A 288,358-nucleotide genomic window follows, 5' to 3' on the forward strand; every position below is an offset into this window, starting at 1 on the left:
TATATGTATACGCAGAGCATTCTGCAATAGTGTTGTGACAGTCACTACAATTTTCTTAAGAATTATCATTTTCATTATAGTTTTCTCTGAACCTTAACTTTGTGCCAGTAGGTTTTCATTTACTGTTCTTTCCCAGGACAGCCATCGTCCTCAGACACAGAACAGGTTCAGGTTGCTGGATAAGTGGGTGATGGGATCACTAATTATCAGGCTTCATATCATATCAGCGACTGTGAAACTGCTTTTGATACCCGACACCAGTGATAACTGCCATAGCCACTCTATAGCACACATAAAGCAGGCATGGAAACCATATGACATGGCTTTACTTAAAAATAAAATGAACTGAGGAAGTGGAGCTCATGCAATGGTTATTAAAAATAGCAGGGGATGGACTGTGGCATACATGGCAACTGTCAAAAGAGGGTAGGTGGTCCTTTTTCAAGCCTTAATCCTAGGCCTGACCTGTCAGAAACTGTAGCTGGGTTCAATAACAAGAGACCCAGACAATGGAAGGCTTGTAAACACCTGCTGAGTTGAGCTGCTAAACCCTCCTGGAACAGAGCATGCTGGAGGAGTCTCAGGAGTACCATTTACTCAAAGAAATAGCTAAGTGCTTGGCCCTTTATCGAGGCATATTGGCTGTACAGTAGTAATACAGAAGAGTTAAACCTCACCCTTGCCCTGATCAGCATTATATGTCACCTTTTCTTATCAAACACTCCAAGGTCACGAGAAGCAGTTAAGTCTGTGCTTGTCTATCAGATCTGTGGGCTTGGCAGCTCTTTTATAATGTCCCTGGGTTATTGTGTGTCCTCTCTGGTGTGCATATTTTAAACAAATGAAAAGGCACTTACACTGAAAGTGTAAACTCCAGGGCCACTAGTATAATCAAATTATTGCAGTTATTCTGTACCTTTATGTTTGGTAGGTTGTCAATAGAAGTCCACTCATGCAGAATCACAATATGTTCCATGTACAGTATATACATTTAAATTCATACGCATATTGTATGCCTCATTTGCGAAAGTATATATATATATATATATATATATATATATATATATATATATATATTATATATATTATATATATATTATACATTGTGTATGTGTCATATATATATTATATAGTATATATATAGATTATAATATATTAATATATATATATATCATACATATGTAGTCTGTGTAACATTATAATAACATACCCAGTATAGTATACATATATATATATATATATATATATATATATATATATATATATATATATATATATATATATATATATATGGTAACTTCCATTATCCATTATCCAAAATCCATAGGTTTGGTAGGTTGTCAATAGAAGTCCACTCATGCAGAATCACAATATGTTCCATGTACAGTATATACATTTAAATTCATATGGCATATTGTGTAACCTCATTTGCGTAAACGCTTTCATATATATATTATATATATATATATATATATATATTATATATATATATATATATATATATGGAAATGAAACAAACAAAATCCATTAAGCCAGAGCAGAAAATTAAACTGAACATTTTAAGATTTTGCATGCCATATGTTGGAAGCTAAATGCTGGAAACTATGCTTGAGGGAATTATTATAGTAGATTGAATAGCTGGATGTCAAAAATCAATTGTCCAGAGCCCTGGTAGGGGTAACCCTGTTTGTACCATGTTAACATACCCAGGACAAGAAGGGAATTTGCAGTTCAATATTGACTGCTCCCCAAAATGTATGCCCAAAATAGCTGTTAGCAAACTTTGTGTAAAAAAGTAGATCAACTTTGAGCATGATGGTAAAAAGAAATTTGGTATGGATATCAAATTCAGTATTATCTAATAACTAATGTATTTGTTTGTTTGTTTAGATTCAGTATGTCTCACTTTATGTGTTACTGTCATAACATTATGGTGACTTTTTAAAACAGAGAAGTTCAATCCCTAAGAATAATATCTAAACTTAAAGTACTTTAAGAAAATGATGTAATCATTACCACTTGCAACTTTCTGCCCCTAGTCAATGTAAGAAACTATTACCAGAATATTACAGAACAACATTTTTCTGGATACAAGCTATCTCCACGACACACACTCCAACCTCACCCAACACCCAGTAAGACTCTGACAGAGAGGACCATGTCCTCATGTGGGAAGTCTTGATTAGCTGCACGCTTAGCCCTCTACACTGGTCAAAAAATAAATAAAAAAAATAAATAAAAAGAGAAGCACGGCATTGTAGTGATGGTACTATTTTACCACACAATTATTAATTAGGTGGTCTTGGGATTCATAAACTGGCAATCGTGCATCTAACAAGAAAACTGCTGTTTGATGCACAGAGTGTCTGCCATATGCTTGTCATAAGAGGTAAAATACAAGGATTTTTACAGTATCTCTGTTCTTCCATTCTGTTTATCCCAATTTCATTTCTTGTGCCCCAGTAGATAGGAAAATAACCAAAAACTGCAGTGGTCAGGAAACTTTCACTCTGTCTCCATTCTAATTTCAGTCTATCAGCTAAGTATGAACTACTGACCTTATAACAGATGGGGTATGGGTAGAAGAAATACACAAGTGTATTGGGCCGTACAGTATATAAAACACAGCTTCGGCCAAATGTTTTGCATCACCTAGAATTTTAAGATTGAAACAGTTTTTAAAAAAGCTACATTAACATAATTAAGATTTTCTATTTTACATCATGTAATCAAAGAAACAAAAACAAAATAATATTGCAGACGTCTACCGGCAGCTAGAATAGTAGTACAATATTTCATGTAAGATTGTGTCACATTTTTCATTTTTTGTCAGTTCTTCATTAAGTATATGGAAAACTACAAAGCGGTGTGTAGTTCAATATGTTGACATAACATTATTCAACAGGTTTCATTCAGCTTTATGAAGCTAAATTAATTCTTTCTATAGGGTGATGCAAAACTTTTGGCCGAAGACTGTATATTGATCAAAAAACTCATTGTGCTAGTGAAATTGAAGAATAAGCAATTACATATAGATTATTTTTGTGCCATATTAAAATGAATAATAATAATAATAATAATAATAATATAATAATAATAATAATAATAATAATAATAATAATAAAGACAAATTATATTGTAATTCACAGGAACATTAAAAGTTTCTCTGCATATTGTAAAACTGTCTACTTTCTATTCATTTCTTTGGTTTTACCATTTCAAAAGCAAGTTGTTTTGCCACTGAGCACCAAACTGTGGTCTTGACTGGTTCAGTGTACCATTTGAGTTTTAAGGCACTAGAGTATTGTAATTCATAACAGTGATCCTGACCTTTAGACTTCAAACTGTGTGAACAAACCTGCAACAGCTGTTTTAATCTGCAGACATAAGCTTTTTTTTTTTTTGTTTGTTTTATTTCCATTGGAAAAAAAAAACATCCTGCCATTTCCCTTATGTGGAAAATCAGAAGGCTTATCTTTCCCTGCAATGACAAGCTGTTTGGATTATTGCTGGAACACATGCAACAACAAAACCCTGATTGGTAAAAGTTTGTGGAATTTCAGCCGAGGCACATGGGGGTCTGTGACAGACAGAGAATGAATTCTAGTCAACAATCTCCCTCCCGAACTGTGAGAGTGCTGTGTAACAGGAACAGTGTGCCTCTGACTGGATGGTTTGGTAGTTCATTCCAGGGTCAGTCGGAAGCTGGCCATCCAAGAAGAGGGTGGAGTCACAATACCAGAAGTCATCACCTTAATGTGGTAAGCGATGTGTCAATCATGGATTGGATGATACATGATTGCACTCACTATGAAGGGGGCGGGACTAAAGGTATATCTGGGGATGTGGCCAAGCAATCTGTTCTAGAGGACTTCACGGGTCCAATTAATCAACCCAACCTGACCACGAACCGACAATTATTTACCCGACCCGACCCAATGTAAAATTATTTTTATTAGACCCGGATCTGACCTGGCCCGAACAAACAGTGGAACGCTTTTCCTTTCCCCAGCTTAGTATATGCACTGACTAGAAACAATATTAAAGCAGTGTTTTTTTCCAGTCCATCTGGAAATCTGTTTATTCCATCATGAACCTACATAGAGGACTGTAAATGTAAATATATAATATGTTTGCGGAAAAGATAAATACATTATCTGAAAATCAAAAGAACTGAAGTATGATCTTGTAAATGTGCGATTTTTTTTTTACAAACTAAGAGCAAATGGAATTGAGATGTAAAATTTGTGTTTTGCAAAACTTGTTTTCCTTCTTTGTCCACAATAACAACAAATGATTCCCACACTGCAGACATCTGTGAGCTTTTGTTCATGGAATTCATTTTTCTTAAGTTTGTCCATTACTCCGATATGGGTCATGTGTCTGCTACTGCACTCTGCCAGCCATGTCTTGAGCTACTGGGGAAGCCAATCCACACAACAGGAATTATAAACAATGATTTATAGTACCAAAGAGAGCCTCTTTAATAGTAATCGACAGTTTGCGTATTACTGAGTAAACAAAATCAGATCCGACCCGACCCGACCCGACACGACCCGGGTGTTGCGTGACAATTTTGCACCAGAAAACCTGTTTGGTACAGATTGGGTCTCAGGTCTGGGTAGACCCGTGAAGACCTTTAATCTGTTCTTTGTGTTATGGTTAAATAAAGACCCACAAGGAAAAACCTCGTGTACTAACCGTGAGCGTTTTGTTTGTTTTGTCCTGTCCAGTAATTGTTGTATTTGTCATTGTAGATGGCTAAACTATCCAGGAGCTGTTGCTTAGGGGCCAGTTTCCAATTCCGGACTTCACACTGTGGACTTGTGACCGTGTTATGTTTGTGAATGTGATTTATATCGTGTTGTATTATTTCGGGACTGAACCCATTGTTTTGCACGGAGTGATACACATTGTTGTGAAGAGCCCGTGCTTATTATTTAAGTGTTGTAGGCACGCAACCCAGCCAAATAAAGAGCTATTTTAGTACCACATCACCACTACAGACTTGCCAACTCTCACAAATCTATCGTGAGAGATGCGATTTCTAAATAAAATTAACCTTCACTTGCAATCTCATGAGCGTACTCTCAGATCTTGTGATTTTTCTCTTTTCTGACATGATGCTGCTAAACTTCACACTACAGGGCAGTCATGTTTGATAAGGAAAACCCAAAGAAGGGACACCATTATAGATGCAAATACAATGCAGACTGGAGCAGTAAAAAAAAGTAGGCTTTCAAGTGAACATGCTTTCTGTCTGCTTTGTTTTGAATTCTGGAGTAAATGACCTCAAAAAGCACCTGAAAACTTCCAAGCATGTAAGTTGGGCCGCAGCCTCTACAACGCAGCACTCTATAACAGGTTTTCTTAATCCAGCTAAGCAAACTTTGGGCCAGAAGGTTATACATGCTGAAGTACTTTTTTGCCAAGCAATTTCAGAACATGGATTGCCAATTGCTTTTGCAAATCATTTCACAAAACTCGTAATATTGATGTATCCAGATTCAAGCATTGTAAAGGAATGTTCCCGTGGCCGAACCAAAGCTACTGCAGTATTAAAAGCTCTTGCCAATCACCATTAGGACTCAGTTTTAATACATGCCAAAACGGGCTCGGTAATTTTAATGTTGGACAAGAGTAACGATGTTTGCAACGACAAGGAGGTTTGCATTATGGTTAAATACTTTCATTAGACTCTTAAAGTTGTGAAAACAGACATCTTGACAATGGAAATTTGCAATATACAAATGCAGAAAATGTCATAAATTCTGTTTTTGTGAACCATCACATTCCATGGGAAAATGTAATCGGCTTCTCTTATGACTCTGGTAGGGAAAAATAACTCTGTTTTAAGTTGGATAAAACAGCAGTCAAATTCTGGGTAAAGACTGTCTTGTGTTTCACACATTGCGCATCTTGCAGCAAAGGATGCTGTTAAAAGGACCTCAAAACCAGTAGAGGATCTGCTAGTGGACATTTTTTATTGTTTTAATGGTAGCGCAAAATGAAAAGAGTACCAGCAATACCACCACTGGTGTGATGCAGACTTGTTTCAACTAATAAAACACAGAGGCACGAGGTGGCTCAGTCTCCGCCAAGCAGTAGCAAGGTGCAATGACCAGTGGGAGCCCTTTAAAACGTATTTTAGAACCAATACTGAAACAGAACATCCTGGCCGAGTTCAGCAGATTAACACCTACACACATGATGAGGAAATGCAACTTTACTTTCTGTTTTTGGAACAGGGGCTGGATGATTTATTAGCCTACAATATGTTTTTTTTTCAAGCTGAGGATTCGAGAGCTGTCTACCTCTGGGGAAAAAAGTGTGAAACTATTCAAAACATTGTTTAATCAATTTGTAAAGTCAGATGTGATAAGCAGTGGCAGTGATGTAACCATGGTGCAGTTCCAAGAGTTGGTTAATCAGAAAGAAAATAAGAAGTTATCAGTGGGTGTTAAAGCTCAAGTTTTTATTGCCACTAATACAGATTTAAACAATGTTACTCTTGACAGGCTCTATGCTGGAGTTTTACTCTGCAGCAGTCCAGAAACTGCTAAAAATAATTACCAGACAAAACTCTTCAAGTGTAAGGATTGCTACGTCCACCTAATAAACTGGATTATGATGAACATACCATTCCTAATCTACTGACACATATGTGACGAAGTCTTAGAATGAAAAACAAACAATCCTGAATGAGTGGAACCAGTACCAAGTGGACTCTGAACTGCCCGATTTCCAGCCAGGAGTAACCAAACTGGATGAGTGGTGGGGGCAGGTCCTGGATCTTAACAAAATGGGGACACAGAAAAGTGGTAACCAGCTCTTTCGAAACTGATTGCTACACTTGTGATCCTCCCTTACGATCAAGCTAGTGTGGAGCGTGTTTTCTCTCTAATGCAGAAAAATAAAACTTCTTTCCGTTCCAGAATGTGCAGCAAAGTTTTAACTGCTCTACTCATAACGAGAACACACAAACTAAAACCTTCCAAACAACTACTTGAAATGGCTAAGTGTGCAACACTCCAGCAGCTGTCAAAGCAACGTTTACCAAGAAGCTGAGTAGGGTGGTGATAACACAGGTAGGACAATTCCAGTTAGTTATTTGGATTGTAGATTCTTGTAAAGCATTTTGAGATGCAGTAATACCGTTTTGTAAATAGCTTTGAGCTGTTAGTTAAACAATATAAACTGCCGGTAATGAGGTTTTGAAGCCAGCGGTCAATATAAGCTGCATCTTAGCATTGAAATATTGGTTTAATGTTTGGAAAAATAGCACCTCTCGGTTTGTATGCCAAACCTCATGATTTCTGTTATGGTGGAGTTGGTAATACTGCCACTACACCAGTGCACTGCAAAACACTTTGCCACAGGGTGTTATTATAAAATGAGTCAACTGGGGTCTTATTATAAAAATAAGACATTTCTTTCTTTTTAGATACATTATTAGTGTCTAAAAAGCTGAACTATGCAACTGTGCAAGGCAAAGACATGTTAGATGTTAGTTTGCTGTAATATAGGTAAGCAAATGTTCATTCCTATGAGACTGGTGACAGGGGAAGACACCAGCTACAGAGGAAGGTGACACTGAACAGCAATAGCAGAGAAGAGTGGGCAGGGATTAAAGACTGAGAACTGGTTTTATTGTGAATTATTACAAATGGAAAACTATTAAAGAAAGTTGGCTTCATAGGGTTAAAAGAAAAGTAATGTTTTATTAATGTGTTGTTAAAAAATAAAACTGCAAAATAAGAGATATCCTACTGTGACAAGCAAAGCATGGGTTTGGCACATCAATGTCAAACTCTCGCAGTTAATTTGGGGAACTCCTCAGTCTTCTCCTTACCCACAATCATTTGCTGTGAGGGTATTATTTTCCAAAGAAATCATAGCTTTGTTATAGCTGTGGTGAACTCATTTGATCATTTTGTATCAATTATAACAAATGTGGTTAAAATAATAATAAAAAATGTAATGGACAGGTCATGCTATAGGACAACGGTGGCTATATGGTGTGTGAATTGCACATAATAGGCTACTAAGACTTTAGCACTCTGACCACAGCATATCATTACATACAGTAGCGCAGTGTGGATGGGCTGCACTAAAGGCTATTTGGAGGCCCATTCATTTCCCTACCGGTCTCTCCTTACTTTAGGTTAGGAACTGGAAAGCAATTTACACATTTCTAGTGGACACATGTAAACAGTACATTTCCTTCAGTATTAAATCCACAGGGCTAGTGATGGAAAGCCAACATATACTCAGACACGAGATTTGCCAGGCCACCGTATACTCCTTGGGTTAAATCCAAAACCTTTTCTTGATCGAAAGAAACAATATTACTTAGTCAGGTAAATGCAAAAAGTTGTATCTTCCATTGCAGGTTTTAAGACCACCTAAATAAAAAGCAAAGTAGAATGTTTAGATACATGTAAATAACTGTAGGCTATACAGGATAAGAATATTTTTTTCTGCAGGGATTCAATGTCATGATTTCCAGGAAAATGATGAAAAAAAAAAAACCTCAGGTAAATATAAAATAAAGATCAGTAAATAAAACTGGGGCTCTTTTTCTGTTAGGCACTTGTGCAAGGTCCACAAACTCCCATCTTGGCTTTGGGTAAACACAGCACACCCAGGTCACTGAAGCCAGCCCTATTCTAACACAACCACTCTGGGTCTTCCACATCGATGATTCTCGGATGGGTTCATGTTCACTGCTCACTTTCCAGGCCAGTGTCTCGACAAGTTGCCAGCAATTTTTTTTAAACCTTTTGCTTGGTTAATTTTGCCATCAACTTATTTTCGCTCCAAGTTAATCTTTCTTACTCTGCTGGGGCCCAGAAACATTGCATGCTGAGTTTCTATGGGCTTACTCAGCTGTCTGTTTCCTCCCCAGCAGGAGTTCTAGGTTTCCATGGTCACGTTCTTTCTCACCACAAGATTTATTGCAGTCTAGAGGTATTCAGATAATTGGCATGAAAATGTATTTAAGTTAATACATTGTCTGTGCATGGTGTCTTTTAATCTTATAGGAGAAGTCATCTCCTGCAGTTTGGGTAAGAAGAAACTGTACAAAATGATTTATTTTATCATAAGGTGTTATAATAAGAGACAACTTATACTCAACATAATAACTTATAATATATCACAAAAACAAAGATTTATCTAAAAAAATTCCTATTAAATAGAACTATGCAGTATGTTTTATGTAAGGGATGACATATTTATAGTATGGTGTGACAGGCTGGCAAGTGGATAGAGGCACAGAGACAGACTGCAGTTCAAAAAAAAAATAACACTTATTATAAATAAACACAAAAATAAAAGGGCACAAGGGCCAAAACAAAGGGATTTAAACACAAAAAGAGGCAAAAAGCAAAACTTACAAAATTAAGGTTTTTCAGGCTGGGCAATGCCTTCACTGGATTCAAAAATCACAAACAAAAAACGCACCAACCTGCTTCCTCAGCTCCCTCCTCCTAATGGGAAGCAGAGGCCTCCTTTTATGTCAGGTGGTTGGGCGCTGATTGATCATTAATTAAGCTAATCAACTAATCAACCCCAGCCACCTGAACAAAATAAACCCAGGCAGGTAGGGGAATTTAACCCCATCCCTGCCAATTTCTAAAGGGCAGAGCTGTGCTCTGCCACATATGGTTATTAGTTGATTTTTCATATGTGATTTATAATTAAACATATGAATCATCTACAACTGATGAACAATAAAGGGATGGAATAACCACCTAATAATTACCATTGATTTATAATTTAATGTTGCTAGTGTATCAACCTGCATTAGGAGTTAGAAAATAAGAGCCTAGCGATATTGACAAGTTGTGTAAAATAAGGATTTTACTGAAATTCAGTGCTACTAAAAAGAAAGCTTTGTGGAATAAACAAGTAGCAGGTGAACTGTGACAGCAGATGTTGCAACTCCTGTGACTGCCCTGCAATCAATGCAGTTGTATTGACCACGTTCTTGAACTCCTGTACTTGTGAAGTTAAGCATAAGTGATGCTCATTCAAGTTTGACTTGCCCGCCTCTGTGCTGCCGGCTTGCTGCTCTGCCTCTTCAGCCAAGTGTATCGGAAGCAGCAGAGCGAACAAAGGCCCAACACACCAAACAATTCTGAAAGTCCATAGCGGTTTAGTTTTTTTAAATGTTGTAGAGCATAATTAGGAATAAACAATCACACATTAATCAAAGCGATATATACTGAATGCCAATTATAAATTAGTTAGAAATAAGTATTAACGGTAGTATGTCAAACAGGTCAACATTTCGTATTTGACTTGTTCATAAAAATAAAAAAAAAGCTTAGAATAAAAATGACAAATATATACGACTTCAGTTAAAAATGAATAAAATATGTTGTTATGTCTAATCTTATTACGTAAATCTAGGAGGAAAAAAGGTAACACTTGTGCAACTGTGTCTTTGTAACCTCCAAATAAATATTAATAAAAAATAATATAGCATTTATAGTGTCGCACTTATTAAGAGACAAACACATTTACTTTGACATAAGCATTTATTGATCATATTTTGATATGTTGTAAGCAAAACTTTACCCTTTTAAAATGACTCCTACACATTTTACTGCAATATGGACTTGGTTTACAGTGAGAGGTGGTGTTTTTAGAGACACGTATTGTACAACCAAGTCAGCGATTTATTATTTTAACAAAACAATGCAACACACATTCAAATTTGTATTTTAATATAATGAATATAATCATTTCATATAACAACTGGGGGGGGGGGGGGGGGGGGGGGGGGGGGGGGGGGGGGGGGGGGGGGTGGGGGGGGGGGTGATGGACCTCCAGCCAACATGATGTACTGGGGCCCTAAATTCCTGTCGACAGGCCTGAGAATAGGCAGTAGGCCTTCATAACAGTTCAGAACAAGAGGTAGTTACAGGGAAGATGATAGGCATACATACACAAGTTACTTGCTTATTTATATTTTTCAGATTAATTAGACTTAAGGGTGCAGTCCAAACTCACTTGTCACAAATTTCATTTTTGGGTTTTGTATTTTACATCAAACAAAAATTGAATACTCCTTAATATAACTTCAAGAAGTTAACACACTGAAAAGGTCACAGAAAGTTCAGAAATGTCTGTCATTTACACTGAGAAGAGGCAGTCTGGTGAGTCCTGCATCAGGGCTAAAGGAAAAAAGCCAGAAGGAATCAGATCAGCGTTGAAGACCTGTAAAGTGACAAGGCATGATTTAAAGCTGTCTCTGCTGAGAATGGCCTGCAGACCTGATCTGAAGATGCCCACAGAGACTCACGTTATCCAGAAACACAAGGTACATGTTTTCAGTCCAGGTCTCTGTCAGTCAGAGAACCTGTCCCTCCTGGTTTCCAAACAATTGTAGGTTAAGCGATCCAGCTGACATTTGTGCCCAACCATTGAAATAAAATCCCTCTGTTGAGGTGATTTGCAAAGATCCTGAAAGTAAAACAGAAGCCACAGGACACAAACTTTTTAATGAATATGCTTTACAAACAATTCTTTACAATCCACATCGAAAAACCAACTTGAATGCAGATAATGTACTAGGAAGCGTTTAAATTAGAAATATGCTGAGATATACTTAAAAAACTAGCATATACCGAATTGAAGTTGATCCAACAGACATTATATGTAATACTTAATATTGTTTAATTATTATGTGCAACTCTTACAGCAATATATGACCAATGAAGATTTCCTCATGGTGGTAGAAAGCTTTGGTCTCTGCTCACCTTTTTGTCAAAAGGACTGATCAAAGCAGCCCTCCTGTTCTTTGTACAGTATGTTGGATTATTAGGTAAATGCAAGTATATATTCTACAAATAACTTGGGATGATTCCTATATGGTATGGTATTCTGTATGTCGCCCATTATTTCAATGACTTTTCTATCCAGTCTATATTTGAGAGAAATGATACAGACATAATGATAAGTGCACCCTGGGCAAAGATTAGCTTGAGTGCTGAAATTACACATCATATAAAGCTGCCTTTTCTGTTCATTTGTTAACAGCAGTGGTGCTCTGGCTTACTGTAATATTAGATTTATCTTCATTGCACTACACAAATCTTCTGTGACCTATAATATTAAAAATGACATTATATTGATTATTTTTCATCTCCAAATCATATACTGCTATTCTAAATACATTTATATTTAGGGTTTTAAACAGTCACATACATTAAAAGACAACATTTCAGCAATCTCTATTGGATATTAGATGCTGCTAGTTGCCAATCAGAACAGCAGCTCAGGCTCCTGGGATGGATGTCAACACTAATGAAAGAGCCAATCTATCATTCCAGTGATGAAAAGATACTTCTATTTCAACCACATTGTGTCCTAATGTAGTTAACTAAAGATCAAAGTACTCATTGTGCACTGATTAAATAACATCAGGTAAATTCAAATTAAACATGGTTTCTAACAGTTTCATAAATCATAAAGCATCACATAGAGTCCAGAATACATATTCACTTGTATTGTTTCACTTGGAGTTTCTTTTGAAATAACTTCAAAATGAAAACACTTACAATGAAGAGACACCAGCCCCCTTTGATCTCATTTATAATGAATAAAGCTATGTTGTATTACATTTAAAAATATTGGGCTCCTTCAACAATCTATGCTATGAAAGTCAATTGTTTCACGGATGGGTAGTCTGTGCTCTGTGCATACTGTTTTTTTTTCTGAGCTGTATTTATTGATCCATAGTATTGATCAACTGAATGATTTAAACATTGCATACAAATTGGTATTTTTGTACAAACACACACAATCCTCACTCACCAGGGTCCCTTTTGTTATGGTCATTGATTTATACAGACCTAGTTTACAGTATATAACAACTTCCATGAATGTTTCTAATAAACTGGAACCCATACTATATATTGTTCCTAAATTTGATCCAGACCACCCCTTTTTTGTGAGCATCGCTGTGCAATGAAAAATGTTCTCTGTAAAAGTGTATGTAAAAAAACCTAGGATATTCAGAATTATTTCAAACCCTTTTCAATGCTACTACATGATGTACAGTACTGTTTCTACAATAACCTTGAATCCAGATCCTTCTGATTTACAGTACCTATAGAAAGTCTACACCACTTTCAAAATGTTCACCTTTTGTTGCCTTAGAGCCTGGAATTAAAATGCATTCAAATAGTTTTTTTTTCATTTGTCTACACATCCTACCCCACAACTTCAAAGTAAAAAAACAATATTCTAGAAATTTGTAGAAAATTTATTAAAAATAAAAACTGAACGAGCTTGGTTGGATAAGTGTCCACCCCCTGTCCCTTGTAATAACAATCTTAAATTAGTTCAGGTGTAACCAATCACCTTCAAAATCACACACCCAGTTAAGTGGCCTCCACCTGTGTTAAATTGTAGTGATTCACATGATTTCAGGATAAATTCAGCAGTTACTATAGGTTCCCTCTGCTGGGTAGTGCATTTCAAAGCAAAGACTCAACCATGAGCATCAAGGCGATTATTACGAAGTGGAAGGTGTATGGCACCACCAAGACCCTGACTAGATCAGGCTGTCCCTCCAAGCTGGGTGACCGAGCAAGAAGGAGACTGATCAGAGAGGCTATCCAGAGGCCAATGGCAACTTTACAAGTGCTACAGGCTTTTATGGCCAAGACTGGTCAAAGTGTGCATGTGACAATAATATCCCAAGCACTCCACAAATCTGGCCTATATGGTAGGGTGGCAAGAAGGAAGCCATTACTCAAGAAAGCCCACCTTGAATCCCATTTGAAGTATGCAAAGAAACACTGTCCATCAATACTCCCCAAGGAACTTGACAGAGCTTGAACAGTTTTGTAAAGAAGAATGGTCAAATATTGCCAAATCTAGGTGTGCAAAGTTGGTAGAGACCTATCCCAACAGATTCACAGCTGTAATTGCTGCCAAAGGTGCTTCCACCAAATATTAACTCAGGGGCATGGAGACTTATCCAATTATGATCTTTCAGTTTGTATTTTTAATATATAATTTTTTTCCTTAACAGTGTGGAGTATGGTGTGTAGATAAGCGGAAAAAAATCCTCATTTAAATACGTGAAACTCTGAGGCACTGAAACAACAAAATGTGAAAAAGTTCAAGGGGGTGTAGACTTTCTATAGGCACTGTATATGTTTCATTACTGAGGAGATTGCAATGGTGTCAGTTGGTAGTGCATCTAAACACCCCCTTTAGTTTAAAAAATTCAAACAGACATCTTAAAATGCAATTAAGATTTAGTGAGTGTTTTGGCATCAGTAAACTATATTTTTATCAGTAAATGTTTATCAACAACTAAACTCCAGTAAAATCAAAAGCTTTTTTTGCATTAAAAATGATTAGGACTCAGTAAGGAAGCACTGCAATAAGAGTACATTGATACATGTATGTGAAGGTACCTACAATCAGCAGCCAGGGGAATACTTCTTGTGAGGACTGACTGTTCCCACAGTAAACTAAAAGAGGATAGGCAGATACCAGCTTGAGAGGAAATCAGCCTGTTTGCTCAGGGAAGTAGTCTATATACTTTAATGGCTCCAAGTCTAATCTTAGGAACAATTATATAGGTGCTATGTGGGAAATCATAAACAGGATGAAGGAAAGCTAAAGGATGCTGCCGAAAGAAGTTGTCGGAACCCAATTTAGTTTCTTTTCAAGACTGAACAGTTTATTGATAAGACTTCCGTCAATTCAAAAGCAACAAAACTGTTCAGTGGGAATGGGGAAGATGTGTTTGGCACACACTGAAGTAGCCGTGGCCTCCTAAATATGTGTCATTTCCTATGTCATTGTAAGAGCGGGTGTTTTACGCGTTGAAAAAAATATAAATTATGCATGATATTTAATGCCTAAAGGTGCAGATAGAAATTCTGATGCACATCTTCAGTTTGCATGTTATCAAGCTTCTTGTACTTCGCTGGGTCTCATTTTTTAATTGTGAATATACTGAATGCTGTAGCTAGAGAATGAATCATGGACATGCCAGGACAGCCACAGGTGATTGTAGTCTGCATGGGAATTGGTAGAAATGGGGAGTGGGGGTGCTTTATATTGCTATAGCAAGGTGATCGGTATGGAATACAGAACGATCGTTTCTTTATAAATATATACTATGTGCAGATCTTCGGTTAAATATATTCCATCTGCAGTACATTCTATATTGTTTTTTTTTGTTGTAAGACCAAGTTTTTGTAGAGGTAAAATGTAAAGCTGTTGTTAATGCATATCCCATAAGTTAGCATTAAAATGTGTAGTATAATAATCAATTTGAAAACTTCTACTCTAAGCTGTGTACATCTGAATCACCCACGGACTCCTCCTTAGTGGATGCTTTCTTCTAATGACTCTTTCTACTATTTGACCCCAATCTGAGACCTGCTTAGAAAAGCTCCTAGAACTGGATGAGGTAGCTGATGTGGTTAGCCATGCGGAGTGGTAAGACACCTGGTCCAGATGGATTCCCAATAGAAATATATGCCCCAGCTGACATACAATACAATACAATACAAAAAATACATGCCCCAGCTGTCTTGTTCTGAGATTCATACTCCCTGAGTCCTTTACAGCCTCAACTTTACCCCCATCTCTCTCTCAAGCATCAATTTCTCTGCTATTAAAGAAAAACAAAGACCCCCTGAATTGTGACTCGTACTGCCCTCTCTGGTCAATACAGACATCAAGATACTTGCTAATGTCCTAGACCGGCAGCTAGTTAATGTTATTTTTAACACTGCGACACCACTTTGTCCAAAGATTCTGGTTTCACTCGACGAAAAAGCCTTCAACTGGGTTGAAGGCTTTTCTGGCTGTCCAGAAATTTGATCTGGACCTAAATTCATTGCCTGGATTACATTGTTGTATATGACTGCCTTAGTGGTATACAACTATGTGATGAGTCAAAGGGGTTTCGGTCTGCAATTCAGCCTCCCAACAGTAGAAGGCATCAAACCAACTCGGGACTTCCCTTACCAAGGTCTTGTGACCATGACAAAAGTCATCTTTTTGAGGGGCGGCACCTTGGTGAGGGGCGGAAGTACGAGTATGTAAATTCCAGCCACTGGAGTCAAGTGAAATTAAGGATACCTGTCAGTTTGGGATTGGTGATCCACTGACTACCGGGGCGGGGTTTGCATACTAAAGTGAACATGCTACTGTGTTCGGGGTTGGTCCTAAGGAATAGAGGCGGGGGAAAAAAGGCTGGAGGGAAGTACGTGGGAGTTTGGACTGTGTCACGAACGGAGGCCTTACTAACTTGGCTCTTTTCTGTTTTTATTCCTTTTTGTTTTATTTTTGGATTTAAGCAGAGCGCGAAGAGGACTAAGAGGCTTCCGTTCCTTTATTTTTGATTACTCCAGCACTCCCTCCCTCACATCCTTCTTTATTATTTTTCTTTTTTTTTCCGTGTAATATTAAATAAAATTTTAATTTTTACACGTAAATCACTGTCTGGAAAATCCATTTTTACTCACATGCCTCACAAACAATAAAAAAAAAATGTTGTCTCCCACCACCTCAGTTCGCACTAATAACACACATTCCAAATATTTCATTGAGCCCCTTGCTATGGCATTACAGAGTTGCCAGGATGTTTGTTGTGTAATTCTGGTGGACAGGAGGTCTCCCTATTCGCAGATGATCTACTAATCTAGCACTCTGATCTGGCCACCTCACCTCCATGTCGTGTCTATCTTAGATCAGTTTGGTAAATGTTCTGGGTACAAGCTTAATTTGGATAAAAGTGTACTATTTGCTATTAATAAATGTGCTTCACACCATCTACCCCCCTCCTTACTTTTTAAGATAGTTAATAATAATCACCTACATCGGAGTCTCAGTAGCCAGGTCATTTACCGATCTCTTTAAATGCACCTTTGCTCCATTATTGGAGTGTATCAAGCGATTGACATTGATTGACTCCATCCTTGAACTCAACCCAAGCCGTAGGAGGTTGCTATTTGAAATCTATTCCATAATATTGTCACCTTGTAAAATATTTGGACTAAACTTCAATTCCTCCCCTCTGCCCGCATTCTTTGGAATTACATAAAAGGATATTAACTTGTGAAAATTACAGTTGGATAGTTTGGCTTTTACAATCTTACTGCCCAATTCTGCTGAACTGGAAGCAATATTCTGCAATCACTTAAACTGGAAAAAATCTAATTCACCCTTTGTGGTTCTACAGAAAGGTTCCATGGCAACCCTTTCTCACCTACTTCGAGCTGAGACTCCGTACCTCACCTGAGCCCAATACCTAAAAGTCTCTTCTCTCTCTCTTCTAAAAGTAGTCTCCTCTGTTCTATACTTTATCCTTCACTATTCCCCCCCTTTTCCATTTTAAAGTGTTTTTTCTTCTCCTCCTGTAGTACATACTTTTTGAAGGGGTGGGAGGTTGGGGGATGGGTGGTTGGGAGGTTTGCAGGATGGGGGCTGGTTGGCCAAGAAAGTGAAAGTGGGAAGTTGGATGAGTGGAATGTATTAGGGAAGGCAGACATGTTCACATCATTTGTAATTGTAATTGTTCTTAAATAATGGATGTTATGTCTCCTGTGTTTGAAAAATCAATAAACAGAATTGAGGAAAAAAAAAATATGTACAGTATTTATTGAAAGTACTCATGACTTCAAGGTAATTTTGCACTTGACTCACCCAAAATACATTTTACTCAGATATTTTCTAAATTGGAGAGTGTATTACTCAATAACCATAATTCAGATTCTGCCCTAGCCGTTTATTCGCCATGATTAATCTCTTCAGCAATGTTATTATTTATTATTGAACAGAGAATATTAGTTCAGATATTGTAGAGCCTACCAAGTTTTCATACACTGTGTTGTATGTGCTTCGTGCGCAACCATTGCTGGTAGTGTCACACGAGCGTTGATATGTAAATAAATTATGTTTGCCTGCAGGCGTATCAACTTCAAACTCTGTCTCAATCTCCTCCCTGTCACTCAGCAGAGAATGCACACACTCACACGGCAGACGGTTACACTGTCACAAGCATTAATACCCTGTATCTTTCTAAACAAGGGATTTTGGGGAGCTCCTAACAAAAGCTGAATCTCAAAGCAATAATTGTGTGAATATAGTAATTGTTACAGCTGTTTATAATGGTATATAAAACAGGATTCATTTACCCACATTTTTACATATCCACCTTTACTCTGGTTGGATATGCGACGGATTACTGTATTTTTATTTAGAGTGCTTAGTTTATAATGTGTGGCTACTGGTCCCTGGAGTACAGCAGTCAGCCCTGGTTAGGTCTGCTTGAGCTCACAGGGCATCTGACCAGTAGCTGTAGCATGGTAGGATGATGCAGTGAGTGCCTGCTGAGTTGGCCTCCATAACCCACAACATGCCAGTGTGAAACTGCCTGTGCAATCCCAATGTACTTTCTAAAATGAGATAGCCATTGGGGTGAAGAAGATGTTTCTATCAATGTGCAGAGTTCAAGGATATTGAGGGGGGGAAAGTATGCAACATTAAGCAATTCAACTTAGCAGGTATAAAAGCAAAATAAGGGAAGATGAAGATATTGTTGGAAAATTGCATCTTTGTGTTGAAATATATGGGACCCTTTGTATATGAGTGCAAATTTAAGCTCTGAGCAAGCAGAGAATGAGAGAGTGCTTCTTCTATGTGGAAATACTGTCAGGGATGATCTTTGAAAGTGGGAGGGAGTCAGCAACTGATACAGTCTAATGCAACATGCAAACTGAAAACTGTGTCCAGCACATTGGGTTACAGAAGGAAAGTTGTTGCAGTTGTGTCTGCAGGTGATTTTATTTTTAAACTTACCATATATGAACTGTATATTCCTATCTGACCTGCTGTCCTCCCAGACCCTGATTTCCAGTGGGAGATTCATTACAAGTGCAAATGTTTAGCTGTCAAGGAAATTCATGGTTAAATTCATTTTAATATAAACACTTCGCAGATATTTAATTCAGACTGTTCTCTGTGTCATGCTGTGACTGTGTTGTTAACACCAATTCCAGAACATTCTTAACCAGATCTACTTCAAAGCTTGTTAATTAAACCAAAGGCACAAGCCACAAACTGTTAACTCTTTGAAGCTCGCCTTCCAAAATGCTATCTGATTGTCTGGCCTCCTAAGGTGCCATAAAACTTACCAAGGGAAGCTATAGTGACTATGCAGTTGTATCATTATTGTGTTCAAAGTTAGTTAAAATGCTTTAAGAATCATTTTTAATTACATAACTTGTAGACACAAGTTTAATAGTTATTTTATGCATGTTTCCCAATAAACCTGAAGGGATTATTGTGTTTTATGTGAATATTATAAACTAATAACTATTTTTTAAATATTGTATTATTGATTGTATTATGATGTGTTTGATATTCTTGTAATTGTAATTTTGTATACAGAAAGAAACTGAAATGTATATGCTTCTTTAATGAATGTAGATAAAGTTATATTGAATAGGAGGTTTAAATGATAAATGTAAAATCCTTTGATAACGAAATAGGTGAATACATTCCATTTCTAACACACCCTTTTTGTGTGACACGCAACGGTCTATCAAATACTGTGAACCAATGGAAGGATTGACAAAGACGTGTACAGTAGAAGGGAATTTCTATACATTGTGTTATTTAAACTCAAAACAAGGATTTTCTTTCTCTCTGAATTCGTGCTCTCTGGATTCGCTCGTTGATTTCTCTCTGTTCTCAAAACATCTAATCGTTCTCAACTCATCAAACTTCGAAGTTCTTCAATGAAGACACAATGATGTAGTCTTCAAAGCTGTCCCAGGAAAGATGGGCTTCCTCCTGAACGATGAAAGCTTTTGCTTATAGCCTTCAAGGAGATACTGCACTGCGCTGCTGCACAATTAACTTCTGGATGACCATGTTAAGAAGACTTTGTTTTAAACATTGCACCAACAGAATAAGTATTAAACTTATATTGTGCATTTACAGATAACTGAACTAAAGCCATGCTTTTGATATTGTCACAATATGTAATGTGCGTCTATTCAACTAGATGCTGAACATGTGTACTTAGCCACATGGAAGCTGGCGCATGTATATGTAATGCGTGACTCAACCAAACAATGCATGATGAACTATTAAGACTGCTTCACTAATGCAGAACTCTATGACCAGAGAGCACATCAAGGATTTAACAATGCATTACATTTAACAATGCATTACTTTTCCTTGAATGTTTTATTGATTTGAAATACTTAAACATACATAATATTAATTGTTAATCTCTTTTCATCATGAATCTAGGGATAATTATGCCAGAATAGTTAATTCTTATTGAGGTATTGTGTTTATTATGGGTAATAATTATGGGCTGTAATGGCTATTTTCTTTAATGGTAATTGGCGAGGACACAGTGGTAACAATAATCCTAGATAAACAATGTAAATATGCACGACAATCCATATCTTTACATCTGGAGAGTATGCCTTACAGCACAATGCAAAGCCAGTTTTAACACCAGCCTAAACTAGTACCTCCCAATCAGTTTGCAATTAATTTTCTGCCTGGTTTAATCTGCTTTAGTATTGTGGTGAAGTCCAGACAGAAATCAATGTATTTATAGATATGCCATAAAACATTTTGATGCTTTAGGTCACAGGTGCTTTAGGTCTACTGATACTAATTCAGGGTATTCCTAATACAGTATATTCTTCAATTTGTGAACTATATTGTATAGTTAGACTAGGGATTGTTTTCAATTTGTATGCTAACAACTTGCCAAATTAGCCTGTATAAATAATCAAGATGCCAGAGCAGTAAAGAGAAGGCAGCTGTGCACAGCTGGGCTAAAAACCTCCTCTGAGGCACAGTAATCTAAATACATATCTTCGTTCAGCAGACTGGTAAAGGGTTTTTGGGACCCTGTGTTTCAACAATCCATTCTTCTATTTTAATTCAAATCTAGTGAAGACAACATGTTTAGAACAAAGTAATTACTCTGTCCTCCCTGACTGTTCCAATACTCGTCTGTAGTCACCTGACACTCTTTCTTCATGATACCTTTACGCCCCCCCCTTTTTTTTGCATGCAAATTAGGTTTTACTAAACAACAGTGGTTTCATACTGGCTAGCCAGCGACTCATTTGACATTTCCTCATTAGTGGTGTAGTAAAAAACAGAGGTGCTATTTAAATAGAAGCAATAGGAGTATCTATGTTAAAATAGCCTTAGTTAAGAATATTAAAATTGAAATAACACTGAAGAAGGCATTACCATGTTTTGTATTAGAAGAAATGTGAGCATGCATGTTTAAAAATGTATGTAGGAGTTACAATTTTGTGGGTATATTCTGATAGAAAAAGACAGTGTTCTTCTTTAGCCATTATTGTTGATAAATAGTAGTTTTGTGTTGTAAGAGAAACATAACATTTTAACCTAGAAAACATTATGTTTATTCACAACTGTCAAAATATCTATGATAGAGTGAAGTTTACTTGAGTAAACTACTCCATTTCTAGATGGTATGTATGTATTATGTTGAAAATTGGATTCATATGAATTTGAAAGATTTATGACTAGCATTCCATGCTGAGTAGGGCATGTGACACAGAAAAAGTGGAATTATTTAAGGGATAGGAGGCGTTGATTCAAGCTCTACTGTGTGGTAGATGACCCCGTCTGGAGTTATGCGACCCAAGCCATAGGCTTGGGACGCGTAATCATTATTTCAGTAATGTTTTCCTTGCAATGCACAATCAAAATGTTTCTGGAAGGACTAATGCAACATCTTTTAAAGGGAACTGGTATGAACCATTCCAATACATTTCATTTCAGCCATCCTCAATGTCGCTAATTATGATAACGCTAATAACAATATTATTTTTGTAATCCCGATTATTATTTTTTTTTTTTTACAAATCTATAGATATTTCTTAGTACGGTAGACAAACACATTTAAACAGAGAAAGTGAAAAGAACAAGCTTGTTGAAACATGTCTACAGAAATGTGAAGTGTAGGGGAGTTGTTGGCAGTGCTGCTTTACCATCTGTCAACTCAATATTCTGGCTTTACTTCAGTGAAAGTAATTTCTGTATGCCACAAAATAAAAAAAAAAATTAAAAAAATGCAGCGAGTGGGAGTAATGCTATGCTTGTTTTTGTGAAAGGATTATAGTTATTAGTGAGGCGGGCAAATGGCATGCCTTCAATCAGTTAACAGTGGAGATTTGCACATCGGTAGCTCACAGACACTGGATCTATTCCATTAATCTAATCAGGTACAGACCTATATGACACTATCATTTTTTTTGTTTACAAACATAACTTAAGAGATGCAGAAAGCAACCTGACAATTGCTTTTCAAACTTTTTTTTTAATCCAAGAAACTGACACTGAATATGGTACAGCAAAAAAACAAAAAAAAATACAAATACAAATAACCCCTAAAACAAACAGACCGGCAAGCAGCAGTTTATCTGCAGTATGACCAGAAGTGAGCACTGAACCCTCAAGAGTGTACTCCAATGCTCCAGTACTGATTGAAAATGATGCAAGTCTTTATAGCAGACAGACAATCTGTAACCAGCACTTGGGTTTATTTACTGAAAAGTGATTAACAATTCATAGCAGAGAAGGGGGAGACTTGGCTCCCATGAATAAAATGCAGATTATTCAGGAAAAGCATTCTTTCAGTTTTCTCCTTGAAGTGGAAGATACGCTGGTGAAAGTCATCTCAGTTCAGACAGTTAAATAATAATTTGAATCCATTGTGTGTCTGGGTGACTTTTAATAGCACTTTCCACCTTTGAAATGTCCTCTTACTTGCCAGCTTTCTTCCTGCATGTGTATTCCAGTCCATGACATTGTTCTCAGTCTTGGGTGCAGAATGAAAGGTAGCGTAGCAATGAACACCCTGCCTTGCAAGCCATTATTAAGAGATTTTATTGATCTGATAAAAATGCTTAAAAATAATAACTCAAAGTGGTAAAAAAAAAAAATGTATGGTAGTATTTTCATCTTGTTTTCATTTATTAAAAAAAAAAAGTATGATAAAAGATCCTGCCAGTTAAAACAATGGGAAGGTCTTTTCCCTTTGTGAAAGGATAAACAGGACTGAAAGCATTACAACAGTTATCAACATGAATGCACTTTTGACTAAGTCATCCATATATACTGTTATAAGTAATTGTTGGTTAGACTACACTCCTCAAGGCTTATTATATCGGCATGCTGGTTACAAAGGCAGAACAGAAACACCTAAAATTATAGCCAACACTTCAGTTCTGTTCATCCATGTTTGAAGACCCAAATAAAAGCACCCCCTGGATTGAAAAAAAAAAGTTGTTTAAAAGGACTTTGTTATTTTAGTCCCTCTTTAAAATCTCCCAAAATAAACCAACTAAGCATAAATATAATAGTAAACAATAATGTGCAAAGCAAAATCAATTCTACTTTTTTTAGTCAAATTATTATTTTTTTCATAAATAATGTATCATTTGTTTTCACTGTTAGAGAATAAGTACAAAGTACAGGACAACTTAAAGCCATGGCTTATACATTTATACAGTGAAGTGCAGGGAACGTCCGCACTTACAGTTCTGACTGGACTGTTCAGGGATACACTGAGAGTCCTTGCTGCCATGACGATCACGGCTGCAGCTCAGTGCAATCCAAATGGTCCGGTATGGGAAGCCCTGTTAAAACTGTTAAACACTTGTTCCACACATTAAATACAGGGCACACGGGCTGTGCAAATGAAATGTCAAACGTGTAAAGGTGTTGAGAGCTCACGGCATCGTAGAAGGCCAGAAAGCCATTGTCGTAGTCTAGCAAAACTCCAACACGCCGCAGGTGAGGGGAGGGCTCGATGGGTAACTCCTTGCTGTTGTGTCTCACCACCCAGGAGTTGTTACAGCGACACAAGACCCACGAAGCTGAATTTTTACCAATCCACTCATGCTTGGGAGCTGACTTGTAGGAGATTCCAACTGCATACCTGAGAAAAACAAGAATACAGAATTAATTTACATCTTTTCATTATACCATCATACATGCATACATACAGTACCCTGTGCTATATGTCAAGTGATGAGAGATCACTGCTGCATACTTTTTTTTACTGCTTTGTATTCATTCAAATCCAATGACAGGATGATCGATGGGATAGCACTGTTTCAAATTTGACTGTATTCTCAGAATTCAGATGTTAAATCTAGGTAGAAACATATTTCCTTTTCCAAACACTGTACTTGTTATGTAAACAGTTTCCTGGGGATAGGCATAAACAATCCATTGTTCATCCCTCCTCAGTACTGCGGTATTCATGAACGTTCAAGGTGTCTCCTCTAACATCACTTGTTCTAATAAAGTATTGACTTTAATGAAACCTTGGAACCTGGGATTCAGTTCAGATTAGAGTATTTTGAGTAGTATGTTTTATTTATTTGTGTATTGGTATTGTTGAATACTGTAGCTCCCAGACAGTGTGTGCCTGCAGCCAGTCTCAGCATGCTAAGCAAAATGGGGTAGCAAGAACCAAACCACCTTCTTTGTATGTAAAAAAAATAAAATCTAATTGCTGTTAGTTGTTTGATTAGTCTGGCTTGTAACTATTCTGTTAAATGTAATTCAGTTCAATTATCTGCAATCAAAGCAATCCCAGACTGAAGTAAACAGACTGAGCTGAAAGCTTAAAGGCATTCATATTTACTCTCTTAAAACAGAATTTTAAATTCCCAGTTTACTGAAACAGTTAATTGTTTCTAATCCATTGCTGGATGGTAAATCTGTTTCTGGTTCGGGGATTCCATCTATGCTAACATGCTTTTAGTATTAGTGCCAACAAGACTTTCTTTTTAACCTCTCCCTATTCAAATGTGCCCTGTGTATCCCAGAGTAGTATTAGCACTCCTAGACAACGAGCGACTTCTGTTTACATAGGGACTGAATTGTGAATCCTGCTTTGGACAAATAATTTAGAAACAATATGTAACTGTAATTGGGTACATACCAAGGGTTACTACCCTTGCATGGTCATTTCTGATGGAATAAAGCTTTGTGTCTATGCCTGCCCGGTAATATAAAATGCTACCAGACTTTGTTGCAGATTTCCGGTAGAATCATGGGTGAATGGCCACCTGTCCCTCCAGAATAGTTTTAACACCTTGCAGACTCATTCAGTGCTGCCCTCACTGTGCTCAGTACCTAAACCCTTTTTACAGTACTATGATGCGTGTTTCTCATTTGTTCTCAAAGTATTATGTTTTCACTTTGCAATGCATCTATACACCAATGTATTTTTTTTCAAAGTTTTCTGTAACATTATTGCTTTTTTGTATCATGAACACAGATTTCAACTAAAAAAAAATAATAAAAAAAATGTATAGCTAGGTAGGTCAGGGCTACAAATAAAAAGTGTATCTCACATACCATGTGCTTCCTCCAATAAGGGACTCCCAATAGTGGCGCCCGCTGTCAATGTACACATTGCCTGTCACGCCATAGCTCCCCTGACTGGTGAAACGCTCTTGCGTGTGACTCTTCTTTGAAGAAGTCTCGTCACGTTCAACAGTTAGATTGTCATGGGACACCTTTAACTTGCGATGGGCAGATTTCGGGTCCAACTTGAAAGGCTGACCTAAAACAAAAAGTAACAGTAAAATGCTTTATTTTCAACCTTCACACAGGTTAGTTGTTGCTAAAAGTTGATCTATAGGTTAGAAATCAGAAGATTCTTATGTTCAGCCAACTTTGACAGGAAACATTTGCAAAGCCCTCGCATTTCTTTTTACGAAAAAAAGAAAAAGCACATTCCAAATTCATAAGCACACTGTTAAAATATTGGCCTTAAGCAGGCATTCTGACAAGAAGGCAGAATATACAGTACAACTGAGAAGCTGAAAACTATTTTGGCAAAAAAAATAAAAAATCATCTTCTTTTTCTGTGTCCCTAGAACTAATCTAAGTGTGTGGGAATTAAATTATTTAGTGCTAGAGTTGTTAGTTATAGACTTAGCATTTCAAGGTTTAAATATTTAATGATATTTTTATATTTTTGTGTTTTGCTTGCCTGCCCATAGAGTACTTTTTCAGGTTTGTGGATTTAGATTATGAAATTTTAAAGTGGAGTGATCTCCTTGTTTAAAGTACCAGTAAGACATCATAGATTTTAACCACTTACCCTTTTTTTCCCCCTCACGTTTATATACCATTTAAAACATGGAACTGCATATTCAACACCTCTTGAACACATAATTTATTAATACCTTCTGCAGTGGACGTCGACTGTTATATCAGGGTTGGTTAACTCTGGCCTGGGGTTGCTGGATAACAGACCTTGTCTTTTTGTCCCCATGCTTAAACCAGCAGGTAATGTCTTTGAACATTAAATCTGTTTAAGAGTTATTGCAAACTGTTGAGTGTGTTTGCAAAAATAATATCTGATACCTGGCAGTATTTAAATTTCCCAAATGAACAGATAGTTTTACTAAAAACTAATGTGGATAACATGTTGTAAACAGTTTGAGCATGCTAAATTGTGCACGCAGACCTCAAAGACATTATATTTCGATTATTTGTTCTTTGTTTTATAGATAACTTCCTTGTAAACAAAAAACAACATAAACCATCAATTCCAATGAGACCCCAATTAAAGTAAAAAGTATATACCGGTAGTCCAAAACTTGAAGTGTGACTAATAAATGTATGGCAACTGGAAACGTAGTGTAGGATAACGATCTGGACTGCAGTCAACTGCTGTGACCTAGCACCTCAGACCACTGTTCAAGTGCCTCTTCAAAAACACTTCAAAGGTCCTGCTGGGATTCTCCCCTTAAGCAGTGACACTTACTGTTTGTCTTGAGCTTGCCAGGCTCACTGCTCCGGCTGCCAGCCTGATTTATCGCCTTGACGATGAAGATGTACTTGGTGCCGCTCTGCAGTCCGTGCACAGTGTAGTGGTTCTGTTTAATATTGGGAACAATCATCCAGCTGTCAGCGGAGTTACATAAACCTGTGCAAAAAAACAAATGCCATCGGTTATGCCAGCCAGAGAGACATGGCTCAGCTTAACAGGGTTCAGCATCGTCAATAATAAATCAGCATGATTTATTTAAATATTGCACACCTCGTGCTAATCCTGTACATATAGAAAATCAGACACAGTCATTTAGACGCCTCACGGTCAAACACTTTGGGCCAGATTCTCAGTTTTTTACTGTGTTATTAGCACTTTTTTTTTTTTTTTTGGTCTTACAAGACTCCTGATTAAACATCTCAGTTATTTATGTCTAGACAGGTAAATGTATAGTTTGTGTATTTTCCTGTCTAAAAATACTGTGTTAATGTGGATTTTGGAATGCAGAGCCAAACGATTACAGTCAACACAGCACACCACAATAGAATTTATTGCAGTCCCTTATTTATGCACCCAGGTGCAATGTATATATGGCAATATCTGTCACTGGGTTCCCTTTCTTTTTGTCTGTTTGTTCCATATTTATAGTATATTCCCAATATTCATGATTTGAAGTATTTAATGAATGTGTAAAAATGATCTATCAATGCTTCAGCGCCATATGGCCTACGAGTTGACTAATGAGTTAATGTATACCCTACAAACAAACTGAAAACAATTATGATGCTATTATTGTTAATACTATGCTTTAATATTTAACAAAGACATGTGGATCTCTTTTCCTGGTTTAAGAAAATCTTAGCCTTATTTTGGTTAGAGAGGTGGAAATGGAAGCTGTGTAATTAACTGAAATGACAGAGGGAGAAGAGGCACCATCTCTGTTATTACATCGCACATTCCTTCTGCAGATCAGAGAGCAGTTGTTTGACCCATAAGACATGTTACAAACATACAGACTGGATTTATCAGATTAGACACCTCAGGGAAAGTAATGGAAACACAATGAGTATGGTGGCACTTGTCAATTTAAGGTATTATCCATCCTTGTTTTGTTAAGGATAATGTGTGTAAATTGGAGAGGGCAGTTTCTACAATGGTAGGAAAGGTATAGTCATGATCACTGACGCTTTGTAAGTAGAGTTGTCACATAATATGCTAGAGCTGCGACCAATGAAAGGGGGTGTGTAATTTAGAATGATGGACAGTCACCCATAGTGAAAGAATTATCTTATTTACATTTAACCAAATGCATAAGAAAATATTAAATGCATGAATATAGCAAATGCTTTCCTTCAGAAGGTGCCTTGGACTAAGCCAAAAATATTAACTCAATTTGCATAAATTGCAGAGTTGGGAATTTTAGGTAATTTTAGGTCAAACCTGGTGTCTCTTTTTTGGGACAATCATTGAATAAAATAAATAAATATATACAAAAAAATAACGCCCCTAAACCTATTATATATGGTGGATTAACTTATGCTAATTATTCAATTTTTGTCAAATTTTCAGAAGCAGGAATTCAATATCTTTGTAATTTTCCCCTCTCAAGAATTCATATGCAGCTAAAACCTGATGCTATTTCCACTGTAAATAATGTTCGCATTACCTAATTCTGCAGGGAAAACCATTTTGTCTAGCACTGCACGGATAATATAAACTGCAGTGATAATTTCTTGGAATGAGATTCATATGTGCACCATGTAAAGTAATTAGGATTTTCAAGCAAAAATGTTCAGGTGTAATTATAGTTGGATCCATTCTATAAAAAATGTTGCATGTACATAATGTGTAGCCAAAGAAATAAACAACTGTCTGCTTCAATTTTAAGAGTCTGTTTCAGAGCTTTATATCCAGTTGATGAACATGCTGAAAACTGTATACAGTTTTGCAGACCTCACAGTATTACTTCCCAGGTTTAACATAGCTGCAACCAGTAAATCACTTACTTACTCTGCAGTCTGATACATTTCATGGGTTTCTTATTTCAGAAGGAAATGGGCTTAAACGATATGGAGTAAAATGCTTGGAGAATAGTACCAATGTACAGGTGTTTATATAAAGTTAATGTGCTAAATATAATGCAATAATGGCTTGCACGCGTTGGCAAATATACTGCATTCTATTGTCTGTAGACCATAAACCTGCCTGTTTGTGTACCATCAATGGGCTCTGCGCAATGTACTAATACAGAGATAGGTGGGTGTGCTGTCAAAAAGTTACTTGGTAATCTGTGGTGTATAACTAAGTAGTGCATACAGATGATGAGACTTGGCTGTTAGAGAAGTATGCAAATGGTTCACCAGAATGGTACCATTCAGATACAGATAAACCTACTGACCTCATGCGCTAATCTAAGATGCCGTGGGACTATTCAACGTTCAGGGACCAACTTGCTTCCATACTACCTGCTTTATGTTTTCCATAAAACAGAGAATGTTCATTACAGTGTAGTTCCTTCATAATACTTGAAGAGCTGCTTCTCATTCTGAAGAAACGGTACATTATGAGCATGCACTGTATATATCACGACTCAACAGACCAAACTGGGGTTGAAAAACAACCATCTTGTGCAAACCACCATCTTGTATAAGGATAATGATACTGTCTCAGTCAAAGAGACAAGATGCTCTCTAGCTGTTTTTATGGCTATCCATTAAGAGATATTGTTTATAGATATATTTGATTCATTTATCTCTGAAATCAATTTTTATCATCTCAAATTGATTTTCTGATATATCAAAATGAAATAGAAAAAAATATTGGTTTATTTTCCTGCCAGTTTAAATGTAATCTTCCTCTGATACAGGCTATAGTCAAGTCAAACTTTGCTAGACAGTTGCAACAGAGATCAGAGTAAACCATTCAGATCCACTGCATTTAACTGTGAAGCTGCAAATCAATCTAAAGTTAACACCACAGCAAAATGAAAAACAAACCCTGCTATTTTGCGATGGATTGCAAAATACATTTTTTTATTGTTTAATATGTATGTCTTGTGGATTTGTGACTACACTTTTACAAACAATTATAAAAATAATATAATATACTTATTATTTTTTATATTTTTTTTTTTTGTTATTATTATTTTTTTTTTAAATATTTTTAATATTAATAACATAACTAATATATAATATGTAATAAAAATAAAAATTAAAATAAATGAAATATAATAATCATTTCAATATATTTAAAAAAATATATTATATCAAATCTAATATATAATAATTTTAAAGTATTTATAACCATATAATATAATATTCCAAATAAATTGAATATAATTATAACTTAAACAAATAAAATGGTAAATAAATTATGATAATATATAAATAATTAAATAAATAAAAATATATTTACCATTTTTATGTTGTTCTCAGCTACTTTGAAATGTGCTAATGGTCCTGTACTTTACTGTAATATAGTAATAATCACAGTAAATTAAATGAACATATTTTCTCAGATTACACATTTTTGAATATTTGTTTAAATATTGAGAGAATATTCAAACAAGAAAAAACACATTTGTCCCAGCACTGACATGTCTGAACGTGTATTGTAACTCTCCTTTTAGTGATCACGTTGAAATGTTGAACTGTTGTATTTGAGCTATAAAAATGTCTGTATTTTTAATCTTTCCATGTCCTGTAATCCACTTTAATCCAGTATGTGTATCTGCTTCATTTCACTTAGCTGAATATTTGGTAGTATTTATTATTTTCCCCATTATTGGAAGGTGAAACTTTGATGCTATTCACTTTTTATTGAAATTCAAAATCCTGTTATCCTGCAATACAATTATAGTGTATAGTTTGGATGACTGAAAGATTTTTTTTTTTTTTTTTTATTATTTTTTTTAAAACTAAGACCTTACAACAAGAAAAAACCAAAAGCACTTGTAATGCTGGACCAGTTGACTGTTGTAATTAAGCATGTTTGAAGATTCTAATTATAAACGACACATTTTAACATTGAGCTACAAAGGATTACTTACTGTAAGGTAGTTCAACTTGTAAGAAGCACACACAGCCAGTCCAAAATATAATCTGATCAACTTTACAGAATAAAAATGTATATACTTACTAACTACATTGGCCTGTCCTGTGAAGATAGCATACTGAAGTTCATAGGAGACAATGCTGAATTCATCATCCGATGTCCAGTGGACAGTGATAGTATCATGCGACGCTGTACACAGCTCTTCACGAATTCCGGGGGGATTTGGAGCTAAAACACCAAGAGATAATCATTTAGCAATTTTAAATAACAACACATCAGATTCTTTTCAGTGGTATATCAGCATGGCAAATGTCACTTGAGAGAGAATAGTGCTGACATGCAGTGGACTAACCATTAAGATGTTTTCAGTTGTAGAAAATGGTAGGATTGGCATACACTGCAGGCTTTTTGAGATGGCATTTCCTTTGTTATTGCCCATCTGACAGTAATTTTATAATTTTATTTTATTCTGTCTTATGGTCATTTTAAGTGAATTTATTGCCTACATTGACATTATAGTTGATAAGTGAAAGGGATATATAATAATATAACACAAGTTATGTATTAAGTACAAGTGTTATAGAACATCCCGGCAAGCATTGCCTTACAACAAAAGTATGTTGATATTGTATTTACACATCATAAATCAAAGTCATAAATCAACTTGTACTCAGAAGCATTGGCCAGAAGCAAATTCATTTGTGTTATAAATATTATAGTGCATCTATATCATGCTCCCTCCTGCAACAATGCTGGTGTTATGATAGAAAGGAGTGCTGTGTTGTGAGAACAGAAAACAAGCATTGCTGTGGGAGGGAAAAGGATCTGGATCTAATGCAATGTTTAGAAGAGACATGATCTTTCTCCTGGAGAACACTCCAGAGTAAAAGTTGAGAAATGCATTTCCCAAGTGATTTATAACCCATGATGTGTGAATAGAAAATATCAAAACAATGGGGATTGTGTACAAATACATGCTGCTGCCATTGATCATTGATGACACATGATACAGCAAAGATAACGCAATGTCATTGGAAACACTGCAGATGTTCTGTAAATCTTTAATATGTTAACTCAACGCTTGCTGTTTGTCTCTAATCACGTACTTAAGCATGAACCGAGGTAGGCAGCGAGGGCATATGAAAATATAAAAAAATAAAGAAAAGCTAGATAGGTAATTACACTGTAATAACCAATTGTTCCTGCTTTTACATGATAACTACATAGAAATTACATGCAGATGACTTTTGTATGATAAAAGGCTTATTACCTGATGTAATTACATAGTAACAATATGGTACAGGCCTTTTATATATTATACATACATTCCACCAGCAGTTACCATGTAAAAGTATTAACTATTGGTATGTCCATTAATATAATAAGCTACCAAATTAGCATATTTAAGTACAACTGAAGACTGGTACTGTATCTCTTAATTAGAGTATGTGCTAAAAGCCATGAATTCAACACCTTGCACAACTGATTCAGGGTTAAATTATTTGGAGGTGATAGTACATGTTCTGGGTTCAAAATGAATATTTGAAAAAATATATTAAAACGGAAGGATTTCACCAAAATCATATGAACCGAAAATGCCAATGTAGATTATTAATAAGTAACCTTTAAAATTATATTGCAAGCTTACATAACCACATCCAACCAATATTGGATCTTGCTCATATGCCAAAGCTAAGACCCTTAATTCCAACCTGCCTGAGCAACCCTCAGAGGTAACATTGCTGAAGCTTACCGGTGAGATAGTCAAGGCTTTCTAGCATTTTCTTTTCCCTAGAAAAGTCTAATGCAAATGTGTCGAACGTGTCATTTAAGCTGATTTGTGGTATCAGGACCTGGGAAGATGCTGTCGCCATGGAAACTCTGCAAAATAATCAATTCAAATGTTTTAAAAATTGATTATTTGTATCGCAATCAATTATGCTTTCAATTCATACAATACAAAACAGGCATAACTGGAAACCAAAAAATAAATAATTCTCTTAATGGTTGGAAAGCTGCCGGTCAAAATTTTACTTCAAATCAGATTTAGCTAACATATTTTTTTTCTTATTTGATGTTACGGAATTGTACACATTGATCTTCTGTGCAACACTGTCAGAACTACTAAGCATGCCATTTGGGACAGCCATTCTTGGAATAGACATCTGCCATTACCTCTGTTATTAATATTATTTAATTGTTTTAAATGTAATTTCCAAAATTGTATATAAGGGGGACTGAGCATGTGATTCACAGACTGCAATTTGCACTAATCTTGGACTATCCAATGTTACTTCAGGTAAGGTAGCCTGAGATTAGTGCTAGTCAAAATCTGTGAAACCAGCTGTATGAGTGTTTTTTATACTAGTTTTATAAAACTGCTTGTTGGCCTTTGCATTTTTATGAGCACACAAAACATTCACAAATGTGACTATCAAAGATATTTATTCCAAAGCGTCATTAGCACAGTTGTTTTCTGAAAAGAAGAAAAACACCAATTAGTACACTTTCAAGTTATATATATATATTATATATATAGACATATATATATATATATATATATATATATATATATATATATATATATATATATATTTTTTTTTAAATAGTATTTACAACCCCTTCAAATAAATGTCTGAGTTGTTTATTTCTGGCCTGGTATCAAACATGTGTTTTTTCTTCATCTCAATTCGATTAGTGGTTATCTTGTTTACTATAAACTGTGAAACATATTTACATTGGGAGAGATAATGAAGAAGTACAAACAGGTTATAAATTACACAACTGACTATTGTCGTGTTTTTGTTTTTTAGTTGTGTATGTTTTGACCATTTTGTTGGACAAATGCTTTTTATGATGACTAATTTGAAAACAAAACAAATTGGGGTATATATAATAATAATAATAATAATAATAATAATAATAATAATAATAATAATAATAATAACAGGTTTAATTGCACTATAATAATTCTTTGGTGTTTGCTGGCTTTACCTTTCAGTGATATTTTTAGCTGTCTGCAGGAACCGAGCATGATCATTTTCCTTGAGTGTTTGTTCAGCCTGGGTGATGAGGGACGAGGATTTATCAATGCATTGCTTGCAGTTACCAATCTGCTGGGCCAGTTTACGCAATCTCACCACCTTTAAAAATAAATAAATAAAAAAATAAAAAAGGGTTTGACAGCTGTTTTAACAGACTAGAATTCAATCAGCACCTATCTGATCGACAAAAATCAATACACATGGGGGACACAAGTATGTGTCAACGCCAAGGAGCCTGTATCGATTCCAGAATCCTGACATTCACAAAATTGAAATATTGCATGGTACAGCAGAACATATCTCTACTGAGTGACACATCTGTTTAATGATTACACATCTTCAAACAAAAGTAGCATTGATTTTCTACTGTGCCAAAGCTGATTAAAATTTGCAAAATTAAGAAAAATTCAAAATTGCTCTTCCCTTGGAAACCCTTGACTTCATACATGTATTAAAATATATATATATATATATATATATATATATATATAAATATATATAAATCTGATATTATTATTTTTCTATATATTATCTAAAAAAAGATTAAGTCCAAAAAATATATTTGATCCAGAAGGTCTTCACCTTTCCGGCACTTCCGTGAATTTATAATATGTCATGTATAAAGGTTTCCAAACATCCGTGTCAGGCACAGTCTTGCAGATGGTAATTGTGCACAGATTCCATTTATTAGGTAAATCTAAAGCGCCCGGTGTAATGGGTTTGCCACATTACCCAACAGGTCATTACGGGTAGACCTCTGTGTGTAGAATTGCGGATATATATATTATATATCATATACTATATATATATATATATATATATATATATATATATATATATATAGTCTGCAAGAGTGGGGGCGGAAGATGACTCAACGTTGGATAACACGGTTAACGTCTTAGGAACGGAAACGGATATGAGAATGGAAAGTAGTTCACAATAGACTAGTTCAAGGTCTGCAGTTAGCAAAAACATGGAACTCCAGGTTTGTGTCTGCGGCTGCGGTCAGGGGTTTGAAGATTCATCAAGGGAGAATAAAATGCTTGAGGGAGAAGGGACTTTACAAGAGCTACAGGCTTTTATGGCCACTACTGGTCAAAATGTGCCTGTGACAACAATATCTCAAGCACTCCACAAATCTGGCCTGTATGGTAAGGTGGAAGAAGGAAGCCATTACTAAAGAAAGCCCACCTTGAATCCTGATTGATATATGCAAAAAAACAAACAAACAGGAGATTCTGTAGCCATGTGGCAAAAAGTTTTGTGGTCTGACGAAACTAAAATTGAACTTTTTGGCCTAAATGCAAAGCGTTATGTTTGGCGCAAACCCAACACAGTGCATCACCCAAAGAACACTACTACTGTGAAGCATGGTGGTGGCAGCATCATGTTATGGAGATATTTCTCATCGGCAGGGACCTTTGGCAGTCTGTATCACATTTATATAGAAGGTTGTCCAAACCGTTGTTTTTTTGGAGCAGTGTTAGAAATGACAAATTCGCTGAGGCTCAAAGGGCGATGCAATCATCGTATCATTTGAAACTACACTTAAAAAACAAACAAAAAAATATTTTTACAAGGACCACTGCCAAGGCTTTGCAAAAGGTAAATGTTGTTGTACAGTCAAGAATATTATTATAGGGGCTGATGCTTAATGCAACATTATTTAGTTACTCTCAGCAAGTCGCTTTATGTGCCTTTGTGCTTCTCTTAGCTCTGAAATGTCATTCACACTGTTAATTTGCAGGCCGAAGTTAAATTCCCTGAAAACTAAAGCAGCTACTTTATTAGATGAAGCAAGCACCGTCATGTCACAGTTGTTGTTTCAGATGTGACAGGGCAGCTTCCTTTAATAATATAAAATAGTAATTTACATTGTACTGACCCAACAAGCTTGCTCTGTATGTCAGCTCTATTCCTGCAGGTGGAACCAGCAATGCACATCCTCCTCTTCTTTCTAACAGTATCACTTAGTTCAAACATGAGACAAGGAAGGGAGTCTCATCTGTGGAAAACCTCAAGGGGAACACAGAGTCTCAGGTAGGCGTGTGAGATCAGGAAACAGCACTGAGATCGGCCTCTGACTGACAAGATAATTGGCATCTCATGCCAAAGATAACTCTCTGATCCACTCCACTACCTCCCAACACAAAAGAAAACAAGCAGCATAATTCAGTCACTGATGGGACTGCAGCTACGCCAGTGAGAACACGTCTGATTTGTAAAGAATTTTATTGCACTGAGCCACCTCTTAATTCCTCTTGATCATGAGTAACCTGCAGGCTGTCAGGGTGTATAATTGAATCACATCTGCAGTAAATGAACTGATCTTAGGAGACAAGGAAAGGGCTATTTGTTTGGTTGACTGACAGGAAGAATACAGTGCAGTGAAGTATGAATTTGTTCCTTTTTTATGATCTCCTTGCTATACATTGTGCATATGTGTTATGTTGTATTTATCGTTTAGATGCATTTAGCTAATTTAAAAGTTCTGTACACCAAAATGCAATTTCTTTGTGAATTGCAAATCAAACTTTTAATTTTACAAAATTCTACCATTAGAGATTTAAAAAAAAAAAAAAAAAACTACACTAAACTAAAACTAACTAAACTGGAATTAAAACACAATATAAAACAAATGAATAGAAGTTACTATATTGAAGTAAATGATTGGCTCTTTTATTTGCTAAAATTGCTTTTCATGTGTCATACTGTATGAATATATCTACAATACTGCCTGCTTTAATTACATATGCAGTCTGTGTAATTATGTAACCACACACGCAATTGCAGTGTAATTACAGTGTAATGTAGTGTACACATAATGTGCTGAATTTATTTTAAGATTACTAAATTAGGTATTAAACCAAGCAGAATAACTATATTGTCCACTTACTGCTCGATCTACTTCTATGCAGTAAAAATTGGTGATATCTCCTTGGAGTTAATGCTTTGTCTTCGCACAGACACTTTTACACACTGCTTACTCACTATTCCAAAGAGTTGTCTATCATCACTTTACACTGTATCTGGCTATTGTGTGTGCACAAAACATACCGAGACAGGAGAGCAGTCACAGGCCATTCAAGTTACTTTGGGGTCTACAGTAAAGCTTTTTGTTTATTATACAGGTAACACACATCTCAGACTACTTACACAAGTAAAAAGCTATTTAGCGCCATTTGATTGTGGTTTCCAACATGTCAATCTGAAACAACAGGCATTCACATCATATTGTTGCAGTCCATGATTGCCTTTCGTTCTTGAAAACCATTGCAGCGTTATAATACCAGGTGAGTGTGAAAAATAATTGCCTGACGGTTTTGTTGTGATCATGTTTAAAACAATGTGAAAATGTTATTAATGATTCTAAAGTAAAAGTGCTGCTATTTTGAATGGATTGTCTGCTTTGTTTCAAATCTTATTTTATTCTTCATGGTAGGTGATCTATTACTTTTTTGCTGGATTAATCTGTCACCATTGAATAGGTTATATTTTATGTATCAGAGAATTACACAGGTTGCTAGTCACAATCAGACTTGTAGTCTTTATTATTATCCGTATTACAGGTGGATTTTCTCACTTGTGGTATAATTCTAATATACTGTACAATTAATGTATTCTTAAACAGGCAAACTGACAATATTTAAGCCTCAAATGTCATTAGATACACAGATTTACATTGTTACATGGTAAGAAAAATAAATGGTGAAAGACATTTCTATACAATGTAATGATGTGTATTCATGTTGGGTTCCAACACTAAGCTTTAGAAAGAGACATTGTGCTGTCACGGATAGACCAGAAAGAGAACTGACACAGACAGGCAGGACTACGAGGTATAAATGTGCTGCTGGCACCGTTTATTAATAAGTAAAAATATTTTAACAAAACAAAACACTTTCCAAAACAAAAAGGCATGATGGCCAAAACAAACAAACACTACAGCAAACAAACATGAACAAACAAGTATCGTGCTGGTCCAAATCCAGCACGAGTAGCAATTGTTATGTTTTTAGTTTCTGTTTCGCTCACGTCTCTCCCGTTCTCTACTCTGAACACACTCTCCCCCAGTGCAGCCAAAGCTGCTGGTTTTTATATTGCGACAGAGGGATTAACTGGCTGTTAATTACCTAGTTTATCCCTCTGTCACATTTGGCACAGGGTTTCACATCTGCATGGTCAACAGCCAGTTTGTCAATAAGCACATGCTGTTGCCACACATTCTCACTATTTTATCTAGATTAGGCATTATGACCCCACCCAGGCTGTAAACAACAACAAAACATTGTGTTTCCAATTTTTCCTAGATTACAGTGTGCCAATCATTTCAGGTAAGTAAAAACTTGGAGATACCAGACTTATCGTTTGTTTTAGTCATGCATTTTAGAATATGAAATACTTTTCTATTCTAAAATACAAGAAAACACTTCTGTTTAACCTTATAGCAAATTCCTAGCTAGCACCTTTCTTCTTCCTGGCTTGTACTATTGTGTGACATGCTCTGATACTGGGACTTTTTTTTTGGGCATAATTTTAGGCAGTCCTTATCACAGCAGTGTCAAAGACTGCTGTGTGTCTGTTTCACAACTACAGTCCCCATATTGCCTTGAAGCTCCTGTGCACAATACCGATTCAGTACAAAAATACATTTTGGAAAATGTTACAATGGATTTGTTTTGTTTTATTCCACATTATTTCCCTTACCATGCAACAGCAATTTAAATGTCATGTACTCATGACAGGTATTGTAGCACAGTATATGGACTGTGGGATTCTGGGGTATTTTGGAAGAACATCATGCAGCAACCACCTATATTTGCATGTAGGTTGTCACTTCTGTGTGTCTGACCACCCTGATTTGTTGTTTCTTTTAAATCATTTATTTTAAGAGGGGCAGAGAACAGCAGCTTTATAAAGCTTAAAGTTCGAAGCTCTTGTTAAAGGTTTTTTTGGAACCAAGCACACATACAAGATCTAGCTGGGCAACCTACACTGTTAAAAGGAAGGAAACCAAGCTGTTAAAATACAATATATACATATTGGTACATATATCGATGGCAGCACTACTGATACCTACCTGGATACACCAACACCTGATACCTACCTGGATACATCAACACCTGACACCTACCTGGATACACTAACACCCTATACCATGCATAGTTGTCCTTACCTTCCCTTCTTTGATTTTTGTTCCAATAATTTGTCTCCTTTGCTGAATGATGTCAATCAGCTGATCGCATTCTTCAATTAGTTTGGACTCTTGTCTTGATGCATTTACCTGATAATAAAAAGGTAGCTATCAGCAAGGGAACATAACTATACAGATCTCTGGTAAGACAAATGCATGAATGTTACAACAGAGAAAGGAAAAATAACATGGCCCTATTCTGAAGCAAACCCAATCAAGCAGACACAGTTTAGTCCCTTCATCAATGCATTGATTTACACTGTCTATTCCTTAACTGATGAAGAAACCTGTGGAAACACTGAGTCTTACTTTACATTTCTATGATTGGGTGTTTTTGAAGTTATGAATGCATAGTAAGAGCTAGCATGAAACTACTCTTGGCAATACATTGTTTTAGTTGGCTGTGTACTTCAAAATAGGGGCTGTACAGTATATTCATGCCAACTTTAAAAATCAACTGGAAATGCACTTACCAGTTGCCACTTGTATTTTTAGTAACCACAAAGCCACTCAAGTCTAGACATATTTTACAGTTAACAATAACGGCGGCACAGAGGATTTAGCTGATTACTACACTTGTTCAGTGCATGTGTCAAGCATTCTGTTTTGCTGGGTCCAAACAATTAAAAATCATTCAAGTTTGATGATTACACAAGTATTTTCAGGCCACCTTGCCTGTGATTCTTGTTGGCAACGACTAATCATCAAAACAATAATAGAAATCTACATTGGCATTGATACAGCACCAGTAGCAGCCTTGGCTTGAGACAGACCTCACATGATATAAGAATGACAGGCACCATTGACATGGCATCACCACTGAGGAAATCTCCTTGACTAAGATTGGCAGTCTGAGACTGTCTGCTTGTGTTACTACTGTACCATGGTCCCATCTATGAAATGGGATTCTTCATTCAGTGTCTCTTCTTATCCACCAAACTACATTCCATAAATCTTGCTTTCTCTATTAATTTTAACAGCATTGGGCTTTTGTGCTCGTATCATTTAATGCCCAATAAAGTATCAAAATATGACAAGAACAGCTGTGGAAACTTCCCCAAGGCAATGCATTCATTGGTTTGGATTTAGTGAAGACTACTGGGATAATATCATAAATAAACCCATTAAAAATAATTATTGGAGTAATCATATCAAGATGAGGTATGGTGAATACATAAATAGGGTTACAAATTTAAAATAAAAGGTTTCCAAATTACATTTCAATCCTCCAAACGTTCAGCTGAACATCAGGATAAATTCTACGGAATCTCTTCTGGACCCTGTTGTCTTTTGATCTTGGCCTTATTTGACTTCAACAGTAGAGTTTATTGTGACAGTAGTAGAGTGAGATCAGGAACTCGGCTGGCTATCAAACAGACTCAGTCTTACATTCCACTCCAGGAGCCAAAAAAGAGCGAGGACCAGCTCACAAGGGAGGTGAATGTGTTCATTAAGGTCATGCTGGGCCAAAGGAATGGAAGCAAAACAACTAAAGGGGGCAGAAAATTTGGGGGTTAGAAGTGACATTGGCTGGATGTGGTGCAATGGAAGAACAGCAAACACAGGTCGCTCTATCATCATTTTGTTCCCACTATTTAAAGAACTGTACTGTATATCTACAATACAACCTTCAAAATGTCAGTATAAATGATACACTTATGTTCAGGATCTACTGTATGCAAAGGAGAATTTATTGGGGAGCAGGGCAAATATGTCTATAGTCAAAATATGCCTTGTCAGTAATTCTTATTATCAGTAGTCTAAGTCAAATACATACTCAGTTTTTGTTGAAGTTACAGTAACACTGAAATCAAATTTTAATTACAGTACAATGAAAAGTATTATACATTTGAAATTACTGTGCATTTTGTTGAAAAAAACGGTTGTAAGTAAAGTGACCTTTTAAAAGTATATATTGCAATCTTGAAATTTGCATGTTCCAGTCTGACCACAGGCATTTTTAAACCACGAAAGCAAGGCATCCTCAGCAACAGTGTATTGAACTAATTGGAACTTGCATCCACAGTTTTGCTGTTTATAGGTCTGTATTATTGTATCCCGGTTTTTCAGAATGGAGTCCAAGACCCTCTAACCCCAGAGTGGAAGTAATGTTTAATGATGGCTCCGAGATTGCAGCTGCTACCTGGGCCCTGCACTGGGATAGCTCCAGGCAGTACTATTGAAGCATATAATATTAGACAGTATTTTTAGAGGATTATCTTTTGATCATACTGTACTGTAGGATTTTTAAAGCTCCCACTGTGGGGGGACCTCTCAAGATTACAATGCCAATATCTGCACTCAAACACAATATACTGGAGATGGTTGGTAGATGGACTGGTTTTCACTTTCATTTTTCGGAGGAATTCCTTCTACTGTTGATTTGTTCTTACTCTCACTTGGTGCCACACATTCAAAACATCAGTCCTCTGTCCACCACTTCAAGTCACTTAGAGTAATTTTCAATATTCTGAAAACATGAAATGACGTGAATAGATTACATTAACTGAGGAATTGTATTTCACAGTCAGTTGTCAAATACAATTGATGAAGATTACGGATTGTTTTTTTTAGAAAACTACAATGACTATGATGCATTTTAAGTTTTGTATACTGCCAGGGAGGAAGCAGTTCCTTAATCAGAAGTTATTTCTTTCTCCCTGTAGTGTTGAGTTTCCTAGCCAATCATCTTGCAATTTTCCCAGTCAATAACAAAATATTATTGAACCAGTACACATTAGTTGATGACCTATACAACTTGACTAAACCCATTACAGAAATAGCATACTACTGTTGTATCATTAAAACTGAGCACAAGAAAAAAAAAAACTGTATATTATATTAATGATTTTATTTTCTCTAAAACTTCTATGTGAAATTGAATGCCATTGTATTTTCTACCCCTCTGCATAATCAAATTGGGCTTTCCACTCCATTGTAGATCATTTGCCTGAGCCAAGAGTTTAAGAGAAAAAAATAATCCCTTTTGCAAACTTGCATTCAGGAGATGAAATAATGAAGTGTGGAAACAATGGAATCAATCAGAACATTAAATCTTTTTGAACGCTGTCCAGAAAAAGTGAAAAGAGCCTTGAGGGGGATGTAATTTCAATTCAGATCTATTTGAATGGGGACTTTCGCAATATCTCTATACTCTCTGCTTAACTTAATAATAATAATAAAAAAAAAATTAATATTCATGATTTCAACCTTTGCATTTACAAAGAAAGCTTCACAAATCCAGTGTGACTATTTTTGTTGTTTGCATATGTAGGCATCCTCTAATGCTAAGCAGTATTTTTTGTAGAAATAGAATATTTTCACAATACATCTTTAAACATGTATGTTACAAAGGGAGACATACAATGATATGTTTTCATACTATGAGACTTGAACATCCAAGGCTCTATTTTGTAATGTCATTAAACAGGCAGAAAACTAGATTAGAAGTGTGACTGGAATCTAGAATTCATACTCCTTGAAAACTTGAATTCTGAGCAGTTCCCTTTTAAGGGAATACTTTGTTATAACAATCTCTATTTGTGTGCATTTCATTACTGCACATAATGCAAGTACAGTTGGAAATACAGTACCTGCATTATAACAATGCATTTCATTCCTGAATTTATTTAAAATCCTCAAGGGGAAAACCTAATACCATTCAGTTCAAAAGCAACATGTGAAGTCACTTTTCTTCCTTTCTCTCATTAAGAAAGTGTATCAGGAAACAAATTCACTAAACTCTTCCTTTAGGGCCAGGAAGGCAAAATATTATTGTCAGTAATTATTATATCAGATTTCCATTACATGAGAGTAGATGTAAAACTTCATGCTGATTTGAACTTGGCTCTCGCCAAGGTAAGCAGAAACTAAGACTTAGCTTTATATTAAACTAATGTGACCCATCTGCATCTCCATCCATTTGTGTTTTTTTCCAACTAATGATGCAGATATCCTTCTGCCTGATGTTGATGGCTGAAGTGTAATGCTGGCTCCAGGGATCAGCTTATTTTGCCTCCCCTGTGCATCAGCCCACACAACGGCTACGAGGCTGGCTCTGGGGAGCAACCACAGTGCAGTCTCCCAGAATCAGCATGACAACCGTCTGGATTGAGCTAAGTAGGGTACATCTCTGGGGTCTTCAAGTGGGCACCTTCTGTCCTCTGTGTTTTGTCGACTAGCCCACAACACCTCAAGAGGACTTAACAGTTATACTGGCTTCCCAGTATCAACCCCCTCTGTCCCCCATTCAACTCAGCCCAGCTTACTTGCCAGAAATAATTCATGGTCTCCTCCTTCCTGTATGTGTCAGTAACAGCTAATGCTCAGAACAACCACTCAGAAAATACAAGTAGTGGACATATTTAAAACCCTGTTTCTTCTCCATCAAATAATGTAGTAAAGATTGTGTTAAGTTTTACCAACTATACCACACTGGATTTAAACAAAGCTGAAAGCAAGAAACAATCATGTAAAATTTCCAAATACATATTGATGTCCTTATCAAGATAACAGCAGAGGAGCTTCCTTTGCCTGAGATGAGACCTCCGACAGTGGTTAAAGGTCAACCAAGTATAAAGTTAGATCAATCCACCAGAAGGGCTCTGCCAGGAAACGTAGGGGTGGAGAAGGAGAAACAACCACACAGAATTATTGGAAGCTTCCAAATAAATTTCACTATTATTATACAAGCCTCATACTATAGTATAAACATCACTGCATTTCTAACTCCAACTAGGATTGTGCATATCAAGTATAAGCCATTTTGAATAATTCCGAGAGTATATTTGCAGTTTACAGTTATTTTCAAATCACAGCAATTAGGAGCAGACCTGATTTTAAACCATACAGTAAATCCACTTGGGAACAATAAGAAGTCAAGGTCTGTTAACAGAAAGGCACTTACCTCTACATGCTGGCATGTCTGAATGAGTTTACCCATTAGAGTTTCCAGTTCATTGTTCCTCTTGATTAGGTTGCTAAGGTTTGTGTCTAAACCTTGCTGTTGAGGGAAGACAGAAAAAGATTCAGTACATGGCTTCAAGCACGCAAGATTTAAGAGTACAGTGCAGTAGTGGTGAGCTACCTCTTTATTCTCCTCTTCAGTTTGAGATCTGACCATCATTGTTTTCTGTTTAGAAATTAAGGAGATGCTGTGACTGCAATTCCCCAGTCAGATATAATAGAAAAATAAACAGTCCACATGTTATCCACCATCCATAGAAGCATCTATCCCTCCATCAGCTTGTGCAGCTATACATTAGTCACAGTAGCTTTTGTTCTGCCTGCGATTCCACTGAATACTTAAGTCTTGGCTGTTGAGTGAGCATTTTATGGTGTATTTTGATCTAATGGTGATTAGCCTTTAACTTGATGCTTTTTTCAAGAAAATCAGAGAGAGACAGCTTGCAGATGGTGTGTCATGTATTTACTGAATTAATCCTATGGCAAGATAAAAAAGGATATAGTCTATTGCACTGTATGTGCTCTTTTACACACAAACTGTTCCACTGTCCAAGGGTTAATGAGACTGAAACAAAAGCACTGTAGCTTGCCCTTCCCTTTATTTTAAGGAGAAGAATACCTAGTCACTGGCTGGGAGGGGACCTGAATAAAATGCATTTAAAATTGGGCTGATTTGTTCCATTTTGCAGAGTTTCAGAAAACTAGATTACAGAGCAGCCCCTTATAAGACATATAATGGATTGACATGTTGTGACAGAAAGACAGTGATTCTTGGTGGTAAATCTCCCTCCCGACCTGTGAGGGCACTAAGTAACAGGAACAAAGTACTCTGGACTACTTGGCCTGACACTTTGTTCTGAGGGTTAAAAGGAAGTCGATCATGTAGAAAAGGGACAGAGCTTTGGTACACTAAATCATTGACCGGGAAGAGAAATTATGTGGCAGCCTCGGATTGGAGGAGCGGCTACAATTGTTTACCAAGGGGTCATGAGTGACTGTATAACTAGGGGTCGAAGCGATGTTATCTGTTCATTCATTTTGGTTATTAATAAGTGACCCAGAAGGAACTGTGTTTGTGGTGAAAGTAATTGTGAGTGTTTTGTTTTGTACTTTCTATTTGTTACTTGTATCACTAGACAGCAAACATATTCTGGAGCTGTCGCCAGAGGCCAGCACAAACACGGGCCAGCATTTCACTCGTATCACAGTAAACTGTACTTGTACCACAATCACTAATTCACACACTAAAGGGACTTGTGTATGTGTTTTGTGTTTAATGTAGGGATACAATAACAGGACTATTATTTCGGGACCAACCAGGGGATTATAATGTAAGTAATACAAGGCGATGTATTACTTACCAGCATTATTATTTACTGTTTGTTTTGTCGTCAGGCACTGGACATAAAAGAAATAAAAAACCAACCTTTGCACCTGGATTATAATTGTCTATCTGTGCTTTGATCAATTGTCTGTCTGTTCTTTGATCACCTGCACCTGCACGCTATTAACCACTTTGCCATGCATGCTTACATTGACACCCTTTAAAAGATACGTTTATTGTTGTGCTTCTGCACGTACAGAAATGTCATCATTGAGGAAAAGCTTTTTGTAATGTCAAGGGGAATATGGCAATGTTTGGCTTTGAAGTGTCCTCGTTCACTCAGCTGTGAATTGGAGGCTCTCGTGATGTCAATCCAAAATAAACGACATCAGCGCTTAAGAATCTGATCGACATCTAATGTACAATATGTTGGGTATGACTATCAAGGATACGCCAAATAGTAAACGCATAACATATTAAAAACAACAGAACTGCCTTCAGCTAAATCATTTCAATGCTCACTAAAAAAAAAAAACATGTTAAGCAAATCCCTTTATACATCCCCGGCTCTGAAGAGTGTTTAAAGCTTAAGGAAACAAATTAGTCACCCAATTCAAGAAACCAAAGTTTCGTGGTTTGCAACGGATTCCAAATAATTTGCTTTTATTTTGAGGTTATATCTCTTCAGTATTGATAATTCGGTATTTAATGCTAGTTGAACTATTTCACCATTTTCTAAAAAATAAATAAATACAAATTAGGAATTCTTATTCAGTATACTTAATCTGCAGAGTGGTACAAAGTGATAGAATGCAGGTTCTGAAAAACTTTAAGAATGTGTTTTACTGACAGAAAATGTAAACATAACATCATCCATGCTCCAGGCAAATCCTCCCTGTGGAAAACAACTTCAGAGTGTGCTGATGTTTTGAAATATGCCAGATTTGCTTCTCGCCAAACAGTGTTTGTCAAACTGTGTTGATAACATTTCTAGTGATAAAACAAAATTCCTACTCGTAGTTCTCAGCTGTCCAAAATATTTTGACAAACTATTATGTATGGTTGAAATATTTCTGCATGTGAGCACAGGTTGGAATGTTTTACTTGCTTAAATATTTAATAAAATTTCTCAGTTCATAAACATGTTTATAGGTGGAAAAAAAGCATATGCTCTGGAACAATGTTGCACTGTAGTTGTTTTTAATAAAGTAAACCTAGCATCTGTTTAAATAATAACAATGTTTTGTTACATTTTTCATGTATTTTTACCTCAACGAAGCAATTAAGCATAACACAAAGACAAGTTAGATATAGGAAAAAGATACTAGGCTATTTACTATTGTTCCCCATTTTGCAAAGAAATATACACACTGCCATATATAAGTACTGTATATTTTCATCCAGCAATAGTGTTGTTTTTTAAATGGGCTTTCATGACGGCTGACAAAAGAACGTAGAAACACAACAAAGTTGGGACTTTTATAAAAGAGGATTTGAATTGCATTTTATTTGATTCACTGTCTGAAATCTAACTGAATTAAGCTCCATAAAAGGGTAGCTTTCCTATATCAGTAATGTGGTGCATAGTGACAGGTCAGTCCCAAACAACCCCCCCCCCCCCCTCCCCCTCCCCTCCCCTCCCCTCCCCCCCCCCCCTCTCCGTAGACTAAACAGAATAAAAGATGCAAACGGTGTAGGAAGCTGATCAATGTATTGTTATCACACCAGGTGAGAATAAATCAAAATACTGTGCATTATTTTTTAAAGTTGAAGACTCATGGTATAATTTTTTAGTAGGTATTTCAATTTAAATGTGAAAAGTACAATGTTAAAATTAGGTGTTCTCATCTTTCTTAGTCGCGGCTGTTTATCGTTCCTTTCATCTGTTATGTCATCCATGCTCAATTTCATCCTTGTCACTCTGCCACATCCTTTCTCCTTTTCAAGGACTTTAATATGAAATATTGTCCATTCAACATGCATTCGATGAGTATTTTAATTTATATACGATGGAGCCAGCTTGCAGATGGTGTTAAATGTCTTTACTTAATTAATCCTGTACAGAGAGGAGACATGCTTTAATTTAATTTCTTGGCTGCCTTCAGACGCAGGGTTGGTTTGTTCCACTGTATTGTGTTCGAGGAAACTAGATTACAGAGCAGTTCCTTATCAGACATTTATAAAACAGGACCCTCACACTTCAGCTCCGACTATGTCTATTCAACAGCCATTTGAAGTTATATTTTAAAACTGTGTTATGAAGGCCCAAAAATACTACAACAAGTGACTGTTGAAAAAGCAGCACTAGCAATGAAAGGAATTTATATTCCAGTTCAAACTGGACTTGCATTGTGGATGGGCTATTAGGAGTTTTACAGTAGATTATGTTTTTAGGAGAAAGACAAATATTCCTCTTCTTCCCCTTCAGTTCAGAGTTTGTCATGCTAGAATCAACTAAAAGTTTTTTTTTTTTTGTTACACAGTTGAGCTTATAAAAATGTCATGCTGGAGGCTTACAGAAAGCTATGACTCACAGCTGGTGGGGTAGAAAAAGAGCAATATTCTTAAACCCCTGACTCCTATTTCTATCCCATATGAGCGAATCTGTATGTGAAAGCTACCCATGCAATCCTCAGATTACAGGCAACATTTTGGCTACTCCCGCAGAGTAAACATTACTTTCTGCTCCATTGTGTGAGCCTAAACTCTTGATTAAATCTTCAACTGAGAAGCTTATGCAAGGACTGAAAAGTCCTCTTGTTGAATTCATTTTTGCTGGGGGGAGGTAAATTATTATATTTCTTTACTCCATCTTATCTGTAATAATCATGCTTGACACATGTATCCACAATGTTTAGAATTCACATCCTAGCCTTTTATTTAATGTATTATGCCTATATTTAATGTGTTTGCATTGTTTTTTTTAATGTTGTATTTAATGTACTATGCCCTGTATTTAACGTACTATGCACAGTGCTTTGTGATGGTGGTCCACTATGAAAGGCGCTATGTAAAATACATATTGATTGATTGATTGATTGAAATATTACAATCTACTTTTCTAGCAGTGCCTTCAGCTGTATCAAATTAGTATGTTTTACAGACTTTGTTCTCCAGTAAAACCCTGCCCTTGCTTTTCTATTAATTTGGCACAGCTCTCTGTCTATTGTTGTAGGCCTGCCACCTGAAGACTAAAAATACAATTCCAATGGCTAAAACAAAGCAGGTCACACTATGTATCCAGAAAAGAACACTGTATGCACTGACGGCTGTTGTCCGTCCGCACATAAAACACAATCTATTTATATAACAACAACAACAACAACAAAAACAAATGAATACATACATACATAAAATACACCCAAGGGGTGGGCACCCCATCACAGTTACATAAAACAAATTTCAGAAAACTGAAAACATCATTCTTTGAGGTTACAAGCTATGAACTGCTTAGCCTGGCAGACTAACTCTTATGTCACTCGAAGAAGAGCAACGCAATGCACTCTTGACAATAAAAAAAAGCACAAATGATCTTCTGTTAGGAGTAGTCTCATACTGTTCGTATGGCACATGAACTGGGCATGGGATTGCTTGGCCTTGCATTCTATTTACCTAGCATGCCAAAACATCGTCCAAAACAATATTCACACTGCCAAACATTTTACACAGGTAGAAAGGAAATAGCTTCCTTTTGTAACCTTGCTGTAAGGTAAAGTTGTAATATTTTAAGAAATAAAGTGGTCTTTCTGTTAAAGCAATAAAATAAAGGACTGCCCTGCTTGTATTTGCAAGAAAGATAGTACTGGAGAAAGATGATTAGCCTTATCTGACTGCTAAATGACTTCATTTATTCTATAAATTAATTTCGGACTTCGTTTCTTTTTTCACCCTTTCAGACCTAAAACACGCCTGTGGAAATATAAGATACGAGAGGCTTGCAGGGTTTCCAATTTTACTATCATGTCTTCTTTGACAAAATAAATAGAAAATTGTAATTAAATTTGTTAAATGGGTTATCACTGAAACACTGACCTCCAAACCTACTGTTTCAGTTGCAGCCAAGGTCAATCGAAAGATCGAAAGTCCTTTGACACTAATGTTTGCAGATGTTGGATAAAATGAGTTCTGGTGGTCTGGTTGTTCAGGGACACAAAGTTTACATCAGGACCACCCTCCCACTATTGGCATTAGCTGTTCCCTTTAGGCAGTAATCTAAGTGAATCCAACGATTGTATTTTATAGAAACTGAACTATGTTGTCACTCCCTTAGAGAGATCTGCTGTGGATTTTTTTACGCAGAAAAACCCATCCAATTTCAAGTCTAGATCTAAAAAAGTAAGATGAAACACAACTCTTAATTACGATACTGTAGCAGTAGAGTGGTTCAGGTGTGGTCACGCTTAATTTGAAGAGGCCATTTTCTACAGCTAGTGCAGCTATGGCATTAGATAACTGAATGTGCTGCTTCGCCGTCTCTTTGCTGAATGATGTGGGGAGCAGGCAATGAAAACGATATTGAAAGTAGAAGGAAGCTAATCTTAAAACCTGAAGGGATTCACACTGTTTAGGGCCTTTATTGCTACGTAATATATTGCAATCTGTATTTACACTGCCAGTTATTCATATTAGAGGAAATTTCAGAGGGCTATTGTTGTTTTAGAAGGTCAGACAGTATAAATCCAGCAAGTACGTGTAGACATCAGTGCCAAGAATGTCATTATTTTCTTTATTTGACTGACCTGTTGTTTATGGAAAGGATAAATGAAACTGTAATCTTTTCAAATCTGTTTACATTAAAACATGGCTATAGTGCAAACCTGCTTGGTAAAAAGTGGAATGTGAGTTTGCCCGGATTGCAATTCAATGGAAAAAAGAAAATAGAATAACTCAAATCAGCTATATTATACAGCTAAAGTACATTGGGCTGCCACTGAAATAAACAGTAGAAGAATACACCAAAGTTTAAGGATACCAAAATGCACAAAGAAATGCATGATATCCATCTGACTGTGAAGAAAACTGTTCAAGGTGTTATAATACCAGTACAAGCAAACATTTTAAAAATCGCTTACATAAAAAGTAAACAACTTCAGCATGCACCAAGCTTTCTTGTGATTCCAATGAAGTTAAACACATAGTATTCTGGATCCGAGACTGGAATTGATCATATTGATGTTTGAATATTCCTTTTGTTAAGTGTGTAAAAATTATATAAAAATGCAGTTTTATGTTTCCGAACTTAACATTAGTGAACCATAACTTATTATCACCATGGATACCCAACAAGAGGATGGAGCGTTCATAAGATTTTAACATAAGTCATAGCCACAATTTCAGCTGCTCAGACTGCTACAAATACTGTTACTAATGTTGAGATACAACACATTAATTACAGACAGGCAGGCAAAATAAGTTCCACATGTGCAAGACATGTCTTAAATTTAGATCCAAATATAGATTTTTTTTAAAAATTAATTACAGAGTGTGTTGAAGGATGTGGTAGAAATACCTAAACTCATTGGTCTGGTATCTAGCATTTAGTAAGCAAAATAATTATTTTATTTTGGTAAAGCAAATGTATTTATATTTCTTTGGTCTTCTATTTCAAACAGTGGAGGGATACCAACTGAGATGCAAAAGTGATGACACTGAAATTGATTTTTTCTTTCTTTGTTCAGGCAGTTGCAATAAATTCTGATATTATATATAATTCTGTTTTTCACCTGCTGTAATTTAAACATTGTGGTATGGACATCCAATAAGGTAAAAACGCAGTTAGAAGAATACTAATCATTTTAGAATACTGTTCTATCTTTTTAATTTCATCATAGGTTACAGCAATGTCACCGTCTGATTGCCTGATAAATTTAATATTTATTAATTATGCTGTCAATTATTTATGTACCCATAAATGCACAACAGCAACAGCTCGGTTTGCAGTGCATTCAGTTATCAAGACATGTTTTTTCTATTTTCATTTTCAATTCAGATAAAGAATTTCCAAATGAAAACTCAAGCTACCCCCAGTTCCCCAGCCCAGGAAACTGCATTTCCCATTCTGTTATTTTAGTCTTTAATATAGGGATTATTTGTCTATGCTGTAAAAATTAAAACAAAATGAAAATAAAAAATATACTTTGGTTTTACAAAGACCTATGTTATCCAAACAGCACCTGGTAGCCTGTCTTGCAATGTTTTCATCCTTGGTTGTCACACCAACCAGCCTTCTATTTCAGGCAGATGTAGAGCTATGACCAAAAGTTTTGCATCGTCCTATATAATTAACCAATTTTGCTTCATAGAGTCTATTGAAACCTGCTGGATAATGTTACGTTAACATATTTAATTACATACCACTTTGTAGTTTTCCATCTACAGTAGTCTCCACATATAGGAACACCACCTAAGAGAACACTTCGATGCATGTGCGTCATGACAAATAGTACATATGTATTTATTTATTTATTGATTCATATTGTGTCTGGGTAGGCTAACTCTGTTTCAGAAAACACTTCAGCTATAATAAAACTTTGCTTGCTTCCTGAGGGGTGTTCTCGTAGTCGAAGACTACTGTACTGAACTTAAGAATGCATGATTGTTAGACTTTAACTTGCTTCTTTTGCATAATGAAAAAGTGGAAGTGAATCATTCAACCAGAAATAATGGAGTTGTGTTGGATTTTCTTTTGGCTTAAGAAGCCTCAAGTAACCACTTTTTTATCGTCACCATGAAACCAGGCCGTGAAACTCCATCTAATCCCAATCCAATATCAAACTGAGGCAGGTTCCATCTGAAATCCACCACTAGATGCTACACAAAGGTCAAAGATTGCCTGATGTATAATGTTTTTGTAGAATTTCCATTTTATCTACAGTAAAGTAAAATCTAGCATCCTTGGCACTGAAAGCTCATTTGGTAATTTCCTCCATCAGAAAGTGTTTACAGTACAATCCGAACCCAGTTTCTAATGGAATTTGTTGCATTACTTTATTTAGGTGAATATGAGCCTCATGACTTGCAATGAAGAAGTAGACATCGCAGGGGAAGGTAATGGACTCTTGCAAACATTCAGTGACCTTCTGAAGCTTTTGATTATAAACCCCTTCTCCAGCATTCAGGTTGGTGTAAAAATGTGGTTTGGTGTCGGAATGAGGATAATGTAAAAAGTCTTGCTAAGAAACCTTACAGCTGCGGAGGCTTATAAGAGTAACGCTAAGGGAGCTGAGTGGCTTGATTTATGGATTTCAACTGCAGATCTTCATCAGTGCCGCCTACTCCTCCCAAGGCTTGAAAGAATTAAGGAAAGATCCCATCTATATAAGTTGGTTCTTGTTTTGGATCTACTTCAGTCAGTCAACATTGTAAGTAAAGAAAAAAAATAGACAGTCTAACACCCTTAATATGAAAAATACATTTATATGCATGTGGTCTCCAATAAACACATAATTAAATATTTCCAGGTGTCTGACTATCTTTAGACTTATTATTCCAGTGAGGTCCTTTCGAATGTGACATGGTCTTCCTTATCGCATGATGGAGCCCACTGTGTCAACTGGTATGCTGAATGAATGACTGGTTTGTTTAACTTAAAATAGCACTATTCATTGCAAAAACAATGGGCAGTGTTTTTAAATAACTCATTAACTAAGTCTCAGCTATGGTTTCAATATGTCTTTCTAAAAATCAGGCACGTTCCAATTGTAGCAAATGGGAACATTTTTAATGTGAACAGATTAAGTGAAACTTAACATGAGATTTTACACACTCAGTCACATCAAATGTAATGTTGCCCTACCTTACTTTAGCCTTTTCACACATTTTCTGTTGTACTTTTTTTTTTTTTTTTTACAACTTTTGCTCCCATTTTATGCATTCTGGTTGTCAGAATGACAGGAGTGAAACCGGTTGTAGGATCCACTGCCATACCCTGTTAATACTGCTTCACAAAAACTCACAAAAACTCCCTAGGAAGACAAAGTTGCCTGAGGAGAGAAGCCAACTGAACCACCCCAACATCCTTATCATTGGGGGCATACATCACAGACAGGCAGAGGCTTAGTTTAGTATAGCAACAATTAATGGATAATTGATCGCTATGACTTTTGCCTTATGGCCTGTTTGGATTCTGACCCTTCCTATAGCTACGTAGCTTCCCAGTAACACATGCTTTGCTTGGTTTTGCTAGAATAAAACTCTTCATTTTGTTTTTGTTTTGTGGTGAGAAATGGCAGGATCAAATGGAAGAAATTACATATATAATAATATGCACCTGCATTTATTCTGTTGTATTTAAAGGCTTTTGTGAAAAGTCTATGCTTTTTTCTTGCTCTTGCTTTAGACTAATAAAGTGTTCTCAATGGATTGATTATTGTCGATTATTACCTGTCCTTAATTCAAATAGGACATTGATAGCTGATTGAACCTCTAATAATAACATTTGAAAAAATACTAACAAGGTACACACTATTTGTGGGGTGATGTTTTACCAAAATAAACACAAATTAAAGTCACAACTTAAACTGGGAACTTGGAAAGATGTTGGCTAACCGCAGGAGTGTATGCTTCAGCCTCAGTAGTGTGTGAAGTGTGTGCCTCAGCTCATAAATTATTTGCTGCATTGAAATTCTTAACTGGGATAGACTGGTTTCCAGCCCTCAGTGAAAACCAAAATGCCACACCGCCCTCAACATTCTCAAGCATCACTAATTTGACCCTGCCGTTCTCTAAGACATAAACACTGTGATTGTCTTTACTCTTCAAGCCAAGTATCCCTGACCGATATCAAAATAAAAACTAGTTTCTATTCCTGACAAAACAAGCCCTGAATAGGACGAATTAGGTTTGGCTGCCTGCACGAAGTCTGAAATCAGATGGTTAACCGTAAGAATTTCAATGTTAACCGGAGCCAAGGAGTATTGAAGCTGCTTCCAAGTCAAACATGTTAATTGAAAGAAATGAAAATGAAAACAGCCCTATGTATATCAGCCTCAAATATTGCTTAAGGATCAGGCAGTGTAGGTTAGTAATGACACAAAAAACACTCAATTATCGTTTTATCTTTTTCTCAAAATGTTATTGCCCAGCATAACTCCAGATCCAATAATCCCAGCGGTCCTCTTTCCCAAGCCAAAAAAATGTCCCTGCCTGACAATCTCTCCTCCGCATTCCAATCAGATAGGAAGGGTCCTCACTTTTCCTTAGCTCGGATATTTTCATGACCTGTTGGGCGCACTCAGGAAGGAAATATGTCCCTCCAAGAAAAATGCTTGACAGCAGACTTACAGTTTACTCTAAGTGCATCATGGGAACGCTTCATGTATCACATTTAAAATTAAATTATGTGTAGTTTTTTTTTTAAGATAAAAAAAAAGAAATAATAACAATAACAATAAAATCAAAAGTTGAAATAAACAATTCCTTGTGTAAGTGGTTATTTGAAATTCAGTTTCTTTCTAGTTTTGTAACATTAACAGTTTTATCTTTGCAGAAACAAAGCAAACAGGAGAGAAAACAAAAACTTTGTAAATCTGTCTCTGCATCTATTTGTGTTTCAGTCAAATTTGCTATGTAATAATAATGTTGGGTGCCTGTGACAGAGAGCAAATGAATCCTAGCCAACAGTCTCCCTCCTGATCTGTGAGGGCGCTGTCTAACAGGAACAGAGTGCCTCATATTGGTTGGTCTGGCAGTTCATTCCAGGGTCAGTCAGAAGCCAGCCAACTAGGAAGGGGGCGGAGTCACAATGCCCGAAGTCATCGCCCTAAAGTGGTATGTGATGTGTCAGTCATGGATTGGAGGAGAAGTGATTGCACTAGTTATCACAGGGGGGCATGACTAATGGTATAACTGGGAATGTGATGATGTAATCTGTTCCTCTGATGTGGTTATGAGAATGACTGAGAAAGGAAATGGACTGTAAAAAGCATATCGTGATTGTTAAGTGTTTTGTTTGTTTGTGGAAACTAACTGTCTGTGTTTGTCACTGTTAGACAGCTAACACGAACCAGGAGCTGTCGCTAGAGGCCAGCATCAAGCTGCACGACTGTCACTGTAATTACCTTGCACAGCACCTGCACTCAGAGCACTCACTGTCAGGAGAAGTGACCGTGTTTATGTTGTGTGTTCTTAATATTATTATTTTGGGACTAAACCCCATGGTTTATAAGCTGGCAATACACATTGTTGTGTGGCACCAGCCTTATTTATGAACAGGTTGCAAACCAGGAAACAAAGAAATAAACAACTGTTTTGAATCGTGAACTTTGTGTCTGTCGTTGCTAGAGCACCTGTGTGGAGGGTTGAGGGTGGAGTGTGTAGAGTGGAGGGTGCAGAACCCTCATGACTGCGTGCCTAACCAGGGTGAGCTATGGAGTTATTACAGAGTGTACACCGGGATAACTACCTTTAAAACAGGGATTAGTTTAGGGGAATTGTAATCCCACAAAAAGTTTATTTAGCTTATGCAGGTAGAAGTTTCCTGAAGTGGGACCTCCATTTATTGGGCATAGTGCTCTGTCTGAGCTTGGTCACCTTTTATTTTCTAGTGATTTTTGTACAGTGTTTGTTTCACATTTTTGTAATTATGTACACTGTGTCTGTGTATGTTCTTCCGCACTAGGGATACCATTACTGGTATCCTAGTGGCGACCACAAACCTCTGCAACTGCCTGCCACCCATGTGTCTGTAAATAAAACCTGGATGCCTGAGCGGTGTTTCAAATGCAAACCCTCTGTGTCTCTCTAATCTCTCAGCGGATACCCACATAACGTGACAGGACCCACATAGCTTTGTGCTGACAGAGAAACATCATCCCCAGGTTTAACACACAGTCAAAACAACAACTTTCAATTAATAGAGAAATATTCTATAAAGAAATTATCAATTTGGCTTGTTTCCTGTGCAAACTTTGGCCCTGTCCACACTAGATAACCGATCTCGAGAACCGTACTCAAAAACGTTTGAATTGATCCAGCTCAAAGACTCCACACTAAAGTACCGTTTCATGTTTAATGAGGCTTAATGCGTACAAACACAATTAATATAGTCTGGTTACAGTTCCTAGCAGCGCAATGGACTGTGGAACTAAATATGACATTATCCCACCATGCACTGTATTTTATGTTTAAAACCTGGCCAAAATAGAGTCTGTGCCCATGGTAGACATAGCGCTTCTTAACGTGAATTTCTATTCTCTATTAAAAGTTTATTTTGCACTCTTGGTTTGCGGTTATTATAGCTACATATGTGGACAATCACAAAAAAAAACAAAAAAACACTGACTGTGATCAGAGTCCATGTGGTCAAAGAAAAAATTCTTCTTGAAGCTGATTTAACAAAAGATAAGTAGTTTATGTTACAGACACAATTTACCCTAAACACAGGAGAATACAGTATGCTATTGTTTAAAGTTATATGCACAGACCAAATATATATATTCTTTAATTATTATTATTGTTTATCAGCAGGTCAGTCTAACATTGGTTGGCAATATTTTGTTGATAAGGGCTAAAATACCTTATAATTTAAGAATTAAAGGGACACAATATTTGATAAATGTGCAAAAAGCTATTTTGAGCTTTTGATTTACAGTACTTGTCATAAACTAGTAGACAACAGAGATGCATTTACTAAAAGTTGTATCTTAGAGAGAGAGAAGGCCCTTCTAAAAGCAGAAAATGAGCTGGGCATCAATCTGCATAAATAATAGATAAGGCACTGGCCTTTTTTATAGAGAAGGCCACCTCTAGACAATAACATAGAATTGAAAGCAAAGAAAAGCAAGGAAGCTGAAGTCAGCACACCATTGTATGACAATGCAAAACAACAGGCATCTTAAATAAACACAGCACAGTTGTACACTAAGTCGCATATTCCCTGTTTGACAGCCCAGAATGCAAACTCACATGGAGTAACTAAGCACTATTGTACAAAAATAACTATTCTCTAAGTGGAGGTGACTGATGATTGAACCAACATCCTTTTACTCCAGAAGCCAAGGTCGCACTGTTGGTTTCTGGGGTATTCCCCAGGCAAAGCTTGAAGGTTTGTCTTATATAGAGGCTCTTTCACATTATGTTTGCCAGCAATCCACTTTACAATTTCTAAAACACAGTGCTCTATGGGGTTTATGAAAAGTTGACCACTTTAGTTTAGAAGAACTTTAACACATTATTTATTTAATGTGTGTATTTATACGGGGAGAATTCCAAGCAAGCCCGATAACCTATGAACAGTGTTAATTCCTTGTTTCATCCAATCAAACCTACAGACATAGGAGGAAACACGATTGCGTTAGCTGTAGTGCCAACAAATAACATTCTGCACGCGACAAAAAAAAAAAAAAAGTTTGGTTCACAGTTGTCATAGAAGAGCAAAATAACACAGCTGTTTTTTGTTTGTTTAAACAAAAAAGATTGACTCCACCCTAAACCATACTTAAACTGTGAAAAATATCTAAAGGTCCTGGGGTCCCCCAATGCTCTCTGAGTTGGACAGAAAGCCCCTTTGAGTGGAATATTTAACTCCTACCAGGTAGCACACTAGCACATTTTGTTTTAAGGGACCAACATGAAATATTTCAAAGAGAAGAAATTGTATTAGAAATAAAAAAGTAAAAATGCACACTACAAGGAGCTATATTGAAGAAAAAAAAAGGTAAGGGAAACCAATATTATAAGGATCTGCACATTCAACAAATTTAAGAGAACGAGCTTTCAGAGACAATCAGTATTGCTAACCTCTCTAGCTCACTCAATATAGTGCTTTGAATTCCTGGAAAAGTATTCAAACAAATGATAGGCAAGATTGATTTTACATAATCTGTATTTTAAATATTGCAGAGTGCCCTACATCATGGTGTCAGAAAGCTGTCATCATTTTTTTTCTTTTTTAAAGAATATCATTATTAATTATAAACGTACGGTTATTAAGTCATTTCTTAGGTTCTTGTCAAAACTCCAGAAAAAGTCAATAAAGCAGAGCATTCCCTCAGATATACAGAGTTTTGATTTTGCTGACCTTAATTTCTGAAATCCACTTAACGCAGCTGATGGAAAGTATTTCTTCTTTTCCCTTTTTTCATTCTATACAGTATAAGTTAACACTGCCGGTATGTTTTTTTCTTTTTTTTTTAAATCATTCATAATAAAAGAATAATTCCAAGTTTAAGGGTGTTTAAACGATCAATCATTTCTCAGATAATTGACAACTCAGAACCAAGAAACAACAACAAAAAAAAAATATTAGCAATTTGCAGGCCTCTTACGTCTAAAATTGAAAAATATTTAAAGTGTTTTTTATCTTTATCCTTTGTAATGGGAAACTAAATGTACCCCAGTTCTATATATTTTTTATAATAATGTATACCTTGACTTTTTAAAAACTTGGACTGGTTCCAGTTCTTTTGACATAGGGATATTTTAAAAAAATGCCAGTACGTTCTATGCATTTCATAAAAAACAAAAAAAAAACAAACAAAAAAAAAACAAATCAAAACCTTAAGTACATGTGACATTGGATGTAGACTTTTAGTTGTGGCCAGTTTTATGTAACTACATATGTTTATTTAAAAAGAAAAAAGATTTGTCAGTTTGTGTGGTGTTTGACCAGCAGAACAATGCCTTCATTAAATTAATTATAAAAAAAAGCTTTAAAGACAGGCTATCAATGGAGTCATTTGTGCAGAATATTTAAAGTCACTAATGATTCACAGTTTTAATAAATGTGCTGAACTGTAACTGGGCCAGTGCTGACAGACATCAAGAAAATCATGAGGTCACCCTCTGCCTCCAAGACAATAAGTCTAGCACTCCGACGCTGCCCTCCACAGCAGTAGTTGTAGACTGAAAATATTTGTTTTTAATTCAGCTGACATGTTAGTGAAATAATTGACTTTCCAGTCAGATTTCAGCAATGTTTAAACAATATGGCACACATCCTTCTGTTTTTTTTTTTTTTTAAGATATTGTGTAAAGGTGTTAGTTTAGTTAAATTCACAGAAAATTGGTCTTGTAAGCGTCAAAGGGGAAGCACTGTAGCATCACACAGACGTGACCTGGTCATTCTCAAACCAGGCAACCTTTGACTTCCCTAATTTACAACAACAGGTATGCATTGACAGCTGGGCTAACTGAGAGATGGTATCTGCAGAATGTCAGAGTTGGAGTTTGAACCTGTGACCTGCAATGCAGCCCACTTTTCCAAGCACTGTTCTGCTTTCCCCAGACAGTCCATAATAATATGTAAATGCATACAAATATATACAATGTGCTTTTGTGATGGCAAAGACAATTTAACTGTTGCATTAAAAAGAAACACAACAACAATAACTATAACATTTCCAAATATTTGTGCCTAATTTTTTAAGCTTTTATGACCAGGATATTCCATACTAGTTCAGCTCATTATTTCTTTTTATAAAAGGAGAAATTATCTGAACTAGTTGCTCTGGGGCAAAAGTTTAGTAAATGCATCCCATGTAGATTGCTGAATGTAGTTAGATGCCATGATAATGTAATTATCAGTTGTTTCTATTCTCCTAACCTAATATCACATGATGTATTGTAATGCAAAGTCCCTCAGAGAAGAAGTAAGATACAAACTTGTTCTCAGCTGAAGTATTTGGTTTATTTTTGCTTTTAGATGTAGCTCATGCTAGTGAAATATTACAACAATAAACTTGAATAGAGTGATGTTGTGGATGCACTGACCGTACTGCAGTGCTACTCGAGTAAAATGAAGTGATACTGCAAAAGGGAACTCCAACTCCATTATAAGTACTCCATTATAATATGAACCTTAAACATTAGCATACACATTTATTCCTTCTGACAAAAAACAACATACTGGGTCAAAAGCTGTCCTACTGTCACAGTAGAATATTTTTTGTAAGACTCAGCCAGCTCCAGCAGTTGGGGGTTAAACACGACACATGTGTTATTGCGTGCTTGCCACATATTTTCAATATGATTGATTTTGTGGAGTTGAGTGTTTGTAATAAGTTTCACCTGGTCTGAGGCTTCCTGCTCATTCCTCTGACTGAAAAACTTCCCAGGGGGTATCTGTGCGATGTCAGCGTGATTAAATAAAAAAGAGTTCATAGTCCTAGCGTGCATTGTGATATTTTTTTATATTTATATACTCACTGCAGAGTTTGCCTAAAGAAAATATGTAAGAACAATAGTATAAAATAACTTACTGTACATATAGGGCCAATTCACAAAACTTGTAGGGCTTTTATAAGGACTGTTATTTAAAGCCCAATTTTGATGAGTCCAATCATACTTCCTGTTCATTACACTTTTTTCAACAGTTTTAGTCGATTATCACTTTCAAAGCACCATTTAATCTAATAATATTTATATGCATTCTTTAAAACAGTCCTTAACATTTTTGCAAATAGGGCCCATATGCTCTGAGTTCTTTATTTATATATATATTTTTCAGAATAAAATGATGCCTACTTTGCACTAATGCAAAAGCCTGGTAAATCTGGCCTTTACTCTAGTATTCAACTGCAATTATAGGGGCCTCTATACTTATAACAACTTTATATACCAAATAACAAAACAGTCAAATAACAACAACAAAAACAAACAAAAAAAAAACAACCATAAAACAAAATGTAATAGTTTCAAATAAAATAGTTTAAGGAATTAGTATGCCATGTTAGCATTAGAATATAACAGTCATCATAGCTTTGTTATTTGGAATGATTTAAAAGCTGTCAATGTATACCGGTGTCACAACTAAAATGTAGTCCTAGGGTTAAAAATCACAATTGAGGTTACTAATATATATAAACCACAATATGCATGTATTTATTTATCTATTTTAATACATATCATCAAAAAAAGGAAAGATCTTTTCTTAGGACTTGAATAGGAAAATACTATGCCATTGGTACTGTATACAGTACTTTACATAACAAGACAACAAACATTATGCATCATTATTAACACTTCTATCTATCCCTCTGGCTGGATAATATGAGTTAAGAAGCATGTGTTAGATTTTTTTCTATTATTAAAAAAATAAAAAAATACAGGGGTTTGCTAATAAAGTATATATGTACAATCTAAAGAAGTGACACCACTGGCAGATGAGATTTCTCTGACTCTGCATCAAAGTATCTTATATGACAAAAGACAAATTGCTGCTTCGTCACTAAAAGTATATATTTAATAACATAACTTAACACACGTACCACATTGCCTACATGATTTTCTTAACTATTAAACACAAAATAAATAAAATATTTGTATATATTTAGGGCTGATAATTAACACACGTTAATCTCACTCCTGTCTTGTCCCTCTTGGCATACCGTAATTCATTTCCTGCAGCACCATTTCTGTAAGTTTTTGACGGTTCATTGGCTAGAAAGAGCGTTTCTTGTATCTACTGTCAAAGTGAGTTCCAGTATCACAGAAGTGCATCTAGTCTGCTGTACCACCTGCATGCTGCTGAACATGCTTTCACTTCTCAAAATACACTCCAGTAGTTTTTTTGCTAGAGACAACAACACATGAAGCCTGTCAGTTTCGACAGAGTACTCTTAGAAATTCAGGATCCCTACAAATCCATGAATTAAGCTAAGTACGATACTGTAAGTATAGAACTAGTGCTGTTGGACAGATACCTACTTAACACTGAGCTTTGTTTTATTTCAATAACCACATTTATTATTAAACAATATTATTTACAATTATGGAGGATATAACTGTTACTCTGTGAATATTGTGTTTTATTTAGGCAATTTCAAGTTATTAATAAAATACAATTTAAAATTATTATTATTATTATTATTAATAATAATAATAATAATAATAATAATAATAATAATAATAATAATAATAAATAATAATAATAATAATAATAAAACAAATTAAAATGAGATGGCTGCAGTAATTCTATCAATTAAATGTAAACCAAGATTACATTTGTAATCTGAAGATTAATCGCGATTAACAGCCCTAATATATATATGGATGAAATGTACTCATTTTTTTTTTTCTACTTTAAATTTATGTCTCATTGGTCCATGGAAATATCCCTTTGTAATATTCCCCAGAGCACTGTCTGCTGTTCTTATACAACGCCTTGTTATTGCAGAACAGGATGTGGACTTTGGTGGCCATTTTAACCGTTTCATAGCATGGTTCTTACAGTTCTTAAAGCACTGATGGGACTTTAAAGTCCCATTTACAAAAATATATGTAAACATTTTTTTGTCCTGTTCTCATGTATATTCAATAAGCAAGGTCCTTTTTGAATTATACAACTTGATTTCTCATTCTTCAGCTGGATAAGAACCAACCAGATGAGCGTTACACAGTAAATTTACACATGTAAATTTACACAAAACATTTCTTTCTTTCTTTTTTTTTTAATTATGTGCATTACCAGGTTTTCTATATGATGCCCTTTGTGGTGATGCTGCTCACTAAAATACATAGGGGTATTTTATTAACATTTTACTGATAAAGAGCTATTGTCTGTATTCCACAGTCTTTGTCATGAGAAACAAAAGCAAGCTGTACACTGCTCAACCTCAAAGACAAGAGGCATCATTTCCAGCAGAAAAGCTGCAGGACCACCACTGAGCCAAAACAATACAATGTGTGTTGGCAAAACTATACCAAGTGCAGACAGAATTTCTTTGCTATGTTTCAAAACATAGAGAAGGGTGGGTGATGATGTAGTCACCTTTTTTGTCTGTAAGCTGACAGTGAATGATATTGTGCTTAATTAATTATAATAAACAGGGAAAGTGCTAATAATTAGCACTGCTTGAGCTGAAATCTTGAAAAACAATATATTTATTTTATATGCTGCATTACTTCATTTATATCTATCTATCTATCTATCTATCTATCTATCTCTCTATCTATCGGTTGCAATTTGCTGTGTCTTATTTGCTATACAATAATACGTAAATAAAATAAATAATGTGTGTATATTAACAATTACCGTTTTGAAGGCAGATAGCGGTATCAGTATCTACATTTAAATTCCATTCATAATTTTTATATAGCAGCTTAATCGCGATTGTGGGTGTCGCCATCTTTTTGTTGATCAGATCACCAGCTCTGAGAGTCGGTGAGTTGGTTGAGTCAGCGATGAGCCAACGCTGCGCGTCATTAGCTCTCAGCATTGAGTTTAGGAACGCAGCCCATTGCTGCCACAAGTGAACACCATGGCTAATAAAAACCGCTTCAACAAATAGATATTTAATTTGCTTTGTGTTATTGTGCAATGTGTGTGTATATGATAACAGTACAACATGAATGCTTTGTTTTTAATTGTTTTGTGTATTTTTGTTTGTGATGTGTAGTATGAAATAAAACCAACAGTAATGCTAAGTGAATTTGCCTGTGTATATTGCAGCTAAGGCATGCACAGTTAGACTTTAAAAATGGGGAGCCAACTCCAGGACCGCCATATATCTGAACCCACAATATAGTGAGGGGCGATGTGATGAGAGGTGGGTGTATTCTGTTTTGTGTTTTTCAAAAAAGGAGTACAATTTTATTAAAATTGCATATTTTGCTTTCAATTTATGACAAAATGCTGTATGATATAAAAGACACTCTTGCCTAATGAAAAAAGTATTTGGAGCACCATGGCAGACTAGCTAGGGATGAGTTCTCAGATCTAATAAATATTGAAGGTAGACTACTAGTCATTACTTGCCGAGTTTATGTTATTGACCGTAGCTATTGGATATACAGTAGGTATAGAAAACTATTTTGAACTGGGATTTATCTTCAGTGAGATCATAACAAGTTAGCATAAAAAAATAAAATACAAGACAAAACACAGGGTGGTTAAAAAAAAAAAGAAAAAAAAAAAAGAAAAACATTTGTACAAACACTGCAAAATCCTCGACAGGACAAACAAAAAAGATGTATTTTGTAAAATAAAGTGCTCCAAATGAATCATGTTAACCATGTGAGGACACAAGAAAAGTCTTAAAGAGACTCCTTATATAAAAATGTGTTGTGTTTGTGTTGTGTTTGTTTGCACTTAATAATTCCCTGTAGACATGTTTCTGTTTTCACAGGAAAACTAAAATTGGCATACAACTGCTGCTGCTGCTCTGAAGTCCACATTGCTGCAGACACGGAGCTCGTATTTAGTTAACATGAAGATGACTATCACATTTCAATGCATTTCAGTGTGACAATGCAATCTGAGCCTCTAACTACAGTTCATTATTTAGATTCTGCTTTCAAAACATTTTACCCTGTACTGTAAACAACGTATTAAATCTCATTAGATATCCCAGATGTAGCAGCTTTTCATTTCTTACCTTTAGTTTTTCATACCGTTCGCTCAGGGCTGCCACCTGATGATCCCTGTGCCGCCCCACAAGCTTGCACAAAGAACAGATTAACTGTTCGTCCGTCACACAGTACATGTTCACTTTCTCGTCCTCGTGCTCCAAGCACATAAGCCCTCGCAGGTGTGAGTCTGGGATTGGCTCAATGAGGCGGTGGCCCGTGAAGGGCTTCTTGTTGGGGTGGGTGGCTTTCAGGCAGTCCTCACAGTAGGAGACCTCACAGGTGACACAGGTCTTGACAGCGTCCTGTGGTGGGTCTTGGTCGCAGAACTGACACTGCACTTTCTCACTGGATGTGGTCATGGCGTTGCTGTCGAAGGCACGCTCTCGACGGGTCTCGCTTGGGGAGTTGGGCCCGCTCACTGAAGCTTTCTGAAAGCGGTCAATAATGTTCTGCAGGGTGACGTTGCGTTTGAGTCCCTCTAAGCCTCTCTGGTTGAGGGTGATGACATAACGACAAGTAGGGCACTGGAATGCGGTAATAGATTCCACAGGCTCGTTGGATGTGCAGTGGGAGACCAGGATACGATGTGCACAGCTGAAACAGAGGCTGTGAGCGCAAGGCAGCAGCAGTGGATCTTCGAAGAGCTCCAGACAGATAGGGCAGGTCAGCTCCGACTCCAGTGTTTCCATCTTCAGGCGAAACAAAGCGGTGTCGTCAGCGAAATCCAGGGAAGCTGATCAGCTATCTGGAAAGATGACACAAAATTCGATTAGACGAGAAAGATCAAAAGGGGGCAGCTATGGGGGGTTGTCAACTTTCCCAGTGCAGCTTTAGCAAGTGAACTTGTCACATCTCTTATGGTGAGATGGACCTTTGTTATATCAAATTGTAATGGTACAACTCTAATGGTTTGGTGTTTAATTAGTTTGAGGCATAGTAGTGGAAGAGGCAGCTGTGAATTTACATTCTACCGCAAATGGACGGAAAAACATAAAGGAATCCATGACTCTTAATCTGATAGAGGCACAACAGAATATATGATATTTCATTGTTTTACACATTTTTTCTATATTTTTTATTCTGAATTATTATTGCGAGATCTCTTACATTTATTAACTGTGGTTCATGGCTATAATCCTTATTTTTTATGGATCGTAAGTTTTTCTCAGTTTAATTGAGGATTTGAGTCTTTTTTTAGGGTATTACTAGCCATATGAAAAAACTCTTTCACGACTAACCATTTGTGGAACAAATATGTATAATTAAAAGACAATGTCTCATTACGGTGTTAAAAAAAAAAAAGTTAAAAAAATCAGTCAAATGACAAAAATGTCTTAATGAGGAATCTGGTGTCTGTAGTCTCATTTTTCTTTGTTTTTCATAAACTTTGTACACAGTAATACAATTTATTTTATGCAGCGTGACCTCAAACGTTTATGAAGACAAACAAGTGACCTATTTTTAATTACATTCTCGGTGAGGTTCAAAATAAATCAACTATACTGTATTGCATGCTGTGTAAACTCTTTAAGATTAATTTATTTGTATTCCTTTATAAAATGCTTGCTGTCCTGGCAGTTTAAAACAAAAAAAAAAAACGTCCTGCGTGGTTCTCCCTGTCGACTCTTACGTTAAGGAGCTACTTCTGCCTCGGACAGACAAGTCACTGAAGCAGAAGCATGAGCCATGCCTTACACACTGCTGTACCTCTTAAGAGAGCTGTATACAGAGCCTTTGTTACGCATAGCTGCAGAGAGCCCAGCTGTACCCTCGCCACACTGTAAGAGCCTTGTTTAACTGCGTGAACTCTCACCTCTCCTGAAAATGCACATATCGCAGCTCGTTAAGGGTGAAAAAGGCATAAACAAATTAACAAGCATTAGGAGCACGGGGCTCCGTTGATGCCCAAATATCCAGCAATTATTATGTGCCATATGCGTTAGCTACAGTAGCATGACTGGGATTGGTTCTTCCAGTCTTTTCAAAACCGTGGAAGCATTCTGAAGCAGTGAGGTAATAACATAAAACTCAAGAATAGCTGCTACAATTCTTTATTAATATGTCAATATCTTTATAATGCAATAATGCATTTATACAGTATGATAATGTACAATATATTATATATCAGATTGCAGTTGTTTGTCTGAATTATTATTATTATTATTATTATTATTATTATTATTATTATTATTATTATTAATAAACACTATTTAAAATACACCAAGATACATAAATGTCTTCATTAATTTTCTTGATTATTACAAATGTTAAAGTACATTTTAATAATACATACTTTAAATGTAATCCATTATTTTCTTTTGCATTTTATTGATATTTTATAGAAACATCTATCTATTAAAAAAAAAAAAAAAAAAAACGGCATCAAATATTATTTGTGTCCACTAACCAATAATAATATTAATCTAAACACAAATCTTGCAGATTTTTTAATTTAAATTGTTTCCAATGTGGTTGCTTGCACCATATGATAATGCGAAGGGGCAAGTTGCCCTTTTCCAGAGACACTAGCAGCTGAGGATATATATTGGAATGACATGCTGTCACAAAGACGGCTGGAGTGGGTGACGTCAGACCAGAAACAAGAAATAAACAACAAGAGAGGTGGAGTTTGGTGGAGCTGAGCGAATGGTCTCGCTCAGCATTTACTAAATAAACAGAACAGAAAATAAAAAGGTTGTAACAAACAAAAAACACAAGACACGGCACTCGGCGCCAAAACAAAAAGACAAACACGATGAGCAGATATTTAACTACTAGTCTTATTATTATCACAATTATTACCACCGCCTCCTATCCCATTCTCCACTCACTGAACACACAACCCAGAGTGGGTGAAAACATGCAGCTTTTATGCAGCTGTACCGAGACTCTATTAGCAATCAATCATTCAATTGGAGTCGCGGTACAACTGCACGTGAATTAATAAAGTGCAATTCCCTGTGCTCACATATTATTGCATTTTACTTGCACTTGAAATGCTGTGCAATCCTCGTGCCTAAATACAAATATACATTTTAAACACTCGTGTTACACAGACCCATTTATATCCCGTGTACCAGTAACTATACACCAACATTAACACACAGGGGCAGGCACTTTCCCACACATGCTCACTGAGCAAAAAAGAAAATAATATAAATAATAATAAAAAATAAAAAAAAAACAATATACAGAAGTGATATTATCTGCTTGCATTAAACACAGTAGTACAAGCACCAAAGCAAAACAATTATTATGGCAAAATGTTGAAAACATATAAAAAGGGAGAAAAATGGGCTATAAAACTGAACACCACGTATGTGATTTTTATCAATATTCATTTCACAGCCAGTACTGTGGTCACATTTTATTAGTCAAGCTTGAATGTCATCTGTTTAATCTTAGGGAAGTTTGTGTTACATACATTCATGCACATTTTTTGTTTGTTCATAATACTACCCAATACAAACACTGATATTGTTCTTTTCACCGCTCTTTAAATGTTTTAGTTTAACCCTAACGTTTTACCACACAGCCTATTGAAACAAACTCTTCCCCATCAAACAGCAATAACCGAAACAGAAAGGGAATTCTAACCCTATCCCTTTCTCAGATTGTCACTTTTTTTTGTTTAATATTTGACATAATCTGGTCAATTTGTGTGAGGGAGGGGAATTCTTTTAATACCCTCTCTAGAGAAAAAAATCACTTATTTTTATTGACACTGCTTTACACACTGGATTTTGAAAAAGCAATTAGCCTTTATGAAAATAAGTCCATCTTTACAAGCTTTCGAAAGCAATGAATGAAGGTCACCAGGAACATGAAAGGTGACAGGCATGTAAACCGTCATCCACATCCCCGACACTAATGGCAGACAGGTTACATATAGCTCTGTAAATAGCTGGGGGCCCAGGGGTTCACCCCCTCCATTCACTCCACTGTGTAAACTCACAATAAATAAGTATTAACACTTAAGCCATTGAACAACAAAAAAGCTAACAGATAAAATAGTCCAAAGTGAACCCTTACTTTAGTTTATAGGGATATATCTTTTTTTCTTTAATTAACAAAAGCTAAAAAGCTAAATTGACATATGTCATAGATATATTTTTATCCTCCTTATTTTATTATTTGATTAAGTGCTGGAAGACACTGCAGAAACTAAATGATGGTATTTTACAGTAGCACATAGATGCTCTCTCCTACTGAACGACTTCCAGCAAACACTTATCTGACAAACCTGGTTTAGTTCTGGGTCTCTAGTGATGAAATAAAAATTATACTACAATAATTCAATTTGTGTAAAATACATATTCAGCGGGTAAGTGTTAAGATTGTTCTCAAGACAATCAGGTTAAATAACTACCATATGACTAGAATTAAGTTGAATATTATACTACTTTCTTAAGTCTATGGATAAAGCAATTTACCAACAGAGCATGTTCAGTATTCTGTCCAAGAAAAGGATGATCTCTTTCTGTTGCATTCATATCCTATTTTATCCTCTTTTCAGTTTAATAATTTAATAAAAATGCAATTCAACAAATAACTTTGTGAAAGCAACATACAATTGTAGTGTAAATCATCCAACTAAGAAACACAGCACCTTCCCTAGACTCACCACTAAAGGCTGATAAGAGATAAAAGCAATCTACCCCATGACTGAATGCTCTTAATGTAATCTAAGTGAGCAGAGACTCTCATTATTACTTTACAGTACTGACCGATGGATTTCGCCCTGGTTTGCCTCGCTGGGACATTGCTGAAGAAAGATCACCACGACCCACAATAAATAAAAAGCCACTGTCGAGACTGAAAGGCCAGATGGCAGAGTCCTTGAGCCCAGTAATTCTGAAGCTAGGCTGTCATTTCATTTGAGACAGTCTGCTGTGGAGCACAACAGGAAAAACTGCCCTACAATTCCAGGAAAGCCAGCTCCACCTAATTTACCTCCGCCAGAGCTATGAGCAGAAAAGAACTAAACAGACAAATACTAAACTTCCAACGATTGAACAAGCTTTTCCATTGGCCCGAGTGGCAAAGCTTCAGTATCCACTTTCCTGTTCCCATTCAGCTGCAATTGAGTAAAAACAGTAGTGGGGGATCGGTTTCTCTTCAAGCGACCCTCCAACCTGTCCTTGCCGCACAATGCTGTTTTGTAATAAGAACTTTGCTGGGCTCTGTCACTGAGAGAGAGAGAGAAAAAAAAACTAGAGCAAACAGCAGCCTAATTCGTAGTGTAATTAATCCCAAGCAGAATATAGGAGATCTCCACTTCCCAAGCTCCTGAACAAGAGACTGACCTGTAACTGACAGATTATATCACACATTAGTTGTGTGTGTGTGTGTCTGTGTACTGTATACAATATGCAATCTAAACCTCTTTAAATTCCAAAGAAAGCATTTATTGCTTACATTTCACATATCGTTTACTGCAGGAGGGATGTAAACTAGACTGCGACAGCTGGGAATTGCTTTTGCCCTGAGGTGATATTAAAATTCTATAGTGTTTTGTCACATTGTGATGTAAAGACCTGTTACCTGAATCTAAGTGGTACTTAATAAGTCTAAAGACCTAATTCACTTATCCTTTTAGCTGTGACAAAATGAGTTTCTGGAAATTATAACTCCATGCTGCAAACTGAGCACCTGCAGAGCGGCAAATTCAGAATAAACCGGAAATGTGGAACACTAATTATAACACATAAGCAGGTAATGAGTAAAGCAAAAAATAAATAAATAAATAACAGCATTTTCCACATCCTTAGGCTTCTTTAGGTTTTGGTTTTGTCATGTGCTCAAACATTTGAATAACCATATTTGTTTGGACAGTTAATCCATGGAACACACTCTAAAAGGGTAAAGTAAGTGCTGGTTGAATTAGTGGTGACACTTGAATGTATATGATTTAAACAGACCGAGGACAGATGCTTACTGTACAGGAATTCAATGGAAAACATTTGACACGCATAAAAAAAAGGTTTTACATTGACTGTATACAGCATAACAATAAACATACATAAAGTATACTGTATTCCAAGTAATATTCAGTAATTATCATGGGGGCAATCATATTAAAACCAAAGATTATAGTACATCTGATGGTTCCTTTTGTAGCATATATAAATAGCTGTATTTTAAAAAGGGATGTTTATATATATATATATATATATATATATATATATATATATATATATATATATATATATATATATATAAAAACATCCCTTTTTAAATACAGCTATTTAATTTTGCTGACTTATGATTAAAAATTGGAAGAGGAAAGGTGGCAGTCTCAAAGAGAGGTTCAGTTTAGTTGTAAATGAGAAAAGCCAGTCCTTATTGATCTGCTTATTTCAGACCATGCAAATCAATGAGTCATTGAGGTTAGCACAGCCTCCAAAAATCGAATGCTCTAATATAATATTGAACTGTGTGCACTTTTGTTTGAGGGATACATGCCACAAGGGGGAGATAATCAGGTTAGAAGTTGAATCTTTTTTTTTGTTTTGTTTTGTTTACTAGTGAAACATTTGCTTGTGTATATTTTGGCACATGACCTAAAAGATTAAAACAATATATTTTCATCGTTATAGACTGTAGAGACAGTGGTTTAGTTTTAGGCTATAGGATAACATCAATGGAAATCCTATAGGATTCTCTTGAATATCTTATAGGAGTCATTCCCAATTTACTATAGGAAAATAGTACTCCTATAGCCCAAATGAGACAAGAGGGTTAGTAGTCTAATGCATTGTGATTTATAGGGATCACATCAGTAAAAAGCCATGTGTCTAGACTGATGCATATACAGCACGACTCTAGCCCTATCCCAAGTAGCAACCTAACCTTCCACATAATCCACATTGTCCACTGTGCCGATCATGAGCTCAAAAATGTTTTCAGCCACGATCATTAGAAAGTGAAATCAGGACATAGCGACAGGAGGCCCAGGGAAATGCATTCTAATTTGTAGAAAACATATTGTACATATTTACAGCACATTTTTGTAGTGGTTAATTAAGCAGACTCTTTAACTTTTCAGATATTCCCCTCAGGACTATAGCCTCACGTATCTAAGCTGCTACAGCAGGTTTTCATTATCAAGCGATGTTGACTCATCTTCATTTAAAAGGGCAGCTGCTTTCTGCTGTGAAATTGCACTTTCCAAAGTAAAGTTTTGTTCAATGTTCTTGAGGTTCTTAAGGTTTGAATGTCACACATATACAGCACAGTACAGTATAGCGCTACATACTATTTTGAGTAATTTTAAGTAGGAATGTAGCAGTACTACAAATTGATAGACTGAAGGACTGTGATATACACATTGAAAATAAAAAACTGAAACAAGCATTGAAGAACATTGTACCATTTTGTCAGCATGTTTATCATGTTGGCAAGCAGTTGATAATTTGTGAATTTCCTGTTTCATGTTGTTGTGAAAACAATCACATGAAAGCAGGAAATTAATGACTTCTAAGCACTGTGATAGAAACCTAATGATGGACTAAAAGCTTTTTTTCAACACATGATTAATGCTAATCCTAATGGCAAGTGCAATCAAGGTAGATCAAGTAATGATTTCTTAGGCTCCTTGAGGAATCCAACCAAGTGGTACCCCACACCAATACTAATCCTGTGACTCCCTTCTTTCCACGTCAAGCTAGTTACGATCCTATATGCCTCCATTAAATATTAACCAGAAGTCCTACACACTTACTGGTTTTATATACATAAGAACATAAAAGCATAAGAAAGTTTACAAATGAAAGGAGGCCATTTGGCCCATCTTGCTCGTATAATGTGTACCTTTGTCATATAATTTGTATATAAACCCTTTGTTTTGCAGTATATGCTTTAATAAAGGTAATAAAATAATCTTACATTTTCTGAATTTGGGTTTGTAAATTTGTAAAACCAAAGTTTGCTTGTGAATGAAACCTGCTTTCTGGTTAGTGCAAGCTTTAGATCTGCCTCAGGGTTTCAATTAAACAGATGGAGTTTTAATTAACACCTCCAGATTGGGTTCTTATTAAGCACTATAAAAAGTGCTTATGCCTACAAAAGGCCTCAAGGTTTAGAGTTTGAGAGTCAAGCACCCAAATAGATGTGGATTAAAGGTGAGAAAACTACTCAGAATTTCTTTCTTTAAAATTAAACTTCTTGATTACACTTCTAGATGCACCCCAATCCCCTTTTAGCACGAAATTAGACTGGTGAAGGATTATAAAAACCTCTTCTTTTCCCCCCTCGGGACTTGGTCCCCTCTTCAAAGCAATTGACAATATACTCACTGCTAAAAAGTTTTGTATCCTCTTAATCAGTCACAATTTCCAGCACAGGGATTACCTAAGAAATGAAGTGCCATCTGGCCTTGCTCTATGCAGCTCTTGACCAGTGAATCCATATTGAATGTATTCAACTTTTACCTCTCCAAACACTGGCTGGCATTAGATATGGTAGTTCTAATAAATTACATGTCCAGTGCGCTCTCTCTCTCTCTCTCTCTCTCTCTCTCTCTCTCTCTCTCTCTCTCTCTCTCTCTCTCTCTCTCCCTCTCCCTCCCTCCTTCACTCTGACTGTTTTACAACTTTTGAAATGCTCACACACCAGACGCAACACGATTTTTACTGGGGCGACACGACAAATTTGCTGCGAAAATATGGTGCACACCAGAAGCGATCAAAGACACGACATGACAGCTGAAAATCTGCCACATCTTTCAGAAAGTATGATTACTAACAAACAAACGCAATAAAAAATGGCTGATTGAGAAGAGGAAGAGCTCTTATTATTACTGCTGTTATTCCACAGATGTCAAAAGCGTTGGATTTGGGTGCATGGCACCCTAAGAAAAAGATCAGGTATAGGTGAATTCCATAGGTTAGTCCAAGAACTAAAACTAGATGGTTCCAGATTCAGACAGTACTTTCGTATGTCAACAAATCGATTTCAAGACCTGTTGCAGATTGTTAGCACACACTTACACAAGGATAATTGCTTTAACTCTTGTGAAACAGGGCTTGATTTCAAACCACAGGATATGAACCTCAATAAAAGGCACGACAGTTTTTCTCAAAACCTGTCTGAGATTTATTGTTAACGTGATGAATGAATGCGAATTACAATACATCTGACTCTCAAATGATCTGCCACACTAATTGCTAGGACAGTAATAAGCACTGACTTTATATAATATACATTTACTATTACAACCACCGCCAAACATAACTTTTAAATGATGTGCCTAAAAAGTAATTTAACTGCCTCTGCAGAGCAAATCAATTGAACACAACACTGTTAAGCTATGGAAAATAAATAGCTGATTTGATAGGTGCCTAGATCTGACTAAATCATGGATTTTAAGTCAAGCGATATAAATCTAATGAATGGCTTTGTTCTGACAGTGAGCCAGTGCCCTTAGGCATGTCAGAGTGTGTCTGTTTATGCTCTTTGAAGGTGGTTTACAAACATACCCTCCTCATCAATTCTCTTTTGCTTAAAAGCTGATATTAATGCCTCATTTCCCATCTATATTCAAAAACACCCATTAGCTCTCACAGAAAGAAACCTGGTGACCTTTTTTTTTTTCTGGCAGTGGATAATAAGGTTTGGAATGATCAATTATAAACTCCACACTGCTGAAATCATTCCAGTAAACCAATTTTACAGTGTGCATTTCAAAAGAAAAAAAATAACGTTTGAACTGTTGCATTTGAAGAGGAGACAACCATGAAGAATAATAGCGTTGAGCAAAGGCACTGCCAAAAATAGTAGATCAAGAATTAGCAGGATGCAAATAACAAAGCAGCAAACACCTTGTAGCAACATCACAGTAAATGTATTGAAAAGCAAAACAATACAATAATAATATCTTGACAAAAAGTGTTCTTTCTTTTTTACCCCAGCAGTCTTCAAAAAACATTTATTTTTATTTGACAGTTTCACGTGTGACTGCTTCCTATTAAATTAATGCCACAACTTTTTTTTCTAAAACCATCCCTGGATTTTAATCTTTCTAACGGTACAATGTTTTCCAGAGGTGTTGAAGAGGTGGAGTCTGGAATACAAGCACATCTTAAAGAGTAAGCAGCTTTATTATAATTGCCTTTTTAAAAAGTATTTATGGTGTTGTTCTCATAACCATTTCTCTCTAAAACTTTCTTCGAACTTGCAAAAAACAGCACCAGCGGAAGTGTGGCAGTATTTCCACCTTTCATTTATACATCTCACTGTGTTATTACGGTTTATATATGAATCTAATTTTACATGTTATATAAAATCCAGCAGGGATGATTAATTTTTATGAAGCTTGATCTCTCCATTAATACGTGATGAAGTGTGCCTGATAAAAGACACAGTGCCTATGGCCCATTAGCTATAGCAGCCATCAATTAGGAATTGCACCAAATATGCTCTTAACAAATTTCCTCTGAGTTGTGTTTCTTTCATTTATGCACATTAGCCTAAGAACTCCAACACCCCCACAGCCAAAGTAAACATTTGGCCTGGATATACTTTAATAGCTTTTATTTCTCCAGCGATGGAGCTCTTTGCAATGAAACAGCAAGACAGCTCTTAATTGTTGACCATAGTTGTTTCATTTTAATAGCTAACTCTGAAGAAGGGTCTGTGAAATTGCTTTCCCTATGCATGGTTAAAAAGAAGACTCAGGAAACTAGGATTCAGAGCATGCATACAGTTGCAACCAAGTTCTGCTTTATGTAGTAACACTTCTACGTTTACATTATTATTTTTAAATGTGTACAACTCCAGTAAACTAAACTGTATTGTCTCCACATTTTGGGCTAAATTCACAAAGTGACAAAGTAAAAAATTCTAGTCTAAGGTTTTTCTTTGTTCTATTTCTCTAAATTGTTCTCTAAATTGTTCAGGGAATTTGGGGATCTACAGCGTAGTCAGTTCTCTAGACTGGCCATGTTTTTCTAGTGAAACATCAACAATTTGTGCAACCTTGCATACAGAAGTGCCATTAACAAAGTTAGAACCAACTACCACTACACTTGTTCAATCATGTGAGTTAAAAATGATTCAAGGTGCTATTTCAAGATATTTCATGTCTGCTAAACTAGTTAATGGAAATAGGGCAAATTGTGCTTTTGGTTTGAATGCAGTGCATTATATAACTACTGTAGTAATAGCCAGAGAGCACAAGAGAAAACCTTATACTTTAAAATGGAGGGTACATTGCCTAACAGTTGTCTTCACATAACAAATGCAGACAGCACAGCTCTGAAAGTAGCTCTGGCTGGGCACAAACACTGCAAGCAAACACTGCAAAAAACGGCCCACACACTGCAAGCAAGTGTCTTAACCACGATTCAAAAGAGCCATTCCCGTCTGCAGGTGTGGTTAAAGAGCTTTTAACATCATCTCACCAACAAGGGTCAGAAGCTGTAACAAGAGTATCACACAATGTTAAGGCTGCCACACACCAGGTTATTATGGTTATTGACAAAACCAGGTCCGGCACCCGGTTTTTATGGGTCCCTCCAGTGGGCCTCCAGTGAGCCCTCCCCCACCTTCACTCCCAAATCAAAAATATTTTTCAATCAAAAAGGTTTTTATAATCAGTAGTCCCTCGCTAAATGTGTCATGAGTTGTTCGATTAAAAAAAAAAAAAAAAATGTAAAATGTTGTAATAAATACAGTAGTAAAATCAAATGAATACCTGCAGCGCACTTTCATTTTACTTTAGCCGATTGGTAACACAAAATAAACCAAGCTGCTGCATTTTACACATTACTATACAGTGTGAAACAGTGTAATGAAGATGCTAGTCAGGAATGCAGTTTATTACACTCAATTTCTCTGGAACCCACAACCAGGTTGCCACGCTACCTAAATACATTCCTGGAGGACCTGGTCGGAGACAAACTGACATAAAAACAATAAACATTTGCATACATTTATTCAAATGAGGCACTGAAGGTAACCAATAAAAACACAGACAGAAAACAACCAAAAAACGATACAACGCACACAGTCCAGAGGCCAGGCCCTGCATAGATTGCTGCCGCAGCTCGGAGAGTTCTCAGTCAGCGTCTTGCCTGAACGCAGCGTTACAATAGTAAATATTATTTTTTAATTAAAACTAATTGATTTTGGCGCATTTTCTTATTTACTGTAGCCTACTTAGTATACAATTAAAAGAAAACAGAACACACACTTTATAGAAATAAGCTTTTTTATTTTCTTTTGTTGTAGTCTTTTCTTTCATTGTTGACACCCAGATTTTTTTATTTTTTTTTATTTGGATGTTCCAGAGGTTTGGCAGGTTTCATTTTTAATGGTTTCAGATCCTATAATTATAATAGGCGATTAGGCATTATGATAATAATAGACGAGATAATGAGACTTGATCAAACACTTGTCAAAAGAAAGTCTTGATTGTTGAAAAGTAAATGTGCCAATTATTATTACTGGCACATTTGTATATTTTTATGTTGAGATCAGCCAATAACTTTCGGCTTTACAAAGAACTGGGGGGGGGGGGGGGGGGGGGTAGGGAGTGAAAGGAGGCGGGACGGAACAGGACCCAAGCAGGAAAAGACAAAAGATAAAAGGTGAAATCTAAAAAGTTTCACTGCACTGCATGAAGTGAAAACGAACGTTTCTAGCCCTAAAGGCTCCTTTAGTAGGATAGCTGGCACAGAAATAACACATCTACTTATACTTGCAATTTTGTTTCTGTATGTGTGTGGGCCCCCTCTCACGACGGGGCCCCAAACGGTTGCCCGGGTTGACCAGGTGCTGATGCCGGCCCTTTACAAAACTATGATCAAGACTAGTACATATTTGTCAGCATGATTTTTAAATTATGAGTCCCTTCTCTGGTGGTATTTCAACATATATGGCAATAAATTATACATACCAAGCTTATCCATTTCCATCGAAATGGATACCCATGTATTGTCTTTCAAATCTGTATCTTCATATTTGCGATGATCTTTGTCATAAAATTATGGGTATTTTTTTAACGGTTTTATTTTTTCATTCGTCATTCTGGATACTGCTTCACTCTGCTGGAGCACGAGTATTGAAGCTGTTCTCTGATTGGTTAATTCCCTAGTTGTCGCACAACAAAAATCGCAAATCCTATTTATCTCCCGCGTGTCGTGATGCCTGTGGTGGGTAGCAGCCTTTACCCATTACACTAACCTGCAGGTGTGCTCTAACTTCTAGATGTGTGGGTGTGGACAGCAAGCCTGTTCTCCACAGTGGTCCAAAGTATAGTCTTCATAGACATTAAGAGACTTCCTTGTGAAACATCACTAATTTGTATCTAGTACATTGTGACAAAAAACTAACTTTCAGGGTTTACATGTTACAGAACACATGTCAGGGATACACATGTTTCTAATATTTTGCCTGTCTCTAATTGAATATCTGTAATGAAATGTAATACTACAGAACTGACCCATCAAAAGCTTTACTTTATCAGTGCATTAAGAATAAATATAATATAGCAAAAAACCCTGCACAATCTATTATGATTTGTAGCGCATGTGAAACTCAAAGGGTAGACACACAAATATGCATTCATTGCAATTAAGGGATGGGTCCTATCCACTTCTAATCTCTTTAATCTGATAGTAATTTAGACCAGGATGCTGACCTACATTTTCACATGAATACACAGTAAGCCTATGTTTTGTACATATCATAGTCAAATAAATAGTCAAAAATGGAAAACAAACATGCATGCACAGATGTACAATACATTTACAATACTTACGGTCCTGCACTTATTTTCACACTATTATACTCCTCCTACAGTATATCTATCTATCTATCTATCTATCTATCTATCTATCTATCTATATATATATATATATATATATATATATATATATATATATATATATATATATATATATATATATAAAGCATATAATTTATATTATATTTCTACTGTATACTGGTATACAGTTTTATATACAGCCTGTACATACACTGTAAGTTATTGTTTTTAACAATATACCAATGAAGTAAAACATGAATGTTGCTTTAATCTGTATCCAAAGCAAACAATATTTTTGATGTGAAAAGATAATGTCACATAGTTTTCAGGTGAGTGTATCATTTTGTGGAATGTGAATCTTCCAGTCAGGTCAGGTTAGGTGCTTGTGATCTTTTGGGATTTCACACTGTAGGTTTGGTTAAACATGTCTGCTCTGTAAACACTGCCATAGCTGTTTTTTTTTTTTTTAAATACAAATAAAGTATTCATAACTTATGCGTTGGGATAATACGTTGTGTATTCTTTTTTCTTTTTTCCTTACCATGTCATCTTACCATGCAGACAGATAATCTATATGCAGTTTTAAAACTAAACCTTTCATCTACAGTGCCAGTGAGTTACGTGTGCATTCAAACTAATTCCATTTAATATTTCCTGAGGCTGCTTTGGGATGTGTCAGCATATTAAATCAGTACCTTTGTAAGATATAGTTATATCATTAAAATTACAAGCACGTTTTTAGCAGACAGATTTTGTAGCCTAATAATCCTTCTGATACTGCAGGAGTAACTAAATGACTCAGAATGAGCAATAGAGTAGATTTTTAACTACAACCTTGTCTTTTAATATAGCATCTGGATGGACTGCTTTGTTGTCTTTAACAGAAGTGCTTCCAGCAAATAAAAAGAGCTCCTCACGATACGGATGGTTTTTTGTTGAGAAGAGCGAGAACCAACGCGTGAAACTCTGTTCTCACAACACATCAGAATCTGTCTCAGAGCCGAGCAGGGCCAGGGGCGGGGTTAATGAGTTTCTTTATTCAAAATAAACCAATGTTTACCAATTTGCATTACCACAGTACAGGTAATATATTGTAGATATCTTTGTTATAATAGTTAAAATGTTCTAACAATATGTGACAGAGAAGACCCTGTTGCTGGTTCTTACACGGATACATGGAGCTGGGACGCAAACAATTGAGCTGGTAGGCTTGTCCGCAGCTCAAAAAGCATCTGTACCACAGGAGGAGGAAAGCTTCCGCTCTGCAGGATAACGACTACGGAACTCTTCAACTGCAAGACGGTGCCTGTGTAGGCTCTGCCCAGCCAGGACTGTCATAAAGACCTGGAGTCACTGGGAGGCTTCAGGAGCAACAGCAGTAGGTCGGTTTAGGGGATGTTGCTCCCAACCAGTATAGAGAGGGTTTTGTGGTAGGTTCCTGGAACCGGACATCTCTAAAAATGAAGATAGTGCGCAAACGTTGATTTTTGGCTTTGTTTTCTTTTCTTTTCTTTATTAAATCTGACACTAAGATTACCATTGATGGTACCCTAGTAGCAGCACTTGTGTTAATTAAATCTGCGTGCCTGTGCAGCATGCCAACATCCAATTCACTGTGTCTCACTCATTATCAGTGATGACCTACCCATGTAACAAATCCCTCTGTTACATAAAATTTCAGTAAAACTCTAAGGACAAGGTCAGCAAAAATAATGTGTACCAAAGTAAAAAAGCTGGCTAAAATTAAATCTGTGTAAGATGTTTGTGCGTTAAAATCTATACAGGTTATTCTTTCACAGACCCTTTCAAAAACAGTTTCAAGCATGACCTCTACAGGCAGATATTTGTCATGAACCTAAAATACTGGTTCAAGGGACTGCTGCAGAAAAGCAATTACCACTCTACACATGTGGCTTGGATTAAAAAACTCCAATGAAACAATGTACCCCATTCTCTCATAAATATTAGAGCATATTTTTGTCTGGAATAGAATACAAAAACTACAACAGAAACATGTATATATATAAGCCCTGAATGAGAGAAATAGTTTGACTTGAACCATGTCTGGTGTAAAATAAAAGAGCACAAACGTGTCTGTTTTTCCTCACATCTCCCCAATATCAATACACATACCAGAAATAAGACCAACTATCTTAACAAATCATCCTTTGTCCTGAGATCCTCCTTGTTCCCACAAATCTACCGTACAAGTTTCCATAGTGACACCACACATGTCTATTCATCACACAAGTAATCAAAGAAAGATGAAAAAGGGGTGGGTAATGTCAGACTTTCTAATGAGTAATGGACAAATACTAATTAACTGATATACTGACTGTGCACATTTGTTTGTTGCTATTTCACAAAACAGAAAAACAAAGCTTCCCAAAGATAAGGTACTAATACCCCCCACTCTCCTTCTTTTATAAACAACTGAAAATAACACCTCAGGCTGTTTTCTAACTGGGCTTTGGGGTAAGAGAGCTACAAGAGTTAAAAAAAAAAAAGCAAGTAAGCTGTTTGTTGTGATGATTATTACTGACACTGTGGCTGTAGCGGTCCATACTGATTTCTTCAGTGGCAATCGGCTTAAGAGATAAAGCTGGACTAACATGATCACGCTGCAAGGCTAGTGGTGGGTTAGATAAGATTGTAATCTGTTTTTTTTTTTAAAAAAATGATAAAGACAACATGAGTGAACAACTAGAAATAGAGTGTTAATTAAATGCACAAGCAGTATAATAGGGTGTGCATCAACTTTTACAATAAGCATACATCATAAAAGAATTACAACACTAGCTGATTGTACAAGTAAATATGGGTTATGTGCCAATACTGTCTTGCTTCCTCAGTGAATATGTCACTGTAACAAATTACAACAGGTTTTTTTTTTTTTTTTTTTTTTTTTAATACTTCTGGAAAAAAAGTGCTTTATGGAAGAAGTGAAGACAATGGACAACTTCAGTAAGAGCTTTATGTGACTTTCATGCACAACTACTGTATGCTGTGAATGCTGCCTTAAAACACTTGAATGCAGTCTAATTGTCTCAGCACTGTTAAATATTTGTATTTATTAAAAGTTTGTCTCATAAGGTTAGAACACAGTATACAGTAGTTAAGATAAGCCTATTAGTTTGACTAAACAGAGTTAATAACAGCATGCCCATACGTTTCTACACTTGAATCAGGATGGGCAGTATGGTAATCAAACAAAGCACTGAGGCTTAATTTACAAATAAACTATTTAGAGTTCACACTGTAACAGAAAAAAGTCACATTTGTATTCTACATTTCACCAAAGTTAATAAATGAAACAATCATGCTATTTTATCCTTGTAAAGTAATAATACCATAATATTAACTTTACTGCCGGTTAACAATTAATAAAATAATTAATTGAAAGTATTGACAACTTCCTCACCTGCCACATGGTTAAAATTCCATTACCCATAGAGCAGAAAAAAAGTTAGCAAGCTTGACTTGTGGTTATAAATCCATGAACAGCAGTTCACCTTCCAGAAAGAAAGTCAGTTCACTTTGTCTCTCTTATTTGCACATCTCTGACTCTGCACTTCACCACGAAATATCAGGCACCCTAACCTTTCCTCCCTGCCTATTATAAGTCAGCCAAAGGGAGGTAACTGTCCGCCTATCTCTTGTTTCAAATGGAAGCTCAGTGGAGTTGTGATAGACTGAATTAGTGCACAATAGCAGCCTCACCAATCAGACGAAAGGGGGTGGGGGTTAGATTACATTATGGGTTTTCTGTCTAAGGGTTAGGGAAGGTCTTCCTTCGCTCCTGTAGAATCTCTCTCTCTCTCTCTCTCTCTTTCACACACACACACACACACACACACACACACACACACACACACACACACACACCAATTGTGCACAGCACCAACTGTAATTTTCACAAATTCAGAAATAAGTTGACGTGTAGACATATAGTCAAAATTTATGTAATTTTAAATACTCCTTTGCTGCACTCTTTTGCTGCACACATTTCTGTAGCCTTCAGTAGATATTGTCTGATACGCTGGTGTAAAACTGCCATAAAGCATTCTGCTTTTTAAAGTCATTCTTGCCAAAGATAAAAAAAACATTTTTACAGGTTTTTGGCTCCCTGAATTCCCACAGCAGCATTTAAATAAGGAAAGATGATAAACACCTTCATTATTCTAAAATGTATGTCTCCTTATCCTAATAATATGTGTTATCAATTATCTATGTTTAAATGTTGTGTCATAATGTGACAGATTACCACAAAGATACATTTACTTCTTGATTAAGTCATTACCAGTGCTATTTTTTTTAACACAAATGTATTGCTCTCTGCCTGGTCGGGACTCAGTTTTAGATTGTTGCTAGTTCTTTTGATAAAGAACTGTTGCTAGTTTCTTTTGATAAAGCTTAAAAATTAAGCTTTATCAAAAGGTTGCTTTCACATAATTTAAATAAACAAACAACAATTAAACAGACCCCAACAGTTTTTTTTTTTTTTTTTTTTGTGTGTTATTTTTATATCTAGTAAATCTATAATGTGAAGGGCTGGTATGTTTTGTAGAAGCCATCTGGAGTAAACCGTTGGAGAGCTTTGTTTATGTTTTTTTTTTTCATCTTGTTGAACTCACAGTGATATCTTTTAGCATTCATTAAGATCTCTTGGTCATTTCAAGGTTTGTTTTAGAACCCAAACAGGTTATTCTACAGCAAGAATGATTGATTTAGCAAAAAGAAGTTGAGAATAAGTGAATGTATTCTTTTAGATTAAGAATACATTCAACAAGTAAGCTAGTCATACAAGTTAATCTGGATATTTTATGTGATAATAGAATGTTTTATATTTTTTATGTATTATCTTTTTGTGGACCATGCAGTTCAGTTCAATTCATAACCTAATTTTATTATTCATTTTTTTCTGCAAACTCCCACCAATACATTTTTTTTGTACAAAACAGTGGTAATTTGGACTCTTATGAATGTTTCTCATCTCAAAGAAGTATATATAATATATATAATAGTAACAGTGCCCCTACTTCCCAGCTCCTGATACATTCCTACCTGGTCCTTGACCTTTTAAGTGATTTCACATGATGCTAACAGAACTGCAATGACTCATTTGTGTTAGATATATTACTTATATTTACCAGTGCACAAAAAACCCTATGCTGTTTCATACAACATACTCCAATATGTCTTCGACATTTCAACACAGAAAAATTACTTTAAATCTTCTGTTCTCTTAAGGTTTTCACTGCTTGCCCTAATGTTTTGTTAATGTATCCGTAGTTACAGTAATCAGTAGCATATCTGACTGCGGTGGGACCAGAGTAAGGCAGATATATAAAAAGGCAGATGACTGAATCCTGTTTTAGACACCATTATACACAGCTGTAACAATTACTATATTCACACAATTATTGCTTTGAGATTCAGCTTTTATAAGGGAGCTCCTCTAAATCCCTTGTTTAGAAGGATATACAGTATTAATGCTTGTGACAGAGTAGTCGTCTACTGTGTGGATGCTTGCATTCGCTGCTCAGTTACAGGCAGGAGATCGAGATGGAGGTTGAAATTGATATGCCCCGCAGGCAAACAGGATTTATTTACATATACGGCTTGCGTGACACTTCCAGCAATGGCAGCGCACGGAGCACATACAACACAGTGTACGAAAACTTTGGTAGGATCTACAATATCTGAACTAATCTTCTCTGTTCAATAATAAACTAACATTGCTGAAGAGGTTGATCATGGTGGATAAACGGTTAGGGAGGATATGTGATGGGCGGATACGCAACGATTACTGGCTAATGACGACTACGAAATGATACGAAATGTATATATATATATATATATATATATATATATATATATATATATATATTATATATATATATTATATATATATACCTGGGACTATGATTGGCTAAAACCTCATCATAGGAGCAGCAATAGATTTAACTATTGCCCTCACATCTTTACACCACCGGGCAATAGTCTCCGTCTGTCATGTGATTGGTTCACATCACTGTCAGTCCTGCCCCTTTTCAAAAGAACGCCCTCCACATCCTCTCCTAAACAACAAGATAAAATGGTTGAATGAAAAAACTGCTGAATGACGATTCTGTGACTTAACAGAAAATGAATTACAAAACCTACCATAAAAGAAAGAAAAAGTAAACTTGCGGTATGAACTTAAAAAACATTTTCTGTTATTTATTTATGTACTTGTGCTGTATTAGCTACACTTAAACCGAATACTGTAAAGCTATAAAATATCTGACAAATCACACCCTTAAAACCAATTTTGCTCCAGAAATGTTGGTAACCTGTTGCACTGGTAGTAGTATTACTTCATTATATGTACAGCACTAAGACATTCGTGCCAAAAATGTTTACGTTTTTTTTTCATATGTGAAAAACGCATAATAGAAGGCTTGCAAATATTTATGGCTTTACAGTATATAAAGTAATATTTACAGCTCATAGCGGAAAAGGAAATGTCCCACAGGAAGACTATTGTTACCTCCAGGGTGCAATGCCCTCAGCCTATCGGTAACAATAGTCTTCCCTCAGGTCAATAATTTTCAACTATAGCCCTCCTCTCTAGTCCATATTTACTATATATATATATATATATATATATATATATATATATATATATATATATATATTAGGGATAGTAAACTATCGTTTGATAAGAAATTGTTAAAAACTATTTTCTATCGGTTAACCATTTAACCGTAGTTCCACTGTCACACTAAATACCCTTTAAATAAATACACTTTCCACATATATTTAGTATTTGTCACGCATTGACATTTGTTTACCAAACATAAAAAGGCAGCTAAGAGCACACGTCTTTAATTGCATCATGATTGTATCACATTAATGATATGTGTTCCGGTACACCTTTCTAAGTTTCTAAAATCTCCTTCATAGTTAATATCGATCCATTAAAAGGGACACTGGTTTCACATAAAATAAAAATATACGTCACCATCCCTAACTTAGTATAGCAATCAACAATTCATTTTTCAGGATTCTTATGAATTAATGCTATGAATCCATTTTAAAAGCATATTCGTAAAAGACCATTTTTTTCCCGTTATTTGCTTCCCTGGCTCATCAGCACACAGAACAGATTGGACTGCCTGGACTGAGCTGAGTAGGGTACTTATCTGGAGTCTTCAAGTGGGCGCCTTCCGTCCTTGTTGTTTCGTCGACTAGCCCACAACACCTTAAGAGGGATCGAGCATCACCCCCCTCCGTCCCCCACTCAGCTAAGCCCAGCTTACTTACCTCCCTTTACATCAACATTTTTTTGTTTCTACAGTGCTTGAGGTCCCCAAACTAACCCTAACCAAAACCAGAAAGTTTTTCACCAGTGACCACTGAATCCAATGTCTCTATAAAACTGGGTTGTGGAGTGTGCCACAAATCCTTGACAACCCACCACTGGGTAAACCTGGACTCATCCACAGCATCCTCCCATGGCACTGCTAACAATATCAGGTCGAAGGATAGTGGTGGCAATTTCAGGTGAGAAAATAAGCCGTTTTTCAACATCTGCCAGCATTTTCTAGTCTATAGCAGCTTCCAGTTGTCCTAGACAGGTTTTGGTTTTAATACCTATTCTTGGAGGTTGCTCCCCTGGATGGAGGAATATTGTTCTTCGTGTGTCATTGTGGAAGGTGGGGGGGGGGATTCACTGATACGGGAGACAGAAAGGTGTATTTGGAAACACTGCACAGGTGTCCCGTTTTATTTCTTTTCCAGTTAGTTATTTTAGCCCGCAGAGGGCGCTGTTGTCCGTGGCTCGAGTACCGGCAACGGTAAACAAGTCCACGGTCGTACCAATCCAGGTACACAGTCCACTGCAGGTGCACTTGCAGGTGCTCTGTAAATAATAATCATAAAGGACAAAAGGTGAAAGAATAAGGGAAAATAAAACACAGTAATAAAACTACAAAATAAAGATGCTGCACTCGGCAATGTTACCCTGACCATCGTAACCTGCACGGCCCGGGTCTCCGCCCTACGCTCACTCCCTCAGCCTGCTTCCTATACGTGTATGGGGTCTGTCCAAGGTTTCCTGCTAGAAAATTTCTTTTATTTTCTTCTATTTGGTTTATATATTTTTCCGACCGTTCTCTGTCCTGGAGCCGAGCTTCTGCTAGCTTGTGACTTTGTCTTTCAGGGGCAGACCCCAGGGAACCCCAGAGCATAATTTTATCGGTGCAGCAATCCCTCAAAGCCCGCCCTTCAGGCACTCAGAGTGTGAGGGAAAGGCCACACACCCTCTTTGCCACCTCTCCATGTCAATGCCTTGACTGACAGGCGGAATTTACGAGGCTAATGCCCCCTACCTGCAGTATCATGCACGTGCCAGACGGCCAGTAGAGGTCTCCCCTGTTACAGCCATATATTGCTGGCATTGGTGGCAACTTGTCAGTCATGCCTCACTTGTCTTCCAATGCTAAGGCCAAACATTGCAGCACCTGGTCATGCCACCATGTAAACCATCCTTGGTTAAGACCCACCTTATATCCTGTCAAAATGTGTCTTAAGCTGTTTTGTTTTCTACAGATACAATAGTTCTGGTCTAAAAAAAAATTGTTAGTTAATGTTTCTCCTTCATTACAAAAATTGCAAATGTTGATGAAGCAAAGAGAATTTAGAAGATATATTGGTTTAGCGAGCTGCAGAGAAAAAGAAAAAGAGACTGCCTACTGTTCGTTCGACCAAAAAGTGACAAGGTTTAAAGGGGTTTTAGGCAGCTGGTTTGGTTCAACAGTTCAATGTTCATTATGTGATTAAAAAAGGACTTGTGCAGCAACAATCCCAGTCTTTCACTAGTTTTTGAAAATGAGTGTGGTGTTGCTATAACATTTAATTTGTCAATTTTTAAATGTTCATCTCCACTGAACTGAAATAGAAATCTGCACAACCATTTTATTGCCTAGTTTGAGGATTCAAGTTCAGCTATGTGACCTCCTTTCAAGCAAAAATATAATGATGTTACAGTACATTACTGTACTTTCATGTGGATCAGTATGACTCAAGACCACAAGCTATCATGCAAGGCTAGCGGGACACATTAGAAGGGGTTTAAACAGTTCTTAGATGGTCATCTGGCATGAAACAATACTCGCTCTGACAAGTGCTGACTGCCATCTTAATGTTTTATTATTTTTTTTAAAATCTAAACTCAAAGCACTCAGCATTCCTAAAAGACTTCCTCACCCGTAATACTACCGGTTTTGATCCAGACTTTTTGGCGAATGATGGCGAATCAATCCAATTCATCTAATTCTTCAGCCTCAAAGACATCCTTTGAAAATTCCCAGTGCTGTGCTAAAATGTGCAATGACTTAAAAAAAAAAAAAAATTTGATAAGAAAAGAGAAAAAATAACTACTCATCTCAACCACTTCCTTAAATAAGCCGCAAAACTTGTCGTGCTAATGTTTTCTGAAGGGACTTGAGATTAGTGCATAAAAAAGAAAAAGAGACAGACTTGCCTAGCATGGATTTCCCCACTTTTCTTTTACAGATATGCCTTGCTGTAAATCTATGTGAAAGAATTTGAAGTAACATACAGTAGACATGATAATTCAACTACAGTATCAGCAGGAATCTAGCTATATTTAATTTGTTCCAGAATCCTGGTAAGGCCAGTGTTCCAGAACATGATTTGACAATAGAAAAGTGTCTGTTAATATATACGATAAAATGTAGTACATATTATGGTTAGTTTAAAAAAAAAAAAAAAAAAAAAAAAAAAACATCCTAAAAATGCTTATACATGGGATTAAATGCAACGATCATTCTGTCATGCCAGTCATTTAATATAACAACTTAAAATATATCAGGATTTTGGCAAATTGTATGTAGACATCTGGCTAACTTCCTAAAAGTTGTGGCCATTTCTTTATATTTTGCCAATAGAATAGAAACACCATATGAACCATTTCTGGGCGCCTGGCCATTTATTTACAGAAGGGTTCCTAAACCCGAGCCCTGCTGACACTGAAGAATGCATATCTTCAATATACTGAGCGCAGGATATTCTGCAAGTCAGAACATACTGTACTGAAAGAATAATACAAAGGTGGTCAGGATTATTATTCAGCTGTAAGTTTAGTGTAACAAGGCTGATATGCAAAACATATTTCATTATCACCACTCTGTTTAAAATAAGTAAAATCATTCCTTTCACAGGGGATCATGGTGATCAGCACAGACAAAGCATCTAAAAATGTGTTTACAAGTTTACAAGTGCATTTCAGGCACAGTTTATTTTACTTTAGCTGTAGCTATTTCACAGGACTCCAATTAACATCTTCAGAGCCTTGCACTGCATTACTTAAACTACAAATTTAACCAAACAAACATTTTTTGTATATATATATATATATATATATATATGGAAGATACAAAACTATATACTGTACATATATGAAAGCTTTTACAACATACAGGCTGATTGGTGTTTGAAATACATATTTACACACATAGGTGTATATAGTCTACAGTTTTAGTACACATTTAAATCTAACGTACATGGTATGAGTTGTTAAAACGTGTTTTATCCTAGTGTGAAAACGTATTCATTTATTTATTTCACCATTATCTGCAGTAATGCTTGAGTTATGTAATAAAAAATTAAATATATAAAAAATGGTACTATGTTTTATATTATTATAAAATTCAAATGGTTATCCTTGTTTTTAAATATTGTATAGTAGTTTGTTTTATGATTAATGACCTTTAAAGATGTTAAACATATAGTAGTTTCCCAGTACATGTACAGCACTGGTGATTAAAGGCATGTTTATTCATATAGGTCAAACAGTGCTTGGGTGGCCACAGGCCTGACTTCCTACATACATTTTGCCAATCCACCTTAAGTAACCAATTATGTTGGTTGACTGAAGAGCAAACAATGGAGCCACTGAGCTAACACCACCAGTCTCTTAGGCTTTAGCCTAATAAAAGTTTAGCACTGTAACATTTACCATAGTTTACCATTTTTTGTCATGTTTTTTAATATGCTTTAACATACCCCTCTGGGCTTCACAATGCTTGCCATTGCTTTACCATGCTTTCACAGTGCTTTATTATACTATTTAACTGTGCTTTTACGATAGGAAACTTTTCTAAAAGATGAAACCAAATAAATGATTTATTTTTTGTTGATATGGCTGTTAATTCAAGTGGCTGAACTATTCATTTTTTGCAAATTTTATTTATTTATTTACAAGGTAGTCCCAGCATATTTTATGTGTTATTTGAAATAAACAAAACTACTACACAGAAGTAAAATGTATGTTAATGAGTAAGTAGCGGGGTTCCGAAAAAATATAGCGTTATACGTGCCCACGTGTTGCTTCAACTGTTTAAATAATGTACCTGTCATTTTTCTTTTCATTGTTAACATTCTGTTCTGACAACTTTGTACACTTACAGTCTGTTTCAAAGCTCTTTTCAAAATGGCCGCTCTAGTGCACTGGGGTTTGAGATCTGTCCTCTAAAGCACTGCAGGAAGAATGTTTACAAAAAAAAAAAATACTAAAAAAAACGTAGCTTTTTGGTTCTGTACCATATCATGGATCATTATTGTTGTGTTATCTGTTTGACAATTTGGGCAATAATCCTTACACTATCTGTGCACTAGAGTGGCCATTTTGAAATGAGCTTTTAAACTAACTTTAAAGTTAGAAGTGTAAAAAGTTGTCAGGATGTTAACAATGAAAATAAAAATTACAGCTATGTCATTTAAACAGTTGTAGCAACACGTGGGGACATGTAATGCTATATTTTTACTTTTTAACCTAAATGTGATGAAAAAAAAAGAAATATCCAATAACAATAAAATACTATATACAATGGACCTTTTTCACAAGACTGTTTTAAGGATTGTTCTGTTAATGGCTATTTTTTAAAACACTCTTTAAAGAGGGTTTATTCAAATTTTGCAATTAATTATTTAACATTGTGAATGTTTATGAACACAAAAAGGTCTTTAAAACAAAATTCCTTAAGCTTGTTTGTTAACAGGGCCCAGTATTGTATATGACATAATCATTCCAGATTAAAAGGGAAAATGAAATGACCATAGATTGCTTGGCAATGCAATCCATATAATAGCAAAATATATTAAACACTGCACACTAGTGATAGAAATAACCATAAATGAACTAATCAAATGTTAGATTGGGAGGTCTTGGGTCTAATCCATATTGACAAAAGCTGTTCTTAACAAAGCCAGAAGATGCTACCCCATGATACAGTATACTTTATTCCAAATGCTTTTATTAGGTAAGGTCATTCTTAAGTATTTTGGCAACATTGGTAATTCCTGGTTTCAGCATTGTTCTACTGATGAAGTGTCATTCTAATTAGGACTGTCATGACATTGATTGGGGAATTTGATAAGCATTGGAATAGAAGCACATGGACTATCTACCACTGCTAATGGATTTGTGATGAAGTCTCCTTTCTCCAGCTGAAAAGGGCTTGATGCAACTGACAGCTATTTTAAAGCTAATAAAATAACTTAATAAATCTTTTGTCTGGTGCACTACCATTCCCTAGGCAGATATCTATGCTTACTGGCATTTCAAATTAACACACGTTGTCAAGAATGTATTTGAAACCAAAACTTGATTTGTTTTTTCTGCTTATTAACCAAACTGCTAACTAGGACATCATTAGAAGCATGGAAAGTGACTTTACTGTCAGACGGACTATGAGCAGTGTTTAAATCAGGACCAGATAAGAATGACAGATGATGACCTCAGCAGGAACAATTTCCCAAGATGAATCAATTGAGATGTTACGTCTTAAAATCAACACAATGTGTGTTTCTTATGAGCCATACAATATGTAATCAGTTTTATAATAACTTACAATCAGAAATAAAAGCAAGTACTGCTGAAAAAAAACAGCCACTTCCAGTAACTGCACAAGTATTCTGTTTTACAGCATGGATTACTACACAATTGCAATTACAACAGTCAAGAAGAGTCAAAGGGCCTTAATCACATTAAGCAGTTGCAATGTAATCCTGCATAGAAGACAACATGCATGCATTTTCTAAGCGATCAATGCTAAGGGCATGTCATCTCAAGTTAAATTCACTTACTTTAGGGTAGGCATATACAGTAACTAAAGCTTTATGAGGATGAGATGAATCTATGAACTATCATGATTTCAATTATAAATATTTACTATAGAAAATGTGCACAGCAATGTTATAATTACCATACCTTGCCATGTTTTTCCCCATTCTTTACCATAGTTCTTTACCTCCAGGTGTTTGACAAAGTGCACAATGTCTAGGTAAAACTGGTGATTAAAATTACACAACAAAATGCTACTCAGAGTGAGAGCTGTGATAAAATTCAATTCAAGTCATATGTGAACTGAATTTAAAACATTACATTGATGGCAAATTACTTTTTCTAAGATGCAAAAAAATGATGCAAATTACCACTTATGCTTACTTATAAAACCATTTTTAAACTGACAAAAGATGAGTGGCAGCCCCTCAGAAGTGATACATTGCTTGTGATTTTAGATAATTTTCAGAAAGAAACCTAGGTAAGAAATTTCTAGTTTTGCAGCAGTCCCAGGGCTCTGAGCTGTTGTTTAGATTGTCAATCCAAAGAGCTTGCAAAAAAAAAAAATCAGAAAACAGAGCTTAACGAAGTCTTTGTGTCTGTGGCATTTATAAGGTCATATGACTTAATTTGTATGCACATGACTACTGTATTGGCTGGACGATGACTTGCCTTATTTTATTATTTATTGCCTGGTGACCCCCCAAGGTCCTCAGTTTTATCAGAAATGAAAAACATTTAGGCTTTTTTTCTATTGGTTTGTGACTAATTTATGGCATTGGCAAGAAGTCAGGTTCAAAGGCTCCAGCATCAAATATATCACTGTTGGAGCCCCTAGCACGTGAGCAGGTATACCATAGGGAGCAAATTAGCGAAAGAAGAAATTGGTCATAGCTTGCAGTGCAGAACTCTGCCTGCTTGACTTTCTTGACTGAACCAAGAGCTTGCCATTATATTTCAGGCAAAAAAAAAAGCTGTCAGCTCCTTCTCTCCTTTATAGACAGCCCAAGAAGAATGGTCCCATTATCTAAAAATGACTAGCGGTTAATGGACATTTTTATTTGGCTCTTGTTTCATTAGACCCTCAGTAATATTCTCAGGCAATGAATACAACTAAAAAGTTAGCTGGGATTAGGCACCAGTTATAATACGGAAAGATGTACGAATGTGAATCCTTAATGATACTAATTATTATTTGAATAATTCCATCATATTAGAACATAAATTGTATGGATCTTCCATTGTTGTGCATCAATATTATATGTAATGTGTGGCCCATCTTTTGCCAAGGTGGATTTTTGCCAGCTTACTGTATACTACAAAACAAGAGATATCAAAACACTGGAAAATACAAAACAGCACAAAGAAGATATCTACTTCACTTCATTAATCAATGTACAATTCAGTGCCACAAAATGCTAAATATTACAGTACAAGCTATAACAGGCACATTCTTTTTTTACATTTGGATTTGAAAATATTCATCTGAACAGATTTGATTTGTCTTATAAATCACATTTAATTTGATATGTTACAGTTCTTTAATGATACTGTCTCTCTCATTATAAATAATTTAGACAATATTATAACCACAGGAAAAAGCTACTCCAGCGTTTATAATATGTACAATGAACCCATATTCGTTATTATCTAAATGTTATTATCATGTTATTTTAAAAGGTTGTGTTATTTTAAGTAGTCAGCTCTTCAATCCTATTTAGACAATTGCACAGCCATCTGCGGTACAGGACACTTCTGTACATATTCTCATGGGACTTCACTGTTGGTCATGCTGGGAGGGGAGCTAATTAAACCATCAGGCTCACCTATGCTAATCAGGTTTCACCAGACAGTGTTTTCAAATTCTGAACCAGCCATAGCAGCTGAGGTCTCATTAGAGCCCAGCTCTTAACAAGGGCTGATAAAGTTATGTATTTTTTTGTTTCTTGGTATAATAGTAAATATATTATTCCCACTTTGCTCTCTTAAAAACATGATTAATATTTTAGGATAAAATATGAAACAACAATTGAAACAGAACCTCTGCAAAAAAATAAATACATAATGCAATACATGAGTGATCGGCATTGAAGAACGTTACAATGTGAATATCCAATGAATATTTCACAGCAGTAATCCTAATATGGTTGAAGGGCTTGAACAATGAAGACGTGCAATTGAACTTCCCCTTGGAAGCCATTTAATTGCCATCAAAGCACATAAGTGGTTAAAAAAATCAGTGAAGTGTCTTTGACATCTTACCTTGAGCCAGTTCTTGTGGTTCACTGAACAGAGATAATATGACGGACAGTGTCTCTGCTCTTGTTGTATAGGTTCTGTTTTATAATGTAATACATCCAATTGTTACACTTCTGAGTTGTATGGTGTAAACACACAAACCTCACACTGTGTATGGGGAAAAGCTTGGCTTGCTGTCAATGGAAACATATTAAAAAAAAAAAAACAGCAACCAAAGCTACACCTACTGTTATGTGCAGAAATACCGCATAAGTCCTTGGACCATCTGTGGTGCTTTTCCTACGATTTCAGACCAAATACCAAATCATTTATACACACAAAGACAAAGCTTTTACACCATTAACATAACATTATGTTTGAATAGGTTAAAATTTGAAAATCATAACGAAATGGTTACTTCATATTTACAGACAGTAATGAGACAGACACTGTATGGGGAGCTCTGGCTGTAGTGTATCCTCTGAATCATAACACTTTAAAGCTTGAATTTGAACTGGACTATTTAGTGCCAAATTTATTATAGTTAGCCAGACACAATTAAAAGAGTAGACAGATAGTCTAAGCCAGCCTACCAAGAAAAAAGGAACAGAAAATGTAACAAAAGCAAAATTTAAAATAAGGAATGTGATGACATAATTTAGGCATAGTGTTGTTTCTATTGTCTTCTATTCTACTTCAGAGTTGCAACTTGCCTTCAGCCAGAAAGTAAAAGTTCACACACATAGGGAGGGACCTTATAATCTTAACCATTATCTTGACCGACTATAAAACCTTTCTTTATTTCTTTTTTGATGAGAGAATGAACTTCCTCTGGTTCTTGAATGCCAGAACGAAGGTTCTTGCTTTGAAAAGAGGAGGAAGGAATTTGACTGAGTCTGGTTGAAAAGATGTTTTTTCTTCCATCGATTAAGTAGCTGGTGAAATTGGTGTCAGGATGATTCTGGAGTTTTTTGGATAGTACCAGAATGTTTATGGGAGTGGAGACTGAGCATTGAGAGAGTCATTTGCAAGCTAGAGGGCAGATTGTATTGGAATGGTCATCACCGCAAGTATTGCACATATGAATGAATTTACATTGTCAGCTTGAGCACAAACCACTATTAAAATTATTACAGATTTGTCTCACTCCGGAGAATCTAATTGTGCACCCGTATTTATCTTGCATTGAGGATAAATCTGGAGGAGCTGAAGCATGGGTAGGATTATGAAAGGAGGCTCTGTTTCAGTAGTGAGGTATGGAGGTGTCAGGGGCTGATTTGGAGGTTGATGCTATTGCTGGTTTTGGGCAGGAGGATGTTGAATGAGCTGTGGAAGCCCAAACCCCACATTCATTGGCTCTGAGACCGCTGAAAATTCTAGATTAGGATATACAGAACATAGTACGTCTCTGAATATAGAAAAGACAGGGATGAATTCCCCCAATGTTACATTTTTTAGTAATCTGGGGTCTCCAAATTTTAAAGTAACCGATAGATCTTCACAATCCACAACTCTGTGATCCAGAAACTCTGAAGTCGCCATCTATAATGAAACGAGATTGACATCCTTCCCTTCGATTACGTTATGTCTCATTTGTGGAGATATTCATTGACGGCAAGCTGAAGTTGGAGAGGAGGAGCCGTATGCAGATGCAGTAGCAAGGTTGTAGATTGGAGAATCTGATTCAATGATCGAAGTTAGAGCAGAACCGGAAGAAACTGTTGCAGGAATTAATGAGAGAGCTGAACTTTGTTTCTCCTGTTCCATATTAGACACCCTTTTGTCCAAATCTGACAGTTTGGTACTGACTGAAGATAGTGTGTCTGCAAAAGGCGCTATAAATGATTTTATTTCGTTAAATATCAAAGAGTGCTGAAGCTGAATTTCACTGGCTTGTGTGGCTGGCTGCTGGTCAGAAGTGCTGGCTGTGGGGATGACTTGCCCTGAGACAGACTGCCTGATGTCTGTTTGAAGACGCTGAACAGCTGGCTGCTGCTGAGGAGCTTTTTTAGGTGGAAAAACTGGTTCTGCTGAAATGGAACTGCAATAGAGAAGGAAGAGAGATTCTCAATCACTCCCTGCTGGAATAGCATTGCCATTTTTAAGAAGAGTTTTTACTAGTTTATTCATAGTCCAGCCTTTCCAAAACAATCGTTCTGGAGCAGCAGCCTGAGGTCGGAGTCGCTTGGATCTGTGAAGATTAGGACCTTGGGTGGCAGGTAGGATCTAACTGAGATGCCAGAGGGAGAAAAAAGTCAGGGGCTGGAGGGACCCTGGATTGAATCTAGAGGAGAATGATCTGGTATAGACAAGAAATCTGAGAATTATCTGAATCAGAAGACAGATTGATTATAAGTTGATGAGTCTTGAAATCCGCTTAGGTTAACAGCAAAAACGAAATAACACAAGACAGCTAGCTAGGGGTGACTAAAGGTTAAATAAGGTAGATTTAATTGATAAAAGGAGAAGATAGGATACATATACAACTACACGATTGGTTAACATGTCTAGCCTTTGAAATAAAGAGCATTTTTAAGATTTATATGGGAACTGTGATTTGGAACTTTGTTTGAAAAAAAAAGTATACTTCATAATTTCTGGAAGTAATTTAGTCTAATGTAATTTAAATTTGAAGATTAACTAATTTTATTTTTTCATTTGGTCCTCTGTATATCCGGGTATATGTTTCAAACCTGACGCACAATGAAAGGTGCACTTAAAAGTATTTAATGATCTGGAATAAATGACTAAAGCCAGGTGTGAAATATGGGATTCATATTATTTAAGAAAACTGTTTTTTATTATTATTATTATTATTATTATTATTATTATTATTATTATTATTATTATTATTATTATTATTTAAAAACCTTTAATATTTTAGATCAACACTAAAGTTTATGAAGCAGGTAGCAGGTGTGAAGTGGCAAAACATAGTGGAGCTGTTCTAAAAATCAACAATGGTAAACAGTTAACCTTTACTAAATTGTATGCGTAAATGAAATACCAGCTGAGCCAACTAATACACATACTAACTAATGTTTATTAACACTGTTGAATAAACTGTTGCTTTTAGGTAATGAATAGTTTGAGAAGCAGTCTGCGCTGTCATCCAAATTGCTCAAAGCTAACAAGCAAATGAGGCCACACCCCGAAAGTCATGCCGACCACTGGCACTAACACAGACAGTAAAGGAAAGGTTAAAGCATGTCACAAAAATCGCATTACAGGGCAAAGGCAGTTTGCTCCCTTTTGCACTGAATTTGTTGTGTTTTGCCCTAACGTTAAAGGTTTGCCCCATCATTAAAATCAGACCCATTGTCTTTCCAATGAGTGAAGACACACTGGGACAAAACAAAACAAACTCATAAATGAATAAACCCTTCATAATTATTTTCTTTTACTTTTACGTTTTTCAGACTTTGGTTTTAAAATGTATTAACAATACCTACAAGATCATATAAAATGCAGACCAGACTTAATGGATTCTAAATTTGATTCTTTGGTGTATTCCCTTGGTTTCTTGGGACAGTATATTACTTTTACCCATTCAAGAGTAGTCTTTTGTATTCTTAGTGTTACTTTGACTGACCTGTGACTCCACAGGTTTATGGAAACTCCATATAGTTTGTGGGAAATGGTTATGCACCAGGGAGTTTAGAACTAGCAGCTTGAATACAAATGGATTCATTAGAGAAGTCACTTTGTGTGCGAGTGACTGTTGAACGAGCTAGCTGGAGAAGTGGAAGGAGACTTTTATACACATTTTATAAGGGAACCTAACTGTAGATAGGCATTACTTTTAATGAGTAACATAATTGACGGTTGGATGTGCTTGTAATGTGTTATGCAAAAAAATCCCTCAAAAAAACAGGTGCATTCAACCAATAAGCAAACTTCATTAACTTGTATAATTGTATATATATATATTTTTTTTAAGGCACTGCACTATTGTTTTAAGAAAAATAATTGTGTAGATTAATTCTTTTTTAATGTTAATCTTTAGAAATACACAGAGGGAGGGGAGTGGGGGGGCATGGCTATATTTACAGTTCCTTTGCAGCGCTGGAGAAATATTAATTAATAATGAATGGCTCTTTGTCAATCTGAGAAAATAGCTTCCTGAGAAGAAAATAAGAAATAATGGCATCCTAATTACCTAGTTTATGTTCTGGCATCTTTATCACCTAGTAGACTTTAGTAATAATCCGATTCAGTGTGATTCATTTTGAGTCTATCATGGGTTATAATATATTAGATTAATATAACCATGTGTGTGGCTGGGCGAGGAGCCTTATTCAATGAAGAGGATATCAGACACAATTTCCCATAAATATAATAAACAGAAAGCCACTGCATCAGCCAACCCCATTATAAAACTATGCTCCAGTGGTTTCAATTATCCCTGTGCATTTACTATACAAAAATACTAGATATATAATGTATAGATTTCTAAAATGAATCATTGCATGGAAAAAAAGAGAAAATGTACATGTGCCTATGCTAAAATTGTTTCCTTTCTGCATGTAAAAGAGGGACAGATAACTGACAGCACAATAAATGTTGGCTTTCATTTCGTTGTTTGACCAGTTGCACAGCACTAGACAGCTACAGTCTATTATAAACAGCAAATAACACATCTATAAATATGTTATAAGCAATATAAGACAGCCTTTTGCACATTTACAGTCTACGAAAACTTACAATTACTGTATTATATTCCATAAAGCTTTGTACTAGTAATGGTGCAATTAAGAGATATTGTAATACAGTGTAATTAGGACTTGAACTTTTTTCCAAATCTCTACCTCCCTTAAATGTTAATTAATATGAACTTTAGTGAAAGTTCGGGGTGCGTGATCCAGGGCTTCTCTTGTTATTAATTTGACCTGTCTATCATCATTAACTCCCTATTTAAACCCAGTCACAGCTCAATTCTTTCTCTCACATTTTACTTTTTTCCTCCTCCCTCCTCCTCCTCACTTTTCTTCATATACTGCATGCCTCTGTGTCAGTCCCCTCTGGGGGGGATAGTGAGTCTCACTTCCCCGACCTGGAGTTCCAGTAACTCCACAGGTTCTTTGTGTGGTCAGAGGGGACCAGCGACCACATTATTCTTTCACAGCTAATGTGCTATATCTTACCTCAAGAAAAAAGGCTCTGTCTTACTTCCTCCTTTATCCTCCCTGGACATGGCCATACTCTCAGTACTCCTATAACTAACAAATTATTTGTGTTCTTTCAGATTCTCTTTTCTTCCTTATGTCAAGGCTTCGAATGAGCCGCTTCGTCCTCTGAGGGTTGAACTGGGACCCAGTCGCAAAGCCGAGCCTGTAACGACTCTTCGAGAAGTCAGAAGACTCTATGTTTCAGGGGCACGGAGGCCGATAGGGCCAATCTTGACTCCATAGGGAAGGCTCTCTCAGCTGGAGACCGGCTCGCCCTTTTCTCTCTCCCCTGTCCTAGAGGCCGAGCTTCTGATTCAAAATTGCAAAATACACTCCCTTCCTCTCGCAGCCCTGGCTTCTGCCACGTGAAGTAGTTGTTAAGCTGTCTCTGCATCCTAATAAAGAGATAACTGCTAATTAAAGACTGAGTTTAAGATTATCAATGAGGTTTTAAATGATGGCCTTGCTATCAGTGTACACTCCGTTCTGGGTATTTTATGCTGAAAAGAAAATCTTTCAGGACAACTGTGTTAAATGAGTGAAAATAACGAAAGCACAACGATAAACTAAGTGAATGCAAGAGTGAAAAGCAATTAGGTTTAAAGGGACATCATGTGATGAAAAATAAAACCTGAAAAATTCAAGCCCAAAGTATAATACAGAGTTATTCCTCATTAATGAAAAATAAATAAAAAATAACCTTTTGCAAAAGTGTGGTACAAAAAAACATATTTATGGGCTTATAGTATGAGTAGTGTAGGGCACAGACTATATACATCAGCATTTAGAAAAAAAAGTATTTTCAGACAGCAGGAACTTCTATACTGCAGCAGCAAGCTGATTTGCATTTAGCTGATATTTGATGGTGACCTCTACCCACAAAAATGTTTTGATTTACCTGAAGTCAGTTTGATATTGCTGAAGAAACCAGCAGCAATGTATAAGAATGAATGAATATCAAAACGTATGTGCTCATGAAAACAGTCTTAAAATAACTTGAGTTAAAGCTTTTATTAAAGGTTTGATTCAATCAGTATTTTTAAGTGTCTCTATAGCTTTAATCACCAGTGTCCGATACACACTTAAAATAAACTTAATAACCACCTGCCACCTATGAAATTATTAGAGCACAGCAAGGCTATGTTAAAGGTATAGCACACTAAAGGATTGTTTTGTGAACCAAATTAATTTAGATTCAGGCTATTCGGAACCCACTAAATTCTTAGCACTGATTGATATATAATACCTTCAGAGATTAGTTACATTTTTACTACAAGGTAGTTAAACATGCATTAATGTGACGCATTCTAAATAAGTACAGATATCACATGTCCCTCTAAAAACATGACACAGACAAAGCATTACCCAATAAGTCAAGTTTGTGGCTTTTACACAGATAGGGTGAGACAACACTTTCATGCATTGCATATGCCTTAAGATAATGGCATTTTGCCAGGTCATTACTGCATGTAACATTCACAGTAGAACTCTCGAAATTGTATATGTCATTTAAAACAAGGCCACCCTTTGTATAGTATTCTTCATCTAAATCCCACAGTACACCAGCAAAAGGATCAAGACACAAAATATAGTAGGTTTTTCTTGCTTGAATTATAGTATTATACTGCTTGTGTGAATAAAGAATTCAAAACCACTTCTTTCTATGCATGCCTGGGTACTCCATGGTAACTGTAACCTGTAGCGATGTACATCTAAAACATATGTCAGCTAATCTCTGAACTAACTGCAGGTACAGTACCATATGACATATCACCAGGTATGCAGTAAGCTGTCTGCTGAACCAAAACTATCACTGGATGATACACAAAGATGAACTGAGTCTTCAGTAATTGAATTCTACTGTCGGTCAAGATTCTTACTAGAGAACAGTATTTATTTATTTATTTATTTATTTACGATTCTTTTCCAATTTCCATCTGATTTAAAGTCCTCTCCACCTTACTCATTAATGTTTCATTTTAAATTATTAAACATTCAATAGAAGGTACATACATTCTTTAAAATGAGTTCTCATGATGACTGCCATTGAAGACAATGTATCAATAGATTAAATATTAAGCAATCTAGGGTTTAATTATGTGTTCATGTTTTATTAATATAACTGCATTACAATATTAATTTAGTTGGAAATAAAGTGCTTGTCCAAACATATTTATTTATATGATAATGTTACACTTAAATTTTCCATACACAGTTTTTATATGATCAAAGTGGAACAATTAAAACCAATATTGCACACTCATTTTCCAATAAATCTTCAAACTGTATGCAGTTCACCTGGCTTTAACTGTAATCCATAACACAGTTGCATTTAAGGACACCAAGAGGTTTCCATTACTTGCTTAAAAATATATATCATTTTGGCTGATAAAATCACTGCCCATTTTTACTCTTTTGCACAGGTGAAATGATAAAGCAAATCCTATCTCAAACCACTTTAATTAACAATAGCTTTACTGAACAAGAAGATGAATACACTTAATCCATGTGAGAGGTGGAAAAAAGCAGATAATGATCTATCAAAAGCTATACTGCAATAGCATGTATCTACCACAGCTGTAAAAACATATACAAAGCATGATTTTTAGTCAAGCAAATCCTCATCTTATTGCATCTTTAGATTCCGCACTTGCAGCAGTTACCGAGAATAGTCTTCCCACTCATCGATTCCAATGACTGATTGTCCTCATTTGTTGATTTAGTCAACCATTATGTTTGCGTCAGCTGTTATTACATATCTTCAATGAGCTTTGAGCCTCCTATGTTTCCATGTCACGCACGAAAGTGTATGTTAATTCAATGATAATTAACTTCTTTGTAATATCTTTCTCCAAGGCAACTGACTTAAAGAAACAGCTGTAATATAACAACCACAAACATAGACTGTATAATAGCATGCCACACTGTTTTCTACTTACTGTCAGCAAAGAGGAAAGCACTGTACAAAAACAAGCGTCAGAGTTACAGCCCAGTACAGTAAACACACTTTCCTTTTGAGAGACAATGCCTCTGAGCTTGCAACAACAAAACCAGCTGACTTCCCCTCACACAACTAAAACAGTTGGATAATGAAGCTTACATCACCAAGGCACAGCTTACATAAACAGAGCTTACCAGTTTCTCATAGAGAAGGAAAAATGAGCACTACTCTGGATGGGTAGTCAAAAGAAAAGTGCACTGAATAAAAAGAGAGAGAGAGAGCGAGAGAGAGAGAGAGAGAGAGAGAGAGAGAGAGAGAGAGAGAGAGAGAATCCTTCAAGAGCTTGGGTTTTGAGCCTCGTGTTTGGTTGTCTCTGTTCGGCTCCTTTTCTTAAATTCACTTCACACAGACATCCTTCTTAATCCCCCTCACAGGAGAAAGAGCACAGCCCTAATGATTAGAACAGACAGGATTTTCTTGGATTTTATTGTTGCCACTGGACCACTAGTGCATATGAGCCCTTGGAGAGCCTAAGTAAACAACATCCTTCCACCATTCAGGCGGCTGTCAGCAATGTGGACAAATGCTGCTCACTGTTAGCAGGGAGAGACCACACTGATTTCTAATTAAGATAAGAATACAACATACTGAATTAGAATCAAGATTAAAAATGCAACTGCTAGTGAAACTCATGTGTGAGAGCCACAGACACCTTTATTAAATGTGAATGCATGTGCACATTTTGCATCTGCCTATTTATACATTTGCATGTGTAAAGTATGCTGCGTGCGAATTCGGATCTAAATATAAGCTTAAATGCACAATCAGAAAAATCTAAACTTGAAGAAAAAGATATGCTATAATGAGAATTGCAAGTGTATACAATATATAAAAGTCAAAAATTGCTTTTAGTGTTAATTTCTTATCAATGAATACTGATGTAATACTCAAAAAGAATGAATTGCCAACTATATAAAAACAAAATGAAAATCTAATCATGTAAAGTAAACGCAGGCATACAAAGTTATTCCAATACTCAGTTAAAATGCTGCACAGCATCAATTTTAATTTGTTAACATGTTAAAGGAGACTAGGAATGAACATAGGAGCTGAATTTCCCAGATGCATATATTTGCTGCATGTTAAACTTTGCTGTCCCTTTGAATTTCTACAGTTAAGCATCTTAAAATGCATGAACTAAATGTACACAATTTGACAGCATGTACTGAAGTCTATATAAAAGAGTGCGATATCAAATGATAATCCAAGTTTTGGTTCTAAGGCTTACCTTGCGCTGCTGCTGCTGCTGCTGCTGCTGCTGCTACTGTTGCTATGGTTCAATACAACAGCTCCTCGGCTGCGTTTGGCACTTACAACTAGAAAGTACTTTTAATCTATGCAGTGCAAGTCTTCCAGATTTCAAATAAAAGCTTGCTTGTCTCTTGTTTTGGCTCCCTCGTTGATGACTATTCCTGCCATTCCTTTTATATCAGGAGGGGTCTGCAAGGTTTGAAGGGAAACCAATTTGTTTAGAAAAGCTTTCCTACAGAAGGCAATTCAACATGAGACGTGCCACTTCTGTTGCCAGTGACCTGGTCATCAGGAACCTAAAGTGATGACTTCAGTGATGTGGCCCCTATGGACCATCCAGTAAGTGGAGAAATTAGTATCTTTATTCCCTAGACAGGTTTGCTACATAAATAAAATGAAGGCAAAAAAAAACAACAAAAAAAACAACAACAGCTACCTTCATTTATTGCAACATTTGGAATTCAAACAATAATAATCAGTCTTTAATGGAAAAAATTACCCTGACTATATCACTGCCAGCTAGCAACCAATAATGATGAATTTACAACCTTCAGTATGTATGCCACATGATTGCTGTCATTGCTGAGGTGTTGTAAACAGGTGTTATTTTTAATTGGCAGTATCTATTTTTTCTAAAGGAGAAACAATTACATTGCCTTTGCATCTGTGAATTACAACACACTTACTTACCCAGAGATTAGGTTAGGTTGAGATAAGCAAAATGTTTTGTTTCTTTCTTACTCTTTTTTATTCTAAACAGAACAGAATTGCTCCATAAAAAGAGATGGAAGATACACAGAGTAGTACAATTCAATTAGTTCACGGGTACAGCATCTTGACAGTAAATTGTATGGGGCCATAATTTACTGTAATTCCTGCCCTCAGTATTTTTCAGATCGGTAATTAATGAGGGAGCATTGTGCTGTTGTTTACCAGTTTAAATTACAGTAATATTGCGTTAAGCATAACATGGAAATAGCCAAAGGTAATCTTCAGTAAGGCAGCAGTAACTGTTTCCAACCATTATCCAGCACCTTAAAGCACCTCCATGTCAGATCTGACACCACAATACACATGCAGGTACTATCACAGTCCTTCTCTTCCTCCCTCCCTCATGCTCTCACTCACTCATTCACGATTTTCCAGTAACCATACTTCTGGGAATAGTATGAAATCTCCAAAACAGATGAGTACTGGTGCAAATGGTAAAAGAGTTGGATTTTAGCTACTTCCAGTAATTCTCGGATGTAGGGAAAGGATTCCAAATGAACATCACTGTCTGTGATTCAAACCAAAGATTCAAGGTCAAGCCCAATTCAAAGAGTGACTCAAGTTCAAGCCCAATTCAAAGAGTGACTCAAGGTCAAGCCCAATTCAAATAGTGACTCATGCTCAAGCCCAATTCACAGTGTTTGAAGGCTGAGGCTTTTTTCCTTTTTCTTATTCTGTTATTGAAATATGATCTGCGGCACAGCAGTGTTTCCAAGTTGTGGTTGAGAAACTGTCTCCACTTCACCGACATGAAACACAAGCCTGTTAACAATCGCAGCTGACTCTCCAGACTGTTCAAAAGATCTATGTAAACTCTGCTTTACTAATCATAATGAAGTTTTCCTTGCTAAAGTATTATATTAAAATTTCTATATAGTACTATATATATTATATCTATATTTAAATATACATATATATATATATATATATATATATATATATATATATATATATATATATATATATATATATATATATATATATATATATATATTCCTGATCTGCTAAATGTGTATCATTTATGATATTGAACTTAAAATGGTTTACACTATGTTGAGTTATATACTGTTATATGAACTTTGCTCATGTCAGTGGCGCAGTTCAGGCATAAAGGATCCTACTGTATTTTACTTTTTTTTTTTTACCTTTATAGCCCATGTAAAAAAATACCAAGTAAACAATTCTAAAACAGTTTTAAAAGGATTATGGCAAAATATATCACACTGTTGTTAAGTTGATGATAATATAATATGAAGTCTTGTACAGTATAAAGATGAAACATTTTTGTTATAAACAATTGTTACTGTTCTAAATAAGAAAGGAAGCTGTTGTACCTCCATGAAGTCAATGCTGGGTAGATGAATCTCACATAAACTTCAGCTTGGACCTAAACAAACCACAACCATTGAGCATCTCTGATACCACACCCTGGCCACTCCCTTTTGATATCCCTGCTGTATGTTCAGAGTTGCATGAATCACACTGAGGAGCCTTTGGTTCAACTGTATTATTTCATAGCTACTGCTGCTCCCATTACTGTCAAACCCCAATACATCACAAAAACCAGACACACAAACATATAAGCATAGTGAAAGTAAACCTTGGGGATCTGGTGATGGATCACTTAATATAACTGAGTCTTATACACAGCTGGGCACATTTAAAAGGCTTCAATGCACCATTGCCTCCTATTTAAAACCCCATTTATCAGAAATGCTAAAAAAATTAATTAAAAAAAAAAACTACCTGATTTGCTTCTGTGCTAATAAAAGTCTGCTTAAAGTGACAGTCAATTAAAAAAACCAAGAAAAAAAAAACCAAGATGGAAATATGTGCAGGTTTATTAAAATTATACATATATCCTTTTATGTTTTCTTAAATTTACTGGAAGCACTGAGTACAATTTAACAGTAAAGTTGCATTCTGCTGAAAGCATATTATAGCACTTTACAATACAAAATATTCTATAAAAAAAAAAAAAAATCCACATTAGGTTTGATCAATTTCAATATTAGTATTAAATAGCATTAAAAAAAAAAAAAAAAACACCTGCCTCTCTATACCTCACACATTATGTGATAACGATCTTGGATAATTTAAACATCTATTAGGGCAAATGTCTTTTCAAAGCCTATGCATGAAAGCACCAGATTGTTCAGAGACAATCACTGTGGAAGACATAGACTAATTACAAACATAATAGTGTGCCAATGCATAAGAAGAGTCTTAAGGATTTAAAAATAATCACCTATTCCTTAATGTGAAGAAAATATTGATCTTATTGATGCATTATTGGACATGCTAACTAGTTTTCATCTTAAATCTTTGGCCATTCTCTTTTTGATCATAATTGTCTTATATATTATGTACTTAAAAAAGGAAACTTCAGCTCAAACTACAGCTGATCTATACAAGATTTTAATTATTTTTAATAGGAATGTTTACACAGTTAATGCTACTACTACATAAGTACTACTACTAATAATAACAATAACAATTAATATAATTAGTACAAAATGTAAATCAAAACTTCAGGACAGACCAGCTGGAGATGACACAAGCCCAACTCCACTGAAAGGTTCAATGAACAAATAGAAAAAGCAATCAGTCTCATCCTGTGTCACGGTAACATCTTTTCCCTTTGTCAGCAGTAAAACGAAACTGACAATGTTCTAGTGGTAGTATTGATGATGCCCAGAGCTACGTATTGAGAGGCACTTGCTATAATCACCCTGAACAACTTCTGTATATCAAAGAGGAAAACATCTGTGCTTTCAAAAACTGTTGATTTAGTTAGCGTCAGGCTTTTATTTATCCACGTCTAAGGAAATCCACACATTGGTTTTGTATATGATCCCGGCTTCCGTCAGTTCCAAGACCTAATGTATCTACTAATTCACTGGTTTTCTTATTTTATGTGTCTTGGACCTGGCCACTACTGTGTGGAATTATTCTTGACCATCTGTTTGCATCTTCAGTATTCCTGGGCCTGCTCCAGACATGAAAGCAGTGGAAATGAAATTTCAAATCTTATTGATATTACCGGTATATCATCAAACTGCTGATGTGCACTCTGAAATATAAGCCACCTGGGTGCTGTGACAAGAGACAATGTGCCTGCATATTTTTGTGAAATCAGATTTCAAGTGAAGCCACACTATTTGTAAATGTAAATGTAATGTTACCACAGCAATACAGTGATTAGAGAATATTAAGCTGTTAATGTTGGCACAGCTGCATTTTGAATTGTGTTGCCTAATCTTTGTAATTTAGCTGCGTGATTATAAATAAATCAGTCTTAATTCTAGTGCCAAATTAACTAATGTGGTACTATATTAAGTGAGGAAACTATCATGCAACCAATGACTACATTTTGGTTGCACACTTGGCTTTCTATGCCAATAATAATAATAATAATAATAATAATAATAATAATAATAATAATAATAATACAGCAATAGTAATAGTACGGCTCTTAGCAATGCTGCATTTGCAGGATGTCTTCTATGGGTGCATTTAATATTTGGAAACAAAAAGGTCTTATTGTTGAAATTGTTCATGTTTTCGCTCTGGAGTAAATTTAAAATCTGTTTCCAGCATTAGAAATCATAGAAGTTGAAATGAGCAGTACACTACTGTCCCCAAGCACTTTACACTAACCACTGACCAAAAAAAAAAAAAAAAAAAAAAAAAGAAAACAAATGGGTAATGGTCTCAGAGAGCATAATTATACTGCGGTTTACAAGAAGAAGAAGAAGAAGAAGAAGAAGAAGAAGAAGAAAATAAATAGCTGAATTTGGGAACTTAAGCTGTGGTTCTTCACAAGTGCGCTAAACAGAAAGTGTTATTGTATCACAAAAGGTGTGCGCAAACCGGCAGGTATACTGCATTCTATACTTAAAATATTGCAGCTCATATTTCAGGTTTATTATTTAGTATTATTCAGATGTATTATTACCATACTCCATATTAAGTTTAGTGGAAGTACAAGAACTGTTGTCTGAGACCCAGGCACTTAGACGCAACTATAGGTAGTAAGATAAACTGAATAAGATACCTGATTGTACATCTAAAAGTAAACATCCTTTGAACAAAACCATTGCAGCAGGAAAACCACAAAGTATTCAGAACTGTACAATTTACACAGCTACATATTTTTTTTTGTATTGTACATTACCTAATTGTATTTATTTTAAAACTACAGATTGTAGGGCTTTCTGTTATGTTCACTATTGTTGCACTTACATTATATGTCGGTTGGCAAAGAAATAGCCTAGACTTAAACTGGCGACGCCCAGACTATAGGGTGCACCTTGCACTCTGTGCAAGTGCTTTTACTGGCTGTGCCACTCGGGAGCCCTTGATTCGCAATGCTTTAAAACTTATCACCTTCTTTTTACCTTACGCAGCATTCATTCAAAAAACATGTTTTGGATTGTCACAGATTGTAAACAAACCGTATGATCTGTGCTAACGAAATGTATCCCTAAGGAATTGATAAAGACACAGAGGCTGTGCAGTGACCACATAGCCTCACACATTAGATAGACCATAGACTAGTTATCATAAATATCAAATATTAAGTTAAATGTAACTTTTAAATGTGTAGGAAATGTGGTATAAAAAGTTTATGTACTAAATCTTCATTGTGTGCTGTGAATTATCCCACACAACCCCCTCGACATGTCTCTGGAGGGTATTAGCCATCCAGCTCATTCATGGAATAATTTTGGGTAAACAGTGAAGACTCTTATGGTAGAAGCCAGCTGAAATTTAGAATATTTTCAAACACTGTCACTGAAAAAAACAAAACAACAAACCATAAAGGCCGTGTTTTACTCATACCACAACTTCTGACTCCGGTCATGCCTCCCTTGGGCGTTCTGCCACACACAAAATTGATCCCAATAACCCTTTAATAAATAACTGGAAAATTAAAGAGGCAACACAGCTGGAAACTGAACTCTGTTTTAAATTTGCTATCCAGGGTATCCTATAAAGAGAATTTTGAATTTCAAGAAGGTTCATTGCAATCACAACATCTGGGAAAGTCTGCTGCTGGAGCCTGGATTGCTAGTTGCATCTTTTCAAGTGGACTTTCCAAACACTGACTGGCAGCTCCAAGGGGGTGAAGGGGCATGTCAATCACTTTTACTCAAATGCTGTTTCATTCAGTATAATGTGGCTTTGATTTATTTGACCCCATCCCCACCCTTACCCCCTGCCCCCATCCACTTTAAATTAGCTGGAATAATGTGCCTTTACTGCAGGTCAGTCACAAAAAGTGATTCATAATGGAAGTGACCTGGAAAAGATTTCATTGAGAACTAGAACACTTGCATTCATCTTTGCAAGCAGTTCTGTCTGGATGTCAGAAATTAGAACCTGCGATAGTGGCCTGTATGAGCTCTGTTAAAGTAATCAGAGAGATGACATCAGAAATGTAATGTTACAGACAGGAGGAGTAACATGGTTGTCAACAACGTGGTTGTCAATCCCCCCCCCCCCCTTTTTTTTTCTTAACCTTTATTTTATACAAAATAGTACACATTGTAATGTGTCTGCAATCTCATAAAGCCTGTATCTAAATCAAATATTGTAATTTCTTTTTAAAGATCCTGTTCTTTAAAATCTTTCCTTTTTTTCCTTTTTAATAGGATTTGCTTTATATACCATTTTTATTTAGACAGAATATTAGCTCAAAAACACCAACTCTTTCTAACTTTTAGGCTTTGTGACTTGGTCTCTAGTTATAGAATCTTTTATGCTAAACTTAATTAAAACTTGTATTATGACAAAAGCGCAGGTTTAGATCCTTGGAGTTGTCTATGGACCCTGCACTAAAAGGTTCTGTTTCTACAAAACAATATCAAACCACTACAGTTTAAGCAAATATGTGTGTTACTGCACTGTAACCCAATAAAATAAATTAATATGGTCAGTAATACCTCAGAAGCAGAACATTAAATACTATAATTGCTGTATTACAAAGTTACAGGCACATAACATTCCAATATCTTTGGGTTCCTCAAAAAACATTGCTGCAAGCACGGAACCTATGGAGTCAACAGTGGTTAGTTATCCCTTAAGGGGTTAACCATTATAAAAAGTAATCTCGCGCCTGCCATTGCAAGTTAGGGCTATAAACCTATCTGTGAAAGCAGCTCTGTCTTTGTCTGTTACAGATTTGCTGTGATTGCCAGTACTTGACAAGACCTGTTATTATATCTTGTGCAGCTTATAGCCACGTTGAAGAGCAAAATAACCAAGGCAAACCAGTTTGGTGTCATAAAACTGAGGATAGTGTGCATTTTTCAAAATGATATACAGCAGCACCATGAAAAATGAAGTTAAAATAGGTTAAAAGAAGAGGTGTTATTGTATAAAGAAATTATATAGTTTTTTATGATCTACCATTTTTGGGGTTAACTGCACAGCATTCTTTGATTTTCCTTTTCTTTGTGGCAGTGATAACTTCAGCTAATTCATTTCCTTCCATAGATCAAGTGGTTATTCTCGCAGGGTTTCTAGTCATGTCTGCAGGTTCAAATGTTTTAATGCACAAAACAGATATATCTGTTCATTCATTGAAAACAGAATTTTTGAGGCATGTGCTAGGTGGTTTAAAAATAAAATCCAAGCCCTCAAGAGAAATAGTCTTTCCACCCAAATTAATGAAATATAACAATGTTAGAAAATAAAATTGGATTCTAAAATTCTAGAAACTAAAGAAACTAAAAGCAGTGAAAAAGCAGCTTTTTTGTATTATTTTTAGAGTACGAATAGAAATGTATACTGTAATTTTTTTTTTTACGGATACAAAATTATGTTTTGTGTGACTCAGTTATGGTAATCTGTCCAATATGGTTTTAAAAAAAGGAAAGATATCATTCTTCCAGCTTCATTCCTTATTTCATTAAATCACCTCGGAATCTCATATTTCTTACTAGACATGTTCAAATTAAAGGAGATGAAGGTCTGAATTAAAAGCTAAGTGCTATAATTGGAGACAAGGGCAAAAAGGATGCATTTCAGGAATGTCAATGGAACATACATATGATACATATCAGAAACACTGCTGATGGAACTACTTCCATGTCACAAACTTAATAGAGGTTATTCTTCCATTCAAAAGTAAATGACTGCTAACTACACCCGTCATAAATTCTGCTTAAAAATATATCACATTATAATAAATAACGAAATCCTCTCACTGAATCCCTTTCACAAAAAATGGCTTCTTATATTTATCTGTACTAAGTAATTCGACCTAATACTAGAATCTTTACTACAGTTCAAACAGAAGACAGTATGTATTTGAAATAAATAACAAATGACAAAAAGTATATAACACTGTAGTTGGGATCTGATGGGAATTCTGATTGTAGCTTCACTCTTTTTTTATTTCTGCATCATTTCCTTAATATAATTAAACAGCTTTATACTAGCCTCTATTAGTCTTTATGTGAAAAAGTGAAAAACACCAGAGCACCAAAACATGTAAAACACCAGCTAACTACACAGCCACTACTGAAATGTCATTATGCAGAAGCAGAATGAACTGTATAGGCAGTGGTGTACACTTGGATACTGACAGGTGATGTCTTTTGCTTGCTCTCACGACGGTCTTATGGCACGGTACTGGCAGGCTCCATAGCGTCCTACACTGCACTGCAAGCAAATCTCAATACTGACCTGACCATTTTAACGCTGTTCTGGGTCTCTGTTTAACAGACACTGCCATTGTGTCAAATAGTGAAGTAGTTTTGAGCTGTAGGCTAACATCCACTGGGAGCCGATCACACACATTCACAGATATATTATGTGTGATGCTTTTTTAGCTTGTTTTTCTTTTTCTCATATTCCAAGTAACCGTGATGGAAACAGGCAAACACGGTTTAATGTGGGAACAGGTTATGTTCCATTTACATGTAAGATAACTTACTGTGGCACCACTTGAAAAGCAAACCCCATAGACCTCATTACTGGTGAAAAAAATTGTTTTAAACTGAAGCAGTCTGAAAATGAGATGGTGGCTGTCTTATTTACATTATTGTTAAAAAAAAAAGCTTTCTGTTGTCAATTGTGGGCTGCATAAGCCTCAGGGTATCGGTGCTTGTTGAAGTATTTTGTTTCATTGGTAAAAGCATCTTCAAGTTTAAGATGCTGCCAAATGCCAGAAGACAAATAGATTGAGGTCTGTTTTTCCAGCATTGATAAGAACTAAAACATGGATTTTCACAAACAGCAGCAGCGTTACATTTAAATAATGTTAGATTTATATAGCGTCTTGTGTGATCTAACAATTACAAGGTTTTTACATTTTCAGTATGTCATTACAGAAACATATAGCTGTGTATCTTGGACAATGTGTAGATGCTGCTTGGTCTGGTAAGTTGATTTATACCAGACTCACACAAATTATTTTAGAGCTCGATGGCTCATTGAATGAGAGACATGAAACCCTGTAGCTCCACATTGCTTATTGATTTGCAACCCAGGTCAATACTTCATGTCATGGCTGTTGGTGCACTCCTCTTATAAGGGATCCTGTTATAACAGAGTTCCCTTTACAACGTATTGAGGAGGCATGTCCCTGTCAAACAACATGGGTTTTAATGGGGAATTACTCTGGTTAAAACCAACTCATTTATAATGTATATACCTTTTAATGTGTAGTTTTCCTGTTCCACAGGCAGGTCTTTTGTGTTTAATATGTACATAGGGGTGTAACTAGTGATCCCCCTTTATCACACTATAGTCGGGAGCCGTGATAATTAGAAGTCTGTGCTATTAGTGTTGTAGTATAATTGTTACTGTAATGGTGTTATGGGGCATACAGGAGCCAGAGCAATGCTACTTTACAACAGATTCCGTGGTGTAAAGGAGGCACACTAAATCTGCATCGATGAATCAAGTGATAACATAATAGAAATATCATGTATATCTTGATAGAAGATCAGAAGCACAGCATAGCTTGTTGAAGTTTACCAAGTGGATGTTGAATGAAGAATAAGTATTTTGTACTTAATAAAGTTTGTATCAACTGCAAGTCACTTGTAAAAACTATAAGTCAACCTGGATAAGGGAGTCTGACGATAAATAAATAAATTAATTAATAATAATAATAATAATAATAATAATAATAATAATAATAATAATAATAATAATATACAGTACCATTTAATACATACAGTTAGATATTTTGCGCAAACATGGTACATCCTGGACAGTCAATGACAGTCACGGCGGCATTTGTCACGTCAGGCAGGAAGAACAGTTGCTGTTTACTTTTATTCTTATATATTTTTGTTGGCACAAAGCCGTTGTACAACCGTTTAAATGTATAATGTATATAATTTTTATTACATTCAGCAAAAATATCAATTTGTAAAATGGAACTACTTATTACATTGTACGGGCCACAGGGGCATGTTTTGTACAAATAATAAACTCCGGTTCTGTGGCAGTTAAACTTTCTTGTATTGTTTATATTTAAGGTATGTATGTTTGCAGATACATTCAGCATTTCAAATTTTGTTTACTACATACTTTGTTCTGATTTCCGTTGTCCCTTGGAATGCATTATGTAGAGTGCATCTGTATTTGGTAGAAATTAGCTGTAGTGGAGGCAAATGTTTGATTAGCTTACACTTCAACTATGGCAGCCAGATCTCCACAATGTTCAGTAGTTGCTTCCTATACAATAGGTTGACATATACTTGTACACAAAAATTTGACCCTGACCAATTCACCCCTGCGACAATTCATCTCCAAGACAGTTCGTTCCTGAGATTTTGTCCCCACAACATGAGTCCTGATACAAGAATAGAGTTGTTAATGACACCGTTTTTAGAGGTTCACCTGGAGCCAGGATTGTTTATGAATGTAACACCAGCACTTGACAACAGACTGCGAGAGAAACTTTTTAAGTCATGTGTTTTGTTAAAATAGGGGTTTATTGGGGGCTCCTGAGTGGCTTAACCAGTAAAGGCACTCCATGCGGAGTGCATGATGCGCCCTAGAGCTTGGAGGCCACCAGTTTAAATCCAGACTATGTCACTTCTGATCATTGCCGGGAGTTCCCAGCGGGCAGCGCACAACTGGCCAAGCACTGCCCGAGTGGTGAGGGTTTAGGTCAGCTGGCAAATCCTTGGCTCACCACGCATTAGCAACCCATGTGGCTGACCGGATGCCTGCAGTCCTGCCTGTGTGCAACTCAGAACTGCATGGTCCCACCAACACTGTAGTCCTGTAATGGCTTCATGGCGGGCTTGCAGTGTGAAAAAAAGCAGATGGCTGACGGGATAAGTTTCGGAGGATGCGAGTGCGAGTCTCTCCCCAGTGCAGGAGTTGCAGTGGTGAGCTGGGTTGAACAATGGGCATTCCAAATTGGGAGAAAAATCAGAGGGTAAAAAATGTCAGTTTCCAAATTTAAAAATAAAAACATGTTTTTTGGACCCCAATATCCCACCAATATTTTTCTACCATATTTTCTACCAAATCAAAAGTTACATAACTTTGTGAGTGAATGTGCCAGAAGAGATTATGGTCAGTATAAAATGTTCTTGTTTAACTCAAATAATAACAGCCATTTTTGAGGAAGGAGCCAATTTAAAACATCTGCAACCACACAATAGATTGCCAAAAATGCATTTGCTGGTTCATTTTTAATTTTATTAATGTTGGATCAAAACAAGGCGCACCTTGCCTCTCTTTCTGTCAGCTTTGCAAACAATGAACTATATGCAGGTATTTTCTCATGTCTTGAAGTCCATCATTTAGCATTTAGCAGTCTGTCAGTGTGTTAGGATATAGTGCTCAACTTTCATGGACTCTCCATTAACATCCACAATATTAACAAAAGGCTACTGTGTTTCAAAGTCTTTCCCATTATGAGGGATTAGTCCATTGCTAATTTCATGCTTTTAGACAGAGTAAACCCTGAATAACCTGTAATCTTTGCCTGTAAGTCCTTTTTGCATGTAATGTTAATCCAAATAGCCTCAAATAGCCTAATATATATATATATATATATATATATATATATATATATATATATATATATATATATATATATATATATAAAAATTAAAATTTGTGTTTCATGTATTTTCATCTATTCTGTCCAAGTTTGGAAACACTCATTTGAAGTCACTACAATTCAGAAGATAATTGTGAAGTGTATTAATTGAAGACACTGACCGAAGTAAGCTGTGCTGAAGTGCAGAACATTTGGGAATTGTAGTTATGTATTTATTTATTTGAATCCAAAAGTTATATTTAAAAAAAATGCAAAGTTGAATTTACTTTGAGAACAATGTTACACAATAATGATGAATTTATGAATATCAGTAGGTTCTCTATTTAAACAGTGATGGATCTAAACAGCTACGTTAGGTATTTCTATACTATATTAAAGTAGCTTGTGATTTATAGAACTGCTTTTAAACCTTACTACTTACAAACAGTACGACCCTGGTATTAGTACAGCTGTTTTCATGTTTAAAGTAAAGAACTTCTAAAACTTAATAATCTAAAAAGGTGTTTATTGCACACATTCATAAATGTCCAAGAGAAGCAGTCAATGTATGATTTTCTTGTTTTTGGTTGTACCATAGTTTCTTTCCGATTTAGTATTCATTTTATGGATATAAATATAGCAGATTTCCCACAGCTATGCAATAACATGAACTGATGCATTAAGTAGTTACATCCTGCGGATTTGTAAGCTCGTTCCTAGACCTAGAGCATCTGGTAAATAACTAGGTAGCTCTCCCATATGTGTGGTTTGCTATAGCAGTTGATTGGTATAGAAATATATTTTTCCATGTGTTGTTGTAAGGGTAGGGTCCACCTTTATAAGTAGCCTTCCATGAAATGTAAAGTATGCTGATGAAAAAGAAATGAAATTGTGAATGGTAACCTGTCAAATAGGCTATGTAATGTACTATCAGTTTTACTACAATGCTGATGGTAGTTCTATAGTGGATATTCCACTAAGCAGAACCTCCACTTTTGTGGTCCTTCAGGATCCCCTAAGGTAAAGTCTAAAAGGTCAGTGACCATATAATCAGCTTAAACTACTGTAGCAAGTGTCAGAGAAACAGGTCCTCAAACTAAACAACAGGGATGATGAACCCAGCTGACAAACAAAACAAGGTCAGTGGTGCATTTATCTCTGTTGGGCTGTGATTTCTATTTTAAGCTAAATATCCTCCTGACTTTACTCCACCTAATCAATTACTGGAACAAACTGGTTCCCAGCAAAATATATCTAGAACTTTAATATTGTATTTATCCACAGAAAAAAAAATCAGTCTGATTTGGTAAATATTTATCTTCTTGTCTAGCAGAATCTTTCTGAAAAACAAATGATAATCTTTTGGCTTGGACTTTAATCTTGTCACATCAAAGAGATGCAGTAGGGTTGAACCTGCTACGTTTTTCAGATTGGAGACCTCCGAGGAACATGAGGTCCGTCCTGTAGGAAGTGATGTATTGGGGGCTCAATCAACGCTCTAGCAATAGCACTGTCTTAAGGATGGGAAAATAAACTGTTGGTGTCATATTGTGAAGTCACATTATACCACGCCTATTGTAACACAGTTAACAGTTTCAGGATCCATGTCTCCAGAAAACATACAAGTCAGGAACCACTGTAGAGTAGGAAATGTGTTCATCATAAAGGTCATACAATTCTGACCTGGCTTAAAATGTAAAGTTATCAGCATTCCCAACTGTAATGATGATGTATTTCAATGGTACTAGTCTATGGCCAAGGAGTAAGCATTCTTTTGCTTATAAATGAAAATATCACTAGAGCAGTCTAATAGAAATCCCCAAATTCACAGAAAAAAATGATTGGTGCTCTTACTTAGGTATTTAGCCATAATACACTGAACACTGAACTGTGCCACTACTGATTGTTCTTTTAAATTATATGACAAAGAAATAGGGAGCCACTCATTTATCAATCTCCCTGTGGTTATTGCATGTGTTAACTGAGCGTTAAGACAGTAAAATAAGACTGACGTCAATGTGAAAGTGGTACAATCACACAGCACGGTTCACAGCAATCCCCACCCCGATGCTACCCTGAATAGATTACGAGGACTAGGAATTAAAAAGGAGTGGTATTTACAGTAATCAATCATCACTCTATTCGATCTAACCAAGCGTAAAACCAAGAAACTGCTGGAAATGATAATAAGAAGAAAATGATATAAACCACAACCTATGCAAAATGACAAGATAGTAAAATAATAAAGACACACATACTGTATGATCCTAGACATCTAAGCAACTCACATAAACAACAAAAATACACAAGTCAGTAACTTTTAAGGAGATTTTGATCACTGTAGGGCTCAGCCATATTTTAAGACCATCTTAAAATATTATATATATATATATATATATATATATATATATATATATATATATATATACACACACACACACACCAACACATACACATATATATATATATATATATATATATATATATATATATATATATATATATATATATATATATATATATATATCTAACCGTTCCTCCACAAATTTAGGTTTATGCGCACCCTTACACCGACCCCGTAATCAACTGTATTAACTTACTAGTTAAAACGGAGGTCGGGTGTACCGTAATATCCCCTCTTTTGCGGAAACAAACCATTCTCACAAACCTCTCCTCAATCCACGACCTCAACCCTTGAGTATTGCTGGGTGTTGGGTGCTGAGTAATGGGTGTTGAATGTTGGGTGCTGTGTTCTATGTGCTGGGTGTTGAATGTTGGGTGCTGTGTGCTGGGTGCTGTGTGCTGGGTGCTGGGTGCTGGGTGCTGTGTGTTGGGTGTTGAATGTTTGGTGCTGGGTGCTGGGTGCTGTGTGCTAGGTGTTGAATGTTGGGTGCTGTGTTCTATGTGCTGGGTGTTGAATGTTGGGTGCTGTGTGCTGGGTGTTGAATGTTGGGTGCTGGGTGCTTTTGTTTTGGTCTATGAAGGCAAATACCCAGCCAGACATTAGTATTGTTTGGTTGTGTGTGAACCTTTTATTTTGGCCCTTGTGCCAATTGCCTTGTTCCTGTGTTTGTTTTGTTTATTTTGTTAATAAACGTGCACCAGCAGCACTTTTACTGCAGTTTCTAGCCTCTGAGTCTCATTCTTGATGTTATCCTACTACATAATTATTCACTGATTATGGCGGGTATTTGCTGCCATGGGAATAACTTACAGAGTAAACATTTTGTAGAAGTACAAATACAATCTAACTTATCAGACAATCATTTTTCTGTCTGTTAGCAGTTACTTTATAATAAAACTGCATATAATCAATGGCTTTGTGACCTCTCATTTTTGGTTTATAATGTGAGACTGTGGCAAAGTGGCTGTAGTGCGTAGGTGTAGACATGATGCGGTGCACAAGTAATAACAAACAAGTGATTGCAATGTCCAAACAATGATTTATTTGGGAAAGGGTTGTAATCCAGGTCGTTTGTGACCATAAATAGTTCCAAAATAATATAGACAGTATTAAACACACACAAGACACACAAACACACAATCACAAGTCCACAGTTTGTGCTAACATGCAAGTGGTGTAAATACAATTTATCTCTGAACAATGGTGAAGAGTTGTCCAGATTTGTGCTGGCCTTAAGTAACAGCTCCAGATTGTGTTAGCCGTCTACTAAATAACAAACAGGACAATTACTCGACAAAACAAACAAACACTAAACACTCACAGTTATTTTACTTTTGTCCTTCAGCATTTCTCTTAACCATAAATAAAGGAACAGATCACCTAGCCACGTCCCCTATTTGTACCTTCAGTCATGCCCCCTTGTTTAGCGAGTACAACTGTTTCTCCTCCAATCTGTGGTTGCCACATCGCTTTCCCTCTGGAGCGATGACTTAATGTATCGCAACTGTGCCCCCTTTCCAGATGGCCAACTTCCGCCTAACCCTGGGAATAAATTGTCAGGCCACCCAGTTCAGGGCACTCTGTTCCCTTTACACATGTCCTCACAGTTCGGGAGGGAGATTTATCATCAAGAATAATTCTGTCTCTGTCACAGAGACACTGGGTAATATCATTATTCCTGAGCATAAAATCAAAGACAAACATTAGAATATGTTATACACTGTTGCCACATTTGCTATGAAATGGATATTTAAGTCAAAGCTGTGAACTGTTTTCACAACCTGCTAAAATACTGAACATTTATTCTCCTAAGCTATTAATTAAATACTTTAGTGGATTTAAGATTTTCTCACACTACAGGGTGATTTTATTAAGAATATTATTTGTGAAACCATCCTTGAGTTTTTATTTGTTGCATAGCTCGACACAATGGTAAAAATCATTCCTAAAGAAGCTCTTTCAATTGTTCAGTACCGACCTGACATGAAAAATCCTGAATTTTTCGGTTGCAATCTATATCTGTTATTCTGTAAGACTGGATTATCCAAACACCCTCTGGTGTTAGTTAACTTAGATAATAGGAGTTTTACTGAACTCAAACACAAAATACACATACATGCACATTAAAACAAGCCAGCATTATAAATATATAATGAATAAGGAATACAAGATAAATGGTATTTCATTGAATCTGTTGGGAGAACAGACATCATAAGCCATTTTAACTATTTCTGCATTCATTTTTAATGAACTTGTGCACTCCACACAAGTTCTTTTCTAAGCACTAGAATCATGTTTTTATAAAATAGAAAACTACTTTGTTTAAATGTCAGTCCATGGGAGTTTACAGTATGATGTTTTTATCAGTAAACTGTGCTCTAATACAAACAAAAGTTGTATTCAAAATGTTTTAATGTTTTGGTACAATAAATAGTAGATGTGACACTGTTTAAATTAATCAAATAAGCCATTATTTAAGGAAAAATAGTATCAAATACATTTTCTTACTAATTTGTTACACAACAACTGTCATGCTCTGCTTGAGGGATCCAACAGTCAATGAATAACCAACAGCGAAACCATGTCAGAATTGAAGTGATCTGGCAGAGCTGTATGGAAAAATCCCTCATCTTTCATGAGCATTAAACTTTGACATTTTAAGAAAATGAAGTTGGCTGTACAATTTGTTTTGTGAAGCAGGGTGTGGAAACCCCCGGAGTACTTCTCCAAGCTGATCTGCATACATGTGGATGAAGTGAACGAAGTACCGTGGTGAGCGTATACGTATTAGTCCTATACACTGTGTAAAGAGCAGTGTTGTGTGATGTACTGCCGTTACGGATTCTGTCCCCTGTCGGTGAGATGAGATGAGGTTAAAAGCATTAGAACCACAGATGCAGAGGAGTCACCGGTTTGCCCCCTGCAGTCGCCCTGTTACATCTGCTCATAAAGCTTGGCTTTGTATAAATAAAAATTCCTGTTAGCATCTTCAATACAAAGACTAGGTACTTTTGTTTATTTGTTTATTTTTAATAATATATACAGGAGGCAAATCCAAAAACTCTTAATAACATAATGGAGAATCAATAATTAAAACTGCTGTACAAAATAGAGATTCAGCTTGAAATGTATATATATATATATGGTCTGACATGCTACCTGACACCAACATTATGACAATTATTTTATTTAATAAAGTGATTTCTTGTAAGAGGAATACTTCATATCAGCTACATTTTCTTCATGTTTAATTTCTTACCTGTTCAGTTTCCTTATGAGGTTTCTTTATTTGCCATGAGAACCAACTTTAACAAGAAAAATGGCAACTTAAAAGACATGAGGTATGGCAACATATCAATGTTTCATGCTTCACCTACAGTAAGGGCTTCAGTACACAGTGCAACTGTATTAGAAACAGCAGTACTGTACGTAACCATACAGTGCACAAATAAAAAGATGCTAAGAAATTAAATATTAGGAAAAGGTAGATTATATAATACAACACGTTCTCTTAGGCATGATGGCCTGGATTTTCCACTCTTCCTTATTAAGTAGTGTTGGAAATGCCCCTTCATATACATTTAATACTCCAATGTAAGGGAATGGCATTATGGAAATAAATGTTAAAGGGAAAATATGGAATAACTCAACTGACAAAAAGTGGGATTATTGTGCAAATTAAATTAGTCAATGCCTCATTTTAGCACAGTGGAAAAATGGGGTCGATGTTTCCACCGTCACTGTTTTTAAGTTGGTGAGAATCCAATAACAGTAAAGCTATTTCATATAATTTTATTTTTAATTTGGACGTTGATGAAGGAGACGTATCTACACATTCTCTTATTTCCAAATTCTAGCAATGACTATATTTCTTACTTCAAAGCAGTACTTATCTCCAGTACTGAAGGGAATAAATGGCTTGAAGACCTTGCTGACACCAATTGTTGGGGAGAGTGTGTTGTATAAAATCCCACTCAAGTCTTTAAATCCCTAAAGGAATGCACGGTCTGTGCATCGTCCTATATATAAGCAGCCTGTATTTTATTATGAATTGCAAGGGCTAACTCCAAGACTCATGTAATTCATGTATATATATATATATATATATATATATATATATATATATATATATATATATATATATATAACTGGTAACTGGTTTTGGCATAATCCTTCAATAACACTATTTTGTAAGATTCATACGTGTTAAAAAATAAGTGTAAACATTCTTTACTTCCTAACAAAAAGTCAAGTGATCCCATAATATTTAATGTTATTTGGCCTTGATTAAGTGCTCAATTTCAGCAACAATATGAGTTTATCATTTTAAATATAATAAGAGGCAAGTGCCAAAAGTTAGGGATTATATTTATTATGCCTACTCCTATATGAAATTTCTAAATAACCAAACGTGATCGTATTTATTTATTTATTTATTTAAAATCTGGATTAGGTGAGAATAACTTTCTTAATAAGAATGTGCTTCTATTACATGTATGCCATCTCTTTGTCCACAACTCTTTAAAGTATATTATATGCTATTGTCCCACTAGTGTGACCAAAGACTGCCCTTGAGAGACCCTCCTTAGGGGATGAGAGAACATTTCTTTTTGAAACAGGATGGAAAAAGATTTATGATAAGGACTATATTGGGGCTTTATTGAAATTAATTTCCATTGTAACCGAAACTAGATTTGAACCCAGGCTAGAAGCCATAGGCTAGTGTGTTAAACCAAAACTAGTTTCAAAGGTATTCCAGAATGATTTATTTTTTGCACAACCAAGAACACTCTTCATTGTTTTTTTTAGTGATATCTTTGTGAATGCTTTATCAACTCCACTGCAGTGTGTCCTAATACTCTAAAGAGGCTTAGATTCCAGTGCCCTTAAAAATCAAAGCCAATTGCTTTTCGTTTTAGTAAAGCACATCACATGATAACATTGTTTCACTAAAATAAAACAAAATAAATAGATAAATGAGTGTAGAGTAACAAGTTTAGCAAGCGTTCGTCTTAGATGTCTTAGCTTTCTTCAGCAAGGCATTGCTATACCTTAGATCATCAGAAAACAACGCTGTGGACTTTGATCATTATTGGACACATGACTGCCATAATCCTCGGAAGGAGTGGGTTTCTATGCACTAAACAAGCAATTAAAGTCCTCTTTGGACAAGTTACAAATCCACAGGAATGTAACCTCCAAAGAAGATTTACTTTTTATTTGCTGTGATGAGCTGCACATGGGAGGAGACTAAAGAATCTAGATTCTAGGACTGAAACTGCTAGGATTCATTCTTCAGCTGAAGCTGAAATCACTAACAAAATAATCTTCAACACTAAAATCTTGATTTATTCTGCTTATAATTTTCAGGAATATCTCTGAAGCAGGTTTTCAAAGGGAAGTGAAAAAATGTTTTGTGCTTTTTGTGTGACCAAGCAAGTTTTTTTTTTTTTTTAATCTTTGAAAGATTTCATTTTGGGTCAATATTTTTGTGATATTACTGTCACATGCTGGCAGTGCAATAACACACTTGGAGGCATTAGTTGCTGAATACAAAAGGAGCCCCCAGAATTTGCTTAGCACACAGGGATTCCTGGGACATTCCTCCACCAGAATAAAACTGCTAACAGCTCATCGTTGTAAAACAAAAAACAATCCACTTTCACAGGATAGCCACCCCCACTCTGGGTGGCAGACCTATAATTTCACGCTAATGCCTTTTCCAAACTACCAGGTCCCAGCTGAGCCCCCTCCCCCCCTTTCTATTTAGGAAATATCTCACACAGAAATAATAATATAAGTCATGGAAAAGTGCAGGCAATACTAATTTAAACATAGTAAGATAATTCATGAGTTCCTAACTGCCTTTTAACTGAACTTTGTTGTGCTCAGTTTCAGAAACGTCAGTCCTTTGGGCAATAAATATACTTACCCTTTGACCTCTTTTCATTTGTGGAATCAGAAAGCATTACCTGCAAAGCTTTTGATTGTAAAACACTGAGAGCATTTACAATAACCAAAGTTTGCCACTAATGATTGAATTTCCATTGTCTTAAATGGCACACGTCTCCAACTTTCAAATATATTGGTACATAATAAATTATATTTGTGTGTGTATATATATATATAATATAATATATATATATATATATATATATATATATATATATATATATATATATATATATATATATATATATATAATATTGTATGACAAATCTGCTTTGCATTTGTATATTTGTGGGAGTGGCTTACCTCCTGTCGTCTTGGGTACAGAAGGTCATTTTCTAGCACTGTGTTTCTATGCCAACAAGCATACAAATAGCAACTAACCTTTTTGTTAAAGCCTTGTGAATAGAGTCTGCCTTTTTCTTTACTTTTCATATATAATAAATGAAAAACAAAAAACATTGTCCACAATGTGTTGTGTGACTGCCAATCTTTTAAGCCATGAGTCTGGGACTGAACAACTGTGGTGCCACTTTCATTAGGACTTTAATTCAGATTTGGTTAAGAAATGAATCTCAGCATAATAAAGTAGTATAAAGTAGAACAACAATTAAGAGTTTAAACTTGCTCATTATGAGGTCTAGTTGGGATGGGAGTGTTACCAACTTAATTGATATTACACAGTCAATAAAATACTTTAACGGAAAGAAAACATCAATTGATTTACATTCTCTTTATGTCTGGCACTGTAGCAGCTGCTAGCTAGTTAACATTCATGACAATTGGAGGTGATGTCACAATGGCAGCTTTAAAGGGTACATCAGCACTACATGAAAATAAAATAAACTATCACACGACTTTGATATTTAACAACAAAAGCGCACTTGATGTATAATTTACTTTAAGGTGTAAAGTTCCAACATAATAACATTTGCGGTTCCAATTCAGCCTGTACTATAAATCCCCACAATTTATGGCAGTGGAATGGTATGTTTTTCTTTCCATTTGTAGATTTTTGCTTGCCACTGTAACTGTGTCTGTTTGGGTGTTTTTGTTACTTCTGTATACCTCAAGGTGTCTGATAACAAAAACACCCAAACAGACAGTTCTAATGGCAAGCGAAAATCTACAAACGGAAAGAAAAACATAACACTGCCATATTAACAGTTTAAATTCAAATTTTCCTCAGCAACACAGTGTGACTGTACATAGGGAACGTCCAAAATGCCATACAATATTTCAACATCAGATTGTTCAGAATCTTATAGGGAGATACAATTTATGGCCAAATTCAACTTTCCCACTCAACAGTGTGTAGACGATTGTGCAAGTGTTGTGTCAGGAAATGCAAATGAAAACCAAATACAAAGGATGAAAAAATGAATTTTTTTTTTTTTTGGTCGGATCATCCTCAAAGACCTCATTCCAAAAGGAAATACGTTGTTTCTGAATCTCCTCAAGACGTGTGTTTTTTTTGTTTCTTTTTAATGCAACATTAATCATAACAATACATCAAAACACAACATGTGAAGGAAACCTGTACATTGTGAAAGATGTCTACTACACAAAACAAAAGCAAGTACAAGTTCCTTCCTTATGGAAAATTAGACAGACCATGTTTGTCATACAGATTAGTATGTTTCCACATGGAGTTAATATAGCTTATACAACGCTTCCATGGGCATGCGCCAGCACGTTTCGGAGTACATGTGAGGGTACATGCGGAAGTCATGTTTTTTGGCTCATGAAGAGACACTCGAGTACTTTTGGACATTGGCAGTGTGGCATTATGCAGATGTGTGGGCGCATACAGATTATTATACAGTGACCAAATACATTCGGAACAGCAAGGTGGAATAGTTTATGTTTTATTTTGCATGTAGTGCTGATATACTTTAAGTCTTGTATGAATGTTAGAAAGAGAACCAGTAGTGACTTGGGCATGTATGCCAGGATAACCATTGCTGTCTTACTGTCAGATTTATGCCAACAACCAGCACAAGAAGAATTCCAATGTAGGTGCAACATGTGGCCAAATGGAGTGAACCAACACGTTACATGGTCAAGAAGGACTGGCCATCTCCATGCTGACTATAGCAGAGTGTTTCTAAAATGGAATGCCTTATGAAAATAATAGGAAAGCTAAAAATGCATTGCAGGCAAATCAAATTCACCCCAACCTTGTCAAAGTACTACACACAGTGTAAAACAAAGATAAACTAATTCAACATAGATGAAGGCAGAAGCTTTACATCATTTCTTATTGTCTTTCCAAGATTATATAATTCTGTAGGTGAACTATGACTGGAATCCACATCTCTGGGAACAGAATGGGTTGTGAAAGACAGCACTTTGTGAAAGCCTTAAATAGAGTAAAAAAAACTAAATGGAGTTACAGCAGGTGTTTTATACTGTCTCTGAATGATGGTATGAAAAAGCTAAAAGTAAAGACAGCAATCATTACAACAAACTAAAGAGCGTGTAAATGCCACAATGTAAGGATTATTATATGAACCATGTCTATATACAGCCTTCAATTACATGTCCTGTATGATGTACACCTCTTGTACAATATACACTCCTTGCATAATGTGCATTTTCTGTATACTACCCTAGCAAAACATGCTGTATAGAATATAAAATGAAGGGAACAGAGGGAAGATGTGATGCCGTAATCGGTTTCTTTGTTGTGGACTGTGAGATCGTGAGTGAAGTGTTTTTGTTTGTTTTGTAACTGTGTATATTTGTCTTTGCCAGATGACTAATATGAATCCGGGAAGCCATCGATAAGCCTGGACTGCACTGTACCTGTATACAAACGAGCACCATTGTTTAAATCACAGCACCTGCACCTAGAGCACGCACTGCCCAGAGACGTGTCTGTATCTGTGTCTGTGTTTTGTATTATTATTTTGGAATTGCAACCCCTTGGTTTATACGCTGGCAATACCCATATTTGAGTAGAGCCAGCATTTTTATTTCATACGGTCAAGGCGACCATTAAAAAGAAAATAAAAGATCTTGAACTGTGAACTTTGTGTTTGTCGTTGTCTGGAGCACCTGCATTACCTCTACACTAACGCACTGCCACCCACACGTTCACAATGATACAGTTAATAAAAGTTGTAAAAAGTGTATTAACCAAGTGCTGCAAGCACTGAAAAGCCCATCCACACCCAGATACCTATGTTATTACTTTTAAGTTGTTTTTATAACAAATGCACATTGTAACATTTCACTGTTGACATTAAATTAATAGATTATAATGCAGCTTGCCAAAGCTGTGCAAAAAAGGACTTCTGGGATTCAAGATCCCATTAAAGCAATAAAACAAGTCTGCTACACTCTTGTTCATTTAAATCTTTGTTTGCTTTTCTCTGATTATAAAGATCACACTGTGTAATCAATATGCACATTAAAACAAACAAACACAACACAATGATCTCTATATAGGAACATATTTATCATAATAATAAATTCTAAGCCTGTAGGTTTGTATCGTGGGTAAATATGATTCCTATCCATAGATTTACCGGTGATAAAGAATATTTATTTTATTTTTTGTGTATTGTGTTTTAAACTGTGGCTGCTTGAGAATTTTAGTGTGTGTACATGTCCATCCACATGAAACTGAGTGGGAAAATAAATCAGGTTAAATTATAGTCTACACCATATTCAATATTGTTTGGGTTCCAGGATCTTGCACACCATTTGCAGAGCCAGTGAAGGGGGCAGAACTAGAACAGAACTGGTTAAACAAAAGCAGAGTGAATAAAGAAGGTTGCTGACCCCAAACTCTAGTTTCCCTATTAGGATTTTTGTTAAATTACAAAAGGCACCTGCGATTTATGACTAGAATTTAAATATACACAGCCAGTACTGTGACATTGAATGTTTTACCATTTCAGACAGTTGCCATTTCAATTCGTCATTAGTGTACAATATATAACATTTAGGCCAGCACTGCACTGGCGGGCTAGATTTCTCATTAAAATATGTTGCATGCCTTTGAAAATGAGTCCTAGTGGGGAAAAACAGACAACATACAGAACAGCTATAGCCAAAGGTTTGTTTCACCTACAATTTTAAGATGAAGATATAATAAAAAAAATACATATTTGAACATAATTTAGATTTTATTTAACACCATGTTATCAAAGAAACTGCAAAATGATATAGCAAAGGTCTACCTGAAGCCATAATAGTAGTGCAGTATTTCATGTTAGATTTTGAAATGTCAGATCTTTCAATTTTTATATGTGTTAACGTTAACGTAAAATTATTCAGTGGTGTCGTTTGACTTTATGAAGCAGAATTAGTTCATTCTGTAGGGTGATGCAAAACTTTTGGCCATAGCTGTACAGCTACCCTATGTTCCGTATTTGTTCAGTGCTTGCTGGAGAAAATATGAAAGTGCCAGAATTGTTGATAAGGATCACTGTGGTAAAGTAGGATATAATGTACATGTACAATAATTTCACACAAAATTACCCTATTATCCAGAAATAATGGAGCTCCCTGTACATTACAAAAAAAAAAAAATCTAAAAGGAAGCAGGTGCTGGATATCTAGTGACTGTGATGGATTACCAGTGCACTTTCTACATTTCTCACTGACAACATCAGCTATGCAGAATGTCTTGGCAACAGAATTCATGTCAGTGTCAGTGTTTTATCAGAGTTCATGGAAATGGCTAAATTAAATAGTTCCATTTCTCCCAAAAGAAAGACTGCATGAAGCACAATGGTCACTCCCCTGGGTATTTTATACCGGGTGTAGAATAACACATGCGTGGTAGTTATTCTCTTTCCAGGACTGCACTGGCCTCTCCTGTTTCTTGACACATTCTCAAGCATGTGTGCTCTTATTCTCAAACCAGGTGGCATGAAACCTGGAACCCTTTTCAAACCACAAATGAGGAATGTCCTTTTGAAAATGGGTTTAACCCACTTGCCAACTTTAAATGTATTTTTTTTTTTTTTACTGTATACAATTGTAGGAAAAGGGGAAAAATGATTTTTTAATTTGTTTTTCATTTTAAATGATCGCTTTCTAGTCATAACATGTCATGTGACCTCTTTTAACATGTTGCTATACCCCACAATCAACCCAGCATGTTTAGCAGTTGGAACAGATTTTTTTGGTTAGCCTGTAAACTAAAAAGTACATTTGCTTTGATGTTACTGAGAGGGCAGAGGTTGAGGTTAAGAGGTCGTATTATGGTAAATTCCTGACCACATGATCCCCTGTCCTGCTTATTTATTTTTTTGTGACCTTGTCCTTACTTGATCTTAAAGGATGATCTCTGAATGGTGAACTGAAGCACTCAGAGACAAGAGTTTTGAGCATGCCAACATTCTAAATGATGTGTGGATACTTCAAACGAACAGGAGAACATTTAATGGCATAACATGGGGTTCTCGTTGCATTGTGGGAGTGTTAGAGGTACTTTAATGTGTCCAACATGATTTTCTTTCAGCTTCAGCTTGAGTTGCTATGTTTTGACATAGCCCAATCTATGGTACAAGTAGATGGAATCTATGAATGAAAGCCCTGTGTTGAGAACAATTATTATATTGAAAAGAATAGTTGGGAAATTTTATGTCCATTATTGTAGCTCACTCTACATACACTGTACATAACACTGCACTAAGCTGTGCATCACCAGATTCTGCAATACAGCTTTTACTTTTTATTGTATTTATTTGTTTATTTATTTTTGTGTATTACTCAACTCAGTGCTGAAAGTATAGACACTCAAACCTGCAGCTCACCACCGCGATTATTCACAAACCCCCAGAGGGTGGACAGACTTCTCGTCAGCTGTGCCAAAAAGTGCCTGAATTGCTATCAGAGCAGACAACACATCTTTTATATCACTAAACTTACGAAATATTTATTTACATGAAAACAAGGGGTACCATTTATACCAGTTTTCAGGGTGGGTCACAAGGGCTCCATGAAATGAACTGAAAGAGTTAATATTACAAACCCTGATCCTTCTATGATCTCTTTTAGTTTTTCCAATCAACATGAAAGCAATGGGTTTCCTTTAGCTGCAGCTCATAAAGTTTGATATACTGTACACTCCAGATCCAACAATCTCATTGGAGCATAACTTCCTAGAGGGAAGTACTTCAAACAGAGGAACGTAAAATAGACCCACATTCGAAGACGAATAAACACAAACTTTTCTTACCTTAAAATATATACATAGTTGGTATTGTAACATTTGTTGAACACTGAAAAAATTATTTAGCTGGAATGTAAATTCTATCATTTATTATTCAAAGTAAGTTCTTATTTTTTCTGTTTACATACTGGTTGAATAGAAAATATTTAACAGAGTTAAAAAATAATAAGTGAAATATTTGGTTATTTATCTGCTGAACAGAGCAAACTGTGTAGCTCTGGCCAAAGTTTATTTTAACTTGACCTTGTGCTTTTTTTTAGGGATTGCAACATTACACAATTAGAAGGCCAAAACTCTTGATTACTATTTAAACAAACAAAAGAGAAATTCTTAGATCGCCAATAACACAGTGTAAAAGAAGAACTGCAGACTTGCAATGTTAAAATTTATTTTAAACACCCATTCATCGCTGTTATCTACAACTGATGTAACACCGCCCCCTCCCCCCGACACACATGGATACACCTGTGATTCCTTGAGCGCTGATAAATACCACCAGATCCACCTATCTGATACAAAATGCAGGGTGAAGTGTCTTTACAGTTTGATTATTTTCAACAAATCTAGGCATCTCTTTTGTACATACTGTATATGGCACATTTGTTAAAAAAAGGGAGTTTTTTAAATTAGGTTCCTTATTTTGTGTGGGTATTAGTTCTCAATTCTAGTCATTCATTCAGTAAATTAGATGTTTATACCTTTTTTGTGTAGTTATTTATTTGTGTTATTTAGAGAAATGTATTTATTTCAAATTGTTACATTTGTCTTCACACAGTACTGCTGCTAAGGAGCCATAGAGCCAGCAGTGTAAGCCCATGAAAACCCCAATTTTAATACTACTGAGCCCTCACACCTCCAACAATCTGGTTCAACCGAGTAAAAGTCAGATCCCATCTAAAATCTTAAAACCCACGCACACTTTTTATTTATACCAGATGAAAACCACTGTTTAAATAGGGACTGATACAATCAATGTGTGGAGGACGATAGACAGAAAAAAGACATCTTACATAAGCCATCACTGTCAGCTGTTTTAAAACATTTTATTAAACAACTGTTAACACTTGAATTTCAGTTCTGTTTTACTTTTAAATGTTGCATGAAACAGCAGTGAGCCAGTCCAGTTAGTCTTGTCATTAATTCAATTTTGCATTAATTCCTTTTTGTTGGGATTGAAGTTCCAAACTTAATTCAATTTAATAATCATATTCAAAGGAACTACTGGTATTCATTATCTTGTCAGATGTGTGTATGCGTGCATGTAAGAATTGTTGTTTAAATGCTGATTATAGTAGACATGATATTTCTCTTAAAACAATGCCATAGTGTATTAAACAGGTAGTGTAAAAAAGAAATGTCTTTACATTTACAGGATCCACCGCCAACAAAATACAAAATACAAAAAGATACAAAATGCAAAGCGTCACCAGTTCTGTAAACTGACAAGTTTGTATCAATCATGATGGGACCAAAAGCATGCTATCAATGTGGTCTCAGGCCCAAGCTATGTTACCATCTGTATTTTTATTCAAAATTAAAACCAGCACCTATTTTGAAATGCAAGTAGAATATATGTTTGCCTGCCTGTTTATAGGATTCCTTTAAATATAAATATTTAATTACGATAGAATTAACTAAAAGAGCATTTCTTCCTTCTCTAGTTTGTGGTACCTCAACATTTCTCTGTTTGTCCAAGGAATTATTTAATTGATCCAAGATACAAAGACATTTAGTTTAAATTTGTCAAAGCCTATGCTACCTAATTTGTCTGATGTCAGGTTAGCATAAATTCTTGCGTTTAGGTGTTGGCTCTATATGCTGTGGGAGAGGAATCCAGCATTTGTATTTACATTGACTGCATCTTGACTCCATTAAAGCATGAAATAACATGTCCTAATATACAGGAGTCATTATGCTTGGCTTTCTCTTAATCACTATTAATTCCATTTAAAACATTGCATGATTTACTTACAAAGGTCTCAGAAAAGAGATAAAGGTAATAACAAACAGTGGGCTTTATTTACAGACATTGAACTCAAATTTGAAATATCTTGGGACTTTAAACTTCACAGCTATCAACTGTTACTGAACAGCAATAGTGACATCCAATGGAGGCAACATTGCCCTCTAGTTAAACTTTTAAAGTCATTTTTATACTATATTAAACATTCATATTTAAAAAAAAAATAAAACCACCTTTAAAAAATGTTGTTAAACACACACACTAAAAAACATAAGGGCTGGACTCCTTGAACTCAGTTATTGCTGTGAAATCTGATTATGATGCTACCACAACACATATTGTAGACTGGTAGACTAACTGAGTTCCAGGCTGTAAAAAATTAAATACATAAATTAAAAAAAACTATAAATACTGAAAAAAAACCCTAAAAATAATGAAAAACGACATCCTGCTAAATCCAGGATACTAACCCTAATTCCCTCTTCAGTGACCATACAGATTAGACTTTCCACTGTGTCTAGGGTAGTCATGTTTTATGCAGGTCAGCAGGTGTTCACAGTATGCCACTAATAGAACTGGCACAGAAGAGTATCAAAGAGAAAACACACAAGAGCAATAAATGCCATTCAGACAGCTGCACCCCTGTAATGGGGGGAAGATGTCCAGCAACGCACTCTGGCATAATGTCTTAGTTACGGTAACAGATTGATCTTGTTTTTATTTTCTCTGAGAGACCTATATAATCCCTTTATTTAGTCAATTTCCTATACACTTTGTATAGCACAATAGAGCAGACCATACTTGCAAGTGTGCTTAGTATTAACATGTAAAAGAAGAGTATCTGTGGTGAAAGTGTTTATAGAAAATATGTAATGACATTTTATACAGTATCGGTTTAATGCACAGTACTTTAATGCAATTTTATGACGAACTTGGGGTGCAAATATACAATAATAATAATAATAGTACATTTTTTTTATTTTAAAAAAGAAAAAAAAAAACATATGATTTAAACTAAACTGGGTGATGGTTCTTAAAGGCATACATTATACCCCCTAATTTAATATATCAGTTTATTATCACATGCTGTGTTATAGTATTGTATTACTTTTTCTGCAATAATTAAAATTAATTTAGAAAATACTGGCATTATTATACAAAGTACACCTTGATCAGGGTTGGTAAAGGTAAATAATGCTGGAGACTTTATTAATAATGTGTATACAAACAGTAATAATTTATGATTACAAATTGATATCATGGGATTTTTTTGTTTCAAATTCAGACGGTATGGTATTACAGCTTTTTTTTTCTGTCAAGGACTTCATCCAAGAGAAATGGAATGTAACAATTACAATGGTCTGAGAAAATACTCATTTTAAGTCTGTGTTCCAACCTGTCAACACCCTTTTTATCAGCATAATTTCTGATCTTTTAGATAACATATTGTGGATTTGTATATTTCTAGAAGATTTGCCATCTGTGTTTTTTTTTACTTTAAAACGAAAGTGTTTCATATTGAACACATATAGCTTACATTTTACATGAATTGTGGACAACCACCAAATGTATTCCTCTCCATTCACCAGTTTAGAAATACTGTATAACTTATTATTGAGACAGTCAGAACAGAATAACATGGTTCCTCTTATTTTCATACTTGTACATAATGCAATATCAAGAAGGGATAAACGCTTCAACTTAAAAGTCAATCTCAAGCACCATATGACAAGTCTAAATCTTCCATGGTGTTGCCAATCCCTGTCACTAATACAATGCTTTGCAAGTTTTCTTGATCTCTGTGCTAACGGGTATGTTTATAAAAGAGATACATAAGCCAAAAAATGGATATAGACAAAGATACACCTCACCTGAAACCCTGTAAGGTTATCTAGTCAACATAGGAACTTGTTTGCTGGGTGCCTCCGGATGCCATGATGCCTATAATTAAATTGGTTGTACCCATATTTTGTTCGTGATTACTTTTAAATGATGACAGCTTACATGGCAGTGTAACTACTAGTGGGATAAGAGCATGATTACGTGGTAATGATCTGTACCATGGTGTTACGATGTAATGGTACTTTTCATGATGTAAAAGGCAATTTTCATGTAATTACATAGTAGTTAGGGAAATAGGTTTAGATCTGGAATTGTTGGTAATAGGCCAGTCATTACAAGGTAATTACATGTCATATTCATACCCTAGTAGGCCACCAGAAAACAACTTGCTGGCTATTTCATAGATGCTTCTTCGTCTATCACTAACTATCAAAGTTTATACAGTAAACATTAAGGCATGACAGGGGGTTTGTTAACATGATCTAATGACACACCTAAGGGTGTTATGAAGCAAAAGCCTAGTTGAGCGCCTTTGACCCTATCAGCATCATTATCTCCTTTTAATGAAGACCCTGATGAACCAATGCCTGGGAAACATCACAAGAAGAAGCTACAATTACCAATATAATTATCTAATGTGCACACATACTGACACCATTAATACCAGTCACAAATACAGCAATACAGCAACTGGCTTTAAATTAGATCCCTTCATTTTCCATATAAATGAGACCAAAGCAAAATAGCTGCTGGTCAAGGTAACTCTACTGTGTGAACACATGCCACACACAAGCAGTCAAAGTACATGGAAAAGGATGTGTCAATGTCAAAGTAAAAAATAGTTTCAGATCTATAATAATACATTTTCACTTGGATCATTAGCTGTGATTCTATAATTGTCAGTGGTAAGTTTAGAACGTGTTTTTCAAGGTTACAGATGTAACCAGATAATTGAGATATTTAAATTGCAGAAAGAGTAATATGCAATAAATGGTGTTTTTCACTTGTAACCAACCACTGGAAATGTCATTTTTCTTATGATATGTTACAAAATTGTTTGGAAATGTTTCTAAATAATTTAAATACAAAAGTTTAAACCTAGTTTCATATGTTTAATTGGAGCTGCAACTTTTGACCTTAGAAAGGAAGTGTGAGCTTCCTAAGCTGAAATACAGAAAGTAATTTATGAAAACATAAAACTGGGATGTGGCTATAACAAAGATTTTAGAGCTGCTTTCCAGTACAGAAAGAATACAATAACTTTAAATTGTAGAGTTTAATGGGGTAGCTAATCAATTTCAAAATGCAGCGATCCCCTGCCTTGCATTGCAAGTTCAGATCAGAGCTGAGAAGCAACAATAGGACACAAACTTGTGATCACAGATCAAAGCAACGTCAACTCAGAAGCAACATAATTTAAATTATTTTCTGTAGGAGATTAAAGTACCTTTAAATAATGATGTGCAGTAAGAACAAATCTTGAGTCCACATACCTTGCTCACTCCCTCTGAAACAGCAAGTCAAGTTTCTTAAAAAAAACATGTAGAGCTTCTAGTAAAAGAAAGTACACCACATGGATTCCTGAAAACTAAAGGACTATCAATTCCATTTTCTCCTGATTTTCAAAGAAAACAAAGCAAAATAGCTACAATATTGTAATACCACACACTACATGTGTGCCCTGTTATAATACAGTCGGATTCAAAAATACCTATGACCCTAAATTATTACAAAACATGTATGAATTGACCTTAATCATTGGCCTGACACAGGGTCCTTGATACCTGTCAGTTATGACATTCATCGAAGGCTTCAGCTGCACTCCCAGCACTTTGACCTCAACAATACACACCTGTCCTTGTCCAACATGTTTGTCTACTTTTAAACCTGAAATTAAATGTTTCATAATTTTTTTTTTTCTAAAGGTGTATTGATTTTGAATCACACTGCATATACTTTTCACTATCAACATACAGAAAGCTCCATCCCAAGTTCATAATGTTGGTTCCAAACGCCCTGCGATAGAGGGCTGGCATTCTAAAGCATAGATCACCTTAAGGGTTTGAGTCAATATGTGAGCCAAGATCTAGCATGCATTTGCACACAATGGATTTATTGTTACAGCCTCTTACAGTATGTGCCAGTGACCTTTTCAAGAATTGCTTCATCTAAACATCACAACTCTGTCTGGACAATATCACATCTAAAGCAGACAAAGTCTTAGTCAGCCACTGCATTGCTGAAGCTGACATTCCTGGGTAAGGTTCGGACTATATCCAAGGATCATTACTTCCATCCAGCTATGCAGAGACTTTAAATATAAATACTGCAGCATCATTATTTCAAGCAGGATTGAACACAGCTACTTTAGCTCCTGCTGCATTGAACACCAAATGCTGAATCCCTCCAGCCACCTGTTCTCTCTATGGGACTATTCTTGCTTTTTCTTGGCAGCAACTGGGCTTCTGCTGATATCTCTTTTTAATTAGAAAGGGCCTTTATAAAAATGAAATATTTACCATCACATCCTGCAATTTTACAAGACCTGTGCAAATTGGCTCAAAGATACAGGTCTGATTAGTTACATACTTTACACAGATGATGACAGCAGCACTAATCTTTTACCTTAGTGCTAAGTTTGAATTATTTTTTTCAAAAGGGAAAATAATAAGGGCTCCCAAGTGGCACATCAAGTAAAAGCACTCCATGTGAATGTGCTCTGTAGCCTAGAGATCACAAGTTCAAATCCAAGCTATGTCACTGCCAACCATGACCAGGAGTTCCTAGGGGGTGGCACTCAATTAAACAAGCACAACACACCAGCAACCCCTGTGGTCTGGCTGGGCACCTGTAAGCTTCCCAGGGCTACATTGTCCTCTGACACTGCACCTCTTAGGTGGCTGCATGGTTGGTCTGCAGTTCATAAAGAAGCTGATGGCACACACTTCAGAGGACAGCATGTGTTCATCTTCACCACTACTGAGTCAGCACAGGGGTGGTAGTGGTGAGCTGAGCCTAAAAATAATTGGACATGATTAAATTGGGGATAAAACTATTTAAAATATTTCTTTTTTTTTTTTAAAAAAAAGGCAAAATAATACTGATCTGCCCATTTACCCAACGCTAATTTCCTACAGTGTAATAAGCAATATTGCAAAATACAATTGTTACGTCTCAGAGAAAACTGAAATTAGAAGAAATGTGAGGGACTATTACATATAACAATGTAATATTATGAAGGAACCTGAATTAACCCATTTTGACAGGAATACTGAAGCCTGAAGGCTGCTAGACCATATAAGGAATTCTGAACAGACCACATTGTTGATAAAATCCTGATGAAACAATTATATTCATCAGCAACTAAAACACACACACACACAGAAAAAATGAAATCTGCCCATCTTTCTCAATACAGTACTAACATTCTCCCATGTATAAAGTAAAACTGCTAAATAAAATCATCTGTATCTTGTATATTTTGGCCGTCAAATACATTTGTCCATGTTTATCCTCCCTGTTTATTTCCACTTAGACACTAGAATTAAGATAAGGTTTTGACCACACAGCAGGCCTCATAGCTTTGTGGAGCTCCCCAACATTTACTGCAGCTGTAATATTTATTAGAATACATTCTTCCTCCCTTGTGGTGATAGCATTACAGTTATCAGCTTCACTAGATGAACTTTCATTAGCTTTAACCAGAACTTCTCATATACCTCAATGTGAAACAGCATTTCTCATCAGATGTACAGTGTACTAAGCGATACAAATGACTTATGTAATTTATTTATTATATCGCTTTGAATGCTTAAAATCTCAAAACATGTGGTATCCCGCTTGCAGCCTGTTCAGAATACCACTGCTAGAATTCTGACTAAAACCAGGAAAAGTGAACATATTACTCCTGTTTTGGCCTCTTTACATTGGCTCCCTGACTTGGTAGTTGTATGTGTGACATGCTATACAAATGTATTGTGGTTTGTTCTTTTTTTCTGCTATGTACTGTACAGTGCTTTGCGATGCTTTTGTATAAAAACACTATATAAATGCAATAAATAAAAAAATATAATATTTAAACATAAGGCCTGTGGTCAAACTAGGCAAAAAGAGTCCAAACTGTAATAGATTTTTGCGTTTGACCTTTTTTTCTGCACATATTTCAAATAGAGGACAGACGCAACTTAATTTCCTGTGTTATAGTAAGCATTAAATACAGGAATTTTAATTCTCGAGTGAGACATTTATTTTAATGCTGCAAATGCCAAATGGTTGTTTATATTAATAGTGGTGGTATAAATATAGAAATGGTACCATTCTATACATCTTCCCATCTCTGCTTTTTGGTGTACACCCTTTGATTACCGACAGCTGCTCATTAAACAGCTAAGCATCCTAAAATAGTACTACCTCTTGAAAGATCATACCGTGTTGACATCAGTTATTTTACTCAAGTGTACCAGGTATGCTATAATTATTATTTTCTATTTGTTGACCAAAATGGTTTTAAAGTATTGTATGTCAGAAATACTAATAATAAAAAAAATAGTGCTCTTTACAAAAAAAACAAAATAGCTGTATCTCACTATCATGTACAGTTTTTTTTTTTTTGTTTGTTTTTGTTTACTAAAATTCAGTATCATTCCTGGATGAATTGTCTGGTTTCTCCTTATTTTCTGTGCAATCTACTTCATAAGAAAACAAATTACTGTACGGTACGAACTAAACTACCTGCAGCACCAGGAAGTTAGAAATGTCACCTTCAAACGTCACAGTATATCAACATAAAAATGCCCTTTTTGATGTAAACAATGCTATTTGGTTTGGCACTTTACATCACACCATTTGCAGGAAGACGGCACCATACGTGCAGAATCATCACTACCTGGAAGAGACAGGAGGAGCTGCAGCTTTTTCCCTGGACTACTCAGTCCTGACATGAACCCTATCGAACATGTCTGGGAACACCTTGATAAACAGTTGCAGAAACCTCGACCACTATCTGCCAATGTGAATTAGCTGTGGTCAAAAACTCAGACTGTAATACAGAATCCCACTGATTCTATGTCTACTCAAGTTCAGACCAAGCTACCTGGTACTGATGTCTTTGTTTCTGCTCAGTTTTGTGCTTATGTTGTGCCCCAGTTTGGTACAAAAAATGTCACCTCTGTTTCAAGACTGGTCATTTTAATATGGCAGGGCACTGGTACGGTATATCACCTTGACCTTCAGCCATTGTACAGTGTAAGTGTAACATACAGTATACACAGACAGGTTTCTCTGCATATTGGTACTCTTTCAATAACTTGTGGTAAATAATGTTGGTTCCAAATTGTATCTCAATTGGATAAGCATTTCTTTAGATGTAAGAGTTAGTGTGACAGCAGGTGAAGAAATACTGACAGGCATTGCCTTACTTATTCCCAGATTCTGATATTCTCAATACTGTTCATACCTTTCATGTGGATAACATAAGCGGTTCTCTAGATACATTCTACACAGGACACAGATTGAAAGGTTGTAAATGCCCACTTAATGATAAACATAAACTTACAGTGGCTTGCGAAAGTATTCACCCCCCTTGGCATTTTTCCTATTTTGTTGCCTTACAACCTGGAATTAAAATGGATTTTTGGGGGGTTTGTATCATTTGATTTACACAACATGCCTACCACTTTGAAGATGCAAAATATTTTTTATTGTGAAACAAACAAGAAATAAGACAAAAAAACTGAAAACTTGAGCGTGCATAACTATTCACCCCCCCAAGTCAAAACTTTGTAGAGCCACCTTTTTCAGCAATTACAGCTGCAAGTCTCTTGGGGTATGTATCTATAAGCTTGGCACATCTAGCCACTGGGATTTTTGCCCATTCTACAAGGCAAAACTGCTCCAGCTCCTTCAAGTTGGATGGGTTGCGCTGGTGTACAGCAATCTTTAAGTCATACCACAGATTCTCAATTGGATTGAGGTCTGCGCTATGACTAGCCCATTCCAAGACATTTAAATGTTTCCCCTTAAACCACTCGAGTGCTGCTTTAGCAGTATGCTTAGGGTCATTGTCCTGCTGGAAGGTGAACCTCTGTCCCAGTCTCAAATCTCTGGAAGACTGAAACAGGTTTCTCTCAAGAATTTCCCTGTATTTAGCGTCATCCATCATTCCTTCCATTCTGACCAGTTTCCCAGTCCCTGCCGATGAAAAACTTCCCCACAGCATGATGCTGCCACCACCATGCTTCACTGTGGGGATGGTGTTCTCGGGGTGATGAGAGGTGTTGGGTTTGTACCAGACATAGCATTTCCCTTGATGGCCAAAAAGCTCAATTTTAGTCTCATCTGACCAGAGTACCTTCTTCCATATGTTTGGGGAATCTCCCACATGCCTTTTGGCGAACACCAAACGTGTTTGCTTATTTTTTTCTTTAGCAATGGCTTTTTTCTGGCCACTCTTCCGTAAAGCCCAGCTCTGTGGAGTGTACGGCTTAAAGTGGTCCTACGGACATATACTCCAATCTCCGCTGTGGAGCTTTGAAGCTCCTTCAGGGTTATCTTTGGTCTCTTTTTTGCCTCTCTGATTAATGCCCTCCTTGCCTGGTCCGTGAGTTTTGGTGGGCGGCCCTCTCTTGCCAGGTTTGTGGTGGTGCCATATGCTTTCCATTTTTTAATAATGGCTTAAATGGTGCTCCGTGGGATGTTCAAAGTTTCGGATATTTTTTTATAACCCAACCCTGATCTGTACTTTACCACAACTTTGTCCCTGACCTGTTTGGAGAGCTCCTTGGTCTTCATGGTGCCGCTTGCTTGGTGGTGCCCCTTGCTTAGTGGTGTTGCAGACTCTGGGGCCTTTCAGAACAGGTGTATATATACTTAGATCATGTGACACTTAGATTGTACACAGGTGGACTTTATTTAACTAATTATGTGACTTCTGAAGGTAATTGGTTGCACCAGATCTTATTTAGAGGCTTAATAGCAAAGGAGGTGAACACATATGCACGCACCACTTTCCCATTATTTATTTTTTAGAATTTTTTGAAACAAGTTATTTTTTTCATTTCACTTCACCAATTTGGACTATTTTGTGTATGTCCATTACATGAAATCCAAATAAAAATCAATTTTAATTCCAGGTTGTAAGGCAACAAAATAGGAAAAATGCTAAGGGGGGTCAATACTTTCGCAAGCCACTGTAAATGTTTGACAGTGTCTCCAAGTTTAGTTTAACATCAGTTTTTGATCAATTGCATACATGTTTATCATTAAACAACTGCATGTTGGCATTCTACTTAACCAGATGTGAAGATATAAACGATCATGTATTATTGTATACTGAAAAATACTTCTTACACAATTTTATGAAAGTAGTATAAATTAAGCACCAGTTTCATATACACAAGCCTCATGTATTTCTGTAATTGTATTGACTGGGGAGTTTTATTTTAAATAACATTTCTGATGTCACCTTTTTCATTTTCAACATTGTGCACTGAATAGGTGTTATGGTGTCAGGTGTTTGTAATTGCTCTAGAGATATTACTGGTTGAAATCCCACCTCTGCCACTGACTCACTGTGTGACCCTGAGCATGTCACTTAACCTCCTTGTGCTCCATCCAGCAGATGACATGTTAAATCAATGTCCTATTGTAAGTGACTCTGCATATAATGCACAGTTCACAGCCTACCCCTGTAAAGTGCTTTGTGATGGTGGTCCACTATGAAGGGTGCTGTATAAAAATAAATAATTATTATTATTATTATTATTATTATTATTATTATTATTATATAATACAGTCACTGCATTTACACCCAACTCACAATGAAATTAAAAATAATTTGTTGAGATACTGCACAGTACATGTCTATTCTTGTGCGAGAGTGGGTGGTGGTAGAATGGAGCAATGTCCTTTTTGGACTGCAGGGCAAAAAAGACAACAAATATACTGAACAGAGAATTATAAGCTGCAATGTGTGTAATACCACTAGAATGAACCTTGGCAAGCACAATTTCAGTACAGGACTCAAGGATATGGAACAGACCATAGGTCCTTAACTATGTATTTGGTTAAGGTGATGGTGCATAGCATACAAGTTCATAATTCTAATGATTAAAAATGACTAAAAAACCATAGATTCACCCACCTACTCTCTTATGCATTGTAATAGGCATGTAACTTCCAGACTATATTTCCATAAAATGTATGGAGAAATGTATATCTCTTTATAAAACAAAGAAACAAAACATTGCACCTGGATTCTCTGGTATTTTGCAATTACAACATGTCCTGTCCCTGTCGTCTGCTTTAACAAAGCAGCTAGAACTGAAATGAAAGGAGACACTGAAATTCATTCATGTGTTAAAAAAAAATACAAACTAATCTGTCAGATAACAGCGGTGCAGCTTCCTCTCAGCAGCTCAGCAGACTGTTTGGAGGGCCCTGTGAGTAAACAGGCGGCATGTTCATGCAAGATACTTTCTCTCTGAATCAGCACATATCATTACTGGTCATACTTTACACTTTTCTGTCTTACATTACCACATTTTGCTATTGATTCATGTAATGCCTCCTCCACACTTCCTGACCTGGAATAAATCCAAATAATGGTTTCAACATACCCATTATAGATTGTACGTATGGTGTTTAATTCAAGCCATTGCAAATTAAAGAAAGAATAATCTGGAACTTTACTGGTACTTTAAACACAAAGCACCATGAGGAAATAAATATTAAGAGTTTGGCATTCTTTTTTTTCATTTTCTTTTTCCCTGTTTTTGCAAAGATGTCTAACTGTAGCATAACATTTTGTGCTTTTTAATTACTGTTTTTTAATAGACCTAATGGTAATGAGAGGCCAGCTCATTAAATGTTCAGAACCTTCCTCCTACATTTGTAAAAATAAAAAATAAAAAACTCACCCATTAGAAATAACAAGAGCTAATTACATGACAAAAGGTAAAGAGCCACCATGTTTATTTAAACACAATATGTTTACTTATCCTTTAATCATTAAAGTAGATAACTGCTTCAGTGTACAATAAGTAGCTAGTTAGACGATCATGCAGGGTACTGACACATGAAGTCTGAAATAAGACTTCCAATGACGTGCAGTAAGAAGGACTGACTCAAATATACTGTTAGATCTAAACTTTTAGAGCTAAGTCTTTAACTGCCTAACAGGTCTGTCTGTCATCCTGTGTAAGTGAACACTGTAATTTTATTGTCTTCTGTTAGGTGTTTGATTGATGGGACTGAGTGCTGCATGCTCCAGGTCTTTACTTGAAATGAGGTTTCAGCTCCTGTGAACATTATATATATATATATATATATATATATATATATATATATATATATATATATATATATATATATATATATATATATACACAAGACTTATTGCTATGTACACTTTCACATAATTCTTTTAGAATTATGTTAAGGCTTTAAGTTCACGTGAAAATGATAAGCATTATGTTTATTTACACTAACCCTTATTAATTGATATTACTTTAAAACAGATCAAAGTGTAGGTTATCTACTGTCTGTATGTTGCCACTTATTAATTAATGTTTATTATTGTCCTTTGAATGCAAGGTGTCAAAGTTTAGACAAACAGATTTTTTAAGTTTGCTCTCCAGTCAAATACACCACAGCTTTCAAATGTTGTTTTAAAATGCTCAGTATTTGATCCAAAATAAAGACTAATATACTATTAACTTAACACATTGCTGACTTACATTAACAGTTCATACATTACAAAACAATCGATACATTACCTCAACAAGTTCCAGTAGGATTTATACATGACAGCCTGTATGTGTATAAAAACTGAATATAAGACACACGCGCGCACACACGCACACACACACACACACACACACACACACACACACACACACAAAGATAGGCAGACAGAAGTTTGAAAAAGTTACTGCAGTGACCACTGAGGCACAAGTAGAAGTAAATTATACATAACCTCAAAACACTGAATCAGAATTCTAATGTAAAACGAAGTCAAGTAAACGAACATGACGAAGGCACTGGTCAAACATGTTGTTACTGTCGTTTTTTGTTGTTTAGAGGTAACACATATGGATTCCAATGAAGATGTAGGTCCTGAAGGCAACAAGCTACGTAAAACAGTATTCACATGGAGCCATCAAAACTGTATAAAACAACCATTCCTACTCAAGCAGTATTGCATAAATGTTCCTGAGGAATAATGGAAATAAGGCAGTAAAGTATTCAGAAATTTGAAAAAAAAAAAAGTGTATTCTACACTTTAAGTACAACATTCCGTTCATGTTGCAGATTACATTTTGGATTCTTTTCTTCCCTTGCACACTCCTAATTGGAACGGCTCCGACTTTTTAATTAATTTTAACTTTGCATCTGGGTTTCATCAGAGATAAAAAAGCAACGTTCATTGAACTGTTTCCCAGACACAAATACTTACAACAAAGCCTATTTCAGCCACATTAACTGATATTCTCAAAAAAGTGAAAAAAAAAAAAAAAAAACTTTAAAAGGAAATAACTTTCTAAACCACAGTTGGCATCAACAGCAAAGCAGCTTGGTGCAGGCAGTGTCTTTCTTACCTGCTTCCCCATTGTTCCTGACATGGTTTCAATCTCCTGTTGTTGGGCCTGTGATTAAGAAGAAAGTTTCAGTCAGCAGTGTGGCCTTTTGGTAAAGCTTGATGTTTCTCCTACTAGTAGCAGTGTGGTATCTGATAAACTGTAACAGTGACTCAGGAAGCTATGTTCTGTCCAGCCTCCAGCTCACTCCCACTCGCCAGGGTGTGTGCATATGCATGTCTCTCCCAGTCAAACAGAGGAGGTTCTCTCCTCAGTCTAACAGGTTTCCTTATATAGGTAAACATGCATCAAATCCCCTATCTTGGAGACTTGCTGGAATGAAAGCTTAACTCCTGGAGTGTGAATTGCAAAACCTTTTTTTCCAGAAAAGGGAAGTGTTTTGTACTGTAAGAATGTACTGTATAGAACCTGAAAAAGCAGACGCAACCTTTTTTTTTTTTTTTTTTTTTTGTGGAGTTTCAGTATTCGTGGTACAATAAAAATTTCTTTAAGAACTTTGCTTGAATATTTTTTTCTCCAATGGGTAAAGAAACACAGTAATTCAGGTTCTGGATATATTCTGAGTGTAAAGCATTATGAATAGTTGTTTACTTTATATACATTCTTGTGTGGAGTCGTGTCTTAGTTCATACCAAAAGTCTTGCAAAAAAATAGTATCCATTTTTTTTTACCCCTCAGTTTAAAAAGTACAATTATAGATCTCTGCAGCAACCGCCCACAACAGCTCAGGAGAATTGTAGGTTAGTGGGCAACCTCCATACCCACCAACAAGCAAATTGCCTTGTTACACCCAGAAGCGCATTGCAATGCTCCCTGTGTGATCCCCACCCAAAACCATTATCTTGGCACAGCAGGGACATAAACCTTCTCTTCCCTCACAGCATAAGGATGCACATCGTGCGGTCATGCCTTTGTTAGATGAACCGCTTGTGGATCCCTCAGAACAATCTTTGAAACAGTTTTAAAACATAATACTTTGCCTACATTAAAAACTTGTCAGCCGTCACTGGAGACTAGATGAAACCACATTGTAATTGTATTATGACTCCAACCATTTTTTTTTTTTTTAAGGTTTATGTTATGGATTATAACGACTAATCCAAGACATACATCCCAAAACATAATAGTTTAAAATCATATAAATAGGGTTTTGTATTATCATATATATATACATTATATATTTATATATATATATATATATATATATATATATATATATATATATATATATATATATATATATATATATATATAATGTATATAAAACATGTTGTACCATGATATTACATACTCTTACAGAATGTGGTAGAGCGGTGGTTGTTTTTGATACAATGCATTTAGATATCTCATAGCGTGTGCAAGACAAAGGCGCAATCTAGCACAGACAAAACTGTAAACTGAGAAGTTGAAGAAGCTACCTTCTGTATATTTAACAGCAGCCTTTACAACATGCTTTATTAAGAGTGGTGGTTTTACAATGTCATAGTGTACTATTTTGAACTGCATAACAGGGATTTGTGTTATTTTCTGAAACTCATTCCTCCAGTGAAGATTTGAAAGAAAGCCTATTTAATGATCTATACAGTGACAGATCCTCATACTGGTGCTTTTTAACCCTATATTATTCCAGCTGGGGTTTTGACCCCAGTGGTGATTTGCAGATCCACTTATTAACATGTATAAATGCAATACAAATACAGTGAAGTGAGGATCATGACAAATCAGGGTTAAACATCTGAGTTCATAAAAATAGACCAAATGTCAAGAGTCTGCAACAGCATACAAGTTAAGAGATTGGTGACTTGTGGCATTGTTTCTCTCATGCATAGATCTAACATTTAGAAAAACTAGAATCCCTATTTTTTGCAACCCTTTGAGCACCATCGTTGTCAAACAATACTAGAAACATAGCTTAAAACAACGGTTGAATTACAGTACTTCCAGAAGGACCAATTTAACAAAATCACAAGGAGGGTCAATTGGGCATACACATTGACGAGTATTAATTAAGCAGCATATTTATTATGCTACTCTCCAGCCAAGCGTTTAACTGTCAATCACATCTTTATTTATTGACAGATCTAACTAAAGATTTTTACCAACACGTTATCCACCAGAAAGTGGCTTGTCTTTATTGTCAAGAAGGCAGAGAATAGCAAACAAACCAAAATAACGTGACACCCAACCAGTAAACTTTCTGCTGATGCTCTGCAAACATAAACACGGACTACTTTCAATGTGTGCCAAACCTTGAAAAACAAAAACATCTCCACTCTCAGAAACAACATAAATGTTCTTTGCAGAGTAACAAAGCTTTGGGGGCTGGGTGTTGGTACTGCATGGTGCAAGGACAAGTCTCTAAAGGTTGTGGTAAGGTGAGAAACATGATTCAAATGCAATATACTCACATTGTTTTGTGTACTTTCTTTCACAACTCAATTTACTAAACAACAAAGGTTAAGCGTAGAGCATTTAAAAAAAAAAATCTCAATATCCCAGTATTTCCAGTTAAGAGCCACACGTTGAACCTCTGTAAGTAATGATAACAATGTTAAAAAGAACTTCCCCAAAAATATTTTAATAAGGATACATATGTATTCAAAATAAATAAATCACATGACTGCAAGTTTTTCGGGTGAATTAGTTTGGTGGTGTAAAACCACAAATTTGGAGCTAATGACAGCCTCAACTTTTGTGTTTTCAAACTCTGCTGCGTTGCTTTATGTGAAGTAGAACAATGGATGGGAAGGGCAACCTATCAATTTTCTTCACTAATAGCACAGAAAAAAAAATGGCATTCAAAAAACTTACCATAATATCTGCATCTTCCATTAGGAAAATTTGAGAGCTAAGAAACAATGGGAATACACAGTCGATAAGATTTACTGGAATTTTTTGTTAGCTTTGTGTGTTTTAAATGTTGACAGAGCAAATCATGGAAATGAAAGAAAACATCACAGGCTCCAAAGCTATCAGAGACTTAGGTGTTGTCATCATAGTTTACCATGACAAACCACTAAGTAGCAACATGAAAACTAACATAAAAAGAGCCAATTATTGAAAAAAGCAGGGAATAAGAATGTGGTATAGTGACATGACAACAATACTAAACAATCTAGAAACTTTTAGCTTCAGCTATTCTCTTATTACAAATCAAAAGTGGCAATTGCTTCCTGCCGCACCTCTTAATAAAAATTGCACCAGAAAGTCCTGAACTGACCTGCCTGCCAGCCTCAAACCTTGATTTAATTTGCTGCAGCCTGTCTGTGCATGCTGTCAACACCTGGAGGAGACATTCAGGTGTTTATGTGCGCTGTGACGAGGCTGAAAAAGTAGTGTACAATGCCATCTGATGACATTTTGGCACAGTGTGTCTTAAAGAAGCAGTGGTCCATTTAGGAAGATTGATAACTTTAGGTTCACCTGTTGGGAAATCCACACACAAACTGAATATGTCCTGTCAGCAATCTTCAGGTTCTAAAATCTGTTATTATAGTGAATGATTCAAGTGTCACGTTCAGATTATGTTAAAGGTTTGGTATAAAATTATGATTGAAGGTTAGGATTTTTTTTTATGTATAGATGCAATGTAAGCATGGATGTTTCTGCAGCATCTACCTCTGGGCTAAGCAACAACTCTTTTGGGTTGGTCTTGGACTATTTTACTTTTAACCAAAATAATTGTAACAAATATAGAGGATACTTACTTTAAATATGTCCTTCACCTCATCTTATAAATTGTTAATTACTACCTGTTTCCCATTATCTAAACATTTGTGAAACCCAGAGTCAAAAAAACTTATATTATTATTTTTTTGTCGAGACGAGAACCCTGTTTTACCCCCTGAACCTTTCAAAGTGTTCCAGAAACAACAAAACCTCAAACTAAAGCAAAAACATATCAGCCCCTCCCCTTATTTTCATTTAATTTCCTTTTCAACTTTCATAGACAGTTTTAATGCAGTTTCACAGCAGATGTGGTAGAGATACAGTGAGATCATAATCGAGTGTGACACAAACAAAAAATAAAAGGAAGTGATTTCTAATCACGTCTAATATCAAACTGAGAAACAGATGTAATTGTAAGGCAACTAAAGAAAGAGGCAATTAAATTGCTTGACCTTGCGATTTATTTATTTTTTTCCATTTTATTTCTTGACTTTATTTTTTTTCCATATTGACTTGGAATTGTTCTTAGTTTGGATTTTGTACCGAGCAGACTGGAATGTTAAAGACTTTTTTTTTTTTTTTTAAAGTGGAATCGGCGAAAATATGGACATTGTGTTCCAACAGATTTCTTGTCAATGGACTTTGCATTCCCCAATCTTCCTAATACTAGATAGCTTGGTTTTTTTCACTTGAAATTGTTCTGTGTGATTTTGGACCAAAAGGCCGTTTATGTTTAGTACAGTTTGTGTTTGTATATTGGAACTTGTACTAAAGTAAACAGGTAGACCAGGCATCTCTTTTTAACATTTTAATATATGTAGAGGAGAGTATTGTCTGGTGTTGGATTCCAGTACTCGAGTAGTTGGAAAATGTAATGCTAAAGTACTCAAGCAATATTTTTCTCGAAGATCCCACCTCTACTATTCAGTGTATTTTTTAGGCAATAAATTGATTGTAGCAGGATTCCAAACCATGCCATCTTCTGTAGAAGTCACCACCTTGCACTGTTACATGTTCGATGAGTCATGCTCACAGAGTCTCTCCTTATTGGCCAGAGGCAAAAGGTTTTTTGAAAATGTTTCTCAAAGTAGAACCCCGGTCTACTCCAAGAAACATGTTTCCTTGTTTCTAGAAACATCAAAACGCTCATCAAACAGCAGGAAACATTTTGTCTGGGCACATGTTTCTCTGTGTATGCTGGGCTTTATATATAGGTATTCCTGATTTTCATGGATTTTGAAACATGGAATGCTTGGGCACTGCACAGCTGAAAACAAACTGTTCTCTGGCACTAAACCTCCACATAACCACCAACAGATTAAAAACAGTGTAGGCTGGAGTGTGGTTGGTTGGAGTGTGGGACTGGGATCCAGGAAATCCTGGTACTTAATCTCTTCTCAGCCAAAGAACTGCTGAGTAAATTTCCACCATATTGTTGTCCACGTCACCCAGTTGTAAAGCACAGGCACAAATTAAAGTTACTGAAAGAATTCCAACAATGGTATCAGAGATTACAAGTCTGAAACAATAAACAACAATCACAGCCCAAGGTGCACATACATGTTGAGGGTGTGTGCAAGTGCAAGTGCTCCGAGCGCTGGTACAGGTTGATGTGATGTGCAGTGCAAGTGCTCCGAGTGCTAGTACAGGTTGACGTGATGTGCAGTGCAGATGCTCCGAGCGCTGGTACAGGTTGACGTGATGTGCAGTGCAAGTGCTCCGAGTGCTGGTACAGGTTGATGTGATGTGCAGTGCAGGTGCTCCGAGTGCTGGTACGGGTTGATGTGATGTGCAGTGCAGGTGCTCCGAGCGCTGGTACAGGTTGATGTGATGTGCAGTGCAGGTGCTCCGAGCGCTGGTACAGGTTGACATGATGTGCAGTGCAAGTGCTCCGAGCGCTGGTACAGGTTGACGTGATGTGCAGTGCAAGTGCTCCGAGTACTGGTACAGGTTGACGTGATGTGCAGCACAGGTACTCCAAGCACTTGTACAGGTTGATGTGATGTGTAGTGCAGATGTTGACGTGATGTGCTGCACGTACCGAGTGCTGGTACAGGTTGACGTGATGTGCAGTGCAGGTGCTCCGAGTGCTGGTACAGGTTGACGTGATGTGCAGTGCAGGTACTCCGAGTGCTGTTACAGGTTGACGTGATGTGGCAGTGCAGGTGCTCCGAGTGCTGGTACAGGTTGACGTGATGTGCAGTGCAGGTACTCCGAGTGCTGATACAGGTTGACATGATGTGGCAGTGGAGGTGCTCCGGGTGCTGGTACAGGTTGACGTGATGTGAAGTGCAGGTACTCCGAGTGCTGATACAGGTTGACGTGATGAGGCAGTGCAGGTGCTCCGAGTGCTGGTACAGGTTGACATGATGTGCAGTGCAGGTGCTCCGAGTGCTGGTACAGGTTGACATGATGTGGCAGTGCAGGTGCTCCGGGTGGTAGTACAGGTTGACATGATGTGACAGTGCAGGTGCTCCGAGTGCTGGTACGGGTTGACATGATGTGCTGCAGGTGCTCCGAGTGCTTACAGGTCCTGAATCCGTCTCCCTGCTAACACACAAAAAAACAACAACAAACAGTAGTGCTCCAGCATGGTAACGTCAGTGTAAGAGGCTGTACTCACATAGCTGCATCCCCTTTGTACTGCTAAACTCCTTCCTGTGATCAGTACAGCGCCACGCTCTATCAAATCGCCACGTGTAATACAGCTGATCACAATAGAGCTGTGAAGCAGTCTTAAATCAAGGCCCTTTCACCAAGATGCCTGACGTCCAGTTCCATCCTACCATTGAGTCTAACCTTCTCTGTGAAAGCATACCACCAGCATTACTTAGTGCCATTCCAGGTCGGGATTTTCAGATTCACTCCCCATTCAATCTGATTGAGGGTTTTGTAGCTGAAGAAAGCTAAATTTCGCCACACATAGAGGACACCTAATCTTTACCTTAAATAAAAAATGTCACCCCAAACCTTTAACATAATCCTAACTTTAAAGACTCATTGCAAAAGATCATACATGGATGACACGACCACCATGACAAGAACGCTGCAGATAGCATCAGATGGATATGTATGTAGTTCATGCTGGCCAAGTAAAGGAGCAGCTCCACCATTGAAGGCAAAGTAGTTTAAGTGCCTCTTAAACGTATTTATTTAAGTTATATTTTTCATCCTTCTCCAGATCTAATACTTCAGCTACAAACTCTCAGCCAAAGAAATCACAACGTATTTCTATTTTTATTATCATCATTAGCAGCCGCCCCGTTATCTGAATAACAACTTAGACTCTAAGTTGCAGGCAACTTGATGGCTTCTAAGCTACTTCTGTCACAATTTAGTCAATTTGTAGCCAAAATAATGTTAAACATTCACTGCATTCATAAGTTTGGATTTATTCTAATAACTTTATTTTATTATTGTTTAGGTTGAGGTTCTATCTATTGGTCTTAGTTTTATAGAATGAGCAAAATCTGGGATAGAAAACTTCCAACAGTTTTGAAAAATCCAACTCAGCTCTATTGTCATCTATTGTCATCTATTGTCATCTATTGTCTGATTAAACCTTGTACCCTAGATTTGTTTTCCCTCTGCACTAAAAGTAATACTTAAGCATAAGCCAATAAAGTTTTCATACCATATTTATATCAAATGCTATGGTGTAGTTTTAAAGACACCTGAATATGTTTTAATACAGTTAGCTAGTTATTTATATAGCCTATTACTTCTGTATTTATTTGAATATACAGAAATCAGTGGTCTAGTATCTCTGGTCATTTATATCGCAGGCTTTGATTTCAGTAATGTAATGCACAGTCAGTAGCAATTAAGGGGATTCTCAAACATATTTTGGAAAGAAACGGACAATGAGTGATTTCAAATCACTGATTTGACACAACATAGGATAACTGAAGAACAGTTAAATACAGTACATTGTTTATGTAAACATTTTTTATGTGGGAGATGTGAAATACGGGGGGGTTATGGTTGAGGGATAAAATAAGAGTTGGTTCTTAAATGCCCCACCCCTCTCAAAGTTCACCAGTCGCCACTGATTATTATAAATAGTCGTACTAGTAATTACGGTGGTGAAATATAATTTATTCATGCACAGTGGTGAAGTGTTGTCCCAGTTTAGTGCTGGTTTTAAGTGACAGCTTTGGATCATGTTAGCTGTCTAACATGACAAACAAGTACAATTAGAATCGACAAAACAAACACTAACCACTCACAGTACTTTTTACTCTCCTTCAGCGGTTCTCTCGCAACCATAACAAAGGAGCAGTTTGCTCGGCCGCATCCCCTTTTTTACCTACAGCCACGCCCCCCTTGGTTAGCAAGTGCAATATTTTTTCCTCCAATCCACGATTGCCACATTGCTTCCCATGACTTTGTGTACTGTGGCCCCGCCCCCTTCCTAGATGGCTGACTTCCGACTCACCCTAAATGAACTGTCAAACCATCCAGTCCGGGGCACATTGTTCCCTTTACGCAGCACCCTCACAGGTCGGGAGGGAGATTTAAAACCAAGATTCATTCATTCTCTGTCACAGACCCCTTTAGGTTTTTAGCCTCAGGTTAATTCCAGCATCCTGAGCACTGAGCTATTAATCCCCAACAGAAGATTCTCAGGTTAGTAATATTGGCATTGTAGTTTTAAACTTTGCATGACATCTGATATAGAATGATTCATCTGAGTTGAGAAACAGGCACCTAAACCAATTTCACATCTAGGGCAATACTCCTGCAGTGTTTTTGTCATTCTCGTCTTACTTTGCATTAAAAAAATCCACCTGCCAAGGACAACAAGCGAATAAAACAAAAAGAAACAAAAGCAAACATTTATGATTGAAGATGTTTATGCTGAGACAGCACAATCATTACAAACAAAGCAAACCAACAAGTAAATTTAGATACAAAAAAATCTATTAAGTTAGCCAAAAGTTTCAATTAACAGATGTTGGCAAATCCCTTTACAATTTGAAGAGTTTGTTTAGAATGTACCATGGAATCTTTAATGTCCATAGTGGAGAAGATCGTGCTAAAGGATAGCACCCTCTATAATAAAATCATGCTGGTGCATTGGATCAGTACCAATACCAATTTTATTATTATTATTTGTTTACTTAGCAGACGCCTTTATCCAAGGCGACTTACAGAGACTACGGTGTGTAAACTATGCATTAGCTGCAGAGTCACTTAAAACAACATCTCATCTGAAAGGTGGAGCTCAAGGAGGTTAAGTGACTTGCTCAAGGTCACCCAGAGTCAGTGAGTAAGCTGGGATTTTAACCAGGGACCTCCTGGTTACAAGCACCTTTTCTTTATCCATCAGACTTCACAGTTTCATATGCAACATCTGAATTACTCTAAAAGTCACCAATCCAAGCACTGAAAAAACACTTTAGCACTGTCTAAAATGCAGCTAAAAAGTGCACAATATGGATTAGTGCTATTTGGGGGCTTGCACTTCATAATAAGTAGCCCTGGTCTCTCTGTTTAAAGTGAACCAATACTATAAAATGTTTATTCAGCGGTTTGCATCAAAGTAATTGGGTTGGAAAAGCAGGCCAATATAACTATTAAATATTCACATGAGACTTAAGGATTTGTTCACAATATGTGATCTCTGAAGAGAATACAGAGAAAACATTCACACACACAGTGTTAGGCCAAATTAGATAAAATATGTAACATTTTAGAGTAAAACTAAGTATCTGTGCAATACAATAATTGCAATACTATATTGTGGGATTCCTGCTAAATAAATTACAGTAGAATTAACTAAACTAAGAACTACATTATTATTGAAGTATACCGAAGCCTACTGGGGGAATGGGGTTTGTGCATGCAAAACATGCTGTGGGCCTAGCTCTGTTGTTGGCATAGTTACGTCTTTGCCTATGCTCTGATACAACATAGGACAGGTCTAGGCAAATAGCCTTGATATACATTTTACAGCTTGAGATGGGAGGGTGAGGGAACTTAATCTCAAAATGTACTCCTACAGTGGCAAGATGTGTCAGGGATAAAAGACCATTGACAACAGTATCCATTGCCTTTTCTATAAACTGAAAGGACATTTGACCGAAATTCAAGATGCAAACTAAAACCAATATATTTAGACTATCTGCTGATCTACTATCTGTTATATGATACTGCAGAAGAAAGGCTTGAACCACAAATGGTACAGAGAAAAAGACTGAAACTTTTGTTTCTTTCTGAGAACAGTTGATGTGCACCTTCTGATGTAGTGACATAACAATCTACATTTCTTGGTTGTAAAATGCATGTCAACACCTTCATGCCTTACCCGTTTCCCTCTACCATCCTCACTCTCTTCCACTTACAAATTGAGACCTGATGAGTGGCAACCATTCAGAATACTGTATCTCTCCAGATGCACACATTCGACCTGTAGCCGACATATTCGTGCTACACTTTACAAGGTGTAAAATGAATGACTCTCCAACACCTCTGCCAATGTTTCTCATTTAATAACACAATATGTTGGCAGGGTCTTAATTATCATGGACTTAGAGATCCAATGTCAGGAGGATAAAGCTACAGGAGAGGTAAAAGTAAAATCTTATTAAGTGAAAGATGCCACTGCCAAGAAAAATAAATTAAGGAAGTATGCATGAATACAGTATGCTTTTATGGTGATTACTCCACCCAACTCCCTTCAAGAAAGCTTTTAATGTCCATGGCTCAGGCTTGAAGGGCTGTAGAAGTTACATTCAAATTTAGATGCCAATTGGATTTAGATTTTATAGGGTAGTCAGGTATTTTTAAGGCTCTTGATGGATGTAGATGTTTTTTTTTAATGAAGATTGAGGAAAGGAATCCTTTAATTAGATTTTCTTTTTATAGAAGCTATCCTTTGAAAACCCTTTGTTTCACAGAAGTGTCTGTGATTACAGCATAAAAGGGAGGACCCAGACGAAAGGAGGGAATAGAAATTAACTGGATCAGAGCAGGAACATGTGCCTAATTAACGTTTTTAAAGGGTTAGTAATGCACTTTGTTTAACCTTTAGCTGTGCTATTCTTAGTATTTTACAACTGGGTAACTGCCAGAGAGTTGCTAAAGGGGCTTATTGTACCAAGCAGAGAAAGGGTAAACCTTCATCTCTTTGACTACAGAGAAGAGTTTGCAGGACTGCATTCCTTATTATGCCACCGGAAAACTGTTTAGTAGCTCTAATGACAAAGATGCCAGTATTCTACTAATTAATTGCAGGCCATTACATATAACTAGTGAAGTATGGGACTAGGGCAATACAATATGCAAAGTAAAACCAAGAAGAATATTTTTTGTTCATGTCGCTGTTTTGCCTCAAGGTGCCTTCATGGGAATGGGAATAATTCAAATACATAATGTGATCCCTAGGGGTCACTCTTCTTTTAATCCCACTGTATGTTTCCAAATGTTGCTTTCAGGCAACACTATTATTGTAATGTGTAGATGTAGATGAGTCAGATTTCAATGTTTGAGGCATATTACTGAAAAAACACACATGCACGTATAAACATAGTTGTTTCCTTTTAATTAAATGTTTTAAGCATAAAGACAAATGCCAGCCTGACTTACAAAATTAGGACCATATTTGTAAAATAAATAAACAGAAATTGCTGTGCAATCAATTTTACAAGTTAAATAAATGTTTGAATATGTTCAGAGCTATGAGACATTTTGGCCTTGCTGCCAAAAAGTCTGTTATGTATTTTTTTTATTTTCATACATGCTTTTGAGATCTGTCATGCAATTGAATTCTCAAAGTTGCTGAAGAAGTGATGTTTACAGAATAGGGTCAGACTCTTACTTAAACAAATGACAAATGTTGATTTGTTTGGAATGCCCTTTTCTAACTTATCATCTTCCTAATATACAGGTCTTGAAACCAGACTTCCTGACTTAGGGTCAACAGAGGATTTTTCACTGACAAACATTTCCCACTAATTTGCGCTCTGTGGACAATTCTTGTAAACTAATCAGCTGGCTTTTACATGACCTTCGCTTTATGAATGTTCTTAAATTCCTAATACTGTTTGTGTTATAATGGCACCATATGACAACTGTGGTGTACAGATTGAAAATATACTGTTGAGGTTTTATTCTGCGCCTCAATGCATTTTGTGCTTGCCTTCCTTTATTTCCTTTCCTCAACACACTCCTGTAAAAAATATGTGATTAAATCTCATTCCGTTTGTTAAAATAAATCAATAATGTTACTGTTGTAACACAAGTAAGAAATACTTTTGGTGCAGATAGGATCATGTGAATGCAAATCAGGCAAAAATAATGTTTTAAGTGGGAAGAAAAATGTATATACAAACACTAAAGATTGTGATAGGAAGTGTGAGTTTTCCGCTGACACACAATGAGACACACGGAGGAGGTGACATTGACAATGTTGCTTAGTCTCGCAGTAACAGCGTCGTAACGAGAGCTGGCATTCTACCGAGGTCAAATTTAGGTTTAAAGCTATAGCTGGCAGTATTTATATGACTGCTTGGTATTTACTATTCAACCTCCAAATCTATGTTACATGGCAAATCAACAGAGGAAATGAAGGAGTCTTTTGTACTTTACCAGAATTTTTACATGAGCATCAGCATTGATAATGTAAAAAAACAGCCGAGGACAAGACGTCCTCGGTGTCCTCATCGTTAGTTAGGCCATGTAATTCTAGGATAACAACAAATAGGTTGTTGATGTAATCTATTGTATTGAATATGGTGCACATTTAGGCCAGTAAAGCATTAACTTTAAATTGTTAAAAAAAGATCCATATTAATATGAAGTTTATTAGTTGATCATTGACGAAGAAAAACTCACCTGTGCATACAGTATTCAGAAGGCTGAGAAAACTACCATGTTGGTTTTAGACTGCAACCCCCCCCCCACACACACACACCATCACCACCACCTTAAATGGAAAAGTATATTCATTTCCAACAAGCTGCATTCTACTGTTTCTCTTGGGAGTGAAAGTTTCACTTTTTCCTTGGAATATTAAATTATGTGAGGTTACATCAGTATATGTCATTGTGTTTCCATAAAATCTATACTTACACTGGATGCAATCCTAAAGCTACATTTTTAGAAAGCCCGGAAGTTAAGTAAAATTTTACCAAGAAAAAGGTCCCACAAAAATTCTCTGGGTTAAAGTTTGTAGAACAACTACTTTGAAAAAAAAAACTCAGTCCAGATGGAGCATGCAGACATACATTCCTTATGCTTTCAACATTCCAGGACTTGAGAGAGACAGAGTGGTGATGATGGATACAAACAGACTAATATAATCGTAAGGGGAATATGTCAATTACCAGTTCCACTTCTGAAAATATATTATACAAAGACTATATTTTGTATACTGTACCATTACTATGCTTTTCTGTTTTAATACATTAATAATACATTTTAATTTCTGTAAAATATTTTCTTCTTTTGCTGTTACTGTAATCTTGGCTCAGGGGGAAGGATCTCGGACCTCCCCACTGTTCTGCCCCTGCCAAGCTCCCTATTTCTCTTCTCACATCCTTATTCTCTGTCTCACTTATCAGTTTCCTCCATCCTCCCTTCCTCATCTACTATGCTGCACCACCTCTGCAACGGACTGCCACTGGAGCCAAGTGAAGCTCACTTCCCAGACTTATAGGCTCGCCCACACCAGTAGGGCCAGCGACAGGTTTTTTTGGGCCCTGGGCAAAGCACGTTTGGCAGCAATTACAGCTGTGAGAGTGTTGGGATACAGTAGGTCTCTACCAATATACGTAGACAACGTAGATTTGGCAATATCTGACCATTCTTCTTTACAAAACTGTTCAAGCTCTGTCAATTTCCTTGGAGAGCATCGATGGACAGCAATCTTCAAGTCATGCCACAAATTTTCAATTGGATTTAGGTCAGGGCTCTGACTGGGCCACTCAAGGACATTTACTTTTTTGTTCCTTAGCCACTCCAGTGTAGCTTTGGCTGTGTACTTTGGGTCACTGTCATGCTGAAAGGTGAATTTCTGCCCCAGTTTCAGTTTTCTTGCAGAGGGCAGCAGGTTTTTCTCAAGGACTTCTCTGTACTTTGCTCCATTCATTTTCCCTTCTATCCTGACAAGTGCCCAAGTCCCTGCTGATGAGAAACATCCCCATAACATGATGCTGCCACCATCATGTTTCACAGTAGGGATGGAGTACTTTGGGTGATGCACTATGTTGGGTTTGCGACAAACATAATGTAAAGCCAATTTAGGCCAAAAAGTTCCATTTTAGTTTTGTCAGACCACAAAACTTTTTGCCACATTCCTACAGAGTTTGTTTTTTGCATATTTCAAATGGGATTTAAGGTGAACTTTCTTGAGTAATGGCTTCCTTCTTGCCACCCTACCATACAGGCCAGATTTGAACACTCTAAACAATCACCACTTTGAACAATCTTGGCCATAAAAGCCTGTAGCTCTTGAAAAGTTGCCATTGGCCTTGTGGTAGCCTCTCTGATCAGTCTCCTTCTTGCTCAGTCATCCAGTTTGGAGGGAAGGTCTGATCTAGGCATGGTGTTGATGGTGCCATACAACTTCCACTTCTTAACAGTCATCGTGACCGTGCTCTAAAGGATAGTCAAATCCTTTGATATATTTTTATACCCACCCCCTGATCTGTGCCTTTCAACAACTTTGTCCTGGAGTTCTTTTGAAAGCGCCCTGGTGCTCATGGTTGAGTCTTTGCTTTGAAATGCACTACCCAGCAAAAGGAACCTACAGGAACTGATGAATTTATCCTGAAATCATCTGACTCACTACAATTTAACACAGGTGGAGGCCACTTAACTTGGTGTGTGATTTTGAAGGCGATTGGTTACACCTGAGCTAATATAGGATTGCTATTATAAGGGGGGTGGACACTTACTCAACCAAGCTATTTCAGTTTTTATTTTTAATTCATTTTATACAAAGTTCTAGAATATTCACTTGGAAGTTGTGGGGTAGGATGTGTAGATAAATGAAAAAAAAAAAACGATTTTAATGCATTTTAATTCCAGGGTATAAGGCAACAAAATGTGAAAATATTGAAAGGGGATGTATAGTTTCTATATATATATATATCTACAGTAGCCTTGTGAGGCGAGAGTGTATTAAATGGAATGTCCAGACAGTAATTTATGTGTACAGAAATAAAATAATTTATTTTTATTATCTATACACAACAAAATAATTAAATAACAAAAGAAAACAAAACGGCATGAGGGAGGGAGTGCAGGGGTGAAATCCAAAACAGATCGTGAGAACTCGTCTTTAATCGTCTTTGTGGCGAACCATACATAAACGAAAAAAAGACAAAAGAAATGTTAGTGTTTTCAAAAATCCCGCTGCACCAAACTAGTCTCTCCCTCCACCCGTTACTCCGCCTATTTTACTTTCCGACCAAAAACACCGAACACAGTAGTACGTTCCCTTTAGTATGTAATGTCCCGCCTCTGTAGTCAGTGGAACACCAATCCCCAACTGACAAGTGTCCTTATCCTTCACTTGACTCCAGTGGCTGGCTTTACATACTCGTACTTCCGCCCCTCACCAAGGTGCCGCCCCTCAAAAAGATGACTTTTGCCATGGTCACGAGATCTTGGAAAGGGAAGTCCCGAGTTGGCTGAATCACAGACCGAAATCCCTTTGACTCATCACAAGCCTATACAGTAGTAAAATAGTAGAAGTTATGATAATGAGGTTTGACAAAACACTTGTCAAATGAATGTCTTGATTGTTGGAAAGTATGAAGGAAATGTGCCAATTATAGAATGTCTTTAATTGGCACATTTGTAGCCAATAGCTTTCGGCTCTACGAAGCACTGGGGAGGACGGAAGCCAATAGGGAGTGAAAAGAGGCTGGTCTGGGAGTCTCCTCCGAGTTGGCTCTCTGAGCCAGGGGAAGACATCTGGCTCCCTTGCATGTTTATTTATTTTTATCTTTCCAGCTTTCCAGTTTCCCCCACGAGAGAAGTGAAGCTCAGTACTCAGGTTGGAAGTCTGACCTCCCTCAGCATAGGCGATCGTCAGCAAGCCGGGGGAAACCTCTGGACTTCTCTTCATCTTTTTGATTCTCCAGCTGTCCTATTTTCTGTTTCCACTTGGGGGATGCAAAGCTTGATCCTCTACTAGGGCAGCTCTCCATAAATCAAAGGGAGACCCTGTCCTCTTTTCCAAGTTACAAGCACTTTCCTCCCCTCCTAATCCCGGAGGTTCTTCCTCCACGCAACAGTCTTTAATAAGTTAAATTGCACTGATGGCTTAATTTAATATGTTATTAGATATTACATAATTCATACTGCTTTTAAATCTATCATATTATACTCAAACACTTAAGTAAAAATCCTGTTTGCATTTGGTAAATATAAACCATATTTGTAGTAAAGGTTACAACGTATTAACTCACTTGTGTAAACGCAGCTGGATTACTTTAATCATGCTGTTGTCCATGTGCTTCTATATTGAATCATGTGCTTGATGTTGTTTGCAAGGCAGTTCTATTTAGTCTTTTCTGCCAGAATATGCCAGTTTTTTTCCTTTGTTGTTGGTGATAAAATAACTAAAAACATACCTCCACTAACTAGAACAATCTATAATCAAAAGACAACCTATTTTTGGGGTCAAAAAAGACCAATTTAAACTACTGGGACCATAAAGCCTGCTAGTATAAACTTGCATACTTTATCAGATAACATCTTTACAGTCAACTGAGCTAAAATGTTTTGGCATTCTCAGACAAGCCTGGTTAACTTGATGGTCTTTTTCTCAGCCACCTAAATATGACTGATACTGTGGGACACAGTGAAGTTATCAGAAATATGAGATTCCAGGAGGATGTATCCTTCTTGCCAGTTGGATAAATCATGAAGGAAGGAATTTCATATTATAAATCAAATATATCTAGCTCTAGTCATTCTTCTGCTTCTTTATCTAAATCGTGTTCTAAGGTCAAAGGTATTTTGTACTTTACAGTAACCAGGATATGATGACTGAAACAAATATACAAAGTGAATCTAGGCAACAAGAGGTCTACAACAAGATTATTCTGACGTTTAATTCCCAAGTTTCTCTTTAAAAGATTTTCATTTGTACTAACTATTTTTGAATATGGGTGTGCCAATTATATTCTTAAATGGTTTTGCCTTTTGAACACTCAACAGCATCAGAAATTAGACTGTCCGAACTTGTTAACTTTCTATAAAGGAGGCAAGCTTCACACATGCACACGCACATGCTCACACACACACACACACACACACACACATAAACACACACACACACACAACCTGAAGAAAGGTATTTGATATTTGTTTTGTAGAATTGGTAAATGGCTTAGCTGTCTGGATTTATGGTTTAAGGCTTAACTTTGTTTTCTTTGTTTGCTTGTGGTTTTGAGCAGCCTTAACATCTTTTATGTTTCCACAAAAGATCACCTCTGTGTTCATTTAACTTCATGTGAATTATAAAGTCAGCTAGGGCTTGGTTTCATTTGCTCTTTTTCTATGTAAATATTAATTACTATGAATACACTCATGCAAATTATACATTACTGTATATTTCTGTTTTAGGAAAAGAAAGAAAATCAATGAAAGATGTGTGAGTGCAAAGTGTTCTCTCTCTCTCTCTCTCTCTCTCTCTCTCTCTCTCTCTCTCTCTCTCTCTCTCTCCCCGATATTTCTATAGAAATGCACTGAAAAAAATATTACCTAGAGGAAGCCTTGTCTTTGTTTTCGGGCAAAAGCACAAGCAGGCAAGTCAGCCTTTGCTCTTGTATAATGCAATATTTGAGCAATCAACATATTTAGTATGAAACCTATTTGTTGCTAATTACTGAGAATTCTCATGATTGAAAACCAACCCCTGATAATTATAGAATAAATACATGCATAATCAAAAAAGCAACAAAATTAGTTAAAAATAAAGAATACAGTAACAATCTCAAAATGGCAGTGATACAACAAAACAAAGGAGAAACTACCATAAAAATAGCAGAAAGACTCGGTTTACCGAAATGCATTGTGTGGCTATTATTGACAAGCACATTAGAACAGGAACTACTGCTACCAGCTCCAGGTGTGGAAGACCAAGAAAAGTTTCTGCAAAATCTGGAAGAATCATTGTTCGAGCAGCCCAACAAAATCCTCGGATTACTCCGAATAATTGAGCGAACTACAAGAATCGAGCGAAGATGGTCAAGAAATTCATGAGCAAACAATTTAACAATACCTTAACAAGATGAGAGTTATTAGACAATACACAAAAGAGAGCTATTAGAGTTTTCCATTGAATACTTGAAGCCTGATTTCTTCAACCAAATTTTATGGTCAGATGAATCCAATTGTTTTGTTTTTTTCACCAAGAAAGCAACAATATGTTTGGAGGAAGAGAGGAAAATAATTTAAAGATAAGTTAATGTCATGGTGGCTATAAATTAGTTGGGGTTGTGCACATTCTGAGTCTGTTTGCTTTTGTGTTTATTAGATTACTGTTTTGGTTTTGTTACATTTGTTTCACATTATATTTTGTTTATTAGCCAAAGGGATGCATGTTTGTTGCTTATTCTGTATTGCTGTGTGTTATTTGTTCTACAGCACAGGTGATTAGAGGGAGAGCATAGTCCCATTCCCCAATTCCAAATGCAGCCACAGGTGTTTTCCATTTACACCAATTAACAATCATTGATAGTCTCCAATAAAAAGGGAACTGAATGTAGAGGCAGGGGGAGCATGGTTCGAGGGGAGAATCAAACGGAGGACACAAGAAGTCAGCCATCTCGACCGACTGACCTAGCTACCTACCTATTTGCTTTATTATAAAGCTGAATCTCTACTTTTAATTTATATCTTTCAATAGAACAATTAGCAATTATTTTTAACTGCCCAAATACTTTTGTCTGCAACTGTATAGTAGCATTAAAAATATTAGTCTTATCTCTTGTGATCAGCAACACAGAACAAGGCTGGGGCGTGAACTCCCAGGAACTACGGGAAGCTACAGTTATTGATCAGTTGGCAGAGTACAAATGTTTTCTGTAAAAGTGTTTTCTTCTTTGTTTATGTTGTAAGAGGTTAGCTGTAAGACTTGAAGTTTTGTAAATCACATCCCTGTATCTCTCACTACCATGGAGGAATAGGCATAAAAATATTTTCCTAGTTACAAAATACCTATTTCAAAATAGAAATGGTGTTTTCTAGCTTTATTTTAAATAGAATTTGCATGTATTTTGATTTTTTTTTTTTTTTTTTACGTATGGGGGAAAAAAATTAAAATAGTTATTTTAAAATAAAAAATATTTTTTATACTAATTTGACTGAACAAGAAATGGGCACGATCCTGAAGAACTTCATCCTAGTCTGAGATAAACCATTCTACTTTGATTAAAAAAGTAATAATAATACAAAAAGACTTGTATTGCTGTGTCAAGTATAGCAATATTTCCTTAAAGACAGATGTAGATAGCATGGGGGACATACTGTCAATAATTTAAGAGGCCATGGAGGTTGGTGACCATAAAAAATGGGGAGGCAGGAAAAAAGCAGTGGGCTAGTGGGCCCTTCAGCCCCCAGCAGCAATAGAATCTTATTATTGTATTCTGATTGACTTTTCATATCTTAACGTTTTACCGCAATTTGACTGTTAAACACATTTTCTCCACTAGCCAGCAGAGAAAAGAAAACAGTAGCCCATCATAGTTTATTCTAATAAACTTAACTGTTACACACTGCCAGTGTATGTTTAAAATGCACTGAATACAACATTGATATAGCGTTTAGATCTCAAGACCACAACACTTTAACATACTTTGCATAAAATATTTTATAAACAACGTTATTAAGGTAGCAGAAAGGCAGACACAAATTTAATTTGCTAAGTTTAAATAAATGGCCAACAAAATAATGAAATATCGTTCTGTACACATGAAAAATATTTAATAAAAAAGAAGCAATGCAGTCAAACTTTAATTTGGGGACAAGATACATTACATTACAATGCAAAGAAACAAACAGAAACAGTACTCTATAATTCTAAAATAAATTTATTAAAATTGAAATGAATGAATCTATATTGGCGTCTGCTACGTCTTTCTAAACGCAGGATTTAAACCTTTGACCTTCTAGTCATCCCTTTCTCACATGGGATTAGCATTGTTCCACATGGGTTTTCTCAGCCACAGTAAGTGAAGGAAGGTTATCTTGTGTTGTTACCAGGTTGCCTGCAGCATGACACATTCCAGATTGTACCGTGTGTATCCAGTTTATAGTATTTTTACTGAGCTGTTTTACAGTACATTCAGTTACAGCAAGCATGAAAAGAAAAAAGATCTAAATCGATGCTGACAAAGACTAAGATTCATGCTTAAAATAATGGATGCAAAGCAATTCTATATTTTTCTTGTAGGCGTCTAAATAATTAGTTGTAATTTTGTTTAATGTTTTTCTATAGCTGAGGAATACATGATGTAGTGAACTTATAAAGTGCCTAATTCTATCAAGACTATTATCTAAGAAACATACAGATTCTTGAATGCCCCTTTAGTGCCACTCTGCGTGTTTAATGGAGAAGCAGCAGTAGCCTTCTAGTTACTTTTCTCTTTGGCATCCCACATAAAAGGCAGGGTTGATCTCAGCTGGACTTTATCATTTGGATCAATAATATAATAATAATAATAATAATAATAATAATAATAATAAAGTGAGTAAAGTTCAGACATGTCAGATTACATCATTTCATTTTCAAACCAATTGAGTGGCATTTCCTTGCACTACCGGTAACACAAAAATTCAACTTAATAACTATTTACTTTCCACAATATGCTATAAATTCAACAACGCACATGATATAAATTCAACAAAGTACATGCCTTCCTTACTTTCCTTTACGGGGTTTCTCGTGCTTGACGACTCACCACCAGTATAGTCTTGATAGTTCCCTATTGAAAGAAAAATTCAAGACTTTCAAGCTACAATTCACACAGTGATCCAACAAAGCAGCCAGAAAGACCAGGGAGCTTTCGAAACAAGTCAGGGGTAAAGTGGTAGAGAGAAACAGAGCAGGAGAAGGGTACAAGAAAGTTTCAAAAGGCGCTGATTATCCCTCTCAGCACAGTGAAGTCCATCATTAAGAAATGGAAGATGCAAGATACCACCCAGACACTACCCAGATTAGATCGCCCTCCCAAACTGAGCAGCCAGGCAAGCATAAAACGGGTTCGGGATGTCACTCTGAAGCCAACAATGACCTTGAAAGATCTGCAAAATTCTGTGTCTGAGATGGGAGTCAGTGTTCACACATTAACAATAAGCTGGTCCCTACACAAAGCTGGCCTTTATGGACGGGTGGCAAGAAAGAAGCCATTACCCAAAAAGCCTCATCTTAAAGCACGTATGGAGTTTGCAAAAAAGCATGTAAATGAAACTGCAGACATGTGGAAAAAGGTTTTGTGATCAGGCGAGACAAAAATTGAACTTTTCTGTCTAAATTCCAAGCGTTACTTCTGGTGCAAGTCCAACGCTGCACATCACCCAGTCAGCACTATCACAACTAACAAGCATGTGGTGGCAGCATCAAGTTATAGGATGCTTCTCTTCAGCAGGGAAGCTTGTCAGGATAGAGGGGAGAATGGATGGTGCAAAGTACAGGCAAATCCTTGAGGAAAACGTGTTTGAGTCAGCCAAGACTCACATTTCAGCAGGACAATGACCCGAAGCACAAAGCCAAAGCCACACTGGAGTGGTTGAACAAGAAGAGAATTAATGTACTTGAGTGACCCAGTCAAAGTCATCACCATCCTACTGTGCAAAGCTAATAGAAAAGACTTATGCAACCAGTAAATGTCATTTTGTACATTTTCTTTGCAAGTTTTCCTGACTTTTAACCACCTCCTCATATAACAGTGTTTAGTTTAACCACTACAGATATGAACAAAAAAAGTTTGTTGAAAAACTGTGCGCACATTATTTTTAATTCAACAAAATGTGTCATTATTGGTAGGGGGTGAATACTTCTGCAAACCACTGTATATATCACATCATGCACAGCAGCTTATAAGAATGTACATTCCACACTGTTAATCTTAAAATTAGTTTCTGTCAATCTTTTTTTGACAGGCTCTCCAAGAAGCAAAATACATTGAGAGAATGTTGGTTCAGATATTGAAGTTAAAGTGACGCTGAAAATTGGTTGGATTTGCACATGGAATTGACATGGAATTGTCAATGTTTATGCAACGTCGGATATCAATGTTTTTACAAGGTGTTAATTTAAATTCTGTGAATAAAAAGCACACAAGTTAGTATAACGGTCACTGTTTTCTGAATAATTTGTCATTTTGCCTCAAAATGGTGAAAAGAGTACCTAATACAACGAAGGTTACAGCCAAAGAGAAATATATTTTGAAATACTACTCCAGACAGTGCACTCTATACTACAGAAGTACAAAACCCGGAAAAGAATTGCCATAAAGCGATTGTGCCATTGTTGCCAAGGTCAGGAGAAACAGAAAAGTAAGTGCTTCAAATAATGTGCAGGAACTAATTGAGGAATGTGGTGTTAAGGTGACAGCAGAAACAGAATTCAATCTGAAACACTCTGTTTCTCTTGGCAACATATCTTCATAATTAATTGTTTGAACACATCTGGTAAAATATCTATTTGAAGAGCAAAGAGTACTCAGCTGGCTGAACCAAGACCGAAAAAGACACAATTAGGAGCTTTTCATTGTACATTTACATTTTTTTCAAGAATAACACTTTCTAAATACAGCTTATTTTTCTTAGTAATTGAACAAGGTCTAATTGAAACCAGAATTTTCATAGTAGTCAAAGTAGTAAAGGTTTATTAAAAAATACAAATAAATACTATGAAATTTGAGGGGGCCAATTCTGGGAATGAATAACAAGTGAAGTGGAATTAATCTAGCCATGTGTGACGCACACGAAAAGTGAGAATTCATACATGAAAAAGTATGGACACTTTATTCTTTTTACTTACCTGTATCTTTAAAATTGGAACACGTCAAGTCCTCCTTGAACCTAAGGGAAAAGCCTAGTAAACTGCACTATTTGATACAGCCACTAGGTGGAGCAGCCTAAATGCAGGACAGCGCTATCAGTTAGTGGTGATATCATGCTTTCTTTCAGTAGTAAAACCGAGAGACTGCAAGTAGCAATTGATTTAGTCCTGTCTTTACTTTTCCTATTTTTAACAGGTTAGTAAGAGTCAATATAGCATTGAAACGCCATAAATCACAAGGATAAATGCCGTAGATTATTATTTTGGTGGTTTAAATATGTATTTTTAATATTTAAAAGTGCACATTTAGAATCGGCCATTATAGTGGAGATCACCACGTGGGGATAATAATACAGATAGTGTTAGTCAGTGAAGACAAGATTGCGATTATGTTTTCCAAGTGAAACAAACTGGTTTAAAAGATATATAAAATGCTTGTGAAATATTACGGTTGAAGGTGTTCTGATAATAAATATAAGCCCATACTATCCTGATGCCAATAATCAGTGTAAACTGATATTTCTGTGATGTTTGTTATTCTGTTTTTCATTTTGCTAATTAATAAGGGTAGAATTTAGGCATGGTATAACGTGATGTAAATGCATGTTTTGAATTACTAAAACTTATACCTTATTGTGAGTTGTATGTACCATTATTAACACTGCGTTCAGGATGCTTAGACTTGAATGATATTTGTAGTTGAACTGATGATTGAGTGCCATGGAAGTAGTCTGAACGTGTTAAAATAGTGATGCTAGTTATATAACATGTATATGGAGAATGCATAACTATAGAAATGACACAGACTATCCACTGTGGAATGCTTCTTTGTTGTGATTGTCATGTTTTATTTTAACATACTACAGCTGAGATAGGGGTTGAATACCAATATGAAGACTATCTCAAAAGGCTTGTTATTGGTTATGTTCTATTGCTATTATTTTATTGTCATGATTATTATTGTTCTTCTCTGCACTTCTTCAGTGAAGTGCTGGATTGTTTTATGTTTTAAAACTTTCAGTAATAAAACCCAAAGACTGCAAGCAACAATTGATTTAGTCCTGTCTTTACTTTTCCTATTTTAACAGATTAAACACTTTATCTTCTGTTGATGGGCTCTCTGCCGGAGACCTGTAACACATGGCTATTGACCCAATGGGAGCTAGCCTTTTCACCTGCCTGCCTGACCTGGTTATTCAGCTTTGAATAATGGATCATTTAAAAAAAAAAAAAAATGTAATTCAAGATTTACACTCTGTTTGAAAGGGCAGCCATAGAAACAGATTAGCTGTGAGTCTTACCCCTCAGCGGAATATTTTTGCTGCTGTCTTTGGATTGTTTAATTTATTTAATTTTGTTTAGTTTTATTTTAATAATAAAAAAGAGATAAACCACTGTATATATCTGCACCTGCATAGCTTCAAGGAAATAGTTATGTTCACTTTTTGCTACCATCTCTTTCCTCAAGTCTTTGTCTGAAGGTCACCCACGCTCGGTCATTCAGGATGCCCATAGAGTAACACAGTTCAAAGTTATAAAACCAGCAAATACCCAGAGAGTTAAACCAAGATAGAGGAACCGTTAGGCTACAGTACAAAGAAGGTATGATCAGATGGAAGTTTATATACCTAATATAAGTAAATTATTGTCTTCCAATTACTTTTAGGAACCACGAATATTAAATGCAAAGCTAACAGGGGCAAAAGTACGGCTTTCGTTGAATGAGCCTCATTTATATATCTCCATAATCAAAATGAATAAATGAATAAGTTCCATGATACGAGTTGTTTAGCTACGAAGAAAAAAAAAACAATAAACAACAGCCTGTTTACTCAGACTGTAGAGAATAATGGTTAAATAAGCATTTGTATTAGCTTTTAATACCTCTGGTGAAAAACATTTAAAAATGTTGCAGGATTGTGACTGAGACAGAATGATTCTTGGTGATAAATCTCCCTCCTGACCTGTGACGGCGCTGTGTAAAGGGAACAGAGTGCTCTGGACTGGATGGCCTGACAATTCATTCCCAGGGTTAGGTGGAAGTCGGCCATCTAGAAAGGGTGCACAGCTGCGGTACAGTAAGTCATCGTTTCAAAGGGAAAGCAATGTGGCAACTGCAGATTGGAGGAGAAACGACTGCACTCGCTAACCAAGGGGGCATGACTGAAGGTACAAATAGGGAACGTGGATAGGTGATTTGTTCCTTTGTTTATGGTTAAGAGAACGGTAAGGGATGAGCAAAATATTATTGTGAGTGTTTAGTGTTTGTTTGTTTCGACGGTACTAATTGTACTGTTTGTTATTTATTAGACAGCTAACACAATCCAGAACTGTCGCTTAAGGCCAGCACAAACCCAAACAACACTCCACTATTGGGACTCGTGGTTGTATATTGTGTGTGTTTAAATACTGTGCTTATTATTTCAGGAATGAACCCCATGTTTATTTAGCTGAGCAGTACACATCCTAGTGTACTGCCAATCCCCATTTATTGCTTACTGTTGTCGTCCGACTATTGGGTTACAAATTAAAATCACCATTTCACCAGTACTTTGTTGTCTGTCGTTATCTTGAACACTGCATCACCTCTACACCTGTGCACTGCAACACACCTTGCCACAGGGATATATTACTGCATGCCCCACTGATACCTGTTTACCTTGTCATTGTGTGTTCTGTAGGCTAGTAGGTGCTATCTGACTAGAAACTATTATAGAAATACAGCAAATAGCTTCCAAATGAGAAACATAATCTTCCTCTACTTTCAAACTATATCAATGCTTGCAGCCTATGCTGAAAACAGCTTTTTATTTCAATTTGTTTATGTGTTAAACATCTTAAATGGGGTTAAAAACAACATAATCTTTTTCTAGATCCATTTTACACATGGTGGTCCTTGGTTTTGGTTCTCTAACTGTGAATTTACACGCCATAATGAGTCTTTCAGCTGGTAAACAAAGCACAGAACAAAGGACTGACTTTTCAGCTTGTTTTTAAAGGCATGTGGCCAGGGTTAATTGTCAATTAACACCTGGCCATCTGCTGCACATGGATTTCAATTAGGCAGAGTAGGAATTCTAACCTCTCAGCCCTGCCATATCTATCACAAACTGTAAATGCCAAATGAAACACATTTTATTTACAAAAAAAAAAAAAAAAAACCACATTATTTAATTGTGTGGGCCTCTGCCTCAACTGTACAGTATACTAATGGTGCATTCCAAAAGACCAACAACTGACACAACATGGTTGATTAGTTGAGCAAAATAAAAGCCAATTTAGGGTTTTAAGTAAAAGGATACAGTAGATGTAAAGACTTCTCACAGCGGTAATCCTTAAATCTTTGAATATTCCAAGCCTTCAACCATACTTACATTAGAGACTTAATGTAACCAGAAAGCTGTTAGTCCCCTTTATAACATTTTTTTAAAAGTGTACTCTACTGTAGTAAAAGCAAAATGTGATAAAGCATAGATAAACATTCTGAACCACAGAGAGGCATGGACAAGTATAAGTGAGCATTGTAAAACCCAGAACATAGCCAACCATTGCAAACTGGTATATGCATAGTACTATATAACCACTGGGGGGAAAAAAAAAATACAAAAATAAATTATAATGACATTTGTAGCTACTGAAGCTACAACAAAACATTTTAAGTCAACACTTGGCTGTATTTGTCTGAGTATGCCCGAAGGAGCTAATTGTATGGTAGCTACTGTAGTATAATAAGACATAAAACATTAAAAGTTTGCTGTTAATGTCCGAATGTCTTCTTTTTTTTTCCATTATCAGTTTGATTGATGAAAATTAAATTAAATCACCTAAATAACACTCAATGGTGGTAAAGTAACTTATTTAATCTGGTTTCCAATTAAATAGCATACACTACTTGTGTTTATTAAAGGCAACAAAAGAATGAAACTAGACAGGGTGTGAAGAAAGTGTATTTCAGTTGAGGTACATGGTGTAGGTTTAACTCTGTTTATAATGACATCGTCCTGTTTAGATTTAACCTCTGTTAAATAAGATGTTTTTATGTTGTTGAAGTGAATTCACTCAGGATACTCCGTGCCTAATTATTTACTTATGTTACAGCAACATAGAGGCGGTGTGTTATTGCGATTCGCAATGCATGTTTGGGGCCCTTGACTTGAAGTTTGATCCAATAGTGCCAAGAACAGGGGATGAAACATGATCTGTTGAATTTACCACAGTTTGTTTCCTCTTATTATAGTAGTTTATTAATATCAATTTAAATGACAATAATGGTAATTGTCTGTTTCAAACTGATATGAATGAATCATCTCCATAAATGCTTTAAGTATTGGGCATTTTATTTTTTCCACTGTTTTAAAAATCATTTGTCTCAGTAAATCAAACAGGGTTGTATTAAACTAGACACAGTATCAAGTGATGGGTGCATGGAGATAGTTGTTTCTGAGGTGATATGTCTATTATGTATAATGATATCATAGACTTGCAGGGGATCTGCTGAGTTCTAAAGCATGAATAACTGTTTCATACTAGATGCTTTGTCTTTAGTGAGCAGTGTTTTTTTTTTTTTTAGAGGTAGAATTTATTTTTAAATGGAAATGTTTTGTTTTTTTTAAAAAAGACATGTCGTTCATGCTGTTCGACTATGCTTAGTTCTGTTTTTCATCACATGGGGGTGATGTAAGTATAGGCGCAGTGCAAATAATTGCGGCAGCAAAATTCAAATTGCATTGCAGCCAGGCAATTATTTTGCACTGCGCCCTATGTAAGCTTAAGAACAGTACAAATTACTCAACACACACACAAATAATGATCCGCAGTTATGATAATACGGGTCTCAGTGAGTGCAACGGCCTATTTAGTGGCTGCACTTGCAGAGTTAGGAGTACAGAGGGCAGTAGTCGCTGTATAAGACTTGTGGAGCACAAAAATACAAACGAAAAATGTCAGAGTAAAGGCAGCAAAGTCTTCTTGGCACATGGAAAATAAAAGTTTTCTGAGAAGGAGCTGAGAGTCCTTACAGTTGTGGTCACTCAGCATGAAGTTGTTTGGAAAAGCCTCAGACAACATCAGTTATGTTAGTATCCTTAGGAAAAAAATATGTATTGGCCTGCCTTTTTTAGCATGACATAGAGAAATTTTCCTAACACTCTGGAAATGCTGGATTGGGCTATCCATCCAGACATTCCAACTGTGGTCTGAAAGGAACCGGAGGCTAATTAGGGCAGAAAACACAACACTTTCAGCGGGCCCTAGATTGGTGCTGGGGTCTAGTTTATCCCACAATTTAGCTATGAGGTCAATGATGACTTGCAAAGTAAAACGATAACACTTTAGCAATGCATTCTCCGGCATCCCAAACAAAGTGACCCAGGGATTGAATGCGGGATCGTCTTTGTCTTGCCCTTCTCCACTGAACGTGTTTCTGTCTCTCTTTAACAAGAGCCAAGTGTTGCCATATCAGGAAGTGTACCACAGCAGCCACCCTGAAGCCAATGACAGGTCTCTACAGGTGTATGCTTTTATACAGCTTTTAGTTATTCGCTTCTACAATGGTTTGCACCTTGTAAAAAGATGGGGTAAAGTTTTTTGAGAGTCAGCAATTGCCTAAGTGCATCACATTGTAATGTTTGCACCCACTTAGTAGCCAGATCCTGCCCAATCCCATGCTCTTTTCTTCATTTGAATTAATTTCAATATAATTTTAATGGATTAATGATGGGAAAGTGCAAAGTGCAAATTTGATAGCGGGTGCAGAGCGCCAGGTGAACACCATTGTTTACGTACGCTGTATTTTTATTTTTAAAAACCATTAAAATCAGACTTTACTGCTGCTAGACAGGATTTACGGCAGCATTATGGGGGTTTTGCACCTGCAAATCACTTTGCAAGTATCCTTACATCACCCCCTATATTTTTTTAAATGTTTAAGCTCAGTGTGGTTCCATGCTGCAAGCCTTTCCGCTAAAGACCATTAAGAAACCCTTAGTTCAGTATCCCTCAAGAGCTTTCATATTCAAAGTGAGAAGGTTGGAGAGTGGGACTAATTTCATTAATAGTCTAATGCCTCTTTTCCACTGTACAACCGAGCTGTGCCAGGGACATGCCGAGCCCTCACAGTGAGGTTAAGGGGAGCCTGGGTTGTTTTTTCACTACAGAACCGAGCTGTGCTACTGTCACCACATGCAACGAAAGACAGTTGTTATTAATTATTGTTGTTATTAGTTTATTAAAAGATGCGCAAATAAATGGTGTTCAATTAAATTAATAGACCAATGGTACAGCTGTATCTTGTATCACTATATTTTATAAATATATTTAGGAAATTCTTTATAATCCACACATTTTACTGATTATATCAACTTACTAAAGTTCAATTAGTTCTGTTGAAGGGGGGAAAAAGAAGGTTTTAAAAGTATGAAGGTTTTAAAAATATGATTTGCCAAAGATATCCTGCTTAAAGATAGCTGTTGTTTATTTCTAGTTGTTTTTTGTTTGGGTGCTTTAAAAACAGAAGATGTGTGAGTGGCGTAGTTGTATGTATGGTATAGCTGTACAGTATTTTGTTTCACTGTATTTTTGTAAATAAGTTTAGAATGAGTTTTTTTTGGCATTTTTTTTATTTTAATATAATAAAGGTCAAGAATGAGAAATTTGATAGAATTTTGTGTTTTTGAGTGTGTGAGTTAAGCTTACCCTACCTGCGCTACATGTCCATTTGCTTTAAATTGTCAGAAATTCGGGCATAAACTTTCTCATTTTTGACGCACAAATCCAAATCTTCCTGAACACTTCTACCTGCCCACATAGAAACTAGAATCTGCACTTCCTCAGCACCCCAAGGCTGTAATTTTCTCTCCTTACACTTGCTGCCCGCCATATTTATTGTTTTTTTCTGGTGTACTGACTGATGCAACGTAATGACGAAAAGCCAAATTCGGATGTTTTGTGAGGCCAGAGTTTCACGGTTTGGTTCTCGCTCGGCTTGACAAATAGCCAGTGGAGAACCACCTGTACCCATACTGTACCGAGCCTTCTTGGGTCGGATGTGCCTGTAAATACAGTATAATCGTAAATCTCGAAAAACTACTCACTTCTAAATCTTTTGTAGTCATTTTTGTATTACTTTAGTATAAATACATGAATTTGGATTCATATGTTGTTTTTTTCTGACTTTATGTAAACGAAAAGACACACATTTGCCCGTTTTCCCATTGGAAATAGTGATATTTTGAAATATCACTGTCCTGGTCACAAAAGCAAAGTTTGTGGGGAATAATAGCCATTTTCTATACTTTTGAGGCATAAGCAATTAGGAAATAACACTTACTACCCAGGAACAAAGATTGTGTTACATAGTGTAATCTAATTGGTCTCATTCTCTATAGTTCAACATTGATGACTCAGAAAGCCCTTGTGAGACACAGCTTCAGATAGAGAAGGACAAGAAAGACGAGTGAAACACATCAGAGCAAAATATAAAATACTGTACCCTAAAACATTAGGACAGAGGTGTTTCATGAAGTATCTGGGTTTTTTTGTAAAAAAATGGGTTAAAACACATTAAAAACTATTTGCTGAGAGAATACACTAGAGTTAAGGAACAGTGGACATTTCAAGCGTGGACATTGAACTCAGAACACTACATCCATTAATTAGCCATATACTGGGAGGCAGATTTAAGATTGTATTACATGTGCTATGGAAATGTTATTGTTACAGTGCATTATCCATGTGGTCTACATTATGTGGAGGAGGCAAGTACATGGTGGATTTCAGATCACAGAGGTGCAATGAATCATAATAAATATCTCATTGCAGTTAATTTTAGACAAGTGAATCATCCTGGATTATCACGTAGATTTATATGTTTACAGAAAGTGTAAATCGAAATTGCATTTAGAAACAAAATGGATTCATCATGTACAGTGCCTGAGCCCTGAGGCAATGCATGGTAGACATATTTGAAAACCCATTTTGATCCAATTGTACAGAAATGTTTGATGATAATGATGAATAAAAAGATTTCTGAGAACTGTAATATGTTGTTTCAGTTGTGTTTTTATGAGAAAATAATGTAATGGTGAATTAATCATTTTTTAACACTAATTATAATGAAATAAATACAGAAGAAAATCAAAGTAAATACAGTACATAATGTGATCACCATAGAGAGAGAGAGAAACAATATTGACATGGAGAACTAACTATGATTACATTACTATACAAAAAAACCAAAAGATGTTTCTTTACATATGAGTTGTGGGATCCATTTACACTTTGTTCTCTGCTTTCACTCTGTGGTATTAGATAATCAACCCATTAGCTATCTGTAACTGTTTAATGAAATACTTTATTTACTTTCAGTGGCAATATTGATGCATTCTGTATTTGCATTTTATTTCAGCCATGACATGCTTCAGGAGGTTTAGTGGGGACATGTAGAGATCCTGGGCCATATTTCAAAGCATTTAAGAACATAAGAACAAAAGAAAGGTTACAAAAGAGAGGAGGCCATTCGGCCCATCTTGCTCGTTTGGTTGTTGGTAGCTTATTGATCCCAGAATCTCATCAAGCAGCTTCTTGAAGGATCCCAGGGTGTCAGCTTCAACAACGTTACTGGGGAGTTGGTTCCAGACTCCCACAATTCTCTGTGAAAAAAGTGCCTCCTATTTTCTGTTCTTAATTCCCCTTTAGCTGATCTCCATTTGTGACCCCCCGGTCCTTGTTTCTTTTTTCAGTCATAAGAACATAAGAACATAAGAAAGTTTACAAACGAGAGGAGGCCATTCGGCCCATCTTGCTCGTTTGGTTGTTAGTAGCTTATTGATCCCAGAATCTCATCAAGCAGCTTATTGAAGGATCCCAGGGTGTCAGCTTCAACAACATTACTGGGGAGTTGATTCCAGACCCTCACAATTCTCTGTGTAAAAAAGTGCCTCCTATTTTCTGTTCTGAATGCCCCCTTTGTCTAATCTCCATTTGTGACCCTTGGTCCTTGTTTCTTTTTTCAGGCAGAAAAAGTCCCTTGGTTCGACACTGTCAATACCTTTAAATGCTTGAATTAGGTCGCCACGTAGTCTTCTTTGTTCAAGACTGAATTCAATTCTTTTAGCCTGTCTGCATATGACATGCCTTTTAAGCCCGGAATAATTCTGGTCGCTCTTCTTTGCACTCTTTCTAGAGCAGCAATATCTTTTTTATAGCGAGGTGACCAGAACTGCACACAATATTCAAGATGAGGTCTTACTAGTGCATTGTACAGTTTTAACATTACTTCCCTTGATTTAAATTCAACACTTTTCACAATGTATCCGAGCATCTTGTTAGCCTTTTTTATAGCTTCCCCACATTGTCTAGATGAAGACACTTCTGAGTCAACAAAAACTCAGAGGTCTTTTTCATAGATTCCTTCTCCAATTTCAGTATCTCCCATATGATATTTATAATGTACATTTTTATTTCCTGTGTGCAGTACTTTACACTTTTCTCTATTAAATGTCATTTGCCATGTGTCTGCCCAGTTCTGAATCTTGTCTAGATCATTTTGAATGACCTTTTCAAAAAAAGTCCCCTGGGTCATTTACTCCAGTTTTTAATTAAGACAGCAGTTTTACAATTTTACAAATACTTTAAGGTTGTTGTTTTTGTTTGTTGTATTTTGTAACAATAACATAATAAAAATAATGGAGGAAACGGTTTGAAAATATGGCCCTCTATATTTTATTGTATTTATTTACTTTATGAGACCCTATATACAATTCCATGAAAAAGTATTTGTCCCCTGTCTGATTTTCTGCATTTTTGCATATTTCTGACACTGAGTGTTATCAGATCTTCAAACAAAATTTAATATTAGATAAAAGGGACCCTGATTGAACAAATAACACAAAATTTTGACATTTATTTCATTTATTTATTAAAGAAAGTTATACACCTCCCAATGCCCCTGTGTGAAAAAGTAATCGCCCCCTTAGATTCATTAACTGGTTACGCCACCTTTAGCAGCAATAACTGCAACCAAACGCTTCCTGTAGTCATTGTTCAGTCTCTTATAGCACCGTGGAGGAATTTTGGACCACTCCTTCATGCAGAACTGCTTCAACTCAGTGACATTTGTGGGATTTTGTGCATAAACTGCTGGTTTCAGGTCCTGCCACCACATCTCAATGGGGTTTAGGTCTGAATTTTGACTAGTTCATTCCAAAACTTTAAATTTCTTGTTCTTCAACCATTCTGATGTAGACTTGCTTGTGTGTTTCAGATCATTGTCTTGCTGCATGACCCAGCTGCACTTCAGCTTCAGCTCACGGATGGGTGTCCTGACATTCTCCTGTAGAATTCTCTGATACAGAACAGAATTCATGGTTCCTTCAATGATGGCAAGTCGTCCAGGTCCTGATGCAGCAAAGCATCCCCAAATCATGACACTACCACCACCATGTTGGTATGAGGCTCTTATGTAAAATGCAGTGTTTGGTTTTTGCCAGACATAACGGGGCCCATGTTGGCCAAAAAGTTCCACTTTTGACTCATCTGTCCATAGAACATTGTTCCAGAACTCTTGAGGATCATCCAGGTGCTTTTTGGCAAACTTGAGGCGAGCATTCATGTTCTTGTTAGTGAGCAGTGGTTTCCTCCTTGCTACTCTGCCATGAATCCAATTTTTGCCCAGTGTCTTTCTGATGGTGGAGTCATGAACACTGACCTTAGCCGATGTGAGAGAGGCTTGCAGATCCCTGGATGTTGTTCTAGGGTTCTTTGTGACTTCCTGGACAATTTTATGCCTTGCTCTTGGAGAGATTTTGGCAGGACGGCCACTCCTGGGGAGATTCACTACTGTCCCAAACTTTCTCCATTTGGACAATATGGCTCTGGTTTGGTGTTGCCCCAGAACCTTAGAAATGGCTTTGTAACCCTTTCTAAACTGATAGGCATCAACAACTTTTTTCCGGAGGTCTTCAGGAATTTCTTTTAATCGTGGCATGATGTGCTTCTATTACCTGTCTACTGACAACTTCACTCTGATGGTAAGGGTGAAAGTTAATCAGATTTATATTGGGCAGGGCTGGCTCAAATCAGACCTGATTGTTAACCAAAGTATTCAAACGGCTGACCCTGATTATCTATTTAATTGGGTTGAGTTAACTAGGGGGGGCAATAACTTTTTCACACCTGAAGATTATATGTTTGATTAACTTGCACACCAAACAAATGAAAGAAGCACCAAACTTTGGTGCCATTTTTTTTCTCTCAGACTCCCTCTATATACTACTACAACCCACAAAAAAATCTGACCAAATTCAATGTGAAAAATGTGCAAAAATGCAGAAAATCAGACAGGGGGCAAATACTTTTTCACGGCACTGTATATATATATGGTCTGAGCATTCACATTTGTTTGTGTTTCCAGCTGCCTCAATTCTCCCATCCACCACCTCTGCAATGGCGTCTCTAATCAAGTATTCACAACACAATGAGGTTTATTTTTTTCATTCCAATCCTGTGCAGTAAAAACAAAAGAATACATTGAAATGTAAGAGCTTTAAACATCCTCATGCAACTCTGAAAGTAAACACTAAGAAAAACACATTGTCTAAGGATTTTGAGCATATAAGAACAGTTAATTAGCTTAATGTATTTTTTTTTCCTGTCATATTACATAATTACATTCGATTAAACTTTTACCATTACATGTAAAATAGGATAATCTGTTCTTGTCCATATAAGAAGTAAAATAATGTTTCATGTTGTGTATACCTTTCAAAAATGGTCATCTGAATATGTGCAATATATTTAAAAAAAAAAAGGCTGTTTTTTGTTCATTTATGTATTTATTAATTTATTTATGTCTATATTTTTTCAGGCTGAACTGATCTTTAATAGAAACTTTTTTTGATTAAGTGCCTGCACCTTTATGGTCTCAAAATTATATTTACAGTATATATACAGTGCTGAGGTCCTATTAAAAGGCATTGTTGTTACAAAGTACTAACATTTGAAATTAGACTAAAGTTACTGTTTCTTTTATGATGACCAATTCCCAGACATGCTCTGCTACACAGATAAGTTAATCTGCTCTTCATTGGTTAATTACATTTTCTTTAGTCTCATAGTTGGCATTTGTTTTGTTCAAAGCCAAAAAAACAGTTATTGGCCTGAAGCAACACATAAAAACTAGAGACAAAGGAAAAATACACAGAAATGCAATGGTATACCACAGTGCGTCTGTGTCTGGCCTCTGGTCCAGCTTACACGTCATTGGTTCTGTTGCTCTGGTCTATGTCCCATTGGTAGAAGACACAGTAAATGATAAAGTGGTTCTTACATTAAAAGGGAATTTGCAGTGAGCAAAATTAAATAAAACTATTTCAGAAATACTTCAAAAAGAATGAAAACCATACAAACCAAAAAAATCTGTAGTGTTATTGATAGTTGCCTGGTACAGTAATCAGTCGCGACTGCGGTGGGCAGGACCACAGTAAGAGCGGCTATGAAAAAAGTTGGATAAATGAATACTGTTTTAAATACCATTATACACAGCTGTAACTATATTAATGCAATTATTGTTTTGAGATTCAGCTTTTATTAGGAAATCCCTTTAATCCCTTGTTTAGAAAGATACAGACTATTAATGCTTGTGACAGGGTAGTCATCTGCCATGTGGGTGCGTGCATTCGCTAGTGAGTGACAGGCAGGAGATCAAGACGGAGGTTGAAGTTGAAACGCCTTGCAAGCGAACGGGATTTATTTACTTATCAAGACACTGGACAGCTCACGTGACTCTACCAGCAATGTTAGTGTATGAAAACTTTTATAGGATTTACAATCTCTGAACTAATCTTCTGTTCAATAATAAACTAACATTGCTGAAGTCATTTTAGACCCAGTACAAGGTTGAAGTATATGTGAAGAGTTGCAGAAAAGTTGTGGTGCTGCATCGTCATAACAAGCTGCAATAGGAACAAAGTTAGTTTCATTGGATAAGTAAGTTTCACGAATATCCTAGAAAGAGGACTGACCATGGTTAGCTCCTGATCACTCCTAGGATATGGTTGTATATCTCATAAGAAGCTACCTACGCTAAAAACATATATACCAGGACAAACCAAAATACCTGCCAACTTTTAAAAGGCAAAGCACCATGACTGGAAATGGGCCGAATGGCTTGGAAGAAGAACAAAGGACGGATGGTGCTAATTATGAGAAGCACCCTGGAGACACACTGAGAAATAGAGGAAGGCAGAATACAAGATGCAGAGAGGGGATAGAGAAACTGGCAGGAATACAATAGACAGTACTTATGGCTTGTTGAAAGACTTGGCAGGGAGTTTGAGGTGCTTTCGTCCAGCAGCAGTAGACTGGAACTAGATGCTGCTGTTTATGCCGTTTTATACACTGAGAGCCTTTAGAGCCTGCAAGCTCATTTTTCAAAAACTTCCTGTCCACAGATTGAGCTTGGGGCGAAAATAAATGTGTATTAGGACAAGAAGTCCTCAACTACTGCTATATAGTTTTAGTGGCACTGGGTGTTGTGATAATGCCTGATAGTGTGGACAACTTTCTGCACCCTTACAAAATGTTCCCATAGTGAAAGCATAGCAAAGTGTAATTAAGCAATTAGTAACATAGATGTCTGTCCGTTAAGGGGGCATCTTTAGGTGCTCCCATAGCTTTGATATCACAACATTTGGTTAGCATCTCAGCATTTTAGTCTATTTAAATGTTGATACATAAGACACAATTCACTCTAGACATCATTAGCACAATTTATAAAACCAAATAATAAAACATATTTAACAACCATTTAATATAACTTCAATGGGACTGAACAAAAATGACAGAGCAAGCAGAGCTGACTCAACAATAACCTTGCCAAATTAACATTACAACACAAATGCTGTGACTTTTCTGCAGAACTAGTAAATTACAGATTTGTACACATAGTTAAGAAAGAACATAAGAACATATGAAAGGCTACAAACGAGAGCAGGCCATTCAGCCCATCTTGCTCGTTTGGTTGCTTGTAGCTTATTGATCCCAGAATCTCATCAAGCAGGTTCTTGAAGGATCCCAAGGTGTCAGCTTCAACAACATTACTAAGCACTGTAAAGCACAGAGTATATGGTACAGAGTATATGGGTATATGGTAAAGCATATAAAAAATATACAGAAATGCATAGCATATCCATGGGGAAACATTGGTAAAAGTGCAAAAATACTGTGGTTAGTTGGTTAGTTCTCAAAAGAATTGTGTAGCTCTGGAGAAAAAAACTAAATGACATTCCATTATCATGCTAACAAGTTTTAGAACAAGAATGTGCTTGGCAATTAAAAATATAACAAGACAGCCTATGTGCATTGCTTATAAAACCACTAGCTGCACCAAATTAACAAGTATTACTACCCAAAAGTTCAATATGACATAGAGAATCGGTAATAGACTACTAGGCTTAAAAATATTTCAAATATGTGCTTTTTCTTATATAAATGATATCTTCTTATGTGGAATTTGATTCTCATCACACAAGTCATTAATTTGATACAGCATCACTAGTAATACAACATAAAATGCAATACAAAAATATATATGAATGATATTTAGAATGTCCTGGTTTACTGCATACTGGATAGCAGACCACTAATTTAAAAGCACATTCAAGCTCGACCCATCCCATGGTAAGTCCTTCCATAGTCTTGGGACATAAACCTTTCACCCTTATTACAAAAGCAGAATACAAGTTACTGCTACAGTTACTGTTACAAGTTGTTTCCTGGTACATGTAACGATTGTGCTTTCAGATAGGGCCTAATGAGTTCATTATAAAGACTTAGAGGAAACAACACTGTGATTGATATTAAATTGGTATTTAGATTCTCTGCTTTTTAGATCACTAAAATAGATTCCGTTGTGTGTGACAGCCTTACACGTTCCATCTCTCTACCCTTCATAATCACTACATTGTGACCCAGGCAGATGGCAAAAGAGGTGACAGCTTAAGCAGTTTGAACCATTGCGGTTTTCATGTCTTTGGAGAATTTTGGCCAGGTTCCACTACACAATCCACACATGATGAATCGAATTATTTAGACTGTGAACATATAAAGGCAACTTTGCACAAGACGACCGACCAATGTTCTTTCAATGCACTCACAGTACAGAACGTTTTCTGCAGCAATAACAGTACATGATGTGGTTTTTTTTGTTTTGTTTTGTTTTCCCCAGCATCTATAATAATTCTCCTTGTTTACTGAACAGTTTTTGTTTATTTTTTTTTTGTTGGTTGCTAGCTGTTAAGTGTTTTATGCAGTAGCTGAACAATTCTGAAGAAAAGCTAACAAATCCACCATGTCACATTAGGCACAACCAGTAATATTCAAAAACCATAAACCTTGCATTGAGATTGTTTTCAAGAAACACAAAAGGTGCAAAAATCCTTGACACTAACACTGTAGCATTAGTGTATATTATATTAGAATTAGATTAGGGGGTTGTTACAAACAGGGGTAAGAGGTTCTTGAATCATAAAGTTTTTAGTAGTTGTGGGTAAGTTATTAACTCCATCAGTAAAGAGGTTGTCATGAATCAGGTCCCGGTTAAAATGCCTTGATAAATCAATTGTAAGCAATGAAAGATTACCAGCGGGATACCCATTAATGTTTTGAATAATTTGTATTATTTGTTCAGCAATGGAACATTAAAAAAAAAAAAAAAAAAAAAAAAACATCTAAAATACTCTCTTCAGGTTATTTTTGTATCCCTTGTAATTATTTCATCTTATTTCAGTGTAATTGGTAGCTTTGCCTGGCAATTGCTCAAGATTAGCAGTGATGCGTGTCCGTTTAATAAGTCAGAATATAGGCTACAAGTATAATTTTGTTGTTTTATGACAAAATGTGCACACTCCTATTACGTATACAGATTGGTATCCTGTATTTTAAATAGTGTATTGTTTTCATAATTTATATTTTTTGTATTGTTGCTGAAAGGTTTTTTCTCTTTTCCTTTCACATCGCAAAAAAAATATGCATTGCATATTGAAACCAAGCCCTAACCCTAAAAGAAACAAAAGAAAGTGTGATATATTTAATTACAGATTGTATTGGATACAGACTCTTGCAGCATTTTTTATCAGTGTGTTCAGACTCTAGAACATTTTGACTAAGTCTATTTCAACGTCTTCATGTTGTTTCTTTGTACTCTACATCTTGTGATGCTGTAGATATTACAGTAATACCCCCAGTAGTGCAAAGTTCAGAAATAGCTACTAGAAATTCAACGACACGTTTTGTAGTCTTTGTCAATGTCTGTCCATGCATTTTTAAATGGGAATGCTCAAGGAAAGAATTCATTCCAACACTAATTGCAGTGAACCCGGGAATCTACCCGGGGGCTTTGTTGTGGTTGGGTTCTGCAGTTTAGGTAAAGTTTGGAAAACCAGGTCATACTGGGGCCAATTGTAATATTTAACTCAACCAGATTCCTGTTCAAGCTGCCTTCCTTCCCACAAACTGATATAACGAAGTTCAATCTACACTAAATAAAATAAAACAATAATACTACTAATTAACTCACCATCAGTCACTATTATTTCCTACAGAGAACATGGCAAAGTTGCTAGTAACATTTATTAAAATGGAAACAATCATATCTGAAATGAGACTGAACTAGGACAAACTGTGTATCCATGGACCCATGGGTGGCAGGATCTGAACAAGCTAGTGATCAGTTAAAGACACCCAAACTTGACATATACTGGATAACCCCCATATGAAAGGTTCTGAATAGGTTTAGTATGGACTTGTCTGTTCAGGTTGCTGGCACCTAATCATTTAGTAACACCCAACCAAAGCTTTAACAAATCAAGTGGGGGCAGGTCAAGTGTATTCCCCAGTCCCTGAGTGAAACAACAGAGTAATCCTTTAACATTACTCATGTCACATTAATTTTTGTATGAAAGCCGTTACTGAACTTTATGGACAATGACTAAGTTATTTTAAAATTAGCACTCCTGGAGCTGTTGACCATCAGACCGAGAGTAAAATAAACCAGTCTTAAAAAAGAAAGGAAAATGGCTCCCCCTAGTGCGAGAATTATATATTATGCATACTGGATGTCCAGGCAAGAATTATTAGAATCAGGTTTGAAAGTTTACCATGTTAGAGGGTTAATTATTGGGTGTTTGAGGTCTGAATTTATTATTTATAAATATTCAGCAGATTCAGCTAAGAAATAATTAAAGGAATGCCCTTATCAAAACATAATTTAATCTTGCATGTCAATTGCAAAAAAGAAAGTGAACCCATATACATTATATCACAGCTCACATGTACTTATAGCTGATTAGATAAACATCAACTCTTTAGAATGTGATAGTGATGGATATGATTGCAGCCAGAACAGAACTGTACATAATTAATATATTTATACTTACAAGGACTGATATTTCTGTTTTAGTTTAAATTAATACGTGAAGACTGAATTATTAAAACTGTGAGGAAGTATAAGTTGCTTTTGTTTAAAAATAACTAATGTAGTGTGTAAGACAAAGTTTGGCCATGCATACTATATCATACATTTCTTGAATGTTCCCACCTGTGGGTTGATTGTCTCAAGCATTTGTTATCCTTGTACTGGAGATTAAAAAGCTGCTTCAAATGACATTTTTAATCCAACACATCTGTCATTACTGTAAAAGTTGGAGTCTGGAGCCAAAAGAAAGAGCACTTTCTAAAAATGTGTTAAGATAACATTTTGGCCGATTTTCACAATTCTAAAGTCCGGTTAGCTTTCAGAGGACAGTTTAATGACGAGTCTGAGGTATATAATATATATTTTGTATATACTTATCATTAGAAGAAATTGGGAGAGAAGTAAAAAAAAAATTACATTGCACCTACATTACCGTTGTCTGTCTGTTCATTGATCACTGCTGCATTCCTGCACCTGCACACTGTTAACCACCTTGCCACAGTCCCACAACTCTGACATGTTATAATATGATGGAAAAAGGATAACTTCTAAATCAGACTTGAAATACCACTTTCTTATGTGGCTTTGAAAAAGAGCAAGAGGAATTGTTCAATTGGTCAACAGTGTACATGTTCAAAAAGTGCATGCTAAGAACAGGGTAGCATGACAAACGCACACCACATCTTACAAATACATTTGTACAGACATTTCTTACCTTTGCTCATCTTCTTTGGCCTATAAGCTTGACCTTGTGCAGTAAAAATGCTGTTTGTATTGTGACAATTGTAGTTCATCAGTGGATTCCAAATGTTATACTCTGCCATTTGATCAGAAGAAAGTCGGCAGTGGAGTGCACAGGAGTAGACAGCACAACTGAGAGGTTGATCGCTATATAGGTCTAGAAACAAGATACCTAAATATTGAGGCACTCCATGGAATTTTTCAGAACATGCTCAGGGAGGATTGCATGGCACCATTGCGGCTGCACCCAGAACCTTAAGGTGATTTACTGAACATGATCGGGTAAAAGCAGACAAGAGTTACAGCAGACCTGCTGTAAAGCACTACTTACAAAATTATTAAACAAAATATATATGATGATCTTATTTAAGGAAGATAAATGGTGCTGATATTCCTGAAAAATGTTAGGAGGATGAAGATTTTTTTTAAATACTAAAAAGACAGATATATAACATTTTTATATAGATTTTTTATTCCATCATGTCATAAGTAAGACATAACATGACATAAAAATAACAAACTTCAGATGGATTTTGGACAATACAGATGACAGGTACTCTTTTCAGAATATATATATATATATATATATATATATATATATATATATATATATATATATATATATAGCGGCATATTTCCCCCAAATACTGAAATACGTGACAAAGTACTGAAGCGGGAACATCCCAATGTAACATAAGCAACTTAATTGGATTATTATATGGACCAGACATTTACCTAGATACAAGACTTTGGCACTTATATTTTAACAGAACACAAATATGACACAGTAGCTGATATATTACATATTTAAAATATGGTTGTACATGAAATTGGGGATTTATTAGGCTGAATAAAGCATTGATTTCTCTTGATTAAAGAAAAAAAAATATTAAGAGCTAATGTTTTACATGTCATGTACATTCCAGTTTGTTATTTTTGCAAAAAAAAAAAAAAGAAACCAATGAGTTGATTCATTTTTAAATGTAGATTTTTAACTCATCTCTTTTAGGCAGACAGATCACAGCCTTAAGCTCCAGTAAGCTCCCATTTAACTCAACAGCATAGGAGGGAACTACTGCTGAGTAAATGTTTGTATCTTCTGTACATTTACACTAGATTGTTTTCATAGGCGTCGGACCGTTTAAAGTCTTAAGCTTGCTTGCAGGGTACAAAATGTATTCAAATGAATTATCCACAAAATCCTTCAGTAAAAGTACAAAATAAGGAATACATATAGTAATTACTATTGATCAGCACGCTTTGTTGTCTGAATTTATGAATTTAACGTGTTGGTAGATTTAAACAGCTTTCTACTTAAACATCCCAATTGATCAAATTTTCTGAAAAAAAAAAAAAAAGTGGCTTTATTTCATAAAAAAATGATTTTTTAAAAGCACAGAAACCAGCTTGTGCACAGATTCTGGTTTGTTACCAAGGCAACAATAATAAGTGCAATATTATTGAAGCAGTCAAAATTGTTCCTTTTTTTCTGACGGTGAAAACTTAATGCAGCATCAAATAAAAGCCTATTACAGAATACCGTATACAATTTTTTAAAAATGCATACATATAAATACAGTCAACATTACTCCTTGCGTAGTTATTTATACATTTTCCGTAGCTTAAGTTACTGTGTTTTTCTTCTACTCTGTGTAATCTGAAACCTAATAGAGAGATATCAAACACAGTATTTCATACGCCGGATATGGACAGTTACTGTAAATGAGCACTTCATGAAACTAAAGATGACAGCTAAAACCAATGATAACCTCATAAAATTTTAAAATGATGTAGTACAAACAACATTCCACTCAGAACAAGTGTGAAAGGAGTCGTCAAATTCAAGAGCTTTAGCTACAGTGGCATGCATTCACATGTGTGTCTTTTCTTTCTGTTTTTTCTTCTCAACCAATTTTCTTTCTTTTTAAAAAAACATAGAACTAGAAAGTTTGAAGGTACCCGCAACATATATTAATATTTTACACTTATATCGTTTTAGATATTACCAGTTTATAGTTAGAATAGCAATATTATATATATATATATATATCCTATATATATATATATATATATATATATATATATATATATATATATATATATATATATAAACCCGGTGGCCATTTAGTTAACAGCTCATAGGTCAATTTATAAAATAATCACTGATGGGTCAGTATATAAAATGACCAAGGGAATACTATTTAATTTATAGAATAGCCAGTTCATGTATAAAGGTACTGGCAAATGTATAGCGAACATAAAAATCAGGTAGGTTAAGTTAGATTAATGTGTCAAATTATGTTTCTGCTCACAAGTTTGGTGGTCTTTGTATTTCTGTATTGAGCAGGAATAAAACATTGCAATAAAAATAATTGTCTAATGTTTTATGTTTATATTTGGCAATATTCTTAATAATACTAAAACAAAAAAAGAAAGAATGAATGCCAGATTCGTTTCAAATTTGACTCCAAGCTAAAACACCATTTGACTCAATCACCTGACATGTAATCGTACCAAGAACACCCTCGCATGAATCATTAATGTGCATGTAAACTTTAGGTGTTGAAATGAATGGCCTAAAACATAAAAGTCTAAAGGTGTTGGTAAAAAGAAGGGTTATATCAAAGCTTGCATGTTATTGGGCAGAAGCAATTAATAAATATCAGTGTTAAAAAAACAAAAACAAAACCACAGGGAAGGGTTTCGAAACCTTTGTTGTAATTTCAACAACTGTTAATTATGCAACAAAAACATTGATATAAAAGTTTAATATTGTTTTCTGCTGCCATATTTTGTAATTTTAATAAGGCATGGTCGTTGACAATATGTAAATATACCACTGTTCGTTTCCTGGTTTGCGTATAAAATGCTGCCTTTTTAACATGAACACAATTTCATCTAACATGCGATCATACAGTGACCACTCCCACATTCAACATTAATAAATATTACACGCTAATGCCAATAAAAACAAAACAAAACTCACATAAAATATATATATATATATATATATATATATATATATATATATATATATATATATATATATATATATATATATATGAATTTTGCTTCCCATTCATCATTATTTAGTATTTCAGTAAGGAGAATCCACAATATAGATGATTTAAATTGCAATTGGGCAGATGAATTAATGATGTTAATGAATTTGGCCGGAGCCCTTGTCTGTGGGTGCTGACAGCTATTTGGCCGACTAGCGAAAACATGATGACATCATGTAGTCTAGTGCCGTGGATAGGAAGTGGCTCACAGGGCCACCTCCCCCAAAAAGATAAAGCCACCAAACCATGACTGGAAAAAGAAAATTATAAATGGTTAACGCAGCAACTGCAGTGGAGCAATCCCCCAAAATAGGAAAAGGATGAATGAAAAGTAAGCAGCTGAGACACAGGCCCACCCCCCGCGCATGAAATGCAATGAGGGAGAACCCTGCCTCTCTAACCTGTCACACACCCTGCAGAAACTAAATACAAACCACTCGACACTCAGGTAAGGAAAAACCCCTACTCACTGGTAGGAGGAAACCTTAGGGAATCCATGGCTGAGGGTAGACAGGCTCTAAAGACAGCTGTCTCCCTGTTTGGCCTCACATGACTAGAGGCCAAACAAAAATAAGCAACATGAATGCAAGCCACACAGAGTTTTTATGGTGCTTGGATATGATGTGTTGATTAGTGGGCAGATTCTCCTTCCAGAAATGCAAATTTTCAATACATGACTGTGGACAGTTGGCATATCCTGCAATGTGTATAAGGTACACTGGGAAAATAAAGTAAGGTGACATTAAAAGGAAGAGTAGGCTATTATCTAAAGATCTACATTCAATTTTCGATGTACTTGAGCAAAAGCCAAAATTAATCCTGACTTCTTGCCTGCAATTTGCAGCTGCCACCTTGTTTAGGGTTTTTAAAGCTTCTTTCCTTAAATACTGTTTAGTTTACCGTTTTTTTTTTTTTTTTTTTTTTTGTTTCACTAATAAAGTGTACCTGATACAAAGCTGGTCAGAGAAAACAGGACGGCAACTTTGCAACACTTTTACATTGCTGCAATGCTGCTCATGGCTACCCCTGTACCATAGCGTGTCCGTCTGTTATCCAGGAAATGGGACACATATGAAGTGACAGTGAGTAATATAATGCAAGTTTTACTGGAATTATTTTGTTAGCTCAATGCAATTTACACATATACTTTCAAGCAGTCCCCATCAATTTAAGCATATATATATATATATATATATATATATATATATATATATATATATATATATATGTACAGTTTACAATACATTTTGTCTGATCCACAGAGGGAGATTTTATGCAAATAAAATACAAACTTTGATTACAAGAAAAGGGTGAAGTTCCAGCCCATTTCCAGTGACCTGGATGTTGGGAATCACCTGTACTTAAAAGATTTTAGTAGTTACAGAAATCAATAACTGAATCTGATGTAAAAAAAAATTTCATGTTAAAATGCTACACTATACCTGCGCATATTTCTTGAATATCTGTGAAGAAATCAGAAATGTCTTAAATTTTTTTTTTTTTTTTTTTTAAATATGTATTTCGGTCTTATTTGACAGCCATCTCTAAATGACAATTTGCTATATTCTGGAAAAGGAAAGAGTTGCAAAGTTGCAAAAGTTTTAAAAAGACAGTGGCAAAAAATTTGTCAAGGGGAAATGGTTAATAATATATATACAGTATATACAGTATATATAATATATATATATATATATATATATATATATATATATATATATATATATATATATATATATATATATAACATTTTCATAGACTGAATTTTCCTAATGTGTTTTCTTTTAATTAAAGTGACAGAATAATACGGTGCAGCTTGAGCTGAATTCATACAAGAGTTTCTGGCAGTGAATCTGCATTGTCAGCAGACAAGAGCTCCCAGATCTGCCACCGTTCTCTCTGCCACTCCTGCCAGTCCTGTTCCCCAATGTTCCTGTTGTTCTGGCTGCCTGTCTGAGTAGAGTAGGCTTTGTTTACTTCATTCCTGGAAACGGGTGGCATCTGTTCCACATTAAGCTTAGGCTGCTCTGTGGATGCAACCTTCAGGCCTGAGGCCTCAATGAGCGTAGGGCTTTTCTCATACTTGGGAAGTCTTTCCACAGCCTGCAGTGCTGGGGAAATGGGCTGTTCCTGCTGTTTTGTACCTGCTAAGCTTTGCCTCGAGGGGCCTGGGTAAGGTGGTGGAGGTCTGTTTTCATTCCTGTTGATGTCCCAATGCTTGGTATAACCTGGCTTGGGTTTGCACTGCAATAAACAGGCTGGGTTGAGGTTCTTCTGAGGAATGTCCTCGGCGCTGCTTGAAGCTGAATGCCCCTCAGGCATCAAGTATAAATTGTCTGAACTCATCTGAAAGTGCTTTCTGCTCCCCTCCACCTGGGAGCTGCTGCAGGCCCTGGTAACTGGAGGGTGAGATCTGCATTCTTGGACTCCTGCTGTGGTTTGAGTCCTCCTGACTGGCTGCTTCCCATTGTCCATGGGGAGTGAAGTGGAGTCATGGCCTTCTAGCCACTCAGAAGTCAGACCTCCTTGAGAATGGTAGGAAATGTCTTGTGACGAACTGCATTCATACATGTTCCCAGAGGAGTCTAAGAAAATAAAAAAAGGATATATGTATTTAAGTTGTGTTTTTTTTCTTTTGATACTTTATAGTTGAATGAAAACCATGTTGTCAGATATGCATGTATAAAAGATACACATGTTTGTTATAATTTTATGCAGTATTATACACTTCCAATATGTTTTATAGTGTTGATACAAGAGCACTCACTTTTACAGTGTTGACACAAGAGCACTCACTTTTATAGTGTTAACACAAGAGCATTGCCCAGTGTACAGCACAATTAGGTTTACATATATGTTTTGTATGGAGGATAGAATAAAACAATAATGCAATATTAAAACTAAATAAACTATAGCAGCAACAATAGCTTTTTCCTATATCCGGAACCTGTGGGATCATGTTATGGAACTTTCATTTTAGACTTGGGTGTTTTAAATACAAACATTCTACAATATTGTAGTGTCATTACATAGCTTAATGAACACTGTACTTTACAAATGTTTTTTTTTTTAAGTAACAAATTTGCAATGCTGCCAACAAAATGTAACCGAAAACACCTGTACCTGTCATGCCTTGATCTCTCAAACCTGGTTTCAGTGTTGAATGCCAGGCGCCCCAGATATCAGTGTGGTCGTCTAAAATATCTGAAGAAAATAGAACCACATTTGGTGTTTGGAATTTTAGGCTTCTCGGGTCTGACAAAAGACATTGTCTAAACAGAAATGTTTAAAAGAGTCACTTCAAACCATTTTGATCAGATTTTCTTTTACGTTTCAGTTAATTTGCATTAGTAAATCCTTCCGCTTCTTTTACCAAATTGTTATTTTCCAAATGTTTCTTAAAATTTGTTTCAGCTAAGGCTATTTATCTCCCCAAGTGAGAATTTTGTTAACAGCATTGTATGGCCAGTTTGCTTATCAGGGCTAGAAACATATTACTTTGAATACATCATCTTACTCATTGTGATAGAAGCTCCAGTAATGTACAGTATTTGACAAGTAATAAGGGCAAGAAAATCCTCCACATTGGGACGGATCAAGATTACCATATTCTTCAATACATAACACGTCATTTTACACATTTTGGGAGAATAGCTGCATGTTTTAAACAGATTGTTCATTAAATGCTAGGTGCTCAGTGTACTCAGATAGTAACATTCTATATAGTATATTATGGTGGTTTTTATAGGGTAGTATACATGGAGTGGATATGTGGAGTGCATGTGTGGTATGCAGGGAAGCACGTTAGACAGGATGCATGTTATATTGAGAAGATTACGGTGATTTATACATTGGAATGGGGCCAACACAAACCACATGACATGTATACATCACCCCAACGGCCCACATAGCAGCCCATATACACAAAGCTTAAAATACCTCATAAGTTATTTGAAGAATGTTATTTTCAAAGTCATGAAAGTAGACATTAAGCAAAGCTTTGTTATTTGGGTCTTAAATAGCATGAAAACATAAAAAATACTCCTAGTACATTTGTACAGCAGATGTTAATCATGTTACAAGGTACAATAAATAGATGTTCAAAGCCTGGTATGGAACATTACTGGGTAAAGGTAACTGTTCAGCAACAGAGTTTAGCTACAACCTATTGTGACGAATTTGCTGCCATCTACCAGGTTAATGACGTTGTGTGATGTAGAATATAGGAATAATTCCAAGCAAAAGCTGTAATAATGAAACACGCCGGGCGTGGCTTTATTTGAAAAACAAAACAACTGCACTGATGGTGCAAACAAAACAAAAGAAAGGCCTAAACCTGTTTTGGGTCTAACTAAACACTAAAGGTGTCCCTCTCTAAACGGGGACAGGCTACTCCTGTTTACCCCGAATTACACATGGCAAAACTTATTTATTTTCTTTCTTGCTTTCACTTCTTTTTATTTCGCTACGTCCACTCAGGCTTACAGCAAGTCCTCCTCACATTTCCTTTCCCCTACCATCTCAACTTTACCACTTTTAACTGTCTGAAAAATCTAAATCAAATCCATATTTGGTGTGACCACCCTTTGCCTTCAAAACAGCATCAATTCTTCTAGGTACACTTGCACACAGTTTTTGAAGGAACTCAGCAGGTAGGTTGGCCCAAACATCTTGGAGAACTAACCACAGTTCTTCTGTGGATTTACAGCCTCAGTTGCTTCTCTCTCTTCATGTAATCCCAGATAGACTCGATGATGTTGAGATCAGGGCCCTGTGGGGGCCATACCATCACTTCCAGGACTCCTTGTTCTTCTTTACGCTGAAGATAGTTCTTAATGACTTTCGCTATATGTTTGGGGTCATTGTCATGCTGCAGAATAAATTTGGGGCCAATCAGATGCCTCCCTGATGGTATTGCATGATGGATAAGTATCTGCCTGTACTTCTCAGCATTGAGGAGACCATTAATTCTGACCAAATCCCCAACTCCTTTTGCAGAAATGCAGCCCCAAACTTGCAAGGAACCTCCACCATGCTTCACTGTTGCCTGCAGACACTCATTCGTGTACCACTCTCCAGCCCTTCAGCGAACAAACTGCCTTCTGCTACAGCCAAATATTTCAAATTTTGACTCATCAGTCCAGAGCACCTGCTGTCATTTTTCTGCACACCAGTTCCTGTGTTTTCGTGCATAGTTGAGTTGCTTGGCCTTGTTTCCACGTCGGAGGTATGGCTTTTTGGCCGCAAGTCTTCCATGAAGGCCACTTCTGACCAGACTTCTCCAGAAAGTAGATGGGTGTACCAGGGTCCCACTGTTTTCTGCCAATTTTGAGCTGATGGCATTGCTGGACATCTTCAGATTGTGAAGGGAAGTAAGCATGATGTGTCTTTCATCTGCTGCAGTAAGTTTCCTTGGCCGACCACTGCATCTACGGTCCTCAACGTTGCCCGTTTCTTTGAGCTTCTTCAAAAGAGCTTGGACAGCACATTTGGAAACCCCTGTCTGCTTTGAAATTTCTGCCTGGGAGAGACCTTGCTGATGCAGTATAACTACCTTGTGTCTTGTTGCTGTGCTCGGTCTTGCCATGGTGTATGACTTTTGACAGTAAACTGTCTTCAGCAACCTTACCTTTGTTAGCTGAGTTTGGCTGTTCCTCACCCAGTTTTATTCCTCCTACACAGCTGTTTCTGTTTCAGTTAATGATTGTGTTTCAACCTACATATTGAATTGATGATCATTAGCACCTGTTTGGTATAATTGTTTAATAATACACCTGACTATATGCCTACAAAATCCCTGACATTGTGCAAGTGTACCTAAAAGAACTGATAATGTTTTGAAGGCAAAGGATGGTCACAACAAATATGGATTTGATGTAGATTTTTCTTCTGTTCACTTACTTTGCATTTAGTCAACTGATAAATATAAACTATTAACAAGTCTATTTTTGAAAGCATTCTTACTTTACAGCATTTTTTCACACCTGCTGAAAACTTTTGCACAGTACTGTATATGTAATGGATGTTATAGTGATACTCTAGAGCAGTGTTTTTCAAACTTTTTAGGATCTGTACCCCTTTCCAAATAGTCTTGTCTACTGCATACCCCCATCTGAGATAAGGTCTTAATATAATAAAACTGGAAAAATAGGGTCTTTTCTAATTACTAGATTATGTACTTGTGATGGAAATATAATGAGTTGTGATTGGAAATTGTGATTGGAAAATTGTATGTGTTAAAACGTACCGTGCTTATTATTTATGGGACTGCAACCCCATTTTTCATAGCACAATACACATTGTTGTGTATTGCAAAAGCTTCATTATTTACTGGCTGGTCATCGGTTTCACCTGTACTTTGTTGTCTGTTTGTTCTTGGGATTACTGCACCAGCACCGCACCTGCTATACACCTGCTACTAATTACCACTCTGCTATAGTACTGTAAATTGAAAACTGCTGTTAAAAATGAACAAAATACAATTAGTTAACCATGGTGCAAATGCACCAACTAAAAACACTATGTAAAATTATTTCAAAATCCAGACTCTATTAAGTATGCTGAAATGAGTCCAAATTAAGAGTACAAAAACAGGTTATGCTTCTGAAAAACAAAACTAAGGTTCCAATTTAAAACAAAATCAAAAAGACAAAACAAAACAACAACAAAAGACATGCATTTCTTCCAACAAATGCAGAAGTGTTGAGAGCTTTTTTTAAATGTTACAAATAGGCTTTTGTTTATTTTATTATTTTATTGAACTTGAATTTTGAGCTGAGACAATGTAAAATGCTATGTGTGTCTTGTGTGGTATCGAATCCAGCCAGAATAAGCACATTGTTTTGAAGTGGATATTTCCAAAAGCTAATTTGTTGAAAGGGGATATTTATATCAGGCAATCAAAAATGACTTTTAGCAAAATGCTTCCATGTTAAAGTGTTCAGTGCAGCAGTCTGTTCATGGTAATCAGCTGTAAAACCATTAAAGCTTGTTGATGGGCACTCTCTGTATGATATGAACATACTCAATAGGTCTGGAGTATGGAATCCAATTCTGCACACTTTTACCAAACCCAGGATTTAGGAATTGATTTTTTTATTTTTTTTTAATGCCACAATTCCATTTTTTAGATAATAATATTATGCTTTTGCTTTTATTAATAATTACCGGTGTGGCGACTTAGGTCAATGCACTCACACGTGAAAGGAGTTCTTCAACGAATTAATTAATAATGAAAACACACACACAAACATTGGAAGTAAAGATAACAGTTGTGTTGCTCCAGCTCCACTTTAGAACAAGTGAGTGATTTCACTGTCTAAAGAAGGGTGGCCTAGCTGTCTCCTCAACTCAATAATGCTGTTATTTAAAAACGTAAACGTAGATAAAACACTGAACTGATTAAACTACTAACACTGAACATTGTTAAACATTTATTTAAATATGTAAATTAGCCATGTGTGCACTCAAGGCTCACTCACTGTCAGCAGTCAGCTGGGTGTTTATAGAGTTAACCTCGCTCAACAGAAACAAAACGTTCACCAGTATTACCACTGAAAGGAGTTTCAACATTGTTGACTCAATTGCTAAGTCCTAAAGTACTACAACATAGTAAAACAAAATGCGTTGTCTGCTATTACAGGACTTTTCCTACGTACCCCCTGACGAGAGCTCACACATCCCCAGGGGTACACATACCCCAGTTTGAAAACCTCTGCTCTAGAGGATACATTACAAGCTCAGAGGGAACATAATGCGACACTTAATGTCCCACTAGAAAATTAATTAATGCTTTCTCTCTTTCTAGGTGGATGACTTCCTGTGCCACAAATGATTGCCCTATGTGCCTCTACCTCTTAATATAGAAATCTCCTGTGTCGTGCAGAGTGGTTTACATATTTTCTCGACGAGTGACATGCCACTTGCTCTTATGCTGGTTGCTCTTGCTCTGAGCTACTGCCGCTCGACATGTTCGCCACTTCTACATTCAAAACAAGAGCCTAATGGTAGCGCAAGCTCATTCTGTCTCTTAAAGGGTTTGTTGCCTGACTCTGACTGGATAGCAGATTCCCCAACCTACTCAGCATTGACTGGCTGGATGCTGTCAGTGCGCCACCAAACACGCTTGCGCTTGGTTTTTAATTTCATCAGAATGACTCTTTTGGAGAAGCCACTCCTTGCGGGGCAGACGCGATTGACTTTAACCACTGCGTTGTACCCATTTAATCAGAATAGGGACCTTAATCTTTCTAGAAATACATAAGAATATCTATTATTTCTTAATCCTCTCTATTTTCAACACTACCAGCTGAGAGGCCTTCAGTAGGATTTTAATGAACCACACTACAGTATATACCATACTCTTGTTCTGGTTGTTAACGTTAGCATAGACATGGTTACCTACATAAAAAAGATATTCTAGTTAAAATGTCTCAAAATGATACTGTCTTGGTATGTGTTGTAATATGCTGAAATGAAAAATGGCAAAAGTCTTGTAAACACTGGCACATATCTACAGAAGTCCCCTAAGGACTTGTAAAGCTTACCTATTTTAATCTAAAAGTCAAATGACTTAAATGTAATAGGAGAGGGCTACAATATTACTTGCCTGTGTATCACCAAATCTAGTGTTTGAAGTGTACAAGTACATCCTTACCTTTCCCAGCACACAGGCCCAGAGACAGGTCCTTCGACTTGGATTTTAAATGTCCATCCAGCGTGTGCTGCTCAGGGACCTTGAAGAGTTTATCCGAGCTGGGGCTGATATCCTCCTGCTTCTGAAACAGTAATCTTTCTGATAGTACCGGCGAGTTATTGTCATAGGGAGACACTTCCCCACTCGATGCTTTCGAGTCTGTGGAGGGGTGTCTCTCTCCCAGGGTAAAAGACCCATCTGACCTCATCAGATCAGGGATTCTATGGAGAAAAATGACAATCAAAGAAAGTCTATAAACCAGAGTAATACATTGGTCCATCTGATAAGAATGTCACGCTTTCAATTTAATTGGCTATTTATTAACTTTTAGCAACTTAATGGTGAATTGATATGTAGCAACCTATTTATGAACTAACAGAAAAGCCAGCTAAAACTGTTCAGCAAACCAGATTCAGGGTTATCAACTCATAATTTCTCAAATTGTATTACTAGAATGGTGTTTAACGGAGTTTAAACATGTTTAAATATGTTGGTGTAGCAATGTTTAACAAATAAGATTAGGTTTTATTTTATTATTTCCTTTCTATTAGTTCATACATAGATAAATATAGTCCCTATTCCCTATTAACATGAACAACGTTTGTTTACCTGTTAGTAAGCAAACTGTTAACAGTTACTAAACCAGAGAAGTTCCTTAAAATAAAGTGTGACCTTTTTTTGGCAAACCAACAGCAATAGCTTTATTTCAGTGTTCTGATTTTGAATTTAGTTTTTCATGCAGGGAAAAGGTTCAGTAACACTGAAGTTGGAGGGCTTGTTATGTGTACCTTAGGGTTACTGTGTAAAACATGAATAATACATTTATAACTTGCATAGCTTTCTGTTCTTGGCGTGTTTTAAATCTAACACTGCATATCTGTATAAAGGGCTAATAAGTAAATTAATGGAACTAAAAGCAGTTCAAAACTTAAATGAACACAAGTAAAACATTTATATTACAAGTATGATACTTTGGTAAGTTAACAAACAGTTTTACTTAAGTTGTCATTGGTTATTTGGATGAAAGTGCTTTGTGCAGTTATGCCAGCAGATGGTAGCAAAATACAACAGAATGATGTTGGCATTCATTGGCCTCTCCTCAAGTAATACATACAAAACATTGTTTATCAAATAGTTTGCTGATTGTACATAACAAAATTAGACTAGTAGACACTGGAAAGAAATACATGAAAACAATTCAGTTTTTTTTTTTTTTTTTTTTTATCTGCACATTTGTGCTAAACATATGAGGGCCAACAGTGCTTAAGGTAACTGGAACAGTAATTTGACAGAAATAATCTATCCCTGTCTCATTGTCTCTTGGTTTTGAACTGCTTTTTGTCTGTAAACCTCTTGTGTGAATGAGCTTTCTGGAGTGTAGTTTTCTTTCTACATAAATGATTCAGTGAGTGTGTGTGTGTGTGTGTGTGTGTGTGTGTGTGTGTGTGTGTGTGTGTGTGTGTGTGTGTGTGTTGTGTGTGCGCGTGGGCGTGTATGTTGGTATAATAGAATAATGTAATGGTCTGTTGTTTTGAATTTTGAGTGTGGAAAGAGTTAAATAACTCACAAGTTAGGTGTTTGAAAATAGGCCAAGCGTTTCAAACCAAGTAAGAATGTTTTACTCACGATGATTGTGAAGCTTTTCTACGCAGCAGATAGTCAACTACATCTGGGTCAGTCTCCAATAAGCTCATTAGCACCTCATTTTGAAGATCGGGGGGGACCTGATAGGAATGCAAAGAGGCACATTTCATAAGAAATACAGCAATCGTGCATAACCCAACCACCTGTCATAAATCTGCAAAGCCTCTAAAGCAGGACACTGGCCCTATTTCAAAGCAGACAGAAATGTAAAACAGGCAGGACTTGAAAGAGCTCTGCACTGTTAATACTGCTTGTCACACCTACAGAACTCATTGTCATTGTTACTGACAATGTGTCTTATTGTGTGCCATGATCTTCTGTGATAGAAAATGCACTAACAGCCCTCTCGTTTGGTATTTACAGTGCATGTTTTTTATATATATATTTAAAAGATTCTGATTAGCACTAACATTTTGATTATATAAACACATCCTGCTCCCTAACTAAAGTCTGACTAATCAGTTGTGTGTCAAGCAAAAGTTCTCAAATTAAATACATGTTTTATTTTTTTTATTTTTTTGTACCAATGTGTTTATTACTTTTATTGAACACTTCATTTGCCACTTGCAATGAGCAGGACTGTGTCACGTCTCCCTCCCACCACCAACCAAACTGGCATTCCTGTCAGCACTGCAAGTTACTTCAGAATGTACGCTCAACCCTGCTCAACTGGCCCGGCAAAACAGCTTCTCAAAAACACCCTAAACATTTGTAGCACTTCAGAACCATTACATTAGTTTTCAGTTAATGCATGTTTCCATTTCATACACCTCTCTTAGTTTTAGCACAATACAGTATACTTTTCCTTCCAACTGTTTTTTTTTTTTTTTTTTTTTTTTTTACATTGTGTCCAGACTAAAAAAACAACAATATGGTATAAATCTGCACACGTTGTACATATTACAGATGTGAAGCACAAGATCATGTATGGCCAAAACATGTACAGCTGAAACTAACAGGGTGGTCTCAGTGTGCTTACTGTCTGCACTAGCTTAGCAGCTGAAGAGAGACCAGAGTATAAAGACATATCATGTTCAACACAAAGTGATGGTTAAGTCAACGCAGCAGTTATTGTTTTGGTCACAAACTGTGATCCACTTTTCATAATTTAAACTTTTTTGGAAACAATTCTGTACCAATGGGGTTTACACACACACACACACACACACACAGACACACAAACACACACACACACACACGCGCACACACACACACACACACACACATATATTAACACTCATTGTAAGAGTTCTTCACGTGCAACTGATATATTTTATATGATAAGCCAAAAAACTTCAAAACAATATCCAGATATGCTAGATCAAGTGGAAAATTAATCTTCTTATTGTTATGCACTAGCAGGGTAAATGAAATGAACAAATAAGGAAATCCATGTTCAAAAATCCACTGGTACAGCACCAGCTTTCGTGGCTCACATAATAACTAATTAGTTGGTGCCTCAAATCAAAATATCAAAGCCGCAAAAGAAAGCAGTCTACAATCATGCAATTGCTTTTCAGGACTGCTGGAAACAAATGAATTCATTAAACAGAGAGTGTAGAGAAGAAGCAAAAGTTATTTTTAAGAGACGATAACACTGAGGAACTGGTAGTACAGTACAATAATAAACTAGTCTGCAGACGCATAGGAATGCTGTTAACAACCTTTGAGTTTTTACTCAGAAGTAGTTACTTAAAGTAATAACAAGCCACACAGCTTTAAACTAAGCTCCTGAGTTATTTAAAGTCTATTCTTGTTATTAAAATGGAGTTTGCAATTCATGAAAATGGGCTACAAAATAATTTTAACTGAAAGAGTACATTGGAAATGATCACAATATAAAGGAGGAAGACAACCACATTGGGCAACATTATTATTTACATTTATAGTATCACTATCAGGAAAATAAATCAAATGGACCTTAAGGCAGTGGAAACCCCAGCACTGGATTGCCAGAGCATGATGTTCCCAAGGTATGAACAGTGTCACAATGTACAATGTCACTGAGTCTGAGCTCGGCTGGTTTTCAGATCTTTGCATAAACCAAACAAACACACTACCCACTGTCAATAATGCACAGAGTGTCTCACAACCTTGCTGGCCTTAACACTACTGAAGGTTTTGATTATATCTGCATGCTGGCTTTTTATACCAATACAAACACATCCTGCTGTTAAAAATCTTCCGAAAGAATTTGCAGCACAACTGAAGCAGGTGTGACTTGCCATTTACTTAACCAGCCATTATGGTTCAATTGCAGCATACCGAATTTAGTCCACTTGATGTGTCTAACTACTGGATTAAGCAGGTTTAGTCCACTTGATTGGACGAAATTTAGTACATTTTCTAATCCCGTTTGCAGCGTACCAGAAGTTAATCATCACAGGTAGATCATCTGCTAAATCTGACTAAACAAGATCCCGATTACAGGGTAACAAATCAGATTTGTGATGATCCTGTTCAAGTGGATTAATTTAGTACTGTAAAGGATAAGACTAACTTAATATGCTTGCTCATCCTGAGCATTTACTGCTTAAATTGTTTTGCAGAGACAGCTGCATAGTGTATCTGAAAACTATTTCGTACATTTCTTATGTCCGTCACCTTCGGGCAGTCATATCCGTGAGAATAAATCCTTGCACTATATATATATATAGGCCCTATATTTTAAATAACTATAAACAGTTAATGACTGACTGTTCCATTTGCGGAGGGCGAGGGGGTGAGTTGCATTTCTTTCACAGCTGCTTTTTATAAAGATTATAACAAACAGTTTACTAACAAGGTATATAATCACAAATACTTCTGAAAAAAAAAGGTAATAAGTACATAACGTATGGTATATCGAATATGCCATCAAAACAGAAGTCGGGTTGATTCAAAACGAAAAGAGCAGAAAAGACTGCTAGAAATTTCCCAAAAAGAAGCCGAAAATGCTATTAAAAAAGATTACAGTAAATGCTTTAAAAGTGGGCCGACAACAGCAGTGAAAGTATATTGCGTCAGCTGAACAGCCAACCTCCTCCTCGCATGAAAAATAAACAACAGTTGAGCCAGAAGAAAGACGTGAATCAGAGACATCATATTGGAAATGTAAACAGCAAACACAAGGTACTGAATCATGTATTGTAAACCCAGTATCCAGTCAGGCACCTTTATGTGATTTTTATGATCCAGCTACATGGCCTGACTTTTGTAACAAAGAGTTAAAATCATGACGCATGAATCTGTGCAGCTAAATAAACTGTCGTTGAATTCCCCAAAAATAACACATGATTTGTACTCATTTTTGGAACAAAACTTCAATTAGATTTATTTTAGTTTTTTGTGTGTGCGCGTTTTGTTTAGGTTTTTTTGGGGGGTTTTTTTGGGCAGGGAGGCTACTTCACACTCTTGTGCCAGAGCCCAGTGAATCCTAGCACCGGCCCTGACAGAAGCCAACGAGCAATAAACTTTGTATGAAATTTTAAAAAATAATCCTGATTTTGTGTCTTCATTTTGTAGTTGCCCTCTTGTTTAGGATTTTGTCTCCCAAAAAATGTTAATGTCTGTTTTTTTATTTTGCTCCGCCACAAATAATTGAAGCACTGCAGATTCAAAGTTTTTCAGAAAAATCACAAATGTAACAGGGGGCATACTGTAATCAGTGGTGCAAGGGTAGGAACATGCAGATCCCACTGTATGATTTACTGGATGGGGGAATCTGGTACAAGTGAATGTGCCACAGCTGTTTCTGATTAATTCCACTTTGCCCAATGTTTATATTTAATTGGATGATATCTTCTTTCGTTTCTTGATGCAGCAAACCCAAAACAGCGATAAATCCCATAAAAGTACTTTAAAAGGATTTAAACTTAGTGGAACCATAATGATTACAGCTGTGACCAAATCTGACGTGCAAGTCTTAGGAGGGGGTTGACCTTAAAGTGTTAACAATGTATTGAGCAAGGTCTGGTTACACAGGGGCTCCAATTAAACAGGTAATTTCCAAGAAACCTAAATGTATTACGTTCCCAGAAAGTTGTCAAAGAAAAAAAATTAGAAGCTAAGTTAGCTCTGAAAAGATCTGGCTCCAGCTGAAGCTTTTATTTGTATTGCTGGCTCCAGCTAAGCTTTGTTTTAAGCTCTCTCTCTCTCTCTCTCTCTCTCTCTCTCTCTCTCTCTCTCTCTCTCTCTCTCTCTCTCTCTCTCTCTCACCACACAGAACCAGCATCAGGAAAGCAACTATCAAAAGTACAGGGTACTATTTTTATTAAAATCAATGTTTATTTGGACAGCAATGATGTGTGTTAGGTTATACGTAAGGCAATGATTTTGGCACAGTGATTTTTTGTACACTCCACGGCAGCAGTGTAGAGTAGTGTTTAGGGCTCTGGACTCTTGATCAGAGGGTTGTGTAATAGGCTCCAAATAATGTAGCTTTAGCTACATCAACATACACAAGAGCTTTTACACCAAAACCAATAATATAGACTATTGCTTTTGACTGCTGACAAGTTTACATTTTACTTTAGAGTACACAGCTTAGTTAAAGGTCTTTCACACCAACGTAACTTTTTTTTTTTTTTTTTTTTTTTTAAGAATGCAGTACTATACAATGCAGGCTTTCACATTGACTGTGTAGCGAATCAGACGGTGCACTTCCAGCATAAATGTACATATATAGATACAAAATCAGCATGTAAAATAATTGTTTTTATTACCGTGTTCAAAATGAAACAGTATATATTTTTTCTTCAATAATAACAAAGAGACATTTAAATTGGTTGTTTCTGAGTAGCCTACAGAGCACTGCCCCTTTAAAAATAAAAACAAACAAGTCAAATCACACAGGCAGGCACCGTGTCCAAGAAATGGGGCATCACAAATGGGGCATCACAACAATGACAACTTGGGTACTCTACATTGTATGAAAGAAAGTTTCAAGAAATAAAATGTACATTTTTTTTGTTTCAAAAAATAAATTAACAAGCGCTGTATGTATGTGAAGTTCACAACCGAGACTTTACAGTAACATACGATCTGTGTTCATTTACATGCTTGGTCGGCTACAAAATACAACTCTCATTCACTGACCTGCATAGCTAAATGTAAATGCTGTGTCATACACAACCAAATAATTTACAGATACTCGCATATTTGTATTTTCAGTGCATGACATGCTCCATTTAAAAAAAATAAAGGAAGTGCCGAACCAAATGTGTTTTTACATCCATTGCCAAGGTTTCACTGACTTGTTTAAATTCACAGTTTTCATGATTTCCGTGACCTCCGTGACAAAATTGTAGCCTTACTTATACGGTCATTTATTCAGTGTTATGTAGATCTATTCGTGCTTGTCTTTCTCTGCCGCCTGAAAGAAGGGGTCACTAAAGTGGGATGAGGTACGCCTACTCCCCCCTGTGGGCCCCTTACCTCAGATCAGCAAGTTGGCATGCCTAGAATTCTAAACAGCGAGCGCCACACAGCAGTGCCTTTACTGGCTGAACCACTGGGGATCCATGTCCTTCACTTATTTTTTTGCTTCAAACTTTCTTGTGCTAATGAATTCTCATCACATATTATTTAGCCTTTAGCTTCGGTTTCTATAGAGTAAAATCATTCTACATTGTAAATAAATGTGATCAGTGGACTCTAACGAGTCACCTTTCGCAACAGGCTTTCTGACAGTAACTAATTTTTTCTCTAATCCTATTGTAGCCATCGGTGTTTAAAACTTTGCTACACCGGGAGGCTGCAAACATGAAATTTCAAGTCAAAACATGATTCCAAGTGTCCTGCTGTGCAGTGCGTTGTGGTAAAGCAACATCTTGTGAAACTTAAAAAGAACTAAACAGCTTTTATATTGCCCCAGGGTCCTACTAGAGCATTCTTCTTGAAACACTCCAGAAGACTATAGCACAATATCGACTATCTGGGAGGCAGTTTCATTATGATGAAATTCACAGACTAAAATCCTTTATCCTATAGAGGGAAACATGATCGGTTTAAAAAATATACAAGTATTATTAGAGAGAGACCAACAGTGCATAATGATTCCCATGTAGCATTTACTTGAATTGGAGAGGGAGGCTGAGAGGCTTTCAGGAAGCTTTCAATAGCATTCCTGTACCTGCAGTATAATACTCCAAAATCACACTCTGACATTCCCCTAATTCAATAAGCTGGCAGGGTGACACCTTAAAAAAAAATCACAAATGACATCACTTCCCCTGACACCACCACCCTCTTTACAAAATGACATCACTGCCTCTGACTCCTCCACCTGCCCTAACAAGTCTTAAGGGATGCCACTGAATCTCTTTGTGTAATTGTGTAGGAGACGGACTGTTAAGCCAGTTAAGAAGGACTGAACTTTGCTCAGTCTGCTGCACAATCCTCAATAAATCATCTAAAACAAGAGCTGTCTTCTTTGTCTACTGACCTTCAGTTCTCCTGAGATATGGTGGGGGAACTGCTGCAGAGAGGTAACATATTTGTACATTCTAAATTGATGAGAAAATAAAAAGCCATCACCCACCATGAAAAGTGCCTCGTAGGTCTGTATCATCCTCTGAACGACTCCAATAATGGCCGTGCTCTCCTCGGCCCGAGCTGAGCTCTGCACTGAGAACTCTTTGTCTGTGCTTTTCTGCTTGTGCAGGAGGTTAGGGCCGAATATTGTGGCCAAATTCAGAGATGTCATTTTGTTCCCTGTGATCTAAATTAAACCAAAGTAAAAAAAAAAAAAAAAAAATTATATAGTGACGTGTAGTTACACACTCAGCCTGATTATTGGAACTTACTGGAAATGTCTGTCAAAACTGTAAACAGCTGAGTGGTGCCTCTGTTTGTATATTCAGCTGAATTAAGGTTAAAGAGATTGTATACTTGTTAAATATTATCAAATCTATTTTTAAAGTTTAAAAATAGCAAAAAAAAAAATAGTGTCATTAGAAGTAGCAATAACATTATCAACAGTAATTGAATTAACATCTCAGTTAGTCAAAACAAAAGAAAATAGGCAATCCTGTTCTATATATAGTTTGTTAGAAACAGTTTTATTGCAAAACTAACAATTACATTGGAGAAGAGTTTTTCATTTTCATTTAACCTTTATTTTACCAGATAAGAAGATTGAGAACAAATACTAATTTACAAAGGCAATGTGGTTAAGAGGCAAACTAGACAGCAGCACAAAGAAAATAAACACAACATAGAAAAAATAAATAAATAAATACATAACACAATAACAAGTAAATACACATGCATCAGACAATAGCGAAAAGATTCTCAAAGCTTTTTACTCCAAATCACCATTAGCAAGAAATGCTCCCTGCAATCTGGTCAAACCGGAAAGTGGTGTTAAGCTGTTTCTTATACATTAACAATATATCTATGGAGCTACATCTACATCTATATCTATATCTATATCTTGGACCCAATATCTTATCAACACACAAAAAAGTTGTGTTGTTTTCTGGCATTAAATAAGGACAACCCATTATAGATAGTCCAGACCCTCTGTGCATTTAAAACAGCATGGTGATTGGCTAATTACTGTCTGAATGGTGCTGTTTTCTTATAGCATAAGGCTACAGAGAGTACTTGAAAGTATTTGAGAATCTAAGACTCTATAGTGTCAGTTAAGAGGCAGCTTAATGTGACTTTTAATGCTGCAGATTAATATCATATATTAATATTTAACACCCCTGATTTTACAGAGCTAAACTAAAATAAATAAGAAGCCAATTGCCATAAAAATGTACACCAAAAGGACTGTAAGTACTTTACATTACAAGGTATACATAGCCAGGCAATTACATTATGATAATTACCAGTGATTCCTTCTCTTGCATGGTAAATACTGTATAACAACATAACTATTTTGTTACCTGATGTTATTACACGTTGACACTGTAGCACAGGCCATTTGCAGTGTACACTGTTTTCCCCAAAATAGCTACCATGTAAAATACCAGATATTATGGTAGTTACTCAGTTATTACTGTATAATTATGTATGCCCCATAATCTAAAGTGCTACTAAAAGAGCTTATGGACAGTCCTTTAAACCTGTTTTTATAAACTCTAGTACCAAGAAGCTGGAACAGAACTGACAATATCAAATGTTTTTCACACACACAGTGTACCTCTTGGCCATCCTTGTCGTAGTTATCTTCAGCGTGACTGGCCACTGTGGACAGGAACTTCAGGAGTCTGTGCAGAGTGTCACAGTTACAGGGAGGTAGAAGGTAGATGAGTAGCTGCAAGGCATTTTGCTGCTCATCTGATTCCATCACTGCGGAAAAAAAAGTAACAAAAACCAGTCATTTGGTATTCTTAATAAAACACAGGGTAACAAGTAACATACTAAAACAGTCAGATTAATGTTCATGCAAACTGGATAGTATTTCCATACCCATGCCACCAGATACTCACAGACAGTGTTGATGAAGGCAGAGTAGAGCTCTCTGGTGAGGAGAGGGTCGGGAATGTCTCTCAGGAATTCCTTCAGCAGGGCGGCGATGTCATGAACACTCTGCTCCTCATCAAGCAGCACATCCACTCCGCTGTCAAACTCCGCTCGGAGCTACAAACCAAACAACACTGTGTCATAAGGCTGCACAGACTCCTGTTGTCCTCAGACTATTGTCCAAAGTGTTTGGTATTATTTAAGCTGTTTTCCTATGCGTTTGTGGAACACAGTTCTGAGATAAAGCTACGAGAAAGAGAAGTTGAATAGTTTCGGAAACTTGGTCACCTTCCTTTGTGATTGAAAGGGTGTAGAGTGCAGTCTAGTTTATCTTATAAAAAAAGAAACCCAAGTTATCAAGGCCCCTTGCAAATTGATTGTTGTGTGGTAAAAGCATACTGAATTAAAGCAACAAAATGTGAAGTCATGACAAAGCACAGTACAAGCCACAATTGTGGTAAATGTATAGCAATGCCTGTATTACTGAATATGAGTCCTGTTATAATTATCCCCCATAAATGTATATACCGTGTGGCTTAATGTTTTTTACAGAGTAGTCTCTAAAAGTAGTGGATTACTGGGGACCTGCAAGTTGTGGGTTTGTATTCCAATTTTTTCCCTAACAAATAAATATAAAGAGTGCAGTAAAATACAATGGTGTAAGGCAGTGACAAAGCACAGTAAAGAGACACACTGGCTTTTCCTCTGCCCTTTAAGCACACAATTTGTTTTTTGTCATTTGTTTCATTTCTGTGCTTTCCGGTGGGGAAACACCAGTAAAAGCTTAATGAGGTGTTGACAGCAAACATCCATTTCTGAGGTATACCGCTCAGAGGGAAGCCCTGGAGGGGTTGTAAAAGGCTGAAAAACACTTTGCCTGTTCTGTTAACCCTTGGTATATATTCATTTTTCTTTAGGTAAATGCAGACAATAAATTCCGTTGAGCTGAGAATGCTAGTGATATCCCAAAAACTAACTCAAACAAGCCCAATGCATTAGGGTAGTGTATAAAAGCAATCACCTATTAATAGGTTGTTATATAGGTATTATTTTATTTTAATAGCCTCCAAAAACCCATTGTTAATATACACAGCTACACTGTTATGGATTTTTCTCATTGTTCAAAACCCTGTCTAGAGATCTGGACTAATGTTTTCACAGTACTCGCTATGTGTATGAAAATAGTCAAAATACCTGGTCAATGGTTTACCCAGATTCTATACTGTCTTTTTTCATGTTTATGGACCTTGTAATGCATCCAGACTTGAACCAGTGCACTTTGTACCAAGTAAGAGGTACTGTACTTCAAATGGCTTTCCCTTTCAAGGGGATGCTAAACACACAAGGATTAGCATTAGCTTACTATTGATTTTTGCTTTATTCTGAAGCTTGTTAGCAATTATTTGGTACCATTCCACCTATTTAATATGATATTTTCCTATGTTGGATGCATAGAAGAAATCTTTTTACAGTGTATCAATGCAATACAACACTTGTTTGCAATACAAAGTCTTATAATTCAGTTGTGAAGAGCTCACACCATATTTATGATTTATAGATTATTCTTTCTGTTTCTTTACCCATTTGAAAATTTATGTACTACCGTTAGCTTTGACTAATGGAAACACAGATACGTAATCTATTCACTAAGACATTTAGTTTCAATGTAACTATATCTTTATAAAATACTAAAATATGAACCACATCATAACAAACAGTGAAGTTTTGCTGACACACACTTAGTGATATTGCTGCCTATTTATTTGTAATTGGGAATGCAAACCAAACACATTTTGCTAAAAGCAATGCTTTACTGAAATGCATGTTTATTGTGTTTCTATTGCGTTGACTGCTGTATTAAGGACACCATTTTGTGAAAGGATCCAAGTAAAAAATGTTTATACATGTGTTGTTATGTGTTTAGCTAATTATTAACAAGGAATAACAGTTTGTTACATTGTTAGATTAGTGTCATATTATAAAGTTATTCCTGATTAAAGCCTTTGCTATGGATCGTCTAACACTGTATGACAACAGGTTGGAATTTTTAATAAGTACTGTATGTTATCATAGTTTAAAACACCCTTTATAGCACCTTGGAAGTTGCAATATTGATTGTTCATAACTAAAGTGTTACCCACATTAATGTCATGTTGAATAAAAAGCATCTCCCGGCACGTTCCTTATTGCATACTGTTACCTGTCTCACTCTCTTCTTTGAACTTCCTACTCTGAATATTCCTACCGTCTGAAGACCTGAAACAAAACACAAAAAAAAGGTTTTGGAATTCAGATTCAAGTTCAAGAAGCAAGCAAGTAAGTAAGTAGTACAATATTACACACCGTATTTTTCCAGATACTGACAGCAGCTATCCACTAGCCTGGGAACCTGTCTGTAAATGGGGTTGAGGCTGAGCTTCTTGTCCCTCTGCTTCTCCTTCTTGCTCTGAGCCTCTGCTGGCAGGGAGAGCTGCAGGGCTTCCAGCAGTCGAGACTGACTGTCATCCAGGTCTGTGATAGAATCCACAGACATTCCACCCTGGAGGACACAGCATATAAGGGGCAGAGCGCAGTACACGCTTTGAAAACAAAACACTATGAACAACAGCAGGACAGTTAGTTTATTACATGACCAACCTATAACTGCACTACACTTGGCAAATAACTATAACCAGTGCAACAGGTGTGGGAGTGTGGACAGTTAGGCAGTTATTTGGCTGTCAGTAGTAATGGATGGGATGTGCAAATAAAAGCTTGATAGCTTTAAAATGTGCCTATATCCAACACAATTTAGCGAGATGGGCTGTGCCAGCAGGCTCCTGATATGGTAGGTGCATCTGAAGTCAGTCAAGAAAAAGTCTTGTGTTATTACTACCAGCATTACACCTTGTACTCCATTTAATGGTCTGCAGAGCTTATGGGTTTTGCGTATTCCAAGTAAAAATAAGTGTAGCAGCAGGAGCAGAGCCTAAGCCAAGCCATATCACAGGAATCCTAACACTCTTGTCTGAGGTCTCTGAAAGACAGACCAGTCTTGGGCATAAGTTCACATTTCACATTGCAAAACTGTAACCTGCCAGTAATCAAATATTAAGCACACCTGCCAAACAGATACTTTTTGTGATTTATTACATCACATTGCTCCATGCACTAAGATTAAGGGAACATATAATAACCTTTATTTTTATATAGTGCCTTTCATAGTGGACCACCATCACAAAGCGCTTTACAAGATACGAGACTAGGGTGTGTGAACCTGTGCATCAGCTGCTCACTTACAGCAACGGAGCACAAGGAGGTTAAGTGACTTGCTCAGGGTCACACAACAAGCCAGTGGCTGAGCTGGGATTTAAACCGGGTACCTGCTGGTTATAAGCCAGGCTCTTTAACCACTGGACCACACAGCCTCCTTAAAATTATCTGGTTTTGAGATCACTGGTTTTAGAAATAAAAATACATGTTTCTCAATTTACAGTTGGTTGTGTGGTTAGATTATAAGTACTTTATGAATATACGTATGCAGTGTCAAGTGTTGCTGGGTGTAAAACTTGAACAGATGGTGAATGGGCAAGGTAAACGACAAATATTAGTGGTAATGGGAAGTAGGGTTCCTGTTTCTGAGGATATATCAGGTGAATTCTGGGATACGTTTACATAATGTTTATTTTTACATTACAATTCTCTGTGAAAGTTAATAAAACGATGGAAAGTTCAGATTGCTGGCCTTATCGTACAGCACCTTTCCACCAGTCCTTCTAATTATTTCTTGATAGTGCAACAGACAAATAAATCAGCACCTTCTCTGGCTTTTACAAGTCAAACTGTAAGGTCTGGAGGAGGATCTCACAATAACAAAAGGAAGGAAGTATCCCAAGAAGTATGCGGTACAGCGTGTTCATGTAACTTGTAGGGTTTGACTTGCACAGTTGAAGCGATTTCTGATTTCCATGGTATGCACTGGCCATAGTCCTTCTTTCTAAATGCAACTAAAAGTGACTTATTTTTTGACATAAACAGTAATGCCTTACCACATTTAGTTACCTTTCTGAAAAAGGAACCACTGCTCCTACAAGTTACTGAAAAATTCAATCTAAATACATATATTCAGGTATACAATGTTTAAATACTTCAAAAGAAAGCAAGTTGTTCAGTCAAAATCCTTTTTTGAGTGTCTCTTGTACAGAAAACTGTCTTAAAAGAAGAATGGTCTCACTTCATTCACAAGTACCAAGGTACACGAACTGAGACTTCATCTATATAAATCATCTATGTTGAAGCATAGCCTCAACGTGCTAAGATGTAACCAGTGTGGGGCAGTAACTGATACTACATTGTAAGACCTCTTCTAAGCTAGAATCCTTTCCTCATAGACTCTGTTTTCTCAGAGTCAGTGATCTGTTATTAGTTCAGAAGAGGTCAAACCAACACCTTATGGTAAGAGTTCAATATCAAGTATCACAAGACGTGTCTCTCCCCTCAACAGATAAAGACCACTTTTCGTACAATAAATATACCGTATGCATTTTACAAAAAGACCCCCTGGACAACCTTAAACAGTGCACAGATTCAACATAATGTAGGTGGAGCTGTCAAATAACAATATGTAATAAAACTACTGTATGACTAACCACCTACCCGTCTGCGTGTCCGAGGGGCTGCCTCAGGTGTATTAGGCAAGGTGGACTCGTTAGGCGTTTCCGATGTGGAGCTGAGAGATGAGTTACTGCTTGAGAGTTCTTTGTTTTGCCTCTTCAATCCAAACTGTAAGATGGAGGTCACCAGATCAGGGGATTCTTTCTGTTCTTCTTTCTGGGAGTCCTGTTTTTGTTTGTGGGTCCTGTCATTAGTTATCACCTGGGACAGCGGCATGCCAAAAGCTTGAGGCACAAATTCTGTTAAAACACAAGAGCAAGGGGTAAACTGTCACAAGGAATGTTATGCAAAACAAAGCTAGGGCAGCTGGCACAGTAGGCAAATCTAAGTGATCACAATCAATTCGACCCACTTTGAAATGTGTAATCCAATTGCTTTTATAGTAAATAGGGCTTTGGACTATAGTTCCATTACTGTAAAAGGCAACTGTACCAGCACATGTAACTGGAGGAACAACAGGTAAAGCAATATCTGCGAGAATATTTATTTATTTCCTTTCTGTTACAGCTTATCCATCCACAACAAAATAACAATGCAAGAAACGTAAGCTAGTTTTTATATTAGCAGTTTAGGTCAAGGGTTTTGGGCCTTTCTGTATCAACCTAATCAACAAGCCTACTAACAATATCCATTAATGTGCACTCGGAACCCCAACCATTGTCTGATTCATGTGTAGTGGGCAGTTCTTAATTTTCTCTGCGGTTACTCATGCAGGGGGCTGTACAGATCTGTAGCTGGAGAATATATTCAGAGACTAAAAAATAAATGTGAAGTCTCTTAAACTATTGCCATATTTTTGTTTCTTTATTTTTTGTGGTTGCTTTTCATTTGTTTTTCTCTGCATACTACGACTACTTCGTATATAATGTAGAATACGTGATTGTAAACTTGTCGCTAGTGCAGTACCATTTCAAATAAACTTGCTGTGATTTTGAATGTGCAATTCTTAAGAATGGTATTATTGTCACTGCTTGCACCCCGGCACCTCTCTCTGTACAAATTAAGCAGTGGTAGTAGGGGTTAAGTGTGGCTTTTAGGTTTTCTGTGTTAATAATTGAAGACATTATTTTGATGCAGTGTGACTTCAAATGTAGCTCAACATACTTCATAAACACTAGGGTGTCATGCTATTAATTGCTGCAGCAAAAACGTTGCCAGACATTACTATACATGATTGTATGACCATCTACTCACTGACTCAATGTTCTTGTTTAACAGAAAAAATGCCCTGTTGGGTTTCAAGTAACCCCTTAGGTTTTACAAATTACCATATTTCCAATAACCCTTTACACTTTTTAGACTATGTATACAATGTGTATGTTCATGATAATTTCAAATGACTGCTAGTCATTCATGTGCATTTTAGACACCTGAAATACATTCTCTGCTTTTAAACATTTCTCACTAGTACAAATATTTAATGTAAAATGTAAAGTTAAAGCATGCCAGTGCATTTACTTTAAACATCACGGTCAAACATGCTGCTTAAACTGAGCAGCATTATATCCAAAAAAGGATTAATATAAACCTTCTTCCTGCATTACAATTCCAGTGCTGATTAAAGTCATTTTGTTTAACAGCAACAGCAAAGTTGTTTTTTTTTTTTTTTTTAAATCCAATCGCTTCAATCATTAATGTTAAATCTATTTAAACTGTTTATCAATCCAATGCCCAAGCAGGAAACCTTCTGTTTCGCAATTTTGGTAAGATTCCGAGCCTCTCTTGATTGTACTGCTGTGTTAGAATGCCAGGCAGAAGTTAACAGTGTGGCTGGTTGTTTACAACCAGCATTCTAAAAATACATGCATAGTATTCCAGCTATTTTTACAGCAAATTATTAACTACAGAAAAATACATAAAAACTCCAGTGCCATGTAAACCTGCAGATTGTGTTATTTATTTTCTTTTAAACATGCTGAGTCCAGATGTTTCATACTGCAATGCTTCCATATTCAGGCATAATTCAAACTGTAAACCTGCACTTTTCATTACCAGTTGTTGCTGTTTTCGACAATTAGTAATTTATTTTATGAGTACTAAATGTTGTACTTTGAAAGCAAGCACACAAACACAACAATACACTAAATGGGGTCTCTTCGTTGTTAAGATCCAACATAACTGCTTTCAATTTCAGATCCTGCAGTGTTATAATTTACATTATTACAATGCTATTTAATTTCTGTTAGCGTTTGACTATACAAAATTCTAAAAATGCTAACTATCTAAGAGCGTCAAGTCCTTAACTGCTGCAATCATCTGTTTAAGATTTTGATAGAGTCAGGCTTTCAGAAGTTATTAGCTTCTACTTGTGCAGTAAGACAATTCTTACTGCACGGTCATGTGATTTTGTTCAGCCAGTCACATCACTTCATTTATCCAAGATATTTTATAAAGATATTAATGATTTATGTACTGTAACTTTAATAGAGTTAAATTACTGTAAAAATGCAGGTGAAAATCCAGTCAGTTATGCACAAATTATCATCTATTGTTCAGTTTGTGGAAAAATTGAAAGTTATTTAATAGGCTATCTCGTACGTAGAAAAAATAAAGCTTGCCAATTTATTCCATGTGCAAAATGTAATGCTGCAAAATAAACGAGCTGTTAGTCCCAATTGGATCATTCAAGACTGCTTTGAAGGGAAAGAATACACAAAATGAAGTATGTTTTTTCAATTTGGACTCATGTGTGATTTAATAGTAATTTCAGATTTGTTCCAAAGTTTTTAATAACAGCAAACACTGTTATTAATTTTAAGATAACCATTAAACAACTCCATGAATTTTTCTGGGTTTAAAAGGCATGTCATATGCAGGCAGGCTAAAATAATTGAATCTGTTCAGTCTTGAACAAAGAAGACTATGCAGCGGTCTGATTCATGCTTTCAAAATTCTAAAAGGCATCGACAGTATCAAGGGACTTTTTTGACCTGAAAAAAGAAACAAGGACCAGGGGTCACAAATGGAGATTAGATAAAGGGGCATTCAGAACAGAAAATAGGAGGCACTTTTTTACACAGAGAAACCTGGGAGTCTGGAACCAGCTCCCCAGTAATGTTGTTGAAGCTGACACCCTGGGATCCCTCAAGAAGCTGCTTGATGAGATTCTGGGCTAAATAAGCTAGTAACAACCAAACAAGCATGATGGGCCGACTGGCCTCCTCTCGTTTGTAAACTTTCTTATGTTCTTATGATACCTTAACAGAAAAAAGAAAAGAACCGGGGGAACAGAATGTTGTTTTCTGTCCTCTCCCAGGTTTGCTTTGAATCCAGTATGTGGCATATTTATGTTTTGAAAGGTCTGTGAGAGAGATTCAAATACATTTACACAGTTTGACTCCCCAGCAAGTGTATTTATTTTAGTTTTTTTCTTAGGTTTCTGTGACTATTTTTCTGTTTTTCTTTTAAGGAGACTTGCTGAAGTTTTAAGGGGTTGCTAGTATTTTTTCAGGTTCAGCACAGTCAAAGCTCTTTTCACTTTTTGCAGATAAAGAATCACTGTGGTAAGTTAGTTAGGAATGCCTATACCAGGGGTGGCAAAACTTCCTCACCCTACGAGCCACATACCAAAATTTTCGTATGGTTGAGAGTCGCAAGACATGTACTGTAAAACATGAAGTGTTTGCTAGAGCATTGTTGTGCAGTACAGTTATGATTGCAGAAAGCTACACAAGAACAAGAGATTGAACATTGCCACACAGTTTCGGTGTAATTTGTATTGTACTGTAGAGCTGCAGTGTATTCAACTTTGAATGTAACACTGGTGTTTTTCCACTATTTCTGTTTATACTGTATGTATTACACACTTTAAATAAAATGTACAGTAAATACATATGTAATATGTATATGTAAATATAATATACAGTTATTATAAAATAAAATGCAGTAACACCACATAACACACATTTTTGTAAGGATTCTTTTTGACAAGATTTTATTTATTTATTTTTTTAAGACTGCTGCATGTAATAAACTGTTGAACTTTGTGGATGACAAATGCACTGCATTTACTTTGAAAGGGATTACAGTACCCGCTCATGATAAGATGTAAGATATAAATATAATAATTTTAGACCTGCAACATCACATTTAAACATGCATTTTTTAGCCTAGCGCCAACACTCCAATTGTATAAAAAGATTAATTCATCTGAATAAGGACGTTTGCCACATTCCATGCTTCCATGCCATACAAAACTCAAATTAAATCTGCTTCTTTTCTGATCGCCGAATGCAGCATCTGCCTAAAGTCTGATACAGGAGGATATTCATCTGGAAATGTGTTTCGTAATGACGTCTGAGGTTGCTCGCCTTGTAGTAGTGCTACAGGCTACAGTGTGTAAGAGATTTGCTGCAGATGAGACACAGGTTTACCACTGTTTTCAGTGAAAGCAAACTCTTCCTCCCAGTGTGGTTTAAAGCCTCATACTTTCATTTATTACTAGTGGAGAGTTTGCTCAATGCCTTTGTCCATGATACGATGATGCACTTAATTCAAAATTATGAAACGTTCTTTTAACTGCACATTCGGCTTTGAAACATGCATGCGCCAGCGAGCGGGGTCGAAAGTCAACAAGTGACGAATCCTTGCAGTGAACGTGCAGGCTCAAAGAAACAGGAGAGAGAGAACGAGAGAAAGAATAATTAACACGAACGAACACAGAGAACACAAATAACAAACTTGGTGTGTTTATTTTTACTTTCTCTCTTCGTTTTTGTTTATTATTCAGTTCATTCGAGCTGGAAAGCGTATGTCTCCCAGCATTTCACCGGAAGCCACACTTGAACTGCAAAAGAGCTGCATGCGGCTCGCGAGCGGTTTGGCCACCTCTGGCCTATACCTTTTTACATTCTGATTATTTGGGAATGATGTCATATCAGATGAATATCATGTATCCAGCTGTCACATATCTGCCATAACTGCTTATCCGCCATCATCAAGCTCTTCAGAGAAGATGAGTTCAGAGATTGTAGATCCCACCAAAGTTTTCGTACATTGTGTTGTATGTACTCCATGCGCTATCATTACTGGTAGTGTCACGTGTGCTGTTCAGTGTGTTGATATTTAAATATCCTGTTCACCTGCAGGGCGTGTCCCTGCCTGTCACTTAGCAGTGAATGCATGCACTCACATGGCGGACAGCTACCCTGTCACAAGCATACCCTGTATCTTTTAAACAAGGCAATCAGGGGAGCTCCCTAATAAAAGCTGAATCTCAAAACAACAATTGTGTGAATATAGTAACTGTTACAGCTGTGTACAATGGCATATACAACAGGATTAATTTATCCGACTTTTTACAGTCGGATACATGACGGACTAGTATATGACTATCAGCATAAGGCACGTACTTGACTCTCGAATACGTGTCTAGCCCTTACCTCTCCACTCAATTCAATGGGCTGGAATGACAATTCATTACAGTATGTACCAATGATGAATCTATGTATTTAGTTTCATCTGCGTCTCAAAATTGATTACGTACTCGAGCACTGGAAAAGGTTAAATATCTGGTCCAACAGCAATATTGTACTTGATGACGAAGACGTTTGAACTGAGAGCCGCTTTATTTCTTTGATTTTAGTGAAGGGTTTGTTCCAACATTTCTGATCTGAGGTATGTCAGTATAAACATCTGAGAATGTCTAAATCCTGCAACACTCGCATAGCTGCACTGTAACGGATGACAGTCTCAGTGAGGGAACAGATCACAGCTGCCAGAGGGCAAAGCTGGGAGGTTACAGTATGTCGGCACAACCGCTGTCCTACAAAAGGAGAATCATTGTCTGTTTGTGATGGGGGAGGACCAGAACTCCAGGTGCAGATCAGTAGTGATGATATAACCACCTGAAATGTAAATAAAACTTCACCAGAATGCATTGGTGTCCCCACTCCATTCCGCATTGCGTGAGAGAATGCAAGGCACCCCCACCTTCAGCTCTATTTTAACCTTCTCTCAAGCTGGTGTTCCAAATTGCAGTATGCATTTATGTACAAAACCTCTTTGTTTTTATTGTGATAGGGGGGAAGTTGAATAGCACTTTATTTGCATTTAAATAATATACTAATGAGCGAGTTTCTAACCCTGCACTACCCATCACCTTTTATGAGCAACATAATCTACAAGCACAAAACTTAAAGGAATACGTAATACATATAATGTTGCTGGACCTCATTTAAATAAGTCACAATATTAGATTATTTTTCTAACATTTTTCTTTTCAAATTAAACCCAAATCTGGACAATTTTAACTAGACTTGTGACTGTGAAGAACAACTGATAATTACATCCTGACTATATCCTGATAAAACACTACACTTAGGCAATAAAATTGTAGTCTACAAATTGTGTTAAAAAAAAAAAAAAAACTTAATCCATAACTTCAAAAACGCTCAATCAAAATTCTACTCAAGTGCACTAAAGAAAGCATTAGCTGAAACGTTTTGTTTACTTGACTTAGTTTCAAATGTTTTAATTTGGATAAACTTTAGACGCTTATAAATCCACAAGGATCTGACTGAAATGTGATTTGTAAGATGCGGCTATAATGAATAAACAATATTGTGGGTAATTGTGGGTAATACTGGCTGAGATGGGTCAATCTATACTGTAATTAAGGTGGCTGCACATTCAGCATATTTACCTTTGTCTTTCTTCTCTTTGGCTAAGGAATCAAGCTTCCTCCTCAATGATTTCTTGCGTTTTTGCCCATCTGAAAGGAAAACCAGTAATATAAAGTCAGCAATGTTGCTTTAAAAGGTTAAAAGGAGATCCATATACATGTATAAACAAAGGTTCAAAGACAATCACAGATGATCTGCTGTGAAGTTCTCATTTACAGTACAGACTTCTGACCTTCTGTGCCTAAAACTGGGAAATTAAACCGGATGGGGGGTGGGGAGACTGTTGTGGTTTTAGTTGTCATCACATAAAAGTATACATTTATCACTGTCATTTACCATTATCATATTGTACCATCTTTTACTACCTTTCCCCAGTTCTTGAAAGCTTGTATATTTTAGCCTCTATGTTGGTCCACTAAAAGGTATTGTCCTTATGATTTTTTCTTTCTCATCTCTGGTCCAGCATGACCAACATAACCCCTGTCAATCAAATAACAGCAATCATAAATAATTTCAAATCAAAACCCTTCAGGTTAAATGCAATCACAACACTGAATAAATGATGTTGTTTTGTTTAAAAATATAGATTTATGCTTTTTTTGTTGCAAATGCTGTAAAGTTTGAACACATTAATAAAATGGTGACTGCAAAATCTAAGAGGCAGAGACTGTTGCCACAAATGCATTCCTTGAGAGAACGCCAGGCATCTTGAGTTTTGAATGAGGGACAAACAACAGTAAACTGCTGAGCTTAACAAGAATGTAATGGCTCCACAGGACGAATGCTATTTAATTCTAATGTATTACAAAAATGTGATACTGTGTACTTTTTAGTCCATTTATTTTCTCTTCTCTTTTTTTTGTAATTGTGGATAAACTCATTATCACGAATGGGATTTTAAAAACATGAAACAAAGTGAAAGTATCTAATTCCAAAGAAAAGTTAGTATTTGAACATCTATTTATTTGTAGTGAAACAAACCATCCACATATGGTCTTGTTAACTTTGCCAGTCTATCTGTTTGCCAGTATTCTAATATTTTTTCTTAAATATTTCTTAAGTAAGCAACAGTAATCACTCAAACCTTTCTTTGTTATTCTGGCTATCATTCCTTGTTTTTCAAAAGTGAATTATTTCTCACACACTGGGGAATTCAACTGGCCTATTACTGCACTATGGGTTCTTAATCTTTTATGACAGAAAATCACACTTTTTAGAAACTAGTTTTCACATAAATGTTTGTTGAATTGATTAGATTGGTCTAAAATAATTTTTAGAGAGTTTTTACATTCAGTTTCAAGTAATGAACCAGACATCAGATCCTGTTCTTAAAGCAAATGACTAATACATGTATTTTTCTTTTCTTCATGCTGAATTTGTGTGAGAACATTTCAAGAATGAGAGCAACATGGTCTCAATGCATTAACTGCATGCTTTAGAAATGTAAAAAGACTTCAGAAGTCTGAAGCTGTGAATAAGGTATGTTACATCATATTTAACACTGTGTTGCTTTTGTTTAGCTTTAAGGGCATGCTCGTTTATCGGTTTCATTTTTTGGTATTTTCTATTGTATGTGATCACAGGTGCATTTATAGTGATCAGTGTTATATATTTTACTTTTACTATACCATACAGTAACAGTGCTGTGGCTACAGGTATTTTTAGTGGTCCCTAAGACACTTAAAAAGACAATATCATTTTGATCCACTACTTTGATCCACAACACGCACAATGCGTGTATATATATATATAATATATATATAATATATATCCATATATATATATATATATATATATATATATATATATATATATAATATATAGAAAAATAAGTTCTGACTGTAAGTTCTCACAGAATATATGTTCCCCTTGAATATCTGTTCCCCCTATTTTTTATTTTTTTGTAACAAAGTCATCTCTATATGCATATAAGTCTATATTCATGCACTTTCAACTAAAACCTTAATTTTAAGACAACGTTCCCTAACGCTGACCCTAACCCTACCCCTCAACTTGTACCATGCAGTCCACTCTGACAGGTCCAGTCTGACCTACAATAATATATGATAGCAGCCTGTAAACATTGCTCATAAGTACTAGCATTATACATGAATAATTTATCTATAAATAGGATAAGCAACAAACATGCATGTAGGGGGGAGGGGGGACAAAGGTTTGCTGGTGGTAACAAATATTCGTTCCTCTTGGCAGGGCTTGAAATTAACACTGGCCATGCGGCAACTGCTGTGAGTGTCCCTCAAAATATATGTCTATTCATGACCATTATGGATGCAGTGTCCTTTCTACAGCAATTAGAGAGATTCCTCCATGAGAGCCAAACAATAACATGATTACATAATTTGTGTGGAGTAGTTTAGAAATGTTACAACACTTTCAAGTGGCAATATGTAAGTGATTCAAATGATTCTTTTAGGTTTAAAAAATAATAATTTACTGTAACTCATGTATTCCTTCAAATTTAAGACGCCCTCGGATTTAGGACACAGCCCAAATTTCCCACCCTCAATTTGAGGAAGAAATAAAACATCAAATAAATATGCATTTATAAAGATACTGCCGCAATTATGCATATGGAGGCAGTTTGCAGCAGTCTGCTATCACAGAGAGCATTACAGCTATGTGCTGCTTCTCATTTCCAGTCGTGATTACTCACACCTGTTTTTCTCCCAATTTGTGAACTGTGGTATTGCTTGGCATGTCGAAAAATACAGGGGTCTGATCAGCAAAATTGTCAAAGCTTCTCTTTGAATTCCTCTTGAAACTGATGGCGCTTCTTCGAAAATGGCTGCCTGTATGTTATGGTTGATTCGAGATTGGGCAGTGATGTTTTTGTTTAGTCTTTTCTCAGAGGTCAGTAACGTTGCTGTTTGTGTACTTGGGTAGTCCTGTCTTTTGTCTTGTGTCTTAAATTTGAAGGCATACAGTAACTTGAATATGCTTCATTTGTTGTTATCCCCTTAATTCCAAGCAGTTTTTTAAGTTGCCCCTAAACTGAAAAAAATTATTCAGTTATAAGTGTTAAACTTTTTCTAAAATGATTATACAGAAGTCTTTTATGAAATTCCAACAGTAAAATGCAACATAAATATTTTTTATTTTCTTATGTAACATACAATAAGAGTAAATATTAGCTGACTTCAGCACACACTGCTGTTACAACTTTCGAAAAAAAAACCCAAATCTTCCACCTACTTGCATTCTGCTTTCAGTGTTGGCAAGCTCCACACACAAAAATATTATAAAATTGAGGTGAGGAAGTTTTCATTGAAAGAACTCTTGGCAACCCCTACAGTAGTTGTTAATTATTTGCAGATCTAGGGGCTCCTGCTCTAAACAGTGGTAACCAGTTTACCACGCAATAAGCCCGTTACCGTGTGCTTTGTACACCTGCTATATTCACTAACCAGCGGTAAATGACTTTGCAAGTGAAATGAATCACTTGGAAAAAGATAACAAGTGAGAGTCATTTATATATAATTAATAATGGTAATCCATGGAAATGTATTCAAATTCTCTCCTCTAATACCGCAAGGGAGGGACTTGATATAAAAACCATATTTACTAAAGGTGCTAACTTTCCTCAGCGTGTGTTAAGTTTACCGCTTATTGAAACCAGGTGATGTCTGTCTAAATCGCAATATAAATAGAGCAGACCACAAGCAGTGCTGGGTGGGTAACATGATAAACACGGATATCAACTTTCAGGTATTGTATTTCATTTTTTCCAGGATAAACGACTGCCCGTGTTCCACAGAACACTACAAACAAAATGTCAAATATTGGCTACACAGGAGGTATTTCATTGGTTTTGTGGATTAAAAGGGCAATATTTTAACATACGGTGTTGTAATACTGTACATAATGATATGATTCTGAAAATGCAACTTACCAAAAGATGACTGCTCATCAACTGTATTATATAATCATTTGATTTACTTCGATTCCAAACGTGTATTTCTCAATGCAAGATGCATTGTAGGAACATACAATGCAGAATAACATTTTTCCATTATGGATAAGGAATTCTATGAAGATACAAAAATCTGTGCAATACCGGGCCTCATCCTACGAAGACCCACTGAAGATGTGGCTGGTGCCGGCTGCTGCCTCCTTGGTCGCTGTCATTCTGATAAAGTGAGAGCCGGACTACCTGTCCTTTGGAGTCCCTATATACTAAAATAAATGGTGTGTAACGTGTGCAGCATTTTGCGCGCTATGATGACTGGCAAATGGATCACTTAGTTCGCCTTATTCGTGCATATTATTATATTAGTGAATAGAGCGGTCACTCCTTCCTTTTTGCGAGCAGTATGGGTTTCTCTTACCACGCAGCATTTCAGGTAATTTAACACCGTTTAGTGCACGAGGCCCTTAGGCTTTGGAAGGTTGGTAGCTTTATCCATAAATGCAACACAGTGACTCTGATTTTACATGTTACATGCAGGAATGATATTTCTTAGTTTATATTAAACTGAGTAGAATGTATGTTATTAAAATTGAACAAAAACAGCCCCATGGATTAGCGATAAAAGCCAGTGCCTGGCTTCAGCGGAGGGAGTTATGTCCTCACAGGTTTGAATCTACAGCTCTGGACAAGGTTTGGCAACACCCTATAGACTGAACTAATTTTACGTCATAAAATTGAATGAAATCTGCTGAATAACGTTGCATTAACATATTGAATTATATACTGCTTTGTAGTTTTCCATAGCACTTAATGAAAAACTGACAGATTACAGAATGTGACATTTCGAAATCTAACATGAAATACTGTACTACTAATGGCTTCCAGTTGACTTTCACAATATAATTTTGTAGTATCTTTGATTACATGATGTTAAATAAAAGATCTAAATTAAATTCACATAGTTGATTTTATTTTATTTTTGTATTATGTCTCAATATTAAAATTCTAGGTGACGCAAAACTTTTGGCCATAGCTGTAGGCTGCTGGTTGACAAAAAAAAAAAAAAAAAAAAAATATTAATCAATAAATTGTTATTATTAAGTAAAACTGTATTGTTGCTTTCTGTTGTCAATAATTAGCTGTGTATGTGAATCCTACACTTTGGCCTTGACTTAAGCTTAGTGGCATCGATGCCCTCTACAAATTTATTGAACTGAAGGCCATTTTGGCATTGCTCTTTTTGTTGCCAATTTAGAGCCCTGCCTTGGGTACAAATATTTGCAGAATGAACAAACATTCAGGAGAACCAATATTAATTTGCACAGAACACACACAGTCAACATCATCTTCCACGAAACATAGGCATGTAATGTTATTGTGGATAAGCAACTTTAGCATTTGCAGAACATGTATTTCTAGCCTAAATTAACCCCACTGAACTTCTGACCAGGTCCTAAAGTACTTACCATTATCACCTAATTATAAATTAGACCCAAACGGAATGCAGAACATGCAGTTCAATACATCTTTCAGACATAAAGGAGGAGGACACCCACTGAACACGCCACTGGATTTTCAACTGAATCTCCACAGTTGGATAACCTTATGCTGGAGTAAACCAACACCCAAAATTAGGATATGCTGCTGTTTGGTGTACTGAAACCAGGAAATTATATTTTTTATTGAGTTCATCCTGGTATATATTGTAATGTTATTCTACTGTATATTCTGCAAATTAGTTGCTTCCACACTAAAAGTCTACCTTGTCTTCCTATGTTCAATCAGTTAGCTTTAATTCAGATAATGGGATATATTCAAAATAATAATAAAACAAACCTGGGAAGGAGCTATTTTAATTATTTAATCGGTAGCTGTATTTAGATCCGGTGCTTTATATCAATTTAATAGACACTAATATGTTACTAACCAGGTCAAACAATTTAAAAACCCATAAACATTATTTACGCATCTCGTCTTCAAAACAGTTTGAGTAACGAGCACTCACTGTGAGCAGAAATCTGATCTGAGCTGGGATTAAATCAGAGCATATGAGTCACCCTCATGCTGGACTGCCATCCTAAAATGTGATATATCACAGACCCTTTTCTTTTATAATTTTATTTTAGTGAGTGATGTTACTAACGGGAACAAACACTCAACCCTATGAGAAGACAAACGTGGGATTAATATAGAAATAAAACACATCGCTATTTAGGTTCACTACTGTTTATATTATTAAAATAGACCTGAGTAGTCACCACAACTCCACGTCATTTTGTTCAAAGTATGAGAATATTAAAGTCAGCAAGAGTTTTTTTTTTTTTTCTGTACACACTTTCAGTCTTTTTTTTAAGAATACAGAAAACAAAAAGGTTTAAACATGCCAGCTGTAGAGACACCAGTTTTTTTAAATAAACCAAAAGTAAACACAGCTTTGTTTCTCTAACAGGATCTTTTGACCACAAGAAAAAATTTCCAGTAATAAGGATCTGCCAGTTAGTGAGCCTTATTTTTTCTGACCTCTGCATACATTTCTTTAATGCCATTTTTACTCAAAAAGGAGTGATTCAATTGTTTATAAATCAGGGTTTAGAGTGAGCTGCTCTAGGATTTTCATTGGTGAAGTTTTATTCATTTTTTTATTCATGTGCTATTTGTGGATATGTCTTGAATAACAGATGTTGCAAGAGGGTCAGATGACCCTGTTTCTGCAGACTCTACTTCCAATTCTAAATTAAACTAAAGCACATTTGAAAGAAACTGTTTCCAGTTGTTTGCCAAGACATGCAATATATAAGTGATTCATGACTCAGAAAGTAGGCATGGCACACATTAGTCATAACTACCGCAATGTGAACACCAATTACATCAACTATAATTAAAAAGGCTAAATAGTCATTAAAAAAAAAAAATACAGTACCTCAACTGGATAGCATACACTATATAGATTTTAAAATACATATGTGGTATTTATTGGTTGTAATTCTCTGTAAATGGGTATTTTTTATTTATTTATTTTTTTAATCGTGCTCGGAGAAGTGGAGCTGGCCGCCAGTCTGCACAACAGCCTGGCCACTCGCAAGAGGGAGTTTTAAGAAAAGCCTTGCAGCCGATGTCTTGTACCTGTGACTGACTGCATGCTCACCTTTGGAGAGCTGCGCAAGGCCTTTGTGAATGCCCTAGTCTTTGACACAGATGCGAGTGACGTGGGGATCGGGGCAGTGCTGGCCCAGGAGAGCCCGGATGGAGAGAATGTCGTGGAAGAAAGGGCTCTGCCCCAAACTGACCAGTCATTGGGAGGGCCCCTGCACAGTGTTGTAACGGCTCTCCAGTGTGACATACCAGATGAGGCTGCAGACAAGGGGCCAGGTGGTGGTCCTCCACCACAACTCCCTGGCCCATTATTGTCCCGGGATGGACATTGTTGTCCCTCAGAACAGCGGGGAACACAGCACGGGGCGCCAGAACAGTGAACCCCCGTCTCCGCACTCACCTGCACCAGTGGCTGAGGGTTTGGGCAATGGGACCCAGTCCGGAGCAGGCCCCCAACTAAACTGTTATTGATTGAGAAGGTTGTGTTGTTTCATTGTTGTTTATCACTGTATTACCGTGGGTTTGGAGAATTCATGCATCTATGGAGTAGTAGGTTGTCAGAATGCATGAGTGAGAGTAGTTTTGTAGTGCTTGTGGCCGGCAGTGCTTGTATTATTAAACAGCCTTCAAAAGAGCGTCTATGTCTGCCTCTCTCCCTTCGGTTAAAGAACCCATAACAGTGGCAATTTCTTAAATTGTATTAGCTTAATAAAAATTACTATTGGTCCCCATTTACTGTGCTCAGAATTGTTTGGTTCTTCCAATTTAACTATAAAATAAAGAACCAGTTATAATAAAGCTAGTGTTAATAGGAGGTAAGAAAATTGATTTTAAAAACCTTAGTTAGACCTTGTTTAACCCTTTGCAGAAGGCCCAGTTTAATTTCAGACGAATTCTTCTGATGACGTAACTGCACACAGACTTCAGACAATCAACCAAACAACAGTTAGTCCGGTCTGTAGGTCAAGATCGATATTTTTATTTAATTTTTTTTCTGGTGAGATTTGGCGACCACAATGTGTTCAAGTACAAAGAATTACCTGACAGCATACTGAAATGTTTATAAGCAAAATAAACATTTACTGTAGTGAAATATCTGTGTGATAAATGAGATCTGTCAGACCAGGGTGAAATGACAGTGACAGTGAAACTATAGTAACAGATCACTGAGATGACTGACAGCGACCCCTAGCTAGAGATGATTTCTAAGTTACTATTTTTGGTAAGAAAATAAAAAATAGCGAGTGGTTTAACAAAATGTTTATCCTATATACATTTCTCATATTTTTGGGGAATTCAACGTTTAACAAGATGTACCGATTAATATCGAAAAGCAGCAAGCCTAGTTAAAACCATTGTCACCAGGAGACCATTTCGTGAATCTGTACAAAATGGGGTGTGGTATATGCGGTTGTTGTTGTTGTATGGTTAGGGACAGACTGTTGAAAACTGCTGGAGGTGACAGGATTAAAGGAACTATTATGCAATGCAAAATTAGGTCCACAATCTGGAAGGCATTCTTGTACACACATCTGGTAAAACTGAAGGACAACTGGCCTGAAGTTCAGGAGGACTTACACCTTGCAACAGTTCAAAACGGAAAACCACCTATTTTCACAATTAGGCACAACCTTTGACCTAAAAATCTATCAAACAAAAAGAGTGACAGTTGTAAACAAATCAAAACCGGATTATTCATTGTAGTGGTAACACAAAAGTGAGTCCTAACAGCAGGCTATCTCAGTTGCATTTCTATAAACGAAAGTGGAACTGCCCACACAGACAACTTCTGCTGAATTCCAGGTATATTCTCAGATGGCCATATCTTGTTCGTGGTTTATAAACAGTGCTTTGAGTTGACATTTTAAACTATGTGGTTACCTCTGGGGATAGTTATCTGGCAGCCCAGGTCATAGTCCTGCAGCAGACGATTGAATGCCACCTCCTGCAGTCTCACTCTTTCCAGCTCGGAGAGACTCTGGATGGGTACTGGCTTTAGCCTAACGCTTCGCCCAGACATGCTGTTCCACGTAAAGTCACCCTGTGATTAAAACAAGAGAGAGACCATTAATAGACAGTACTGACAGTAAACAATTCTCTTCAGCTGATAACACGTAAGTCACTTGTATAAGGAACTTAATTTAAGCAGACCACAGTTTGATAAATAACTTCAACAATTCAAAATTTGACTGGTTTTTATACAACAGCTTTAAAAGCTGTAGTAAATCAGTTGCTTTTGTTTCATTGTTTTTGTAGTAATCTATGGCATTGTGAGGGAAAAATAAATATAAAATGTAAAAATTTAATTTAAACATTCAAGTTCAATAGTGTATCTGACCACAGAGGCAAAACATTTTGTAAAAAAATAATAATAATACATAAATTCTATCAACACAGCCAATCTTTTACCAATCATCAGTTCAAAAGCGAACATGAGGGTAATTCAGAGAAAGAAAAATATTTGAACACTGAATGCAAAAAAAACAACATACAGTAAGTTACCTTAATTTACTACAGAAATAATGATTATCACAAGCGCGTAAGAAGAACATAAGAAAAGTCTGAGAACGAGAAAAGGCTATTCGGCCCATAAAGGCTAATCTCTTATTAGCACACCATTTTCCTTTAAAAAAACATTTTTAAAAAATGTTTCCAGTGTTTTAGATCCTACTACTATGCCTGGCAGGCTATTCCATGCATGTATACCTGTGTGAAAAAAGTGCTTCCTACCTTCTGTTCTAATTTTACTTTTACTCCACTCGGGTTAACTTTATCTGTGCGATTTATGATTTTAAAGACTTCAATCAAGCCCTCTCTTTCCCTTCTGAATAGATTGATAGATCATATCATTAAGTCCTGGGATCAGCCGAATTGCCCTTCTCTGTACCTTCTCTACTGTAATGATGTCTTTTTTGTAGCAGTGACCAAAACTGCACACAGTATTCTCAGCGGGGTCTAACTAGGGCATTGTATAATGTTATTATAACCTCTCTAGACTTGTATTCCACGCTTTTTGCAATATAGCTTAACATTATATTTGCCTTTTTAATTGCCTCACCACATTGGCAACATTTTAAAGATGACTCCACTATAACCCTGAGATCCTTTTCAAAGTGTTTGTCCCCTATTTCCATCCAGTTCATTAAATACTTACCAGCTTCATGTATCAAAAAAGCCTGTTAAATCTTTTAACAATCAGATCTATGACTTTGCCAATGAATCCTTTGAAGTATGTTATAATTAGTACGACAGTATGTGAAAATATAAAAAATGGCCGCAAGTACAGAATGAAAACAATGACCCTGCCAAACCAATTTAAAGTACCACTGACCATTACAGACCAAGCTATTCTTGTGTCTGAAGGGTCTGAATACTGGCTGTGGGCAATGGGATTCCCTAACATATAAAGTCACTGTCATTTTCTAAATGTAATACTTCACTGCATTCATTTTTCTAAAACTGCTAACTTGTTAGGAAGCAGTGATGCTACAGTAAGTAAGCATACACAAAATATACTTTACCTAACTATTTTCAAAACAAATACTCAGTAAATTTCTAACACTTGTTCTTTATATGCTCTCCCTGGTGCTTTAAGGACAAGTAATGTTTGGAATATTGCATTGCTGGGCTTAAGAACAGTAAGACAATTAACCATGGATTACACATAACAGCATCACAGAGGATCCACATTAGTAAGCTTTACTATAAAAGATTCTGGATTTTTCTGTATTTAGATTAGATGGAACCAATGAAATGGTAATCCTTGTTGGATTAAACAGATTCATCAGTTTATTTTATTAGTTTACAATGAGAAGATTGTCTCATTTACTGAATAGTGCACTTCAAAAAATGTAGTATTGTTTGGGACAACATAATACCCATAGCTCCAGTATGCAGATCGTTTACTCTGAGCGCCTTGGAAACAGGCTTTTCTGGAATGAAACAAGTTTAGTTCTTGATTTTCAGACTAACAAATCAGAAAATCACACACCACATACACAGCTATGACTGAACATTTTGAATTGCCTACAATTTTAGGTTTGAGACATAATTAAAAAAAAAAAAAAACGAAAAAAGAAAAACAACTATATGAGCATTCAGTGTTTCATTGAGTACATTGAAAACTACAAATCAGTGTGTAATTCAATATGTCAACATAACATTATTCAGTAGGGTTCAGCCCACTTATGAAGCACAATGTGTTAATTCCATAGGGTGATGCAAAACCTTTGGCCACACAGCTGTACACCAAAAACGATTACAATGTACTACCTGATGTTCTTGTTCATCACTGTCATTTTGTAATTTGCATTCTATACATGTAATCATTGACAATCAAAAAGAAACTTAATTACAAAAACCTTTGATTTTTTTCATATTGCTTAAGTTTATTTTTAAATCATATGGTACAACACATGCTTGAAACTGAGATCTGTCTCAGTCATATATATATATATATATTATATATATATATATATATTATATATATATATATATATATATATATATATATATACACACACACACACACACACACACACAGTAAAACTTCAAATAATTGCCATGTCTCAAATAATCACCTGACTGCAATACGCGCCAGGGTCTGCTGGCAAATATTGTAAATATTGCAATGCTCTGGTATCGTCTGTCATATGTCCTGTTGTTTGAAAGGTTCTTATCAGATGTATAGGTTGTACTATTTTAGAAGAATTGCCTCACATATTATCGCATCACATCTGATCTGTAGCAGTCTGGACACAAAACATTGCGTCTGTACTAACATTTCTTTTCTATTTATAAACCAAAGAGACTTTCATGTTTACTGACAATGTCAACTTAATCATATCAGCACTGCCAGCTCAATAAACGAGCCTGCTTCCTGTCTGCAAAGAGCCTGGTCAGGATTGCCTCTTAATGGACCGTTAACCAATGCTTTCAATTCAATGTAACCTCTTACTAGCTTTATTAGCATTACTACTGGCCTTTCTTTTATTGTGCAGATTCTTTTCGCTCTTCACCTTTTTGTTTTCATGCAAAACCCTAAAGATAAACTGATGCATTCTGGTACCTTTGTTGTAGGTTACATGGTCGGATTGCAGCTTGACCAGCAGAGTCAGTTTGAACAAACAGGAAATGATCAGGTGCCAAGAAACAGCAGGAGCTTTTCATCTATAGTGTTGTCATTTAAATGTCTGCACATTTAAACACTGAAGTATAAAATACAAGCAAAGAACCAAAAGAAGAGGTTTAGCTTCTAATAAGCTAGATCCTTCCAGCACTTATATACAGTTCTATAGAGACCTAAGGAGAGACAGGATTTACTATAAATTATCACCTGTTGCTGTTTGCATTAAATGATGTATTGTCTCATTTTATTAATACAGATCTAACCAGGCAAAACAGTACTATCTTGACAAAATTGAGTCTCATTCAAAAAGCTGAACCCAATTAGCCACATAGTTATGTCAAAGCTAAACTTGAAAAAAATAACAAAAAACAAAACTAAACATCCACGCTTAAAAGCAGGAATCATAGAATCACTTGTGAAAAACACTTTAATGGAATGCAGTTGCTTCCTATTCCAGAACAATCATTTATTCTTCAAAGGCGGTAGGTACTTAGCAACCTGAATACCATTAAAGTCTCCAATAACACTTGGTAATGCAGCTAAAACCTTGAATGACCATAACACACCACATCTGGCTGTTCTATCTTAAGACATTCCAAAAGTTTTTTTTTAAATGTCACTCAGGTAATTTTTTTTGTTTTGGTTTGTTCGGGTAACATGGAAATTGTTCCATGTATTTATTATTGTTACAACTTTCTTTAACTGGAGAAAATGTGTGTTGTTTTTCAAGATAATTGCTGTTTTATTGATATTTTCTTCAGGAGACTTCAGCTGAGGTGCAAGCACTGTGCTGCATTTCTTTTGAAAGACAGGTCCTGTTTGGCAGGACAATGCAGTGACAGCATTTAAAAATAAACTGTATTTACACCTGATAAACATGCTGGCATCAGGTGTCAACACAAAGGTGATTTATGAGCAGTCTGGTTAAGGTTAGTTGATGTTTTAAGTAAACACTGATTTCTTATTTAAGCAGAATGTCAAATGACATTTCAATAGATTGAAACAGCTGAAAAGTGTTTCTGTTTTTTTTTTTTTTTACCCTTTTTCCAATATTGAATATGCTTAGTCAGCTGATACAATTGATCCAAGTTTTTTGGGGAGGCTAGAATATTCAGATATGGAAATGAAAAATACTGTAAAATGTTGCAGCTAATATTTACCTGTCTTGGATTTGAACAATGTATTAACATATTAGCCTGTGAACACTGTTTGGGGGCTACTCACGGTGGAATGAAAATATACTTTTCTATGCAGTAAAGCTTAGAACTTATTTTTTAACATCTAAAATACACTAACACAGGGCCAAATGTAAGTATCTATCTCCACTATACATTTTACAACAAGGAAAAATACAGTATACATTTTACAAGGAACTAGCAAGAAACAAGTTTGGTGTCCTGGTAGAATTTAGATCCGTTCAATTGTTGTTTCATTAGATTTATTTTGAAATGTGTCTCAAAGTTTTAGACCTTTTCAGAACTCCCTTTCCTATCCATACTGACACTGATTCTGGTAAGGGACTTGTGGATTTTCTAGCTGGTGAAACAAGGGAGCAAAGCCTTTTTTTATGAAGGAAAGCTGGCTCTGGCCTCATGCCTCCTGTGTTTTCCATATTGACGTGATCAGCTTTGATTTATTGCTTTGTGCATCTTGTCCTTGTTACACACAGAACAAATAAAAAATATGAAGGGAAAAATAAACCCTCACATAAACAAGACTGCATCTCAATCTCATGATACTGAAAAACACTGGGGTCTATCCAACTGGTCTACGGTTACAAGAAAGGAACTTAATATACTTAAGTGTGGTTATCTTATAGAAAAAACAAAAAACATAACAATGTAGAAAATGTCATTATTAGTTATCTATCCAAATAAATTGTAAGGCTTTCTATTTCCTTGATTTTTTTGTACTGCAAATAGATTAAGGTGTCTGCCAAATAAATAAACTAATAATAATAATAATAATAATAATAATAATAATAATAATAATAATAATAATAATAAAATAATAATAATAATAATAAAATAATAACCAACACTCCTCAATAGCTCAGCTCTTTTTTTAAACACATTATTTCAGAAATATATAATTGTTTTGCTTACCCATTAATCAGATATTTTTATTCTCCCGCCAGTCCCCCAGCTTCATCACAAACTGACATAAAAAAAAATAAAAAAAACGAACTCCGCAGTTTACATGCAAAGCAAAATTGTCACCAATCCACACTCCAAGTATTTGGCAAATAACACAGCTGTCTCAGCTAAAACTTTATTTACCAAAATAAATCCATGCAACTCAGACTCTTCTTCTGTATCTTAAATATCCTCCAAGTTACACTGAGACATTTCTAAATTGGCCTCTGAAGCATCTCTCTATGTATGTAGAAGAAAGGACACTGCTTTATCCATCTGATTTTCACTGGAAGAAACATAAAAAGTGGTTAGAAAGGGGGTGGTCCAGTTAAAGAAAACCTTTAACTCCACCACCTCGTAGCTGGACTGTTATTTTGGAAAGTCTCCTTATTAGGAATAGGCTAAAGAATGTCAGAGGCATCGGGTAACATCCCAGAAAGTTGTAAAAAAGCAAATTTGATGGCCTCTGAGCTGAATGAAAGAGACTCCCTTAATCAAAACAGTATGTTCGGAGCGCACAAGGTGGTTTCAATGGACGAGGCTAAAAACAAACCAAATATAAAGCAACAGCAATACTAAAACCACAATTACTATGCATATGACTACTAGTACTTATTAATAATAATAATAAGAAGAAGAAGAATGGCAAACCTTTACACTTTCCATATAACACATGAATCTGGATGACATTATTTACACACTTGTTTTAAAACTGGCTTTATATTCATTCTATACTGTCCTTTCCAAATGTAGTTTTTATATTTACTATAAACAATAGTGTGAGTGAGAGACATATTTGAAATTAGGAACTATGGAAACAAATAGCCCTTTTGTATTTTAAGTTTTGGTTCATAAATTATAACTTTTCATTATAGCTAGAGGTTAGAGGCCATTTAAATTTGACATATTTCAATATTCCTTATTTTCGATACTCTCTTTTTGATGTTTTCCGTCTTTATGTAAAAAAAAAAAAGTGCATAGGCCTACTCTACAAAAATACCTGATGTATCTTATATAAATAAAAATGTGTCCCTGATTTACGAGGCAAGATACAATTATTATACTCATGTTTATATTTCAGATCTATAAGTCACTCTGCTCAGAAACTCCACCATGTTTTGACATATATTGGTTTCCCTGTTATAGTAGACAGAGCAACATTATAATATAAAGCAGATTCTGATCAACAGCATATATTGCATTGTAAACAGAATTAGAGACACTCTTCTGTAATTTATTACCCCTTTCCCCTTTGCTTATACAATATATGTGTGTGAATCTTTAAGAAGCTTAAATAGTGGTAGAAACTGGAAGGGTCTTGGTAAGGATCAGCCAGTGATAATTTACAATGCAGCAGACACTCAGCAACTTATTCAAAAACACAGCCACTCTGGCAAAACAGGATCATAGATGGCTGCTTGCTGTGGTAGACATACTGTAGGGGTAACATATTACAAAGAATTAGTAGAAATTAGGATTCCTGTGGTCGGTTTCACGTCACGTGTCTTCTGTGAATCCTATGTGGTTTTCCATTCACAGAATATTCTCCATGCTCCTCTGGCCAGTAAGGCAGACTCTTATACCAAAGAAACTTTGACGTGAGCCCCAACAGGTACCAGTTTCTAATTCAATGTCCCTACAATTTATATATAGGACGATGGGGAATTTACCAAGCAGAGAAAATATTTTACAGTTAGCACACGAACTTCACAAGAAGCATTTGGAACAGAGGGAGACTGCCATGCGTGTACCCACAGCTGAAGCTGGCAACCCCGTTGAGAGCTGCAAGAGACGTCAATGCCAGGTTGGCAAGTGCAATAAAAATAAAACTTTGGACAGCTGTGCCCTGTGCAGAAAGGCTGCGTGGAGAAGCACATTATCTGTGTTGATTGTGAACAGCCTTAGACTCAGGTAAAGGAATACCCATTTGTTAAAAAAAAAGAAAACAATATACTTTTTTATAGCTTCTTCTGCTGTGTGCTTCTGTAAAATGTTTTTTTTTTTGTTTTCCTAAAATTATTTATCTAGGTATGAGTATAACTCTAGTATTAAAAATATTCTTATAAGAGAGAAAGTCTGTTGAGCAGCAAAGCCTATACAAATCTATTTTAATAGCAATCCCTTACAAAATCTGATTCCAATTGCCTGGAGATACAAAAGGGATTGCTTTTGGTCATCTTTGCACAATTACTAAAAACACAAAAAGCACTGAAGATAATTAACAGTGCCTTCCATGAAATTAAACCAGAATGGCTGGACAATTATGTGGTGGGTTTACCAATACTACAAAACAAATAAATCTGTGATCATGGTTGATGATTTAGTTTAAGTGTCTGTCTTCTTCTATTTGGGTCTGATCCCCCCTGTTAGCCACAGATCCAACGAAGTGTGGACCCCTCAGAGTCAGTCCTCCCTACTTTGCATTTGCCTATATAAAACACAAACTTCTAGTGAACTCAATTTACTAATCTCTCCTTCCAAATATTTCAATGCTGCACCCCTGCATTCTATTTCAAGAGGTCAAATAAAATAACACAGCATCACGTGCCTCCCTGGAACAGCAGTGATTGGTTACTGAGAAGGAGGGCCGAGCTGTGAGGCTTCTGTGTTCTTGTAAAACTCGTAGAAGCAACTCGGCTCCTCTGGTTTACAGCGTCTATATGTTCCATCATGTGACCTCTAGAACTGGAATGCAGGGGCACATGGAAGTGCAGAATTGAAATATAGAAGAACTGATATGTAAATATAGTCTTATGATAGCAGAAGACAGTGGTGGAGATAAAAGTCTGTTATGATATTAATCATATTAAAATTAATACAGCCCTGGGATTTTAAAACTATCAGGTCTTAATCTGCAGTATTTCAAGTTCTAGAAAACAAAACAAAAAAAGAAAGAATGGTTTCCAAGACTTATTACTTAAACATATATTATTATATAAACAAAGCATGTTTATTCATTCATTCTTATTAAATCAAACTGGGTATAAATCTTTAATATTTTACAACCAGCCTACGATAGCTGCAGCTGTATTCAATTACAATCCCCTTTACTTCATCAATTTTGGAAACTGGCCTCTGAATCTTTATCTGTTTTACCTACCCTCCTTGTGGCCTCGGAAAGTAACATCGAGGCACAAATCTGAGATGTTTGCTATTTGATGCAGGCATCTGGAAACGCTGTAGTTTGATTTGTCACCATTATTATCGACTATTGAAATCAAATCTACAGTGTGGATAGAGGGTTACTTGGCTTGCCATAAACTCTACTTGTTGATCCCCCCCTGTAAAGAAAGAACCCCATGTTTTTGACTTACTGGGTGATACAATCCAAACTTCTTAAATACTTTGGTCTAATGTTGCTGTCAGCAGCTCTAATTGAATTTAACAGCATCTCCAAGGCGTTTAAAAAATAAATGTGTAGTGTAGGTATCTAACCGTACAAAATATAAACAACTTACATTATAATGCTGTGCACATGAGTAATTTTCATTATTGTTATATTCTCTTGATATAATCATAGTTATGTTTAAGTGTTATCTCCATTTTAGGTAAGTAGTGTACAGTTTGATAAACCTCGATTAATTGAGTAGCTGGTCCTAATAAAATGTTGCCTTTTTGTTCCAAGAGTTCACAAAACACTGTATCGTCTGCAATTAATATTAAAAGTGTGCTCCTTAATATTCTCTCTTCTAAGTTACTTCAAACAGCTGCCTCTGAAAGAATTTGAAGCAAGCATAGGTTGTCTGACACATGAGCGCTGTATAAACTAATGTAAACATTTATTTAAAGGTTACTCAGCATTAGAGCTTCCAAACAGTCTGTGTGCTTGTCATTGTTTATAAATTGAGTTATTGTATTATCATTAAAACAATCATTTGCATTCTTACAAGTGAAATATTGCCCATCACTGTGATTGCCATAGCAACCAAAACCTCTAAAGCCCAGTATACATGAGGAAGCATGTTTCCAGAAACTTGTTTCCAGACAAAAGTGTCCTGGTATATGTTGGATGTTTCAGTATTTCCAGAAACAAGCCACCATGTTTCCCAGAGTAGACCATGGCTCTACTTTGAGAAACATTTTTAAGGGACATTTTGCCTTTAGCCAATCAGGATAGACTCTGTGAACATCAGTCATCGATTATGTGACTATGCAAGATGGTGACTTCTACTGAAGATGACATGGTTTGGAATCCTGTTACAAACAATCGTTTTATTTATTGATATGTATGCTGACACGCTGTAGTGTCATTCTGGGTTATTCATGGCTCTAAAAGACTAAGCAGCTCCTCAAAAGTGTCTGGATCCATACAAACAAAACTGGGATAACTTAAATGTAGCTCATTTAAACGATTATGGTACGCTCCTCTCTCCTCATGGTCCATGATCCACCCCCTTGTCCACAGGACTGCTGTTCCTGTGGTTCCCCCTTCTTTTACAAAGTTTTAGTACAATTATAAGTGCAGCAGCACTCAGTGTAATAAGGCTTTTGGAGCGTGCAGCAGCAACGATCACATGCTTGAAAAAGTTTGCTGACAATTTTTGAAGAAACATGTTTCCTCGTTTACACAGGGCTTTAAAAAGAGAGAAGCTCAGATATCCAGCTAATGTACTGCAGTCAACAAAGGTGAACTGTGCCTCATAAAAGAGCCACAAAAAAAACACACATCAGGCCTTCACCAAGCGCATACTGTTGTAATCAAAATAAACTTCCACATGTTACAAAAAATGAGTCTCCTCATGAAGATCCCCAGTTCAATTTAATAATAATAATAATAATAATAATAATAATAATAATAATAATAATAATAATAATAATAATAATAATGTTTGTTTTTTGTAACCTATATGGTAACATACTAGAAACTAGAAGTTTATTGCTGAATATTTCTGGCCAAGAGCAAACCAGTTAGCAGGGTTTTGGGACACAGAATTTGTTAACTAGTTTTCTTGATATGGTTTTATAGCACATTGTTTATGAGTGATTTGCTTTTAAAAATGGTGGCACTAATAAGAGTAGTTCCTCCCAGTGGAAGTGCCTGCATTTCACCTCTGGTCAAGGAATGTCCCAGACTTGTTTATAGAAGAAGAACCGTCTGAATCCATCCTTTTGTGATTGGCTGCAGCAGAAACAAGGTTTGCTTCTGTGTCCATTTAAAATTCCAGTGGCTATGTGTGTCTGACTTTCCAAATGGAATTTTAATCATGGGAATCAAATATCTTAAATTACATTAACCCTTCTTTTGTCTTCAGTGTCCTCAGAGGTGTTGAACCAATACTGTACCCCAGCAGCTGTGCTTCTTTACAGCACCTTTGACATGTTTTTGTTCAGTAGATTAGTTTTTTTGACATATTGTTATATCTAGACTTTAGGACAGCAGGGGATTGATTTGTTTGCCTTATCGTTGTTAAAAGCTAGAATTGCTACCTCTGCACATGCACACAAGCATACTGCCAAGTGCCACGTACTATGGGCATGAGTGGAGGAGTGTCCCGCCCCTTTGTGTTTATTAGTGTTTTATGTTGTATGTATTGTGTTAATGTTGGTGTTTATGTATAAAACACGAGGATGGCACAACGCACGCCACGTGCATATTTAAGTAGGTATTGATATGTGAGCACGGGAGTACACAGATTAGTTCACGTGCTTGGATTCAAGTGAATAATTAATTGATAATTGAATCCCAGCACAATTGTATATATAGATGCACAAAGGACTTACTCGGGGTTGTGTGTTCAGAGCGAAAGAACGGGAGTGAGGAGATTAAAGTAAGCTAGAAACAATAATAAGCAATTGCTACATCGTGTTGGAGGACCAGCACGGTACTTGTTTGTTTAGTGCTCGTGCCCTGTTTGTTAGTGTCTGTTTGTTTTGTTTTGTCTATTTATTTTGGCTCAAGTGCCGTGTTCTGTTTTGTTCAGCATCTTTATTTTCTGTTTGATCATTTATTAAATGCTGAGCGCAAGCAAGCGCTCATCTTCATCTCTGTCCTGTGTGTTATTGTTCTGGGGCTGACGTCACCACTACAGTCATCCTGTTCACAGCATGACACATTAACATTAACATTCATCTCATTCAATTTACAGTCTATCTGGTAACAACATTGACCTTTCTATATGACTGTGTAGAATACCAGAGCAGTGGTGAGCACCTACATAGGGGATTAACTCTAGACCTTTTACACCAAAACAAGATCCTTATCTCTTAAACTACAAGAACAGTTACAATAACTCAGGTCAGCAGATAATCCCTTCTAAACATTACCAGGCTGTTTACTATCTGACCCTAGGAAAGATCACCACCACACAAACCCTCATTGTGATTCCTCATGACAAACAAAGCAAAGGGCATACTGAACTCTGGCTAATATGGTACATTACACTACTGGCTTTTGAAGTAAGTAAACGTGACAGTATTTCATTTCCAGCAACAGCATTTAATGTGTGGTTAAACCACAAACTGCTGAGTTGCACATACACTAGTTTCAACAAATAAAAAAAATAAAAAAGGAAGATGTTTTGTACATTAAGTACATATTGAATAAAAGCATACCTGGCTATGAATTAGTTTAAACAAAAAATCTCCAGTTCAACCATTAAGCCTCTAAAATCCTAGCTCAGTAAAATCGCCCTCTCATAATTAAATCCTTTTTTTATACTCTTGGGGAAATTTTGTTTTTGGCTTTTGTGTACCGGATGTGGCGGCCATTGGTACATTGCCAGCAGCTTTATAATTTGAAATATGCTTGTATTAGCACTCTTATATACCACTGAGTTAAAGGACTGGTGTCAAGAAGCCTGTTGAAGGTCCTTTATCTGTATATAGAAGCGACTCCTGGATCATGGAGTATTGTGGTTAGTCAACAAATGAGGGTGGATGAATAACTATCAAAGGTTTATTTAATGTATTCATTTTATATAACAAATACAATGTATGAAAACATGTTTAACCCTAAATAAAACAACTGAATTTGGAGAATTAATACAAATTATGACACAGACCTACAAAGGATGACAAAGCATACTTGCAATATGTGCTGGCAATGGGACTCTATAGTATGTTACTATATTTACTAATGTAGCTGTTTCTGAATTATTTATTGTAAATTTATCTGGAACTGCCAGGTTTTTTAAAACAACCCCAAGCATGTTGTTTTACAATAAAAGTGTTGGCAACATAACCAGGGCAATTTCATTGTTCTTTTGAGTTATGATGCAGCATTTTGGTCTGTGTCATGTTTCATGCTGTCTTAGAGATGGCACTGAATCGTCTTAACTGCCTGTGTGAAATGCTATGCCGGCACTGAAGTGAACATCCCACATGACTATATTGGACGTGCTGGGTATTTTTGTCGTTGGTGATATGCGCTTTCATTTTTTTCAGACAGAATGGCTGATCAAGAACAAGGTAGTAATTGGCGTCTGGAATAAGTTAAATTCACAAATACAATGGGCGGTGCGTGATGCTGTAATTTATGGGCGAAACGCCGTTTCCATGAAAACTTTCTGTTGACTGACAGGTTTGAAAGTTGTACTCAAATGATCGCTTTGGCTGTGTGAAAGGGTTTGACGGATTATATCGGCACAGATTGTACAATTTTGTGTTGTGTGAATTGGTATTTTAAAGAATTATTTCAACATCTCTCAGGCGGCTCAGTAGTGGCATTTGTGTGTTAAAGGGGCTTTAAATGAGATATTAAGCCCAAAATATATAGGCCTAAAGGTCGGTGTAATGCTTATCAGTTCAATTTTTACAGCGTTTCCTAAAAATTAAAAAAATAAAATATGGTCTGTGTTTTCATTTTTCCGTTTTTTCGTCCACAATTGGAAAATTGAAAAATTGTTTTTTAGTTTCTTAAAAAAAAAAAAAAATAATAATTGTCTGTGGTACCAAATTATACCTCTTTCTTTTTTTTTTAACTCCAGTTAAAAAAATGGGAAACAAAACAATGGCGTAACTTGAAAATACTGCTATTTGTGTCATGAACGGGTCATAGTCAGATTATACCATAACGACGGGGGAGAACTGCAGACATGTTGGCAAACAAAAAAACAAATGAAATAAATGTACACATTTCAAGTATTATTTTAATCATTGTTTATTATTTAAATATTTAAAATGATGCGTCTGTGCAAACACCTTACTGTACTATTCAGTACATTATTAATTTTCCAGACGCAGAACCCACATTTACTTAAAGCACAACAATGCTGAAGTTGGCTTCTTATTCGCATTCCAGCTTCTTATTCGCATACTGCAAATGTAACACAAATTGAATAGGTAACTGTGGTATTTCAGAGGTCAAGTCGCTGTGCAACCAGGGACGGTGTTTTTTTTTGTCTGCATTGGCTCATCTGCAGACTGACAGTAGTTACTGTTTTGGTATGATGATGATTGATTGAGAAGAATGTGGCTGCAAATCCATTTCCAATTTCCAATCAGTCAATCCTCCAATCTGTTTAAAAGAGAGATGGTCCTCAATAACAAAGGGCAGCAGGTAGTAACCAGGTACACAAAGAAATGGCTCAGTGTGTTTTGACGGACTTGCAGAAACTAACTAGATTATGGGATTTCACAAACCCAAACTAGAAAATAATACTGGGAAAGAAAAAAATGTCTTGATCCAGAAAATAAGTCTGAACCACAGCTCAGCTCTAACACTGACTGTGGCTTTTAGAAAGAGATGTTTAAAGCAGTGAAAGCTTACTGAGACTGACCGACAAATCCTCAGTTTTATGCATGACAACCCGCATCATAGTATTATTTTATAACATAGTAGTTATGTGCAGAGGACATTACAGGGAAGGGGCTCATTGAGAAAAAATGTCACTTTTAAGAACATAAGAACATAAGAAATAGAAAATAGGAGGCACTTTTTTACACAGAGAATTGTGAGGGTCTGGAATCAACTCCCCAGAAATGTTGTTGAAGCTGACACCCTGGGATCCTTCAAGAAGCTGCTTGATGAGATTTTGGGATCAATAAGCTACTAACAACCAAACGAGCAAGATGGGCCGAATGGCCTCCTCTCGTTTGTAAACTTTCTTATGTTCTTATGTTCTTATTGATTTAACACTTTGTAATTGATTTATCACTTTTTACTAGCTTCGCTACCGTGTTTATCTTTTAAAACCTGTGCAGAATGTGTCCATCTCCTGAATTAAGTGATTAATTTGTTGCAAAATTGGGAGATGGTCACCTGTATATAAACCTGCAGCTCTCTGTCCTCTGGTGGGGAGTTCAGAGGAGAGAACAAAACGACACAGAAAGCAGGATCAGTGAAGGCTACTGTCCAGCCTGACCTACTTATTAGATTTGTGTTTGTAATTTTGCTTTTGTGCTCAGTGAGCACATGTTTTGGTTTGTTTAAATATTTTATTTATTTATGTGCTTGAATAAACAGCACCACAGCGCCTGTTGCCCTGCAGTACTGCTGTCTTTGTTTCTGTTCCTGCATCTGGCCTGACGTCACCATAAAGCCAGTTCTCTCACACTGACAATATGAAAATGATGTGCAAAACATTCTTTTATATACACAGGACACATGCACCTCAAGTGTTTTTCAGGATACTGAGTTTCATTCCAAAAGCATAACATTGTTTGAAATTCAATGTAATCCTTACTATATATAATAAACAACTGTCTACTGTTTATCACACTGTTATGCTTTTACTATTGTATGATACTGCATACTGGAGTACGACTCAGTGGAAACACAGTCTTCCATTCTTGCATTTTTTTCTTGTAGGTTGATGACTAAGCTCACCATCAGGTCCGTGTTCACAATTTAGAGGCCTTATTTGGGAACACCTTTCTAAGAGCTAAATTTTATAGAGTTCTACTTTTAAGCGCTATTGTTTACAACTTCAAAACCTGGCCTCTGGTTCAGAAATAAAAAAATGGAACGCTTTGCGCATCTTTCCCTATTTAACCTACTGCCATGACAATCATTTTATTGAATATGAAAGAGCATTTTACATTTCAGGTACAAAACTGAAAGTAACTATGGGAATTGTACAAAGAAGGTACAGACCCTTACAGCTGAAACAAACTGCAAATTACTAGCTTTTACAAGGAACATTTTATGAGAAGCTCTAAACCAACAGTTAATAAATTACTTATGTGAAGTCAACCCAATGCTATCCACATCTGTATGCAATTACAATGTCATTCATATATCTATATCATAATATATCTATATATATACTATAGATATATATATTATATATAATATATATATATATATCAGTCAAAAAAACAAAAGTTGAATTTTTTTTTTTAAATTAAAATTGGTGTAATACATTTACTGACACCACAAGTTTTTAGTATGAACTGAATAAGTCCTACTTCCCTCCATTTGAGGTCTTACAGGCTTCTAATAAATTGACAGAATGATTTAGCAAAAAGCTGATTACTGTAGATACAAGAGAACTTGGGATCTGGTGTCTTTTTACTGGAGTTCGAAATTTATTATGCTCTCTTGCCAACTAACAGCAGCTTTTAGCGTGTCAAATCACAACTTCCATAAACATTCCCCAAGTGAATTCATTAGTTAGAGAGTCTCAGTGCTGCTTCTAGAAAAGGGAGGCAACAATACCTTTGAAAAGTTTCCCTGAGACACTGGTATCTATAAACTAGTCAGTATCCACAGTCTTTCTTTGCAAGGCCACAACAGAATGACAGCACTGAGTCGATGCAATGATATGTGTAACTGAACAGAACACGGTAAAAAAAAAAAAAAACTATTCTACCTTGGGCAGGACAGCATGCTACAGCTGCCACTGCTCACTGTCGCTTTTATAAGTGCTGTTCCCCCCAGAAAATGACTTGTGGAGCCTATTAATAGGCTCTGTGTATTAATTTATGAACTGTACCATTCCTGTGAGCTGTCAACATGCAGCCAACAACACAGCTGCAGATCAAGACATCTGTGTCATAATAAACTCGGTTTTCCTCTTTATGAGTTTCGGATGTCCTTACTGATAAGCAGGTACTGTATGTGAACTGAATTTGAGGGTTTTATTCTGCTTTTATTTCTGCTCATTATTCAATTAGCAATGCAGGGACGATATATTTCTAGCCAATTATCAAAAAAAAAATCAGCCCTTTCCATTGTTCCAAAGCAAACAAGAACGTTTTGGACATGTAGAACAGGTATATTTTTACAAATGTACTAAAGAAAATTGAAAAATCCATGCATAATGTGATCCACAGACTAATATAAGAACATAAGAACATAAGAAAGTTTACAAACGAGAGGAGGCCATTCGGCCCATCTTGCTCGTTTGGTTGTTAGTAGCTTATTGATCCCAAAATCTCATCAAGCAGCTTCTTGAAGGATCCCAGGGTGTCAGCTTCAACAACATTACTGGGGAGTTGATTCCAGACCCTCACAATTCTCTGTGTAAAAAAGTGTCTCCTATTTTCTGTTCTGAATGCCCCTTTTTCTAAACTCCATTTGTGACCCCTGGTCCTTCTTTTTTTAGGCTGAAAAAGTCCCTTGGGTCGACACTGTCAATACCTTTTAGAATTTTGAATGCTTGAATTAGGTCGCCACGTAGTCTTCTTTGTTCAAGACTGAACAGATTCAATTCTTTTAGCCTGTCTGCATATGACATGCCTTTTAAGCCCGGAATAATTCTGGTCGCTCTTCTTTGCACTCTTTCTAGAGCAGCAATATCTTTTTTATAGCGAGGTGACCAGAACTGAACACAATATTCAAGATGAGGTCTTACTAGTGCATTGTACAGTTTTAACATTACTTCCCTTGATTTAAATTCAACACTTTTCACAATGTATCCGAGCATCTTGTTAGCCTTTTTTATAGCTTCGACACATTGTCTAGATGAAGACATTTCTGAGTCAACAAAAACTCCTAGGTCTTTTTCATAGATTCCGTCACCAATTTCAATATCTCCCATATGATATTTATAATGTACATTTTTATTTCCTGCGTGCAGTACCTTACACTTTTCTCTATTAAATGTCATTTGCCATGTGTCTGCCCAGTTCTGAATCTTGTCTAGATCATTTTGAATGACCTTTGCTGCTGCAACAGTGTTTGCCACTCCTCCTACTTTTGTGTCGTCTGCAAATTTAACAAGTTTGGTTACTATACCAGAATCTAAATCATTAATGCACATTAATATGCATTTCCTTGATTTCCCATCTACATGCTGAAATAGTTTGGCTTTCCATAGCAACTCTGTTTAATACACATTTGCACTGGGAGGCATGTTAAAGCTTCAGTAGCAACACATTTAAATGTGTATTATTATTATTATTATTATTATTATTATTATTATTATTATTATTATTATTATTATTATTATTATTATCATGAGTAGTACAATATCAAACCTCTTTCAAAGTTTTGCTTACCCAAGTGACTACAACTGACTGCATAGTATAGAATACTGTACATGCCAGGCTGCTATAGTATTAGGATAACAAATTAATCTGTCATGGTAAGGCCAAATCGTTTTGAAACAGAGTAAGTACGTGCTACATCGCACAAACATTTTCATTTGTTCTCCAAATTCTGCATGCAATTCACTAGAATATAACCAGATGTATATCATGCAAACGGCAAGTTTACAAACCATTACTAAAACAACTTTGAGGCTTTTTGTGTTTACCTATAGTTACATATTGTTTGTATCATATTTGTAAAAGTGCTTTTACATTATGATTGGCTGTTTGCTAAATAAATACACTTTAACTTAACCTTAATGGCTCTGCATGGCTGAACCCCAGCTGGCTTCTGTTTGAAACAAGCATAAATTTACAAATACATATACCCTTTTATGGAAATCAGTAGAGACACATCCATCCAGTTCTATCCTTCATAATTTATGTTAGTGCATTACCTCACTGCTTCAAAGAGTTGTCTCCGTACAGCAGCTGCACACTTAAAGCCAGCTTTTAACTACACTGGGTGGTCATTAGAGATCAGTATGGTTATCTGACATTTATTATAAATCCCTCTGTTGCAGCATGTCGCTCTTATCTCAACATAAAAGTCAAATGAAACTGGGAAATTTGACACCTCAGATTTTCAATTTTCACTGGTTTGTAATGTACTATTTTTGGAAAGGTGAAAACACCTGCTGATTTTACAATTATAAAAACAGGTTTCCATCAAACTGGATTCTAGCAAACAAACAATGGAACAGGAGCAAGGGCTGCGAGGAATAAGCCCTAGGACTTGAGAAGGAGCTATGTGCTTGAGACTTTAGGTTTCACCTTGGCTCTTAGAGAGCCGCCCTCACGGAGTTGAGACTGAACCGATCAACAATTTAGACCTGGTTTTCATGTTAATTGAAGCGCAAACACTAACACAGTTGATGGTTTGCTACATCGCTACATTTGTATGTAAATGAGGACAATCCCCTAAAGTTCAGCCCATGCCCAGCGCTAACGATGACTTGCCGGGTGGGCACTAAAACACAGGTGGACAAAGTCTGTTTGCCCACACGTGCACCTGATTTTGCTGCGCTAACTATCAGCAAAATTGTTTTGCAATTGACTGGGAAGAATCATCTATACACTTGATAATCAGTAGCCTACCCTTTCTGCAAATGTTCCTGTTTCCAAACTCTAGATGGTGGGAATGGACAGCTTGGGTGGGCACGTTCACATTAGGTTAAATATATTTTGGAAACCTCCTATATTGTGGAGATTGGTCAGCAATCAACAACAATGTGGGTTGGGGAGGTTAAGTGTTGATTAATGAAAAACAAAATGCACCTTAAATACCTTTTTGGCCTTCATTATGCACCCACTTTGCTATTAAAAGGTCTGCCTCTTTGAAAGATTGCCACCACAGCTGTTGTTCCCTATGATTGTGGGTCTGCCATATGGACATCTATCCAAATGACAAGAAATTACATAAGATCACAGCTGGCTGGAGTATTTGTGTCTCACTTACTAACCACCAATCAATCATGCCCTTCAGTTACATTTAGCACCAAGCTGGTCCAATGCCAAAGAATACTGATGCTGGACGTTAAATTCTGCTTAGCTGCCAATGTATACACAACTCCTTTCGGATGCACGAGCAAACAAACTTTTTAGAAAAATATCCACCCTTGTTGCCTGGCACTTTAATTCCTTGTGCCGTCACAGAGGGGCCCTTCAAATGGGGGTCATTTCACACCAGATAACATGGCTATCAAAATGGAACCTCTGCTGTGCAACTTACAGTATAGGAATGCTTATTATCACAAATGTAGAAGTAGCAGCAGGACTGTGAAACATGTAACAACTATGAATATGGACTGCCTTTCCTGCTACTACTTTCAGAAAGTTACTAATTCAATGGAATTAGCTGTGTGAGGTGATTTGATAGCCAGTTTGAGGAGAGTTTGTGAGACTAAGTAGTGACTGTTTCTTGGAGTGGTGTTCCAAGGTGAAGGGGAGATAACAGAAGACTCCTTAACCCCCTGTGGACAAGTGGGTAAGTGAATCCAGGTGAAGGGAATGCAGCAGACTATAATGAACAGACAGACAACAATTTACAGGTGCAAGGGTGTTTATTGAATGAACAATGTCCAGAGCCTGACAGCAAACAACTGTAAATAATAATGTTGGAGTGACACAGCTGCGTGTATCACTCAGTATTTATAATCCCCGGGTTTGACCCGCAAGCAAAAGTCCAGTCTTGTACACCAACATGTAACACGAAACACAGACACAGTTTACAGTAAGTGATATAATGGTGCTCGTGGTGCAAAGACAATTCTCTATGAACAAAGGGAAAGTGCTGGTGTCTGGGTTTGATGCTGGCTGAACAGCGACAGCTCCGGATCGTGTTAGTAGTCTAGAAATAACAAACAAAACAGTTTTACTTCAACAGACAAACAAACACAACGCTCACGTTATTGTATCACAGCAAATAACACGGGCTCCTTGTAGGTTGTATCTAACCATTTACCAAGAAACAGATCACTTACACTACGACCCCTTATATACCCTCCCCCATGACTCTTAGGTTATCAAGAGCATCCGTTCCTCTAATCCGCGGATGCCACGCTGTTTCCCGTCTGGGTCATTGAGTTTGATTACCTTAGCTCCGACCCTCACAGGTCGGAAGGGAAGTCTAATCATTCAATCTCTGTCACACACCCACAAACTAATTGTGTCCATGGACTTAATTTGCACAAAAACTCTAATCATTTCTCAAGAGCTTGAACTTGCAGTTTTTTATTTTATTTTTTTTTTTTAAACATGATTTTGTAACCAAATTGTTCTTTATACAGAATAACATTTCTTGTTTTGCTTGAAAAAACAGCTTTGCATTTTACAAATATTTAAATCTTAGCTAAAATGCTCTGTAAATTAAAATTCTCATACTGTAAGGTTATATCACTGGGATAACTTTTACTGCTTAAATGAAAAAAACAGATCTATTATTAGGATGGCCAGTTCATACACAAAAACATACTGCAGACTTATACTACAGTATGTCAGAACTTAAGCAAGATTACAATGTCAACACAAAGCATAATACTGAAACATATTAATTAGTGCATTTTTATAAGGGTGGGCATTTTTATTTTTAGGTGAAATGCCATAACCTCTACCCCCATCTTCATATTCAGCTTCCTGTGTGGCTGTGACAGGTTCACTGGCTTTTGCTTTTTCTGTTACATAAGTTCAATATGCATGAATGTTACTGACAGCAAAACAAAACCATTAATAACAGTAACAGTGGCAGTATGTACTTTTTTACTATTATCTACTTTCAGATACTTGATTGTAAACAAACAGCAGTATTTAATACAGAAAAGCTGTAAGGGCCTGTTCTGAGAGATAAAGTCACAATATAATGTAAGCCCGGATCACTGTCTCTGCAGACTGCTTGTCTAGACGAGAATGGCCTTATAACTTTCATGCACGTACTGTCTTGAGTGGTTTAAAGATAAACATAAAACATGGCCTCCTGGGGAGGAAGTTAACCATGTTCTCAAATAGCTTCCAGCACTGACACTGCAGCACATTAACACATTGGGATAATGGGGCAGAGTAGAAGACGCCAGTGTAGATCGAGGTATAGTTGCTCATACTGTAGGTAAATCTTAATATTTATCAGTTAGAGACTTTGAAGACACTAAGCCAACTAAACAAACCTCTTGGCTAGTGCCTTCTTCAGTGTACTGTCTGTGGTGGTATTTCTGTATCAGTTAGGAAGCGCTAGCACCTCTCTGTGACAATATAAACAGTGACCATCATTATTAATTAATTTATTACTTGTGGATGGTCAGTAGAGGTGTGTGAAAAGTGGACAGGATGGAAAGGTAACTACGACAAATAAATGGAAAATAGAATTCAATTAGGTACTGAAGATCTTTAGGTAGTGGTGTGATTTATTTATTTTTTATTCCATGGGGATAATCTGTCAAAAAATATTTCTTGCTCTCTTAGTTTGTGCCTGTCGGTTGTCCTTGCAGGGCACAGAACTAGTAATGTTCATCATCAAAAAAGAAACTGTTGATATAAAGGGGTTTGCATATAACAACACTATGATTGCTATGCAGCTAATGGCACAAGATTTGTTTTTACTGCAGTGCATTAAGAAACAAAACTACCGGGACAATAAAATTCAAAGGAAGGAAATTAAGTCAGTCTCTGGCCGGATGAGAAAATAAATTCAGTTTGAAATGCACTTACACAGGAAGGAACGCATGCTGCATTCGGCTCCACTGTCTCAATTAAAACTGACACTCTTCATGTCCTTATTATGACATGATGTGGTGATTATTGTGTTCGTCACTTAATACTGCATTGATGTCTCCAAATAATTTATTTTATCCTTGTTAACTGTATAAGAAATCACAGTATAAATTTGTCAAAATTCCACTTAACCGTGAACTCTAAAGTTAAACAATACATTTAAAAATGTTTTAAAGAAGTCCCAGAGAACAATCTTCATTTTGTGATTTGCAGTAAGTTTTTATATATATATATATCGGACAGGTGAAATTGTGTCTTGTATATAATATGCCATATTTCATGAAGTTTGAGCAGCTGTGCAGTTCTCTCACCCAGACTGCTCAAGATAACATTGCTCATACAAGAAGAGATACCCTACACACAATTTATTAGTTCTTAACAAAATGAAATCCGTCATCAACACCCTTCCCTCCTGAACCAGTTCAGTAATAACAAGTTATCAAATGAAAGGAGATGTGCCTAAGATCACAAAGGTCATCGATCTGTCTTTGAAATGTGGCAGAACATGCAGTACGTAGTCAATGTGTGTCAATGAAAGACAATATGAATGAAGGGTGAACAGATTTTTACTATGGTACTGTACATCGCAGAAAACCATTTTTGAAAACTGAGATCGGTATTATTACCTGGGAACTTTTTGATAATGGGATCTCTCACCATAACATATCCTTTATAATAAACTGCAGCCCCACAACACTTAGAGTATAACATCTTGAAGACATAGATGTATGATATTTATTAATGCATTAGTTTTAGTTTTATGCTTTTATGTCTGTTTGTAATGAATAACATTTGTTAGCAAAACAAAAACAAGATGGATCGAAAGCAAATGTGATACAGCATGTGGTTGATATCAAGCAATCCGCTTCATACTGTAACTGCACTTTCCTCCCATTAACAGTCCTGTTTCATAAAGCACAGCTCAAATTCACTGGGCTTATTTTTACTGTATCCTAGACCCCACTGTACACAAACATTGTTAATAGGAGGAAGTTCAGGTCCGCTTAGCACATTATGACAATCGCACTACTTCCTGTTGAGTCATTTTTCTGTACATTTTCATTGCAAGAATGACAAAAGCTTGGTCAACCGAGCTGTGAAAATTTAACAGCAAGGAAAAATCATGGGGTCACTTTGTAACACTTCTACATAAGATAATAATACTGTAAAATGAGGTCTGCATAATATCAGGTTTACAGATTGTAATGTGCTGGCATTAAATACACACGTCACTACAGTATGAGTACAGATTTCAAGCCACTGCATACAAAGTAGCAGGGCACCTTGGTCTTTCCAGTTCTAGCCATGTCATTAATTGTTCACCAATTGGGCCCCTGACCAAGTATTTTCCATTACATTGCCCAAGAAACTTCACTGCTAACCTGCTGGCAGCTAAGTATCCCAATGAAAACAAAACAAAAAACCCCAGTGAGAAACACCCTGCCAAGCAACGTTTCACTTGTTTTAATGAGCATATCAAATCAAAACATTACCACATGCCAAACAGGGTCTTCAGTGTAACTGCTACAGTTTAAACAGAAAAGATTCTTAAAAAAAAACAAACAGGTATTGGTTTTCAAGTATGATAAACACAAACATTGTGAAGAAAGCCATTTCCATCTTTGATGTCCCTCAGTGGGACTTGCCTAAATAATCTGAAAATCTGTCTTGTGTAATGTCAAGAGGAAGTCTGTCAAAACGTATCTGAAGATTAGTTTGGCAGTTTGTGATTCAGGGAGCCCCATTGGTTCTCAGCACCCTGTGGGTGCAACTCCTCTGCCTGGGCGGTACTGAGCCTGTAGGAATTGCTTAAGAGAAACATCATCTGACAGCTAAAGCCAAATCACGGAAACGGTTTCTGAAAGACAGCAACTGAGTTGTTAAAAAAAAAGAATTGACTGAAAAGAAAAACACTGCACACATGTGTTATATGTGGGTTTTATTGACAGCTTCTAATACTCCAGTAGCTCAATGTTTTTTATAATGGCAAAACTTTAGTACCTGTATAAATACTGTACAGCAGTTACAAACAACACTGCAAGACAACATAAATCTGCCATGCTGTTTATAAATATTCAGTGTTTTTTTTTTGTTTTGTTTTTTTTAATCAAACAAAGAATTCCTTTTTGTTATTACTTTATCTCCCTATTTTTGGTGATGCAACAGTGCATGCCCACGTCACTCATTGTTTTCTGTGTTACGGATCAATCGCTGATTAACACCAAGGCAATTAATTTTTACCATTAATACCCACCTCAAGAGATAGTGTACTGAGATAACAACCTTGGTCCTTGACCTCTGGAAGCAGAATTAGTTTAAAAACTGCATTCAACAGCTTCCATGAATGCGAATTCTCAAAGAATTAGACTGAGGTCCTTTTTAGAACATTACACACAGCCAGCACCAGTTGTCTTTGGGATTCATCTTCAAACCTAGTGACTTGTAAATACAAATTTGATGCTGTATGTATATTTTTAAACTGACCCCTTTTAAAATACAGTATACAATATGGGTCAGAACAATCTGGTACAACTCAATAATTTTACTTTGGATATGAAGACTGGAGCACAATCTCCCCACAACAGAGGGACCTCCCAAGACAATAGCAGTGTCAGTCACACACAGCAATGTGGAGAACGTGGACAGACATAGGGTCTATTCAACTGATTTAAACAGCAGCAGATTTAAATATTGCTCTGGAGGTACATGAAGACCTGTGTTGGTTTTGCAGACACCCCTGACATTCACAAGCTTTTGTTGACGTAGATTATGATTGTTTTAATAAAAAAAGGAGAAACAATTTTGTTTCAGCAGTACTGATTCCATTATTTCCCATTTATTTTAAGAGAATAATAAACCAATCCTTCAAAGTTTGCCAGAAGCTCAGACAAGCTATTCCAAACACATGTCATACCACCAATTGTTGTGTCTCAGTAGTAACACAAGCAGCAAATAAAACAGGCTTTTTGAAACTGACAATTCAAGGTCATAATAATGATGTTATTGTGGGTGAGAGCTGAATATTGCATTGGTTCGATTCTGACAAGAACTGACTTACACAGTGGTACTACATATAAGGAAATACTGTATGGCTAAGTATTCATTCTGTTTAACCTTTTGCAGTTTATTTATTCAGTGCTTGTCAGGCGCGTCAGGTCCAGTTTATTTTCACACGTGCTGTTTATTTTACATGCGCTGTTTTAAATATTTTTATTCAGAGTAAACCAGGTTTTAAAAGGCAATGTATGGCAAAAGGACATCAGTATTGCATCTCCAGCCAAGCCCCACCCCTTGTTCGCTGTATTTTTCACATACCTCTTTATAAACGTGTATACTGATAAATCCTCTCCTGATCACTCGTTTTATCATCAAACTCCTAAATAGTGCCATCCAAGTCATTATTTTATTACTATAGCATCTCAAAAAAGCTCTGCAAATGTCTGTGATATTCTTTGAGCGCTGAATGTGGGAGAATACTTATGCAATCAATTATTTTCTGTTTTGTATTTGTAACTAATTTAGAACAATTTGTAGATTTTATTTTTCACTTTGACATTATGGACTTTTTTTGCGTTGATCAGTGGCAAAAACTCCAAATTAGATCACTTTTGATTCTATGTTGTAACATATAAAATGTGAAAAAGTCCAAGAGGGGTGAATACTTCTGAGAGCCACTGTAGACCACTGAAGTGAACAACAGCACAGGATGTGATTTAAGGAACCAGGAAGCAGCAGTAACTTTTAACCTGTAAGTCAAATATTGCATTTATGTACAACCTAAACTAAATATAAACTGAGGATAAAAAGACTCAAGAAAATGGGCACCAGTGATATTGCCAAAATGAGGTTAGTTAATAAGAGGTAAGTAGATGGTTAATGCATAAATCCAGAGTATTCTTGGAACAGTATTTGGTAGTGGTGGGAAGTATTTATAAAGCTATTCCTACAGCTGATATGATCCTGTTTTGCTTTTCTTACAACATTTTCTTTAAGGCAAGATTAAAGATCCTACTGGGTATTCGTTTCCCACAGAGCTGTATTCTGTTTTATACCTTGTTTTTAAAAATGGATATAACTACATGTGAACCATGACTGAAACTTCAAGGTAATTCCCATTGTGTTTGTTGAATGCTGAAAAACATTTGTTTTCATCATTGTTTCCCATCAGTTCAACAATTAATTGAATTGCAGCAGTTTTTCAAAATATTCCTGTGCCCAAGTCCTGCTGTGTTCTCAAGCACTGTCACTGAGTTCTGCTGCAGTGTGCAACACATATTGAAAACAAGACCAAACTAATTCTGTAGCAAAATAAAACATCACATTTAACACCACCGATTTCCTACAGTACGTTCAGCCTCCTGCATTGCTCAATACATGAAACCCTTGATTAAAAGTAACCTTATAAAACTGTATTTTTCTTTTAAAACACATTTTAATTTTATCACATGTAAATACTGTTCAGAAACATCAAGCTTTCACATATAGCGATCTTGAGCTAAACAGGGATCAAATCTAAGGGGATACAGAATTATACAGGATACAGAAATCTACGTAACACCAAGCCGCCTTCCCTCATCCTAAGGAGACCCACTGAAGATGCCTCCTTGGTCACTGTCATTCTGACAAAGTGAGAGCCAGACTGTCTGTCCTTTGGAGAGCCCATATACTAAAATAAAGGGTGTGTAATGTGTGTAGCATTTCACGTGCTATGATGACTGGCAAATGAATCATTTAGCTCGCCTTATTCGTGCATATTATTATATTAGTGAATAGAGTGGTCACGCCTTCCTTTTTGCGTGCAGTATGGGTTTACCAGTATGGGTATACCACCGTATAGTGCATGAGGCCCTAAGTGTTGCAAAACTTTTGACCATAGCTGTATGCTTTAAACACATTTTTGTATATCTTAAGTTCACGTTGATTGCATTAAACTAGGGAGACTGTGTGCCATTTAACTGATACGTTATGACAACACACTTTAAATGGAGTTCTTATTTTAAACATCAGAGTCATGGTAGAGTTAATACAAGATCATCTAGTAAAGCGCATTTTCTCAGCATGCCTCTGTCATTATCAATAATATGAGTTCTCCCTGTACAAACAGTGTTTAGTAAAGAAATAGACTGTATGGTATGGGCTTGCTGAAATCCCTGGTTTTAACAGATAACTGCTCTGGCCTTAGACATTAAAGAAGGGGTGCAATTTACCCTGCTTTAAACAATGGTTCACAAGTAAGTGAACCTTCTGAGAAATGTAACAGGCAGAGAAACAAATAGAGCCACCTCCTTTTGTATCTGAACTTTGTCTCATTTTGGTTAACATGACTTTTCCTTTTCTGATCAACAGTGATGTTACCAGATTTTCCTTTACGGTCACATCTTAAACTGATTAGAGTGTAAAACGATTGCATGGAAAAGAATGATCACTATACACAAATTCAATAATTAATGAGCAAATCTACACAATGCCTTCCTTAAATATTTACGCCCATGCAGTTCACGTGAATTTAGATCGTTATTTTATCACATGCATAAAAAAAAAAAACATAACAGCAAATAATGACCCAATAATACAACACACTTTAAAATCAAAGATGACAACTAAATCAAAAAAGGGATGAAACTGAAAAAGCTGTATTTAGGCTTATATCAAAGAAGTGCTGTAACGTGAGAGTCCTCTAGAAACCTGAGTATGTGTCTACATTTTTAAGACCCAATTGAACATGGTCGGTTTGTTGTAAGTTAATATAATGACTGCACTACAATGTAGACATTCTGAGCCATGTTGTAAATCAGTATTTGTATTTACCATATCGTCTTATTATTGCAAACAAAAATATGATCACTTAACTAGAACCATTGGTATATATATATATATATATATATATATAATATATATATATATTATATATATATATATATATATATATATTAGTTGTAGTCAAAGGTTTACATATGTTACAGATAACTGGTCAATATCTTCTGGTATGCTATGGAATCCATTTTACCATGTACTGGAACAAAATTTCTTGTGCCTTTGAGGAAAAACAGCTTCACAGAAGGATATTACCACCTCCATGCTTGACAGTAGGTATGGTGCGCTTTTCTATGTACGACTCACCAGACCTCCTCCAAATGTAACGACTATCAGTGTGACCAAACAGCTGATTTTTGTTTCGTCGTTCCACAAAACCTTTGACCAGAACTCATATCCATCATTCAAATGCCGCTTTGCAAACTTTAAGTCATTGTCCTTGTGACGTTTTCCTGAGAGTGGCTTTTTTCTTGGCCTTCACCATGAAATACTCGACCTATGGTTGAAATGGAAACCCTAGTCCCACTTGTAGCCAATTCACTTTGCATGTCTTTGGTGTTCAATCTCAGATTGTTATTATCTTCCTCACAATTCTTCTGCTTGTTCTTGGTGAAAGAACCTTCTTTCTTCTAGACCGAGGGAACATTGTGACAGTACCATGAGTCTTGTACTTCTTAATAATAGAAAAAATAGCTGAAATTGAGATACTAAAACGTTTGGAAATCTTGTATCCTTCTCCAGTTTCATGTCAATAAATAATTTCCTGCATAAGGTCTTCAGATAGCTCTTTACTTTGTTCCATATTGACTGATTGGTAATGACAGCAATCATCCAATTCCTAACTCTTTTATACTCTCTAAGAATGTTCACCTACAATCCAGTATTTTCTAGAATTAGGTTCTGCATTATCATATTGAAATTTCTAGCACCTTGTAGACAATACAATCATAACATCAAAGGGTATGAATACTGCTGAATTTGCATTTTCTGAGTTTTGCAAAAAAAAAAAAAAAATAATAATAACTGAAATAAATCTATTTCTTGTAATAGACAAAAAATTTCTTTTTTTTCCTCATCCACAAAATTATACCTTCAAAAGATCTTGCCTATAATTATTTGTTTTTCTAGAAATGTCTAGAAATTATTAATTTTCACTGGGGAATGTAAACTTTTGACTACAACTGTGTGTGTGTGTGTGAAAAATATATATATATATATATATATATATATATATATATATATATATATATATATATATATATATATATATATATAATACAGCTCTGGAAAAAATTAAGAGACCACTGCAAAATTATCAGTTTCTCTGGTTTTACTATTTATAGGTATGTGTTTGGGTAAAATGAACATTTTTGTTTTATTCTATAAACTACTGACAACATTTCTCCCAAATTCCAAATAAAAATATTGTCATTTAGAGCATTTATTTGCAGAAAATGACAACTGGTCAAAATAACAAAAAAGATGCAGTGTTGTCAGACCTCGAATAATGCAAAGAAAATAAGTTCAGATTCATTTTTAAACAACACAATACTAATGTTTTAACTTAGGAAGAGTTCAGAAATCAATATTTGGTGGAATAACCCTGATTTTCAAGCACAGCTTTCATGCGTCTTGGCATGTTCTCCACCAGTCTTTCACATTGATGTTGGGTGACTTTATGCCACTCCTGGCGCAAAAATTCAAGCAGCTTGGCTTTGTTTGATGGCTTGTGACCATCCATCTTCCTCTTGATCACATTCCAGAGGTTTTCAATGGGGTTCAGGTCTGGAGATTGGGCTGGCCATGACAGGGTCTTGATCTGGTGGTCCTCCATCCACACCTTGATTGACCTGGCTGTGTGGCATGGAGCATTGTCCTGCTGGAAAAAACAATCCTCAGAGTTGGGGAACATTGTCAGAGCAGAAGGAAGCAAGTTTTCTTCCAGGACAACCTTGTACTTGGCTTGATTCATGCATCCTTCACAAAGACAAATCTGCTCGATTCCAGCCTTGCTGAAGCACCCCCAGATCATCACCGATCCTCCACCACATTTCACAGTGGGTGCGAGACACTGTGGCTTGTAGGCCTCTCCAGGTCTCCGTCTAACCATTAGATGACCAGGTGTTGGGCAAAGCTGAAAACTGGACTCATCAGAGAAGATGACCTTACTCCAGTCCTCTACGGTCCAATCCTTATGGTCTTTTGCAAACCTCAGCCTGGCTCTTCTTTGCTTCTCATTGATGAAGGGCTTTTTTCTAGCTTTGCACGACTTCAGCCCTGCCCCTAGGAGCCTGTTTCGAACCGTCCTCGCCGTGCACTTCACCCCAGCTGCCGTTTGCCATTCTTTTTGTAGGTCACTTGATGTCATCCTACGGTTGCTGAGTGACATTCGAATGAGTTGGCGGTCATCCCGGTCAGCGGAGAGTCGTTTTCGCCCTCTGCCGGTCTGTAGCTTTGTTGTCCCCAATGTGTGCTGCTTGACCTTGTTCTTATGAACCGCCGTCTTTGAAATTTTAAGGATGGAAGAAACCTGATGCTCACTGTATCCCTCTGCCAGTAAAGCCAGAATTGAACCCTTCTTTTCCTCACTCAAAACTTTCCTTTTCAACTCTTTGGGCATGGTCAATAGTTATTTTTTGATTCCAATTACTTTTGAGGTACTACTAGCACTGTTTTGCCATCCAGCTGGTCCTATTGCAAGAGGATAGTGATGACCACAGGAGTGGTTTTTATACTTTTCCTCGTTAAATAAGATTTGGTTCAGGTGATCCCCTAATCAGTACCTCATTCAGTAGAATGAGGTGTGCCTGTGTTGGAATTCAACAGACACCGGAATGGAATGGCTGCCATACATGTAGAGATGCTGATTTAAGAAAAAATTGCAGTGGTCTCTTAATTTTTTCCAGAGATATATATATATATATATATATATATATATATATATATATATATATATATTCAACTTTCTGTCAGAGCACCAAGGTTCTTAGTGACAGCCTTCATCTGCTGTAATAATCTAAACATTCTTCACAAGTGACTCAGTGAGATTGAAAAAACATTCCCACTATTCGATTGGAGTGGATGCTTGTTTCCCACAGTTAGTTTGTCAAGAAAGCACTGCCTTCAATGCTTTAATCCACTGAGATCAATCTAGCGCTCGCTGTTGTTTTGCAGGCACCCTGTTTTTAGTTTAGCTCGACACGCTTACTACATAGCAAATTATGAACCGCTTTCTACAATACACATATATGGAACTATTAGGGTTTAATGATATAGGCATAATTATATGCTCTTCTTAAGTGCAATAGTGATTACTATTGGTCAGGGTTAGGTAGAGATAATAAAACTAAATAGGTACAATTATTTGACAAATGATTAGAATACACATTTTTACCAATTGGCTACATATCTAATGATTGAGTCTTTTCTAGTTGTTGATAATGGCTCGGTTTAGCATTACATGGTAGTACCGAGGCGGTTTTATAGGTACATTTCTTTTTCTGTTAGTTTATCCTTTTATGAGACTGTAAGCAAATCAGTATCATGTGAATAACATGTTAAATGAAGAAAGCCGTGTAAATACATTTTGAAGAACCATATAATCCCAGGAAAATAAAGTTAGGCAGCAAAATCCTGTTCGTTAATAGAGGACTGCCAAAGTAATCTTAAACTTTTTCTGAAACCATACAATGAAAATTACTCTTTGTGGATTTCAATGCTTAAAAAAAGCACATAGAAATTATGTCATTATTTATTGCTACATGATATATAATCACTGACATTTCCAGTAGAAGAGTATGGATTTGTTAAGCTGAGTTGAAAAAATTACAAGATCAGTCTGAAATGGGAAATGTGGTACCCTTAAAAATTTTTACCATGTTATTTCTGCGCTGTAATTTTGCATTATTCCCATGCTTTCTCATGGTTATACTATGCATTTACTATAGTTTATCATGTTTTTTAATATGCTTTACCATACCTCTCTGGCAGGGCCACAACCAGAGCTGCTATTCTAGCAAGGTCAAACTTAGGTTTCAAGCTATAGCTGGCAGTATTTATATGACTGCTTGAGTCTTTTGTACTTTACCAGAATTTTTACATGACCATCAACATTTATGATGCAAAAAAACAATCGAGGACATGACCTCGGTGTCCTTATAGCTAGTTACGCACATGCTGTCTGGGCTTACCTATGCTTTACCATGCTTTCACTATACTTTATTACACTGTTATTCTTTTACTATCATAAACATTTATAGGGGTAATTCTGTCATTCGTTTCACTGCTAATGCTTTGAACAAATCTGTAAACTTGACTGTAGCAGAATGACTGACATGACTACTACAGCTAAACTGGTCAGGTTTATAAAGTTTGTTCAACTCAATTCCCCACCCAAACCTATTAGGCAATGTTAATCTTTCCTGTCCATTAAAGTTGGCATGACCTTATCTAAGCATGGATTTTTGCCAAACATAGTAAGGCTTTTCATAAAACAAGGATGTTATCTGTATATTTTCCCAAGAAAAGCCACATCAGGTGAATAATGATGCAGGTGAATACCTACAAGCATCATAAGATCTTGCCGTAACCTCAGAAGCAGCATCATAGAAGGTGCAAAATGTGCTTTTCATTTCACACGGGGATAGTCTTGTTGTTTTGAATAAACTATCTGTGTATACAATACTCCTGCATAGAAATACAGCATTTTCACTACACTCAACATTTACGTAATGCCTAGGTCAAGAATATGCTACCAGCTCCTAATATAAACAGAATGGTACCTGCTAAACAAGTTTACCAAGAAGATAAAATGACAAACCTGGACATTGTTCAGTGTGAGAAAGACAACGTTAATAGAAAAAAGAGGAAATTGTCCAGAGCGCAAATTAACTTGCTTTCCTGTTTAATGCCAGCCTCCCAAAACATCAGGAATGGCTTCTTTAAATAAGTATCTTTTATTAAGATTTTGGGAAACAGCTTAATAATGACCGTCTGGAAATAAAGTTTGTGGGAAAATATCAAGAAATGGTTTAAAATAGGGCAGCAAGAATATATATCTGATAGAAGCTTAGACAAGTATTACTGTACTACTGGGCTACGTCTTTAATGATATCATATTTTGACAAAAGCACAGTTTACTAGTTTATTGACTTATTACTGTAAAAGCATTTTCTTGCGGGGCACCATTTTTGCTGTAAAATGATTTTACAGACCAGAGCCGACATTGATAAAATCTCAGATGTAACTAGGCTATTTTTGATGATCCTCTGTATAAAACTGTGGTATAACCTGTGTAGTTTATTTTAGTAGAACATTTTGTCTCTACATTTTTTTAAATAAAGAAACAAAGCAAACACCAATTTGTACAGAAACTGAAAGTCTTTCATATTCATATATAAAAGAGTAATCAATGGTGCAAACATTTACCACGGCCCTCCACACATATTATCCATGTCTCCATGATATTCACCACAATTAATCAACAACAACAAAACAACAGTTTCAAAACAAGTCTGATCTAAACAGACAGTCTTCTGATCTCACCTGCAATACATATGTCTATGGCAAAGGAGAACCAGCAACTGCAACTCAGGAGAAGCTCTGGCCAACCTTAACACTTTAAGTACTTTAAAACAATGAGTAAGATATTTTATGATGACACATTATTAAATATTATTGTGTGTTTTTTTTTTTTTCCATTACACTTTTCAGTTACATGTTAATAAGGAATCAATAGAGATGCAATATAGAAATGTTACCATATGGAAATTATAATGATTATTCCCAAACTTAATAGCACATGTCTGCCAATGTTGTGCTTTTATGTCAAAATTAATGTTTATTGCACCGAGAAGCCATCAAAATAAATCCTAACAAACATGCTCAACATACAGTACATAAGGGAAATGAGCTATCATTGCAATGGCAATCTAATTGCAAAGGCACCCCAATCGCATGTCTGTGGCTGTTTATTAACTAATAGACAATACATGGATTTTGCTTATCAAGTAAATACTTATATTCCAAGCAAAATGAAGCTCTACCATTTTACCAACAGTGCTCTTTTTATTAACTCCAGGATAGGCTGTGCATAATCTATTACTTACTGTATGTAGCTGGGACCTTTTGAATGCACTGCAGCTGTGTAACAGGATCCAAGCAATACAATACAACTGTAAAGACCACTTTTGGCATCACGACAACCAGGGGGGTGTTTGTGTTTAAAGTATGTCGTATTACAATTATACATTAGGCTAACTGTCAAACCACTCTAGGCTTCGGAACTAACAGGTCTAACTTTGGTAAATGATCTTTTTTATGCTGAAATGTACCACTCATTACACTATATAATATCTTTGCCTCAGGTCCTGAAAAACTAAAAGCTGGCAGTACATTATGTGTTTATAAACCAATATGTGAGGTTGCTGTATCATAACGGTTTGTTCTTTGTCCTTTGCTGCTTATATATGTTGTAACCGTTTGACAACAAAAAGGTTCATCGCAGCTTAAAGCTTTCTTTATGTGAAATCCTGTACAGTATGTTATACAAAAATGATATTCTATAAAGGAAGAAGGGGAGAAAGGAACCGGTCACAGACAGGGGTCTACTGGAAAACTACACACCACACAGCAATGATGCCAGGATAATGTAGTGATGTAGAAACATCCTTACAATTGGTGTTGACATTAGAACTGTTGCAGGAATAGAAATGTTGAAAGTCTTCCTGCAAAATAATTCTTGTCATGGTAACAACTGTGATATCAGTGTACTTAGCAGATATCAGTCCACAGCATTGTCCAAGATAAATCGCACAACAGTCCTTATATGCGGTACTTCAAGACTGCTCCTGATATGGCAACATGGTACTGCAGTGGACTAAGTGTGTGATGCTTCATACTGTGGTGATATAAACAATGTCAACATATGAGATAGGTACCACTGTGCTACCATTCTCACTGACCTACAGCTGACTATGTACTGGTATTGCCCCTTAAAAAAGAGCTTCAATGGAACTGCTTTGCATATTGAGATCTTCAGCTCTTGACTGGGAAAACGAATGTACTCAGTCATACGTTATTATCTTTTCTCTATCAGTGCAGAGACAAGCAAACAACATGCATCTGTAACTTTCAGAAACTTTTCAATAAGAAAAGAAGTAATGCTTACTGTAAAATGCTTTTCTGTATTTGTGTATGTACAGTATGTGTATTGCATGTGTTTGAAATGCTCCAAAAAGTAGTAATATCTAGAGATAGACCCTCATACAGTAGTAATATCTAGAGATAGACCATCATACAGTAGGTTTTCTGCAGCTGTGAACAGACTCAGCTGCAGATCCCTGTTGCCCTGGCAATACCACACTGAACACTGGAAAAACTGAGATAAAACTATTATATATATATATATATATATATATATATATATATATATATATATATATATATATATATATATATACAGGATAAATGGCATCTCTTCATTTCCTACTTCAAAATGCATGCTTTACAGGTTTTCAAGCCATGCCAAACATTTAAAGTTAAGAAAATGTACAGACACACTAACTGGAAAAAAAAGAAACAACAAAAAAAGAAGCCTGTCTAGTTCCACTAAAGTTTTGGCATCTGGAGCCAACTGATTCCTTGTCTCTAAATTATCCATCGAATAAATCATCACTGCAGAGGAACCTGAAAGAAAATTTGTATCTTTTGTTGAACTTAGCAAAGGAAATTATAAAGCATTGTATCCTAAAGTCCCTGATCTGCACTTTGAAAGAAAACAACAAGCTATCCAGAATCACAAAGATGCCCTCCCAGACAGTGTATTTGAAAAGGAAGTCAGTAGGGGAAATAATAAAAAAGTTTTCTGTGGAACCCACTCCAACTACACTAATGCTAAAATGGCTGTCAAATAGACTGAGAAGTTGCTTTTGTTTATTTAGATTTCACGACTATGCTATGGATGATCAACCCACCCAAACATTTTCATTAAGGAGTTGAGAATCAGTAAAATATGGTCTATTCTCTATGGTCAATGCCACCATTTTCGTCCAATCGCCTCACCAATTTTGTCATTTTCCATATAAAAGGGCATTTGATTTGCATCGTGCATGTTTTACAGGATAACGTCTTTCATTTGAGCATGGCATTGCAGTAGTGCCTGCATGTGAGTGATGTTCAGACCAAGATGAATCACACAGGGAATTTGTACCTTGGGCCTTTTTGTTGTAAAGGGAGATGCAAGCTATTGTGCAACGATTTGATGCAGTTTAACTGTGACCAGTTGCTTATGAGTAGGCCTGCTACTATTTGAATTTTAATTTTTTTTGCCAAATTGATGATTAATATTGACGTTTATTTTAGAAAGAATTTACAGTTTTTTTCAATATTTATTTTTCAATTCAAGCAGAGAATGGGTGAAATCGACCTTTATGCTTAAAGAAAACAGACTTTTTATACCACTGAGAAACGTCTCATTTAGCAAAACCCCTTTATCATATTCAACACGCAACAAAACCATGGTTACCAACATTCTAATTAAAATAACGTTAGTTATACCTTGTAAAGATAAAGATCCTACACAAATTTATAATTTGTCTCCAATAAAGTTCTTGTCTCTAGTTTAATCTACAGTGGCTTACGAAAGTATTGACCCCCCTTGGCATTTTTCCTATTTTGTTGCCTTACAACCTGGAATTAAAATGGATTTTTGGGGGGTTTGTATCATTTGATTTACACAACATGCCTACCACTTTGAAGATGCAAAATATTTTTTATTGTGAAACAAACAAGAAATAAGACAAAAAAACTGAAAACTTGAGCGTGCATAAGTATTCACCCCCCCAAAGTCAATACTTTGTAGAGCCACCTTTTGCAGCAATTACAGCTGCAAGTCTCTTGGAGTATGTGTCTATAAGCTTGGCACATCTAGCCACTGGGATTTTTGCCCATTCTTCAAGGCAAAACTTCTCCAGCTCCTTCAAGTTGGATGGGTTCCGCTGGTGTACAGCAATCTTTAAGTCATACCACAGATTCTCAATTGGATTGAGGTCTGGGCTTTGACTAGGCCATTCCAAGACATTTAAATGTTTCACCATTGTCCTGCTGGAAGGTGAACCTCTGTCCCAGTCTCAAATCTCTGGAAGACTGAAACAGGTTTCCTCAAGAATTTCCCTGTATTTAGCGCCATCCATCATTCCTTCAATTCTGACCAGTTTCCCAGGCCCTGCCAATGAAAAACATCCCCACAGCATGATGCTGCCACCACCATGCTTCACTGTGGGGATGGTGTTCTCGGGGTGATGACGGGTGATGACGATGAACGATAACGTTTTCCTTGATGGCCAAAAAGCTCAATTTTAGTCTCATCTGACCAGAGTACCTTCCTCCATATGTTTGGGGAGTCTCCCACATGCCTTTTGTCAAACACCAAATGTGTTTGCTTATTTTTTTCTTTAAGCAATGGCTTTTTTCTGGCCACTCTTCCATAAACCCCAGCTCTGTGGAGTGTACGGCTTAAAGTGGTCCTATGGACAGATACGCCAATCTCCGCTGTGGAGCTTTGGAGCTCCTTCAGGGTTATATTTGGTCTCTTTGTTGCCTCTCTGATTAATGACCCTCCTTGCCTGGTCCGTGAGTTTTAGTGGGTGGCCCTCTCTTGCCAGGTTTGTTGTGGTGCCATATTCTTTCCATTTTTTAATAATGGCTTTAACGGTGCTCCGTGGGATGTTCAAAGTTTCGGATATTTTTTTATAACCCAACCCTGATCTGTACTTCTCCACAACTTTGTCCCTGACCTGTTTGGAGAGCTCCTTGGTCTTCATGGTGCCGCTTGCTTGGTGGTGCCCCTTGCTTAGTGGTGTTGCAGACTCTGGGGCCTTTCAGAACAGATGTATATATACTGAGATCATGTGACACTTAGATTGCACACAGGTGGACTTTATTTAACTAATTATGTGACTTCTGAAGGTAACTGGTTGCACCAGATCTTATTTAGAGGCTTACTAGCAAAGGGGGTGAATACATATGCACGCACCACTTTTCCGTTATTTATTTTTTAGAATTTTTTTAAACAAGTTATTTTTTTCATTTCACTTCACCAATTTGGACTATTTTGTGTATGTCCATTACATGAAATCCAAATAAAAATCCATTTTAATTCCAGGTTATAAGGCAACAAAATAGGAAAAATGCCAAGGGGGGGGGGGGGGGGGGGGGTCAATACTTTCGCAAGCCACTGTATTTTTTCAACTGCCAACAAAATAAGAATGAAGATTAAGCAATACTGACTTCCTAAATAACTGCTAACGTGGTGACACTGATGTGCAGGAAGTAGCATTTTATGCATTGTATTATACTGGCTATGCCACAGCTGGAGACTGTCACCCCATCCTATGAGAACTCATGGATCAAAGTGACAAACTGTCGTACCCAACCTGGTTTTGTTTAGTCTAACCCTCCAACCATCATGACAGAAGCCGAGTCTTCCCCAGGGTGCTTAAGAATTAAATCTAGAATGAGTTAACTGTTTGGTCAGGGGGGTCAAGGTAGCCTAAGGGCTAGTAGCCAAAGAATGCGAACAATAGAATCCTGGGCATAAATCCATTCATCAACTTTATGTGTCTCTTTGTGTGTCAGTCCCTCCTGGCAGTTAAACTGGACACAAGCTGGACTCTTCCTGAAACAAGATGTTGCATTTTTAAATTGGATTTACTGGATAATGTAAACTTGTTCTCCCTGAGATACCACTGCAGTATCAGCTGAGATATAGACAGTTTGTCATCTGACTTAGAGGTGTTTGTGAATTATGTGTCCCTTTAAAGGTGTTACATGCATTCTGATATCGAAGTACAGTAAAACCAACCGTAGGGTGCATCCAGGAAAAAAGAAAAACCTATACAGTGAATATTACATTTCAGAAGCAGATAGATACAAGGCATCAACAAGCACAATGCTGCAAATGAATTTCCCATATAGAAGACAAGCTGAAGGAATACCACAGGATACCACGGTTTTAACTCCATATGCCTGTTGATTAAAATGATATGTCATTTGTATTTAAATTCAAGCATTGAGACTGCACAAATATGGCCACTTTTTTCCAAACCTGAAAAATTAAACAATACTATTCACAACATTTCTTATCTATGCATAGTAGCTAATAACACATTAGCAAACAGAACACAGAAGATTCACAGAAAGGTTATGGCAACTAACTCAAACTGGGTGGGTGGGTCATTCCTCAAATATTGATTCAGCCCAAAATCCCAAGCAGGAAAAGCTTATTTTTTTAAAATTCAAAACCCACCTTTATGATTTGAACCAGGACACTGTCTGCATTCCAGCAATGAGGAAGCATGAATTATGTGGCACCACAATGAAAACGGCAGTGCTGATAAAGCACATGGACATCAGAACTTATCTGTATTTCCCGCTTCACTTTTCTATGCCGTCTGGTGCTTTGGGCCTTACTCTCTGTACTAAATTACTGGAAAAGGAGATACCATTGCTCCTATTATGCAGGCTGTGAATACCCTGTCACAACATAATTACTGAACTAAGTGTTCAACAAATCTGTTCTATTACCTTGACTAAAATAGAAAATACCCATACAGTGATAACCATGGAAATGGGATGTAGACCTTCAAAAATAGCCCAGAAATAGTGAGAAACACATTTGCATGGTATTCCCAAAGAGAGATAGACAACAATTTCTTTTCAGCATGGACCTAATCTTCTTTTATGTGCGGACTCTGTTCACACACAGCACCCAAAATGATCCCTTACATTGAACCGGTGAAGACAGTCCAGGGCGATTAATGGGATTTCATCGTAACAAGCAAGTGGCGGTGAAATACGGTAAGCAAACTTACACACAATCACGTACTGTATAATGGTGTGCAAGGTGCATGAAAAAGCACCCTCCGGGTCACAAACAGCACTTCAGCGTCAGAGTCGAGCAGCAAAGGCTTACAGTGTCCTGACGTTTTGCAGGTGTGTTACAGATGACTTCTTGGAGGTTACATAAATTCCACAAACACGCTCCCTGAAATTCCACAGGGCTCTTTCAATGATATTTATGCAATTAGGAAGAAAAAAAAAAGACTGCACAATTTTGTTCAGGAAAAAATTTATAAATAATTTTTAAAAAATACTGAATAAAGCTAATTAAGAAACTATTGTGTGTTCAAATGCAAAAGTTCATGAGATATATTTTGACTGTCCATGTTAAGGCTGCCCAGAGCCTTAGCTCTTAAACATGTCTGTCTGCCATTAAAAACATGATAATCACCTTTATGGAAAGATACATACATTCCATTGATTATTTGAAGAGGATCGGGGCATTTATTAGGTTCTAGGTCAAAGTTCACATTAAGTTAAAGTAAATGTTTTGAAACAAGTACAGTAAGAACAAATACAGTAGCCAGTTGGAGTCTCAGGATTGTAAATAAATAAATAAATAAATAAATAAGTAGAAGAATTTGTACCTTTGTGATGGGTACCTCTGCCCCTGTATTTATATTATTTTGTTACACTATGTAACTCAATTTTTGGACAGTGATATTTAAAAATATCTCTATTTCCAATGGGAAAACGGGCAAATGTGTGTCTTTTCGTTCACATAAAGTCAGAAAAAACAACATATGAATCCAAATTAACATGTATTTATACTAAAGTAATACAAAAATGACTACAAAAGATTTAGAAGTGAGTAGTTTTTTGAGATTTACGATTATACTGTATTACTTTAGTATAAATACATGTTAATTTGGATTCATATGTTGTTTTTTTCTGACTTTATGTGAACGAAAAGACACACATTTGTCCATTTTCCCATTGGAAATAGTGATATTTTGAAATATCACTGTCCTGGTCACAAAAGCAAAGTTTGTGGGGAGCCATTTTCTATACTTCTGAGGCATAAGCAATTAGAAAATAACACTCACTAGCCAGGAACAAAAAAATAAATAAATAAATAAATTGTTACACAGTGTTATTATTATTGTAATTTACTGGTTTGTGTTTATTTTAAGCAATGTTTTGGAATTGTTGTTTTACAGCATGGATGGGGTTTCAAATCCCCATCCAGTTAATCTTGTGAGAATGCGTGGTCGGCAGCTAATGATTTATCAACCATGCATTTCAGAAATCCTGTGCAGAAAATGGACGAGGGATAAACTAGGTAATTGTTAGCCAGTTAATCCCTCAACCACAATATAAAAACGAGCAGCTTTTGCTGACTGGGGTTGGGGTTGTTTTTAAAGGTGGAACTGAAAAGTAAGAACTAAAAATATAATAACAATTGCTACTCGTGCTGGCTTTATACCAGCGCGATACTTGTTTGCTTCAGTGTTTGGTGTCTGTTTATTTTTTTTGGCCAACGTGCCTTTTGTTTTGCATACCAGTGTTTTTTTTTTTGTTTTGTATAAACCTTTTATTTGTTTTTAATAAATAAGAGCTCCTTGCTTCAACCCGTATAACTGATGCCTATGTTTCTTCTTGGTCTGATGTCACCACCAAGACATCCTGCCACAACCTTCTAATTGTCAAGTTCAGATGGACTAAGAGCTAGCAGACAGCTTAATCTTTGATTGAACAAGCTGTTTGTTAAGAAGCTTCCATTGTGCTTACTGGATTGCTGAAATAGAGTTCTTGCCCTTTGTGTCATCACACTAATGTAACCGCCAGTTCTTAATTCATTTGTCACTGCTATATGTTTTTAGTCTATATGACTTCAATACTCAAATCACATCAGCCCTACTGACACTATATACTGTTTCCATTACTGCTCAACCTCTCTTTGGCCTTGTAAATTACAGGTGACCATTGAAGGCGTCTTCTTCCGCTTGAAGATTTCTTAATAAATCTACCACAAGTTTGTCTTTTTAACAATCTTTTCAAGAACGACCTACTAATGGTACAATGTGTTTATTCTGCAGTTATCAAAAGGTTATACCATGAGGACACAGGGTAGGAGACATTTGTTTCACACAGAGTGGTGAGTGTATGAATTGGTTACCAAGCAATGTGATTGATGCTGAATTATTTAAATCTTTTAAGACTGAACTTAACAAAGTCTCAATCAGTCAATCAGCTACTAGGAACCAGACAGGCAATGATGGGTCTAACGGCCACATGTTCTTATGAATACTGTATGCTGGTAATACCAACTGCTGAATACAAAAGCAGCTTGACTATTGATTGAACTAACAATTGAAGGAATTATAAAGGATCATCAAACATTGTAGATAGTACAGTAGTAGCGTACTGTATGCAAATCAGGTGCTTTTATGGTCAACATTTGAAAACAGTATTGTAAGTTTTATCTGGATGATTGTAACAGGTAAAATACACCAATCTCTCTCTCCCTTTCAGACAACACCAGAAGAATGTTTCACACTGTGTCTGAAATGGAGCTGTCCTCTGCATGAATACATGGACCATTTATGCCATAATATGTAGATTTCTCACATGCAACACTAATGGGTCATCATTTTTAAGAGTTTACTCCAGTTTTTAATAGAGTGTTGCATGAGGGAGAGGTTAATCGTTCAGAAGACGGTGCACCTGATGTACTGAGAGATTAGACATGACTCTACAGGCCTCAGGGATACTTTAAACATTTTAGTTTTATAAAGTAACCAGGACAAAGTTAATCTACACAACAAGAATGCATTAGGTAAGAAAGCTCATGTATAGCCCTTTAGGCAAATTAGATACTAGATTATAAGTGTCACAAACTAAAAATGTCAGCTGTTCTTCAGGAACCTGAAAGTAAGTATAAAACTTCAAGAGGTGGTTGGCAAAGGAATCCAATCTCCAACAAATGCATTTCTAACCTGAATAGTGAACATAAAATATATTATTCACACAAAAGTGTCAGATAGTAACTGAGCTATATAATATATTCAAAATATTTCTTCACATTAATTGCGGTACACAGATAGTCTATATATGCTGAAGTAACTTATAAAAAGTGAACAAGGACTTCTGATGATGGCTTTTCTGATTTCTTACAAACAACCCCAATATGTTCAAACAAATTATAGAGCATTAAGATAAAGTTTGTTTTTAAAGGATGCTAGCCTCAAAAGGTACACCACAAAATCAAAACAGAAGATCAAAACATGACATTACAATCCCACCGAACTACTTAACTGTAAAGAGTTTGGGGTCTATTAACTTAATTCACCCAATTAATCTAACGCATATAAATCCCCACCAACGACTAGACGACACAAAAGGTAACTAATTGCACAATTGCAAATGTGTTAATCTAACACTCATGAAAGAATTCTGCAGGTTCTGTAGTAATCTAATTATTTCTACTTATTACTTTTTAAAGTCATTGTTTCAAATTGCAAAGTTGCTACTCTTGGTAGTAAACAGATTATTAAAATATTATTTATTTTAAGTAGCGCATCTGTCAGTGATTTGTAGAATATTACTATGGTTCTAAAACTAGGAATTTCAAAAAAATTGTGCCTGTTTGTTTTCTTCGTCTGGCTGATACTATGCATTTAATTGTAACTAAACATACAATACTTTACTTTTAATACAGTGATTTCGCAAGACTTGTAATGATAAGCAATTCTGGATGTGGAAGAAATTACTTTTAGCACACCGGTAACCCTTCTTTTGACCTCCCACCCTCTCCCCCATTGTGTTTTCTTTGTGTGTGACACCTTTCTTAAAGTATTCTAAATATTTCTTCTGCCTTACATTAAACACTGCTATGTGATCTACTCAATCAGGGCAGAATGTAAACGAACATGTTGGGTGGTTTTGATATAATCCATGCAATGTAAACATGAATTATTTTACTCCAGCTTTGCAAACCATGGATAACCTTAGATATAAAGTACAGAAAGTAGAGAGAAGTGGGAGGGATCCAAAAAGCCACTAAATCTATACAAACCAAACCAAGTCATGGCAATCAACTTATCATATAAAATCAACACTTTCTGGCAAACACTCAATAAGTGCTGATGGCCTTTACAAGTTATATCACAACCGGGTAACAAGCACTCTACATATAATAACAACTCTTTGTGGTTGTTTAAAGCTAAAGCTGAGAAGCTATGAAAATTGAGCAGCATTTCTCTGGATCTAATCAAACATTTTCTGAAACTGAAGCTGCCGCAAAATGAGAGGAGAGATATATTGCAGGGATGCTTTACCCGTTGGGAGTGAACTGAAGTTACAATTTGCATGAATCAGACCAACTTTTAATTAAATAAACATGGGCATTAGAAGAAACAACAGAAGGGAAGAAAACATGTAGCAACATGTGTACTACTGTACATATTCAGAATATAGAAGTATATGAGCCCTTTATTGCTGTTGTGGCTATAGGCTAGATAGCTTTTATTACAGTTTATAACAATACTAGGTCTCAAGAGCATTAAAAAAAGATGAATAACATATGCTGGTAGATCTCTTTTTTTTTTTTTTTTTGGAAAAGTTAAAAGTGAAACAATGGCTGAAGGCAAAGGTGTAGCCTACAGTTGAACTATATGTATGAAATATTTCTTATACAAAGCCTACACACTCCAAAATGTTACTTGCAGTCACTCAACAATGGAGTGTAACACTTATTACAGATTAATGGAATATAGTAAAACCTGTCTAACCCCATTTTATACATTGTGCTACTGTTTATTTTTTTTTTTTTTACATAATGCTGACTCTACAAAGCTTGCATGAACGTGTTTTTATACCATGTGTTTTACATCTTTATGAAGTATACTTCAAAACCATGATTATACTTTAGTTCACTGAGCAATTTGCAACTGATTTTATACAATAACAAGTTAAGAAAAGCCTTACAGCACTGAACCATAAACCTTACCAAGCTTGACATTAGTTATCAAATGTATGTGAGAACTTTAAAAAAGCAGATGTGTGTGCCAACAAACAGGACCAAAGCAATAACAGACTGCTGTGTTCATTTTTAAAGTATACCTATTATCGCTTGCTGTATTCAGGTGAACAACAAAGTGAGGGGATATTTAACAGTGGGCAATACCCTTCAAATATTCATATCTGAATAAACAAATCTAGCAAACCACAAAAAACAGTAGTTGGACACAGTGCACTCCGTTTAAAAGAATCACATCCGTCCTGGATGATTTAATGCTTATAAGCGGTTGATTCTTAAAAGCAGACCGATATGATTACTGTAGTGAAGTGCTGCAGAATCAGTATGTTAGTTTGAGAATGAAAGATTTGTTCCCTGCAGTGTAATGGGTTGACCACTAGATGTCATGAATTCCAGCATGTATGCACAGGGACCACACAAAGTATTGTTTAGTTAAATTAGTGATTCAACTGAAAGCTATGTTTATTTATTTTGTTGGCTTGTTTTAATAGTGGTTGTTTCCCCACCGCACTGTAACAAAAATAAAACCAACAATGTTTTTTACTTTAAATCAAGACTGCCCTCGACCATGTCACATTACTAGCAAAAGCGTGCCTCTGCGCGTCAGCAATTTAAATACAGTATACAAATGTCAACGGTGCTCAATCACTGACAACAATACATCAGAACAAGTCCTAGTGGGTAAGCAATGTGTTATATGAAATGATTATGTTTACTCAAGGCTGCAGAATCCTATTTTACTACAGTATACTTGAGAAGTAATCATCTCCTAAGGGTGCCTAGTTTAACTACTGTTCGGCCTTTGACTTAAAATAACATTACAGTACAGTATTTTACTGTCAGGACTACCATTGCATTTAAGCATCTGTGGCTTACTTTCTGTTGCAATGCAAATCTCACAGTTTTTCATTAAACAGAGATGATCTGCAATCCCCCCCCGATTACAAACAATGAGGTGTTTCCTCCATCATTGTACTATCCACACTGCGTACGTACCTAATCACGTGATCAAATTCAAATTCAAAAACAGCTTTATTGGCTGTACACATCATTGCACTTACATGTAGTTAGTTTCCCCCGAAATGATTCTTATAAGCAGATTGCTTGATTCTTACAAGTCCCAGTGGTTTTGATCACTATATGCGGTTGATTCTTATAAATGGAGTGCACTGTATAACTAACTGATTACCAATGCAAAGTATTTTTGATAACGACATGTTTTGTCAATAAAGATGAGAGTTACTACAGAGCTTTGACAAATATTATACACATAGCTTTAAACACAAAAAAGTCCCCTCCAGACCTTTGTAAACTGAGTTTGACATGGAATGTACTAACTAACAAGTGTTATAAATAATAGCACATCACATAAAAAAATACAATAGTACAGCATAATACTGGAGTGTTTATGGACGGTAAGGGCAGTATATATTCTACAGTACAAAAAAATCTAGTGTGTTATGATTTATTTAGATATTTCTTTACATACTAGTAAAAAGATCAGTATATTCATGTTAAAAAAAAATTAGAAAAACATAAAAATATTTGAAAAACATTTTTATATCTTTAATATTTGCCTATTTGATATATATATATATATATATATATATATATATATATATATATATATATATATATATATATATATATATATATATATAATTGAATATTGCATTTAAGTGGATGGATGTCATGTTCTAGGTCTCAACATCAAAAAAACTATTGCGCATGAAGAGTCCAACATACATTAAAACAAATAAAGGGGCAAGAGGAGGTTATTTTTTACATAGAGAAGCCATGCAGTCATTGAAGTACATTTGGAGCTATGATGTCACCAAATGCATTCTTGTGGCTCCTCTGAAATTATGGACACCTGTTTTGCATTAAAGCAGCTTTTTGGTATATGATGCAGATTAATTTATTGGCATGCTTTTCCCTAGTCCAGAGGAACAATAACTATATGTGCACCCTTTGAACCATGAGGTCACCTTCAAGTGTATGTAAATTCTACCTGGGTCACTTTTGAATGTATATGTTAATTAGCTGTATCAAATCACGTTTAGTCCTGTATGGGAAAATTTCTAAAGATTCTATGAATGGTACCATACATGCATGCATGTTTTAGGTCTTAAGGAATAGCAAGGCATACCTGTTCGAAATGTTGTGCCTCACGTAGTTTTTACAAACAGTACTTAAATAGCCCATGTTAAAAAACATCTCATTTTTAGAGCGCTCTGATGTACACCCATATTGTATATCTCAAAATCTGTAAGGCTTACATGTTAAATGAGACTTTTGGCACACAAAAAGAAAAGAAAAAATCCCACTGGCTTCCTAATAGCTCTTTTCCTTTCTTGATGGAGAATGTGTACAGTACCTGAGCTAGATGTCAATCAGTATATGCATCAAATTAGTTGCAGAGCCATCAGAAATCAGACATTACTTGTAAAAAAAAAAACTAAAACTGTTGGCAGAACTGTGCATACCTAAAATGAATCATGTTTGTAATACAGCAATAGCAAAATAGAGTAATGATACTCAGCAGGATTTAACACAGATTGCATTTAACATTTATTAAGCTCAAAGTTACTTGGATCTATTTATAATAACGTAAAGTAAGATTCCTTTAGTTTGCATTCTGAAATAAACATTTTGATCTTGGGAAAGAGAAATCTACCTGCAAAGCTCGTATCCAAAAACACTGCAATTTCTGTAATGAATTGTACCTAGCTTTGCCAAGTGATTTACCACAACCTGTTTGTTGAGTTAGTTCCAATAGTAAAATAGAATAATATTACATTCTTCTAAAGTACTGTATTTTTTCTAAAACGCAGACCCAGAAGTTTGCATCCCCTGAAGGTAGGAGAGAGGTAAAGAAGGGCTGCCCCTGCCATGACGTGCAACAGTGGGAGGTTAGATGTTGAACATTGCTATGAATCAATGCTTTAGCAACAGCTGGTCTACAGGTACCATACATTAAACAGGATGATTCTTCAAAGAGACCAGTACAGTCAGGAGGTCAATTTGTGTACTGCAGTTGCTCTTCAATAGTTCTGTTGAATGTTAAACATGCCAATAACTTGTGAAATGTGTGTCTGGTTGACTACTTTGTTGGTGTTCAAGAATAAATCAATGGCAACCCTTCTGGCTTCATCTGCATTCTGTACTCTTGATTTTTAAGGGCAACATCCAGGATTGGGTAATGTATGAATGTTGAGCGTTGGTAAAGATGCTGAGTAATTAAATATTTGATCAAAACTGTTAAACATATGATAAACACACACACACACACACACACACACACACACACACACACACACACACACACACACACCCTGATAAACAGAAACCATAAATATGTTTTTATTTCAGTCCAGATGGAGAGAGCAAGTGCTGGCAGTGTTCTGCATAAACCTGACTGTTCTTTTAAATATGCCCAAGCAGAAGGCAATTAATCAAAGGTTTTCTCCTAATTCTTACACTGTACTGTACACCTTCAATAAAAGCAATCCTTCTCAGAGGTGACTGGATTCATAACAAGCGCGGTTGGTAAGGCAAACAGGATATACAATGTGCCAATACTCATTGCTGTCATGAAAACCCAACATACTGGAGTGCAGATGCCACCCTGACTGACACCAGCAAAACGAACTGCAGGAAAAGAAAACTGCCTTGAACTTTTCTTTACTCATCGTGCAATGGTTTAGCTTTTTAATGCAAACTATCACCTCTACTAGTAACACTTTACAAAAAAGGGAAACTTGCTTTGAATGCAGTAACATTATTTAACGGCTTAACATGTTTAGTACAGTTATAAACTTTGCTTTTTGACAATATTTACAAACAGGTCAAGGGGAAGAACAATTACATAAATATCCTTATATTTCTAGTGAATTAAAAAAAATGTAAACGTTCGTGAACATTTGTCAAAATGCACGTTATGAATTACGATACATTGTAAAACAGTTTTTTTAAACGCAAAAAATGTAAAGAAAAAAATACTAAATACCTAGTTCAATAAAGTAATGTATTATTATATTGACAACTATTTTAATTACCGTTATAATGAATTTACCGGTACTGACATCGTCGTCTAGCAAAGAACTTGCACTTTCGCAAACTATATCAAAATAGTACTTACTGTGTAAGAAAATTGTCTGTCAAAGAACACAGAGTCCCCCATGCTTGCAGTTAAATATCATCCACATAGAACTGGAATTGGGCTCCTCCAAATAAAAGATGTAGTATCAAAGCAATGCACTCCTTATAAAGTATTAGAAATGAGCATGAAACGTAAATAGAAACAGTCATAACTCACGATAATTAAAATAATAATAATAATAATAATAATAATAATAATAATAATAATAATAATAATAATAATAATAATAATCACAAATTCAGAATCCACGAAAGGGCATCTTGTAAGATCGGAAAAGAAAACATTGCACTTTGTAAGTTATCAGCACTACTGATGGTACAATGTATTTGAAATACGTTAACCATGACAAACCCGCATTCTGTTAAACTGGGCTTTGCATAGTTCAGAACCAATTATTAGCTTTCTAAGCTCCCTGCACCCTGTAGCCGTGCAGAAGTTTGACGGAATAGAACTAATAGAAGGAAGATAGTTATGATAAGCAAAGGCGGGGCACAGAAAGGGTTCTCAGTGACGACGAGAGCCAGAGTCATATGGTGGTAAAACTTGCAAACTACTGGCTTTGTACTGAAAATCTCTTTCAGTGAGCAATAACCTAGTATATCATCTTAGCAAGGGTATGCTATGTGATACATTTTAAATTTTAAAGATTACAGTGTTAGCGTATATTTCCAAACACAGACTAGTACTAAACGCATAAAATTAAACACAAACCAAAACTAAAATCTCACGTTCTGCAAATATTAGTTAATGTAACTATGATGGCCTCATTTCATAATTGGAATTTGGGAATGTCTGATGTTTCTGCTTCATCAAGTCTGTACTGGTATCTAGCATTTACTTTATGGTGTTTACAGTTGGTTGGAAAACAGGCTAATCAGCACCCAGAAATTAGCAAGTTTTTTTCTTTCTTACAGTATTTGTGTATCCATTTATTACAAGTTTCTGTAGTGTGTTTTAACAAAGCAGTTTAAAACATTTCTTGTAGCAATGCTAAAATACACACGGGCTTGCATCTGTATTAAAAATGTGTAGAAAGATTATAGATCAACACAATAATACTACTGTTAATGCTAATATGACTAAGACGACTACTAAGACTAATAATAATCATAATAGCATTGTGTAAATCCAGTGTAAAGGAATACTCTTCCTTCATCAGAGAAATTAGTGCAGTTTTTGTTCTTAAGCTGGGTTTTTTTTTTTTTTTGGTTTGTTTTTTAATGTTTCTGTCTGACTTCCAATTTTCTTAGTCAAATTCACACATGACTAGAAATCACATGTGGTTTCAGAATTTTTACAGTCAGCAATGTCATCAATTAAATGTAATCCCGTCCGAACCGTCAATTTCATTTTTATCCCAAATAATTTTCTCAGAGGTGCTCCGATTTTTTATTAAGCATAATTGATACAGCATTTCCGGGTTATTCGCCTGAAAGCAACACCAGACTTAACAATTGGGCAGAACCAAATTGGGTATCAGGGGAAAATACGAGACGTAATTGGCAACTATTACTAAAATCGATGTTTTGAATGGTGCATTTGAAGATATGTATGGAAATACATAACACTCATGGGATGAAATGGTTATTCAAGCCTTTGGAAAAAGTACAACGAAGTTAGTTATTTACACCCGGTTCACTGTTCATAAATCATGTGCAAAAGCGCCTACTCTGGCCACAACATCCCAATTCATTTAGAATTTAGGATGTGTTAAAGCACTGCACCTGCAGCCTGCCTCTGCCTCATTTGATCATTTGATCATATTATATATTATATATATATAGATATTCTATATAATATATATATTATATATATCTATATATAGATATACAACATGTGTATATGATACACATACACACTACATGTCAAAAAGACCACACAACACCTGTGTCAAAAGTTTTAGAACACCTCCATTTTTCCAGTTTTTATTGAAATTTACGCAGTTTAATGTTTCAATGTACTCTGAAATTAAAGCATAGAATAAATAAACAATTGGAGATAAAAAAGAAATCATGGAATAGTTTTGTTTAACAAAATTCAATCTAAATTTTTGACTCATCAAAGTAGTCACCTTTTGCAGATATAACAGCCGAACACACTTGGCATTCTTTCTACAATGGAAATCAAATATTGTTCGGAAAGTTCTTCCCAACGCTGTTGCAGAAGTTCCCACAAATGTGTTGCACTTGTAGGTTGCTCTGCTTTCACCCTTCTGTCCAGTTCATCCCAAACCAGCTTGATGGGGTTTAAGACTGGAGACTGTGCTGGCCATTCCATGATTTGAAGCCTAGCATCTTGTTCTTTTCTTCTAAGGTAGTTCTGACATAGCCTGGAGGTATGTTTTGGGTCATTATCTTGCTGTAGGATGAACCCCTGACCAACTAGGCGTATACCAGAGGGTATTAAATGGCGCTGCAAAATGCTGTGGTAGCCGTTTTGGTTCAGGGTGCCACTCACTCTGTGCAAGTCGCCGACTCTGGATCCAGCAAAAGAGCCCCAGACCATCATGCTTCCTCCTCCATGTTTGACAGTTGGTGTCACACACCAAGGAACCATCCTTTCGCCTACTCGACAGCATATAAAAACCCTGTGTGACGAACCGAAGATTTCAAATTTTGATTCATCAGTCCATATGACCTCCTTCCAGTCTCTCGTAGTCCACTGACGGTGCTTCATGGCCCAGGCACTCCTCTTTTTCTTATTTTGCCATCTTAGCAATGGTTTTCTTACTGCCACTCGACCTGTCAAACCCGCAGCTCAGTGTCTTCTCTTCACAGTTGAAACTGAGACTTGCTTACTTCGACCAGTGTTAAGCTGTGATCACGAAGCTGTTGACTCTCAGAAAGATTCTGTTGTGGCTTTGGGTCTGCCAGACCTCTTCCTGTCAGAGCTTCCTCCAGTTTCTAAGTGCCTTTTGATGGTGTAGGAAACTGTACTCACTGACACATTGGCTTTCTTTGCAATTTCTCTAAAGGAAAGACCGACACTTTTAAAGGTTATAACGGTCTGTCTGTCTTCCTTTGTTAATTGCCTTTTTCTCACCATTATGATTGCAAAATACTACCTCCTGCAATACAATACTGTCCAAATAATGTTTAAGAGGGTGTAGTAACAAGTCTGTTCCAACACTGCTTTTATACAGACAAAGGGTTTGTAAGTAATCAACAAAGGTTGGGACGCCTGTAGGAATTGTTAGCATCAACTTTCAAGGCTTAATTTACTTCCATTGCTGCAGAACAGCTGTAAGTTGTTAACCCATTACTTGTTCCCTGAAAAAGGCCTTTTTGTATAACTATGAAATGTATATCATTTATCAGTTTTTGGTAACCTAAACTTTTTTTTTTAACCTCTGGCAGTTTACCGCTTACCTTTGTACCATTTCAGGTTATTCACCGGACTTGAACTGCTTAAATTTCAATAAAAACTGGAAATATTGGGGTGTTCTAAAACTTTTGACCTGTAGTGTGTGTGTGTGTGTGTGTGTGTGTGTGTGTGTGTGTGTGTGTGTGTGTGTGTGTGTGTGTGTGTGTATATATATATATATATATATATATATATATATATATATATATATATATATATATATATAAATATAATGTCTGTACACAATGTAATAATAATTATTATTAAATAACAACATTCCATAGGAAAGCACTGTGTACTATCCTTGTATTATTTGCAAAACATTTATAATTTGTAGCTAATTAGTTTAAGTTGCCATATTGTATTATTATTATTATTATTATTACACTGTGTAACAATTTTTTTTTTTTTTTTTTTTTGTTCCTGGGTAGTAAGTGTTATTTCCTAATTGCTTATGCCTCAAAAGTATAGAAAATGGCTATTATTCCCCACAAACTTTGCTTTTGTGACCAGGACAGTGATATTTCAAAATATCACTATTTCCAATGAGAAAACGGGCGAATCTGGGTCTTTTCGTTCACATAAAGTCAGAAAAAAACAACATATGAATCCAAATTAACATGTATTTATACTAAAGTAATACAAAAATGACTACAAAAGATTTAGAAGTGAGTAGTTTTTTAAGATTTACGATTATGCTGTAAATTTGGATTCATATGTTGTTTTTTTCTGACTTTATGTGAACGAAAAGACACAAATTCGTCCGTTTTCTCATTGGAAATAGTGATATTTTGAAATTTACCTGTCCTGGTCACAAAAGCAAAGTTTGTGGGGAATAATAGCCATTTTCTATACTTTTGAGGCATAAGCAATTAGGAAATAACACTTACTACCCAGGAACATAAATTGTGTTACATATTATTATTATTATTATTATTATTATTATTATTATTATTATTATTATTATTATTATTATTATTATATTCTGTAGATCGTTGTTAGAAATACATTTACATTTTGGTATCTTTCTTTTTTTACTCACTGTGATTGCATTCTCTGTATTATATGGATCTGAGTAAGGATTTTGTTTCAGAACCTGTTATATAAAGCATAATATATATTGAAAAGATAGTCATGTGATACAAATAAACTGAATCAGAGGGACATGACATCAAACTAATTATACTGTTTAATTGATTTATTACTGCTTTATATTTAAATATACATAATAAAAAATATTTCGGTCTTTAAAAAATATATTAATCATGTATTTGATAATGAATGGTTCTCTGTTTATGACTGTACTGTAACATTTTGCAGTATGCACACTATATTTAAAAACTACTAGGAATTAATGTCATTGTTATGTAACCACAATTACTTTATTTCATTCTGAACTAGAATACAAGTAAGATATTCACATTGCTACTTTGATACTACAGTAGCATTCATTTTAAACACACAAAATACATTAATATGTTGCTGCAACTGCTTTGAATGTGTAAGTGTGCTGTTAGGTGACCCGTTTCTGAGGTTCTAGATGACTAGTTGACTATTCGGTGCTTCCAATAGCATAAGATAAAAGCTGATGTGACCTAGGGTGGGCATCAGCTTATATGATTCCCCCATAGAATATTATATAAATAGAAATTACAAATACTAAGGATGATAACCTGTCCATGTGTCCAAAATTAAACAAAACCTGTAAATAGATTTTCTTAAAAAGAAAAAATAAGAAAAAAAATCCTGATTTAAAACCCAGATCAGCACAACATCGTATTTGTATTTAGTTGATTAAGCTATTTTAGTACCAGTACTTATAAAAAAATGACTTTGATGTATGCAAGCACACGACAAACAGGACTTAAAAAGAACAAGCTCATGTAATTTGTCTGCAAACATTCAACTTATTACAAATGTGTTTTGTGGTGGTATTAAATGGGGTTTTAATAGAGAGGGAAAATAAAAAGAAGCCGTAGCTATAGAAAGTAAACAGCATTAAGAATGTGGTTCTAAATGTCAATACTAAATTCAAGCTGCATTAATCTTCGTTAAAATATTTTACAGTTAATCGTTCTCAAAAATAAATGTGGTGGTTTTGGTAACATCATGTTATGTAAACTAAGAACATTTAAATATATAAGTTTAACTCCAAAAGTAAAAACAGATGAAGAACTGTAGAAATAGGCATCTTTCAACAGCACATTGCACTTATAAACAAAATATTAAACCAAAAGTCATGCAAACCTGTTGCTCAAGCTAGTTTTAGAGGAGCACACTAGCCAACCATGACATTTCTTACTTACTGGACCCTTAACGATGGCTGGTTTCACAGACCTCGATAAACACTAATCTTGGTGAACCTAACCTCAAAGATATCAAAGATTAATGTGAATCAGGGTCTGTGAAACCATTGGTGGTACACACTCCAGAGCTAACTTTTGTGTTTGAAATACAACTTCATGATATTTTATCCTTCTTTTCACACTTTGTCACCATTAAATTTAATTCCTCCAACAACAGTTTTAGCTGTTGTGTGACACAAGTATCCTCCATCTTTCTTGTCACCTTGTTATGTTCTCACTACTTGCAGCAGTAGGAGGGTCATAAGTGAATTTTCAAGCTTTGTTATAGTTAGTCCCAAATAAAGTGGTTCAACTGTTATGCTGATAATATTTTGTAGAGAACATTTAAGCTGATATTTTAACAGATCATTGTGCTGAAAACCATTTGTTCTTTGTTATTTTTTTTTTTTTAAAGCTGTTTCCTGGTACTTCCTGTGTTAGAGGTCAGCCTTAACGAGGAAGTAAAGCCAGACCATACAAGTAAGGTTAACCTGCAACACAGCATGGGAAAAGGTACAGTGGCTTGCGAAAGTATTGACCCCCCTTGGCCTTTTTTCTATTTTGTTGCCTGACAACCTGGAATTAAAATTGATTTTTTGGGGGTTTGTATCATTTGATTTACACAACATGCCTACCACTTTGAAGATGCAAAATATTTTTTATTGTGAAACAAACAAGAAATAAGACAAAAAAACTGAAAACTTGAGCGTGCATAAGTATTCACCCCCCCAAAGTCAATACTTTGTAGAGCCACCTTTTGCAGCAATTACAGCTGCAAGTCTCTTGGAGTATGTATCTATAAGCTTGGCACATCTAGCCACTGGGATTTTTGCCCATTCTTCAAGGCAAAACTTCTCCAGCTCCTTCAAGTTGGATGGGTTCCGCTGGTGTACAGCAATCTTTAAGTCATACCACAGATTCTCAAGTGGATTGAGGTCTGGGCTTTGACTAGGCCATTCCAAGACATTTAAATGTTTCCCCTTAAAACCACTCGAGTGTTGCTTTAGCAGTATGCTTAGGGTCATTGTCCTGCTGGAAGGTGAACCTCTGTCCCAGTCTCAAATCTCTGGAAGACTGAAACAGGTTTCCCTCAAGAATTTCCCTGTATTTAGCGCCATCCATCATTCCTTCAATTCTGACTAGTTTCCCAGGCCCTGCCAATGAAAAACATCCCCACAGCATGATGCAGCCACCACCATGCTTCACTGTGGGGATGGTGTTCTCGGGGTGATGACGGGTGATGACGATGAACGATAACGTTTTCCTTGATGGCCAGGAAGGAACTTGCTAAATCAAAAGTAAAACAACAAGAACAAAACAATACACATAAGAGTACCAGTGCTAATATTGCTAATGATGACAAGAAACCCAATAAGAAAATTGATGTGATAAAGCCTTGGGACAGGAGGGAGTAGCCATTTTATATCTAAATTGATCATCTTTAAACGATTGAGTCTGCAGGTCTGTGTAGCTGGGCCTCTAAGTTTGGGAACTGAGCTTCACTCACCCCGAGAGAGAGACCGTTGCAGAGACTGCACAGCAAAGTGGAGAAGGAAGGGGTTTAAAATAGGTAGATTGACAGATATTCTACCGCCTTAGCTTTTGTCCCCAGAACCATACCCTAAGGTTATAATTGTATGTTTTGTCCCCAAATGTATATATTTCTGTACTCCAACCCCCCTGGTAATATATCTGCATGCTTTAACCATGTTCATCCTTTTAAGTGGTTTTCACAGATTTGGCAGAACCGTGTTGTATTCCATATTCAAAACCAGTTTAATCTTTTGTTAGTTCAGAAATAGAGAAGGGGATTTGGAAAACATACAAAGAAGTAAGGTAGTCGTATCTCAGTCATACCACAGATAACACCATCTACCACTGCAGAAGTATCCAGGAAGCAAAGGTTTAAAGCACTGTCAATTCATGTATTGTCAGTTAACAGCTTTTTTGGCGTAAGGTCTACGTGTGCCACCACTAGCTTTCTTTGACCTGCGGGGTGAATCTGGTTTACACTTCTGTCAGTCAACCTACTGCATATAAGTGGTTAAGAACAGGCACCTTATACTATCTCAACTGGACAATCCAGGGTACGTAATTGTCAGGTAGTTTGATTTTGTACTATATCATAGATTTTTTTTTTAAATTATTTATTTTTCTTGGTGTTCAAGCTGACTGCCATAGCAACAGTATTTATTTCAAGGTCATGGATTTTATTTGTTATAAAGCGTGTTTCTCCACTAAGAAGAAAGGGGAGGGCTGGAGAGAGGACAGATTGCGTATGGATCAGTCTCGAATGACAATGATTAATCAAATGTGTTTTGCAAGCACAGGTGAGAACACTGAATGCTGGAATGGAATGCAAGACTCAAATGTAGCTGGAAATGTGAAGGCAAAGAAGTTAAAGAATAAACAATTGAGCTACCTGTGTCCAAAGACACACATGATAAAATAGGGAACAACAGGGTAAGACAGAAACATGTTTTAAATAATCTGACCTATTGTTTCCATCTGCAATAACAGTGTTTAATACAATGGTGCTAGGGCATTTGCAATGTTGGTATCCTGCCAAGGTTTTACTCGTAGAGGGTATATGCACTGAACAAAAACAAAAAAAGTATTAATTCAATAAATGTTTGTAGCATAATTGTTTTATCTAGACTGTTGAAAAAACATCACAAGTTTACAACAGTTACACAAACATCAAACTTCATAAAAACAGATGTGATGCCTTCTTTAAAGCTTTGTCTGTTCTGAAATCTAGTTCAATAACCCCATTCTAGAAGTGCAAAAATAATAATAATAATAATAATAATAATAATAATAATAATAATAATAATAATAATAATAATAATAGAACATCTGTTTTGTGAGGTGCAAGGCACAATTTTTGCTTTTAAATCACCTTACTGAATATAACACATTTTTTCCTTTTAAGTGAACATGCTTCACTTTAGATGGACTGTGATGAGTCAAAGGGGTTTCGGTCTGCAATTCAGCCTCCCAACAGTAGAAGGCATCAAACCAACTCGGGACTTCCCTTACCAAGGTCTTGTGACCATGACAAAAGTCATCTTTTTGAGGGGCGGCACCTTGGTGAGGGGCGGAAGTACGAGTATGTAAATTCCAGCCACTGGAGTCAAGTGAAATTAAGGATAGCTGTCAGTTTGGGATTGGTGATCCACTGACTACCGGGGCGGGGTTTGCATACTAAAGGCAACATGCTACTGTGTTCGGGGTTGGTTCTAAGGAATAGAGGCGGGGGAAAAAAGGCTGGAGGGAAGTACGTGGGAGTTTGGACTGTGTCACGAATTGAGGCTTTACTAACTTGGCTCTTTTCTGTTTTTATTCCTTTTTGTTTTATTTTTGGATTTAAGCAGAGCGCGAAGAGGACTAAGAGGCTTCCGTTCCTTTATTTTTGATTACTCCAGCACTCCCTGCCTCACATCCTTCTTTATTATTTTTCTTTTTTTTCCCGTGTAATATTAAATAAAATTTTAATTTTTACACGTAAATCACTGTCTGGAAAATCCATTTTTACTCACACGCCTCACATGGACCCTTTTCACAACACGGTGCAACTGCCTGATTCCTAAAAACAAGAGAAGTGCAAACAAGATTATACACAAGTAAATCCTGTAGACATCTAATGAGCAGGCTCTTAATGGACCAAAGAGACACATGGGCACACGCGGGCAGCCCTTTGAGTTTCTTAAGAATATGAAATAAAGTGCTGAGCAAAAGATCTGTATATACAAGCAATTGTGCAGCCAGAAAACCTGACTGTCTGCCACTAGATATAAATCCATGTAAATGATTATTTATGCCCTTGTTGTGAGTTTGTTTAGGAAAGGGGAGATTTTAATGACTTCTTAACACTTAAGTGTAATTACAGCCAACATCCCATATTACATTTTATTCAACTTGCTATGCCTTCCTACTAAATTTCAGTTTACAACACTGTCAGTAGGGCATGGGAGTCAGACAGGAGGTGGCAGAAGGTGGGGTGGTGGTGATAGGGGCTAAGGTGGGATAATAATAATAATAATAATAATAATAATAATAATAATAATAATAATAATAATAATAATAATAATGCAAGCTTATTCACCAATAATTTAGAACCTTTTGCAATTACAGCTAGTGAGAAGCAGTAAGGAGCTCTGCAGGTTGCCCTTCCCAATTACTAAACTCAGAACAGAGCTCCTAATGGTAAGAGCGGGCAGTTACTCTGCTGTATGTTGAATACAACTGTGGTGGTAGTAAAGGCAGATTATATTCAGTTTTTACTGGATTGTTTTTCTTGTTAATTTTAAGGCACAAGCCCAGCTATGGATCACAGCGCAACAAAGTGAAAAGTGGAATCTGAAGGGTTTTGCAAGAGCAGTGGAGCAGTCTTTTAGATGACATCACTTCTTGGGAATGCAGCTGCAGCCTGGCCCATGGGAACAGGACCCCACATGTTTATTATTGCAGCACTCTTAGCTGACCATCTTTACAGGAAATATTCTCAAAGCACAGCCAGGGATTTGAGCTCTGGTAAGAAGTATTGCTTGCCATATGACATTGTTTTGCACAAAGCTTTCCAATTACGTCCTTTACTATCACATACTGTATACGCATGTTCTACCGCAGTGCAAGTGCTGTATCTTCAATGAAGTATTGAACCAGGCAGAGAAGAGCAGTAATATAAACATGATACTTTGAAACATAATACAATTTCATTTTTTTTAACTCAAAGAAAATTATATATATTGTAGTAAATATGCATTTGAATACATTTTTATTATAAACTATATAAATTAATTCTATTAAGCTCTGACTAGGCCACGCAAGGGCATTTACCTTTTTGTTCCTTAGCCACTCCAGAATAGCTTTGGCTCTGTGCTTTGGGTTGTTGTCATGCTGAAAGGTGAACTTCCGTCCCAGTTTCAGCTTTCTTGCAGAGGGCAGCAGGTTTTCCTCAAGGACTTCTCTGTACTTTGCTCCATTTATTTTCCCTTCTATCCTGACAAGTTCCCCAGTCCCTGCCGATGAGAAACATCCCCAGAACATGATGCTGATACCACCATGCTTCACAGTCGGGGTTCTTTGGGTGATGAGCCGTGTTGGGTTTGCGCCACACATAATGCTTTGCATTTAGGGCAAAAAGTTCCCTTTTACTTTCGTCAGACCACAAAACTTTTTTTGCATACTTCAAATGGGATTCAAGGTGGGCTTTCTTGAGTAATGGCTTCCTTTTTGCCACCCTACCATACAGGCCAGATTTATGGAGTGCTTGGGATATTGTTGTCACATGCACACTTTGACCAGTCTTGGCTATAAAAGCCTGTAGCTCTTGTAAGGTTGCCATTGGACTCTTGGTAGCCTCTCTGATCAGTCTCCTTCTTGCTCGGGGTTAGTTTTTATTTTGAATAAATTTTCTACAAATTTCTAGAATATTTTTTTCACTTGGAAGTTGTGGGGTAAGATGTGTAGAAAAATGAAAAAAAAAAAAAAAAGCATTTTAATTCCAGGCTATAAAACAACAAAAGGTGAAAATTTTGAAAGGGGGTGTAGACTTTCTATAGGCACTTTATGTATGGGTAATAATCTACTATCTACTGAATGTAGAAAATTACGTAATGCAGTCCCTACTTCCTACTCGTGAATGAACTACATTTCTGAAATAATGAGGAGGATGACAAATACAGTATATGACTGCATTCATATCTAATAGATATGAAATGTTTATAATCACTGGCTTGCAGTTTCTCAACAGCCTCTTTTTGTTATGATAAATAAATGTACTATAAACCAAAATGGTTAACACATGTTTGAAAATAGATTTGTATCTGAAGCTGTTAACTGGGTGGAATTTGCATCATTAACTCATTGATGTTAGTAAGAAGTTTTTTTTTTGTTTGTTTTAAACTATGGTACTTAAAACCAAGTTCTTAATTGAGTTCCTTTCATTATTGTTCTGCACTGGTAATTGTGCAAATTACAAGAAAACAAATGACAATTATCAAAATTGTTTATAAAGGGAATAATGGAATCAGAAACATTGCAGTATTGCAACCATGAAACCTACGAAATGTCCACAAATGATGATATCTGTCTGCTCTTATAATTATACGGACCTGGATATTTACCAGATTCAAAACATAATAAAACTGGGAAGTACTAACCTATTGTTAAAAATTTTGGACTGCTCACCAGCACAGTTTTAAAAATGATAATGGCAAAGTTACAAAATATTGTGAAACTTTAGCAACTCAAGATTTCAGCACACCAGCTGCATTCTTTAAAAACTGAGTATCATATTCTCCATGCTCAGGAAACTCTTTACTTGAACCAGTTTGTTTAGGAATCATAAAATCGTTATTGCCCATAGAAATGTAAAAAAAAAAAAAAAAAAGAAGAAGAAAGAAAACCATGAAGTATCAGCTTCACTTAGTCTCTATCAACAGACACCTTTCAGTTCAAAGTTCAAACAATCAAACTTATTACAAATGTACCTCATTCATATTGACAAGTGAAGTGAACCAAACAACCAAAGACAGATACTTAAGGCAGTATGTAATGTTTAGGTGATGACAAGTCAGTGCTATGAAATTGCTCTTTTTGAATTGAATGTGACAAGTTCATTATTATTATGCCCACGCACCATACTTTAAAAACTTAGCTGGTCTACAGAGCTGAATTATGAATAAGGGTGAAGCTGGGTGGATTAGAATAGTG

General features: G+C 36.2%; 2 protein-coding genes across 6 annotated transcripts; both read right to left on the reverse strand.

Moving 5' to 3' along the window:
* Positions 1-22,359: 22,359 nt before the first annotated feature.
* On the reverse strand, positions 22,360-144,159 carry LOC121320645 (E3 ubiquitin-protein ligase Midline-1). Of its 3 annotated transcripts, none has more exons than XM_041259163.1 (10): positions 144,023-144,159; positions 64,751-65,469; positions 44,055-44,150; positions 39,131-39,238; positions 33,905-34,053; positions 32,664-32,791; positions 30,995-31,138; positions 26,852-27,013; positions 25,432-25,639; positions 22,360-23,998 (listed from the first exon to the last, which is right to left on the reverse strand). In XM_041259163.1, the coding sequence occupies exons 2-10, from the start codon at positions 65,411-65,413 to the stop codon at positions 23,650-23,652; spliced, it is 2,007 nt and encodes a 668-aa protein (XP_041115097.1). In that variant the 5' UTR covers positions 65,414-65,469; positions 144,023-144,159; the 3' UTR covers positions 22,360-23,649. The 3 variants fall into 3 exon arrangements, with proteins under 3 accessions (XP_041115097.1, XP_041115096.1, XP_041115098.1); XM_041259162.1 differs by lacking the exon at positions 144,023-144,159 and adding an exon at positions 81,914-82,318; XM_041259164.1 differs by lacking the exon at positions 144,023-144,159 and adding an exon at positions 69,452-69,767.
* A 45,594-nt stretch (positions 144,160-189,753) lies between these two features.
* Positions 189,754-276,090, reverse strand: LOC121320646 (rho GTPase-activating protein 6-like). Of its 3 annotated transcripts, none has more exons than XM_041259165.1 (13): positions 275,910-276,090; positions 226,960-227,119; positions 218,078-218,146; positions 211,417-211,673; positions 209,125-209,320; positions 208,982-209,037; positions 206,748-206,898; positions 206,459-206,607; positions 204,848-205,027; positions 198,310-198,407; positions 196,645-196,904; positions 191,112-191,192; positions 189,754-190,573 (listed from the first exon to the last, which is right to left on the reverse strand). In XM_041259165.1, the coding sequence occupies exons 1-13, from the start codon at positions 275,949-275,951 to the stop codon at positions 189,816-189,818; spliced, it is 2,457 nt and encodes an 818-aa protein (XP_041115099.1). In that variant the 5' UTR covers positions 275,952-276,090; the 3' UTR covers positions 189,754-189,815. The 3 variants fall into 3 exon arrangements, with proteins under 3 accessions (XP_041115099.1, XP_041115100.1, XP_041115101.1); XM_041259166.1 differs by lacking the exon at positions 275,910-276,090 and adding an exon at positions 232,312-232,600; XM_041259167.1 differs by lacking the exon at positions 191,112-191,192.
* Between the last annotated feature and the right edge of the window lie 12,268 nt (positions 276,091-288,358).

Source organism: Polyodon spathula, chromosome 9 (assembly GCF_017654505.1).
Source record: "Polyodon spathula isolate WHYD16114869_AA chromosome 9, ASM1765450v1, whole genome shotgun sequence".
NCBI classification, from domain to species: domain Eukaryota; kingdom Metazoa; phylum Chordata; class Actinopteri; order Acipenseriformes; family Polyodontidae; genus Polyodon; species Polyodon spathula.

Bases quoted from the DNA above. Each gene is read 5' to 3' on its own strand.
- LOC121320645 (XM_041259163.1), bottom strand. From the start codon at position 65,413: ATGGAAACACTGGAGTCGGAGCTGACCTGCCCTATCTGTCTGGAGCTC. The intron at 44,151-64,750 runs GTAAGAAATGAA...TTCCCTCAACAG, and splicing joins AACGGTATGAAAAACTAAAG to CAAGGTTTAGACACAAACCT. The intron at 25,640-26,851 runs GTAAGTGTCACT...TTTTTGTTTTAG, and splicing joins TGGCAAGCTCAAGACAAACA to GTCAGCCTTTCAAGTTGGAC.
- LOC121320646 (XM_041259165.1), bottom strand. From the start codon at position 275,951: ATGGGGGACTCTGTGTTCTTTGACAGACAATTTTCTTACACA. The intron at 211,674-218,077 runs GTAAATATGCTG...GTGTTTTAACAG, and splicing joins CAAAGAGAAGAAAGACAAAG to AATTTGTGCCTCAAGCTTTT. The intron at 209,321-211,416 runs GTAGGTGGTTAG...TGTGTCCTCCAG, and splicing joins CCCCTCGGACACGCAGACGG to GGTGGAATGTCTGTGGATTC.